Source organism: Trichogramma pretiosum, unplaced genomic scaffold (assembly GCF_000599845.2).
Source record: "Trichogramma pretiosum strain Unisexual culture from Peru unplaced genomic scaffold, Tpre_2.0 scaffold75, whole genome shotgun sequence".
NCBI lineage: Eukaryota > Metazoa > Arthropoda > Insecta > Hymenoptera > Trichogrammatidae > Trichogramma > Trichogramma pretiosum.
In genome coordinates, this window is record NW_019641613.1 from 408,203 (window position 1) to 631,896 (window position 223,694).

A 223,694-nucleotide genomic window follows, 5' to 3' on the forward strand; every position below is an offset into this window, starting at 1 on the left:
AGGCCCAAAATATGGAACAAAATCGCATCGATCGCGAATAAAAAATTTCATCACTTTGGACGTTGATGAGTTTATATATAAGAATTATAATAACAACTTAAGAATTTAATTTTTTTTTTTTTTTTATTTAGAAATTTCTCACGTCTACTTACATCATGAAAAATACTTATCTTAAGCAAAATGTCAGAAAAATTATAAATCGTTAGTAATTTTACATTTTTTTACGTTTTATTCAATTTTACAATTTAACATGATAGTTTTAACTTATTCTTTTTCTTTTTCTTGAACAATTTTTTTCTTGTCCGGGTACACAGTCGTTTACTTCATTGGCAGGGACTGCTTGTTCTAGATCACTTTCTTTTGTCTGCTCACAGAAGCGCAACAAATCTTCGTCGCTCATGTGTCCCGCGATTATTCGACAGACAGTATACGGCAGTTTCAGTTGACAATGATCCGTCATGAACAGATCGGCGGCCAACAGTTCGAATTGTGGCCTCAACAGAACGTTTACTATCTGTTTTTTTATTATATCTTGAGTGAAGTTTTTTAAATCATTTAATGCTGGTAAACGATAATCTTTTATTTTGCTCAAAATGGATGAAGCTTTCCGATAACTCATTTGACAAATTTGCAACAGCGATACGTCTTTATTTACCATAATACCTTTCATTTTTTCAACTTCAGGTGCATTTTGAATGCCTATTCTTTCAGAAATAATATTGGCGATCTTCAACAATGACGAATCAACTGTTGATCTTGATTGTTCCCGTGTTTTGTGTAAGTAAGCCCGTGTTTTGTGTAAGTAATCGGCAGTTTCTCGATCCCGATAAAAATCAAATCCTCCATAAAGAGCCTGGGAAATCGCAGTGCGTCCTAAATCCAATTCACCATTGTTCTTGCGCGAAAACAAAATTTCGTTATCTAAACTTCGATATTCCACAAAAAACTTCAAAATTTTCAGTCGAGTGTCAACTTTCCAGTAAAATCCATTCGACGACAACAACCGAATCATCTCAGCGATGTAAAAAGTAATGGGATATTTTTTCAATTCAGATGATGTATAATCTGTGCTAAACGTAATATTCTCGCTCAAACTGTCCAGACTCGCGCCTCGTTCCAAGAGCGACTTTGTCAGCTCATAGTCCAAAAGCGACACCGCCAATTCCAGAGGTGTGAAACCTCGAGCATTTCGTGCCTCGATATTTGCTCCTTTAGCGACGAGTAAATCGACGATCTCCTCGACTGGTCTTCTCTTTTTCTCTTTCTTGTCGTCGTCTATATTGTCGGTACAGAACTCGGGACAGTCGCACACACGCAGTCGGGCCAACGCATGAAGCGGAGTCGACTCATCTTCTTTGTCCAGATGATTTGGTTCCGCTCCGTTTTCCAACAGGACTTTCACGACATCCGCTCGGCGGTACTTGCAGGCCATGTGCAGCGGCGAGCACGTGTAAGAGTCGACATTGATGTCCGCGCCTTGGCTTACGAATCGTTGCACCGCCTCGACATCGCCACTGAAGCTGGCTCCGTGTAAATAGGTGAATCCATGATCGTCGCAATGATTTTCCTCGGAATCTTTCAGAAAATAATCAATGAGGGACATAGCTTCTGGTTCATCATAGCTATGATATTTTTTCCATTTTATTTCGTTTTGATCAACGTGAAGAGGTCCCCTGAGGGGCAAGGGAGGCTTGTAGTTTTGTAAGTCCGTTTTGTATTTATACAAATAATGAACTGCAGACTTTCCGTCAATAAATATTTTATGAATATTTAACTCCATGTGCTCTTTCATAAATGTAAATACTTTAAAAAGCGCCTCGTCCAATGCCATTTTAAATAATAAAGATAAATTTTCACGTTTTATCATATTTTTTAATTCCTTTATATTTTCAAAATGCATTTGATTTACATCAAAATCGATACGACCACTTCTAAAAAAGCTCAATATGTAGTGTATGTGCTCGTTGAAATAAATATTTGGAAAACAATTTTGTGCCATGATAGATTTGGATTCTTCTACTGCACATGTGGTCGAAACTAATGACGCAACTGCACTTGAAACAGAACGCACTTGTATAGAATGATGCAATCAAATGATTAAAAACTTTTTTGAAAAATAAAATATGATTTTTCAATCGAGTGAAAACTTAATACGTGGTCGAAACTAATGACAAACCTACACTTGAGAAAGATAGACGAAGAGACGAAGATGTGAATAGCTTCACGAACTTATACAGACTGATGCTTGTAGCACATTTCTAATGATCGAGCATTTATTTTAGAAAGTAGATTCGATCGTCAATCTTTTGTATTTAGCGTATACAGGGGATCGATCTACTCGCTACGCGCACTCTGCGTAAACTCATGATTCCAGATATTTTTTTTAAAAGTCTTTCACGATAATGATCACTCGCCATATGGTCACTATACTAAAAGTGTAGAATGTAAAGAAATAACACGTCGACGAAACGTTTTCTTCTCTAGCCAGATATATAGAAATTAGGACGGGCCACGCATGCGTAGATTTAATTTTTGTTTTTGTGTACGCATGTACTACAGATCACTCGTTGCGCCCAGATTTTCAATTAACTTTTCATAATAAATTATCGTACGATACAATTTATCATAATCAAGGAACGGTAATTATCAGATGCAAGCTTTGAATTGGATTGGAATTGCTCGTAAAGACTCTTTTTTTTACTCTCGAACTCTTAGCTTCGATTGGCTTGTAACACGAGCGAGGAGAACAAAGCATGCGTCTGTTTACGCATCGGAGAGACAAAGATGAGTAATAGTTTCTCTCCAAAGCTTCCCAAAAGTATACATAGTTGTAGAAATTTACTTGGTACTTGAATTACATTATATTTATTATGTACACATATTTGATCTACAGTATAAATTAAATTATAATATTTATGCTAATCGTATTATTTAAAGGTCATGAATTTATACAAATTTATAAAAAAAAATGCTACATTTTTTTCCGTATCTCTTCGGGTCCATTTCTTGACTTATAACACAATTTAAATGCCTATTATGATTATGCGACGCGCCTCGAGCGACGACGTCTCGCAATTATAGTCTCATCATGGTACGTTACTACTTTCGTCGTTATTTACACATATGCCACTTGTATATTTAAACGTAACAACTATATAAAATCGCGAGTACAAAAAAATAAAGACAAATGCAAAACTTTTATCTCCGTATGGCCTCCCTCCCGCGCAATAACAATCATAAATTAACAATAATAATAAAAAAAAAACAACAACAACAACAACTTCCGCAAAACCAAAACAATCGATCCGGTATCATCTGTACATGCGCGTCTTCATCTTGACGCGCAGTATCACGTAGGAGAGGGTCTCCAGGGCGGCGTAGAGGCTGCACAGCACGATAAACGAGAACCAGTAGTCCGAGTTGGGCATGTCCAGGGTCTTCATCACCGTCTCGGGATAGATGAAGTAGCAGAAGTCGTCCGTGCAGTCCATCCTCGGGCGGCCGTAGCCGTAGACGGCTACCATCACCGCCTCGTAGCCGTACTTGAGGAACGAGCCGTGAAACAGCCAGTGCAGATACGGCTGGGCGTCGCTCATGTGCACGAAGAAGCCGCTGAATATCATGAACGGCAGGATGAAGAACGGCCCGAATATCACTGCGCTCTACAAGTGTGTGCGTGTGACAAAAAGAAAATGAGAAAGAGTAATGAAAGTGATTGGTGGAGAATAGTTTTATTTTTACTTCGCGTGGATGAAACTCGAATTCAGGTGAAAGCATTTGAATCAATGTGATTTTCTGAGTTAATTATATCCGATTAATTTCAATGTATTGAATTTAATTTTTTTCAATTCTCTACATTTCTCTGATGTAATACGTCAATAATATTGAATTTATACATTTGAATTCAATAATACTAATGAATCTAATAACAACACTATGTAATTCCAAAACTTGGCTTCAATATCAAGCAATATGTAGGTTTATTAATTAAACAATTACCGCGTTTAACTTATATATACAATTTTTTCACTTTGCCACTTGCATATTTACAGATAAAGCGTACTCGCCACCTAGCGGTGGTGGCTGCCTTTAATTTCGATCGAGTTTTCACACACTTTTTTACAATTGACGCAAAAACTTAATTAGAATTAAAACATTGTTTTTTAATCAAAATTATTATTTTTATCATTTTTTTGCATTAAGAATAATGTACGTAACGGCATTCTTATGGATTTTTCGTGCACAGTTTATGTTTTGAATAAAATTTAATATAAGCTACTTCATTATTAATGCCTTTAATTCTTCACTAATGTAGATTATGCTTATACTAAAAAATTACCGTAAATGACCTTCACTAAGGCAGATCGTCTTTTTAATATTATTTCATAAATTACACAATACGTCGATGAAAAGAAATAACTAGACTACGTTTTACATACGGGCCACTGCTTAAAAATGTGAAACGAACCTATTTTTTGTACGTCTGGCCCTTACCTATATCAGCTCTTTTAGAAATTGTAACTTGATAATGAGCCCGATCACTGCATTGTACATACCTTAACGTTGAGACTGGTACCGACGATCTGGCCGATGCACTGGGCCACGAGGCTCACGATCACGTACATCGTCACGAAGAGCGCCAGTCGAAACGCCTCGGGTATCTGGCCGCTGAGATAATAGACCACCAGGGCGTACATCGAGGCGGCCCCGATCTGCACCGGCAGATCGGCCAGACGATTGGCCAGATAAAACGAGCGCAGCTTGTACCAGCGATTGAAGTGCTCGCGGGTCAGGATCGGCAGCTCTTGCGGAACTTGAAGAAAGAGAGAGAGAGAATACGATGATAATAATAACCGATAACGACGATCGACGAAACAAAGTACGACGAGACTCACAGGTGATGAGGGACGTGTTGAAGGCACTGAACATGATGAACATCATGCTGAAGAAGAGCAGCGCGAAATTCTCCTTGGCGTACTTGGCGTCCTGGCCGATCTTGTAGAATATCAGACTGACCAGCAGGGCGACGCACAGGTGCATCGACAGCCTCGTGAAGGTGAGCACCCTGTGTCGCGACAGCGCCAGCGCGTTGCGACGCAGCAGTATGCAGAGCTGGCGCCAGCAGCCCGTCGCGTAGTAGGCCCGGCTGCGCCGATCGCAGTCGTAGAAGATCGGCGTGGCGGGCAGCGGTATTCGCGGGGCCAGATCGAGGCCCGAGGAGACGAGTCGCGCTGCGCAACCGTCTTGTGAAGTCAGCATATTGTGGCCGGTCGTGCGCTTGCGCCAGAAGCCGCTACGGCCGTTCTCCGTGGATCGGACGAGGTTCGGCAGATGATCGCCGTAGTCGCCGTTGATTATTTCCAGTACTGTCGAGAAAATATGAAAAAAGTACGTGTGTTAGAGAGAATGAGTTGACGAGAACTTTCATAGATCTTAGGTAAGATCTTACGTATGATTATCCTCAGTGACATAATTTTTACATAGGACTTGACGTTAGTCTTATCTATTATCTTGATCAAAAAAATAAAAGAAAATTAATTTTTTCCAACTGATAATTCTAGTTTAAGAAACTAGATTAATCCTGTTATAAGACTTAATCTGTTTCTTTTGTACATATTTTAGAATAAGATCCAAGGTAAGATTGCACATAAGTTCTTACTTAAATTCTTACGCAAGAAATAATTTACATATTTAGGGATTTAAGGAGGCTCTACACGTAATACAAAAGATCATCCAACAAGATAAAACTTATATCAATTGATTTGTTAGATCTTCAAAATGAGATTCCAAAAAAAACATGTGGTTGACGATCAAACTTTCGAGATAAACAAGTTTGAAAATGGCGATTTTAACACGGGCTCTTATGGGACGCGGTCTTTTATTGTTTATAACTAATTTAAAAGATCAACCATCATAATAAAAAGTATATTTTCTGTAAGAAAAAGTTCCAAGCTTTCGATTGATATGTTAAAAATTACCCCTTAACGAACTAACTAATGAGTAATTAAACAAAATGTGCGTAAAATCATTGATTTCGAATAGTGCGAGCGGTTACCTGCCTAATGCGAGAAAGAGACAGACAGATGCCTCGCTGTACTATTGTTATGATTGGTGTAGAGCCTGCTTAAGTAAGAACTTATGTAAGAACTTTTACTGTCGATAATAATACGTAAGATTTTCCATAAGATCAAGATTTCATGTAAGTTTAAGATTTAACGACGAACTCACGATAATCGGCCGGATTATGATAATTGGGACACTTCAAGCCGTTGCTCTTCAGAAAAGCCACGAGATTCTGCGTGCCACCCGCGTAGCAGCATCTGCCCTCGGCCAGCACGTACAGATGGTCGATCATGTCGAACAGCGTCGCCGAGGGCTGATGAATCGTGCAGACTATCGTGCGACCGTCGCGCGTCAACGACTTGAGCAGTCCCAGGCACTGTCGCGACGTCACGCTGTCCAGGCCCGAGGTCGGCTCGTCGAAGAACATGATGGGCGGATTGCTGATGAGCTCCAGGGCGATGGCCAGGCGCTTCTTCTGTCCGCCCGACAGTCGGCCCGACTGCGTGGATTTGTGTTCGTACAGGCCCATCTCCGTCAGAATCAAGTCTATCTGAAACGAGACAGTAATACGACGTGCACCGAAATTAGAACACGATCGCGCGATATTATCTCGAAGATCGAGATGATAACGAAAAATATAATTTCGTAGATCAAGTTCACGTTCTACATTTGAAGAGAGAGAGAAAAAAAAATAATAGACAATGACACACGATCGTGATAATTACCGCGCTCTTTCTCTCCGACTGGCTGGAGTCGAGCTTGAGATCGGCGGCCACGTGCATGATCTCCGAGACGGTGAGCAGCGGCTGCAGATTGTCGTCCTGCATGATGTAGGCCGAGGAGCGCCTGAACGCCGACAGGTCGCGGGTCAGGCCGTTCACCTGGATGCTGCCCGTCACGCCCGACGTCCTGAAGTACACAAAATAAGTCATATTTTTGTTGGATAACGACGTTGTTTTGTATCGTAACGAGGCGTCGCGTTCGATCGTTAGCTTCGCGATTTCACCGATAGATGGAGTATGGCAAATCCGCAAGTGGCAAAAAAAAGTTCAGATGGTATTAATACAAATCGCGGAGATCGCTTACTCGCCATACTGATGTACAGCAACAACAGACGCAATGCCGCATAAATCGAAGATTTGGTCTAAAAATAAACGATGATAGTTTGCCATCGCCGTTGCGAAATTTCAAAATTTAATGTTTAATCGTCGCGCACGATCGGCCTCTCTCGATTTCGGATTTTACGTCACACATAATACATATATATTTATTACACACACGCGTGGCGCATAACGATCGATAAATCGAGAACACCCCGCATTCTATTCCCCTAAGCTCTCATTTCCTCGCCTGGTTTTTTTTTGCATGCGTGTGACTCGATTTGATTTTTTGTTTGGCCGATTTATCGATATCGCTATCGAAAATATAATATCATTATATACCGATCCGAATCTCGACGCCTCGCTCGCTCTCTCTTTGTCATAATTAGATAAAACCCCGAGCTCGGGCGCGCGAGCGAGCGACACGACGGCAATTAAGCTACGATTTTTAAAACAATACATTTATATCCGATAACGATCGGTTGGCCGATCTATCGCCGATTATACAATTTTTGCGCGCGCGCCAAAATCTCTCTCGCTCTCTTTCCGCGTGTGCGTGACACGAGCGTCGTGCCGCCGCGCGAACGACATCGACGTGTATCTTTATTAAAAATTTTCTGCATTTCTCGATCGATTAATGTCATATACGACGATACTCACGTGAAACCGGCAAGTATGTCCATCAAGGTGGATTTGCCAGCTCCCGAGGGTCCCATGATGGCGACGAGCTCGCCCGGTCGAAAGTCTCCGCTGATGCTCGATAAGACTTCTTTTCTCCCTGTAAGACACAAGTAAGAGAGAAAAAAAGTAAGTAACGATACGCGACGATAAGATTGCCATTCAATTAATTAAGTCCGATCGCACACACACGCACACGCTTGGACGTGGGTATTGTGTCTTTCCGCGATTGCGGGATGTAATCGCCTCGAGAGTTTCGGGACGTGATTTTACATTCTTTTTTAACTGCGCATTCTTCTCTCTCTCTCTGTGTTTTTTTTACGAATATAATAAACTTTTTTAGTGTGAAATAAAAGAAAAAAAAGTAATAACTGCGCGCCGAGAAAAATGACTCGTTAACTTTTTCCTCGTATTTAACAAAGCTGAGTCAACACTTTTCCGTATATCGATCGGTTTTATATACAATATATTTTGAAATTCCCCAACCGATCGAGAAAGAGAAAAAAAGAGAGAAGAATACCACAGATCACGCTTACAACGTATGATTTTTCAACTGTTCTTCGTAACAATTATCGATATATTATTTGTTGCTAAAAAAGAATAAAAAATACCTCGAAGATGCAAGCGACCGATTACATAGAAAGGCCTGTGTGTACGTATTAAAAGATTTTTCGCCAACGCCGATAAATATATACTTCTGGCATTCTCGCTGTATTGTAACCGAGAGATAATATTTCCATAATACAAATAACAGATTTATATATGCATAAATTGTCATCTTGCAAAATCATTCCTTTTTTCTTTCTCTTTACGAAATAAATAAATAAATAAATGAACGAGCTTTAGAAAAACCGGACGGATCCTCGAATAGTTTTACCGTCCAAGTCGATTATCATTATTACCAACGCGACGAACGACAACAAAAAAAGGCTCATAATTCACGAAATGCGCGCAAAACTCGTTTTATTATTCGCGCGCGTGTGTATACATGTCCGGGATCCTTTGTCGCGTTACCTCTGGACAGCAGGCCGGTTCTGACGCTGTAGCTGAGATCGGCGAAGGTGAGATTCAGCTGATTCGTCCTCGTGGCGGTGAGCGGCGTGTCGATCGTGTCGTACGCGGCGATCGTCGACGTCGTCGTCATCGTCCCGTCGCTGCTGCTGCTGCTGCCGCTCGGTGTTATCGTTAATGATGGTTTGAGTATGCCGTTGGGGATGATTCGTCGTTGCTGCTCGTCGACGAGATCGACGCGGCTGAGATCGAGCCGGGGCAGCTCGGGCCTGTGGCCGTGATGGTAGCCGTTCGTCTTGACACTGGCCATTTCTCTTACTTTTATATCCTACGACTCGATTCTATAGTCTAATAATCCGGTCTATTTACAATTTCGTTTCAATTTTCTCCGCTACGGTAACTGTCTTTATCGTAGATCCGCATCGTTTTTTCTTTCTCAAATATCCCGCGCCGAGTTCGTCTATTCTCGATGTCTGTCTGCTTTGTATACTATACATATAATGCACTCTTCGCTCGACGCTTTGTTTGCTCGCGAGACTTCTGCTGCAACGTTAAACGCACACTATCCGACACTCGCACTCACGCACGACACACTGCTGCACCGAGTCAATACACGGACGCATCGGCGCACGAGTCAGCTGACGTCATATTATGCACACATGCACACACGAGAACTTGCACTTTGTGCGTATACGATACGTACGATGCACTCGCGCGCGACTATGATATACACTATATGGCTCTGCGGTTTTTTTCACAACAACGCTGCGGTTGTAATACGGTCAAGATGAATGAAGACAAAAAAAAAAGAATCTTTGTAAAGTAGTCGAGTGTAAAGAGGAAGGTGGAGCAGTGTAGGTATAAGAGGGAAAAACTCGTCATCGCCTCTCACTCGCGCGCATCGTGGAGATATATCCGTGAGCTTTTTTTCTCTCTCTCTCTCTTTATGTGTATATATCCTTTGTCTATGGCAAGGTTTCGCACTCTTACCGATTTTTATCTGTGTAATTGCCGATCTCTAGGGTTCGATATATGTACAAAACTATTATTTCAACACACGACTTGGCACACTGCTTAACGATTAAAACTTAAATTAATAAATGTTAAAGAAGCACCACCAACAGCACAGACACTGTATCGAAATCGACAGCAGCAGCTCCCGACCGCGTGTGCTTCGTGCGATCGAGCCGCGCGCGAGACACTGTCTTTTGTGATAGCCCAAGTGTTATAATATAAAAAGCTGCGCGGCGCGCGCACAGCACACACCACGCGAACCGATCTTTGCGCTCGCGCGCGTCTGTGTAAGTGTGTGTGAGTGAGTGAGTAAGTTATACGCGTGAACGTCGGAGTCGCAGCAGCAGCAGTAAGAGAGCATGTGTGAGCTGTGGCTGCTACCACACATACACACACACACGCACAGAAAACAGCAATCTAATACGCGAGAGAGAGTGCGAGCTGCGAGCGCCGCGCGGGAAACCCGTTATCTCTGTCTCTTTCCCTCTCGCAACGAGTCGTTGTGTGCATGTGTGTATAAATATATGTGCCTCTCTCTCTCTTTCTCTCTTGCTAAAAACCGAGGCTGGTATCTATATACACGCGCGCTTATAACGTTTTAAACGACTGCTGCTGCTATATACGAGAAAAGCAGCCACGCCGCAGGCCTTTTTAATAGAGCGAGTGTGTGTAATGCAGCATGTGCTCCAGAGAGAGAAAGAGAAGTGGGATGCTATGATTATGCATGTGTATACATATATACAGGTATGTATATATACAGCACTTAACAAATAGGTGCAGTATATACGGCGCAAACTATCGGTTAGAAATCGCTCGGGTGCAATTATTATTATACCATATATATACGTACCGATCTCCGCGCGGCCAATGCCACATATGCGCACATAGAGAGAGAGAGAGAGAGAGATCCAGTGCTGCAGCTGCCGATCGATCGATCGGGTAAATATTTTCGATAGATGTAAGTCAAGTTTGTTTTTAACAGCAAAACAACTTGCGACGTGACGTATATATTATTATAGTATATATAGAAGATCGATGTTACCATAGCTATGAGTAAATGAAAAAAAAAGTTTAACGATTATGACGCTTGACGAACGCGGATGTGAGTGAGTGAGAGAAAAGGCAGAGAGCTTCCTCCTATTTTTATGACATTAAGTGCACAGTATCTGCGTGCGATGAATTTTTGACGCGTGCTCGGACGCGATATCAATGAAAACACATAGATCATCCGGATGAAATTGAAAAATTTTATTTTCATATTTGCAAATCCTTAATTTTGCAGTAATGTAAACATGTGAAAAAATAAATCACATCTAGTTATCCAAAAAAAAAGAAAGAAGTGACGAAAATTCACTTTTATGAAAAAAAAAACAATTTTCCGAGCAATAAAATTCATATACCGATGAAGGTCTTACTTACATTAATGTACATTACAACGATTTTTTTTGTGCATCATGTAAATGGATCGACGTACAGATTTAAAAGGATTTTTTTTAAATCGAAATCAGACATTTCGGAGTATCCAAGGACTTTTTTCAGATTCAACTTTACTGCTTGAACGGCTTGAAATCCGTATATGATTATTCCATCCGGCGCCTATAATTACGATTTTGATTGCTCTTAAGAGAAAAAAAATTAAACATTGTAGCAGTCAGTAATGACTTTAATTACATGCAAATACAGAAGGATGCAAAATTTATTATTCAACGAGTAGCTCAGACTTGATTTTCTTTCCTTTCTTGAAACGGCCATCGATCAGTTCCTCATTTTTTTCGGATAAACGTCGTTTTTGTAGTTCACCGTCACCCCTACCAGACGTTTTGTAAAATCCATCCGGCTCGAAGCACTTCAAGTGGGGGCTTACCGATTTCCTCGATCGTCCACGAAAATGTTATGGAAACCGAAATTTGAAATTGCTAAATTGCTTGATCTCACCGTCCAGGTCGATCTTCAATGGGTACTTGACCCGGTGTAATTTGGAGCCGATGTTTTGAAGGGTGTCAGACAGAAATCCCTCCTCCCTCGGCAAGTTGTAGATGGCTCGTTTGGTTAATTTGACGTAATTTATATATTAGTTTTATTCATTTTTAAGATATTCAACTAATTTTCAATTTTATTCCATATAACTGTGAGATAAATATTACAGCCTATCGCTGAGCAAATATGTAGAATGCGTTTGTGTATGCCAAGCGATATTTGCGGGATGCTGATGATGTCGATGATGCACTCGAATATAGGGATCAATAAACATGTTTTAGAATTTTGTTCAGCAGGGATTGCGCACAACCGATTAATAACCGATCGGGTAAGTCGCGTTTTGTTGTTATTCACTTTCTTTCTCTTCCCCTCCCCCTCGATCAAACTAAACAAACGATTGTCGTTTGAAAAAAAAGTAATAAATGCTCATTATATTGTATGTACTTTAGACGCGCGCGACAATGAAGTAAGCTCCTAATCGCTGCATGATTAATCCAAGAGAGCAGAAAGAAAAAAAAACCACGAGGGAGAGAGAGACAGAGACACGCTTCGGGACTCTTAATCGAGCTAAAATTCACATCGATCAATCGAACCGATAAATCAACACACTTTCAATCGGATATAAGCGTAACACACGATAGGCCGAGCCTCGTGTGTGCGTGTGTGCCTTGTGAGGCGAAAAATAAAAATAGCACATCATGATCTCTAACGCCAAGTCCGTGACTCAATTCGATGTGACAATCTATACTTTGCGCGCGAGCTCGTTGTTAAGAGAGAGAGAGAAAAAAAGAAGTGTGATCTACGCGAACGCGATAATGACACACGTGATAATCGTTTGTGTCCCCGAGCGACAGAGACGGAGAAAGAAATGAGAAAAATACGAGAAAAAAAGAATGCGATTTTCTTGTTAAACTACAAAGAGAAAGAGAGATCGTCGCTGTTTTTTATTCTTTAACCCCGCACAATACACTCATAGGCCGATATCGCGAAAATGTGTATATATATAAGCGCAGCGATGAATAATTATCATTTGTTTTTCGAGCGCGCGTACTGTGTTGCACGATAAATAAGAGAGATAGAAATAAAATACAGCGGAGAAAGAGAAGTGACGAATTTTCGCTCTTAAAAATCATTACTCAGCTCTATTAGCGGCGACGCATCTGCAGACACGCATCCGCACGGGATGTACCGCGACGACGACGATGATGCACGACATCGTTTTTCCGCGCGCAGACGGACAATTTGTGCGGCGGCATTTTTAATATATAAACCGAGGCGCGACGCGTCTGACCGCTTATAACGACGACGTCGACGGGGGTCAGGTGAATTGATTTCATAAATCAGTCAATCAGTGGCCGGTGCGAGCTCGACGACGATAACGCGCGGTACGAAGAATTTAAAAAAAAAAACTGGAACTAATAGTCGTTCGAGTTTTTCGTTGACCGTTATTACACATTACGACGATGCGAGGCTATTTCTAAGGCGCAGGAAAAATCAAGGAAGAAAATCAATCGTTCGCAGTAGTTTTTCGATTTTTAAATAAATGATAATTTATTCAGAAAAGTAGTAACGTTATTAAGTATTCGTTCGCACCGAAGAGAAAAAGAAACCACAGAGAAACTAGAGACAGAAGAAGAGATTCATACGAAATACAACATCAGCGAATAAGAAAATTATTCGTTACAATTTTTCCTTTTTCGTCTACGCGTTCTCTTCTCGTGGCGAACGTTTTTCCTTTTTTTTTCTTCTAAATCATTAATGCGATCAACGCTCGGGGGGGAAAAAGTGATCGTTCTTGTGAATGTTTCTTTTTCTTTCATTCTCGATTGACCAATTTTTCATGTTTCGCTTTTATGTACATTATCTATATATTATTTATAAATATAGGCTTAGAAAAAAAACACTATAGAGAGAACGGAAAAAAGCTACATATATACGTTCGTGCCGCGCGCATTGCGCAAACGTAAGATCACTTAAAAAATATTTTCATTACGAGTGTTTTTCGTACGTTTCATGGGCATTGTAACATTCGTATACGTACATTTGCAGGAACATACATTACAAGTTGGACCAAGTACATAATTTTTCGCTTAACTTATATGATAAAAAAAGCTCTATGTCACGCGCAGCTCGACTTAACTTTTTACAAAGTGAAAAAGAAAGCAACAATTGAGATTCTTTTGGCTGTGATCGTGCATACAAGTACATAATATTATCGTCGCTTCTCGGTATGCACGTTTCCATACTAAAGCTCGTAAGTAATCGTTGAAGATCAATCATTAATTTTATTTATGTATGTATCGTTAACCTATAGGTAAAAAGCTCGTTTGATTTTGCGGATAACTTAAACAAATTAAAAATCCTCAATTATCCCTGTTATAAATTGTCTATATGTACAATGTAAAACTTAAGTCGCTAAACACAAGGTATTTCAACGCAACAATATGCTGATATATATAAAATTGATCGGAAAAAAAGAAGAACATAACGATAACCATCGTGGAATTCATCATTATATGTATAAATTCGATTACTTCTGATAAAAGATAAAAATTCATTAGACATTAGCTATTTATCGTTATAGTAAACCACGACCCGAAATAGTGCGTGATTCTTCGAATGTGTTTATCCCACATTTTTTTTAATATATAAACTTTACACGGTTACCAAATTTTTTCTTTTTTCTTTTTAATTAAACTACAAGACTAGTGCGTTTTTTTTCTTCAAAAAATCATGGTACAAATATGATGCGTAGAAAAAAAGAAGAGAGATCGTTTCTTTCTCTCTCGTTTCTTTTTTCGTTTCATCGGAAGGCAAAAGTCGTCTTTAAAAAAAAATTCACTTATAAAATACTGAGATACTGCCATCGCAATGAAAAATAAACAGGAGACAGTTAAGTCGCGGCTAAAACGTCTCGCGCATGGAGGAGCATTTAACAAAACATTGAAAGACATTTTGCGATTCACGAAACAGCACACAATCATCACAACGACATCATGGAAGAAAATACAATTATTATAAAATACGCTTTATACCCTTAGAAAAAAATTTTTTTTTCTTTAACTAAATTCATCAATTGCAACATCTAGTAGAACAGAAACATGTTTGTTTTTTTAAATATATAATATCATTATATAAAAATATATTTACACAACTATTGTACAAGTTCGTCGTTCCGACGCACACACATTCGCACACGCGCACAAAAAAAATCACGCAAACATTCATCATCAACATCTCTCTCTCTCTCGCCCACTGTCTACCGTCGATTGAGCTTGCACCAGAGGGCCGACGCCGTGAGCAGATGCATGAGCACGCCGATGCCCACGATCAGCACGATGTTGTTGACGACGCTCGTCTGGACGATCTCCATCTCCTTGAGGAACTGGGTCGGCTGCATGTAGTGGCAGTAGCTGATGTCGTCGTCGGCCTGCTCGCAGTAGAGATGGCTGCGATTGTTGCCGTACACGGTGATGAGGAGGCTGTGAAAGCTGGCCCGGAAGTACGAGATATAGAAGAGCCAGCGGAAGGGCTTGGGCGTGTCGCCGTAGCGTATGCAGAAGCCGAACACGGAGAAGAGCACGGCGAGGATGGGACCGGTGAATACGGCGATCTGCAAACGAAAGAAAAACATTTTTGATAAAAAAAAGATTCTTCTTTAGAGAATATGTGAGAAGGAGAATCGCATGAGAAATATGGAGTAACAAATTGCCTGAAAAATTATTTCGAGTCTTCATAGTAGTATTATCCAATGAAAAGTCTATTTTAATAAATAATTACTTGAAAAAACGAATGATAATAGTTTAACATTTTTATATACTTTTATAAATTTGAATAAAAAATGTTCTTTTTAAGTTTATGAAACTTTTCTCAAATTTTTGTAAATTTTTTATAAAATCTTTAAAACACTTTCTCTCAGTTATTAATTTGAAAACAAAACTGGCAGAACCCTTTACAGACACAAATTAATGAAATTTTTTCAACTTTTTAAAACTTTCTTCAAGGTGGCTAGTCAGTAATCATAACAATAGTACAGCTAGGCGTACGTCTGTCTCTTTCTAGCATTAGGCAGGCAATCGCTCGCACTATTCGAAATCAATGATTTTACGCACATTTTCTTTAATTACTCATTAGTTAGTTCGATAACGGGTAATTTTTAACATACCAATCGAAAGGTAGTGACTTGAAGCATAACATACTCGTTTTTGGTTAAGATCTGTCGTCGAATAAAAAAGTTATGGCGTAAAATGTATGAAATTATGGTGGACTCCCATAATAGCCCATGTTAAATTTGCTATTTTCAACGGCTTCATTCTCAAAAATTAGTTCGATAATTCATGCTGAAATTTCAACAGCGCATCAAGGGCACTTTAAATTAAATTTCTGCAAAGTTTCATAAACATCTGTTGTCGACCCATTTATACTGACTAGCCACCTTAAACTGAAATAAATCGTCCGATTTCGAATTCGAAATAGGAACGAGTATTGAGAACAAAAATGCAAAGAACAAAAATGTTTGGAAATTGATAAAATAGTACAAATTAATTCTTTCGCATAGTTTTTCAGATTGTCTATCACCCAGTACTTTTGTTTTCTTTGCCTTTCTCTTACTTCTAAATCGTTTCTAAAATGTTCCCTCCATCCCCTTTTTTTCCCCCTCCTAAAGTGTCTCGGTTGCGTCGAAAAAAGTAAAAAGTATAGTACAGTACCTTGACCGGAGTGGTCGCGCCGATGAAGAATCCCCAGGCCTGGGCGCAGAGGCTCGCCGCGATGCTGACAATGAGAAACATGAGTATGCGCTCGAGCTCCATCGGTTGGCCGGTCAGCCAGTAGCTGACCGCGAGATAGGTGGTGGCGCAGGCCGCCTGGAACGGTACCTCGATCAGCAGCATCGACAGGTAATAGGGGCCGAGCCGGTACCAGCGATTGAAGTGCTCGCGCGACAGTATCTGCATTTCCAGCGGAACTGCGGAGCAGAGAAACAAGAACATTAATTTATTACTTTACCGATCGCGGATAAAATCGGTATCGATACGACGATCGAACGCTGTTGTTAGTACTCACAGGCGAGCGTGACGGCCATCTTGCCCGTGTAGACGATGAGCAGCAGCGAGCCGTAGAGATAGACGTAATTGGCGAGGACGCCGTTGGCGCGATAGCCGCTGCCCATGTAGAGATAGCCGAACAGCATGCCGATCAGCAGATGGCAGAGCAGTCGTACGACGAGGAGGAAGTAGTCGCGCTTGAGGCTGAGCAGCTGACGCTTGTAGAGCAGATAGCACTGGGCGAGAAAGCCTGCAGGCGTGGGCGGCTGCTCGACCACCACCGCCTCCGCCTCCGTCTTCTTCTCGTCTTTATCGTTGTCGGCATCGACGGCGATATTGTCATCACTCTTGCACGACGATGATTTTTTGCCACTGTTATCGTCGTCGTCCGGCAGGGTGGGTTTGGGCGCCGGGGCGATCATTCTGCGCTGCTCCTCGTTGCTCTCCACGGCGCGCATCAGCTTGTCCGTCGTGATGCCGTATTCGCCGATCGCGACCTCCAGCACTAAAAAAAAACACACACACACAAAAAGTCATTACGCGCTCTAGACAAACGATATTATTATTATTAAATAATCGATCGATCGACACTCACGAAAATCGGCCGGATTGTGATAGGGCGGACAGTGCAGTCCCAGCGAGGCGAGATGCGGCACGAGATCGGGTATGGCGCCGCGATAGATGCAGTGGCCGTCGGCCAGCGCGTAGAGCGAGTCGAACATCTCGAACTGCAGGGCCGAGGGCTGATGGATCGTGCAGATGACGGTGCGCTTCTCGGTCTTGGCCAGTCGCTGCAGCAGCGAGATGCATTGGCTGCACGACGCCGAGTCCAGGCCTAATCGATAAAAAAAGAAAAGAAAAAACGATGAGTGATATTGTCGATATGGGTTTGATTCGATTTCATTTTTGTTTTTGTCGATATAACCAACCTGTCGTCGGCTCGTCGAGGAATAATACTGAGGGATTGCTGAGCAGCTCGAGGGCCACGTCGAGGCGCTTCTTCTGTCCGCCCGACAGCTTGCCGCAGAGCGTGTCGTAGCAGTGGCTTAATCCTAAAATCTCCAGCAGCTCCAGCACCTGCGCCACGACGAGTCAATGTCAATATTTCATTATTTTATATATAAGGTCGATTGAATTTTTTTTCATTACTATTAGCAATTGACTTTTTTCAACCGTTAATTATACTACTCGCGCGAATCACGAAGGTCGCGAGAGAGAGACAATGCGCCGAGGCTTGCGAAACGGCACAATTTTACAAATCGAATCGATCGCCTCAAAATCGGCGGATTTTTGCAACTCGCGGGTAAGTAAGTACGTATACGTACCGGTCACGGTGTATAACGGCCTTTCTCATGTATACGCGTGTAATAACGAGTGTAAATATGTCGCAATTATCCACCGAGCACGGGACGATCGGCATTAATAAGCAAAGCGACCTTTATTGACGTCGATCCGTTCTCGATCTTTATTGGCGAGTTTACTCGCCCTTTGTAGCGAAATTACAATCCGTATACACGAGTGTAGAATGTCGAACGGATGCGAGACACGCTCTATACCAGTATACACATCGGATCGTTTATCAAATTATCTCCGCCTTTTGCACAATATCAATCACTCGGACTAATTTTGCCCGCTCGCGATTCCTATCTCCGCGATCGGTTTGTTCTACATCAATTGCGATTACGATATCGTCGTATTATATTATTATTAATACCTGTGCGTGCTTGAAAGCCGAGCTCATGCTGCAGCCGAGCTTGAGATGGGCGGCGATCGTCATGGCCTCGCCGACGCTGAGACGGGTGCGCTGGATCGAGTACTGCTGTATGTAGCACGAGGTGCGGCGAAATCTCTCGCTGTGCGGCGAGCGCAGCTTGCCGTTTATCAGCACCTCGCCGCTCATGCCCTGGACTCTGTTTTTCGTTTGTTTAGAAAAGAGAATAAAAAATTAATAATATGATCCAAGTGTCTGTATCCGCGTATATCGTAATAATAATATTATGCCGCAATTCCGCAGCCGTCGCAGCAGCGTGCGCATATTCTCGAAAGTATCTCTCGCTTCGATCGGATCTCTCTACCTACATTATAAACCCGCGTGGCGAAATGAGGAAAATTGCCTTTCTCGAAGCTTCGTTGCCCTCGCTTACTGCCATACTAGTTCGCTGCGCACTACTGCAGCAGGCGCTGAACTTTCTAATATTTATCTTGTGTGCCGCCGCTGCTGCTTTTAGCTGCGCGACGACGAAGCCGGGATTGAACTTGCATACGTATATACGATCTTGATCGCGACGTAAGAAAAAAATAACAACTGGAGGAAAGATAATTTTTAACGCGTAATAATTTAACGTCGCCGATTTTCTTTAACGATCGTTAGAGCAGCATCAGCAGCAGTGCCGGCAGGAGCCATTGTTATAATATGTAATGTAATGTAACGCGCGCCGCGGCTAATGTACGCCGCGACATACATAAGAGCTTAGATCATTCGGAAACGTACGCGCGTGGCGGCGCGGTATAATAATATAAATAATAGGACGTATATATCCCACGCGCTCCCGCGCACATGTCATTTAAGCTCTCGTTGCTGCGCTCGCGGCGTCCACTTCTTCTTCTTCTTCTTTTCTGTTATTTATACTACTTTTAGCCGCGTTAACAATCTCGTCGTAATACGGCTCTCTTACGTTAATAGCGTGACGTTCGTGAAAAAAAAATGAAAAAAAAAAAAGATCGTCGCGGATTATATTGTTACATCGAAATTAATGATATACATAATCCTCCTTATATTTCGCTTGATTATTCAAAATTTTCACGTACGCACCGTACTACGCGATACTCGAAGCGGGAGGAAAAACGACGATCGGCTCGTTGCGGTAGCGAAATTCGTAATCGAGAGACGTACGGATTTTTGCCTTTTTTGCGTCCGCACGCCAAACTGCGCGCGGCGCGCCATGACGATTACATTATGTTATATCGAGGAGCCATTGTCGTGGTTTTCCTTTTTTTTTTTTTTTTGCATCGAAGGAGATAACAATCATCGGCGCGCGCGCGTCTTTGCATAATGTTAATCCGTTCTCGGCTATTGAATTTGAATTTTAATCCTTTCGAGGGAGAGAGAGACGACTAATATAATGCTTCGATTATGATGAAAAAAAAAATATTAGAAAATCCAGCCGTGTACGTAGCGGATCCGTATAGGCTTGATTCAATTGTTTATCGGCTGCCTATATGAAGGAGAGCCTCTATTATATCACATAGAACGTAAAATTAAAACTCGACTCGTGCGAGAAAGAATGCTCGTGTATGTACGTATGCATGTGTATTGCTCAAGGCCACCGTAAATAGACGTTATATTATACCATTTTATTTATATATACGTGCAATAAACGCGGCGAAAAAGAAACGGAAAGTATAATACGCGAGTCGTGTGGATGTGCAACGATTTCACGAGCGCGAGGATGCGTCGATTCCGTGCGTATTTCAACAATCCCCGTGCGATATCGCAATCTTCGAGTAGCTTAATTGTAGCTCCGATTTATAAATACACGATATATATCAACCCTTCGCCATCTCTTTTACAATATATATAGGATTTTTTTGCGCAATAATCCTCGCAGCTGCTGCGCACGAAAAAAAAGAGAGAGACCGAAAAAAACGAAAGTTTCTCTTCTCTCGAGTGTGACGCGCGCGAGAAATTGGGTCAGTCGCGCGATTCGCGCTCGTGTGCCGCTGCCGCGGCGCAGTCGTGGTGCGTTTCGAGTGCGCCCAATGTCTTGGTACATAAGACGCAATGCGAGCAGCAGCATCGGCTGCGATCGGTACTATATACATGGACGCGCACGGCTGCGTGTCTTCGAGCCGAGAGAGGAGAGCCGAAGGAAGGTCGACCGGATGACCGAAAAATATATACGATATACGAAAAAAGAGAAAAAAACAACGGCGGCATAAACAAAAAAAACACGTGCTCGGTAATAAATATCTTGCGTAATTTAGGCTAGCAACAGCAGCAGCAGCTGAGAGACAGAAAAAAATATATATAACACTTTCTTTAATGAAATTTTTATTGCTTTTTAATGGAGCGTCTAATTGAAGCCTAGCGTCGATTTTTTCTTTATCGTCGTCGCTCGAAGACCATTACGATAACCGATATTGATTCTTCTTCTTTTTCTTCTATATTTTTTTTGAGCGAGGAAGAGAGAGAGAAAAAAAGCTCGTAATAGATATTTCCCGAGCTGCGGATCGTGACATTGGAACGCACACACACACACACACACACACACGCGGAGAGGAAATCATAATCGCGATATTATTATAATGTTAATGTGTACTACTTACGTAAAACCAGCGAGCACGTTGAGGAGAGTCGATTTTCCGGCGCCCGACGGTCCCATGATGGCCGTCAGTTCGCCGGCGCGAAATTCGCCGCTGACTCCGTGAAGGATCTCCTTGGTTTCTGCGGGGAAAGATCAAAACATTGCAGTTTATAAACACTCCGTTTCGCATCGGTACACAAATCGTAAAATATTATTAAACTAGTTCTCGAATGGATATCAGGAAAACTATTAAATCCTATATCGCGTGAGAATCCTATAACTTTATAGTTAAAAGCCATATTCGATACGAGCGTGTAATCGTTAAAAGTATCTAGCGAAACGGGATGTTAAAGTCGACTCGCGTTTTTTTGTATACGTTTTTTCGAAACTTCCTGATTGCCGCCGCGCGAGTTTTAACATCCCCCTTTTTTTCGAGAGCGCCTGGCGGACATAATGTCGTGTTGTGCGTGCACCAGCTCGTACGCACGAGTATATCCCGCGTTGTGCACTCGCGATTTTTATAAAAATGCGGCTTACGTGCGTCAGAGAGCGAGCGAGAGAGAGATAGATCTGGAAAATGAAGTTCACCTTCGCCACCGCGGCGAGAGAATGCACGCGCGAAGAGATGCCGCGCTTAATAATAATTTAAATGCCAGCGTCAAAAAAAAAAGGGATTTTTAAAACGACGTTCGCGCGGAGTTATGATGAACGCGTATGGTACACGCGCGTAAAGAAATATTTATAACGAAGGAAGTGGCCCGAAAGAGAAGCTTGCATTATTGGCATTGTAAAAGATGATGAATTTTAACGTCGAGTTGTAACAAAAAAAGAAAAGAGATTGAAGTAGAGAAAAAATAATCGATTTATTATACCGATTTATTTATAGAAATTGCCGCTCGCGAGAGCGTTATTTGATATTAGTCGAAACGAATTGCTGCTCTGCGCCGTCGAACGCGTGTATAATGAAGAAAGAAAGAGAAAATCAATTGTTCTCGTGGTCCAGCCGCTAGGGGGCGCTCTACAATTCCCGCAAGCGGAAGAGTCGAGCTGGAGAGATATAAACGACAGTATTTTTACCATGATTTGGTACCCTCCCAGTTCTTGGAAATCGCATTAATGAAGTTGACACATTATTACAATATACATCGAGGAAACTTTGTATTTCGTAGCCTTTACTTTTTCCATCGTACTTGCGACACCCTCTCTCGCGCATGGCAACAGTCAGAGATAGAGAAAATACATCTCTCACTTCACCTTATTTTATCGGCCCACGTCTCACGTTTGTTCGCCACTGTTTATCCCAATTTTTGTGGTACATATCATTCGTCCATTATAATGCAGTCATCGTGATGATCATCATCACTGCATAAATATAGCGGCGGAGAATGAGATCTCGGCGAAAGAGAAAGAGAGAGAGAGAGAGAGAGACAGTCCGCATCACGTGTATGTGTAAATATCGATCACGTGTATATTGAACTTTTCATCGGCACGCATATACCCACACACACACACATATCTATGTATAAAACGAGCGGGAAGCTTTCGCGCGCGACGGGGGGAGGTTTTATCGGCTTGCGAGCAGCGGCAGCCGATCTTAGCGCCGATTTCCCCTGCTGCTGCTGCGCAATATACCGTCTCGATGATGATGATGATGATGATGATGATGACATGGCCTTGAAAGAGTATACATGAGCTTTTCCGAAGTACAAAGTGAATATATAAAAGAAAACAAAACCGAAAAGAAGAAGAAAACAATGAAAAAATGCCTCGTTATCTCATACATGTATGCGTACGTACGGCCGCGCGAGATAAAGTTCGTATCAATCTAATAGAGAAGAGAGATCCGCGGGAAATCGCGCGCATTTATATACATACAAATATCGAGCGGTGACTAATTGGTCGCGCATAGAGAAGAGGCGATCGTAATGCGTTCGAGCGAGAACAACAGTTGCAACGAATATTCCCGAACGAGACTCGCAAAAGCACACACACATACATACATACAGAGCATTATTACATGTGTCCGTGTGGTAACAAAGAGATTCTCTGAAATTTATCGTGCAGCCGAGAGAGAGAGAGAAAGAGAGAAACTTATCGACACTCGTATATGCAAGTGTCTCTCTGCAGTTAATATAAACAATGAAGAGCGAGCGAGAAAAAAGCGCAGTTCAACTTTACGTACATCATAACGATGCAGGAAGAGACGAGGCAAGTTATATAGCGAAATGTCACATGCTCGCTCAGAGAGAGAGGAAATTTTCATATATCGATAAATACGTTCGTATTACTTTTTTTTTTTTTTTGCCGATTAACCCTGAACTGCTGTGTGTGCGAGTAGTAGCTCGTGGGAGGTGCAGCAGTAGCAGCCACGCGTACATGTGCCATTGAAAAAGCTCAACGCGATATTAAGAGCCGGTAAATTCAACTGTGTATATATGTGTAATTTTAACAGTGCAATCGTGTGTCGGCTAGTGCCGCTCACGCTGCCAAGCTGGTCGTAAGCGCGAATGAGTAATGAATTCGCAACGTGTAATTATAAATACACACATAAATGCCGCCGCCGCCGCCGACCGCAGCACGTCTATACACAACACATAATAATGCACACTTCTCGCAGGCCACGAATCTGACTCATTAGACGGTGCAGCCGAGAGAACAGATGAGAGAAAAAAAAACACGCGTGTACATGTAAGTATTATACACACACGTCGATAAACATCCGCCGCAGCGACGCAACGCCTTCCTTTTTTTCTTTCTTTCGATAGATCGACGTATCTGTATTTCCGATCGTAACATGTGTGTGTACTGCGTGGCTTCGATGATTTTTGGTTAAATTGCACACACGATCGCGAGGTATTAGAAAAAAAAATAATATCGGTGCGTGTTGCCTGTGTACGACGGCAACTCCAACGACCGGTGGGGATTCCCACGCTCGGATCGGCCGAACAATGAGTGTATACGTTGCATTTGTGTCTTGCGGCCGGTACAGTTACGTGATTCGGATTCAAAGTTTGTGTATATATATGTATAGATGCGCGAGCGGAGCAGAAAACACCGAGCGCGGCGCGCGCGACGATATATAGAGTATATTAATCGATCGGAAAATTGGCACGTATAATGATTTCCGATTAATTTTTTGTCATGCGGTCGCGGCAACTACCGCTACCGTGCTCTACCGCGACGCATCGAACTATGAAAATCGTCGCTTTATTAAACTTGATAAAAAAAAACAGCTCGAGTTTCTTGACCGATCTCGCTCCCCCGTCGTATCGAGTGTAATAATTTTCGATCGCCATCGACAGCTTTTTTGTATGCCCCGCGACAATCTAACTCTCGATTCGCGATGTGTACAAGTACAGCGCACGATGTGCGCACACGCCGCGATCGCGAAACATTGTAATTTTTTTCTGCAACCGATATTGATAAATCACCAACAGCGCTTCATTATTTTTCTACGTGAATAATCGATCGGCGAATTGAGTAATAGCCGAGCGACGACGACGATCGGTGGCGGCGGCGGAGTGCCGCAGCGCGTGAAAAATCGACAAAAATATTGACAGAAAAAAAGAGTGACTTTTGTTGCTTTCCACGCGCGCGCCGCGCGATAAGCTATTATTACAAAATCTCAAAGCCAGAAAGAGGACTTTTTTTTTGGTCGGCCTTTGTATATGGAGTTTCGCGCGTGGCGAAATGTGTGTACTATCGCGATATGCACTCAAAAGCTCGTTAAAAAATTTTTATCGAGCGTTTGAAAATTTCGCCAGATACGAACCTTGAGAAATCTCCTTTGAAATACGCGCGCGAACTCGGTGGAAAAAAATCGACTCTCGCTTTGTGCATTGGCACGTTTTTCATCATCATCATCATCATCATCAGTAGCAGGAGGAGCTGTCATCGACCAGAGCGAGAGATCTCCCCAAAACAAAACGCGACACACACGCGTAATCGACGACGATTAGAATCGAGAGGCTCGTATCGGAATTCTCGCAATTTTGAAAATTCGATAAGCTCGCATAGTTTCTGTTTGGTTATACCCGCGCCGCTTATCAGCCGGCTACACGAGCACATAATTTATTGTAACGTATATAATATAATAATTTCGCACGCGTTTTCGAGCACTCGTCGTGACAGAAAAAAAAGCCGCGCGTAGTACAGTATATTTAATAGAGTGGGCACACGCGCACTCGAACACACACAAAAAAAAAAAAAAAAGAATAACAGAAAACGGAACAAGGCCACGGTCTACATATAATACCGTGGCGACAACGCGCGCGGCGGCTTGACAGAAGAGGCAGCCGAATATAATGCGTACTCGATATAATAATCTCTCGCGAGCTAAATACCTATACCACATACACGCATTTTGTGAAGCACCACCGGTCACGCGTGTACGTATACGTGTGACTATATACGAAATTAATTAACGCGAGCAGTTAATGTATTACAGCATGATTTTCCACGTGCGTGCGCGCATTGAACGATTTTTCGATTAATTATTTTAAGCTATAGAGCGAGCTTTTATTGAAACGTGACATCACGCACACACAGAAGCAGCGGCAGCAGCAGCAGCAGCAGCAGCAGTAGATGCCCGAGACTGGCAGAGATGCATTAATAATCGACATTGACGCAATTGAACTTGATCCGTTTCTTAAAAATGACTCGCGCCGGCGATTAGCTAATCTCTCGTATATAACACATACGCATATAGCACGAGCATGTGTATATGTAATGTAAGTTTAATGGTCAAGCTCGACGATCGCTCGACTCGGTAACGCTTTTTTCCTCCGATATATTATTTTACAATTTTCCACCAACCTGGCCTCAGACTCTTCATGCTCCAGCTCTTCACCCTGTAGCCGATGTTGCGAAACTGCAGATCGATCTCGGGCCTCTTCGGGAACTGGTGCTTCTCCCGCATTATGTAGTAATTGTTGTTGGCCTGCTGCAGCAGCGGCCCGTTGGGATTGTTGATGTTGCCGATCTCGACCGCCACGGCTCCGCCAGCGACTCCTCCGTTGCTGGCTGTGGCTGTGGCCGGCGACATGGCCGTCTCCGTGACCTCGTGCACGTCGTCTTGGCTGCTCGTGCTCGCCGTCTGACAGCACGACAGCGACGAGCAGCAGGACGGATTAGTGGCGCAGCTCGTCGTCGTCATCCTGGTCGCGTTGATATCGTCTGTCGTTGTTTCCGCTTCCTTTATATATCGCTTGTTTTGTCTATCTAGCTCGCCTTATTTTTCTTGTTGTTCTCTTCAGGAAAATGTCACAGTTGTAAAGCTCGTAAACACACACAGTGTAATCCTTCCTTCGAGTTGTTTACACCCCGCGTGCAGAGTCACGTAGGCTGCAAGTAGACTATGTAGAAGACACTAGGCTGTCAGGCTTCACCGGTCAGATCCATGACGACTGCAAAAAAAGAGAGATATAAAAGTAAGATCGACAGATAGTTTGAATTTTTTATCGTTGGTATTATTCCTCTGCTCTAACTTATATATAGGGGTGAAACAAGATGAAAAATCGCGATAAATTACATCATAATGTATACGAACGCGGCGCAAGGTTACGCGTCTGCGAAAAACGTTACATATACTCCACTGCTGCTGCTGCTGCTGCTGCTGCACGTTGTATACGTACATGTGTATTGTATAAGGTCACGCTCAGTCGAGAGAGATTATCGAAGAACATGCCTGTGCTTGTGTGCACATAAGTATGCATGCATGTGTATGTGTAAAAAAGTTTTTGTACGTGTCGAGCTTTTAACTTTGTCAATTATACATTTACGACTCTTTTCCCTGTCCGCGCAAAGAACCTTTCGCAAGTAAGTAAGTTAAGTAAAAAGTAAAAGACAGGCGAAATCCCAAGCTCTGCACGATGGAAGCGCGAGCGAGCGTCGACAGAAACATGTACAAGTATGATTATTATATGTACGGTCATCGCGATCTTGAACTAATTTCTCGTAATCGATAGCAATACGACGACGACGCACGACAAACAAATTATTGTCCGAAAATCCGTACAATCACGTCCTTAATTACTTTTTTTTTGTTTCTGTCGTGCGTCTCTAATTGCGATGAAATAAATATAATAAAAGGAAGATTCGGAACAGCGACAAAACACAACGGAGTATAACTCGACAATTGTTGAAAATCATCGTTATCGAGTATCGTTGCTCCACACGGCCACTAATGTACACTGAATCGCGTACACACTCACACACACACACGTATACGAAGCTTTTCGCGCTCGCTCGTGCAGTTACACAATAATGCGCGCTATAGATATCGCGGGATTCGTACGCATCCTGTTCCCTTGGGGAAAAAAAATAAAACATCATCCAATGATTCGCAGGTGCGCGGTTCGGTTTTCCGACGCGTCTCCTCTTTTTTTTTTCAACGAATTTTCGCACCGTCTTCTCGGTATATCGACGTAAACGACGACGACGATCTCGAGCTTCTCTATATACACATGCACTGCACACACTTACACACACATGCATTCTATGCTACTTTGCACTTCCGCGGAATATCGTGACCGTTTCGCTTAATGTAACGGCCTCCGAGCCGCTTGCTATATGTGCCTCGGGTAATTTTTCGCTTTGCACCGCGTGGGTCACACACACACACACACACACACACACACACGTTACAATACACAGTTATAAATTTTCTGCTTCTGTGTGATTGATTACAGGGCTTTTATTGTTGCGGAGCGCATCTCCTCTACACTAATGAACATTGCACACTATCTATTCTCTATGATACTTCTTCGCTGGCGTTTTATTTTATTTTCTATAATGCCGCGATTTTTTTTCTCGCGCATTTCTACATTATTATCGACAATAGCCAAGAGTGCATAAACTTTATGTGTAAATGTGTGTGTGTCTATGTGTGTGTATTATATATGCATCGACGCACTCGACCGCTACTGCTGCTGCCGCTTCTAGCTTGTGTCAATGAACGCTTTGTTATATATCGTACGTAAGCTCTCGGTGAGAGAGAGAGAAAGAAAGAGAGACCGCAAAACTTTCATTCCCAGAATCAGCAGCAGCAGCAGCAGCAACAGTGCAGTCGAACATCGGTTATTGCAGACGACGATCGCGTACATAATACTAACCTTTATTTATTTATTTATTTTTTATTTTCTTAAAAACAGAGAAGCCAAGAGCGAAAACGAGAGAAATCTCAGCTTCCTCCTCCAGGTGTGTGTAAACGATAATAATATTCACTAAAAAGATTTCTTTTTTTCTTCTTCTTTTTGTTTTTAAACGCGTTTGCGGCAAATTAAAAATCAGCGACACAACGAATTTAAAATAAATAATAATGTACAAAAAATCACGAAGTTCGCGCACTCGGTCTAGGAGTCTCTATACATGTACGAGATATACGTGCGTAATTGTCTGCTGTGCTCGCGGCACGGCGTTCGCGTTTAAACTGCCGATCCGAGGCACGAGGAAGCACTGCAATATAGCTTCGCGCGCGCGCTCGCTCGCGACCGTATACGCGAGAGAGTCCGAGAGTCGAGACTTTGATGCTATATTACTATATACTCCTATATAGCCATAACGCGAACGAGACGGAGAGAGAGAGAGAGTATATAGTGATCCACACATACACACACACACTGTACACGTACGGGTATATTGAGATAGTGTGCGCGAGGCGAGAAAGGCAAAACTTTGATTCTCGATAACGCGTGCGAAGTGAGTATATAGTAGTGTAGTACTCCCTCTTTTTCCCAACGGAGGATCCCTACTATTTTCAGATCTCTGTCTGTCGTGTTTGCGCCGAGCCGAGAGGGTCTCTCTTTCTCTTTTTTATAAATAATAATAATAAATAAATAAATAATAATTATAATGCGAGAAAACGAGCGATGATGCGAGCTGCTCCTCTGCGGTGTGAAATTTCCACCCGGTGAGTGAGAGAGAATCCGAACGATGTATATAATATAAAAACGTGCGTGGATCGGACTCACGTTTCCAAGCTCGAACTCGCTTGGTATATTTTTCGAATAGACGAAAAGCTCTGAACTTTTTTTTTCGTTTCGATTTTTTTCCATTCGAGAGAGCTTTTATTGCGATCTATCAAACTTGTGTGTATGTGTGTGTTTGTAAACAATCTCCGAGCGGCGCGCGGAGCTCGGAATCATGTAACAGATGATGTCGAGAGAAAAATTACCTCCACTTACACACTTACGAACGTGTTTGCGCTAATCGGCATTCAATAACTTTCCAACAAAACAGTCATGTAAACATTGATTAGCCGCGAGCTCGCGGCTATCGTCTTCGGGATTTTCGTTTCGTGCATGCATTATGACATATTATTTACTATGCGCATACACATGTACACACGACTCGAGAGCTCGCGGAAATTTATCTATTTGCAATTCCGTCGAAGTATGCGCGATGCATGTGTTTATTATATTATCGGCGCGCGCGATTCATTGTCGACAAAAAATATTATTTTATAAACGCTCTGGAGTGCGAGAGAAAAAAAAATGAATCATCGTCGTTCTTCGAGAAAAGAGCGCTTTTAAATGTCTCTCTCCCTCTCTCTGTCTTTCTTACTCTCTTCTAAGCTCGATAAAGCCAAGCGAAGGACCTGCGTCATAGAACGACGACGACGACGACGAAAAAGAAGAAAACAAAAAGAAGCCAGAATCGGAGCAAAAAAATATTAACAAATAATGATAATATTCATTGTGGAAAAAAATCCGGCGCGGGTCTCGATCGGGACGCGCGCGTTATATCTCGCGATCGTCGCAGCTCTGGCGCATATAACGCGTTATATATATATGCACACGCGTTCGTTATATGGATATGTACGCAAGTCGGAAGAAGCGACTTTTCAAGTTCGTGCTCTGAATTTTTCTTCCTCTTAAGTCGTCGCGGTGATTTTTTTTTCGATACGGAAAACCTTACACACGTGCGTGTGTGTATGTGTAGTCGCAGTATTTATATCGCGCGATGACAAACGATCATCATCATCCATACGACGACGACTGCTCGAATCTAACTCGACGATATATAATCATGATAATGGTAATGAATAAATCGCACAAGAAGACGCAAGACTACGACTATGTACGGCGCGGCTCGCGTACGTGGGTCGCAATCGTAATTAATGATTTTTGGGAAAATTATCGGTACGTATCTGTGCGCTACGGAAAACGCGTGTGTAAGTAAGGTCAACGTCGATTACGTTAATTTCCGCGCGAGCTTTTTCGTCGCGACGTTATGGAGTCGCAGTGTTGTGTGAGTTTTTTCTTTATTAATTACACGTGCGCTAGGTTCTATTACGAGATACGCGTTAGATCGTGTGCTTCGAATGGAGCTTTCTACATACTTGGTACGTTATATACTTTATCGAAAAACGCCGCAAGAGCGCCGAAGATCGATGTGAATCACGTGTGTTTGGTGCACTATATATTATACCGTGCGATCGGTTGGGTAAAAATGTCACGATTTTTCATTTTATTCTTTGCTCTTTTTTTCTCAACTCAAAGACTCGCTCGTATTACGCGGGGAGAGGCGACTGACTCTGGCTACATACATCGCGTACATAGAAGATTTTCTGGCCTTTGCTCTCGCTCGGCTCTTCGCTCGCGCGCATACACACCGATAAGCAAAATTTTTCATTGCCCTCCACTTCCCTGCTACCGAATAATCATCATCATCATCATCATCATTAACGTCGCTCTGTCGCTGCTACTGCTGCCAAGCAAAGTTGATCTTGACATTTTCATTGCGAAGCAGAGAAGACAGAGAGAGAGAGAGAAATCGCACTCGCGTGGAAAATTCAAGCTCGACGCTCGATGATCGGAACTGCACTGCTGCATGACTGCCCCCACGATGTGTACAATATGTACTTTACACGCGCGAATTTGTGGGTTATATTCATGCTGTGCATGTGCGACGACGACGACGACGACGACGACGACGACGATGATGCATCGCTCGGAATTATCGCTCGCTCGCTCGCGCGCGCGTTACCATTGACCACATTTCGCGGACTTTTTTTTTTTTTTTTTTTAACGTTTCCTGTGCGGCAGATCATCGTACACAACTCTATACACGATGGCATGCGCGAAACTACGCGTGCCGATCTTCACGTGGTACATATACATAGAAGAGAGAGAGAGTGTTGAAAAATAATAGTATAGCGAAAAAAAAACTACATTAGCGAACTTGACACACTTTAACGACTCTATCTAAGATTTCGTTTCAATGTCACCAGACGATCTTCTCTGTCTCTCTGTCTCTGCGTTTCTCGGATCGTGTCGCGAACTCGCCTCGTTCGGTCCATAATTTTCCAGGAGGACCATATCGAGCGGCGCAGCGATCGGTAATGGATGTTCTGTCGCTGCTGCTGCAGGAACACACAAAAAATTTCCAAAAGAGCCACCTCCCCCCACCCACGCCCTACCCGTATATACTATGACGCATTGTATTATTATACACTTATGTGTGTGTGTGTGCATAGGGCCTACGTGACTCGGACAACGTGTCCAGGTCCTTGCACTCGCTTTAACCCATGCGGCGGCGGCGGCGTCGAGGATCGATTCGATAATTAATATAACAATAATTGCGCTATTCTTCGAGCTGTACGTATACGTTGTAATAATAATTATTGCGTGTGCGTGTGACCTAAAAACTCGCGCGTCACGATTCAATATTATAGCCTATTGTGATCGAAAAATATATATGTATGATACCGATCGAAGTCTGTGCTGCGCTCTGCTCTTCTTCGAAGAGGAATTCCTCGATCTTAATTGCGCGGATGTGACAATCTGAAAAATTTTTGTCGCGTGTAGTTTCCTCGCGCGCAGTCGCTCGCGTGCGATCGAATAAAAAAAAAGAAAAGAAAAACGACTCGTGATCGTCGCTGCAGTTGCGAGTATGTATCGAAGTTATCTTAAAGCATTGTATACACGTTGATGCATGTATTACCGAGTACTAAGTATTGACAAAAGCGCATTCCTTCGGACTAATTTCGTCGGATAAAAAAGCGAATGAAGCTATCAAGATGATTTTACGAGCGTCGCCTGTTTACAAACACTATGTGGTACATAGTTGACAGAGGAATGCTCTGCATACCTGAATGATCACCCCAAAACAATCGTTATAATTGCGACGTGCTTCTATCGGTTGATCTCGCGAGAAAAATTGGCTGTTTTTTTTTTTTTTTTTTTTTTGTAAAACTCGCTCGTACGATAAAAAGCATAAGATATATGCAAGTTCTGTTTCTGGGTCTTTTTCTCTCTTCTCTTTTTCTTTTGGTGAGCTCCTTCGCGGCTCGCTGCCACCACCGCGAAGAAAGAGATCAGATCGCCGCCGCGTTATTATAGGTCAACGGCCCAGTATGGACTGCAGCAGAAGCATGTACGAGCCAAGAAAGGGCCTACGTGACTGTTGAAACGTACACACGTTTATGCAGCTGCTGCTGCAGGTCCTGCGCGCGATGACAACGGGGCATTAACCGAATTTTTTCTCTCTCTCTCTCTCTCTCTCTTCTGCCGCGAGATTTTCTCGGATGCAAATGCATTTTTACGGTTTTTAGCGCGTATTTAACGTAATGTACGCGCGCGACAATATTTTCATAACGGTAAATCATCGACCTGTCATTGAGCATTTTTTTTTCTTTTTTTTTTTGCTTCGATATTACGCAAAGTAACGAAGAATCGCGGCACGTGCATGATCGACCGCGTCTGTTTACCCATCCAATCGAGCGAACAAAGAAACCAAAACGAATGAATAAATTTAGACAAAAAAAAACTTAAAATAATTAGTGTACATATGGAGTTTGCGACATTTTTGAAAACGACCTTTATTAGTCCTTTTTTTTGTGCGCGCCTATACGATCTGCGTATATAGTAAAGCACATAAACTCGCAGTACGCATACAATAAACCAATGCCGCGGCGGCGCAACGAGTAAGATAACATCTCAGCGGCTCTTTAATGAGATACTTTTTGAGAATTATATTAACCGCGTTCGAGCTTCGAGCGTGCCGCGCGCGCGAAAATTACCATAATTATTCATCTTTACGATGACCGCTCGAGAGTCTAGCTTTCGTGTGTGTGTGTGTTTGTATATTATAAACGCCGTGACAAAAAAAAAAGAAGAAAAGAAAACAAACAAACAAAACAGAGGCAGAAATAGTTGAAGTGTATTTTCTTTTTATGATCTTGAGATTCGATGAAAATCGTGCTGAAATTAATACTGTTTTAATACGTATACACTACGAAGGTTTTCAGGATTCAATGTATACAATATTGACACTCGAGTGAACGACCGCAAGATGCGACGCGAGAGCAGATATATAGACACACACATGCACAGGCGGAAGAGGCACCGAAACGGTATTATATTATTATTATAACGAGAGAAAAATGAGACACGCGAGGGGGACGAGCACACACACGAGACGCGACGCGCAAAGAGAGAATCACGCTGAATTTTGCATTGCTTCGGTGCGAGTCAATGCTGCTTATGTATATAAGGCTCCGGCCTAGTATATGCAATATATTAAAAATATATTATCGTTGTTGTTAAATTGACCAACTCATCTTCCGATCTTGGGTTTTTTTTATTTTATTATTTCAATCGGTTATTTATAGTCGTTTTTTTCCGCAATTAAATTATTATATTTTTAATTTTATGTAACGTGCGTGTCTCTATTGACCCGTACGCACACGATCGCTGATAAAGCTCGGCCGGGCCAAGATTCCCAAATTCCTTGCAGCGCACGCTCGAGAGCTCTAAGCCGCGTGCTATATGGTCGACGGATCGACCAATTTGATAAGGCGCGCGCTCGTTTTATCAAACGATATACATACGTTTCAATGATCTCTCGCTCGGCCCAAAGTGCGTCACGAACTTTTTTTTTTCTTGTCATAAGTTCACGGAGAGACTGGATCTCGCCCAGGGGCGAATGGATAAACGGAAAAAAGACGAGTGTCCGAGCGGCACAGAATTTTCCACGCGTAAAAATCCTCTGATGTGCGTATACGCATGCATGTGTGTGATGGAAAGGAAGGAAGAGAGTGTCGGAATCGGCCCGCGTGCGTGCGCGCGAGTGTCAAGCAGGTCTCTTGGTATTATTATTTACGGACGACAAAAGATTCGAGCGTATATGGGTTGAGCCGCACCGATCGTGAAATGCCCAAAACTAAAATCCTCTAATCTTTAGCCTTCGAACTTTATTTCTCATAGAGGCTCGGAGTCGAGTGTGATTTTATCTTTTCAGAGTCACCTCGTAAAAGCAAAGAATAAAATTTGTTGATCCATCGGGGATGCTCGAATTTTGAGGACATACTTTATTCGGCATTTCAAGGTTGACACAGTTTGGCCCATATACACGCACGAAGATTACAGCGTGACCAAACATTCTCGATCTAGTACACATACTTATGTGCGATACTTTGCCTATACATACACACGTTCGAGTGTCCCATTGAGTTTCAATAATAATACAACGATGAAGAGCCCCCCAAAAAAAGAAGAAATATCTCGAGCCGAAGCACGTGTTTGAGATATATTTCGCGATGTGCCAAATTTGTGCTCGTGCTCGAATGACGTCGAATCGACGGATCGTTCATTGTTTACGAGAAACAAAAAGAAGAAACGAAGGAACGAAAGAAAAAACGCCATCGTCCGCTTCGAGTCTCGCGATCGTCCCTTTCCTTCGACGTCGAGTCTGCCGACTTCAGAAATTTTCGTGGCTATCGAAAGAGAGGAGAGAACCAGTCCCCGCGCAGTATTTTTATTTTATTTTTGATTATCGTCAATCCTAAGTATATATATAATACACACACAACGCTATGTATGCTGGAGATGACGATCCGCGCGCCCAAACAAAATAGAGAACGAGACGAGAGAGAGAGAAAGAGACAAATCGTCAACATTATCGGTCGTCGTTTAAGCTCTCCACGCGTTATCCAAGTCCAATGCACTCCACACACACACACACTCCGTCTCTCTTCTCTCTCGCATTTTTCTTAAATGTTCTAGAAGATTTTTTTACGACACGCAGCGGTGGCAGGCAGGCGCAGAGCGGCGTTGTGTATACGAGACGATTAGCTAATGACTTTGGAATCTCGTTGAGTAAGTTTCGTACACGTCTACTTAGGCCTCTCCGCGGTGCAGTGTAGCATATATATATAATGTTGTATGCGTACGGGCATATCAAAGTATATAAAATCTTTACGTGTCTATTCCGAGATCGAACGAATTTTCAAGACAATGCCTATATATGTAACGAAGCACGTGCACATCGTATTATATATATAGGCGCGCTGACCTCCGAAACACTCGACGCGACGACGACGACCACGACGCTGCATATAATACAATAAATAAATAAATTAATCAACTTCCGTATCTCGTTTGGCCGTATAAAGTAATAACGTGCGCGCGACCGATCGTCGTGCAGAGGCATCATCGTCGAAGGGAGCAACGGCTCGTTATTGGGGCAAGGTGAACGGAGAAGCACCCGCGTGCGCGATCGTACGAGCGAAAACGATACGAAAGTGGTGTGGCTATTTTTCGTGCGAGTCCGGGGAAAGCCGATTTTCCGAGAAAAAAAAATATAATACGAGGGAAGGAAATGATATATTTGTATGTATCCCTGGACGCGTGATTGGGATGCGCGATACGATGCTCTATGATTTAGTGAGATTATTCGGTGCGGAAGTGTCTGTCTCTATACATTTGAATTAATTTTTTACGATAGAACATAAATTTTCGCGTTACGCTTGGAGAGGATCTCGTATATTTTTCATATATATATACCTACTTTTGTAGAAAGAGAAATTATTTGTGCATATATATGCATCTCGAAGAAAAGAGGGAGAGAGAAAAAAAAAATTTCGTTCGCCACTTTCACCGCCGGGGCTTAACAACTGCATGCGAAAGCAGCAACGCAGCACGTGTGTAATGTGCGCGCAAAATTATTACGAATTTATGATTTATCGGTAAAGCCTGCGTATACGCAATATTATACAAAAGTTTGTTTTTTTTTCTTACTTTTTTTTTACTTTAAATAATAGTTCGCGCGCGACTCCGCGACACTTTGTATCGTATGTAAAGAATTACATATAATATACACGCACTCACGCATACCGGCGTGGTGCACTTCTTACTTGCCGCAATTACAATTTGCCGTCTTTTCTATAATTACAATCGGACGCTGCTCTCCGCGCGCGCGCGCGAGTAAGAGAAAAATAATGATTGATCATCGCGCTCGAGAGAAAAAGAGCCAAGTAATTGACAAGTATCAATTGAAAAATTCCATTCGCGCTTTTATTTATTCGCGTGTAAAATGTGTGTTCGTATTATGTAAAAAAGTCTCCACGAGCCATCGAGCAGAGAGAGAGAGAGAGAGAGAGAGAGAAAAGACATTGATACAATAAAATATATGTATACATTTTCTCTTTTGCCCCGCGCGCGTCGCATCGTCCGTTTATTATAGAAGCCCGATCAGCAAAGTACAATGACCGGATGCGCAATATTATTGATAAATCGTCGCCGCGAAGCGAAGCGCAGCCGCACGAGAGAGAGAGAGAAGCGATAGGTTTCGTCAAGCCAAGGCCGAATTCACATGCCGCTACATTTATGTACAATAAATTCGATTGATTGAACGTTTCGATATTAATTACTTTTTCTCGAACTGCAGCGCGGGATTTTCATACAAGTACGAGAATTGCATCGAGATGCTGCCAGACGCGCACGATATATGTATATGGTACATTCTCGATTCTCGATAAAAACAGAAATTTTTTTAGATCTTTCCGAGCTTCTTCTTCTTCTTCTTTTTTTATCGGAGAATGAAATAACAGCGAGAGGCTTCTTCGCCCAAATTAGATAAACACGTTGGTACCTTTTTCGTTTTGCATTGCACTGCGCGCGAAACCGCAGGCACTCGTCCTTCGGGACGGATAGACCATGGATATTAGTATAAATAAAAATTCTTATGATAGATCGTAAATACGTAAAAATCTAGACGCATCGAATCGCAGGCGGATCGCCATTATAATATATAATACGTGACGTCAAGGCGAAATATTATGAATTTGCAACAACAGAAAAGAAAAAATAAGACCGATAGATTTGCGTCTATAGAGTCGTACGCGATATACCTCCAAATCGCGTCCATTACTATTTAGCGTATTCTAAATTCGAGACAATACGTATATACGCGTCCAAAATCATCCTCGAGCAAATAAGTTGCCTATATCGTTTGTGTATTATGTCTTTTGTCATTTTTATTTGCAAGCCAATTGTGTGTATGTGTGTGTATGCTCGTTCATAAACTTCTCCACGCGGAGTTGACGTCATTGAATTAACATAATCACCCACGATTTAAAACACACAATATTCGAAGTGGAAAAACGTCCTTTTTCCCATCACCGGTCAAAAGAGCCGCCTATACCAGTTTTTCCTTTGAAAAAATCCAATACACACAAACATGCGATACGCGTATCCTCCGGACGAGAGAGAGAGAGAGAGAAGATCGGCATATAAAGTGTATAACTAGTACTTTGCACGAAAAAAAAGTAAGAAGAACAAGAAGGAGGAGAAGAAAAAATCGGATCAATTGATGCAATTGACCGCGATCGCAACGCGATGATTTTCCTTTGCATCCATTCCCATTTGCCTTTTTTTTTCTTCGCCCGAAACTTTCGAAATTGAAAAATCACACGCTATAAATGTGAGTCTAGGTCACATTGCTCAGCCTGTAATGATATCGATACAGTGTGCGTTGTAATGTGTATTATTAATTAATTGTCGTGTGTGCGTGTCCGTGCGGTATTCGATGCAACAAAGTTTATATAAAACCGACGCATTTTTTTTGCTCTTTTCTCTCACGCGTAATTTCAGATCGTTTCTTTTTCTCCAAAGGTTTTTTCTCGCCTATCATCTATATATTATCTGTCGATCGTCGTCGAAACGCAACACAATAATATCGCGGTCGCGTGTACTAATACCGCGTAATTTATGAAAATTGCAAAGTTTGCGTTTGTTTTTTTTTTGTCATTTCGTTCCTTTCGCGGCGCGCGCATCTGTCGCGTGATTTATTTTTACGATATATTATTATCGTTATTATTGTAGGCAGAAGACACACACGGGCAGAAAAACTTTGACGTTGCGTTACGCACGCGCGCGTCGATATCGACAGCGAGAGAGAGAAAAAGAAATCGTCAAAGATATGTGCGCTAATTTTAAGCCATTAAAAGATTGTTTATGCCTCTCTCTCTTTCTCACCTCTCGCCTGCGGGGCTTTGCTGCACTCTCAGAAGCGGTTGGCCTTGCAATTTTGCACTAAAAATTTCGTCAATGCACCGGTCGCGCGCATGTGTGTGTGCGTGTCATTTTTTATACATAAGCATAGCTTATATATATATGGGCTTCTGGATGCTTCGATTGAAGGATTAATCGTATATAATAACGTTTCCTCGGGGCATGTCGGAGTACGAAAAAGGATCCTCGCCCCCCGCGTGCGACAGACGCGCGAAAACGAGTTTCGCTCTACCGCGCCGAGGCGCATAATTATTTTTAGCGGCGTTATTGAATTTCGGTGTCGAACCGAAGCTTCTCGAAAAAATGTTTTAAACTTAGACGCGAAAAACGCCATACCCGCGCGAGATATATATATTAAAAAAAAAAATAAATAAATAAACAAAAGAGAATAGAACCGTCATCGTTTTCGTCGTGATGTGTCGCGTGACTTGAAAATTCGCCCGCGTTAAAGGAAAGACAACGAAACAGGTTTTCTCTGTCTTTCGCGCACCGATAATATTATAATGCAGAGAAGCGCAGCCGCGATGTGTTTATACATTTGTTCGCTTTATATATGGTCGGAGCGAGAAAAGAAGCAAAAAAAAAGACCGGCGAGGCGCGTCATCGGTTCGCGGTGAAAGTGTCGCCCCGGTGTACGGCCGCGTTCGTTTGTTCATTCATTTATATTCATGGGTTTGTTTTTTTTTCTTCTCTTTTATTTTTATATTTATTTGTTGTCGTTTCTTTCTCTCTCGCTTCTGTCCCATTGCACCGAGCACGACGTTACATATTGCATTATGTACTTGTACTCGTTACGTTACTTTCTTTCTCGCGACACACACGCGTCGATTACGTACGAGTAATATTTATATGCAGATCGGTAATATAAACGCGTCTATGTCGTAGAATATTTTATAATATCGTTGAATTTTCTTCGCTGTAACGCATAATACTACTCCTACACTATGGAGCCGTGTATATACGCGTCGAAATGCACCGTTGCGAGCCTCGGCCGAGAGAAAGAAAGAGAGAGAGACTTTCTCCGCAACGATTTTTCGTTTTGAGCGCGCCGCGGTCTGTACGGAGTGTCTTTCTCCGTGCTGTGCACTTGTGCTATCTCTCCACAGCTGTGCTGCGCTGTGGTGCACTCGCTGGGTAAAATTTTTCGTAATAATATGGCAACGTCGCCGGTCCCGTCGTTCGTCGTCGACGACGACTACGACTACGACGACGACGAGGAGGAGGAGAATCGGCATTTTGTTTTATCGTGCGCTATTCGATCGAAATAGCTGCGGTTTTCGGTTTAATTGTCTTCTTTATTTTTTGCCGTTGGTCGAACGATCGGGAAGGAATCAAGCGAAATCGGCTTGGAAATATTATGCCATCGCGTCTCCTCGAGTCTATATGTAATAAATTGCACGAAAAGCCGACGAGACAATTGCCTTGACGCGCTTCGTTTTCTTTTCTTTCTATCTCTCTTCCTTATGCCTCGTGTTTGTGCTTTTACATAATATCACGCCGGACCGATTCTTTTGCGACTATTTTCGTCTATACGAAATATTATCGATCGATCGAGTGCACAAAAGAAGAGGAGGAAGAAAGAGAAATTCGCGATTTTCCTTCGTTACGCCGCGGCACTGATAATAATAGCCTCGGAAAACGCAGGCTTGCGGAGAGAATCGAAACCGCGATAATCGCGCACGAAAAAAAAAAATAGCGGATTCGCTAGTAGAAGTATGAGGTCGAGACACCGAGGGGTCAATCGAATTCCTGTTGTTTCTTTCTTTCTTTTCTTTTATGCGTTTCCATAGCCGAGCGCTCTATACTGCTCTTCTTTCGATCGTCGCGAATTTCCTGTTAATGCTTAGCCGCTTAAATATACCGGGAAACGAAGAAAAAAAAATATATGTATTTTGCCCCCTATGTATCGATTAAATAAAATCGCAAAGTTTCGGTTCTCGCAACGACGGAAAATACTAAAAAAAAAAGATGGAGTATGCCATCGGCGCTTTTAATTGCGCTACGTAAATGCGTGTCTGCTGCGTGTGTGAGTGTGACACAAAGAGATACAAACACACACACACACATACACAACCACCACCACTAACACCTGCACACGACTATAATAGAGTACATATAATGAATAAACGCGGCACGCGCGTACGTACGTGGCGCAATGTGCATCATCGCGTCAGGTTCTCTAATTTAAAATGTGTATCGACTTGAATTATATCGGTATAGGCGATATTCGTGCGTTCGATATTTTTTTATATCACAATGAAATAATACGAGAAGCGAGATGGAAAATGGATTTTTACGAAAAAAAAGAAAAGTTTGTCGTTGGAGATGCGTTCGTAGCCGACGTAGTTTTCGCTTTATAACAATTACGACGATCGGAGCGAGAGATAAGTCTCTCTCTCTCTGCGCAGCTTGCGAAGCAGCAGCAGCAGCAGCGCGTGCTTGTATACCTATGTGTGTGTGTGTGTGTGCGTGTGTATACATGCGTGCCGTGAATCAGCTGTACTGCATCCCGCACAGTTATAAACACACACTCGGGCCGCGTGACGACGATTCTCTTGGCCGCGATATTATAAACGCGCACATTTATACACACGAACCTTCGATGTCGATTCCCGTACTCTCCGCGTTATAAATTTCATTATTATAGGTAATGAATGAATGCAAAAAAATCGAGCGAGAGAAGTAAGGGATCGTTCGTTATAGAAAGAAATGAAAGCTTTGCTCGTACTTTGTGTTTACTTTTGTCATCGACGACGATGTGTGTCTCGGCGCCACGGCACTGCAGCTTGAGAGAAGCTCTCAAAGGACGACGTCGACGACGACGATGATATACAGTTGCGTCGCTTGTGAGCACTCGATTATATTTATCGCACACTTCTTCCTTCTTTTTCGTTTACTTCGCGCACCTCCTTACTATACCGACGTAAGTGTAAAAAAACTGTCAATGACAACGGACACGAGAATAGTAGAAAAAAAGAGGTTGGATCGAGGTTGCCGACCCTGTGTTATTATATACGTGTATTTTAATGTCTAAACAATGTAATGCACACAACAACGACGACGACGACGAGAGACGGCGGATACGAGACTGACGTTTCGCGTGTAGGTTACCCAGTAGATATATAGGTGCGTACGCCCCGAGTGTGTGTAGAACTGAGCCGAGAGCTCGGCGGGCCGTGAGCGTGCCTTGTGTTCGGTGTGCTGCTCCACATATACACTTACACACACACACACGCGCACAGACTGACGCGAGTAGCGCCTCGTAAACACTGAACACACCAATACATGTATCAACGTTATACCAAGTGTTCGTGTGTGTGTGTGTGTGCGAGTAGTGTATGCAGTACACCCAACGGCGACCAGCGACAAAATGTATATAGTAACGTAAACGTGAGTAATGTATCGAGAGCATGAGCCGTGCGAATTACTCCGAAACGGTTTGTGTATACCTCGCGCGTACTTGCAAAGTTTCTTGTCCTTTTTTTTGGTTCGAATAGCAATTGCATTGGTTCAGGATTTTTGAGTTACGATTGTTCAATGGCACGCGTTCGCTGCTGCTACCGCTGCCTGTCAAAACACTCGACTCGGATGTATATCTCGCGCGCGAGCGTCTCTCACAATCGTATTCATTATAATTATAGTTGTGTGTATCTGTCAACGCGAGAAAATGATCTATCGACGACGCGGCCGTCGTTCGATTTCTCTTTTCTAACTGTCACATATTGGTGTGTTTGCGTGTGTATTTTGACATTTGAGAAAAAGAGTTCGCTAATTTTTAATCGGCACCGAGTTCGAATATATAAATTACCCGCGGAAACTCGATAAGCGACGCTCTGAAATTTCGTCGCTGAAGTAAAGTTGAAAGAAAAAATAGTAAAACAATGACGGAGATAACTTCGCGCAACGTTTGAATAACATAATATACGCACTTGTCCGTTTTAAACAAGTAACAATTAGTACAGTACGAGTTAGTAATTACGGTGAATCATCATCGTGAGCTGCGCACTGCAGAGTGTATATGATACTTAAATATTGTAAATTATGTGTAAACTTTTGCGGTGACGGCGGCGCTGCGTAGCGACTCGGCGATTATATACCATATTATCCGGTAAGTTTATATCGACGGTCGCGAGAAACTCGTGAAAAGAATGAAGAAGAGGAATCGATATTATCGGCTTGTGGCGCGAGCGAATCACTTGCGGAAATCATCGTCAGATGTCCAAGACCGCGGCGGTGCTCGGCTGCCTCGTGCGCTGCGCGGTGCATTGCCTCCGTCACGCCGCAGCAGTAGCAACTATAGCAGCAACGGCAGCAGAAGCAGCTTATGTGTAATCAAAATTCGGGCATCTCATTATTATCATAATTGCCTATGTCACCGATCCGCTGATTAATAAAAGATATCGTGTCGTGTGGTGTACGTGCCCCATAGTAGTGGTCGATCGCTGATTTTTTCGTTTTGTTTACAATAACATATCGTGCGGAAAAGAACTCAGAATTACGTAATGTCATTTCTTCCTCCTCTTCTTCTTCTTCTAATTGTCGTGCAATTGTAGTAGGCACACATAACTTTGCACTTTGTTTTCTTCTCGAGCTCGATAAATCGTACGACACTTCTGAACGTTACTTTTTTTGCTCGTAATTCGCAGCAGTATGTCGCTGGCCGATGACTTCCCGGCGTTGAAGAACGACCGAATACTCAGGGCTGCCAGAGGCGAGGAGATCGACAGAGTGCCGGTATGGATAATGCGCCAGGCCGGCAGATACCTGCCGGAGTTCAGGGAGTGCAGATCGAAGCACGACTTCTTCACCATTTGCAGGACGCCCGAGCTGGCCTGCGAGGTCACGCTCCAGCCCATCAGGAGGTTCAAGTTGGACGCAAGCATTATTTTCTCCGACATACTGGTCATACCTCAGGCGATGGGTCTCGTGGTGGAGATGAGGCCTGGCGTTGTGAGTATACGCTGTGTTTTTATGGTAACATTTCCCAGAGAATGAATTGAGAGCAACCTTTACTTAATTCTCAGGGTCCTGTCTTACCTGAACCACTGGTCGATCCCACACACATGTCAAGATTGCGAATGCCCGATGTAGAAAAAGAATTGGGATACGTGGGCCAAGCTATTACGCTCACTAGGCACAGTTTGGAGGGCAAAGTTCCACTTATCGGTTTCACTGGTGCTCCAGTAAGTAATTTGCTACTAGTTTGGAAGTTTTAAATACCAGAATAGTAAAAATTTCATTTCTGTGTAGTGGACACTCATGGGATATATGATCCAAGGAGGTGGCAGTTCTACTATGGTATCAGCTAGGAAATGGCTATATAAGTATCCAGAAGAGTCTCATAAGTTGTTACAGATGCTTACTGATGTTATCGTCGATTACCTTGTGATGCAAGCAAAGTCTGGAGCTCAGGTATTTCAGTGTTTCATTCTTCATAAATATCTGTACATGTTTTTGAAAAGAATCTAAAACATAAAAATGTTTGCAGCTTCTTCAAGTATTTGAAAGTCATGGAGACTTTTTAAATCAAGAATTATTCAAAAACTATTCTTTGAAATATCTAAAACAAATCAATGACCGTGTAAGAGAAAAGCTGACTCAATTAAAACTTGATATTCCAATGGTAAATATAATAATGTCAAAGTATTGATATAAAATAAATCCAAATAATTAAAACTGTTACTGTTTTTTCAGATTGCATTTCCAAAAGGAATTACAATGGACTGCCTTGAAATCTTTGCCAAAGAAACAAATTATGAAGTAATTGGATTGGACTGGACAGTTGACCCAGCAGAAGCACGACAAAAGGTTGGCCCAAATGTTACTTTACAAGGAAATATGGACCCCATGGCCCTATTTGCAGAACCAGTGCGTAGTCATTTCACACCATATTTTTTTATTGTAAGTAAAAGAATGTAAAATATAACGTCATACTTTATATAATTTCAGTCTGAAGTTCGTACAAGAGCAGCAGATATGGTTGCTACGTTCAGCAAACACCGTTACATAGCCAACTTGGGTCATGGAATAACACCAGAAACACCCATTCCTTCAGTAGAGGCATTTATAGAAGGGGTGCATTCATTATAAGACTGAATGACAATACGATTTAATCGCGAGACATTTTTACGAGATTCCTTACGTAATTCAATGTAAAATAGACGCATTTACATGTATAAAGCATGAAGCTTTACTGTTAATGAATTTGTGACTGGAGAATGTTTCTTTTACTTAAGAGAGTTTAAAATGTATTTTCTATAAGTTCTATACAATTTTTGTAAAAATATTTTAAAATTTCAATTGGTTAGGTAATTGTTGAATGGCTGTTGGGTAGAAGTTTTTTGATAATAAATCGAGATATAAATTTTTAAAATTTGCTTTTTTTTATTTGAATTGACTAATTTAAAAAAATTAAGCTTTGAAATGAATAATGTTGCATTACATACTAGCTTGACTAGAATTTTTTAAGAAACCTTTTGTACAAGACGGTTACCTTGTACAGTTAAAATTGATAAAACTCGCATAAACAATGTATATAATATTGGTTAGAGACCAAACGAGCACGGATTATTTTACAAAATTTACAAGAATATTTTACGATTATATTTTACAAGAAAATCTTATTAGCCCACTTTGTCGTTAATTATTTACGTTTGGATTGTAGCATAAGCAATTCTTCATTTGTTAAATATTGGAATGTATTTTTTAGAATATAAAATGTTTTCTCGCTAACAATTTGGTTACTAATATTCGGGTAGCTTAACATAAAAATAGAGAATATATATTTAAATATTAAAAACACTTGTAAATTATGATAATTGAATATGAAGAAGAATATATAATTATATAAATATCGAGGAACAATTTTTATGTGCGCAGTGACAGTACGCGTAGTATCGTAAGTATAAATGGCTTTGGGAAAAAATGAGCTTCGTGCTCTCGCGTTATATCTATATGGTGCATTATTTCAAAAGTGTGATATTTGGAGTGGGTAAAATGGGCAATATTGGAAAAACAAAAAAACTTACTTTTTTCTATTTCGAGTTTAATTTTTCCGTACTCCCGTAGTTTCTGACACTTCATTCTTTGTTTTTTTCATGGAATATTTACTTTTTATCGGCCATCATCTAATGCGATTATTTTCTTATAGCAAACATGAAAATTTGTCACGTAGGGACCAAATCGCACTTTTATCAAATTTCACGACGATAACAAAGTTGAAAATTTTTTTTCCGATCACCCACAAAAATTGTTTGTAAAAACGAACGTTTTTATGCCCCCATAGTCAAAAACAAAAAGTGCTAGCTCAAAAACTCGTCGATCACAGAGGGGACACTTTATCTTACAATTACGATTTTCGTGTGCAACTATTTTTATAGCGAAGCTGCAATGAAGATTTGAATACTCTACGGGTAAAAATCGAGTACCTTAGTTCTGAAAGATGACCCTCGTATAGTTAGAGAGGTCAAAATTACTATCTAGCACGTTTACTGGCACTATATTTGTAATGATGTAAAATTTCACACAATTTAAGGACACATTTGTTATTTATGTACAATTGTTTTGAAACTATTTAAGGTGACGAGTGATGCAAAAAAACTTTCTTTAGGATGTATAGAATAAGGCCCATGTATCACAATATTGCTGGATATTTGTAAAAATATGTTTAATGAGTGAAAACAATCGATTCTGAGTTCAGGACAGGTCACGGAGGGGACATTTTGTATGTTTATCCGGCTGGCAAATCAATGTGGTCGTAATTTATGGAAATTTTATAGTTGCGGAAGGTAAAATTCAATAAAATAAAAGGTTCTACCGTCTTAGTTTTCATTTTTTAAAAGTTTTCTAATAGCTACAATAACAATTAGCCATGTCATATCACGCTTTTGAAATAATGCACCATATACGTTGTTGTATGTATTGTAGTGAGCCGTGTCGCCGCTAGGTGGCGAAGAGTAAAAGTGCGGTTCACGCAAGTGAGTTTGTAAAGCCTAGGCTTTATATAGCTCAAATCTTATGCGTCAATCTAGTATGCGTCTATGATTTTCATTATAACTGTAGTTGAGAACTTCGTAAAAAGCATTTCCTGTACGTCATATAAATCAGGCCACATAATATTGTGAAAAAGCTGAGCTCTTTTTTCTATAAAGAATTTACTGATGAGATTCCGCAAATATGTTGCGGTGTCCTGATCTATGCTTGAAAATTTACTGATTCTCACATAATCTCTCCATTTTAATAATCGCAATATTTGTACAGGATTTGGACTATCAACTATATCTAGAACAGTGTAATATTTGTTAATGACCAACAAATTATTATTTTTTATTACATGAGGTTTTGAAAGCTCTTCCTTATTATAATTATCACTGTTTTCTAAATTAAATGTTCTTAAACAATCAAAAAATTTCTTGTACTTTTCTTCGGCATATATACAAGCTTCGCACAAAATTTTATAAGATGCTACAATGCGAGCAGTTAAATTTAATTTTTGTATACCATTTAAATTTCTTCTTTCCTCATTACGGTGTGCATTGCTGGACAAAAACCACAAAACGGTAATTCAAAGTCTATAGAACTTGCTCCTCTTTTTATCAGTTCATAGGTAACAACTGGTTGAAGAAATGATACCGATAACTGCAGTGGATTTTTGAGGGCTCTATTGAGTCTGTTAACATCCACATTATTAGAGAGGCATTTTTTAGGCACGTCAATACAAACGCATTGTAGAGATCAGACTCTACTGATGCCGTATTAGTTGACAGAACCCAAAACAGCTCAGTATAATGATGACTTTTAAGCGTTTAAAATTATTCGTCTTCAATTTAATTATCGCAATGACAACACGATTTACGACAGCGATTTTTGAATTTTTGAAAAAATGGCGTTATCCAGAAATCCAAAAATCGTTCCTGAAATTCAGAAAAAATCAGATGTGCTCTTTGATCGATTTTAAACACTTTTTATTCTGCAACTTTTTCTCGTAAAGTTGATAGTTATCAAGTTAAAAATTGTCGAAATCATTTTATGACATACAGGTCTTCGGGAGTCAAATTTATGATCGCCATGTTGAATTTCGTAATTATAACTATTTTACAATAAAGTATACAAGCCATTGACCAAATTTATATGCGTGAGACGCACGAGCGAACCTTTTTTCCGTGTTGAAATTTGAGTTAAACGAGATTTTTTTCTCGAAATTACATATTTTTTTTTGCAAAACTAGTGATATGAAGCGCGCTCGCGCGCGCCAACTAATCTCGTTGTAATTAAAATGACCAATGACTTGCAAATATAAACATTTCAGCAAACGCAACATTTAAGTTTTCCCACTAAAAAAATTATATGAACGACCGACGCGAAATTCCAACCAATCTGAAAGCCAGGCGCGGTTACTCCTCGACCAATTAAATGAGGTGACAAATAAAACGGGTTCGCATCATTTTTTGAAGAAAGGATTGATTATAACTTTTCATAAAATAAATTTTTTAAATTCTGATCCCAGATTCGAAAAGTACATCAAACTTTACGTAAGAAATGATATCTGAAAAGACAATTTAAACAATTTTAGTCGGTGTAATTCATCGCTATAAATGTTGTCCAAAAATGGTCATTTCAGTCGTTAAAGGGTTAACTATTATCAGCACTCGAAAATTCATTTTAATTTCAAGTGTGCGCGGGCCAAAAAGCCAATGCGTGACATCTATTGCGCACTGCGCAACGCACATGTTGGAGGCTGAATCGTTCGGAAAATCTAATCTACTTTCTAAAATAAATGCTTATTCATTAGAAGTGTGCATTACAAGCATCAGTCTATATAAGTGCGCCAAGCTGTTCACATCTTCGTTTCAAATTCTACCTGTTTCAAGTGAAGGTGTGTCATTAGTTTCGATTACGTGCTCAGTAGAAGAATCCAAATCTATCATGGCAGAAAATAATTTTGAAACCATTTGTTTCAACGAGAAAAATATAAGAGATATATTAAAAATGTTTCGAAGAAATACTTTTGAAACTGATTTTAAACGAATGAAGGAATTAACAAATACGGTAAAACGTTATCCATCTACGTTTTTGAAAATCGCATTGGATAAGAAGCTTTTCGAAGTATTTACATTTATAAAGAACCACGTGGAATTAAACATTCATAAAATATTTATTAATGGAAAGTCTGCAATTCATTATTTGTATAAATACCAAACAAACTTAAAAAACTTTAAACCTCTCTTGGTACGATTCACGTGTTCCGTTGATCAAAAGAAAAGCAAATGTGTCAAATATCATAGCTATGATGAACCAGAAGCTAAGTCCGTTATTAATTTTTTTCTGAAAGATTCCGAAGAAAATCATTGCGACGATCATGGATTCACCTATTTACATGGAGCCAGTTTCAGTGGCGATGTCGAGGCGGTGAAACGACTCGTAAGCCAAGGCGCGGACGTCAATGTCGACTCTTACACGTGCTCGCCGCTGCACATGGCCTGCAAGTACCATCGAGTGGATGTCGTGAAAGTCCTGTTGGAAAACGGAGCGGAGCCAAATCAGCTGGACAAAGAAGATGAGTCGACTCCGCTTCATGCGTTGGCCCGACTGCGTGTGTGCGACTGTGCCGAGTTCTGTACCGACAATATAGACGACGACAAGAAAGAGAAGAAGAGAAGACCAGTCGAGGAGATCGTCGATTTACTCGTCTCGAAAGGAGCGAATATCGAGGCACGAAATGCTCGAGGTTTCACACCTCTGGAATCGGCGGTGTCGCTTTTGGACTATGAGCTGACAAAGTCACTCTTGGAACGAGGCGCGAGTCTGGACAGTTTGAGCGAGAATATTAAGTTTAGCACAGATTATACATCATCTGAATTGAAAAAATATCCCATTACTTTTTACATCGCTGAGATGATTCAGTTATTGTCGTCGAATGGATTTTTCTGGAACGTTTACACTCGCTTGAAGATTTTGAAGTTTTTTATGAAATATAGCGATTTATATATCAAAGCTTTGATTCTGGGCAAGAAAAATTGTAAAAAGACTTTTGTAGACATTGAACTTTCTCAGGCTGTTTATGCAGGATTTGGCTTTTATCGGGATCAAGAAACTGCCGATTACTTGCGTAAGAAACGGGAACAATCAAGATTAACTGTTGATTCATCAATATTGGCGATCTCCAATGCTACTAATGTTAGCTTGCGCAGCTACACTGAAGCTGCAGTTGAAAAACTGAAAGGCATCATGGTGAATGCAGACGTATCGCTATTACAAATTTGTCAAATGAGTTATCGGGAAGCTTCATTAATTTTGAGCAAAATTAAAGATTTTCGTTTACCAGCATTAAATTATTTCAAGAACTTCGTTCAAATAAAAGTAAAAAAACACATAGCAAACGTTCTGTTGAGGCCACAATTTGAACTGTTGGCTGCCGATCTGTTCATGATGGACCATTGTCAACTGAAACTGCCGTATACTGCCTGTCGAATGATCGCGGGACACATGAGCGACGAAGATTTGTTGCGCTTGTCTGAGAAGACAAAAGAAAGTGATCTAGAACAAACAGCCCCTGCCAATGAAGTAAACGACTGTGTACCCCGACAAGAAAAAAATTGTTCAAGAAAAAGAAAAAAAAGAAGTTCAAGTATTTTTCATGGTGTAACTAGATGTAAGAAATTTTTAAATAAAAAGAAAAAAAATTAAATTTTGAAGTCGTTATTATAATTTTTATATATAAACTCAACAACGTCCAAAGTGATGAAATTTTTTATTTGCGATGGATGCGATTTTGTTCCATATTTTGGGCCTTCGCCCTTACATAGTTTTGTGCAAAATATTATGCCCGTTTAGAATCCGAGGAATTTAAGATTTAAAGCTTCGTAAAAAAATTCATGGTGAAAAAAAATGTAATAATTTTGGCGAAAAAGCAACTTTAAAAATTTTTTTGAAAAGTGTTGCGGTGAAGAACCGAAAATATAAATATGATGAAAGGTGATAATGGTGAAAGAACAATTAATTTAGGCAATTTTCACAGATTTCTATAACCACTTTTTTTTAACGAAAAATTTCAAACGAATGCGCATAGCGAGTACATCGATCCCCTTGTACACTAAATACAAAAGATTGACGAACCTACGAAATACTTTTTAATTTTCACATCAAACAGGATCGAATCGGCGCGCATTCGGTTTTCAATTATTTATTCAAATATTTATTCAAACTGCGGGAAGTAATGAATAAATACGGTATTCCTTTGCGCGCGTAGACGATTTGAAAAATGAACAACTATAATACTTGGTGTAAATGTATTTTTACATGTAAAACATCTATAGAGAGTCATTCCTTACATATCGATACAAACGCATTGTGGAGATAAGACTCGACTGATGCAGATATTACATGTGATACAGTAGATGCCGCTTATAAGAATCACGATGGGACCAGACGTTTTGATTCGTATAAACGGCTGATTCAATTAAACGATGTAGTAAGAAATTGTAAATATTAATAAAAAAAAACGTTTATAGGTTTGTCAAATTTAACCGTTTTTCAAATTTTATTACGCGTCAATGGAATACTTATTGCTTGGAGGAAGCTACTACAAAAAATTCATCAATTTTTGATTGCTTCTTATTAGTGCGGACTATTTTTTGAACGACTTTAAGAATTTTCTCAACATCTTCGTCTTTTCCACACCTTTTTCTTTTACGATTTAAACTTCCGTTTTCAATGTTAGCCGCTTCTAGGTCATGACGATTTTTCAAAATCCTATTGAGTTGCGTCTGTGAAACTTCTAATTTTGCTGCTGCTTCACGTTGACTGCACTTTTCGAACAAGTCGTACTGTTTTAGTAACTCTTTCTTCTGGAGCAACGTTAAATCTTTTCCAGGCATGGTGAATTTCGAATTTTATATTTGTTTACTTGATGACGGTTCAATATCGTTTGATTCGTATAAACGGGTTTTGATTCCATTATACTGAAATCGGGACTTTTAATTAACATGTAAAAGTATAGAGGGAAATCGGGACCAAGCGTTTTGATTCGTATAAACGGCGGATTCGATTAAGCGAGATTCATATAAGCGGCATCTACTGTATTTCAATTGATTTGTCGTTAAACAAAGCAAAATTAAAAATACAGCCAAAAAGGCAGAGCTCGAAAATGGACGGGCAGCCGACTGCCCGATCTTCGGGATATCTTCCGCCTCGAAGAGATCGATTGGCTCTTTGGCTCGTGTTTCACATACGGCACAAATTCAAATCTTCTGTAAAATTGGCCGTATGTAAGTTTTCACCGAGATCTGCTGAAGAAAAAATCAGGAGGAATTTGACACTACGCACTCAGATCTGCAATGCGAGGACAGACGTATGCGTGTATGAGAATAGAATCGAGACCGAGAACGAAGCAAACAAGAAGCTTGTGTCTAGATGTACTTATTTCATAAACTTCAGACTTTCGATGCCTATCGAGAGAAAAAAATTACAGGAAATAATGTGAGATGCCGCGGCATTAACTATCTTTCAATTATCTTCAGATGCAGTGATACTGTAGTCGAAAGTAACAGAATAAGTCCTAAATTAAATTTTACTAACTTTTTCAGTAAAATTCGCGCTTCATTTACAAACTTAGGCCAGAACTAAAGAAACCCCTGTACTCGTGCGTTATAAGTCTTGCATTAGTTCTGCCCGGCAATTGCACACGCCTTTGGACTTTTTACAATTTACATTTAATGGTCTTCATTTTTTCTTTGTAATTTAAATATTTTTTCGTTAACAAATATTATTAATTTTGTTAAGTGTAAGATTTATAAGTTTTAACATTTTTCATTGCCAATAATTCATCATACTTATATTTTTATATAAATATTATAAATTATATTGCATCATTTATATGATTCACTTTTTTTTTCAACGTGCGTCGTTAAGTTTTTATGATTATATTTCAGATTTGAGAAATTGATTCATGAGTGATATAAGATACGTTCGATCCAATTTCGAAATCTGAAAACATTCGTGTAAACGTCACGGTGCCCTTTGCCACAGTCACGCACCCACGACGTTATACCATAAACTCTGCCATCCTGACCAACTGAAGGACCTCCACTGTCACCCTGTTTGTAAAGGAAAGTATGAACTAAGGCTCTCAAAATGATCGGGTAATTTTCAAACTCACTCGACACGCTCCAACTCCAAAACTATTGAAAACGCAAATTTGAACTTCGGGATTGATATCGCTATCGTGTTTCGTTTTAAATTCTTCGCATTCGCATTCGGGCTACTCTCAATGCGGACGATATTGAAGTTTTGCTTTGTTTCAAGTACTTAACCCCTAGCCGGCAATCGTTGCCCGATCGTTACTTTGTACCGGTCTTAATGGTAATTTAACCGGTAACTGTCTTGCATTATATATAATCGGATTTTGTAGCTATACGGATGAAACAGTCGGCGTTTAATTTTTCCATCTTGTTAGGGTATCAAAAAATATATACTTTGATTATGGCAATGTCATAGGCCAAAAAAGTCTCAGCCTCCACGTAGTCGCTGTGAGTAGAAATTTCAACGATATGATGAACGTCTCCGGCATTGGCATGAGCCGATCTCGTATAAATTACAATGAGCTGCTGTGAGTATATGGAAAAAGCTTATAATCGCCCCACCGCAGTAATGTCCATCCAAAGGATCACTCAAGGCACTTGATATGGATGCAATTCGATTACCGGCACGACCGATCCACCAACGATTCTACCCTTTTTGCAAAACGCCAATCCTGCAAGCCATTTGATTTCAACTGTTTTGTATTTACAAATATATTATTCGTAAAAGGATTGCTCGCCTGTAAATGAAACAAAGCTGAAGGCTAAAATCAACAGTTGTTTCATTGCGGAATTTCGACGATTTCGAGTAGGTGAATATTTTTAAAATGAAGAACTTTTCATGTTGAATAACGTACGTGTTGAAATTTGAATGGATAATCGGAGCATTTATTATATTGTGATGACGTACATCACGACTTTGTAAGTTTTACTTGAAACCCACTTTTTTAAATAATTAAAGGGCAATGTTTATCGTTGACTTTTGAAATATCGGTTAAAATTGTTTCAGTACCAAAAGGCCACCTGCTTATAGATATAGGGAATTGAGACCATTTGGCAATATTTAATTTTGCTGAACCTAAATTCTGTCAATGCATGGCATGCTAACGTGCATCGAATTAGCCTTAGAGTTATGAAGAATATTTGGCAACTCGTAAAACTCGTCAACGCACACGAGCGAATGAATTCTCCGTACAAACGGTTGCCGTGTACACAACACAAATTCAACAAGAAGTTTTCCAATAACTTTTTTACCTTAACTCTGCTCACAGGTGCGCATTTATTTATACGCAGCTCGTGATGCAGTGAATCGAATTTGCCGTGGCAAAATCTCATTTTTAAATATCGAGTGTGTGCATGATGTGTGGCTTGCAGTACTACGCTTATTTGTTAAAAACAAAATTCAATGCCTGTAGGGTTGTTCTTGAACCATGCCTCTTGCAAGTTTTCCTTTCTAAAGATGATCACAAGATCGAGAAGGGAAAGAAGATAATTCACTTGTTGACAAAAAACAAGAATAAATAGGCGAGTGAACAGCATCTTAGGAAATAGCATCAAAGTACTGACCTTTTGATTGTGATTGTGAGCGTCTCAAACAAGACAGATTTGATATCGGTAAAAATTGTCTGTTAATAAAATGCTCACTTGATTGACAAAGAATTTTACTATTTATACTCTACATGTGATGTCTTTGAAAATGCGTTTTTGAAACATTTCAATCAAAATATCTTCAAGTTGTCTTGATGTAATTATATGAATATAATTAGTATTAGTGCTTGTGTAGTCATAAGTATATAATTGTTTATCTGATTTTGTACTTTGTAAAAACTACCTTTGTTTATTAAGGTAAATTTTAAAAATGATCTATATATTTTTTTAAATTTAAATTATTTTACTTTCGTACTTCATCTTTCTACGCAAAAAGTAAATTTCTCAGTAAAGAAAATATCCATGCTGCGTTTATAATAAGGAGATCATGGGATCATGGGATAATTGTACATAACTATTAACTCTGAAAGTAATTTGGCATTGAAAATCGGAAGTTTAATAAATGAAGACAGCGATTATTGATTATGGCAGGCACCCGAAGGAAAGCCCGATCCCGCAGCAAAGCAGTTGGGTAGAATTTTTTTAATAAAAAAATTGAGGTATAAATTTTTAAAATAAGTTTTTTTTTATTTTTCATTCGAATTAACTTATTTTCAAAATTGGCATTCGCCAATAATAAATGACAGAACTGATCTTCAAAAAATTAAGCTTTGAAATCGATAACGTTGAAATACGTACTTATTTGACCAGAACTCGTTATGCATTTCAATTAATTTTATACGAGGGTCCGAGACGACTACCTCGTACGATCACAATTTGAATTTTTACACACATAATCGTTTTTTGTTCGGCATCGGTACATACATAATCCCTTTTTCTGCATTAAAAATTGTGCATAAAAGTGACGCAAAAACTCGCACGTAAAGTCTCTCGAATCTGCAGTTTCGAGACCAAATGAGTGCGGATTATGTTACAATATTTACAATGATAATTCACAATCATTCTTTTAAAAAAAAAAGTAATAATAACAATAAGAAAATCTTCACGTAGCTAGGCGAGTTTTAAGATTCAACGAGAAAACTTATTCAATATAATTTCCCGACAATTCGGGTCAATTGAAAAAATATAAATTACTAATGATTAAAACTAAAAGAATCCGTTTAAAAACATTTTAAGAAACTTACACGCCTAATGGAATGAGAAAGAAAAAAAGAAAAAATCAACAGCGAAGAAATTCAAAATTTCTTCCGACTTTCACGTTTTTTTGTTGTTGTTGTTGCACTTACGAGCTAGGAACCTGCTTTCAAATATTTACAAGTGAGATGCAAAAAAAATGCAGCCGCAGCGGTACAAACGTAATTAATCGCTACGAAGTATCAACAGAATAACGAATTACTTGACGTATTTACTAATCGTATATACAACGAGGATCGGAAAAAAAGAACCATTTACATATATCCATTATTTCATAAATCTCTATGTAGTACGCCTAAGTCGATTGGTCCCTTTCTTTGTATTCGCGAGAACGAATTGTTTTGCTTTTTTTTTTCATTTTATACTTTTTTTCACTGTTTGGCACGCTCTTCGGTATCTTCGTCGTCGTCGTCGTCGTCGTTGGCGTCGTCGTCATCGTCTTCGACGCCTTGCGACTGCTTCTCGTCGGTCTCGTCGTGCTCCTCGGCTTGATGCTGCTGCTGCTGTTGCTGTTGATTCGCGACTACGTCGTCCTCGACCACAGCGGCGAAATCCTCGAGGGCGAAGCTCGTGCCGTCCTGGAAGACGTACTGAGCGACGTCGTGGCACGAGTCGTCGTTCTCGAGGTCGGCCATGTTGCGCTCGATCAGGATCTGATTGCCGTCCGCATCGTTGGTCAGCATGAGCACGGTGCCGTTGAGATTGTTGATGTCGTGCTCGTCGACCTCCAGCACCTCGCCCTCCTCCTCGATCTGTTGCTGCTGCTGCTGCTCCTCTTCCTCCTCCTCGGCTTCGTTGTGATAATTATCATCATCATCGGCAGTAATAGCAGCAGCAGAAGCAACAGCAGCAGTGGCACCGTCGACGTGATCTTCTTCGTCGTCGTCGTCGTCGACCTGATCTTCGACATCTTCATCGTCGTCTTCGTGTTCCTCGGTCACCGGCGCGGCCGGCTCCGCCTCATCGTCACTTTCTTCACCGACTTCATTGTCGCTTTCTTGTTCGTTATCCTCACCCAATTCATCTTCTCCTATTGGATAATAAAGATTTTTAGAACCCCCCTTCATTTTTGTTGTTGTTTTTTTTCAAGTCAAGGTAATAATAACCCCCCTTCGTTTTTTGTGGTTTATAGTATAACAAAAATGTGAAGAAAAATGAACACAAATAATAATTTTTTATTTGGATGTTTATTGGGAATTATGTTTCTAAAATGGAATAACTACATATAATTGTAGAGCGACTAGAATCAGTAGCTATAGAAAATAATAGGAACATGCATAAACGTGTTTCTTTTTTTTACAAACAATTCATTATCATTCATCATTCATTCATAAAATACAAACTTTTACAAATAAAATAATAAATGTGTATTTTTTTTAAATAAAAATAAATTAACTAAATATATAAATATAAAAAATGTGAAAACGAAATAATCATTCGTTCTATCTATCTATCTCTATCTGTACAAGTGTGTGTTGTTGGAATGTTGTTAGCGTGCAGGGAATGTGAAGAAGGTAAAAATATCGGAAACGACAAAAAAAAATTGTTCACAGACAATCACAGAGAAAAGCCATCTCAATGTTTAATTTGATAGTTCACCTTCGTTCCCTGACTCTTCTTCCACATCCTCCTCCTCTTCCTCGACGGCCTGAGGCGTGATCGGCTCGACCATGTGTTTCACGCTGCTCTCCGCCTCGTCGGCCGAGCAGCTGCTACGATCGCTTTGCGATTTTTCGTTCTGGTACGTCGCCGCCACCCGCTGCTGCTCTTCTTCTTCCTCTTCCTCGCGGCCGTCGCTGGCGCTGACGTGCATCGGTGAGAGGGCCGGGGCCTCCTCGTCGTCGCTGTCGGTCATGACGGCGCCGTCGTCGTCGGGCTCAAGCGCGGCGACAGAGGCCGCCGGATGATGTGGTTCCAGCTCCTCAGACGAGGCCTTCTGACTGTGCGAGCTGCTGCTGCTGCTGCTACTGGAGTTTGACGAGCTCGAGGACAGACTGGTGCTGCTCTCGGAGGACGACTCGTCTCCGTCTTTGTCCTCGTCCTCGGCTTCTCCTCCCAGCGTAACCTCGGGATGAAGAAGCTGTTCCTGCTCATCGGGATCTTGTTCTTGTTCGTCATCCTCTTCCTCCTCCTCCTCCTCTTCTTCTTCTTCCTCCTCTTCCTCCTCCTCGTCCTCTTCCTGGCTCAGCGCTTCCTGCTCGACAGCTTCTTTTTCTACCTTCACCTCCATCTCGGCCTCGCTCTTGAACTTGCCGTTGCAGGTCTTCTCGTGCTCGACGGCGATCTCCTCCGTGTGATAGGTCGTGTTGCACTTGGAGCAGCGATAGTTGGTGTTCTTGTCCTCGTGTATGGCCATGTGCAGCTCGAGCTTGGAGCGTGCGTTGTGGTAGCGGCCGCAGATCTTGCAGGTGAAATTGTTGCCGACGCCGCTCCACTGGCTCGGGTGCTCCTGCATCACGTGCTCGCGCAGCTCCTCGTACGAGTGCTTGATCTTGAGGCAGACGCCGCAGGTGGTGCCGGCCATCTCGCGATGGAAGCGTATGAGATGCTGCCAGAGATGCTTCTTGCCGCGCCACGACTTGTCGCAGACCTCGCAGACGCACTCGGTGTCCTCGGTGTCGTCGTACACCTTGCGCGACGTCTTGGGCACCTTGGCCTGCATGGAGGAGTTCATGGATGCCGACGAGTTGTCCATGGCCCCGGCGTTGCTGAAGCGCATGTGAAGCGAGTCGAAGAGGCCGAAGTCTGGTATGAACATGTCCGAGGGCAGATCCGCGTCGGTCTTCAGCTGATTGTCCATGACGGAGGGCGAGGCCACGTTGTTGACGTACTTGTTCTCCGATGGCGAGTAACCGCTCTCGATTTCACCGTAAGTGTTGTACATGGTTTCGTAGCCGTCGTGGGTGTCGTTGTAGCGCATCTTGTCGTAATCGAGCATCTCCTCGTCGCTGCCCCTTCGCGGGCCGTCCTTGGTCACCTCGAGGCGAAACTCGAAGGTCTCGAGCTGTTCCTTGGTCATGTTGTGCACGATCGTGTAGTGCTCTTTGAGCTCCTCGAACGTCTGCGTGATGTCCAAACACAGCTTGCAGGTCTTGAAGGCCTTGCCGTGGCATTTTTTCGTGTGGTCGAATGCCTTCCACTTCGAGGCGTAGTGCTTGCCGCACACCCGACACGTGTTCTGCTGCAGCAGCGCCTCCGGATGATTGTCCTGCGTGTGCTTGCGCAGCTCGTGCGGATCCGGCAGCGGTATCATGCAGACGCCGCAGGTGGTGCCGATCTCGTGCCTGTGCAGACTGAGCCGGTGCATCTTCAGCTTCATCTTGTCCTCGAGCGTGTCGCCGCAGAACTCGCACACGCTGAAGCTGGCCTTGGACTCGTGGTCCTTGATGTGGGCCTGCATGTCCTCCTTGGTCCTCATGACGATGTCGCACTTGCCTATGCGGCAGGTCACGTCCGGATGCTTCTTGTGCTTGAGGCGATTGTGCGCCATTATGGCCATCTTCGAGACGATGGTCTCGTTGCAGATGTGGCACGTGTACGAGGTGTGATGGTTCTCCAGATGCTTGGTGAGACTCTGGCGGTCCTTGAATATGCGCTCGCAGGCGCGGCAGCGCGTCAGCAGCGAGCTCGGGTCCTTGCGATAGTTCTGGCAGCCCTTCTGATGGCGTCGCAGGAAGTGCTTGGTCGTGAACTTCTTGTTGCACTTGTTGCAGAGGTGCTCGCCCTGCTCGGGGCTCGTCGCGGCCGGCGCCGTGAGAGTCGTGTAGCCCCAGTCCTTGGTGTCGGACGACTGATGATGATGGTGATTGTACTGCTGATGATGACCGAGGTCCTGATGATGGCGCGACGAGTCCTGGCCGTGATGGGCCTTCATCTGATGGCCGGCGAGCAAATCCTTGGAGGCGCTCGTCTGGCCGCATTGCACGCAGGTCACGGCCGGATTGTCCTTGTGCGTGCCGTCGACGTGCTTCCACAGATGCGAGTGGCTGCCGTACTCCTTGGGACAGAGGTCGCACGGGTGGCGCTCGTGCACCTGTCGCCTATGCTCGTTGTAACTGGCGATGTCCATGAACTGGACGCCGCGGCAGTCGGCGCAGGCGAGATCCGCGGCGACGAACGGCTCGACCTTGACTGCGGCCCCGGCGGCACCGCGCCTCGTCTCCATGGACAGCGGGGTGACGTTGTTGGCCGCGCCACCGCTACCGTCCACCATGCCGTGTATCTTGCGATGACGGCTCATCTTGCTCTTGTTGGAGTAGGGCCGGCCGCAGATGTCGCAGCTGAACTCGCTCTGGTTGAGGGGCCAGTGGCGCTGGCGCACGTGCTGCCTGAGCTCACTCACGCTCAGGTGGACCTTGAGGCAGACACCGCAGATCAGCGGCACCATCTCGGCGTGCACGCCCATCGCGTGCTTCCAGTAGTCGATGCGCGAGTTCCAGACCTTGCCGCAGACCTCGCACGTGTTCGGATGCACGCCCTGGTTGACGTGGTGCAGCGCGTGCTCGACGCACAGATTCTTCGTGGCGAAGATCTTCTGGCAGGTGTCGAACGAGCACTAGAAAAGAGAGAGAGAGAAAGCCGAGATTAGTTATCGTACGCTATTTTTCGATCGAATAGGAGGAAAAGATCGGTATGAAAATCGGTAGCAACTACTTACCCTGATGGAAGGCTCGTCGGCGTGTATGACGCTTATGTGCTGCCAGCGGACCCACTTGTTGCTGAAAGTGACGCCGCAAATGTCGCACACGAAGTACGTGTGATACTGCGCCCTGGACGAGGAACCGCCGCCGTTCTGCGGCACGGGTGTCGAGTCTCGCTCCTCCTTGATGTGCATCATCGTCATGGACTGCTGCTGCGGAGGCGTGATCGACCTCCTCGTGTCGTGCACCTGCTGATTCACAATCACGTAGTCGTTGTAATCCTTGGTCGGGTCGATATCGTGTATCGGTATGTGCTTGAGCAGCTTCTTCTTGCTGTCGTGCTGTCTGCCGCACATGAGGCAGCGATAGCGTCGCTGCTGGTCGGCCGGCAGCTTGCCGTTCATGTGGTACTGCTCGACGTGCTGCAGCAGCTGGTCGTTGTTGTGGCAGATCTTCATGCAGATGCCGCAGGTGAAGGGGCACTCGGCCTTGTGCACCGAGCGTATGTGCAGCCAGAGCGAGCCCGAGTCCTTGAAGTCGCGCGAGCACAGCTCGCAGGCCAGCACCGTCTCGGCGCTGCTGTTGTTTCCGCCGTTGGCTTGATGCGGCTGCATCGGTGGCGGCACGATCGACGACGCGTCGTCCTCGAACTCGGACGCGTACGAGTCCGATTCGTCGACGGACTCGTTGGAGCAGCTCTCGGACTCGCGCTTGATCATCGAGCCGCGGGGCGGCAGGGTGATCTTGAGCGCGGGCACCGTCTTGACCTTGAGGCAGCGATCGCTCTCGATGATGGGCTGCGGATCGACCCCGTGAAAGTTGAGTATGTGCTGGCTGAGCTCGGCCTTGGCCTTGAAGTCCTGCGTGCACAGGATGCACTGGTAGGGGCGCTCGTGATTGTCGTGCTGCTTCTCGTGCTCGTTCAGCTCGTCCTCGGTGGCGAAGTTGCCGCTGCACGAGTGGCAGAAGTACCTCCTCGAATCGACGGCCAGCTCGCTATTGCTGTTATTGCTATGATTGCCGATGGTGGTGAATCTCTTGTTGCGCTCGTTGTTGGGCTTGGTCAGCGCCTGCTTGAGTATGGTCAGCTGGGAATTGTTGGCCAGCTTCTCCTCGGCCTTCTGGTAGGCGGCGGCTCTGACGGCAGCGGCTTTCGCCGCGCCGGGACTGCCGCCTTGCTGATGATAGTAGTGGTTGTTCTCGTTCTCGGACTCCTCGGTGCCGACGTCCGAGTCGTCGCGGGTCTTGCGTATCTTGCTGTACTTGGGATTCTTGATCTTGCCGAGGTGCAGACTGGCGCAGACGCCGCGGCGATTGTGCCGTGACAGCTCGGCCATCGAGGCGAAGCTTCGCGGACACGTCTCGCACTGGTATCTGGCCTCGTCGGGCACGTAGTCCGGTCGATCCTTGCCCGCAGATGCGGCATTGTTGGAGAAGCCGCTGCCGCTCGCGACAGGTACCATCTCACCCTCGTGCTTGGACTTGAAATGCTCGTGGAGATTGCTCTTGGTCGAGTAGATGCGCTGGCAGATGGCGCAGGTGACGGCCTTGTCGCCCCGGTGCACCGTCGACACGTGGCCCCAGCGATGCTTGGCCGTCGAGTAGCTCTTGTCGCACAGGTCGCACTTGTAGGGCCGCTTGAACGACGTGTTGTCGTCGGTCATCACGACCTCGCCGTGCACCTCGCCGCCGGCCTCGCCGTTGTTGTGGATGCGCGAGTGCAGCGACAAGTGGCCCTTGGAGCTGAACGCCTTGTCGCACTGCGGCACCGTGCACACGTAGACCTTCTGGTGCTGCTTGTTGGGCGTCGACGTGCTGTTGTTGGTCGTGCCGTCGTAGAAGTTGGCTTTGCCGGCGGCGGCGGCGCCGTTGTTGGCGGCTGCGGCGAACTTGAACTCCTCCTCGGCGACGCTGGCGCTCACCTCGAGGAACTGCGAGGGATCGACGTCGCCGTAGCCGTCGTCGTCGTCGTAGCCGCCGTCCTCGTCCATGTCCTCGGGATCGAGATCGAGATCGGCCGGGTCCATGTCCATGTCGAGCGAGTTCTCGTACTTGACGTTGGGCGGCGAGCAGGCGCCAACGGCGCTGCGTCCGGAAGACGACGGGGCTGGACGATCGTGATCGGTCGTCGTCATCATCACATCGGGCTCGCACTGCATCGACTCCATCATGTCAACGTCGTCGTCTTCGTCGTCGTCGTCGTTCGCGTCGTCCTCGGCTCTGCTGCGCTTGTTCGACTGCGAACGACTGCCGCGATGACCACGATGATTGTTGTATTGATGGGTCGACGCGGCATCGTTGTTGCTGCTCTTCAGGAGCTCGTTACGAAGCTCCGAGTGCTTCTGCGGATGATGATGATGATGATGATGATGATTGTTTTCCACGATCTCTCCTTCCTCGGTCTTGATCGCGGGCACTTGTGGCGGCTGCTGCTGTGATCTGTGCGACTGGAAGAGATTCAGCAATTTCTCGCTCTTCTTGCGGAAGTCGCTGTACATCTCCAACGAGTACATGCATCGAAAGCAAATTGTCTTGGGCAGATTGTCGGTAGGCTCGACCTGCAATTAGAAGAAAAAGGAAAAGAGGGCATTTAGTATCGCTGAAGAAAATCCATTCATTTTTTTATTTAAACATTATGATTATCATTATCATCCATATCCTCTCTCTCTCTCTCTCTTGAGAGACCAGGTGTACGCGCGCCGGTAAAAATAATTCGGAGGGATTTCGAACGAGGAAAAGGCCGAAAAAGAGAAAGAGAGCAAAGTAGAGAAGAAGAAGAAGCGTAGAGAGCCCCAGGTATATAGCAGCATATATATTTACAGCGAGAAAGAAGAGATGAGCGCGAACGGACATCACTTCCTTCTTTCTCTCTTTTACGCGTTGCTGCTGCTGCTGCTGCGTTGGCCCTGCCCCGGCCGAAAAGGCTCTCCCCTATATACATACACGAGAGTCTCTCCCTTTTATTCTTTCGTTCGTCGAGTGTATACCTACTACACACACACATTTTTCGGACCCAAAGCTCTCTGGCTCGCTCGCTCGCTCGCGTACAAAATTCTCTCTTTTTTCTCTGTTCTTATAGCCGTCGCCGTCGTCGGCGGGCCCGCAGCAGATGTCTATAGGTATATACAAATGATACGCGGTTAAATATCGAATGACATAGGAATTTTTCTTCCTCTTCTCTCTCTCTCTCTCTCTCCTCTTCTCGTGCACGAGGTATATAACGCGTCTGTTCTCGGCGACTGTTTTATCGACCGGGCCGCGATAAACTACTGTACGTTACCACTACCTCGAGTCGCGGTCGTCGTCGACGACGTCATTCTTGCAGAGAAGCAGCAGCAAAAAAAAGAGGTCGTCCGCGCGACTGTGTGTGTGTGTGTGTGTCCGTTCGTGTAGCACGTTATATAGCCCGTGCGCGCGCGTCGCGCGAGTCGAGTCGAAACCGAGAAATTCTCCGGCCTCGACGTCGCCTGCCTGCCCGCCTCGTATCATGATATGCCTTGCTGCTGGCTGGCAGCCGCTCCGACGAGGTGGGGTCACGAGCCACGGCAGCAGCAGCGGAGCTCGGAGGCATCGTCATCATGTCGGAGAGAGACTACGACGCAGCGGCAGCGAATGTTATAACGACCGAAGTCGGTTGTGTGTTTTCGAGGAGAGAAAATTTTTTTTTCGCGTATATACTATGTACCGGCTTCGCGTCGATGATTTTTCAAATGCGAAATGCGATTCGCGCCTTTTTTGAAAATCATAACGATGGTAGTATAAGATATATTATCCAATAGGCAGAAATTCAGTACGATGGAATTTGTACGTCGTCGTCGTTATAAAACTTCGTCAACTATCGGGTCGACCCTGCGATTCTCGCTTTCCAAGCATATGTCGTATCGTGGCTTCGACCGAGCAGAGGAGAAAGAGCTACGTATAGGCATATAATACCACGCACACCGCCGCTATATAATATATAAAAGCGGAGCGCCCGGGAGGCGACGAGAACGTGGCAGTGGCGCGGCGATAAGGCGCTCTGCTCGGCTCGGCTCGTTGTGTTGTTTGGGAAAAAGCTCGGCAACATGGCACGACGGACGGACGGACGGCGGTTGCGTGCCTGCCTGCCTGCCTCGTCGGAAACACATCTGCACGAGGCGCGTACGCGTGTATATACGTAGTTATCGTCGTATATATACGTGTGTATATAGTCGGAGAGTCGATCAGGCCAGACCAGGCCAGGCGGCGGCGGCGGCGGCGGGCGTCCTCGTCATCGTGCAGCAGCAGCAGCAGCAGCAGTCCGATATATCTCTACTACACACATACATACGTACGAATACAGAGCCAGGAGGCAGGGGACGGCACTACGCCGAGGGTGGGGATCGCGCGGAGAGGCTAAACCGGCGAACGTGCACACACAAGCTCGATTATTGTACACGTGTGTGTGAGCGCGCGCGTGTTTATATAGACAACGGGCCGCAGTGCAGCTGCCTCGGTGACGCTTGGCACGACTGCCTGCTGCCTCTGCTTGCCTGCCTGCCTGCCCGGCCATGAAAAAGAGAGACGGAGAGAGAGAGCTGTGCCGAGCTCGAGCCGAGCTGAGCCAGCAGCGAAAGACAAGTTGAGAGCCCGCTTCGTCGTATAAAGTTTTTTTTTTTCCCTCTTATTCTCCATTGCTTTCCGCTGGTGCACGGCTGCTGCTGCTTCTCGAGGCAAAGTCGCGAGTATTTTGTAATACTCTCGAGAATATCCTCGCCGAGACGTATGCACGAAAAAATATCGTTTTCCCCGAAATATCATATGGATTTCTTTTTGTACACGTTTATATCTACCAGAGAGAGAGAGAGCCGAACCAACGACGTCGCTTATGTGTTATATTCGCGCTCGTCGTCTCCGTATGCACGACGTCGAGTTATGCAACAACAACAGCAGCAGCAGCAGCTCGAGCAGATTTCGGAGCAGCTAAGCGTCTTATAATTCGTCTATATCGTTGCATTGTTGAAACGAACTCGACGACGTATCGAAGATATCGGCATTAATCGCGATTATATCGTACTTGTACGACACGCGACAATTTCAAATTTTCAAATTGACAGTTCGGTCGGTAAAGCCGATATCGTAGTAGGTATATTATAAGCGCGCCGCATTCGTATGCGTTATATACATGGTAAAATGTTGAAGAATAATACAAAACGCGATCTCGTCTCGACTCCGATTTATATACGAAAGTTAAATACAGCAGTTGCGCGAACTATCGCGCGTGCTTAATATCGGAGCGGTTGATATATAAGCGCCTGCTCGACGACGATGACGACGCCCGCGCGCGATGCGACACGATGGCGGCCATGCTTGGCTCTCTCTCGCTCGCTCGCTCGTATAAGCTCGAGCGGCGAGGAGGAAGCGAGGTCAGCATTCTCCAGGCTATATAACGACTCAGCGGTGCGGTATATTGCACAAAGTCATCGTCGTTGTGTATACATATATACCGACACATTCCCATCTCCGCGTCCGTGCGTCTGTGTACAAATCGAGACGTGGAAAAGATATCTTTCTCGTCGTCGTCGTAGTCGTCGTGTAGGCCGAATACAAGGCTGTGCGCCGCGCGCCACCGAGTGGTATATTATAACCACGAGAGATTATCGAAGAAGGAATGAGAGAGAGAGAGAGAGAGAGCAGCATCGACGAGAGATTGTTTCTCTTTGGGTTCGGGCGCGATACTTTTAATACATGTATACACAGCAGCAAAAGGCATATGCGTAATCCTCGAAGACTTCCTATAATAATAATGACGACGATGCCGCCTGTGTGTGTGTGTATACACGACGACGACGAGGCACGTTGCCGCTCATTCCGTTCACTTCTCGAAGAAGTGACTCGAGCGCTGTACACAGCAGCAGTTCGCTCAAGGACGTGTACTACTACTACCACTACATACGTTGTATATGTACACATACAGCACACACGGCCCAAGCACGTGTGCTATTTCCGCGGCCAGAGCAGCAGCAGCGGCAGCAGCAACACAGAAGCCAGAGCCATATATATAATAATAATAACGACGTTATATAGCGCGCAGAGGAGAGAACCCGACCCGCGTCGTGAATCGATCGTCGTCGTTTGGCTGGCTGGCTCGCTCGCTCTCTCTCTCGCTCGCGCTGAACTAGGTATACATCTAACGATATAACTGCGCGACTTTGTTGCTGCTGCTGCTACGTTCGCCTGTGCGATCGCGTCGTCGCGGTGTAGTTCTCAACTTTTTTCCTCGTTATTATTGTATATAAATCTGCCGATCCCCCGAGAGACGCACATGACTCTTTCGTATTTACGGCTAGTGTACGACGCGAGCTTCTAAGCATCGGGAACTCGCAATCTATATAGCTGTCGATTGTTATCGGTACATACGCACAACGTTGTGTAAATAAAAAATGCTCGTAACTTGGTACTCGACGTATGCTGCGTATATCGAGTCAAATGACCCCGTTCGCGGCATCAGCGCAGAGACGACGGTGGTGGCGGCGGCGGCCGGCGCGCAAAATTTCGTTTTTGCCGCGCTTCGTACGCGCGAATGCCTCCCTCACTCTCCCCTCGATCCTTTTCCTCCCACCGGCCACTTTTACTCGCGTGCGATTGCCGCGCGCACGATTTATAATATTATTATCGTACAAATGGGATGCGTAAGGCGTACGAGCGCGCGTATTATTTACTTTCATTGATGAAAACTGAAATCAGTACGCGAAAGTAATTATCTCCGAGGATACTCTCATGGTAGCTAAAGGAAACAGTACATAGTTTCGAGGTCGAGGAATTCGACAAGAAGCAAGAGCATAATAATATAAAATACTCGTAGCCGAGCGCGAAGTTGGATTTTATAACGCGCGATAGTCAGCCACTGTGAAGCTGCTCTGCTCGACCCCGAGCTCTGCTGCCTCGCGAGAATCGATTTTTCCGCACGTTGCGGCGAAGCGAACGAGCGAGAGAGAGAGAGAGAATTATATGTAGGGTACACCCAGTCTGGGAGTTGCACCACCTCGTGTCGGTGCGCTGTATACATATACATGTGCACGGCATACCAAGTAACGTATATATACGCACACAGACGCAGCAGCAGCAGCAGCACAGCAGCGTCGAGGCGAGGCGCGCGCGCCTCGTATACGTGTACTGGTGCTGGTGCCGTGCTGCTTCCTCTCTCGAGCGTCGGTCGGTCGGTCGGTCGCTATTTTCCCTGCAGCTAAACGAGACGGCCCGAGCTAGCAGCACACGAGCGAGAACGAGATAGCGAGCGAGAGAGAGAGAGAGAGAGAGAGACAGAGAGCTCCGAGGCGAGCGCGTCTACTCGACGCTGGTGTGCTGGCCTGTGCCCGCCTGCTTGCCTGCCTGCCTGCCCGCCGTTCGAGGCTTGGGCTTGTCGAGCCGAGAGCTCTGGCAACACCGGGGAACGAACGAGAACAGCCGAGCCGCAGCCGTGACTGCCTCTGCGACTATACGTACAACGCGATATACGGCAGCGAGGGTCTCTCTCTTGCTCGCTCGCTCGCTTGCTTGCTTGCTGCCTCGACTCGGCTCTCGGCTCACTCGGAGAGCAGCCAGACAAGGACGGTAAGCGATTACGACGACGACAACGACTGCTGTGAAGCAGCAGCTCTGTTGCCTCGGCGTTCCACGTACAATAGCTACGTATACGAACACGATGTGCCGCTGCCACCGCCAGCCGCGCCCGTATCCGACGACTACGCGATGACTTTAGAACACGTATATGGAAAGTAACCCGAGCGAGTAATTTATGCTTATTTTTCGGGGCCTCGTATCGAGTTGACGGAGCATATTGTAAATCATCTGCGTGTATATCTTTGAGCGCTTTGGGACTCTCTCTCTCTCTCTCTCTCTCTCCCTCAACGACGACGTCGTGTTCTTCCTCGAGAATAGATGTAGAAAATAATGCCTAGTCATGCACGTACGTGGAAAACTCGAAAAAGTTAGCATCTCGAAAGACTTGACATCTCCTATAGATATATATAAAGGGTGGGCGTGTGTGCGCGCGATGCACGAGCTGCATCGAGCGAGCGAGCTCGGAGACGACGGCGACGATATACTTTCTCCCTTGCAGCTGCTGCGCCCGCCGCCGCGCTCGACTCCGAATTCTTGGAAGTTATTTTCGGAAGAGTACACAATATATCGAACTTAACCGACCCAAGAGCACGAGAGCGGCTCCGCGTATAATATGGGCACGAAATAAATGAAAGTTACACAAGGTACAGCGGTACCGCGGTGAATGTGGTATTGGACGGAGTACTTCGCGTTCTACCGATGTACGTGAATTCGATCGGACAACGAAATTTTCTATTAATTACAATGCAATGACGAGGCACAAAGCGACGTCTTCGACGAGGTGAATGGACGGTAACATCGATCAAAGCCATGTTCACGAATCGATGCGACAGTTTTTTCGACCCTATCACTGTGTTATACCGCAATGGCACACGACGTATCATTTCGCGATATTACATACACACGCACGCATATAGCAAAGTATATTATGACAGCGGGAGAGAGAGAGAGGAGAGAGGGAGAAAGGGTAAGGTAGAAACACGTGTGTTTGCTAATAAGGAGTTATAATGCACACGAGTCAACGGGCGCACGTGGTTTCTCTCTCCCGCTCTATCTTTCGCCATTTAGCGGTCTATGTAAGTATGTACAGTAGTACTACTATACTATACACGTTAGATGGGGAGGAGGGGGGCATAGACGCTTGCACTTGGATGTAAAAATTTCTTTTTAATCTATGGGCCAGAATCATTATTGATGTGAATTATTTTGATCTATGGGCCAGAATCATTATTATTGTTAGGTAATGTCTTTCTTTCTCTCTCTCTCTCTCTCTCTCTCTGCTGGAGACCGGATGCGTCACCTGGCATATGTGAGCTCGTCCAAGTACATACTCAATAATACAATTGTAAAGTTAAGTAATGAGCCACGGAGATGACGAAAACGAGAATGGGGCCTTGCAACGAGGAAACGATGAAAGAGATTAGACTTAAAAAAAAAGAAAACGATCTGGCAGCGTCGGTGAGACTTTACCCCTAACAGGAAACTTTTTCATTCCTACACGATGCGAAAGAAAGGCAGTAAGATGAGCATGAAATTGACTTTCGAGATCGGCACGAGAAAAAGTAGCAGACGACGATCGCGCTCGTGCACATGTATCTACATTCGTGCAGCAGAGCGTACATTATAATCTAAAATATTCTAAACCGCACGCGGGAGGATTGAAGAGGCCCAAGTTTCCGCGCGCGTGTAAAATGCAAAATTCGCAAAGCTCTTAACGATAGGGTACGATGGATGCTACGATAAAAATGATGGCACTATATACAGAGAAGAATTAGGCAGAGGCCGGACTTTATAATACACGCGCACGTGTTTCTCGCGCGAGCACTCTACGTTATACATCTATATATAGATGATACCGTCGACAATAATTCGAAACGACGACAATAATCGGACTTTTAACAATAATAGCTTAATGATAATGTATGTTTTATGATGATTATCATGCTTACCTGATAATTCAGCACCATCCTGATCTTGGAGGCGAGCTGTCTCTCGATGCCGTCGGCGTCGAAGAGGTTGATTCGGGCCGACTCGTCGGAGCCGCACAGCCGACACAGCTCTTCGTATTTGTCCAGCTGGACATTTTGCAGGTCTGTATCCTTGCTGCTTGACATCTTTGCGCGTGTGCGTGTTTTTTTTTAAATAAACTTTATGATAAAAGTATTAAAAGTTGCGTTTGCTGAACGATCAGCGGATCGCGCGCGAGTGGGAGGCTCGCACACGTGCTCGCACTCTTTGAATTTTGACACGCGCACGCGGTTACTGTGTACACACTTTTGTTGTGGTTGTTGATATTGCTTTTACGGCTCTTAGGCAGCCGTAGATTGTCTTTTTTTATTATTAATAAGAGAGAAGAAAAAAAAATATTATACTGTAACTCTAAGCACCGGGACGGAGTTGTGCACAGACGAGCGAGCTACGAACAACTGATGCTCTTGGCTGGCTCAGGCTTTCTGAGCTCGCTGCACGGATGCTGCGGGGTTTTATATCGAGATGGTCCGTAAAGGTGTGGACCCCGACCCAGTCGTCGGCCTGGCCAAGTACACGCTGACTTCCTCGATTCACTCGACGGGGCGGTTCATCTGTCATAAAATGCAAATGACCGATCAGACACTCAAGACCATTGACACATGCACAATAAGCACAATAGATTTCACTTTCATCTATCTCTCTTGTATTCTTCGTAATAACCGGTAAACTCCGATCGCGATGATCCTAAGCTTTTTTGATCCACCGTATTATTATTATTATCTCTCGGTGCTCGTGTGCTATATGGCGAAGCAGAACGGCGGTGTCGGATTTCTACTGCTGCTACGGCTACGGCTACGGCTGCTCAGCCAGCGGCATGAGCGGCGCGGAAGAAGGCGATGATGGCGACTGCTACTCGATGCCGTCGTGCCACTGCGGTACATGTTTCTCCACACTACTGCTCCTGCCTGCCTGCCTGCCTGCCTTCTTGCTTGCTTCGCTCGCTTGCCTTCTTCGCCTCGGCGTCTCGTATACGACACAGCTCTCGGCACGGCACAGCGGTATAATACGTACGCGTGTATACGTATGTGTGTGTGTGTCCGCTCGCGTGGTTGTACTCTACCGTAGCGTATATATGTATGCTCGGGGGAAGCGGCAGCTAGAGGAGAGAGAGAGAGAGAGAGAGAGCGAGAGAGTCGACGACTGCGCGCGATGACGAAGTCTCTACGAGACTCTGCCAGGCCTCTCTACATACATCGTTTTCCGGTTCTTCTTGTAAATGACTACTATATACTATTGGGACGATAGCGTCGTTTTCACTGCTGTTGTTTTTGTTATCTTGGTCGCATGGCCGAATCTTCGCTCTCTATCGTATGACCCGCGAAGGGTGGGCGCACAATGGATCACTCGCGCTTTCTCTCTTCGACACCTCTATTATCGTATAGATACGTGTTGGTACAAAAACACAAACTGCCAGGGGGCCGGGTTAATTCGCACGATTTGCACGGGGCGAATAAATAACAACACCAGATATATATGATACATAAACGTAACTATGTACTGTTAACGTGCGGGTCGCTCGCGCGCGCATATAAATGCCGAGAACTACACGGCTAACCGGCCGACAGAAGACTGCTGCCGTTTCGCGGCCGTCGTCGTGGAGTCCGTGTGCCGCTGCGGCTGCCTGCCTGCCTGCCTGCCTCGTTCGCGTCCCGCAGCAGTGCCAACAACCAGCCCACCGCTGCTAGCCAGCTTTTGCGCGCTCGGCACGCAGCACACACGGCTGTGCGGCAGCCGCTCTCTTCTTCTTCTTCTTCTTTTTTTTTTCGCTGCTCTGCCTGTACTGCTGACTTTTCGGTTTCGCGAGAGCAGCAGCGGCAGCCTCGGCCCGCGATATACGTCGTAATATTATGGCACACGGCACAGGCACACGCGTTTTGTGGTTTGCGCCAATGTTATATACTTATTATATTCACATCGTGCTGGCTCGCGGAGCGGAGCAGAGCAGCACCAGCCTCTGCTCGAGCTACGAAATGTGCGCGCCGCCACCAGTTGTACGAACTGTGCAGTGTGTGCTGCTGGTATATTATAGCAAATTTCAGCTGCCGCCGCCGCCGCCGCTGAAACGTCGAAAGCGCGACTGCGCGCGAAATTCGTACGTGCATGTATGGGTGTGTTATGTGTATGTATGTGTGTGCAGGAGAATAAGAGAGAGAGAGAGACCCGCCGCCGGCGGATATGAGCTCGAGGTTGACGAGACGAGAGAGATCGTACCTACCTATACTGCCACGACGAGGAAGAAGCAAGAAGACGACGCCATTTTGTGCTCTACCCGTCGCGAGAGGCCGACTCGATGACGATGATTCTTCCGGAGCACGATGTTCGTGTTTAATGAAATTTGAAATACGATGCCCCCGTTTTGAATGGAACGCGCCACACATGGATGCAAAGTATACGCGAGATTTGAATTTCGAGAAGCCGTTGGGAAATTCCTTACCTATGCGTATATATTGCGTACATTATATCGATTAGAAAGATCAATCTTGTGTATCGTAAAACTAGGTAAGACGCGCATCGTTTTCACGAACTACGTGTAACAGACGCCGACTCGAGATTACCCGCAATAAAGTCTTGTACACGATGAATTATACTTTCTCTCGATAAGAATCCGGCACAGGACCGGAGTATTTTTCTTTGAACCATCTGTTGCTGTGTATAACAGAGACGAGACCTCGAGGAATGATGAACGACGTTTTAACCCGGTTAATTAAGCATTGGAAATTCGACACCACTCTTCAGTTTTTGCTTGTCCGTACTCATCCTCCTCCTGCTACACCTAATCAATTACTTGGAACATATATTCGGAAATGGACGTTAAATTTTTGAGTATTATGAAGATGCATTGAAAAGTAAAAAAAACAAATGCTACGTTGGGTGTACGAAAAAGAATAAGGCCTCGTGAAGTCTTGTGGCAACATTCATTTATTTTTTTTTCTTTTAATCAAATAATAAGACTTTGTTTAGATTCTTCATGCTCTTTTTTCATCATCTTCAACACTGATAGATATAAACTCCTTTCTTTTTTATCATTTTTTTTTCGTGTTATCATCGTGTTTTTTTACGACGAAATAAACACAGCAATATTATACAACTATAATTATACAATTTTTTGTTTTTTTTTTCACATTCAAAATCGGCAAACGCTTGCCGTCCATATTATTACAATTAATATGAGTAACGATGATTGCAACGTTAACTTTCAAAATTATTTCAAACTGATTTTCTCTGTTCGCAAAATTTCAAAAGTCAAAAATTTTTTCCATTTCACACGCGCGCTTCATTATTTATTACAACACACAACAACACACATGCACTCTGACGCATTCATGCATTATTATTTTTTTTTCTTATTACTTTATGCACTTTAAATTCAATGATACTATACTTATTTTTAATATTAAATGTATGGAAAATAGAAAACTCTTATCATTCAAGACAACTTCGACACATTTACTCTCAGGGATAAACAGCGCGAAACCCGCGCGACGTTTTTCTTTCACCCTCTCTTACTTTCATTTTTACTTCGCACACTTTTGCATCAATTATTTGTATTTTCTCACTGAGTGAAGCGAAAACAGTTGTTGCACGACGCATCAGCGCCGCACCAAAAAAAAAACATTAAATCATCTCTTTTTACTTTACGCACGACATTGCAGAGCGTAACATAGTAGTATCCTGACACACGGCACGTTTATTATGGATAAAAAAACTCGTATGATCCGTCATTATCCGAATCAAAATCGGACTCAAGTGCCTCGAACACGCGTTCAAAATCGGATGCACCGCTTGAGCCGTCGCCATCGCTGTTGTTGTCGCTATCGTCGTCATCGCCGCGCTCGTTGCCATCGCCATTGTCATCGTCTTGGAGTCCGTTATTGTCCCCATCTGTCATCAATCAGATAGGTCTATTAGATCATATACACCTTTCTTAGGTAAAATCTTGATTTATAATTTGGTAAAAAATTATACCGTCAGGATTATCTGATGCTATATTTGAGTCGTCATCGTCGCTGGCGTCAAGATCATCCTCGTCTTCGTCCTCTTCGCCCTCGTCCTCGTCGTCTCGTTTTCTGCCAACGTCGTACAAACGCACAACGGACTCTTGGATACGTTCGACATCTCCTCCCATATTTTCAACGACGGCTATTTGTGAATCGAACTTGTTGCAAGCCAAATCATAAATACCGCGCTTCACATCAAAAGTTGCTATTTACAAGAGAAAAAGATACATTTAAAAATAATCTGCCTAGCATATCAAGTAATGCGTTTAATTTATTTTTGATGACTTACCGATGTTGCTGTAGTCTAGCGCGTCGACGGTTTTAAAAGACGTGACCAGATGCTGATCACTGTCGTGCTCTAAATCTAACGATATGGCGTATAGGATACTGTTTACGGGCGAAAATTTGATGTCCATCTGATCGAGTGCTGGCACGGTTTTCAACAGTTGATACGTCCTCAAGTCCCAAACTTCGGTATTCGAAACAACTTCCAGTCCATTTGGATGGAAGATACCGTTGAGCGACTCATTGAGTTTATCGAATTTGTGAATTTCTTTGCCCGAATTCACATCCCAGAGTATTCCGTCGGATAATATGAGCTCGTCGTTCATACTGAAAGTGGCTCGATTTCGCGAGTAATTATTCGATATCGAAGGTTTGAGAGTTTTTATTAATGTCCCCGTGGCCAAGTCATATATCTAAAAAATAATAGAAATACGTTATAGCACATTTGGTAATAATGAATAACGGGCGGAAGTATAATTTATTTCAACTAACCGTAGCTGCCTCTGTTTGTGTGCCTACAATTTTATCTTGGAATTTGCTAAATTCAACGTGTTCCTCTTGTTCTAAGGCAATTTTCATTTCAAAGAAAGTACCAAGACTCCATAATGCAGACATCGTGCTTCCCCATCCTGTGCTGGTTAACAAAAGATCACCTCGTCTATTGGTCTCTAATTCGGATACATACGATTCGTGACAAGAGTAAGAGGCTTCTTCTGCGCCACTGCGAACGTTGAACATCTTTACTTCGCCAGCATATGTACCTAGGAGTAGATATTCTTGACATTGCTGTTGAAAAAAGAAAATGAGACTTGGGTCAGATGAATTTAATTTCAATTTCAACGAGTGGAAAAAAATTTACTCACAGAAAATGTACAACAGGTAAACGAGCCATCGGTTTCGGCAGGCCGGAACGTTTTAACGGGACAGAATCTACTGTAAATGTATTTTCTATCGAGTCGCATACCGTCGAATCCTTGCTGTCTTCTCGCTAATCTGACGGTGACATTTTGTGGTGTAGAATTTTTTTTGCACGGGTCTGGGCACTTGTGTGGTCTACAAATAGAAATATATGCTCATATTAGTTATTTAAAAATCATTAATAAAACTTTTTAAAAGTTTGCAGTTTTTTTTTAATTAAAAAAAACTTCTCAGTGCACTCGAGGTCCAGATAAGATAATTAAGCGCACTGACGAAATAATTTTACTTACTCGAATAGATTAAACTGTGGAACCGTAACCATGGGATTTTTACAAAGAGCGTGTTGATTCGTTAGATATTCCGTGATTATAATGTCCAGTGTCACGTTTGGTTTCGACGATGCTATGGTAAGTGCAGTACTGCCTGGATCTCGAGATATTGGTTTTTGTAATCTACAAGCTGACTGTGAATTATTAGCGGATGTCGGCGGCGGACACACAGGCGTTGAGATCTTATCAGTGTTTTTCCTAAAATAAAAAATTTGTAATAAAATCATTTTGCAAAACGAATTAATAAACTTCACTACTCTTTCTTTGAAACCAAAAAGAAAACACATACTTTTGCGTTATTTGTAATTTAATCGGCTGCCCATTACTCGCTGGACTCTGAGTCAAAGAGTCGACTAGTTTGAGCCTGATATTGTTGCTGTGGCAGGGAGTTGCATTTGGAGCTGAACCAGGTGTGTGCGCAATAAATCTGTTGTTCGAGGTAGGCGTCGTTGATAAGCGAGAAGTCGAGTCACGTTGAGCTGTTCTGGATCCTGTGTACAAAGTTAGTGCTGGCGAGATGGCCGGTCTTGGCTGCTCGAAAAAGTGATGATTAATAAATCAGCATTGATCGCATTAAGTTTATGTTCAATGTTCAACTTACGCTCGTTGTTAAAGGAGTACTTCTGTAAGTGAACGGAGTATAGCTCTGACTTTTAAACAATTCTTCTTCTTCTTTTTGGAGCATACTTGCCGTTTTGTAAAAACCTTTCGACATCAGGTATTGATTTATAAGTTGTATCACTTGCTGTTCGTCGTATCGAATATCGGTCTGAGCTACTACATTTAACTTTAAACGAAATTATTTACGATTAGTACGGGTTATTTATTTTTCAAAACGGCATACTATCTCTTTGCGAAAAAGGACAAGACGAACTTACTCTGTGCAAATTGTGCAGAGATATCTCGTACTCCGCGCCGGTCGGCTTGGCCTTGCCCGACACCCTCTCCATCAGCTCCATGGCGTATTTCTGAAACATGACGTGCTCCTGGCGCTTCTCGGGCAGTATCGACTCCTTCATCAGCTGCTGAATCGTCCCGTCGGTGAACATCGGCAGCTTGCTGATGATCTGCCTGACGGTCTCGCTGCGCGCCAGACCGGCCAGGGCGCGACAGGCCAGCGCGCGAATGCTGTCGGCGTCGGTGATGGGCGTCTTCACCATCATCAACTGCAGCAGCACCATTATGCCGTTGTTCGACCTGAAGCTTTCCCAAATCAATTGAATGAGCTCCTCGCTACTGTGGGTCGTGGTCTTTTTCTTGGTCGAGCCGCCGACCGAGAATCGCGCGACGTTACCTCCGATGCGATTCACCGGGGCGCACACGCAATTGATGACGACGCGCAGCGCAGCGCGCTGCACGTCGGGATCGACGACGATCTCCGACTCGGCGGCGGCCAGTATCAGATTGATCGACATCGCGTTCGACAGATCGGGCACCTCGATGCGATCGCACAGCATTAGCATGGCTTTCGGCATGACCGTGCAAATGGCTATGACGTCCAAACAGGCGCGAACCGTTTCCGCGCTCGACGTCGTGTGCACTCTGAAAATAAAATTAAAAGGTCAATGGAGTTTTCCTTCTACGTTTTATTCGCGAGCTACTCCGCGGATATCTGCGAGAGAGAGAGAGCCTTACCGACTGGAGAAGTGCCATTCTCGCGCGAAGGCGATGATCTGCAGCAGCAGCTGAATACCGCCCAAGCGATAGAGCTGATCGACCGGCGGCCATTGGGCTCTCAGCGGCATGAGTTCCTGCAAAAGTTCCACCTTGGCCTGCACCCCCTCGGCGCTCAGCTTGCACGGCTTGCAGGTCGAAAACGTGGATTGCGTGTTCTCGCGATCGATCCTCATGTTTTCAGCCCGCTGAAGTGTTTCTGCTTTCCAGTACAGGTGCGATTCCATGTACTTTTTCAGAGCCACGGCTACGTGTCGAACAATCTGTCGCGAGGCGCATTCCTCGTCGTCGTTCAAAGGCTGCTCATCTTCGACGTTCAATAATGGTAACGTTGATATCTGTTGTAAAAATTTTATAAAAATAATCCGTGAGCGAAACAGTTCGATTTAAATCGAAAGAACGTTGAAAAAAAGTTTTTGTTTACTAACCACATTGTAAAGTTTTCTCAGACCATCTTGGTTATCGAATTCATCGAGAATTTTTTTGAAGGGAAAAGAAAAGCCGAAGAACATGGTAGCGTGACACCTGCCCGAGTCGTGACTCCTTTCCAAGAGCCACAACGCATAAGTAACCAATTCCTTTATCACTTGCTTCGGTAACAGACAGACTTTCTCCATCGCGTCTTCGCAGTAGGCGAGATAGTACAGACAGATGGACACTCCTGTTGCAGCCACGCTAGGACGAGGAACGTCAAGTAAACATTGCAGACCTCCAATACTGAGAAATTCAATGGAGAATTTCTTGTGACAAAGCAAGGAGGCTAAATATTTCAGTGCCTCGAACGCTAAACGACTGTCTTTGGTTTCTCGAACGTTTATGTATTTGATGATGAGCTCGAGGGCGTTTTGCTCGAAAACATGTCCAAGAAATTCTTGATACTCTCCCATGGGTGTGAGGTATCTGTTAAAGAGAAGACATTAAAATAACTGCTACTAAATGGTAAAATATTTTATCAATGATACTAACCTGAGGATGAGCATTTGCATTGTTGCCAAAGAGGCCGGATAAACTTGAATACTGCCAATGACGTATGATTCCATTTCAGCCCATGACGAGTTGGAGTTGCATTCAAGAGAAGAACACGGGGTGCCAGTACTTTTGTTATTCAATAAAGATGAATAATTGTATCTAAAAGAACCATTTTTTTCCGATTTAGGGGTCGATAATTGACATTTTGTTGGAGTTGATGCTGGACTTTTTGTTTCTGCATTTTGATTTTTGGCAGGTGACGTAGGCACAGATGAAGTTAGCGCAGGTGAAGATAACTGTACTTTATTCGGTGTGCTATTAAATTTATGAAGAGGAGGAATAGCCAATGGTGGTGACATCATTTCGCAAGATTCTTTGTCTTCTTCACTATTTTTGAATTTTTTTCTAACTGGATGGGAGGAGTTGTCACCTGATTCACATTCAGCATTCTCTTCTTCTTCAGATGAATAACCAGCCAATTCTGTTGGACTCTTTTTTTTACTGTTGACTTTGTCCCTGATTTTTCTTTTACTAGAAAGAGTTTTATGCTCAGAATCTGCTGAACTGTTTTGACCAAGATGTGCAAAAGGTCGATTGGCAACATTTGCCTGCCTTTCGTCTGCTGCCTGCTTTTGTAGTTTATGTAGACGTTTCAGCATCAATGGAACCATTTTACCATTTTGCTCACGGAAACCAGTTGCAATATCTTGAACTTCCATTGCAGCCGCCAGCAATCCAGTTGCGTAACTCTGCAGTGGTTCTGAACTTTTTTCAGCCCAAGAGAACATTCTGAGGATAAGACCTTCCATATCTGGCTGAAAAACTGCTGATGTTTCTAGACCAGGTAAAATGTCAAGCATGAGGCGACAGGCCGCTGTATTTAAATGTCTAACATCTTTGTTTCCTATGCCATTTCTGATCCAATAGTTGTCTCGTAAGTAGTCGTTTATGAGTTTTGTCATGAAACTTTCTTTCCTAAACAGAACTTTGAGAATGTGACCAAAGTTACAGTCTGGATCAGTTCTGGACGGGTGCCTTTCATCGAAGGGATCTGGATCCATTTTGTAGTAGTTCTCTGTTTCGACCTCGATGATTTCTGCCAGTCGCTGCAATGTGGGTGTAGGATCATAATTTGTCTGATTCTGTTCGGCCTCCCACAATTTTAGAACTTCAACGACGTCAGTCATTTCAGCCAGTGATTCGGCGTTAGCCATCTGCTGGTCCATCGGCTGTAGTTGTCAAAAAGAAAAAAAAAATATTCAATGATTAAAAAACATTGCATCATTGTCATACATCATAACATTACACAAGCAGCTAAACAACGCTAAATATCAAGCTCACGTTAAACGTAATTTTAAACTGGCTCCGATACGTCAAACGTCATTAATCGCGAATCGAACTCTGCATCCAAACCCCTTGCAGACCAGCACCCCCGTATATGCCGTGTATATGCGTATAATAATTCCCGAACTCTAACCTCGGCAAGCGCAAAATCATGAACTGATCACGCGAAAAGACTTTGTTATATTATTGGCACGGTACGATCTATAGCCAAGAGTTTGACGCGCAAAAGTACGGAGCACATCCACTACGTTTTTGTTAATGTCACTGCGTGCTCTAGCGAAGCTGACAATAACAATACCTCGACGCTTTACGACCCAACGATTATTATATATGCACTACGTACGATTAGACACGCTGTACAATAATAATTTGATAGATGCACGCGAACGCCGGCAGATTCTTTATTACAACGCGGTCTCTTTTGTATATGACACGGGCGAGAAGCGGCGCCGCGACTGATGATTCGATCATTAGCACACACACACACAAAAGCACGGATTTTGATTGATCGCGTTATTTTTTTTTTGTATATCGGCGTTGTACGTATGGAATGACACTTTGTGGGCCACGTGCGCGGCTCTCCGTCGCGAAAATTTGCGCAAAAAGTTATAGCTCGGCCCCAAAAACTTCGAGAATCTCCGAGAGAGCAGACGAAATTCCACCAGCGATTATCGCGAAATCCCACCCACACGCCTTCGTATCTAAAACGATTCGAAATGAAGCGAGATTATTCGGGAATAATAGCTTCCTGGAAATTCTCGACCGACCGACCGCCCAGCTGGTCTATGCAAGATAATTTTCTTATCCAGCCGGATGAGTCGACAGGTGCGACGAAAGCGAGTTTTTAAAGGATGACAAGAAAAAAATAGAGAGAAATCATGGTTCTAAAGTAGATGCCAGTCCGGTAATACGTACCATTGTTATTAAGTTTGATTGGCCGATGCCTCCGGTTCCTTTTCTTTTTCGCGATTCAACAATGCGTTCAACGCTTGTTCCAATCCGCGGTGCGTCGTCGTCGTCGTCTTCAACACCACCAACGCTCAACCCTGCACCAACCAGCAACTCTCGTCGGGCTCGTGTTCTCGCGCAAAAACACGCGCGCGCCTCGATCGATAAAAGGTTATGTTTCGCAGCACGGGTAAGGTAATGTTTCACAGTGATGATCGCTCCGCGAACTAGTGCGCGTGCTCCGTCTTGGACTTCAACTTTCGAGGCGAATATGTTCTATCCTTATCGATAATTCGGCGCAATCGGTTTTCCTCTTTTCTCTCTTAGCACTTGGTATATATGTATGTGACCACTGACGAACTCGGCACGTTTTTTTTTTAATTACAAAAACAACGCTTTTTACAAATACAAAATTTTTCTCTTTCTTTTTCTTTTATTTCACCGAACTGTGAACGCTGCCGAATTTTTGAGGTTTGCGCTGCAATGAAAGGCGGCAGGCAGGCACGCAAGCGGCCCACGAGGAGCTGATACAGTGGGGAAAAAAGAGAAAACGTGCTGCCATGTGTGTAGAGGTGTGTAGCCGAGAGATGGCCAACTGTCAGGCGCACGAGTACGACGCGCGCATGAGCGTTATTTTAACTGCGAACCGAGCGACTCCGTAATTGTCTCGCGCCGATTCAACACGTGGGTACTGCGAATGGTGTAAGTCGTGTTACAGGCCGAATGTGTATATTGTTACGGGTGAGATAAAAATAAAGAAGCTTTCGGTTGTATCACTTTATTGTTACATTCTATACTCTTTGATAACAATAAAATAAAAATTATTTTGGTTACGACGGGCACATACACTTTTTTTCTCTTTCCCCACTCCTTTTCTTCTTTGATAAACATTGAATACGTGATTCTTTTTTTTTATTCTATCCATTCGTTAACTATGATATTATTTGTAATTATTTATCGGCTAACGCAATACATACTTTTTTTTTTTGTTGTAAAATAGTAGATTATTACAAAAAAAAAATCATATAAATAAATGAATAAACTTGGAAAAGTCGATCGCTGCTCGTGATGGCTTAAACATTAACACAAATAAACTTACAAACTTAAGAGGCTTAGTTAATGAATATAAAATACATTTATATATTACGTAGGCTTTTTCTGTGAGAAGTTAGTGCACGTGAAAAATAAAAATCTAAGACACGAAAAATAAAGTGTTTTTTTTTTCCTGCTTGTTGTCAATAAATACAATTAATTGTTCATTCTCGTAGTTAAAATATAGTTTCTTGTCCCTCCATCTGCTTGTCAAAAAACTTCGCCAGATGCCGAAACAAATATACAGATTTGCGCCAACAATATTCAAGACAAATAGAATTCTCTATTCTTTACAAATTAGCTTTGTACAATTTACATTTAATTGCTTATTTACATTTACAATTATAAGTTATTCATTTTTATCACCCCTAGCTAAACATTAAATAGCTATTTACAAAGTAAATATTTTTTTTTTCTTCAAGTAAATGCTCTTGCGGAAATTTTTCATTAAGGGCTATATTCTTTTCAAACGTTTATGTATAAAAAAGTATCAACTTTTTTTTCGCTATAAATAAATCTATATAAATTCCTAATAAGACAAAAATCACTGAACATCATTTAAAACGGTTATCGTTAGTTATTAATACTATTGATCTATTCTTTTCGTAAGTGTTTTCTTTTTTCTTTGTTTTTTCCATTAGCTTTTTTTCTTCTGTTTATTCCGGAAGCAATACTGGTATTATTACACGACGTACGACGGAGACACGATCGTGAAAGCGCATTTTGGCACGGGAACGCGCGAATCGTAAACGCAACTAATAATTTCGATCGTCGACGCCGAGCACGCAAAAAAAAAAAAACATTTTTGACGCTGTAAACAAGAGTAAAAGCATTATCCATTTATTATAAAAATATGCGCAACGCACGCACTCGCCCACTTTCACTCGCTCATACGCACGCACGCACGCACACATACGACACGATGCTCTATAGATTGCGTGAATCAACATTGCGACGAAATCAAATTAAAAACACATAAAAACTAATCAATGATTTTATAATCCTTTCAGATCTATATCAGCGTGTTACAAGTTACATGTATATATATATATATATATATTATTTATATAAAAAGGCACGAGTTAACGAATTTTTTTTTTAACGTTCTATCGAGTTCGACGATTTTTTAGGTTTTTTTTTTGTTTAATTAAAAATTCTACAGCTCCTCCGGGTCGTCGTCGGAGCTCGGTCACAATTGCTGCTCTTTGCACGGCACCCATATGGTTGGGCCCGACTGCTCGGCTATGACCTTCTTCACCATCGCGTAGATGTCCTCGGGCGTGTCGCCCTGCACCACCGCCGTCAGATACTCGCTGAACTCCTCCTCGACTTTCAGCGCGCGCTCGTAGACCTTTTTCGCCTGGTCCTCGGCCATCCTCTTGTTCATCTCCCTGTATGTGTGGAGTAGCAGCGATGAGTAATTAATTTTATATTGTAGAATTCAAAGGGAGGAACTTACATGATGGAGTCGATGGACTTGGGTTTCAAGAAAATCGTTATGGGATACAGCTGCGCCGCCTGCAATCGTTTGATCGCGTTCCCGCTCACGTCCAAGATACAATGTTTGCCCTGAAATTTGAAAAAAAAAACGGATTAGATCGCTTCGCGGGACTGGGTCGAATAGAGGTGGAGGTGTATGTGTATACCTGATCGGCGACCTTCCTCACGGACGCCAACGCCGTGCCGTAGATGTTGTCGTTGTACTGGCCTGCTTCGATGAACAAATTATTTTGAATATCTTTCTCCATCTGTTCGCGCGAGGCAACGAAATGATAATCACGCCCATCGACTTCGTATTCTCTTTTACTTCTTGTTGTATCTGCGCAAAAGCCAAAATATAACAAAGTAAATAAATCCGACTCTGTCTTGCTATATTGTTATACACAGTGACGTCAACGCGCTGCACTGCTGCAGCGCGCGATGCATCGTCATCGTCGTCTCGTGTGCTCGTGTGCAGTTATAGATTTGGAATACAAAAAAAAAATAAATAAATAAAAGAAGAGAAGAACTGAAGATTTTGCGATAATATGCGAGGTGAAATTTAGAATGTATATTTTTTTTTACAACTGAATACGATGGATTCAAGGTATTTTTGCCATTTCGTCATACTACGTGCCATATTATATGTATAGATGTGTTATATTGTATACAATATACGATAGATTGCGGTTGGTGCGATGGGATACAGGACGCAAGGGGATGCATGTACATTATTTTTTTTCATCTCTCTACTCACGAGGTATGCAACTGTCGAATTTGTCCGGGAATTCCGAGATTAGGTCCTCGTTGATGCGATCCTTGAGCGGGCCGACTATGATGATGGGTCGCGTGTACTGTATGGTCACTCGCTGGATGATCTCGTACGTGAGCACCGTCTCCTCCTCGGCGTTTTTGTTCTCGCTGTCGTTGTTCAATTCTGCGAGAGGAACGAAAAAAAAAGTAAATAAATTACTTTGTTTTCTAGTTTGTCGTCGTTTCTTTTCAATTTTAATTCAGAGCAGTGTACAAGTTTAGTTTTTAGGTTTTCGAACTTCGGTCCGGACCTTGATTATTTTTCTTCTCCGAACGAGCATTCGTTAATTCATCCTTGACTTTCAGTTCGTCACAGATAAGCGCGTATAGCACGGATAGAGGAAGAAATTCCGAAGTAATAACGCCTGTTCTTTCGACTTCTTTTTTGACTTCTAGACACGCGACGCAGTAGAAATGAACAAAAAAAAGGTTCTATTTACTTTTGAACGTACGAAGTGCTCGAAAACCTATTTTTTTCAATTTATATAATAAAACGTGGCCTCGCTTACGTTCCGTGCTCTGGGTCTGTTCGTCGGATTTGCCGCTCTTGTTCCTGCGAAATCTCAGCGTGCCGCCGAACGAGAAATTTTTCTGCTTCCTCTCGAGCGTCGATTGCTACATACGAAAATTTCAACATTATCATTACTATTATTATTATTTTGTTTCATTCATCGGCTTACCCTCTCGTTGCTGCTGATGACGGGTCCCTGCTGGCCCTGAAACTTGACCTGGCGATCGCGGGCCTTCTGCTTGCGCTCCCAGCGTTTGCGCGACGGTATTATCCCGAGGGGCTGATGCTCGCCCTCGCCCATGGGCGTGTAGCGTCGCGCCTGCCACCACTCGTCGTCCGAGGCGTTGGTCACGTGCAGAATCTCGCCGTAGCAGAAGGCCAGGCCGTGCGACGGCAGGCCGTCGTCCTTGTTCGGGTCATAGGTGAACAGGGTCTTGACGTAGAACGATTTCTTTTGCGAGGTCCTCATTTGTGCGGTGCGCAGCGTGCGGTGCTGCTTCGCTTCTGTGTTTTTTTCAACCTGTAAGGAGATCAGCAGGCGTGAGATTTGCAATTCAAAATGTTACCTTTCGATGATGAAATTCCGATTTCGTGTATGATGCATCAGAAACAAAGAAGAAGCGAGACTTTTAGCGCTATTTTTAGTTTACTTTTTTTTTTTATTGTCGTCATATATCGATCGATCGATTTCATTCTCTCCGCCCACACTTTTGATATACAACGTCATGTACATACGTATATACGTGTAAAAATAAAATAAAAGAAGTAGCAACAACGTCTCTCGGATAATACCCACACACAAAGGGGGGAAAATCTCACTTGTCCCTGATAATAATACAAGTAAATCGTTTCCTTTTAAATCTTTTTTAGGTCGACGTCGGGACATTGCGCCGGGATAGAAATTTGCACCTATTTGTAACACATCGCGCGCAGTCGCAGCGCACCGGCGCGGCGTTATAATTGCTGCGTTAAGCTCATACATATTCTTATGTTCTTTTCGGAGCGAGCGGGAGGAGGAGGAGGAGGAGGAGAGTGACAATTGTGTACGAGAGGCACATCGCTAACAATGCGATTTTGTAACGGTACACCGTCGTCACCGTCGTCGTCGTCGTCGTTCGAGTCGTCCGAGTCGCCAAGAGAAGCTCTCGCGTGTATGTCATTACCTTACTTTCTTTCCGCGCCTCGTGATCTCCTTATTATTGTTATTATTTACTTTTTTTTGTCACGCGAAAGGAATTATGATGAATCGCTCGCGGGCGACTGTCGTCGCTTGATTTTCCTATCGGATCGATGGCGACACGCCCTTTGGGCTCGAGAAAATGTGGCATTTTCTTTTTTTCTCTCTCGTTCGGATGCAATTCTCAGCGACCGTCGATGTACGTAATTTGATTTATTAGGACGAGAAACGAGAAACTCTATACACTAACGACATTATTACTATATAGATATGCATAGATGTAGAAAAAAGATCATCTTGACTCTTGTACTTCTCGCTCGTTGAACACGCGAGAGAGCGACGCATCGATTTAGTTTTATCTCTTCGATATCGAAAATTCATCTTTCTTTCTTCCAACGAATCGTAAAATTCCTTCCTTCTTAATTTGAATTTAATAGATATAACGACGAACGCGCTCGGCACAAGAGCTGCGCACTCGGCACGATGAGAGATAGAGAGTCCCTCTCAATGATATACGAGGCTAATTAGTCCCACGCGACTCGCCTGTACTTTTCCCACTTATTGATTCGGTTTAATTACCTTTACAAAGAGACGCGTTTTATCACGATGCATTATACGCCCGCGCGCCCGGCTTTGTATACTTAAATGGAGAAAAGTTCGTTCGAAGAAAAGACGATTAACGATACGGATGCGTTTGATCGTCGTTGCAGCAAAAGAAAAGTGTATTTTCGAGAATATAAATCGAAGCAGAGAAGAGAGCTGACGCTCCGAATTTCCTACGTCTTCGTGCGACCGCTGCAATACTGCTTATACGGAGCTCTGCGTTGAGCATCGAAAAATATACGCCAACGTAGCTGCTGCTGGATCGTAATTTATTATAAAAATGTGCGCGCGCGGATACATCATCAGCGTGTCGTGTATTTTATTTTCAAACGTTTTTTTCTTTTTTTTTTCATCGTGTCAATGCAGCTATAGCAGCAGCAGTAGCAGCACCAGCAGTAGTAGTATTATGCACAATTTAATCAAATATAAATGAAAACATTTTTAACATAATTAGAATATCCTGGAAAATCCGTTATATAATTCATGTTCATTTGTTATAGCTGACGAGAGAGAAAGAGGGATATATGAACATTGTTGAAAAGTACATATAAACGCAACAACCAAAAGGTATAGTTAATTTTATCGTATCACGAATGAATTAAATTCAGCAGCAGCGTCAGAGACAGCGGCAACGTCAGCGAACGGCTCTTGGATCTAAATAATTGAGTTGTCAGGCAGCAGCAACAGACAGCGGGGGTAGGGGGGATGGGGTAGAGGAGTGCATAGGACAATCTTGAATCTTTTGACTGCACGCAGCTCGGGCAACGGGATACACTTGCCGCGCGCGCGCCAAAGGGTCGAAGGACTCGATCCGCTTCGAAAGTCCTTCTTAACAACGACGACGACAACTTTGCCGTTTAAGTTTATACACATGTCTGTACGTATCAGTGTCCTGAAACGCAACAGAGGGAGAGAGAGAGAGAAGCTGTAGAATATAATATTGTGTATCTGGGAGTACGTATTGTTGCGACGAGAGACTGGACACGTTGTTTCGCCGAGATGTGAGTGTTAATATTGCTCCGCCGAGTAAATACGAATGTGCACTGCGCAGCACTTTTTCTCTGTACAACCTCTTTTGTTTTTGTGCTTTTGTTTCTTTTGACCGCTGGGAAAAAAATTAAATGACATTCGCTCGTAAATAAGCTAGTTTCAATCTGGTTACATTAACTCATCGAGATTCTCGATTGCCATATTCTAATGTATTCTTTTTAATGCCTACGAGTAATCGCTATTAAGGTATATAACGTTAAGGTGATGCCTTGGCCCCAATTTTGACCGACCGAGCATTAAAACTGTAAATTGAAACAACTTTTTTACTATACCGATTTTCTAAAAACGGCTTTGTGGAGCCCTCCGTAATGTAGTTGTGAATAACTGCACCAAATTTCAGCCAATTTCATCGGATATTTTTCCCGGAAAACAGGATCGAAAATTTTGATCCTGTTTTCCGGGAAAACTATCCGATGAAATAGGCTGAAATTTGTCGCAGTTGTTCGCAGCAAGGTATCTTTTTCGCGTTATTATTTATGAACCGTTGGAGTCTCCTTCGTTATTAGATTACCTATAGATTGAGATATCTATGAATAAAATCGAGGAGAGTATTCATGCCGAACAATTGAATTAACGTTAAAAACTTTGACCACCATTAAAAAGAACAAACAAACCTATCGGAATGCGTATGAGCAAAATTTTTTCAGGTCCAATTGCGCCGGCCACGGTGAGTTATATAAGTTGCGATATACATTAAAAAATGCCCCGCGCGAACGCACTGTCTGGTCGAGCGTGGAATACGTCATTAAAATATGTTTTGAGATTTGAGATCTTTTATATTTGAATGATGATCGAATGAAAAGTTGAAAGTCATATTTTTAAATGTTTTTATTTGAATCACACGAAAAATGTGCAAAATTACAATGTAACATCATAAATTCAAAATCATGTTGATCATGTCACAGTGGAGAGTTAGCAGCCAGACACTAAAAAAGCAAAGTTTAGAAGTATAGAATTGTTAGAATTAGAATTTATAGTAAAAATTACTGCTGTGCATGGTGTGACGAAAAGAAAACTTGCATGAGCGGGTCATTTCTCTCCGCTTCGCTTAGATCGCAGTTCGCCAAGTAAATACTCCATAAATCTTTGTTCTCCAAATGATCCATGATCGTGTCACAGCAGAGAATCGGCAGTCGGTTGTGAATCAGCTTCGAGAAAGAATCCAGTGCCCATCGCCGAAAAAGTCCTCTCGATAGTTTCTCGCAAACACGTTCGATACAAAGACTACTATAAATTTCGGGGAGTGTCTTCAATTTATCCGAGCGAGCCAACTTCAAGTAGTCCGCGTATGTGAGTCGTTTTTCAGCCTCCTTTTGTCGTAACTGGATCAAGTCGTACAGCGACAGGTCGGATATTATCATTATTTCTTTCGCTTGGCTCGTGAAATATGGTTCATCCAGACAATATTCATCACCAGATTCGTCGAGATCCAGCCAATTGTCGCATAATTTGTTATTGGCGAACAATTTTATGATCGTGATAGTAGCGTCTCGGTCCAGTTGATATCCTTTCTCCTCAAGACGTTCGGTGACGTACAGAACACAAGACCTTATTTCCAATTTAAGATAATCACTATTTTCCGTCGGTTCGTTGAATCTCTCGATGAACTGACTCGCAGTTGGAAAAACGAAGCTCGACGCGTCAGCCCCATGATTCAGAAGTGCATCGACCACATATGACGAGAGATTCGTAACGGCGTAGTGCAAAGGTGTCCGACCCTCCTTGTCTCGTGCATCGACCTGTACCTCGTTAACTGCAAAAAATAGATCTATCATGAAGGCGTTTTTGTCGTGGCGTCTATTACAGAAGATGTGCAGAGGAGTCGACCCCTCTGCATTGGCTATACTCGGGTCCGCGCCCTTCTTTAGCAGCAATTCGGCTTGCTTCATGTACTTGTGTTTCAGAGTCAGATGTAGGGGTGTATTACCCAATTCGTCCTGGGCGTTGACTTGCACAAGTTGGTTTAATTCTTCGCAGATATTGAAGAATATCTCGCAAAATTCGTGGTAATAGTAATTCGTGCAAATGACGTGCAGAGGAGTCAATCCTTCCTTATTGACCATATTCGGATTGGCCCCATTTCTCAGCAGCAATTCAATCATCTCTTCTCTGCCGCGTTTAAGAAGAGCCCAGTGCAGTGGTGTCCAACCCCAGTTTCCCGCGGTATCGACCTGCACCTGCAGATTTTTTTCTTTACAGATCTCGAAGAACATCTTCATCGAGTCACAATTGACGTGGTCACTTAAGCACATCATGTTCAGAGGTGTGAATCCATTTGTATTGGGTATATTTGGATCGTTGCCTCGTTTCAGCAGTAATTCGACCAACTTTAACTGGCCGTGGTACAAGGCCAAGTGCAATGGTGTGTTACCCTCATAGTCTTGAACATTGACATGCAGCAACCGATGTTTTTCCTCGCTGATGTTGAAGAATAACTCGATAAAGTCGTCACTGTAACAGTTTTTGCTTATGATGTGCAGAGGAGTGTATTTAAGCCAGTCGACCAAGTTCGGGTCGGCGCCTCTTCTCAGCAGTAATTCGGCCGCACTCGTGTTGCGCACGCGCAGAGCCAAATGCAATGGTGTTTGGTCCAACTTGTTCTGGGCGTCGATTTGCAGCGGCTGATTGATTTCGTCGTTGCACTCGAAGAAGATTTTCGCCAAGCCATCGTCGCTTTTTCGCATGCAAATATGGTGCAGGGGTGTGTATCCATTTTTGTTTGGCCAATTCGCATTGGCGCCATTGCTCAGCAACAACTTCATCGAATCTTTGTCACCGCATTTGATGGCCAAGTGCAATGGTGTATTACCTAAATTGTCTCGTTCGTCAACTTGGACCAGCTCATGCTCTCCTTTATGGGCCATTATTTTATCCACTCACAATGCACAGTCACTTGTAATATGAAATATTTTTCACTATTAATCAGTTGCAGCAATCGATGCAATATATTCTTGATGTTCACGTTGCCGCACCGTAACCTGTACTGACTACACATTCACTACGAGCTTCGTATCTTCAATTAGAAAGTAAAAAACACATGGCCGAGGCTATAAGAGACACAAGTAGCTCGAACTATTTACAGCAACGAGAGAAAATCTTGATTCCAGCGTAGTTGGGGTCGCTCATGTATATAACATACGCCGGAGTAATAACAATAATGCACAGCAAAGTATAGGCGTCGCCCCTATTTCACTGAATTTATGATTTTCAATTGTTTCCGAATTAAACTACCGATACGTGTCATTCGATGGAGAAAGCTACACACAAACTCGCTGCACATGTACAAAAGATAAACGTAGATCGGTGTCTGGCGCCATGGAGACGTTACAGTTAGGTTGCTTTCACCAAAACTAGTAATGTAATTAATGATGTTGTCAAATTGTAATACTGCGAGTCTCAAAACTTATAATACGAAAAGTTTACTGCTCAGTAGTGGCTATTACTACGATAAAAATGAAGTATTTATGGCAATGTATAAAAAAAAATTATAAAAAAATTATTTAAAAAAAAATTTTATCAAAAAGAAGAAAATTGGAAGTAAAAATTTAACGTAAAAAAATATACAAACAAAATTATTCATATAAATAAATTGCTTATAACTTTATTTTTATAAAATTATGTTTATACAAATATATACTGCTTAAAACATGTTCATTTCGTTGTAATTAGCCTTATTCAGCTGAGAAATGTCGGCTAGGTGCAGCACACCTCCTGATTAAGCGAACTTTTCTATAATACGTGGAAAAGACTCGAGGTATATGACCAAAAAAATAAATAAATTGAAGCAAGGGAACTTCAAACACGCGTGTGTGTAGCGTCGTGAGAAAACGCATTTATGAATGAAAACGCGCACATCCTGTGTGAGTATCTATGTTGTTTTTTTTTATTATTTGCGCCGCGTATATAATACCCAGAGTTAAAAGGCATTTACCGTAATTATAAGTTTGCGCATTCGCTGCGCGTTCGAAGCTCGCGATATATTGTACATTACGATGCGAGCGGTGCATATTCCACATATGTTTATATTTTTATAGTACCGAGAGCTGCCCGCGCGCGACAGGTAATAATTTTCAAATATCATTGATAACGAGAACTCGGCGTTACGAGCGTTGCGACACTCTCTCTTTTAATACCTATAATAGTAATATCATTCGATTACAAGGCGATCGTCGTAAATTTATGGATGACGAAGCTTCGGTGCCTCTCTCTCTCTGTTCTTTGTTATTTTTTCTTTTTTTTTAGGTTTATTACCAACGCCCGCAGCGTACGATCGACCTACAATCTCGAATTTACAATCGAATCGCGTCGTCGTCGCCCGATCGATCCGCGGACGATCGTCATCGCAGCGTATAATAAATATGAGGCGTTATTTTTTCTTTCGCGCGAAAATGCCGCAAAACTTTTGCGCCTCCGTGAGTTACAAATTATACGCAGCGATAATAATAATAAACTCTTCCTTTTTTTTGCTGTTAATTCCGAGGCGCGCACATATTATCGGCCGCAGCCATATACGACCCACTTCTCTCTCTTTACTATAATGCATACCTTTTCTTGCCACTGCACTAATACCGCGCGTAAAGCTCGCTGCTCGTTTTAATTCAAAAAGTTTCATAAACGGATTACAATGGCCCTGCGAAATTGATTTGTATATATACGCGTTTCGAGGATTGTAATAAATAATCGGTTAATCAGATTATTTAACGATTGGCCGCGGTGGTGCAGCTGTACGATACAGCTTTTCGAGGCAAAAATACAAATCCTCGTTTGTATAATTCAGTGCCGCTGCGCCGATTACAATAATACGGCGCTCGCGAGCACGTATTGTGTACGATAATATTGTATACACGATGATGTAATATTTATGCACTTTCCGTAGGGCTCGGAATACGGGAGACTCTTTTGTCGCGACCACTTATGTATCGTCGGTCCGAAATAAGCATAATACGCGATGAAAAAAGATTGTCCGTGTGTGCGTGCGTGTGTTATATCGAGTGTATTATGGCACACGCATAACGCGGCAAAAAGTGGGTCACGTGTCACGCCAATAACGCACGCAACGACGCACAAATTGAGGAATGATAAAACTAGTTTCGCGTACGAATGCACGACGATGATGATCAGTATTTTTTTCAACGAAGCAACGAAGTAGATTTAATTTTCGGAAAAATGATTATTGTCGTTGTGACATCTTGCATTGTATACATGCACAAAGACGCGCGTGGATCATCGATTTCATCGATTTTCGACGTACACAACAACGCATCAATAATAATTGCGAAGTAATAAACCCGACCAATGTAATACGTGTTTGCGGTCGACGACGACGACGACACTTATACTCGAGCACGCGCGAGACGCTACATACAGGAGAGGCGCATAAATTAACGACTATCTTTATGTGCTTACATATATATATGCGCGCTTCACGGCAGCACGAGAGCCGCCACCGCTGCTGCTGCTGCTCAGGCTTGTGTATGCATGTGCACGTGTGTCACGCAACGTACAATACTTCGCGCGAGCAGTAAGGTAATAAACAAATGTGTATTATTTCGCGCGAGCGCGAAGGATAAAAATAGAATTTCAGCGAGGCGCGGGCGCACATAAACACATGCGGTATTATTGTTCATCGGTATTTTATATTTATAACACGAAATCGAGTCAAATAATAAGCGCGCGCGAGAGAGAGAGATGAAAAATGGTATCAAGGTTGATTCTCGATGGCTGTAGACTTTCGTGAGGGCCCGTTTTGTGCAAAGTTTAGTGTGGGACGTGCGAGGAGCTTTTTGAAGCTGTATATCGCCAAAAAAACCTGTTTCTGTTTTGGGCTCTTCGTCTCTTGTCTCTCGTTTCACGCGCGTTATACGTACATACACTACGCAGAGGATATCACTGCAACGGCGATGACAGCGATGAAATAAAAAAATTATTGAGCCAACGCGACAGTGAGTTTTATAATTATTACAGAAGAATATATGATAGAAAAAAATACCACTTGAAGATAAAAAATTTAGAAAAGTAAATTTGAAATATTAAATAAACTTCAGTCGTCAGAAGTGAAATTTCTTGAAAATTGGTTAATTACAAAACATCAAAATATGAAAGAAGAAAAATCTTAAAAGAAGAGTAAAATTGAGTTATGAAATAATTTAAAAAAAATCCAAATTCAAGAACGTCGAATATTGAGAAAAGTTGAATAAAATTTTATTGATCATTTCAGATCAGAATAAGACTCTAAATTGTTGTTATCTTTTCATTGTCATAAAATCAGATAGCAAGTATCGTTTACATTACAAAGAAATGCTCCTCGGTGAATATATAATTTTTACATCTTGATTTAACAGGATATAAAGGATATGTAGGTTAAATTTTCTTCTTACTATTTTTTTCAAAGTCGTTCAATTTATTTTTTGCTAAATCTACAATCAAATAATATTACAATGGAGTATTTTTGAAAAATAAATCTCTATTATGTGTCTACGGAACAATGAATAATACAAGAACATAAATAAAGTACTGGAAATACATTTATCGTTATTACGAGGCTTGGTCTGCAAACGCCAAGCAGATATTGCACAAATCTTGGTTGTCCAGCTTCTCCAAGATCTGTTCGCAGCAGAGAATCGGCAATCGTTTGTGGATCAACTCGTAAAACGGGTCCAGTGCCCAGCGTCGAAAAAATCCTCTCGATAGTTTTTCGCACAAATGCAAAAGACAATTTTTATTATGTCTTTCTGGGATCATCAGTTTATAATGACCTGATGATAATTGACCCGCGAACACGAAGTAGTCCCTGTACGTGAGTAGCTTTTCCTCCTCTTCGGGTCCTAAGTGGATGAGATCGTAGAGCGATAGACTCGGAATGATCATTGCCTTTTTCGCCTGTTTCGTGAACTCCTCATCATCGCGCAGAGATTTTTCAAGATCAGACGACTTTTCAAACAAATCGTGTCTAGCAAAGAATTTCATGATCGTCAGGGCGTCGCTTTGGCTGAAGCTATATCCTCTTGCCTCGAGCTGCTCGGCTACGGCCAGGGCACCGGACGCTACTCTCATTTTGCAGGTTAACGGTGAATTAAGTCGGACTTCCGTTCCAATTGAAGTTGGGAAAATGCAGTTGGACATATCTGCGCCACGATTCAAGAGCACATCGACGGTGTTTGGCAATAGATTCTCCATGGCCAACTGCAACGGTGTCTTACCCGACTTGTCTCGGGCGTCGATCTGCACCGTCAGCTGCATTTCATCACAGATCTCAAACAAGATCTGGACGAATCCATCGTCGCGGTCTCTGCAGCAGACAGCATGAAGAGGAGTCGTGCCGTACTGGTTGGCCAAATTCGGATCTGCGCCGCGTCTCAATAGGGTTTTAAACACCTCCTTATCGCCCCAGGGCAAGGTCAAGTGCAATGGCGTGTCACCCCGCGTGTCCTGGGCGTTAACCCGCACCGTCCGTTGCATCTCGTCGCAGATCTCGAAGAAAGTCCTCACCAAGTGGCTCTGCGCGCGGACAACGAGGTGCAACGGAGGCGTTCCCTCCGCATCGCGAGCGTTCGGATCGGCACCACGTCTCAGCAGCAATAGGACCACCTCCTGACGGTCGTGCTTCAGAGCCAGGTGCAGCGGCGTCCGACCCTCATTGTCCTGGGCGTCGATGTTCACCCGCTGACGGACCTCGTCGCAGACCGACAAGAACCTCTCGATCGTGCCAACATATTCGGGTTGACGGAACCGGCACATATTGTGCAGAGGCGTCGATCCCATCCGATTGGCTGCATTCGGATTGGCGCCGTTTCTCAGCAGCAGCTCGATCGTTCGTCTGACTTCGTTGTCGTTGTCACGTGTCGACGAAGCCAACAAGTGTAGCGGCGATTCGCCCGTTTCTCTGTGGAAGCAATTCGGATCCTGGCCAAGCTCGAGAAATTTTTTTACCACGTGGTAACTGACGAATTCACAGGCCATGTGGAAATGCTCCGAACGGCTCTCCTTGTCGAAGTAATGCACATCGAATTGGGCATATATGTCGAAAAGGCAACGGGAAACCTTGGGGTCATCCAAATACAGGTCACCATTAATGTAATATAAATTGGCTAAATGATGCAGCAATATGACTTCGTTGAATTTGAGGCCACCTTTATCATAGCCGGCTCGGATCACGAACTCGATGAATCGTTGATATTCATCGACGCGATTGTAGTCTTTGTCGAAGAGAATGCCTTTTGCGGAATCCGCGATGAGACGCTTGATTTCTTCGGATCGAAACATCTTCCAAAGGTTGGGTAGTTGGCCCTTCCAGTTTTCGATCAATGGGCGCAGTCGACGGAGAAACTCACGTCGCTTCGTCTCGACCTCCCAATTGACCTTCTCTCGCAGGATCTTCATCATTTCTAAGTCAACGTGCTCGGCCATTGTTCACACTCGCACACAATTATTAGTCGCTCACAATATAACAAAATATATTTCTTTTTTCCACAAAAGTCACTCGAGGCGCAATCGTTGCTTTTATTTCTCGTTGTTCACACTGTCACGTTCGAACGCACACTGATCTCTACATTCAGAGAGTAAAAAAACACATGGCCGAATCATTGAAAGAGAAAGCTAAGTTGTAGCAGAGAATATAGATCAAATAGAAGGTGGGATCCGTAGGATTTTGCGAAGACAGTTTTGAGCAGTAGTTCTATCCCCCATCAGGCAGGCGGCGTTGCGATCACTGTAGGCGCGCATTTAAATGTCCAGCGACAAGGCCGAGCATTTTATCCACAATGCGTGTTCATTTTTATCATGTAAATAATTATTTAAGTCGAATGAACAAAGAAAATAAATAAAACACATTTTTTATGATATAATTATACTGTGCTATTATTTTATAAACATGCTATATCTGAAGTCATCAATGCTCGTTGCGAGTATGACAAGCAGACGGTTAAAAACAATTGCATGTCGTTGCTTGCAAATCAACGCATGTATGGCTAATTCACGACTACGCAAAGATAGATTTAGGCGATCAAGATCAACCGACTCTGTTGAGGTTGCTCCATGAAGTACGTAGCTGGATATTTAGCTCATAAATGTCTCATAAAATTTCACTGTGAATCATGCCGATCGACTTTGATACGCGAAAATCAAAACTTAGAAGCGAACGAGGATCTTCTAATATTTCGGAAGGCTTACAACGTTCCTCAAAAAGAATTGGGCAATTTAAAAGTTCCGACCGATGAGTTTTTTAATATTATAGTCGAGGCGTATACAATTATGCAGCAAGAATTTAATATACATATGCATGAATATAATCTCCGAGCAACGTTAATATCGCTAATAGAGTTCGTGATTATCGATAAATATAGTACATTTTGGATATGCGAAGAGTGTTTTGATCATAGAAGTTTTATTATAAATCATTTCGTAAAACTTCATATATTCTATTTTTTAAAGTGGATGTTTTGCGATAACCGTGACACTAAAAATTTCAAGAGAAAATTTAACAATTCGACAGATAAGCCATGTTTGAAACTAGTAAAACTGAGCCAATGATTCTAAATAAAAGTACTTCTTTGAGCTGTTCAAAATATTTATTTATTATATTTTTGTTACTTTTAGTATTATTTATTGATTCGATATTAATAAGATATTAATGATTGGTTTAATTACACTACAGAGAATGTTTTCCCACTCATTTGCTACATTCATTCCACCTTAATAATTATTTACATGATAAAAATGAACACGCATTGTGGATAAAATGCTCGGCCTTGTCGCTGGGCATTTAAATGCGCGCCTACAGTGATCGCAACGCCGCCTGCCTGATGGGGGATAGAACTACTGCTCAAAACTGGCTTCTCAAAATCCTACGGATCCGGCCTTCTATTTGATCTATATTCTCTGGTTGTAGTTCGAGAATAACAGATAGGTTTCGCTCTGAGCGTTGGGGTGGAGCTTAGAGCGGCGCTGTCTGCGGTCAAAAATTCCAGCGTCGACTGTTCGAACTAAATTTTTTCCTCATGAGAATTAACACGAAAAAGCAGGAGCACATGGCATTTTCAGAAGCTCTCTAATAGTTCACCGATGTTTAATCCACCTTTGATTAATTACTTAGCCATGATAGTAATGAAATCAAATCTATCGCAATAACTATTCAGCATAACTAAAATTTTCATTTTTCATACTGTAAATCTACGGTAAGTTTGTATTACAATTATTAATGATATTATTGGTGATAATCATAGCAAACTCAACTTTACTTATGACTCTTCTTTGCCAGCCGTCTCGATAAAATTTTTATACGCACCTTATAACATCATGTAGTCTATGATAATTAATTAGTCAATATTACGTTTTTCGGGGACTGAGAGTACAATATTTTGTGTCACTTTTTGCGAGGAACCGATTGACCCAATCAGAATCATTGTATCTTTTATAGATTTCAAAAGAAAGCGTCAGGTCGTTGCGATTTTCGCGTGTAATATGAGGAGCGCTGGAGTGACGCTGCTCTCGTTTGCGCTTCTAGATCACGTAATATATTACGGAGGTGGAATAATTAACGCGCAATATTTTAAACATCAATAAATCGGAGACGCGGCGAAGGAAGAGGAACTTGCAAAACTATCTACACTCTTACGATTCTCGGGGAAAGCAGCCGGGAATAAATTCGTGTCCGTTTACGCGCATTTCTTAGCTCTTTTTTTTTATTCATTTTCAACTTCTTTCAATTCCGCGACAAGCGTATACGTTCTGCAAACCTTTTATCCTAAAAATAAACGCACGTATATGAGCAAATCCAGAATTTTCCAGAAAATCAACACCAAACATTTTTTCGTGGTATGCAAGAAAGAGTGGCGGGAGAGCGTTCTTTAGGGACCTAGAAACATAAAAAAATGCGTGAAAACGAAAAATTTCGATAGTGAATTATTCGATATGCATTTTTGTGCGCCGCATATGAAGAATCACGATTTAGAGTGGTGAGAGTACAAAAACACTTGTGAGTATCGCAAAATAAGCATAAAAAAAATTTCAAAAACCCCATATCCAATGTATTTTTGTGTCTTACAGATGATAATAAAACTTCATTAAAGCTTCCATCTTATAGCAAACGCAATGTAATTATCAATACAAAGCATTATAGAGAAAAAATGTCTATATCCTGTGATATAAATACTAATATTATTCGATTTAAGGAACGTCAAAAAACAAGATCTCAAATAATAAATGTTTATATTAACGATGAAAATTCAAGTCCTGCGCCTGGAATTCGCAATTATGTATGTAAAGAGAAAAAAAGTTAAAGAAAACGATATTTGAAAACTAACCAACTTACGTTGCAACGAAATTTTATTAATTTTGGATTTTTCACAAAATTATCTCTGCATATACGCAAATGAGATACAAGGTTTTCATTTTGGTGGATCGAGGAGTCAAGTTTCTCTTCAAACTGGAGGATTTTATTTTCGAGATGAAAACAATCAAGTTCTCTTTGAATCTTTTTCCACGTTGTCAGATTGCTTAAACCATGATGCTGCCGCCGTCTGGGCACATTTTCAGCCTATCCTATTGAAAATTAAGAAAAAATACACACAAATTGATTCAATTTACTTTCAGAGCTATGGTTCATCTGGCCAGTATAAAAATAAATCGAACTTTTTTTTGCTTAATTATTTTTGTAATAAGTTTAATTTTAAAAATTGTGCCTGGAAGTTTACTGCAGCTAGTCACGGGAAAAGTCCAGCCGAGAGCGTAGGAGGTTCTATAAAAGAATTGTGTAATCGAGAAGTGTCATATGGGATCGATATTTTAAACGCTGAAGACATGCATCGAATTATTTGTAAAAAAAAAATGCAAAACATCAAGCTATTTCGCAAATTCTAATAGTTTCGCAATTGGTGGATAAATATTTTGGAAAAAAATACAGAAAGGTAATTTTAATGCAAAATTTTTTGCTTTTATCAAATCTGTCATAAAAATGGGGGTTTTCATTAGAAAAACCGATTTTTGGATCGCTGGAGCTTGAAGGTTAAGTTGAAGGTCAAATTCAAGGTCACAGTTGGATTCCTCGTCGAAAAATACATTGGTATGGGGTTTTTGAAATTTTTTTTACGCTTATTTTGCGATATTCACAAGTGTTTTTGTACTCTCGCCACGCTAAATCGTGTTTCTTCACATGCGGCGCACAAAAATGCATATAGAAAAATTCACTATCAAAATTTATCGTGTTCACGCATTTTTTTATGTTTCTAGGTCCCTCAAGAACGCTTTCCCGTGACCCTTACTCGCGTACCACGAAAAAATTTTTGGTGCTGATTTTGGCCCGTGAAATGGGAGAAAAATTCTGGATTTGCTCATATATATAGCCACCACACGCATTTGACCATAAAACAACGCGCGGAATAACGAAATCGGTTCGAAGCTGCAGCAGGCCGGCCGCGTTTTTTCAAGAAAAATCGCGCGGATGAGAATAGCCTCTGCTGCTGCTGCTGCTTGCCGCGAGAGCAGCAGACTGCAGTTTTTTTTTCAATTAATTCCGCCAAGTCGAGCTTTTGCATAACACAACCGCCACCGCTGTCGTTGCCAACAGCGCGTCGGTTATTTATTAATTTTTTCCTCTCTCTCTCTCTTTTTCATTATTACATATTATCCGCTCAAAAAAACACGGCGTAAAAGTCTATACGTGTACGTTTGTGTAAGTGCGTGTGTATGTGTGTGTGTGTGTAATAGCAGAGCGAGTCAAGGTTTTCTATAATTTCATACAAAACAGCAGCAGCAGCTCGAGCCGTTATATTACGTTCAATGCTATTTGGTCAATGTCGCAGACGCGCGCACATACCGTTTATACACACACACAACCCAACCTCGCATCCAGAGCATGTACCCTTATACACGCCACACATCGCACCACGAGCTCGACACGCTTTTAATATGCACACACACACACACACTATGATTTTCGTCGTTTCATGTGTGAGTGTTTTTGGCTCGCGACACTTTCTCTCGCTTTTAAATACAAACAGACACACGAAGAACGTCGTCGTCGCCGCAATGTGTGCGTGTGCGACGCAGAGAAAATCACGTCTGTGTAGAAGTAAAGGTAGTTGTTGCGGGCGCGTGGGTGTTGTGACCCGCGCAAAGCCCCGTATACAAATGAGAGAAGAAAAGAGGATCGCTTCTCCCTTTCCCCCTCGTTGCGTTGATTAATCTCTCCGTTTTGTTTTCTGATTAATTTTTTATACAAATATCCTCGTCGTCGCGTGTCTACAACTGACGTACAAGTATCGGCAAACACGGGGACGCGATGTTTGTAATAATGATACATACTCAATTAATAACACTCTCTCGAGTATATCGAGCGAAAGTCGATACCCATAATATAATAATACATCGAATGTAATCTCGTCGTCGTGTTTATACATGTATACGTATACGTACCGGCCTATTATAGAACTGTGACCGTAATAGACGTATACTATATATTGGCGGAAGTCGATCGGTCGAGAAAGAGAAGAGATGAATCGAGCTCCTGATTCAAGATGATATGGTTTTGCAGCACATGCATATGCACACATCGTATAAAAGGCATTGATTGACCTTAGAGTGTGTGTGTGTGTGTGTGTGCGTTGTTACACCACAAAGCCATTGAGAGTGCAGCATCGGTACGCGTGTCTCATGCCGCCGCCGCCGCCGCCGAGGCGCATCAAACTATAGATGTATATAAGTAATAGAGCAGCTCTGCGATGCACTTTCATAGAGACGTAAGATGACGTCGAGACTATAAATAGTCGCTTATGGTATAACATGTAGCAGCAGCTTCCTGCTTATCCGAGCCTGCATATAGATTAATACATCTAACGTAATATGAAAGAACCACACACACTCACAGCTTGGGTATAGTACATATTATAATAATATGTAATGCTTGAGGTAAATAAAGGCAGGCATGTGTGCGCGTGTGTGTGTTTACGTTCACGAATCGATGAATTGAAACAACAACAACATCAATGTGGACGCTTGTGTATATATAAGCAACAGCTGCACTCGGAACGACGCGTGTATATCGATAGACATTTTTAATAATAAGAAAAAAATAACAATGCAACGCGGAGGAAGAAAAATGACGAGCCACGCATTCCGCGCAGCGACAAATCGTTCGATTTTTACATTACATGTATAATTATATCGTCGTTCGGCCTTGGCGTATTTTTTTTTCTCTCTTTGTATAAAATGTAAAACATTATCATCGATCGCGATTGCAATTCCATTGTTGCGTTATTTATTTATTAATCGTAACTGCTTTCAACGTATTTTTATTTCAAAAACAACAAAAGGTGGGAGGAAGATGAGGAAAAAAAGATGAATCGATTTTTAAGACTCTCGGTGACGATCTCTCGCGACACAGAAAAGACGGCCGCTATTTCGTACGCAAGAGCGCTTCGATCGATATATCGCAACTAATGTACAGTATCGACACCATAACACCGCTTCGCCTAATCTATCTATATATCACCTGCAACGACAACGACGACACATCCAATATATCTATACGCGTGGGCGTAGATAATACGAAATTCTTCGCTCGCGGAAATTTTTTTCTCGCGTTTCGTACGCGATAAAAAAAAAAAGGAATTAATTATGTTCTGTACGGTAGCTCGATGCTCTCTCGGAGTATCGTAACGCATTCCTTGGGGGTTTTCAACGTTATTATGCACGAGTATTGCAATAACAATCGCGTCTCTTTCCTTGTAAGCCACCGTATAGCCACCGACACCGCCGCCGCGAACCTCTAAGGTATTCTACATTTTACCGTTAGCCCTTGTGCCGAGCTGAATACATGCCTCTCTTCACTCCGCGCGGCCGCATGCAGCAGTCACTACTATATATGTATATAATATACCTATGTAGACTACTCACTCACGGCGAGGCGTTGCTCCGCAACTCAAATTTCAACGTCATGTACTATATATAATACGAGGCGCGCACACACACACATAAACACGCGTCCTGTGGCTGTGTACAAATATACTGTCCATATATGAGTATGCGTAAGGTGTTCGCGTTACGTTACGCATGCCGATATGGAACACGGAATTATCATCCTCATCCTCGTTGTCGTCGACGACGTTTTATAATAAAATCAATTAAGATTGCACAGAGTTAAAAAGAAGGAAAAGGTCACGCACGTTTTACGAATACGTAATGAGTACAAATGCGGACGAATCGTCGTCGTCGTCGTCGTCGTCGTCGTCGTCGTGTCCTCGAGCGTAAACTGGCTAATTTCACGAGGAGCGGGCGTGTGCATAATAATGTACATATATATGAGAAAACGGACGTGAGTGAGTGAGTGAGAGCAAAAATAAGGAGTCGGCCGCCACTGCCGCCGCCGCCGCATACTTATAATGTAGGCGCGCGCGGCTGTCGACGCGAGTCGTGAGACACGCGTCGTCCGTTTTCCTAACCTTTTGCTAATCTGATTTTTCACGCGCGGCTCGCGTGTATACAGAATAAAAAACTGTACGTCGTAGACGCGCATACAGAGACATATTATCGAGTGAAGAAATTCACGCGTATAGATTTTTTTAAGTGGGAATGATCACGACGACGATAGAATCGCGTTGATGAGCAATAACGCGTTCTTCGCGTTCTTTCTCGTTTTCAATCGATCAATCGATAGATACATAGAAAGACTCGCTAAAAAAGAACTCACCGGAGTCTTCGAAATTCCTTCGAAATGTTTGACGAGCGACCTTACACACGACGGTCTCCTCCTCTTCGGCGTGCTTGTGTGTATACACCAAAGTTAACAATTACACACCAAAAAAGAAACTTTTTCGCAGCACAGCGGGGACTCGACTATTTTTCTTCTATAAAACTCCACCTTTTATATGTGTATTCTTTCGCGACGTGATGCAGACGGACAACAGCAGCAGCAACAGCGGACTATATATATTGGTTATATATATGTGTACAACACTCAAAAATCACAAAACTAACACACGATCGGTGATCACACGTTTACACGCGCGCACACACACACCAAAACACTGTATCACACGTACGCAAGGAATAACATATACGTGAGCGTCTTCGCGGGCACACCGGAACTCCGAAAAGCCGCACCAGCAGCAGCGGCACACAGACACGATTTTATTTTATTTGTTAATTATTAATACTCGTGGGGGTTTGTCGTCGTCGTCGTCCGGTTGGTGCAGGCGCTACGCAGGGCATGAGCTTCCAGCCTCCTTGACTGCAGCAGCATCGAGGAAAAGGTGTGGTGGTAGTAGTAGTAGTAGTAGTAGTAGGACTAGTATAAGTGGTGTGTCGTCGCGTGTAAAGCCACTATACCACTAAACTTAAACTCATGTGTCTGTACTACATACAGACTCGACTCTCATGTATCGACTATCGAGCGATCAACGCAGAATGATGAGAGATGTGACGAGAGAGAGAGACAAACAGCACACATAACCGCGGCGTTCCCCGCAAGAGATCTTGACTTTGGATTTTTTTATACATACACACATATGCGTTGGTATATAAAAACCGACTGTCTCTCTGCACTGTGTTGATGTATGTACGTACGACTGCGATGATGATGATGATGATGATGATATATATATTATGGCACGCGAACGGCACGGACACGCACGCACCCACAAAACACGAGTCTCAGCTCGCTTACTTTTCGTGATTAGCCAGCAGCACACGACTTTTTATATATGTAAAGTAACTTGAAATATGTGCGAGTGACGCGCTATTATGTTGTTGCAGATCGGCTGCTGCTTCTCTATCGTATATATCTTATATGATAAGTACATGTACACATGTGTATGTATGTGTGTGTGTGTGAGCCGAAAAGTCGGTGACGTTCTTCGTCGTCGTCGTCGTCGCTGTCGTCGTCGCGTCGCACGCCGATGCAGCCAGGACGAGATACCGACTCGGACTGCAGAATTTTATTTTTATAATGCCAAAAGTGCAGTTCTCTCTCTCTCTCTGTAATGCGAGCGGCGCGAGCAGTAGCACAGAGCCCGGAGGGGAGGGACGACGACTGCGCGGCGGCGACGCGACACGACGACGGGTGCAGCCGCGTCTCCTATATACATATGCACAATCAGCACACGCAGAGCATGGACACACAAACACGCACAAACGCCACTATTCGTGCGACGAGAGGCGCGAGACTTTGAAAGACTTTCGAGCTGTCGTATTCTCTCATCGACTTAGACATCGTATGAAATCGTGTTAATGATTATAAATGAAGATGAGGCTTATGAAAATTTTAAATAAGAAACAATGCAAGAGAAAGCAGAAATTACAGTTTGATATTATTTATTAGAACATTGTGATTTTAAAGCAGTCGCAGATGGAGAACAAGAATGCTGTTATTGTTTATTTCACTTAAATTAGATATTACCATCAGGGTACGTTATCGTATCCACCAACGTTAAGAAAATCCACAATAATGTATGAATGAAAAAACAAACGACAAAAGTTACATATTAAAAAATAAGATGTCTACACAAGTTAGATCTCCATGCTTTCCAATGCAACTTTGAAGACTGATTTGAGAATCTTTGACATTATGTTTACCTTGACTGTTTCGAATGCTTCTTGCAAAATTCAAACATCATATAGTTTTTCATTCTTCTGTTCAAAATTCCAAGTCTCTTCCGTCTCTTTATTATTTGCATATAGTTTAATACCTTTCTCATGAAATTTTTATCTTTTATAGTCCATTTCAAGTTGAGCACTTCAATGATCTTAAAAATGTCAATGAAGTCAAATCCATTTATTACAGAATTAATTATTAGATTCTTAATTGATGATGTATTTAAATTAAGTTTCTGTAAAGCTTTCATCATGTTTTTAAAAGTCTCAGATTCACTATCGCATGGTTTTTTGGGTGTTTTCATTATTATTTTAATATAATCATATACATTTTGTTTATCTGCTTTATTAACCATTGGACATGCGAGAGAAAACTGCTTGAAGCTAGCATTTGGATTCTTTTTGAGGTAATCCACCGAGGGTGCAATGATCCTACTCTTCATCGTAGATGAATACAACTTTATAAAGAAGACAACTGCAAAGGAAAAAAGCATAAACTAAATTGGCATTGAGTCGTAAAACTATTATTAATCAATGATTATTTACTTTTAGCAATGAGGAAATTTGTCTACAGACTCAAGTAAATTTCACCCGACACGACTGTCATCAAATCAATCAAAAACACAACGTTCTTTGTACGAAAAAAATTAAATTACCTTAAAAATCTTCTTTCGGTCTCGAAAATCCTTCTCACGACGATATCACGTTGGAACAGTGAAAATCAATTTCCCCTTGCCTCACTCTTTAAAAAAATCTCTTGTCTTTCTTTACAGTTTATATACACTAAATCCGAATCTGCTGCAAGTGCGACGGCTTCTTCTTCTTCTTCTTCTGTGGCTCCGACAGTGAGCAAGCTCTGTGTCATACGGCCATTAACGGGCAAGTGCGACAGCGAATCGTGTTTTGTTTGACCTGCACCTTGCAACTTCTTCTAATAGGTCCAATTGGCCCTTTTCAAGTCAAATAACTGAACGTTGGCGCGGCAGCACGCCCTCTCGCGACGATCGTTTCGAGGCGGCGGCAAGTATGTATATTTAAATCGTTTTTTTCAACAGATTATGATCCCGTCACTCGCTCTCTCCCTTCGTTTTCCTCTCAACGTATTATAATTATTATTTTCTTTCGCAGAATATGACTGCCTGCAGGTTAGCTGCTGCTGGTCTATCGCACTTTTATAAAAATGATGCAAACCGGAGGATAGTTTTGCAAACTATTCATTTCCAATCGATCATCCAAGCCACTTCGTCAGATTGTGTACGCGCTATAAGGTAATTCTGCATTCGGTCAAAATTAGTAAAACATTCGAAACCGCATGAAGGGTTACATTGGTTTCAAACATACAATTTTTACAAATTTCGCATTCGACTGGACCGTTTTTTAAGCCCGGCCCCTGCATATTTTTCGTCGCGTGCATCTTCAAGATTCATGTTAATTCACCTCGAACGACCATACTTACCTACCGGCTTAAATTTATACGTTAGAGAGTCTTTCCTTGAGACTTGGCTGCGACTCTGCTGCTGCTGTATAGTTGCTAATTAGACGCGAACGACTTTAAACGGGAAGTACACACATTTACACACGTAAGTACGATGCAGTTTACTCGTACGAGATGCATTGCAGCTCGCATATTTGAGAGTATGTACAGGGACTGCACCGAGGCATAATATGTAGTGCGTTGCATTTGAAGCCGAGAAAGATTACGATCGCGCGGAGCTGTACGTGATTTTTCGAGCGAAGAATTCATGAAAGAGAATTGCGAGAATTTCTCCGCAGTTTTTTTTCGAAAGAATGGAATTCATTCATTACAGCGACGATAACTTGACAAATAATCGATGCGAAAGTTTTCTTTTCAACAATTTTATTAACACAATTTAATTGTAAACAACGTGTACCTCAATTTTTATATTTTATACATGGGAAATTTCAATTAATTTTTAAATGCAAACAATTTGTACAATTATCAAGGTGAAAAATATAAAACTTGCGGTACACCATACTAGCATGAAAATTGTTCTATGAGAAATTTGTGCACACAATTCTACACAAAATTTATTATCCTGGTTTAGGTTGTCCTTTCATAAAATTCTCCTCCTGCATGGAGATCTGTGTGAGCTTCTTGCCAACTCGTTCGTGAACGTCCAGATACTTGGCCACGCATCTGTCGATGCATACAGCCTCGCCTTTGCCCAATTCGTTTTCCGCGTACTTGGGTGCTATGCACTTCTTGTGACAAGCCTGTGTCATGCGATTGTACATGTCGCTCATCATCTCTATCTCCAGCTCTTGCACCAGCTTCATTTTATCCTCGTCGATGACAGGTTGACCAGCCATGTTTAACACTTATATACTTTTTTTTATTTATAAATAACAGTAACTTAGACTATGCGTCTATGGAATCAATCGATGAGTCCTGAATGCTTCGCTTTGTCTTGCTTGGATCAAATGGTGCGTTGGCTATTCGTTGACGTGCTTTCATTGCATCATAGCGATGGCTCAGTACGTATTCTCTGGATAGGTAGAAAGAATATAAACCAAACGACACAGCAATTCCCCTGTAAAAAGAAAATTAAAAAGTTTCAATGTTTTGCTTCGAATTTTCATTGACTACTGATTTCTCATTCTATTGAAATCTAGCTGTTATATAATTCTATAAATAATCAGTCAAACACGAGGCTTTTAACTCTATTAATCGAAATTCCTGAGACAAAAAACAGCCGGTTCACGAAGAAAATAATAAAACTGACGAATTGACCAACCACACAGCAACAATCAACTCCGAGCGGCGCGACAACAATTCAACAATCGTTCTAAAAATTCCATCGTGCAGAAAGCATGCAAAGTATGAAACAGAGTAACCGTGTAGCTCCAATTAAGTAAGGTTATGGCTATGCGGAGAAGCTACTCTCGGGGTCTCGTCGTCTTGCAAAGCACAAGGCCCTGAATCGCGCATTGACAGCACATGAAAATTCACTTTTTCCCTCACGCACCTACCATCCGATTGCTATTTTCGTATGCGCTGACAGTGGCATTATCGCTTTTCACACAAAAACTCGCCTATAGGAAGTTTTAAAAGAAAGAAATTGTCCCTTACGTATTAATGCCGACGACAGAATCGAGCGACTGCACACAGGCAACCAACAACGAATGTATGTGTCTCGTGGCTCGCTCGGTGCTATCATATGTGTACAACAGACGTCGCGAGTGCGTGCGCAATTCGTCTCTGACATAATCATAATAATACCGGCAGACGGCAGTTCACCACACTCAGCGTTTTGTCAGATACTGTTCGAGTCAAAAATTGGCAAGGCTAGCTATATCGATAAAACAGTGACGGACAGACATCCCATAATTCTTAATCGTATTCGGCAGTTTCTTTATCGAGTACGGAAATAATTACAATAGTACAGTAAGTCCACACCACAGCGCGGATTTCTTGTGCGGAGTTTTGCATCGGCTTGTTTTGTCGTGTAGTCGTGGGTGACAGTGCACCGGTGAAAGAAGCTTCGATCATCGACGTCAAGCAGAGTTTCGAGTCGTGGATATCTTGGATTGATTCATCCCACGCGCGCTTCCACATTTTACCGGTGTACGAGCAATTTTTATCACATCGAATCTGCTAGTTTCGAACCAGGTACGATCTTGCGAAAATGATGCTACCTCTAACTGAGGTTATGGTTTATATTTTGAAAAGAGCGGATGAAAATAATTGTAATTTACGTTTTTCAGCATCATGGAAACGAGAACAGAGTTCAAACTTAAGAATCCGCCGACTGATGCCATTTCGGCTGTTGAATTTGGCCCTAACTCGACACAATTTTTACTCGTTTCATCTTGGGACAATTCGGTTAGACTTTATGATATACAAACAAATACTTTGAGGGTGAAGTACAATCACGATCTACCAGTATTAGATGTAGCCTTTCAAGTAAGTATTGTAACACTGTATTAATTTTTATCGATAGCGTAATATTTTTAACGCAGTGTTTGTTTGTACCTTGCGCAGGATGCCGTTCATGCATACAGTGGTGGTTTGGGTCACGAATTAAAAATGTACGACATAAACACAAACACCGAAACTATCATGGGAACTCACGACAAACCGATTAGAAAAATTGAATTTTGTCCAGCAGTTAACGCAATTTTAACAGGTGGGTGGGATGCAGCTGTTAAACTTTGGGATCCAAGGTCTCCAACGTGTGTAGGAAGCTACCTCCAACCCGATGTTGTCTTTGCATTATCAACGTGTGGAGACAAGTTTGTAGTTGGCACGGCTAAGAGAAAAGTATGTATTTGGGACTTGAGGAACATGGCAGGTATGTTCCAAAGAAGAGAGAGTAGCTTAAAATATCAAACAAGATGCATCAAAGGTTTTCCAAATGAACAAGTAAGGAGTCAATTTATATTGTCATTGTTGAACTTTTATAAATAATTATTTACATGACTTAGTTATTCATAACTTTAATTTTTGTAGGGATATGTACTTAGTAGCATAGAAGGAAGAGTGGCTGTTGAATATTTAGATACATCACCAGAAGCACAAAAAAAGAAATATGCCTTCAAATGTCATAGAATTAAAGACAATAATATTGAACACATATATCCAGTTAATGCCATAAGTTTTCATTCTGGATATAACACATTCGCGACTGGTGGTTCAGATGGATATGTTAATATTTGGGATGGCTTTAACAAGAAGAGATTGTGTCAATTTCATCGTTATAATGCTGGTGTAGCTTCGTTGAGCTTCAGTCAGGATGGTTCAGTTCTAGCCATTGGAGTTTCCTATTTGAATGATGCAGAAATACCGGCTGGCGCTACAGATGAAAAGGAAGTGTACATAAGATATGTTAATGACCAAGAAACAAAACCAAAATAATATTTTAGTTAAAAAAATAATCGCATTATTTGGTAAGATTTATTCTTAAGTCTTTCCTAATATATTGTATAAAATATATTCCTATAAATTTGTATAAAAATTTCACGACTAATATAAATTTAAAATATTTATATTTACAAAGTTTTTACAATATTTCTTTTTTTTAGTATCAGTATCATAACATTAATTTTTTCAATGTACAATATTAATAAACAAATCAAAGCTGATTATAAACTGCTCAAAGCTGATTATAGTTGTTTACAAACAATTTCACATGAACTACATAAAAATTATGTACTATCACCAATTGAAATTCAGTTATATCTCTCAGTAATATCATGAAACCGTTGTTTTTGGAATTTACCAAAATACAACTCGACTGTCCGATCCTCTTCATTCACTACTTTTATTTTGTCATTCCCATCACGTTTAATCCTTATTTTTCTGTAAAAATTGACGAGTAAAATGTTAATTTCAAATTTTACCGATTTATAGTTTTCACAGTAGAAATAAAAAAACGAAGTTACTACCGGCACTCGTGACCACACTTCCACGACTGGCACTCCGGATTCGAACACTGAAATAAATGACAGCCGGGACAATCTTTATCCAAACAGTCGCACAATAACTCTTTTTCCCGCTCCGCCTGTTTTCTTTTCTTCCGAAGGCTTTCTTTTTCATTAAAATTCCTCAATTGATATTTGGCAGAGCAGTACTTCCAAAACGTATGCCCTCCTTTTTGTCCAAGCACGAAACAGTCATCCTAGCGAAATCAATGAAATCATCGCAATTATCGAATTGTTTGTTCGTTTTTTCTTCAAAATACTCACAAACTCTCCGCTATTGAATGTGACCTCATCTTTCTTCCTTACTTTGATCCCCGCATTTGGCTCAGCTGGTTCCTTCTCACGTGGCTCAGCTGGTTCCTTCTCACGTGGCTTAGCTCGTACCTTCTTAAGTGGCCTAGCTAGTAATAGGCAACTTCTAGTAATTGGTATCTTCTCACGTGGCTTAGCTAGTACCTCCTCATGTGGCTCAGCTACTTCCTCCTCGTTTCGCTGAGCTGGTATCTCTTCATTTGGCTCAGCTACTTCCTCCTCATTTCGCTGAGCTGCTTTCTCCTTATTCATGTTCTGGGATGTAAATTGAATGACCAATTCAACGATAAGATGCACGGAAATTCCTAAAATTTGATTCTATATCCGTTTCGTAGAGCAGATCGTGTGGTCTTTTGGAAGATGTAAACAGAGAGTGAGTGACAGTTTCAGTGGTCTTCAAATTGAACGAGATTAATCGTTAATTTGTATAAACATTTCTACATTACTGAAAAGAATCATAACTCACCCGGTGTATAGAAAAATGGGGCAAATTTAAAAAATTGAGAGTTTTAATGCAATAAATCTATTGCCATTCGTAATTTAGCATAGGCATTGCTCTTCTAAGTTGAGTTATTACATTTTAGCTTTGTATAAAGAGAGAAAAATTTTATTTCAAAAATTTAATTTAATAAAAGTTAAATTGATGCGAAATGTATCCACAGTCAATTTCCCGTCAGTTTCCTCTGGCAATCTTTCTTTTTCGTGATACGATATTACGGAGCAGAACCAGCCAACATCTGAAAGTCGAAATTTAGCTGGAGGTTTATTTTCTCGGCTCGAGATCGAACGGAAGAATTGAGAGAAAATAGTAAATTTCAAAGAATTGACATTAGTTTGAATGGGTGTGCAATCCATATTTTTGGCCTACAATGAATTATCTCGACTGCTACAAAAAAGACTGTCCGAGGAAAAGTGGTGGAAAATCGGCAATTTTGAAATCTGGAAATTTTTTCAAAAATTCTTTAAGTAATAGAATGTACTATGTTAAGTTCGTACGAACGACAATTATAGTCAAAATAGTCCACTTGGAGGGTAGAATGAAATTAATCAAACATAGAACATTTTTTTGCAGGATGTAATGCAGTTACATGAAAACTAAGTTAATTTATTTGTGATACAATATACAATATACAGTCGGAAATAGCGTTCAGGGCTACTCATTTAACATTGTGAGATAGATTGATTCGTTTTGTTCATGTTATTCAGAATTAAAACATCGTCGATTGATTATTTCGATTCCTACGTAGCTCGACTCATATTGACATGCGCTCGAGCCCTAAAAATCCAAAGAAATGGCCTTTTCTATACTCGTCTATTGCCTGCCTGTATGGCTCATTTGTAAATTTTTCATCCGATCCTTCGAAAATTATTTCTTCAAACATATCGTCGCGCCCCCGTCTGTAAAAATTAACGAGTGACAAATTAAAAGTTGACAGGAATTTTGACGATTAAAAAAAAAAGGTAGAAAAACCGAACGAGTTACCGGCACGGGTTGCCGCACTTCCTCGAGCTGCAAGTCGAGCACGGAAAGTGACAGCCGGGACACTCTCCGTCCAAGCAGTCGCACAGGTCCTCCTGGGTGGGAATAAAAATGCCATTCTCGTCGTACAATTGCTCGTGGATCTCGCCCCTCGTCGCGGGCTTGGCTTTCGCCGCGGACTCGCCGGACTTGTTCGCCGCGGTCTTGGGCTTCGGCGTGGTCTTGAACTTTGCCTGAGGCTCGAACCTCGCCGCGAGCTTGCTGGACTTCGATTTGGCCTCGGGCTTCTGCGGCGTACTTTTCAGGCTTTCGCGCTCTTCCAGAGACCTGCGATTCTCTTCGAGCTCCCGCGGCGCATTCCTCGAAGAGACTTGCTTGGGTTTTGCCGCATGCTCGGGCTTTTCCTCGAGCTTCTGGAGAACATTTTTAAGGATTTCGCGCTCGATTGGACGCTTGAACCTCTCTTCGAGCTCCCTCAGCGCACTCCTTTTAGAAGCGACGTGCGTAATCGTCCGAATTCGTGCCTCCAATTTTTTTCTCTCTCTTTTACCTGGAACCCAGCCTTGGAAGAAGTTCATTTTATCGCTGTACACTAGTTTGCCATGTTTGTTGAACTCGAAGCAGTCGGGCTATCGGTGAAATCATCCCAATTAACAAATAGTTTGTTCGTACATTTTTTTTCTCCAATTACTCACCATCCTTTTAAATAACGGCAGATCTGCACGCTTGATTGGTAACTTCCCAATTAGCTTATCCAGAGTTTTGACACCCTTCTTTGGTAACTTCGTGGTTGGCTTAACCAGAGTTTTGACACCCTCGATTGGTAACTCCGTAATTAGCTTATCCAGAGTTTCGTCATTCTCGATTGGTAACTTCTTAATTGGCTTATCCAGATTTTTGAGATCCTCGATTGGTAACTTTGTAATTGACTTATCCAGGGTTTTGGCACCCTTGAAGTATAACCCCCTAACTAGCTTATACAGAGTTTTGTCATCCTTGATTTGTAACTCCGTAATTATCTTATCCAGAGTTTCGTCATCCTCGATTGGTAACTCCTTAATTAGCTCATCCAGAGTTTCGTCATCCTCGATTCGTAACTTCGTAACTGGCTTATCCAGAGTTTTGACACGCTTGATTTGTAACTCCTCAATTAGATTTTCCACAGTTTTGACATCCTTGATTGGTAACTCCATAGTTGGATCATCCAGAGTTTTGACACTCATGTTGTTGAATGATAATTAATTTATCAATTAGAAAAAAATAAAATTCCCAACGATTTCCTAAAATTTGATGTTATATCCGTTTCGTAGTAATAAACTGTAAACACTGAGCGAGAGAAAACTTCAATGCTTTTCAAATCGAACGCGATCGATCATGAAATTGTATAAACATTACAGTATCACTGGATAGAATAATAATACATCTAGTGTATAGAAAAATAATTGGAAAAGTCGTTGGAACGAGAGAACAGTTAGTTTGAAGAGAATCCACTGGCTATTACTAGGATTCAAAAATTCAAAATTTTACTAATAATTTCTGTCCTTAGTTATATATATTCAATTGGAATATTAAGCATGCTAATAATTTTAGGCACAAAATAATTTCATTAAGTATAAAACTATTATTATTGTCAATATTGCACAATACAAAAATCTTAAAGAGAGTTCAGTTAACATACATAGTTATTCATAATTTTTAATCCTAATAGATTTGTTTAATATTTTCCATGTCATACATTTTCTCTTATAATCAACAACGTAAGAAAGGTTCAATTGTGTCGCTTTCTTTATTTATTAAACTTCTGATTTTCAATGACAAATTATTTTCATAGGTAATATTTATGTACAATTTTCAGTCACACAGATAACATTTATAATTATAGGTAACTCACCCTTATTTGTAAAAATCAAGTTTCGCATGATCTCGTAAATATAGACGCGGTACGGATATTTTCTTTACTAAGAAATTGACTTTTTGCGTTGGAAGATGAAGTACAAAATTAAAATAATTTAAATTTAAAAAAATATATAGATCATTTTTAAAATTTACCTAGAAATACAAACGTAATTTTTTTAAAGTACAAAATCAGATAAAAAATTTTGTACTTATGACTACACAAGCACTAATAATAATCATATTCATATAATCACATCGAGACAACTTAAAGATATTTTGATTAAAATGTTTCAAAAACGCCTTTTCAAAGACATCACATGTAGAATGTAAATAGTAAAATTCTCTGTCAATCAAATAAGCCATTTTATTAACAGGCAATTTTTCTCAAAAAATCTTTTACCAAGTCATATGTGGCAAAACTGATTCCTACTGCAATAGGACCTTTCACCCAATTCATACTTAAGCCTTTATAAAAAGACATGACACCTTCTTCTCTGTAAACAAAGGAGAATTTGTAAATTAATATACAAAAAAAGTTTTATTCATATCAAATTAACTTACCCATATATTTTTTTTGTCATTGCAATGACCCCAAGATTTTGTTGATTTCTGAGTGAAGAAGTTTGCATCCTTCTACGAACCATATCTAATGGGTAGCTGCTAGCTTGTCCAACCATTCCTGCGACAGCCCCAGATAAAAGACCTGATACAGCCAATAATCCGGGACTATTAACAGCATAAACTATGAAAACATAAAAATACAATTGTTTTTAAAATATAGACTTTCATCAATTGAACTTGTTAAATTATTGTAGCTTACCAGCAAACAAATTTTTAAACATATCATAGAAAAAGAAACTGCAACCTGCATAAGGAATAACTCCTAGTATTGTTGGAGTGAAACCATGATAAAATGCTGCTATTCCTTCTTTACGATAAATTGTGACAAAAACTTGACGCAGAGTACTGAATTCATCTTTTTGAGTAACAGCCATTTGAGCTCTTGCTAAATCTAATGGATAAGTCATAGCTTGTGAAGTAACCCCAGCAAGTGAACCAGCGAGAAACCTTTTCTCTTTGCTCCTGTAGAAACAAAAGTAAAGTTACAAATAAGCAATAAAAACAAACTTATGAAAATTATAAAAAAACCTTACGAGTTAGGTGTATCAACATTGAGAATCCTTTTCCACTGTTCATGAGCTGTGAACTGAATTGCTGCATACGGAATGATCCTTACCATTGTAGCACTGTTCCCTCTCCATAAGCTAAGCAAACCATCATTTTTATATGTACAGACTAGAAAGTTGATAGCAGCTTTTGCTGAGAATGGTTGTTGTGATATTTGAAAATTGATCTTTGTCCTGTCGAGTGGGGCAATAGTTGTTTTCGCTGCCCCACCAGCAATAGCTCCAGCTGCAAGGCTCGTCCATACTCTTTGAGAATTTGTAATACTCTCATCTTTTGAGGATGGTGTCACAACTGCTTGTGTCTCTTCTTGCTGAGATTCATACAAACATTTATAAATTTTAATATTTTGATCGATTTAAGAAGATAAGAAATAAGCATGCTCACTTTGACACCGCTGTTTGGCTTCATCACTGCTACAGGTATCAAATGTGTCTTGTTCGAGCCGCTCACAGCTGCAGGTATTTTGATGCTGTTTCCTAGGCTGCTGTCCACATGCCCATTCATTCTTGTTTCCTTGCAACAAGTGAGTTATCTTCTTTCCCTTCTCAATCTTGTTCATCTTTAGAAAGGAAAACTTGCAAGAGCCATAGTTCAAGAACACCTAGAACAGACACATTAGAAATCATTGAATAAACGACGCTATCAGTCTTAGCATTGCAAATCAGCGGCAGCAATCATGAAAATCTTACATAATTGCCACTATAACGACGAATTAATTGATGTTTCGTCTAGGCTATTCAATTGGCGCTTCCTTTCGCGGTGGCAAACAAAAATAAGCTGTTTTTGCTGCCAATCTCTAGGTGCACACACGCACACACGCAGCACAGTTATTTTGGAATACAAAAAAACTCGATAAGATAACGCTTTCGAGGCACGGTGATTGGTACATTTAGCAGAAATGTAACGAGATACATCTGTCGTGCGCGTAAACCGATATTACGAACGCGAAATTTGCTCAAAAAATTGATCGATCGAATTTTTTTTTTTTTTTTTAATTTCTCGCGTGAATTTTTTACTTTTCGATCGTCGCGTTACGTAACCGAATCGATTTTTTTGTTGCTGCTTCTTTATTTTTGCTTCGCCGCCGAGTACGAGAACAAAGGAAAAATCTTCCGTAAAGTAGGCGCGACGACGATTCGTCTCAAGAACGCGAAACGAATATACATGCATACCTTTCGGTCGGTCGTGTGTATGTATTGTACACACATATTGACATGTACATATGCACGAACGCGCTAAAGTGCGTAAGTTAACACGCGCGAACTGTGTGAAGGGCAAACGCGCGGAGTACGAAGGCAGAGAGAGCTGCTTTGTTAATTTTAAAAATAAAAAATTAAAGCGATAATATCGCGCAAAAATCAAAGCACTCGCGATCGCACGCTCGCATCGAAAAAAAAACATCGCGAATGACTTGGCGTTTTCAAAAAAAAACAATTAACTCGACACGTACATCGCGCACAAAAAAAAAAATTAATAATATATTTATGTAAGAGAGAATGCAAAAAATATCGCATATAGGAAAAAAAAGTAATTACCTGTGATGCGTGTACATCGAGGTGTATATCGAGATGTAAACAACAGCAGCAGCAACAACAACAACGTCGAAACAACGCAGAAATGAAGAAAAAAAAGGTAGTCACGTTGCGAGTGTGTATATGACTCTCGATGTGCGTTGCGAGCGAGCTTGAGTATTCAAGCCTAATAATAAAAGATCCAAGCGTGTCTGCTACTGCTACTGCTACTACTGCTACTGCTTCCGATGGTGGTGGTGGTGATGTTGGTGGTGCAGTGTTTTATATACAACGACGACGATGAGCCCAGACTTGCACGCGCGCACACAAAAGGCTGCTGCTGGCTGCAGCTTTTATAATCGACGACTCGACTATTAATTGCACACACGCTCGACTGCACGGCGCACTGATCTATATATCTATTTTGACGACTACTACGACGACGAACGACCTTGAGGATGTTTCAAGAGAGCTTCGAGTATCGGAGTGCTGCGACGCGCGATGATGATATGGAAAAACGCGACGAGCCGCGAGTTATTTGCAACGTGCGTGCGTGCGCGCGTGTGTTTGTGTATGCGTCGTAAATACGAATATGATCGATCGATCGCGCGTTGCACGGCACGCGAACGCGTTCACATCTTGCGGCTCTTCGATGTTAATTTTTTTTTTTTTTTATTTCTGTAAAACGTACGCGTTATCGGTGATACGCGTGCCTTCTTCTTTTGTCGAGTGTTTTTGTGCGGGAGAGCTTTCGGCTGAACGAATTCCCAACCTTTTTCTGGCACGTCGGCGAGCCGTCGTCGTCGAGGCGCCGATGATGATCCGTCCGCAGCACTGCGACCACGACACGCGCAGATATAGTTATGGACTGCAGCACACGATAGAACTGAACGGAACACTTGCGCGACGACGACGACGACAACAACAACAACACATTCGGAGCAGCAGCAGCAGCGACGACGACGATCGCACTGCCTGCTGCTGCGCGTTGTGTTGCGTTTCGTTTTACGGAGTTACCCGCATATAACGCAGTCGGTGCGACTGCTGCTGCTGCTTCTGTATAGGCCCGCTGTTGGTATTTTAAAGACTCGCTTGCGGATTCCGAATGAAAAAGATAATTCCAAAATTTATAATTATTTGACAAACGTACGGACGAAAATTTCAAAAAAGTTTCATTTTGACCCCTTTAATAAGACACCGTACAAGGATTAATTGAATCGATATTATAGGGGAATTTTGCCTCATTGTCCACAATTTTGCACTGACACTTGAACATTTTACAGTGCTATCGATATTCTTATTGCTTGTTCTCCTAGTTTCAAGCAAAAAAGCCTTAATTTGGTAAAAAATAAAAGTAAGCACGTGGTTTCAATCTGCTTCGCAACCAACTGTAATTCCAACATGGTTTTTACTAGACCATAGTAAAGTAAGTAATATGGAGTTTGGTTTTTAATAAGCCGATATGGGCTTTCGCATTGCGGAATTACCCGCGCGCTGTTGGTAATTCCATGTCGACTATAAACTAAGAGGCGCGCGCGTCGCGCGGCGACTGCCGTGCCGAGAGCGTGCCAGCGCGTGGATGGTTCGAGTTCTGCATCAGTAGAGGCGCTTTCGGCTCCGCGTTGAAATTATCATCTCGGTATAATACAGCAGTTTGTGCGTCGGTGTGTTCGTTCGTGCATGTATACACTCGGTTGGAGTTAGTATTTACCCAGCACGTCACTGCTCGCTTCACGTATATATAATATACACTACTTCGGCGCAGCAGCAAGTAGCAGCAGCAGCTCAGATGATGGAAAATCGTCGATAGGTGCGGAACGTGCGCGCAACAGAAGTAATATACAATATACATTCGTTCGGCGAGTATATACAAGTGCGAGAAATATAAGACTCGCGCGTCGTTGTTGGTTCGTTCGTTGTTGTTGTTGTTGCTATTGCATTGCTAAAGAGGCGCAGAGGCGGCGGAACGCAGTGCGTGAGCGGATTAATAAAAAGCGAAAAGAAGGAGTCTTCTTTGTTGCCGTTTTATTCGCTATCGTGTGCCAACTGTACTGTGTGTGTGATTGTGGAGAGTAGTAGTAGCGAGCTGCTATCGTCGTAAAACGAGAGTGAGTGCACGCCGATAATAATATAATACACACGTACTAGCCAAGAAGAGATCGAGGAAAGCTTTGCTGTTGCTGCAGCAGCAGGGGAGAGTGCAACAGAGAGCGAGCGAGCTATTTTTGGAGCTTTGAGGTTAGTATAGGTGTCTCTTTCTCTCTCTATCTCTCTATCCTGCGTGCATGTGCGTGTGAGTGTGACCCGGAATAACAAAAGGTTCCAATAACTGGGGTGAATTTTCAGCGCAGTCCGCGTGCAGCATCCACGGACGCGAGTACGTGTGCGTGCGTAGCGCGCGAGATCAGCTGACGTATCTCGCGTCTGCCAAAAAAAAAAAAAAAAACAAGAAAAGTGCAGCGCGTTATATCGCAACTTTTTGACGGATACGTAGATTTCCGGAGGCATGTCCCTCCCCCGCGCGATACGTACACGCCGAGAACCGCGGTCGATTGATTAAAAGTCGGTTTGCAACGTTGTTATACACAATTATAACGAATTACGCGTAATCGACGCGCGCGGGAGAGGGAAAAGCGATGATATTATATGTGGAGTCGACTCTTATGCGTCTGCATGCAATGCCACACACACACTCACACATATACACAACGCAGTGAAAGTGATATTATGTGCACGTTATATATATTATTACGAGCCAGTCGAGAGTCGCTCGTTCTTTTTGGAACGTCGCTTCGTCGAGTGTGTGTGTGTGTGTGTGTATCTCTCGAATTTAATCAATCGTCGTTACGCACATGCAGATACAGTATATAGGGTGGTTCTCTTTGCGAGCGTGACTCATCTCGGGTTTCTATCTCTCTCTCACTCTCACTTACAATATTGGAATTCCTCGGTGTATTTTTTTTTTTTTTTTTTATATATATAGCTCCGAAAAGAAAAGCTAATAAAAAAAAGCTACTCGGTCGGTGCCAATGAAAGAAATTTTCGTTATAAAACCCGGATTCGAAGGAAAAGCCCGTGCCAAGATAAAACAAAATATTCCAAAAACCCGCACCGTTCATCGTTATAATATATAGAACGAGAGACGCTCACGCAGCGGCAGCGGTGGTTTTTTCGCGTGTAACGTGCGTCGCCGAAAGATGTCACGGTCAGTTTCGATACTCTGGAAGCATCTCTCTACTCTGTCTCTATGTATTATAATAAAAATATTTGCCAGCAGCAGCGGCACGCGTTAAACCCGCGACGAGCACCTCTTCGACTCGTGACATACGGCATTGTTCTCTCTCTCTCTCTTTTTACTTGGCTGTGCCAATGAATTTGAAAATACTCGAGATAAATCGTTGGCCGATTGTCAATCGCCCCGCGCGCGCGAATCTCCAGCGACATATGTCTCCGTGCTTGTCGTATACTTTAATTTTTTTCACTCTCGGCTCCTCTTATCGATAGCGAAATTCTCATTTACGCACGATACGTCGTTTTTTTTTGTACGAAGTTGTAAAAAAAAAAAAAATCGTTGTCCAATCTTCTATATCGTGTAACTAATCAACGCGAGTTATAGCCGGCTTCTTAAAAAAATGTGTATCGAATATAATACACAAAGTAATAAAACTTATTATCAGATATCGTATGCACATAGGCGTGTCCGCGGGAAAAATTAATATCACGATGATGTGCGAATTCAACGGAACGCGTATTCGATCGATCGTATACAACAGTGACCCACGCACAAGTACAGAGTTATTTTGCAAAGTATATAAGCGCCAGAAGCCAAAACGGATTAGGCTGCGTCTCTCTCGGAATATTGTTTCGGAGCGAGTTTTAAAAATAGCCTTCTCTCTCGGCCGAGTCTCGTAATAATGTAATATTATATTAAGCCGCGCGCGCGATAAAAGTACACACGCGCTCGCATACGCAATGTTATAAATTGCAACCGACGACGAACTTTCATTTTCCCAGACCCGCGTATGAAACGCACGCAGGTAATGTGGCGTTTGTGTGTGTACGTGTATTATGTGTGTTTACGTGTGTGTATATATATGTACGACAGTCGCGCCGCGTTGCATCAGCTGTTTGACGAAGAAACGGGTTTGACAGTTGTGTGTGTGTGTGTGTGTGTGCGTGTGTTGCATCTCCTTATACTCGCCGCCGCCGCCGCTGTAAATTCCAGGCGATATTTTTGCAATGCATACACGTTACGTTAATACAGAAACATCGTGTCTATTTTTGTTTTGAAAAAACAGAGAGACAGAGAGAGAGAGAGAGAAAAGTAGAAGAAGAGAATAAAAAAATGACGTTCGACGTCTCGCATACACACGTTGTCTCGCAACAAAGACGAAAAAACAAAAAAAAAAAAACAGAGCCAACGATGATAATGCGCTCCTCGAGGCGAAGGAAAAAAACCGATGCTAATTTTGCCGTGTGGTTGTATATCGGACTCGAGCATACACATTATTTTGCGATCATCCGTAATAACGCGCCGCGCGCACTGGACGTCGCGTCGCGCGCGGATCGTCGAAAAACCATATGTATAATAATAATAACAGCCGCGCGTCGTATCAATGACGCAGACTAGAGCTTCCTGCGCACACATTTATTGCACGCCGCAAAGTACCTGTGTATTATATATCGCGAAACGCGCGCCGATTAAAGGACACGGCTTCTCGTATCATTATAAACTTGTATATACTACTTTTTGCTATCGAAGCGCTGCGGCGAAATGAATGTTCTTCTCTTTCTTGCTTACTTGTTCGTTCTCGCGTGAGTCCACCGCTCTCTTATAATATACCAACGCTATTAATACAAAGACTTTTTTTATATATATTACGATGCCTCCTTCGTGCATCGCATCGTGTACATAAAGATTCGTGTTTTGTTTGCTCAACTTCCGAGGCGCGAGCTCGAACTTTCACGCGGTTGCGATGCACACTTCCACCCGTGATAGATAATGATGATACTTTGTGCGCGGATTCAACTCCTCGCGTTGCCGGACACGCGCGTGAATTGAGCGCAAAAAAAGTGTCCCCACCGGGGCCACACACACACACGCTTGTTTTCTCGATCTTTCGATTTATCATTTTTATATATACGTACAGGCGCGCGCGCGTCTCGTTTCGAGGAGATGAAAAATCACGCCTGCGAAGCGCGAAATATTTATCCAGTCACTGCACTGTGTAAACGCACACACGCGCGCGCACACGTTATTCGTGCAAACTCATGGGAGTAAGAAAATAAAAAAAAAGCGAAGAAGAAGACGAAGACGACGTAGTCTCGCGAGCGCGTTAAAATAACTTTTTCAACGCCGTTCAACCGTGTCAGATTGTATGCATTATGTAAAATCAGTCGCTTCGCCTCTGCGCAGTCTACTGAATTTGACTCGCGCGCGCCGATGTACTCTTCATCGAGCTATAAACTTTTTTGACGCGCGCGCGTGCCGTGAGTGTATTTACATTATTAAAGCGCCCAGTGGCCCTGACACTTTTTACTCCCCGTAATTAATTACATCGTTAATTTTCTTTATCGAAAAAATTAAGAATTCTAATTAAATTTCTGCTCGACTTTTGCAGAGTAAAAAAAGGTACATCCTTGACCGGAGCGAATCAACCTCGCTGAAAATAATGGCCAAAGGAGGAGGAATGTCAGGAGGTGGCGGAGGTGGCGGCGGCAGCGCCTACGGACCCAGCATGGACGCCGGTCCCTACATGCCGTCCGCGCCCCTGCCCTCGGCGCCGCCGTCGTACGAGGAGGCCGTGGGTCTCGTCGCCGCGCCGGGAGCGAACATGCCGCAACCGCCGCCCAATCCGGGCTATCCCACGGGTCCGGCGTCGATGCCCATGCCCATGCCCATGCCCATGCCCATGCCGATGCCACAGCCCGCGGAGCCGGCGCCGGTTCACGTGACGCAGCCACGGGCCAGCAGTAGCCAACACCAACAACAACAAGCCGGTAGCAGCGCCAATAATCCCACGGTGAGGGTGATACACCAGCACGTGAGCCTCGCGCTCGGCCCGAATCCCATCAAGATGTCGTGCCCGTCGTGTCACGCCGACATCAAGACGACCACCATGTCGGATCATCAGCCCAGCGCTCACGTCTGCTGCATCATTCTCTGCCTACTGGGGTAAGTTTTTAAAGAAAAAAAAAAAAACAATGATCTAATCTCGCTCTCAACGACTCGAATCTTTTTGCTAATTGTGTTTTTTGCCCGCAGGTGCTGTCTGTGCTCGTGTTTACCCTACTGCTTGAGCTCGTTCCTCAGCGTACACCACTTCTGCCCGAACTGCAAGGCCTACATCGGCACGTGGAAGGGCTGACCGTGCGAGGGCGAGACCATAGTGGCGGCGGCGAGCAGCAGCAGCGGCCGCAACCACCGGACCATTGTTATCCTTGGCTAGCCAGAGAGATAACGTTGACCCGCGTTGTATAAATATTATTGTTAAGCCTGTGCCGCGCAATCGCAACGCATCGCAGCAACGAACTCGAAGGCCTCGAGGCGCGGGCCGCTCAGCATCCTCCTTTTTTCGTCCAAGGTTTTTCTCCAGCAATTTTCTCCAGCTCGAACGAACCGTCGATGTTTATTTATTTTTCGTCTTCTCTACTGTGGGCTTTCGCGCGTTTCGCGCATACATTATAATAGTACGTAAGAGAGAGAGAGAGAGAGAGAGAGAGAGAGAGAGATAACGTTTTTCAATTATCTGTAATATGTACATAGCGTGTGGTCATCCGTCACTCGATACGAGAAAATGAAAGTGAAAGAGACAGAGAGAGGAAATAAGTCTCTTATCAGTATTTCTTTTTTTTTTTATTATCGTGCGATATTAATTCAGCATTGCCAAATGTGCAGTCGTAATTATGTATCAAGTATAAACTGCTTCAATGTAATTAAATTCTCATCGAATCCGACGTGTTTTTTTTTGTCACCTCCTACTCGAAAGAAAAGCTCTGTACATATTTCCAAAACCATATTTAACGCATACATAAATTATATATGATGTGAGATCGTCGAATCTGTTAGAGATATACTGGAAACGGTATACGTAAACGAAACCGAATTGAATGCATAAATGCGCTTAGCGAGAGAGATATTTGTACAGATTATTTTTACGAATTGTGTACAAAATACAACAAAAAAATGGCGTGAATAAATCACGATATGCGTTTAAAGCTTTGCTTGCGCTATACTCGAGAATCGCTTGTTGAGAATCTATAGGGGAATGATAAAAAAAATATATAAAACTACGAATCGTTTATGTGTTAAGATTGTTGCTGCGTACAACCGAAAATAATGCATAGTTATTTTTATCATTTTTACCGTAGGTAAAAAGCAGATGAGGGAGAATGAAGAACAAAGTATACAAATTTATAATTAAGAAATAGTTTGTAATTATTTTTTTTACTGTTCATCTGATAAATGTTAAATGTATAATATACAAACAACTGCGCAGTGGTGTGTGTGTGTGTATGTGTGTGCGAACACCACACATCGACGTCGACAGCGAAACGTCGTTATTACGTGCTCCATCGCTTTAATTATTACAATCGCAACAACAGCCTATATACCGTGTAAATCTTTCGTTTCATTCCAAGCGTACCAGAGTCAATTTTTTTTTTTTAATACATACCTATTTTTATATACTATGTATATTGTGTTTTTATAATTATCATTTATATTTTTTGACATGATTTTTTTCGAAAGAACATGATTAGGTTTTGTTTGTTTTTTTTTTTTTAATTAATTTTTAAATGCGTTTATTTAGTTTTTAAGTTTAATTCTTTAGCAGTGATTCCACTCGATTGTTGTCGTAATCTTCCATTGTATAAAAAAAGTCTACTATTAAGGCGACAGAACTTGTTCGCGTACAATTTTTTTTTTATTAATATCTATATATAGAATATATATAATATCATTTATAACGAGAATAAAATAAAAAACTTGTTTCCCGAACACGTGATGCTGATTGTTATTTTCATTCCTTCGAACACAATGAAAACATTTAATGTAATAATTATAAATAGATACACAATTAGACTTTGACGTATCAAATTTACAGAACTTTACACGATCGCTTGCAATATTGGCACTCCATTCGAGCTTTATCATATCACATGTATGCAAATACCCGCAGGATAAAACTCGGAATCGTAATGATGATCTAATTTATACACGCTGCGTGTATTTACGATGATTTCAATTAAAACTCGTCGCGTTCGCGCGTGCTCCGGACGTGTCAACGTTATACATCGAGTAACATATTACAAAAATGACGATCGAACGACGCGGCGCGATATATCGACGATACAATATGTACACACGATAGATCTCTCGCCTCGATAAAAGAGAGAGAGATAGGGAGGAAACTGCGACTACTATGTCGAGGGCCGCAGTGCCGCATACGGGTCGTTGGTCGCTTCAACGCGTGTGCGGCGGCACGAAATTTTCCAGCTTCTTGTTGGGATTGAGCATCTGTCGGGCGACCGAGGACAGCTCCATGTCGATGGGCTTGGTGTCGTCGTATAGGGCCGGGGCCTCGCACAGTATCACGATGGTGCCGACGAACGAGGCGATGGCGAACACCCACAGGAACAGCCGGTCTAGGACCATCGCCACGAAGCCCCAGTCCTGGTCCTCCTGCGGATTGAGTTTTTTTTTTCAATTGTTTTCTTAGGCGGTACTCGATATGAAAAACACGAGTTGCTTTAACTAAAATTATTTATCAATAGTTTTTACGTAGAAGTAAATTGACAGAAGCAGTTGACATCAATGATGTTGCAAAGTATTTTTAAATGAACATTAATTAACAATTTGGCTTGCTTTTGAAGATTTAAATAAAAAATTTAAATGAGCTTAAAAGTGACAATTTAATTGTTTTAAAAAATTTTACACCAGCTTCGAACACCACTTTAATTGCGACAATACCACTAGATGGCGAGTACTTTAATCTGTAAATCTGTAAGTGGTAAAATATTTCTATAAAAGTACAAGTACACGTGTACGCGTGTATGTACGCGTGTCGACGCACGTCTTGGCCATTTTTAAACTCACATTTTTACGGAAAAAAAATTAATAATGATAGTTAAGAAATCAATCAACAAAATTGAATAGTAAAAATTGAGACTCATGGCTGAACAATTCCAAAAATCAGCTGTGTAAGAGCAGCTGTGAGATGTTGAACTTCCATGCGTATGTTACAATTAAAACATTCAAGCAGTTCAGTTTATAATAAAATAAAAATGTTGTAGCGACACATTTTGTGTCGATTATGATCGAAATGATTTTTATTTAAATTCAACCCTTTAACGCCCAACATTGCAATTTTGCGCATCAATTTTTGATTGCTTGAAAACCATAGATAAAGTTTATGTTTTTTCTCGAAAATTCGTAACCAGGGGTTTTTGGGTGTGCTCTTTCAAAATCTGGTATTATTTTTGCAAAATATTAACAAAATCATTGCTTATTAGGCAAATAAAAAAAACGTGATTTTTCGACTCGAAAATTTATTTACAAGTCGATTTTCGACCTCTTCTTGCTATCGGAGGGCTCTGGAAACCCCAAGAGTCGTGCAGTTTTGCTATAAACCTTCGAGAAAAACAATATCGGGATTTTTATCAAGGCTCTTTGCTTCTAAAATGGCGGACTTAAACCATGCAGCTGTATCGAACTTCATCAATTTTTTACTCGACAACCGTAAGCTTGACGAAAAATTTTTATAGAACAAAAAGGATTTAAAATTGTTCAAAGTATACGTCAGAGTTTTTTTCAGAATTTTTTGAAAATATTTTTGATTTTTCAAAATTCGGTCATTTTACAAAATTCTCAAAGATATCCACAAATTCTGAAAAATTTCACATTTATTCTTTACGGACGATTACAAACACTTTTTGTTCTATAAATTTTTTTTCTAAAGCCAATAATGAGCGAGTGAAAAATTCATAAAGTATTTATAAGTATACAATCAGTAAAATAGATTTTTGAATTTAATTCATTCGCGTGTAAGATAAATGAACATTCAATCATATAAGTTTTCGAAAATGAGCTCTTACAAGGAGACCACTCCAGCTCCGGGTCATGGATTTGCTCCAAAATTTTTTTACGATCTCCTGGTACCCAATACTGAAGCTCCCTGTGTTTAGTTTTATCTCATGGGCCTTAGTTTGATCTCTTAGGGCCCATTTTTTAGAGGATTTTCCACATTATAAAGAAATCTTTGTTATTTTCTATATCGATATAGAAGTACTTGAATCTGCTTGAATTTTTTCATAACTTTTGGGACCATCTACCATTTAATTCAAGAGTCCCAAATTGGACGCTTTTTTATAGATTTTAGGACTTCTTAAAGAGAGTGATAATGTGGAAAATCCTCTAAAAAATGAGCTCTAACGATGATTATGAAGTAGCTATAACGATATGAAAAAAAACAAATACAAAAAAAAATCGTACCGCATTGAAGTCGTCTTGGCGCTGTATATGATGCTGTATGAACATGACGTTGTGTATCGCCTTCTCCAGCTCGAACGGGTACTTCTTCCTGGCGGCGATGTCGCTCATCGAGTCGCACTCCACCCCCGTGATCACTCCGGGCACGGGCATGCCGTTGTACGGCTGGAAGCGATGATGCGGCTGGGTACCGCCGCCGCCCACCAAACCGTTGCAGCCTGCGGCCGCCAGTCTGCCGCGCAGCGACTCTGGCGACGACAGCAGCGAGCCGTTGCCGCCCTGGCCACCTTGGCTCTGGGCCGCCGCGGCCGCTGCGACCGCCGCCTCGAAGGCCGTCTTGGGCTGCTGCTTCTTGCCGCTGTGATTGTTCTGATCGAGATGATTGCCGGACTTGCCGCCGGCCGAGTGGCTGCCCCGCAGCAGTCCGCTACGGCCGTAGATCTTGCGACCGGCCATGTCGTCGAGCAGATCGTCCGGGACGCGCATCAGCAGTAGCTTGGGCAGTCGCCGGATGAACACGCCCCTGACCCACTGGGCCATCTTGTGGGTGCTGGGCTTGCGATAGTGCACGTTGAGTATGATGATGGTGACGACGACGGACAGGCCCACCAGCACCATGGTGAAGAGCAGATACTTGCCGAGGAGCGGCAGCGCCAGCGAGGTCGACGGTATGATCTCGGAGATGAGCAGGAAGAACATGGTCTGCGAGAGGAGGATGTTGATGCAGAGGGCGATCTTTTCGCCCGAGTCGGCGGGCAGGTAGAACGCCAGGACGGACAGATAGGAGATGCCGACGCAGGGGATGATGAGGTTGACGGTGTAGAAGAGGGTCTTGCGACGCAGAGTGATGTTGAAGAAGATGTCGATGTAGGGCTCGTGACAGCACGGATAGTACTTCTCGTGGCGCTCGGCCGGCACGCCGAGTATGTCCCACTCGACGCTCGGGTAGTACTCGCGCAGATCGATGCCGATCTCGACGCTGTCGTGGCCTCGCTTCTGATTGATGTGCTTCAGGTCGATCTGTGTGTACACGTGTGCGATGAGTCACGCGTTTATATATATTTGTAATATTCATTTTTGTACGTGTATATATATACGTGCCTGAAAGCCATCGTAGGTCCACGAGCCGAACTTCATGAAGCAGGTCTGCTGATCGAAGGGAAAGTAGCGAACGTCGATCTCGCAGGACGACTTGAAGATGGCGGGCGGCGTCCAGACGACTTTGCCCGTGTGATGCAGTATGGCCTTGGTCATGGTGGTGACGCCGTACTCGCCGTCGGCGCTGAATAAAATAAATAACGATGACGATGAGATGTATAGCGATGAGAGAAAATCGAGAGGCGAGGAGGATCATAATTGTTTTTTGTCTCGGATTTCTCCGTCGATTCGATCGTTTGCACTGGAGCGAGAGACACCGACACAACCTGTGAATCTCCTGAGTAAATCTACAGGGAGCGAGAATTATTTTATAAAAGTATTTTGACTTTCCCACTTTCAGATTTACAGATTAAAGTACTCGCCATCTAGTGGTGTTGTCGCAATTAAGTCGTCGAAATTGGTCTGAATTTTTTTAAAACAATTGAATTGTCACCGTTAAGCTCGTTTAAATTTTTTGTTCAAATCTTCAAAAGCAAGCCAAATTGTTAATTAATATTTATTTAATAATACTTTACAAGATCATTTATTGGGTCGTTTTTCGCGTCTTTTTGATGGACATTATTGAAAGCAGTCTACATTCGAAATGGTAGACACACAAAACTCTGAAAAGATCGTCTTATATACAAGAGGCGGATCCACGCCTCTGCACATCGTCTGCAGGAGGGAGAAGGACGATCGGCGGACAAGGCGATCTCGTTCTTCGAGGCCTGCCGAGGACGAGAAGGTCCAAAGGTGCAGCTTCGTTTTCCCCGGCGAGAGTTACTTCGGCAGGAGTTATGCAGTACGCGACCAATCCGTGAATCAACTCGGACAAGCGGCCGATGCTCTGGCGCCGGTGATGCTTCTCCAGGACAGGCGTCACGAATTGTTTCGAAGCGACGCCCTGACGATCATGAAATTTTTCACCGAGCGCGGACTGTTCGCGTCGTCGGCGGCGCTGCCGGACTCGTTTTGGCATGAGAACGAGCAATTCGCTAACTTAGCCCACGGCATTGAGCTGAGCGCGGATCTGTCGCTCAGCGACGTTCTAAGATTATCGCTGGACGGAGAGAATATGACGAATCTCCGATTTTATTGGGTCAGCTTGATTCTATTTGAGAGATCAAGACTATTGGCGGAGTTGCCTTACGAAGCCGTCCGGATTTGCATACCAAATCTGTGCGAGATAATATCGAGGGGATTTTTCCGGTCCTGGGCCATAGATACCTGTATGCAATTGATGTTCCTAAAATTACCAGCTATCTGCTGCGACATGATAATCAGTAGCTTAATAAACGAAGATTTATATAACATAACTTTAGCCACTTCAAGCTGCAGCTGTGCATAAAATATATTATATACAATTATTTTTACTTTACCACTTGCCGATTTGTAGATACAAGGGCACTCGCCACCTAGCGGTGGCGGCTTAAACTAGTATTAGGTTGGTACAGGGCCTAAAGCTTTTCAAACAATTAAATCATGATTTTTGAGTAACTTTAAATGCATTTAACATTTATTACACAATCGTTATTAAACAAACGCCAGAAAACAAACAAATTAGCCAATCCGTCGATTATTAATGTTGAGCATTTCCAGCGGGGTAATGTAACGATAATAACAATTTGTACGAGCGACGATGATCGCACGGAGGTCAACGAATACGCATTATGTATGTAACTCACTTGTTGTAAAGGACGATATCCGGCAGCCAGATGTGCTCCGACGGCACGTAGAGCTCCGTCACGCCACCGTACTCCGAGGGATCCCATTTGAATTTGTGATCTTGCCATTCCTGAGTCAATGAGACAACGATGCAAAGATTAATTTTTCATTTTATATACGTATGTACAAGAGGTATACACAGGATGGACTTACGTGTTCGAGCCAGACGTTGGTCGTCAGAATCTGATCTTTTAAATTCTGCGAACGAACAAACAAAAAAAGAATAAAAATAAAACACAAGTGCCAGACCAGAGCCGCTGATCCATATATTATCATGATCATTATTGTACTCACGAGGTCGATGAGCTGCGACAGCCTCAACCCGAGCTTCACCACGACCGTGTCGTTGTTGCTGTAGACCGGCCTGATGAGTCGATTGTAATTCGAGAGCAGATCGTCGTAGAGCCGCTTGGCGTCGGGATTGGCCTCGGCGTCGCGCGCCGCCAGCGTCGTCAGCAGCAGCACGAGCAGTGCCACCAGCAGCGGCGGCGGCGACAGCGGTGCCCAGCGGCGCACCCGCACCAACCACAGCTTGCCCGAGAAGACGCTCGTCATCCTCTCTTTCTGTTTTCGTTGATTTCTTTTCAAACTCTGCTGGCCATGTTTTCACGCACAGACACGCCGACGACGATGTATACTCCGTGTGTGTTTATGGACGCACGCGCGTGATATTTTATTATTATTAAAAAAAAAGCTCTCGGATTCGTAAGTGAGTCGAGCTTTAGCAAGCAGCAGCAACAGCAGCGCGCAGGGATGCCGCTGGAGCAGCACTGAGAGACAGAGAGAGAGGCTGAGACACGCGCGCTAAAGCAGCAAAGTTTAGCAGCAGCAGCAGCACACAACACCAGCAGCACCAGCATCAGTAGTAGCAGAGGAGGGTGAAAGAGGAGAAAGAGGAGGAGGAGGAGGCATCGATTTCGAGGCGCGCTTGCGCGAGCCCACCCCGCGCACAGCGCAGCACTGTTATTCTCTCTCTCTCTCTCTCTCTCTATGTACTGCATCAGCCTCACCCTTTGCTGTGCGCTGCTGCGCTGTCACTCTAGCGCGTACTAGAGCTGCTGCCGTTATCGCGTTCATATAGATGTATGTATGTGTATGTGTGTGTCTGTAATGCCTCGCGATTTAAGCCCGAACACGTTTTTACAGAGGTATACGCGGCTACGAAATGCCGATGTAGATCTCTCGAGATCGCGACGCCGACGAGTCGTCGATCGCTTCGTGGATCCCCGCGAGTCGTTTACGCAATAATATATAAATCAAGCGCGCGCCTGTGTGTATATGTGGAAAGGATCCTCGAAAGCTCGCTTTATTTTGCGCGACGAGAAACGCGTCCCGTGGGTAGCATCGAGTCTTTCTCCTTCCTTCTCTCTCTCTCTGTGACACGCCGCGACGGAGAAAAAGTGTCGCGATTTAACGTCGTCGAAGTAGAGAAGGAAAGCTATATGTAAGAGGGAAAAAATTCCAACTCGGGGCGGTGCGCGCGAGCTTTTAATCGACATAGTTTTCGGTACTTAATTACCGGCAGAGGAGCTCGAGGAACCGTGCTTTTTCTCTCTCTTTCTCTTTCTCTCTTTCTCTGTCTGTCGGTCGCGCGCGTGCAAGCTTGCAGAAGAAATTCGCGAGGGATGAATTTCTCTCTCTTTTCTCTTACTTTTTTTTTATATTTTATACAGTATATCCATGGATAAATCCGCAAGCTGATCTGCTATTGTGCACTGCGGCTAAATCATCGCTCGCGCCCCTTTCCTTTTTTTCATTCCCTACATAGATAGATATAGAATAGAGCTTATACCAATCTATAAATTCGCATTAAAAGTCACGGGCCAAAGCTCTCGGAGCTTGCGAGCCAGCAGCGTTATACGTATATGTAGTAGGGGGGATCGCCTCTGTAATATATATAATACGAAAGATCAGCTGCTGCTGCTGCTGCGCTCCGAGAGATTCTGTAGTGCGCGACGACGACGATGCGGGATCGCTGCTGCTGCTGCTTATATGCATCTATACTTGTGTGTGTGTGTGCAGCTTGGCCGCGCGCCGCACGTGGTCGCGAGGCTGCGGGGCGGGTGTGTCTCGTGGCGGCTCGGCTCGGCTCGTGCGCTCGCTCGCTCGCTCGGCGCCTCCACATGGGGCCGGCATTGGTTCGCTCCCCGGGCTCTCTCTCTCTCGGCGCGCACACCACACACTGTACCGTATACCGATGGGGATGATATGCAGCTGCGCTGCGTTATATATACGTATATATTAGATATAAGGTGTACATGCGCACACGCAGCGAGCGAGCGAGGCGCTGCGCTCTGCTCTCGGCTCTCGTGTGCACCACCACCGCCGCACCTCCTCCCCCTTCTCCTCTCTTTTAACTCCCTCTCGCCCCCCTCTCGCTCCTCCGACCCCCGCCGCTCGTTGCGCACTGCACACAGCACACAGCACACAGCACACAAATATATATACATAGATATATGTGCACACGGCTAGTAGTAGTAAGTATATAGCATATACTGGCCGCGCGTGAGCAGGGCGGAGCAGCAGCGGCAGCAGCAGCATCAGCAGCAGCATTATCGAGAGTAGTCAGCCAGTGTACTTCTAGTCGCGTTCGTCGACGCTACGGAGAGAGAGAGAGAGAGAGAGAGAGCAGTATATATAGTAGCTGCCAGCAGCGCAGTCGCCCCAAAACGGGCCCGCCGTGAGAGAGGGAGTGTAGAGAAAGCCCCGTATGCCTCTTATACGAAATACACAAGATAAAGATAAAGCTCAATCGAGCTTTTTTTCCGTATATCTCTCTCTCGAACGCGCGATTAACTAACAAAAACACAAACACGCACAACGTACACACGTAGAGTAAGTTACACAGATTTGTATACACACACACGTTCACGTACGATCGGAAGAGGAAGAAGAAGAGAAAGAAGAAGAAGATCAAGAAGATAATATGCAAGAGGAAGCAGAAGGTGTCAGTGTGTGTTGAAAAAAAAATCGTTGCCAAAATACGATTCTCCTGTTTGTATTATCATTTTTCTCATCGTAAAGTTTTTTTAGTTCGTTGTTTCGAGGGTTTAACCCCCTCGTGCAGTGCGCGTTTACTTCGCAGTTCTACGAGCGAGCTTTTCCTCGAGCTTGCGAGCACAGTGTTTCGTGTGTAGAGAGAGAGCCGCTCTGCCGCTCGATGTGTCGAATCATCGAAGCCGCCTTCGCCGACGCCTGCGTCGTCATTGCCGCCGCCGCCGCCACCGTGAAGACGAGTAAATCATCAGTCGTTGACCCTTAGAAGTCGCTCTCTCCATCTCTCTCTTTCCTCGCGCATTCATTATCAACGACACGACGACTGCGTCATGCGAAGATGCGAGGAGAAGCAGCGGCTCAGCAGTAGCAGTATGGGGCCGCCGAGCTGGTGCTGGTGCTCGTTGTACGCTGGGCCCTTCCGGCTGGACTTGGCGATGCTGGTGGCTGGAGTAGTTCAGGCTGCGGGCCGCTAGTGTCCAACGACGAAGACGACAACAACAAATCTGCCCTTCACCTTGTTTACCACCAGCCCCCTCCAAAAAAAGCAAGGAGAGAAAGAAAGAGAGAGAGAGACAACTTTACGAAATAATAATACGATATTATTACGACGCGTAACGCGCCAAGGGGTGGCCCAGCCGCGAGTGTGTGCCGCGCGTGTGATGCGCGTCGCGGGCGTGCGCTACGACAGGGCCCCGAGGGCTGCTTGCGACAACGACGAGCAGAAGAATCAGCGCTATCTGCCAGCGCGCGAGGACTCGACGATCGGATCGAGGCGGCGAAGAAGAGCCAAGACGACGACTCGACGGCGCGAGCTGCGGCGATAGCCCCCCTGGCGCCGCATCGTCGTCGTCGTTGTCGAGGAGTCGTCTCCGGCAAGCGGCAGCCGCAGCAGCAGCCGGCAGGGGCCCGCGGGCGATGTGCCCGGCCCGAGGAAGCTCTACGTGAGTATTATAACATCATCATCGTCGTGCGTATATCGTTACGAAAGAGAGCGAGAAAAAAAATAATAATGAAACATCGTCGAGTGACAACGACGACGAGTGAGCTTGCAGCTGCAGCAGCCCCTCCCGCGAGGGGCTGGTACATTATATACGCGCTCACGTATATAAAATATATATCTAACGTCGCGACACACGACTTTGTCATCGCAGTCATTGCAGCCGCTGCTGCTGCTGCTGCTGCTGAACGCGAACGAGCAGAGCAAAGCAGCAGCAGCAGCAGCAGCAGCAGCAGAGTCGAGTCGAGCGGGTCAACGGCTCCTCCAAGCGGCGTCGCGCGTAATTGATCCCCCGCACCACACACAGCCTCTCTGCTGCTGCTGCTGCCTCCTCCTCTGCTTCTACCACCTCTTCCCTCCTCTGTATGTGTATGTGTATGTGTGTGCGTTTTACCCCAGTGCAGTGTGCAGTGTGCAGCAGCAGCAGCGAGTGTGTGTATATGCGGGGGGCTGCTGCTGCTGTGTCTGTATATAAGAGTGCTGAATGGCCGACCACACCTCGACTCGTACTACTGACTCGCTGCGACTCTCTGCGACTGCTGCCTGCGATTCTCTCTCTCACTCGCGCACGCGACGAGACGACGATGACACTAAAAAGCAAAAAATGCGTGTTTTTCGCACGATATCGTGTATGTAGGCACGAAGTCGAGATTTATTGGCAAGTATATACAGCGATGAAGTTTGATTCGACGAATTGCTGATTCGATTTCGGGCCGGCATCAATACGAAACTTTTATTATTAAACATTATCTAGCATAAAAGTCAGTCGATCCAATACCGACCATAGTTTTTCTATCTCTCACACGTACGAAGGGGAGGAGGGACGATCAAACACGTTCTCTCTCTCTCTCTCTCTCTCTCTCTTTCGCACGACTATAGGCGGGGGGTAACAGCGGCGCATCGCGTACCGCCAGCTCGCGTATAGATATATCGCTTATATACGTTGTTGCCTAGCCATATAGCCAGCCGCCGACTTTTATCGGGGCATTCGGCGCGCGTAGTATATACAAGGCCGTAAAATAAATTAAGTTCGTCATAAATCTGGTCTGGAAATCGTAACCTCCGCGAGTCGCCGCTGCACACACCGCCCCGAGGGGGAGCAGCGGCGCAAGCTCTCTTTCTCTCTCTCTCGCGTGACTGTGTCTGTGTGTGTCATGTACAGCAGAAAATAGCTCCGTATACGTGTATGCGTACGTCAAAATGAGAAGCAGAAAGCGAGCTTTTGTTCAGCGTTCGGAGGCGCGCAAAAGCTCGCGTACACACACACACACACGTATATAAATTCGCGCGCGGCGTGTGTATTAGTACATATATAAATATGCTTTGTCGAGGTTCAAGTTGGAACAAAGTTCCGCCGCGTTTGTCAGCAGGACACAGGCAAATATACACTGCGAGAGGCCGAGAGCTGACACATGCTGCGCGAAGGCTTTGAAGTATCTTGCGAAACTGGAGTGCACAAAGCTTTTACACACACATACACTCGCGCGCGCGTGGTGCACCCATACCCCAGCGCGAACTTGAACATCCACACCCATATATATGGGCGGCTTGTTTGATTCTTGCGGTGTCGCGTTTATTTCGCATCGACCTGACAAAAGTACGAGCGAGAACGCCTTTACTTATTTATTCATCTTTTTTTTTTTTTGAGTGTGTACAAGATTCTCGAGTTGTGTCGACCGTCGAGCTTTTTTCGAAGCTTTTTTTTTTTTTTTGGGTTTTGGCGACGAATTACTCACGACTGCCAAACGCACGTAATGCACACAAGGCAAAGTGAATTCATTATATATATTTACAGTAATGCAACGCAGTGGCGGCGGCGCACGCATTATACGCGCGCTGCCAAATGTGAAAATGAGATTTATCGCGAGCCCGCGCAAGCTCTCACTCTGGCGTTTTATATTTACTCGGTCGAAAATTACACGTACGTATACGTACGTAACCGCTGCTTGGTTCCCCGCCCTATATACTCTCTCTCTCTCTCTCCCCTTTCTCGCGGGGCATATAATTCGAAAAACATACGACCGTGCCGTTACGTCGTCGACGTCCCCCGCGTCCACGTCCACGTCGTCGTTCGCAATTTCCGAGTCGCGTTCGTAGCGAATTAAATCCTTTTTCACCGTATATATAGATGTATATTATATAAATTTTCGATGATGGAAAATTTCAGAGCTTAATAAAGCACTCGTTCGCGAGTACACGCGCGCGCGCGAGCGCACATTTATAATGCGCCAAAAGAGCGCGAGAGAGAATGTATTTTACCCGAGGTTGGATCGAATTTCGAACTTTGTGGTATACTCTTCGTTTTATATCGCCACTCTGTTTTTTTAAATATATGCGTATGAAAATAAAACCTCGGGATTGATTGTTTGTTCACGCTCAAGCAGGTGTATACAGATATGTACAGCGCGAAAAAGAAATGAAAAAATAAGCGCGGATGCGCGCGTTATATTATTATATGCTGCAGGTGTTTGTAAAAGAAAAAAAAACAGCGAACGGATGTTGCCTCTCTCATCGTTTGGTGGTAGCGATGGTGGTGGTAAATATCCGTATAGAAGAGTCTCGTCGAAATAGGTTATATTTGCGAACGAAACGCCAGGTTTATACAGTTGGCACACATATATAGTATAATTATGATAAAAAAAAGCTCACCCTCTCTCTCTCTCTCTCTCTCTCTCTGTTTTCATAGCTCATTGTGTACCAATTAGTGGAAAGGCAAATGAAAGCTTCAGTCTAACGGAACAATGAGTTCTCTCTCTCTCGCTCTTCTCTCGCTCGACTTTTTGGCCCTTCTTTTTTTTTTTTATTTTGTTCTCTCTGATACTTCCAGCGCGCCGCGCCGCACCCGTTGCCTATATAATATCTATATCTATATCTCTACATTGTATATGTACATAGGTACACGTGCCTCCAGTGCATACACCTTGTATACCTCGGTACATCCATAACACAATGTAAAATTGTGCGCGCGAGCTTTCGTCGTTTTAACACAAAATTGAATAATCCAAGCTCTCGGGCTCGGTCTCGTTTACTCGTTCGTCACGCACACATCATCATTTATAAATCTCTCTCTCGCCGCGGTGCATTACATAGTTATCGATATTACGCGGTACAAAGGAGAATAGAATAGAGAGAGAGCAAAAAAGAAAAAAAAAGGGGGGAAAGTATGACGAAGCTGAAAAAATAAAACGCCGTTGGCGCAAGGAAGAAACGCGCGCGGGGCGCACGCAAAGGCGCAGCCGCGCAGCGAGGCGTAGAATTGCGGATACGTCGTCGTCGACACGGTACACGGTACATATCCACCACGTATATATGTATGCATGTGCAGCGCATTAAAAAGTTAACGTTGCAGCGTCGGGTTGCGCGCGCGCCCCGCGTTGTGTGGTGGTAGCAGCAGCAGTACACCATGCATAATATCGCTGCGCCGCTGCTGCTAGCATATAATCAGGACGTTGGCCAACTCTCTCTCGGTTGCTGTACTTTTATATATATTGTATACGTGTATGCGCGTAATATACGTACGATACAAGAGAGAAAATATACAGATAATTCGTGCGCTGCGCCATGTAGTTTCTGCAATTATCGAAGCGCAGCGTTAAATCAGCAGCTGTGCGTTCAATTTATTTTCCTTTCTTACTTTCTACATGCTTCTATATATGCTTCCACTTATTCTTCTTCGACAACGAAGAGATGCGCGCGCATTTATTTAAACAACAATGCGAGACAGAGAGAGAGAGAGAGAGCTTGCGTATAATATGCGAGCTTGCAGAGGAGTGTGTTCGGGTATATTATATATTTTGGACGGAATGAGAGAGAGAGAGCCAAAGATGTCTCGAATTTCAAGGCGAGTGTACGATTTTCGACAATGCGCTTTCTCAGGAGCTGCTGCTGCTGCAGGATGAGTAGACTATGTGCGCGATGTATGTATGTTGCCCAGGGGCAGAGATAGAGAGAGAGAGAGAGAACAGCAGCAGCAGCAGCAACTACGCGAAGCAGCTCGACAAAGAGAGAGAGAGCGAGTGAGCGAGGGAGAGAGATGGCGAGCTTTTGGCCTAGCTCTTTTCTCTTTTCGCGCGCTACGTACTATAACGTTCTCGTTGTCATATCGTCATCGTAGCGTAGTCGAGCTGCAAAATGCAAGGACGCGACTTTCCAGCACGTTTTTTTTCTCTCACTCCTCTTACTCCATCAACTACATTTCTGGGCACTCTCTCTCTCTCTTTTTTGATATTTATTTCGTCTACGTAGCACTTCTCTCTCTCTCGCTCTTTTTTCTCTCTCGATACGTATTACGTAGCACACGTGCCCTATAGAAGTGTACGTTTATATCGATAATGCCGTTCGACGCCTCGCTCGATTGCGCGCTTATCGAATGATTCGCAGTCGCACGGATCGGGCTCGTAGTAGGTATGTATATACATAATGCACCTCTGTGTATAGCTGCGCCGCTGAACATAGAAGTGGTATTGTACAGGGCTGCTGCGCGTCTCACTTTTGCCGCGCGCGCAAAGTAGCTAAATTCATTCGCTGTATATAGATGTATATATAGATGTGTACGCGTGCACGGCACGAGCTCCATAATATCCCTTTTATTTTGCTCACGCCTTTGGAGCATTGGTATATACCTGCTATATATACAGTGGTAGTAGGTAGCGGGTGGCAATGTAGCGTGTACGACTCGTGTACGTGTCAACAGTCACGAATTGCTCAGTTAATTGCACTTGTACCCCGAGCTCGCAGAGTCGTCGTTGACTTTTTCTCTCTCTCTCTTTTCCTCTTTCTCTCTTTCTCTCTCTCTCTACATTCGTTTCTCTCTGAACGTTCGTTTCGTCGTTGCGGGTTCTCGAGGCTTAACCTTGATTAAATTTTGCATCGATGACTGCTTCTTGTGTAACGGCCGCCGCCGCCACCCGTTTTTACTTTTTTTTTTTTTAAAGGCCTCAGCCCTCTCGAGCGTGGCAATGACAACGAAGCGAGCGAAACAAGAACATGGAGAAAGAGAGACACACATTTTTCTCGATGAAATTTCCCTCTCTCTCTCTCTCTCTCTCTCTCTCTCTGCCCCTCTTACCTTTATCACGCGTGTACGTGTACTATATGTAGATTTTGCATTTGTTATCTATTCTCTTGCCTGCAGTAAACCACACGGGTATACGCGCGTATACACTATATATCCAGAAGTCGCGGTTGGTTTTCGGGATGCATATCACGACTACGACGAAGCGACGACAATGATACGTAGCGCTGGTATATACTTACCGATGTTACACATATACATATAGGCCACACACACACACAACACACGCGAGTTATACACTAGAAATCTACGTGCTCCGATCTCTGTGCTAACGCCGCTCTGCCGTCGTCGTTGTCGGGCTGCGAAACTTGCGCGTACGTGTGTGTGTATGTGTGTAATATAACGCGTTGTGTACGTGTACACAGAGGGAGAGAGGGCCGTATATATACTCGCCGAGACTCGTTCTATTCAAAAGTCGCGTCGCCGAAAGCACACACACACACACACGTACATAAGCGCGTATAGTATATGTATACAGTACGTTAGTCGAGTTTATTTAGCGGCAGCGCAATCTGCCCTCGCGGCGACATGCAGCTGTGCACGATGCAGCGGCTATAAGATACGAGATACGCGAGATACACATTTTATACGGGAAATAAAATATATCTATGTAAAATGAATGTATCTGGACGGATCACTCAAATCGTAAACCGCGCTTTCCATTCGCTGAGAATTACTTACGAAATATTTTCTCGTTATAAATGGCAATTAAAGCTGCTGCGCTGCTCTCTTTCTCGAGAGTCGAGCTTTCAAAGCACAATGCGATAATTACAATTAAATGCGAATACCGCTTGCGCGCGTACAAGCTGTCCAACTATTATAATAATATGCGCACGCAGAGTCGCTAATTCTTAGCCGACGACGACGACTACGGCCACGCCAGCAACTCGAGACTCTCTGCGGGAGGCAACGTGTATTTATATATACCTGTATACATTATGTTAATTAATTGCTTATCTGTCGCGGGTTTTGCACTTTGTAAACTTGAGAGCAGCGGCGGCGGCAGCATCGGCTAGCTATATAGAGCGGCTATATATGCAAAAGCGGCGGCGAACTGCCAAAGGTCCCCTTGCGGCTCCAAATCAAGTTTAACAAACTCCGACTGCTGACGCTAGAATCGCTCTCTCTCTCTCTCTCTTCCTCTCTCTTTCTCGCTATATACATGTATATCGCGCAAGCATATAAATCTGCACGCGAGCAGCGCAGCTAACCGCGCGATATATCGCTCGTGTATACACATCGAAAGATCGAGTCTCGTGGTTATTACATACATATAGTTCGCGTTTCAGTCGACAACTTTTGATCCACGTCCTATAGCTGCACGTGCGTGTACATCGCGTTTATCGTTAGCTCTCTGATACAAAACCGCAAGTCGACGATCGTCGTCGTCGTCGTCGTCGATCGCGATCCAAACTTTGGCTCGATTTTTCGTCGAGTGCCGTTGCTATATAGTACCGTGCGGTGTATATACCGTGTATGCGGTATAGATAGATTGAAAAGTGCAACAGCGATGTATATATATACCGCGCGATATGTAATACCCGCTCATCTATATTATAATTGCTCAGCGAACGAGCTCGAGAGTAATTAGGCCTTTTACAGCGAGGCTTGTATACACACACACACGTATAAGCGCGTCGCGTAGTCGATTGAACAGCTGTGATTTATGCACACACACGTACACACGTACACACGAGGCCGAATATAACGGTATACATTATATAAAGGCTAAGGTCGATGGTGGCGTTATAAAGCCCGGAGTGTTACATGTATAGAGAGCGAGCGAACGAGTGAGTGAAGCCACCCTATCTAACCATTGACCGTAAACGCAACGAAAGGTCCGCACTACCCGTACCCGTGTGTGTGTGTGTGCGAGTGAGTATATACTTGTATGCACGTACCACCACATATTACGCGTACGCGTTATATGTATATAACAGCTGTGTGGGGTGGGGTTTATATACTCGCGAATTCGTATACATATATGGCACGTGTACCGTACCGCTGCTACTATACGTATGGCGACGACGACGACACGAAGTGCTCGCGAGAATATAAAAAGTAAGCGATGGTTATGTATAAAAGTATGACGACGACGACGACGAGGAGTATCGTGATATTCGACTATTTGCTGCCGACTATTTTTATACGTCAATGACATCGTTCGTACGCGTTGTTTTTGTCGTCGTTGTTCTTTTTACACCTGCAACGCGGTGCCCCGCTCACCGGCGGACGCGTTATTACATCATGTTCACGGAAGGATGAAGTTAAAAAAGGAGAGTCGAGCTACGCGCGCGTTTGTGTGCCACTGGTTTGTGTATGTAAAAAGCTGCGTCCTCGACGGCTCACGGCGAGATGATCGGGCGGGCACGTGTAGCACGATTAAATTTCGCCGACTCGAGTGGACTTTGTGCATGTGCATATACGTATTCCGTGTGACATAATTCCAGAGGTGCGCGCCGATGCGTGTACACGTGTACAAGTATAATACGATACACGATACAGAAAAAAAAATTCAAGGCGATGCCGATGGGGCTGGACGTTGGCCCCTGCAACTTTTTTCTATTCGCGATCTCGCTCGCCTTCCTCTTTGGGTTTCGATTAATCGATCGAACAGAAAAAAAAATCATTCCCTCGTCGACTCGTTATTTTTCATCCTCTCTCTCTCTCTCTTTTAATCTATCTTTCTCCGCGCTCTCCGCTTTATTATCGTCGTTTATTATGATTATTTCAAGTTGATCGACCGTCGAACGAGCATCGCAAGCTCCCGCGTTGTGGCTCTGTGTGTATGTATGTGTGTGTGTTATATATCGCGTCGGACATCGTCGTCATCAGCCATAACGATCAGCTCCGGAGAGTGGAAGCGAGCGAGAGAGAGAGAGAGAGAGAATTTAATTACGTCATCAGTGCCATTATATAAAGCCTAGCGTTGATGGCTTTACCCCGACACGGGCGGGCGCGGCTGTATAAGCCAACTGTTATCAAGCTCTCTCCGAGTGAGAGAGCAAGAGCAAGAGTGAGAGAGAATGAAAAGCGACCTTGATCTCTCCCTGCTGCTGCTGCTGCTGCTGCTGCTGCTGCCTGGCGCAAGCTCGCTCTCGTGTATTCTCTCTCTCTCTCTGTCGGTCTGAATGATTAATTAAGCGACTTTATGCGCGCGCGTCAGGCCAAAATATCCTGCACAGCCTAGCTATAGCTCTCTCTCTCTCTTTCTCTCACTTTGTTGCACGCGATTCGCTGCTGATGCTGCTGCTGATGCCAGCGTAGGCGTCGACGTATACCTTTTTCGGCACTTTCTTATCAATATTCAGGTTGAAAACACTTTGCCGCGTCGCTCGCGCCTCAAAGCTATATGCACATCAGCGCGCGAGATCCTTTACGAGCTTTCACGCTACACGCCTTATTTCAGCCTCTTAAAAAGTCGTTTGTACGCCGTTTTTATCGCACCTGCAGCCTTTGTGCATTATAACGCGCAGCAGCGCTAGCTGTATTCGTCATTATTTATGAAAGAATAATTATAAGCTCGCGCGCGCGTATGTATGTATTAACTACGGGGATAGAGCCCGAGAGATGAAGAGACGATAGTACAGTGACAAAAAACGCGGCAGCCTAATGAAGCCACTATCTCTCGCTCTTCGCCACGAAGAAGATCAAAGGAGCTCGCCGTCGTGCCATCGCTTAGTTCAGGGTAGTGCAGTAGTAGTGCAGGAGTATTAAGGAAAATAATGCTCCACGGTGGGCGTGGAGCTTCGCGCGCGTTGGCTGTTGCTTCTGCAGCTGTATATATCGACGCCTCTTACGAAAAGTAGGAAGTTTACATTTAACTTAACACGTAAACTACCTACTTTTCGTAAGAGGCGTCGATATACGGTGCATAAGTAGATGCGTACGTGGGGCATTATAATGCGATTAGCAACGAGGACGGACGGACGGACGGACGCAAAGTGAGAGGTTGGCAGCTAGGGAGGGAGAGAGAGAGAGCCAGGCTATGTTATAGACGTGGCTGTCTATGTGCCATTGCCACGCATTATAATCTTGTACAAGAGCTTCTCGTCGGTAGCCGTGGCGCACTTGAATAATAAGAGACACACACGTGTGCATGGGTGAAAAAAAAGAAAGGATTATTCTCGCCCCATAGACCAGCCAAGTACACACACACACACACAAACGTTGTTCTTTTATTTTTCATCTCGTTTTTCGCAGCCGCAAGCTCCGGTGTGCACTGCTGGTATACTGCCGATGCCCCGTCTATGCATTAGGTCTGACCTAATCTACTTATGCACCACTACTCGACGCGAGAAGTGTAAATAAGCGGCACAAGCCTATATCTTTCGACGACGACCGCCGCCGCCGCCGACATTGATACGAGGCGAGAGTAAATACCTACTGGGCTTGCAAAGTCTCGGGCGCGCGCGCGTTAAGTCAAGCTCTATACGTATAGACTATAGGCTCAGGTATACGTGTACACCTGTGTGTGTGTGTGTGTGTGTGTGTGTGTGTGTGTGTGTGTGTGTTTAAAGCGCAGTCAGGCAGGATGATCGATTTCGCGACTATACGACGACTACGACGAGACCCAAGTATAACACCGTAGGTCTATATACATATATACAAGTAAGCGTGTGTGTGTACGTGGCGGTTTCGAAACTGTTCCTAGAATCTACATAAGGCCAGAGAGCTTAAGCCAAGTTCGTGTATGTGTGTGTGTAAGTTACGTGCAAGTGTGTTGCGGTTGGGAAAATTCGCCCGAGGCCCTTTCCGCAGTCTTCTCACTCTCTCTCTCTCTCTCTCTCTCTCTCTCTCTCTCTTGACATAATTAGCTCACTCGACCCTTAGACTCAGTCACGGCCGCCTTGAGAGATTGTATAAAGGCGCACTGCTGCTGCTCGGCAACTCTCGGCCTCGTAGCCTCCTATATATGTATAGATGGAGTTCCGAAAGCTCGTGTATGTGTGTATATTACCTATGTGTTTGTGCGATATAACGCGCTTTTGGTAATGACCACGATACGCGCGTCCCACCCGTCCATCCGTCCGTCCGTCCGACTGTCTGCCAGCTGCCATGTACGAAGCGCAGCTTCATATAGCCGTCAGTCCGGCTACATAACACTGACCCACTATATATACAATTGCTTATTGCTGCCAGCAGCAGCAGCAGCACACGTGCTGCGTGTTTGTTGTATACACTCACACTCTCACACACGTCTTCTTCCTTTTCTTTCATTTTCTTTTCATTTTTCTTTTTATTATTTTTTTTCTCTCATTCTACCTTATTTTTGGCTTTTAGCTTGATTAGATTCTACGTGTGTGTGTGTGTGTGGGTTAGTGTGTATCTCGAGCGAAGCTGCGCGCGCTTTGAAATACTTGAGGCCATTTGGGTCAAAACGTGTCGAAAATGCAGCTGGCTACTTTAATAAAAAGAAGGAGAGAGAGAGAGAAGACCGAAGACGAAGTAAAAAAAAGGGGGAGGATGGAAAAAATAATATAAAACGAGCCGCCCCCAGCAGGCAGCGTATTTATATACATTATCGATCGATCGAAATTTCGGCCCTATGTACCCGATAAACAGTTATTTATACGGTTAATTTTTTTGCTCTTCTTCGAAAAGGGGTGGACAAGGCGTACGATGCCCAAGGATGCTAGTACGTCGCTCGGACGCTGCAGCGCAGGAGAGGAAGAAGTGGGAGGAGGAGGCGAAGGAGGAACAGGAGGAGACGGGAACGATAATAGCGGCAGCCGTTTTGGCTGCGCCTGCCGTTCTCGATCAGCATCGTCATCATCGTCATCGTCATCGTCATCGTCATCTTTGTCATCGACATCGTCATCGACATCGTCGTCGTCCTTATCGGCAGCAGCAGCAGCAACACCTCATCTCGAACAAACAAAATCAGCATCAACGACACACAGAAGAAGAAGAAGAAGAGCGAGGAGTCGTTGGCGGCGGACTACTACTGGCGTGCCGCTACTCCTCGATAACGGTGGTGCACCGGCGACAAACTGGCTGTTCCTGGCCCTGCTACTGCTGCTGATGCTGGCTGCGCGCGAGTCCGCGGCCAATCCGGACGCCAAGCGGCTCTACGACGACCTGCTGTCCAACTACAACAGGCTCATCAGGCCGGTGGGCAACAACAGCGACCGGCTCACCGTCAAGATGGGACTCAGACTGTCGCAGCTCATCGATATCGTGAGTATACGATATAATGGCACTTTGGATTATGTAACACGGGACACTGTATTTTTTTGTTTTGTTTCATCGTCGTTAGAAGTTCTGGTCTATGATTCACTGAGTCATAGACCAGTCTGACTATGAATTACACTTGATGTATAACCTCGATGTATTTACTTGTGGATTTGAAAGTGACATCTAGCGATAGAATTTGAAATTAAGTCGCGATGATTAAGGGGAACGGGGAAAATAGCTATATAAATCGAAATAGTGGAAATTTCTTTTTGTGATAGTAAAATAAATTCATTAGACACCTGATTGACCAAAAAAAACTTCTACCCAAGCTCTGAAATGCCAATTACGCCTATTTTTTCATAATACTAAATATTATAATTGGATTTACTTGTCACGCGATTCTGACGTAAACTCTTCATCAATGTTGATCAATGGGGTCTCAAAATCTTCAGAAAAGTACCCTCATTCACTCAAACGGGGCAGAATTTGAAAAAAAAGTTTGTTTTTTTCCAAGAGCTTAAATATGGCATTTAGTGTTGATAAAATACTAATTTTCTTAAAAATTGTCACATTTTGACGTGTATATCAAGTTGTACGCAATTTTTCAAAATTCTGCTCCGCTTAGATGGATGAGGGTACTTTTCTGAAGATTTTGAGACCCCATAGATCAATATTGATGAAAAACTCTTTTCAAGTTCATGCGGCAAATGATTTATAACACAACATTTCGTCTTATGAAAAAAGTGATGTAATTGGTATTTCAGAGGTTGGGTAGAAGTTGTTTTGGTCAATAAGGTGTCTAATGAACATATTTTATTATCCCATAAAAAATTTTCCACTATTTCGATTTATATAGCTATTTTTAGCTGAAGCTGAATTTAAGCTTTTAACGTACAGGTCGGTCCCCTTGATCGAGGGCTCGTAGAAAGTAACGAATTTCGAACTTTCCCGCTCACTTCATGTACTGCGTATAACTTCGCGACTCTACAAAGTATTAGTAATCGCAATTCTGAAAATGCAACGAAAAGCGAGAGGGAGAGAGAAGAAAGAAAGATAGGCTCGATGACGCGCGTGACTGGCCTGCTAATTAAGCTCGGAAAATTAATGTATCGACGAGCTGCATAGCTCGCATGCCATATATATTATCGATGGGCTTTTTTTTCTCCCTCTTACACACTCGAGGCTCGGCTCTATCTAACGTTGACAACGAATTTCGATATTTCACGTATAGCGCAACGAGAGAGCAAAAAAAAGAACGAGTAAATCGAAGAAGAAACGAAGTAGAGGAGGGAAGGGGGCGCAGAAAAAACGAAGAAGAGAAAAGAGCATGCATGTACACTCGCTCGCGCGCACGGGCACTTTAGTAATTCTTGCATGTTAAAATCGATAATCAACGGCGTGAAGGACCTTCGATCCGAAGTTATAAAAGCTGCTGCTGCTGCTGTATTTTATGCATCAACACCCCCAGCAGCAGCGGCAGCAGCAGAGCAGTCGAGGTTTATCCAAGCGCCCCGTGTTTTAAGCATGTATATATATCGTGTATATATACGGGCGAGCTTGCAAGCTCGTACTCCGAGAGCTTTGTGAGTTTAATCTTCGTTATATATAAAAGCGCGCGCCCGCCGCCACGGCTCTCTGCGCGCATTTTTCAAGCCCCGTCAAATCCACTGACCTTAGCCCCCATCCCCATTCTGCGCTAGTCTTTTTAGTGCATAAACATTATATACATCCGTATAATTCGGCCAGAAATTCCGACGTGTTTTCGGCACTCTGCTGCTGCTGCTGCTATAGCCGATTAACCAAAGTGCGTACCTTTCCTGGACTATCTAGCAGGCACTTACGGATTATCGAAAAAAAAAGAGATTAGAAAAAATACCCCCTCGTCGCTCTCTATCTCTCGGCTCTTGCGCGGGTGTGTGTATACGTAACCTTAATTTATCCTCGAGTTTTCTCTGTATGTATAGGAGCGCGTTAACGCGGAGTCGAGAGAGAAAACTTTTGTGTTCGCGCGAGATTTTATTAATTTTCTCTTATTTCTCGAGCGTATTTTCGATCGAACAATAGGTGCGCTAGAGGGAGGGGGTCAATGGTGGTGGTAGCGGTACTGGCACAGCCAGCCGCGAAACAGCATTTGCATCTCAATATCGAAGCGAATAAAATGAAAAAAAAGAGAGAGAGAGAAAGGAGTAAAGCTTTTGCCTCTGCTGCTGCTGCTGCTTTGGGGGCCCGCCGCGTCGGATTAAAAAGTTCAAATTGTTTTGTCCTCTCGCGACGCAGCCATCGAAATTCTTTCCTTTTTTTTCTCGTTATTTTTTTGTTATATTCCCCGCTTACTTTTCATTTTATTATATGTTCGAGCGCGCGCGCATCTTTTTTCTCTGTCTCTTTTTTTTCTCTCTCATGCCCTCTTTTTCTCAATTTACCGGAGCTAAGAGCCTTTTTGGTCTCAAATCCCATCCCAGTGATAAGATCTTATTAATGCTCGCGCGATTCCCTAAGACCGCTCTCTCTCTCTAAGATCTTTCCTCTGATGCTTCCGTCCTCCTCCACTTCTTCTTCTTCTTCTTCTCCCTCTCTTTTTTTTCCTTCCCATTTGAGACAAGGGAAACGCGATATAATTTCATTCGTTAAGAGTATAAGCTTGACATGACCTGAACTGAAATAGAAAAAAATCCCTCTCCTTCTGCCGCTGCCGCTGTTGTGCGCCGCATAGAAGAATTAAGAGCTATTGAAATGCTCGAGTCTCTTTCGGCTTCTTTCATTCTGATTTTTCTCCTCCTTTTTTTTTTTTACCTCGTCCGAGCGCACACGCAAGAGCATTTTCGTGTTTCGGTATATATAGCCGAGCTTTTCTCTCTACCTTTTTTATTTTTATTATATATTTTTTTTATTTTTTATGTATGTACGAAGTCGCGACCGTAATCGTACCGCTCAAAAATTCACAGGGCGTATCACGACGAGAGGCAGAAGAAAAAATTTTTTTTCTTCTTACTTCTTTACGTCTTGCATCGGGTGCCTCGATTTATATAATGTACCTTTCGAATTTACACATTCACCATTGCTACTACTACTACTCCTTTGCCACGGTTTTAAAACACGGAAATTGGCTGGCAAGGATATTAATGCACATCGGCGCAGATCGAACGCGACTTTAGGGAATATATCTCCTTCGCGAGCCGTAGCGGCGGAGCCCGAATTAAAATTCAGGTAGCGCAGCGGCGGCAGCAGCCGACCGTATATATTATAGCAAAGGAGAAAAACTACTTGGATAAGTAATAGCAATCGAAGAGAGAGAGAGCGAGAGTCTCTCTCTTTTCACGATAGTTAATTAACTAATGAATTTTATGAAAACGATGACTCCGAGCTTTTCTGCTCTCTCTCTCTCTCTTTCTCTGTGTTTGTTTTGCAGCACGCCTATATGAGAGAGAGAGAAAGAGAGAGAGAGAGAGCGAGAAAGCAAAAAGCGATGTAATGCACCGACCCGCCGAGCTTTAATCGCTCGCATAGATCAAATTTCGGGGGACGAGTGAAAACAAGCTCGCTAGCTGGCTCTTTTCATTTTTTTCTCCATCATGTAGCGAGAAAAGAGTTTTCTTCTCTCTGCCAAAGCTCGAAGTTCGCTTCCTTTTTTTTCTCTCTCTTCTATCTCTATCTCTATATCTCTCTGCTCTGCTACTTTTCTCGATGGCATCGAGCCATGTTCCGCGGGGCTCAAACGTCTCCTCCTCGTCGTCGTAGTAGCAGCAGCAGCAGCTAGAGATGCCAATCAGCGAAGCTTGTACTTTTGCATTTTACGTATCTATATCTATATGCCAAGCCTGCAGCTAGCAATTAAAACTTTTCTACTCGATGTATTTTTCCCTTACTCTCACTTACTCCCTGCGTGTTTCTCTCTCTCTCTGTCTCGTCCGCAACTGTGCAAGCTCAACATTATATAGATGTATACACGTAGCTCTCGATATCGACGGAGCTCGTGCTACTGCGCGAACGGCAGCAGTAACATCATTTTTCCCTCGCGCGCCCGATGGATGAAACTTTTACGATCCTCTAGCGCTGTAACAGTTTATTACTCGGGGTGTCGCCCGCCCGCTCCCTGTATATATACATAGATCGGAGAACGGCTTCGATTAGAGATTATAACAAATTTACATCTCTCCTTTCTCGATCGCTTTTAGGCGATACACACACACACACACACAGGATATATAATGTATTATATATACGCTATATATACCACGCGCGGGCGGGCTTATCCGCAGTGGGATATCTCTCTCTCGCGCGCGCGCCTCGCCGAAGATAAAGATAAAAGCTCTTTAAAAATCGCTTAGCGCACGCCCCGTTAAGTTATTCGTCTATCTATCTATCTCTCTCTCAACCGCGAGGAAAATATTCTGCTAATAAAATTGATTCACGATTATGTATGTGTATACTCGAATATCTATATATCGGAGCTTCTATATCTTTTATATATATGTACTTTGTGCCTTTGCTCGCTCGCTGCCTCAGTTCTTCTTCTTCTTCGTTTTTTTTATGCCGCTGCTCGGCGCGTCCTCGTTCGGTCGTTGAGCATCTACGTAGTGTACGCGATCGATCCTGACGCGAGCGTGCGATTTCTCGATACTCGAATAGTCGAAGCGCATGCAAGCTCGAGACGACGCGAAGAGCGCTTTCGTGCACGCATAACCGAGCTTTTATACGTCGGATATATGTATATATTGTTTATCCGTTTGATTATACAATGTAAGCTCTCGGATATATACGCTTGATTTGTCAAAGCTCGCGTAGTGCTTCGTGCAGCGAGAAATGCGAACGTCGAGTTTTTCCCTCTCTCTCTCTCTCTCTCTCTCTCTCTCTGTCTCTGTCTCTGTCTCTTAGTGCCTTCCCCCCGACTCCACAGCGACGTTAATAAATCTTGACGCGTGTGCGACGAGGCACTGCAGCAGCAGCAGTGCTTGTTTTTTCTCCTACCACCACCACCACCACCTCGGCTCGACTTCTCCACCGAGCGATTCTCCCTTGGCAGCATTATATTCTCGAGTCCCGCGCGCGCCTCTAATGATGTCTGCCTACTGCTTAAATTTTTTTCTTTTTTCGTGTTTGTGTAGAGAGAGAGAGAGAACTCGGGGGCACCTAACCTCGAGCTCGTAGTAGTAGTAGTAATACGTCAAACATTCCAGCGTTGGAGAAAGTAGCGGCAGTAGGAGCGAAGATTTTTCTTCAAAGAGGGAGAGAGGCCAACCCCGTCAAAGGACTAATTTTCAGGCCAACTCTAGCCTTTTTTTTCTAGCTTTTTATACATAAGCTTTTTCTGTGTTTCTCTTCTTCCGCGGCGTCTTTTTCTATATACTGTATGTATACCCTACACGTTATAACGATTGTAAAACGTCGCTCTGCCTTTTTTTCACTCTCTCTCTATCCCCCACTTTCTCTCTTTCATAAAATTCACCTAACATTCTACTTTGGAGAAAATAAAAGCAAGTAATTCGATTTTGCTCGGGGATTTGTCGTATAGCTCTCTCTCTCTATCCCTTTTCCTCTCGATCGAGTAAAATCAATTTGAACTTTTTGAGCTATCTCCACGCTTATATACAAGGAAAACTGCCTCCGAAGAGAGAGGTAGGTAGGAAGGGAGAGATGGAACAAAAGTTTCTCTTATTTATGATGGCATAATACGAGCGATTATCGTAAACTGATTTTTTCGAGACGAGTACGTTGTTGTATTTCTTCTTCTTCTTCTTCTTCGTACTTTCCGTTAGCCTCTCTTTGCGATCATCGAATTATGAAATATATCAGATTTTGACTCTCTGCTCTGTATATATAGAACGAACGACAAACGTTCAACTCTCTGTGTATGCAGAAAACGAAATGGTAGTATAAACACGAGCTCCTCTCTCTCTTGTACAAATTTTCTTTTTATTTTTTTTTTCTCTCTCCGTACGCACACTTACCTTCGCTCCTTACTACGTATGTATATATTTGTGTATATATACACACTGTATATGCAAAAGAGAATAAGAAAGTGTGGAATCTTCGAGGTGCGCTATACATATATACATCGCGCGCGCCTGTGTATACACTTTTCATTCGCGATTTCGCTCCGGTGGCGCGCGAGCGAGCTTGCGAGCTTTTTACATATCGTAAAAGCCGAGTGGTATATATACACGCGCAAGGACTGCGTTAACTTTTTTTTTTCTCTCGTTCCACTTTTCTCTCTCTTTTTCCGTTTTTTTTTTTTACATTTCGCTGCGCGTCGCGCGCGCGAGTGTGTTTTATTAGTCCCTTTTTCGTTTACCCGCGCGTGGCAGCGCAGTGCATTACACAGACTTAAATCATACACCCGGGCCCGCCGCCGCCTATCTGCGAATATATATACGCAAGCGCTCCAGTGTACACACACGCGGGAGAGAGGCTTAGGTAATTTATATACATTTTTCGAGAGCGTGTTTGCGCGAGTGCGTGCGAGCTTTCGCGAGCTTTTCCTGAAAAAAAAAAAAAATAGTAGTAGAAGGGAGAGGACTGGTTTTATCGAAAGCTAAATGCTATATATATGTATGTATGGAGAGAGGCGAGCTTTGCAAGAATGTCTCGCAGCTTTAAAGCGAAGCTTCTTTTGTCCCTGGGACAGCTCGCACCTTTTTCGACCCTCCCCCGCCGAAAAAGCTCGCACTGCACACACACACGAATGTATACATTCTACTAACACACATGCTCTCAGGGCGTGCGAGGAGCAAAATTTATGGTCTCGGAGCTTTAGACTCGACGATTCAGCCTTTTTCCTTCTCTCTCTCTCTGTTCTCTCGCTTGGATAAAAAAAGCTCACGAGCATTTTAGTGTGTCAGCCGGAGCGAGAGAAGAAGAAGAAGAAGAAGAAGGAGGAGGAAAAAAGCCGCCTGACACACTGCACACATGCACACACACACACACACACACAAACATTCCTCCTTTGCCTTAACCCTCGCTTGCTTTATCACGATGAAACATTTTAAATAACGATTTGACCTTTTACATTTATTTTGTCTGACTCTCTCACTCTCTTACTTCTCTGTTGCAGAACCTGAAGAATCAGATTATGACGACGAACGTTTGGGTCGAGCAGGTAAGCGATAACCAGCATTGATTAAGCTCTTTCTCTCTCTCAATCTCAATCTCTTAAATTTCTTTTTTCCCCCCGCTCCCTTCTTCAACATCCGTATTAACTTAGGAGAGATCGCCTTACCACAAGGGGCTGCAGATCAATATTATTCCTCGGATGTTTGCCGCAATTAAAGCCTCATCATCGTCGTCGTTTTCTATACGTTAAACGCGATTTTTCCTCGTTATAAGCTCGTAATAAAGCCGTGGGTGAGGGGGGAGGCCGAGTATTCATTGACTTTAATTCACCGACACCTCGCCAGCTCGCAACGAAAGTGAATAAAATAAAGACTCGCGCGCTGCAGCGATCGAGTATAAACTCCCATCGGGTATTAATCTTTTATCGATTTGACGATAATACGTGTACACACAGAAGAGAGAGACAATGGCAAAAGAGCGTAAGAGATATAAAACGTGTGTGTATATGTGTGAAACAAGAAGGGGGTAAAGGACGAGTCGTCTAGACGAGGCTTTTGATTTATTCACAAGGCACACGAGCTTGCAACAGCGGCTGCAGCAGCAAACGGCAACGTTTCGATTACCGATCTGCGCGAATCCGTGTTATGCTACGTAACTAAATAATCGCGTAAATCCGCAACGACAAAAAGTAAGCTCGTATATTATAAACTTTTTTCAAAAGTTTAAATAGGGGCAAGTATGACAGTCTGATCCTTATAATTTTAATCTAACTTTAAAATTCTTTCTCTTATTTATGAAACTTCTAATTTAAAATTGTTAATGATTAATTACTTAGCTATGATAGTAATGAAATCCAATACATTCCGACAAGTATTCAAGCAAACTAAAAATGTTTTCTCTCAAACTATAACCATGATGCAAAGTTTGTGATAAAATAATTCAATAACTAATCATATGACTGTTGACATTAATAGTAACTGTTAGATTCAATAATCAATCACATTCACATATTATTGAAATCAAATACATTCCGACAAATATTCAAGCAAACTAACATTTTTATTTCTCAACCGATAACCACAATGCAAAGTATAATTGTTAGAATTGATAGTAATTATTCAATTATATACAGTGATAACTGAAATGATACTCTCATGCGATCATGCAAAGGTAACAGTGGTATGTAAAAAAACCTTACTTATGACTCTACTTGCCCGGCCGTCTCGATCAAATCCGATGCGAACATTACAATTTCACGTACCGAAAGAAAACCATATATTTTACAAAAATTTTCTGAACAGTTAGTTACATTTTTCAATTCAATGATGTATAGTAACATAATCTTATAATCCCTTTACATGAATGACATTTAGTCTTTTTTATGAACTGATGGAAGAATGATTCTGAGAAAAAATTGTATATTAAAATAGAAAAAGAATGCAGGCTGGTGACTTTATATTTTGTCTTTAATTAAGTAAATTTTTTGCGTGTTTTTGTAAAGATTAGATGAGCAAAGGTCTCATGCACTGTAGACCCATTAAATTAAAGGCTTCTAATAAAATGACGAAAACTTTGAAAACTATATTTTTTATGTATTGATAATTATTATATGACGATTGAGAAAGTCTTGAATTTTATCGAGACGGCCGGGCAAGTAGAGTCATAAGTAAGGTTTTTTTACATACCACTGTTACCTTTGCATGATCGCATGAGAGTATCATTTCAGTTATCACTGTATATAATTGAATAATTACTATCAATTCTAACAATTATACTTTGCATTGTGGTTATCGGTTGAGAAATAAAAATGTTAGTTTGCTTGAATATTTGTCGGAATGTATTTGATTTCAATAATATGTGAATGTGATTGATTATTGAATCTAACAGTTACTATTAATGTCAACAGTCATATGATTAGTTATTGAATTATTTTATCACAAACTTTGCATCATGGTTATAGTTTGAGAGAAAACATTTTTAGTTTGCTTGAATACTTGTCGGAATGTATTGGATTTCATTACTATCATAGCTAAGTAATTAATCATTAACAATTTTAAATTAGAAGTTTCATAAATAAGAGAAAGAATTTTAAAGTTAGATTAAAATTATAAGGATCAGACTGTCATACTTGCCCCTATTTAAACTTTTGAAAAAAGTATTAAAAAGGTTTTGAATTATTCTATTATAAACATTTCAGTAGGATAACAGATTAAAACAAAAAATTGTTAGTTTGATCAATACTTGACGGAATTTATTAGATTTCAATAATATCATAGCCAAGAAATTGATTATCATTTACGAGATGAGATTACCAATTGAATAGTTTAGAAACATAAGGTAGCACAAAAAAATATGCGGATAAGACGGACATACTTGCACATCAATGATATTCTTATGATACACGTAGAAAATTTGAAAAATACGTCCTGACAATAAAATTCATGCGAAAACATCGCGACTTCTCGGAGAAGATCATCGTCAAGTCCGGATCCCAAAATAGTGCGTCGAGCAGACTACTTCAGGTGATTCCCGTAAGATAACATCGCGATTTCCCGCAGAAAATCATTGTCAAGTCCGGATTCCGACCTATTGGGTGAAGCAAGCCACCTGGGACGATATTCGTGCGAAAACAGCGCGACTTCCCGGAGAAAGTCATCGTCAAGTACAGATTTCGACCCAGTGCGTCGAGCGAGGCGCCCGAGACGATATTCGTGCGAAAACACCGCGACTTCCCGGAGAAAGTCATCGTCGAGTACTGATCTCGACCTAGTGCGTCGAGCGAGACACCCGGGACGATATTCGTGCGAAAACACAGCGACTTCCCGGAGAAAATCATCGTCAAGTACTGATCTCGACCTAGTGCGTCGAGCGAGACACCCGGGATGATATTCGTGCGAAAACACAGCGACTTCCCGGAGAAAGTCATCGTCAAGTACTGATCTCGACCTAGTGCGTCGAGCGAGGCACCCGGGACGATATTCGTGCGAAAACACAGCGACTTCCCGGAGAAAGTCATCGTCAAGTACTGATCTCGACCTAGTGCGTGGAGCGATCTGCCCGGGACGATATTCGTGTGAATACATCGCGACTTCCCGGAGAAAGTCATCGTCGAGTACAGGACTCGACCTAGTGCGTCGAGCGAGTCGCCCGGGGTGATATTCGGGCGAAAGCACCGCGACTTCTAGGAGAATCTTCGATATATGCGACATATATACGCGACAGCACGTATATGTATACACAACACACAAAGGCAATGCGTATGAGGTGTTAACATTTTTTAGGTGTTAACATTTTTTATGCTTCTCACTTTCATAATGTTGTTTTTATCGAAAGTCGTGAACTTTTCGAAAATTCGAATACCTCATATCGATAGGATTTTTTCCAAGGAATCTGATGGGCTTATCAGATTTTCGATAACTCTTATCAAATTCAAATGAGAGCGAAAAGAAAGTCTGCGGGAAGGTATGGGCTGTATATGAGTAGCGGCGTGTCGTCACTTAGTTCCTGTCATACTTGCCAGGTGGAGCGCGACACGCGCTCCTCGATAAAACGCGTATGAAAGGGCTTCGAGTATTATGTTATTGTTGCTCCATTACCAATGTGTGTGTGAGAGATGAGCTCTTTCTTCGAGCCACACACACACATATCGCAATTATTATTCAGCCGTACTAATCTACATTTTTCAACAATAGCCTCGGAGGCTGAGCTCTGTCTTTTTACCTTGACTGCCGCATGCAGCTGCAACGGGTATAATAATAAGAGGGCCTCGCTAGATTAACTCCGTCTGTTTTCCAACGGCCATACATCCGTTGCCAAGTTGTCCTCTCTCTCTCTCTTTCTCTATTCTATACGTTATAACGTGGTATTATAAGCCGCTTTCGTGCACCGACACACACACACACTCGTCTCATTCTTTCTTCTTTTTTTTTGTCGTACGTCAGACTACGACGACGACGACGACTAATCAGATTTCAATTATATATACATATCCTACGTCGCCCAAACGTGTGGCACAGTTGGATATCAGTAGTGGTGAATGCGACTTTTGTTGCTGGGCCAAGCTCATGCGGACGGACGGATGAAATTTAATTTCGTGTATTCTCACGTGGCCGCACGCGCGTGTATAGCACACACGTGTAATAATGTACGATATATGTGTACATCATAAATGTACATGTATTTCTTGCAACACGATGATGCGGAACGTCGTTGCGACGGGTCGCGACAGGTCTACGTATTTTCGAATGGTTTCGAAATGTAGGCTCAATTAGCTTTTGCTTAAAGATGCATATAATATATGTGTTAATTGAAGCAAATAAAAACATTACCCTAAAATAAATAAAGTAGTAGCTCTTACTTAATGCTAAAACTTTGCCTTTTTTCTTTTGGTTTTCGAGAAGTCGGCCGTGCGCCACCTAACGCTGAAGTATGAACTACTCCTTAACAATAAGAGTTATAAAGTACGTGGAATTTTTGGTACGATTGCCTCAGTTCTCAATACATCAATATTTTGTCATTTTCAAGCGTTTTGCGTTACTTTTAATCAAAGTATCGTTATTAAATTCTATGAAACAATAACAGTGTGTCTATCTCAAATGGACAGTCCATCTCAAAAGTTCCGACATTGGTCAAATAAACAGACAGTTTATTTACTTTGATATACTCTCTAATATCATACAGTAACTTTTGCTATTGTAACGTAAATATTTTACGAACGGCCAGAAAATTATGTATATTATCGAAAAGCGTGAAAACGGTCCGTCTTCCGACGTTTTCGTGCGCTTGATCAAAATTTCGATAATTGCTCGCGACGCAAAAGCCCGATATTCAACTCCAAATAACGACGGTTTCGATTCATCAAAAAATTTCATACGAACACTTCAGAGATCAAAAACGCCTCGTTAATGTTTTTTTTCGTTATATCAAATATTTTTTCCATGCTCTCCAATCCCGTTTCGAGGCCAATTTTCTTTATAGGTCCGATGCATATAATGAAAGAGAGAGCAGCTGCGCCTCGCACAGTCTCTCGCTCTCTGTCCTTAATAAATTGGTTGGTCCACTCGCACACACATACACACACACACACAAGCTTGACGCGCGCGAGAGAGAGAAAGCCACTTATGTGTACTCGCTCGCTCTTTCGCAAGCTCCGTGAGTAGAGGTCGAGTAGATATTCAACGTATATATATATACGCTGCGAAACGCAATTTGGCGCGCGGGAAACGAAGTTTGTTGTTCCGTAGCCACCGCCGCCGTAGTACCGATCGTCGATCGATGACGTTCCGCGTGTAATGGTACGCACGCTTTTATACGTGTGTCCGTGTGTGAGTAACGTAATGTAACATTGAGATATAAAGCTCGACTTATAATATATGTAAAGCTCCGCAGAGGGAGAGAGTATAAGTGAGAGATCTGTACGCGGTATCTCGAGATAAAACGAGGGTAATTCTCATATCTGCGCGGCACTCGAGCTGCGTGGAGCCTAGGAACGACGATACTTAAAGACTAATTCGCGCAGCTCGGGTCTCGATAACTACTGCGCTCGAAACTTTGGCCTCGAACGAATTTAATCAGCGCTGCTCCTTCCAACTCCTCCTTCTCTCCATACCCCTGTGCTTCTATATGTACCCTGACGCGTTTATGTAAGAGAACGAGAGTCGAGAGAGAAGCTCGTATAATCGAAGCATGAGATTCGTTCTCGCGGCATTTTACACATTTTTTGCGCACGTTATAATAATGTACTCTCTTTTTGTTCGTGCTTGTGTCCGCAGGAGTGGAACGATTACAAGCTCAAATGGAATCCCGACGACTACGGCGGCGTCGACACGCTCCACGTGCCCTCGGAGCACATATGGCTGCCAGACATCGTACTTTACAACAAGTGAGTACCTATTCCTTTTTATTATATAATATATATATAATATATATACGCGACGTATAGGTGCACGAGAGACCGTCGTATCGTACATTTATATCGTATATATATAGCGTATATGACGCGCGGGGGAAGCGCAGCATGAATATTTCAAGGTATACCTGCGTATACCTTGGCTCATTATACACCAGCGCGACGAGCTCGCGATTGTATTATTATATACGTGTGTGTGTGTGATGATGAAAGAATGAATGTGTCGCACTCGCGATGTGAGGCTCGCGCTCTCGCTGGCCCCGAAATAAGGTGAAAGGGTCAATGGGTCATAGGGGCTACTGGCATAGCTAGGCTACGTATATGCACAGAGACAGAGAGAGCGTGAGAAAGATGAGAATAGAGAAAGACAGGAGAGGAAGAACGAGAGAGAGAGAGAGAGAGTCGCCCATTAAAAAGACACATACCGAAGTGGCAAGTAGATAGCCTACGGTACAGCTCCCAGCGGGTAAGCGCACTTTTCATTCTTCTCTCTCTCTCTCTTTTTCTCCTGTAGCTCTGTACGTATATATATCCCTGTGTACACCTACACACATCTACGCCCCGTCATAAGCAAGTGCTCGACAAATATGCCCTACACGCTACAATGTTCTTTTTCTTTGGCATAAGCGCGTGCATATACTGCGATCCTTATAACGATCGCCTTAACTCTACGTAGTAAACGCGCTGATTCGTTCATTCATTTATTACCATGATTTCTTCTTCTTCTTTCTTTCATTTTCTTCCTCCTTTTTTTTTTGTCGTCGTCGTTGAGCACGAAAGTACGCCTCGTTAAGATTCATCGTCGTTGTCGTCGCTCGCAAATCGAAATAATAAAGCGGGAGGATGCGCGCGAGGATCATTTAACGAAGAAGAAGAAGAAGAAGGAAAAAAATAAACGAGACGTAATAAACAGATTCTTTCCGAATTTTCGTATTATTATTATCACTATTATCATAATCATCCTGAGCTTATCTACACACACACACACACACATACACAAATAGCCAGAGCGGATGACGCCGAGCTTTCAACGATTAAACTTGCTTTAACGCACTTAGCGCAGCAACACGGGGCCGCGACGGTGTGTGCGGCCAACTTTCAGAGCTCCCATGCGCGCGCGCCACTGCCGCTGCGGCGAACAATCAAAAGCTTCGGCGAACGAATTACTAATTGGTGTGGCTGCAGCGCAGCTCTGTCTGCCTCGCTCGTTTCTGTCTCTTTCTCTCTCTCTCGGCGGAGGAAAATATTTGATATATCCAACTCTTGATTATGTACATTATTAAAGTCGCATAATTTTTTTTCTCTCTACCTCGACTCGCGCTCGCTATAATAATATTTCCATCGTATATAGTCTTCGAAACAATGGCAATCGAGGAGCTCACCCCGAATGAGTGAGAGGGGGTAAACGTGACTGCGGAGTGTAATAAGCGAAAATCAATAGATGAAAATTCACCTAGCAAATAATATTCGCGCGAGCGCCGCAAATGAAACGAGAATAAAATATTAGCGAGTTGGCCGCGCGCACTGCATACACAGACAGGCGAAAGAGAGAAAGAGAGAAGCTCGCGGCGGAATCACAAAGATACTAAAATATTACTCTCGCTCGCTCGTTCGCGATTCTGTATATCAAGTTCCGTACTGGATTATATAGGCAGGCGCGCGCGCGCGATACAAATTTTCGAAAACGCGAAACACGCGCCCGCGCGAATACCAAACGAAAATTCGATGAATTATTTATACCAGAGAGAGGAGAGAGCGGCAGCAGCAGCTACGAATCTACGAATTTGCAAAATACCTTTATATAAATATAATAATAATAATAATAATAAATCCAAATGTGTATAAATATTCGTAGTCCACGTTCGTCTCGATCGTAGGTCTATGCACGTACGCTCCGAGTCGAGGCGGATAAAAAATTTTTTCGGCCCACACGTGTCCGACCGTTGCCTATTCGTTCTATATACGTGCTTTAATCAAGCGATAGAGTAGCCGGACGGAATCGTGATACACACACATACAGGCAGACACATATGTATATAATATGGGCGAAATATCGAGAGCTATAGAGCCATAGACTGCGCGGAGGCGTATGATAAAAAAAAATGGGGGGAGAGAATCGAGAAATTCACTATTTCAAAGGCGTACGCCTCGTCGATCAAACGATAGAGCAAAAAAAAAAAGAAAAAAGAAAGTAGAAGAAAAAGGAAGATGGGTTAAAAAGAAGAGAGATCTCCGCGAGAGTGAGTCACGAGTTGGTTAGCTGCGAGAGAGAGAACGTAAAGAACAAAGAGTCAAGCTTATCGCCTGCACCTTTGGAAGCTTCGACGGAATGAATATTAATGAAAAGACTTGAGCTTTCGGTCGTGTGGATCTTTCTCTCATTGTACGTGTATGCGCGCGTGTGTGTCTACGAAGAGCGAAAGAGGTCCTTAACGTCTCGCTATACGTTCCGCAGGGCGCTCGATGTCCCCGAAAAATAGAGCATACCCGCACACATACATACACGTATATATAACATCTCAAGAGCGCGACAACTTTGACACAAAAAAAAAGAAGAAGAAAAAGTAGTGGAAGAAGAATGAGTGTAGCCTAGCCCAGCAGAGAGAACTCGGTGCGCCCACAAAGTAGTATGTGTATAAGCTTGCAAGGGAGAGAGAGAGAGAGGGAATTTATGGAATGTGCAGTAGATTTTAATCGAGTCGTTTGGCTTGCTGCTCGCGCGCGCGCCTGCAAGCTCTCCGGCAGCAGGTAAAGAGTAACTTTACGTAAGACTTGCGAGGGGGGGAATCGACAAAATCAGTCCACCTTTACCCTGTATAAATATCTAGCTGTGGGAGCTTGCGGGAGAGAAAAAGAAACAAACCCGCTCGATCGGAAGAAAACGATCGCGTTGATCTCTCTGCCGCAAGCTCCACTCGAGCTTGCAGCGGCACGGGGTAACTTATATACATATATATTATATTGATTCACTGCGCGCCGCGTCGCTGCTGCTGCTGCTGCTTTTCTGTTGCTCGCTCGACCGAAAGGCAGAGAGCAAAACGAGTGTGTGTGTGTATATACGCTACATTTGTCTGTGTGGGTTTGTACGTTTTCGCCGCAGAGAAACGTGAAATGAATCTCCATGACTAGCCTCCCAAAGGATCGAGCTTGCGAACGCGAATTTGCATTTCCGTTTGTGTGTGTCTGTCTCTCTCTCTCTCGCGTCGATTCACCGCAGCTCGGCAACCGCGCCGATATATATACATGTGCACGCGCAACTGATTCAGGAACTGATTTTTCTGTGTTTTTTTTTGTTTTTGCTCCGTTCCCGTCGTCGTCGTCGTCGTCCCTCAGCGCCGACGGTAATTACGAGGTGACGATCATGACCAAGGCCATACTGCATCACACGGGCAAGGTCGTGTGGAAGCCGCCGGCCATCTACAAGTCGTTCTGCGAGATCGACGTCGAGTACTTTCCCTTCGATCAGCAGACCTGCTTCATGAAGTTCGGCTCGTGGACCTACGACGGATACACGGTGAGTTCATATGTTATAATGTAGGCCACCGCGAGCACACACACATATGCACACGAGTCCGTGCTATTATAACATAAAATTTTCATTCGCACGCTCGTGCATTCTTGATATATAGCTAACGTAGAGAGAGAGCTTGCAGCAGCTGCTGCACGAGCCTATATGTATGTCGGACAAATCCGACTGTCCGATATCCGGGCGGAGAGAGAAAGAGCTATGTATATAGAGGTTGGTCCAGCCCAGAGAACCGATAAATCTACGCGCGCGGCCTAAGGTGCTGCAAGCTCTCTACGTGTGTGTATGTGTGTGTACGCGAATGCCTCTGTATATAGCAGCAGGGCGTGGCTCCCACACGGTCCATTTTTTTTTTGTCGGACACACAGGTCGATCTGAGGCACTTGCTCCAGAGCGAGGACTCGAACGAGATCGACGTCGGCATCGACTTGACCGACTACTACATCTCCGTCGAGTGGGACATACTCAAAGTGCCGGCGGTGCGCAACGAGAAGTTCTACATCTGCTGCGAGGAGCCCTACCCCGACATCATGTTCTACATCACGCTGCGTCGCAAGACCCTCTTCTACACCGTCAACCTGATCATCCCCTGCGTCGGCATCTCCTTCCTCTCCGTGCTCGTGTTCTATCTGCCCTCGCACAGCGGCGAGAAGGTCTCCCTCGCCATCTCGATCCTCCTCTCGCTCACCGTGTTCTTCCTCCTTCTCGTCGAGATCATACCGTCGACCTCGCTCACCGTCCCCCTACTCGGCAAGTATCTGCTCTTCACCATGGTCCTGGTCACGCTCTCGGTCGTCGTCACCATAGCCGTGCTCAACGTCAACTTTCGCTCGCCCGTCACGCACAAGATGGCGCCCTGGGTCAGGGTCGTGTTCATCGACGTGCTGCCCAAGTTCCTGCTGCTCGAGCGGCCCAAGAAGGACGACGACGGCGACGAGGCCAACGCCGAGGACGAGGAGGACGACGAGGACGACGACGGCTGCTCGGAGCTCGACGACGACGAGGACGAGGACGACGGCGGCGGCCTGGACGCCGACGAGCGCGACATGATAGTGCGCGAGGCCAACGAGCTCGCCGCCGTGAAGCAGCAGCCGCCGCTTGGCTCGGATCACGCCAACGGCGGGGCGATACTCACCGACGTCTTCCACATGAGCCCGGCCCCGCCGACGATCGAGGTCGGCACCTATCCGGACGTGTACGTCGGCTCGAAGGGCCGCTACGCGGCCGAGTACGAGCTGCCACCGGGGCTGCCCATCGTCAATCTGCCCTCGTCACCGGCCCACCTGAGACTCGGCGACTTCGCCGTGACCGTGGAGCACGACGGGGTGGTGGCGCTGCCCCTGCCCGGGGCCGACGACGATCTCTTCGGGCCGCCCTCGCCCAACGGCTATCCGCTGGGCTTTCATCATCATCATCATCATCATCTGCATCCGCATCCGCAGGATCCGCACGAGCTCCAGCCCAGCCCGACGTTCGAGAGGCTGCGCGACGTCGAGCGCACCATCGAGGACGCGAGATTCATCGCCCAGCACGCCAAGAACAAGGACAAATTCGAGGCCGTGAGTAATATATACCATATGACGATGAGAAAAACTTTTTAATTTAGTCAAACTCTCTTTTTTATAATACGGAGTGCTACGCGCGAAATAGATTTGAGCCTTTTTTACTCTACATATACGTAACGTAACAATACACGCGAGCCAGTGATTTATCACCTCTTTTGGACGAGCTCCGATCAACGCGCGTACCCACGAAGCGAAATGAAACAAAATGAAAATAGCTTTTAATCGCTTTTTTAGCGGTCGCACGCGGCAGCACACGCATACAGAGCCTGAACCACCCCTTCTCGTGAATATTCATTTGCTCTCGCGCAAATGTATGTTTTTTTTTTATAAAAGTTAAAAGAGCGTTATACTGGGTCAAAAATTGCATAAAAATGTGTATTACGTATATATATGGCGTGGCACTCGCGTATATATATTTTATATATTGCGTAGGGTACGAGGTTGGGGGAGGAGACGACTCCCACGGCGTTACTTCCGATTCAACGTTTTTTTTTTTTTTTTTTAACGCGCTTAATAAACGAGAATAAAAAAGTGGGCGAGCTCGACTTTTGACGCCACCGACGCGCACGAGGGGATTAAGCGCGATACTTTTTTTGAAGTACAATGATGTAGGCCAATACATATATCTATAATCCATTTGTATATAAACATACCGATCAGAACCACGGGTATGAAAATCTCTCGGTAAATATCCAAGCTTTTACATATATACGCGCGAAGTAATAATGTAGGTGTGCACGGTCAGCAGCAGCAGTGTATTATGTGCACACACACATACACTCACACACACACACACTCACATAGACGAGCGGGTATAGGGCAATTAATTAACGGTAACATAATCCAGTGCGCTGGGGCTTCGATGCCCGATCGCGATAACCCATAGCTCGGTGTAGATACGAGAGAGAGTGTGTGTGTATATACATAATAGCTGCCCGAGCTGAGTATATATAACACACATAGATACACACACCTAGATTCCAAATTTGATAGTAAAGAGCGATATTCGCTCTCTCTCGGTTGCGTAATCTCCAGAGGAGAGGGAGGGTTGGCTTCTGCCAACGTGTGCATTATAATGTAGCTGCTGCTGCTGTGCGAGCTTTTTTGGCCCTAATCTCCGGTGTGTGTGTGCGCCTGACGTTTATATAGCACACATTACAACGGCAGCTTCGTCCCATCTACTTTGGAAATGACACAGCTGATCGTCGCACCAGCCGATCGTTCAGTCGATGTTATACACACACACACACATGCGCATCGCACATCAATCTCTTTCTTGCCGTCGCGTCGAGTCCTCGAAGGCCGATCAACTACACACTTTGCTCCCTTAAGAGAATATAAAAAGAGGAGGGGTTGAAGCTTGTACGCGTGTGTGTGTGTGCGAGGGACCGATTTCTCAATGTCTTATACCGCCTTTCTATCCTTTTTCAGCCGTGGCAAAAACTTTACCACCTGTTAACTGCCGCCGACTCGTCTCACTTTGTCTTCTTGTCCGTTCAATTATCCTCCCTCCCTCCCTCTTCGCTCCTCGCTGGATACTATACCGAGAAAGCCGCCTTATATATAGCTCGGCAATATAACGTCCGAGAAAGCGCAGAGATGAGTGCGGCACCATAGGTATTAGGCGCGGCTAGACTCCGCTCTCACCCTCACACATATACCGGTAAATCAGATCAAGCTCGAGTAGTATAGCGAGTGAGACGTTAGCTATAAAGCGTCAAAGCGCGAAAACCGAAAGTAGTCGACGTTATATAGACAGGCATACGTATAATATCGATCGCTACGTGCAGCACTAGAGAGAGAGCGAGAGGATAAATAATTTCACGACGCGCGCGGGTGAAGCTTTAAAAGCTCCTCCGCGCACCGCTCGGCGAATATAAATAATTCCTGTAGCACTTCGCGCGCGCGCTCGTATCCTGCAAAACTCCTTTCTATATACATGATATGTAAAAATAATCACGTTTCTCTGTTTTTTTTGTTTTTCTTCTGTTTTTGAACTAAACTCAGGTCGAGGAGGACTGGAAGTACGTGGCGATGGTGATCGACCGCATCTTCCTGATCGCCTTCACGATCGCCTGTATCGTCGGCACGGCCATGATCATACTGCAGGCGCCGAGCCTGTACGACACGACCAAGCCGATCGACATCGAGTACAGCAAGATCGCCAAGAAGAAGCTCATGCTGATGAATCTGGCCAAGATGGCCGCCGAGGAGGAGGATTAGCAGTGGCTCACGACGCCGCGAACGGCGATGGTGGACGCTAATTACGATTCTGCTACTGTTGCTGCCGATGCTGCGATTCAATTTGCAACGACAACGACGACGACGACGACGATGACGATCGTGCAGGCAGCGAGCTGAGGTCGATAAAAAAGGCTCGTACTCGACACCACCAGGACGGATACGACGTACAGGTGAAAAATGATACACACAGACATTTTAAGCGTTACGATTAATGAAAACAGTGCTTCGCGCGTATTATTAAGTACGAGAGAGGTGAAGATGAAAAAAAAAATTATAAATAACGAAGAAGAATTATATTAATGAGAATACTATGAGATAATGATAAAATAAATAAAATAAAATAAAAACCGTAGACGAGGGTCTCAAGTGCCAAATTTTCAATCGTGTTAACCGTATTTTTGTACACATCCGCTTTTCGTAACTAACTCGCTATACGTTTACGTGTATGATTATCCTTATTGTCGTTGTCATTATCGTTATTATTATCATTAGTATTGTTATTATTATTATTATTATTATTATTATTATTATTATTATTATTACTATTATATAATTGACGAAACATGTATGTATAAGTGTATGTATGTGTGTGCATGACGACGACGTGTTTGCCCGCAAAAGGACGCGATGACGATAATGCCTGCGAGTGAAAGGAAAAACAAAACTATAATCACATTTGTGTGCGCGACTGTACGAATCGTTGTTATTACGATAATATAATATAATGATAAATCTGTTGACACGCTGTCTCGCAGAAATTATAGTATTATTATAATGGTATAATAATCGCGTCTGACACATTCACGTATATAACACGCACGAAATTACACATATGACAAAGTGTGTATCTGTGTGTGTGTGTGATATTGGCAAAATTGCGCTATATACCGCCCGGTGTGCGCGACGATATAAAATTATTATTTCGTGCAACGACAACGGCGACGACGTTATATGACACAAAAAATATATATATGAGCTAAGCGCACCCCCCAGCTGCCGACGAGGTGCAGTACCTACTTTACGCCAGCAGCAGCAGCAGCAGCAGTCCCGAAATTTGTAATAATAGTAATAATAATAATAATGCGTAAAACGACGTATACACGCATGCACCGTATTAAGCGCGATATCGTTATTATAGCGCAGTGCAGCCGTTGTTATATTGCTGCCGCTGCTGCTGCTGCTGGCTCTGGAATACATGTGTGTGGCACGCGCACAATCCTCCTCCTGCTCCGAAAAACTGCCAATTTTATACTCGCGTAATCAAGTTTATATATACGTCGAAGAAAGAGGAAAAAAAAAGGGGAGAGAGAGAGAGAGAGCTCGGAAAGAACAAAGACACAAAATTGAACCCGCTCATGCTGTGTAGCAAAGTACGCGCCGCGATCGAGGTAATTTGTACATCGGGTGAAAAAACACGTACACGTTTCTCCGTTTCGTAGATGTGTGTGTGTGTGTGTGTGTGTGTGTGTGTGTGCGCGCGTGGGTGGTGCAGTACGTAGTACGGGAGGCGGTTTGGTGGCTCTACAGGAAAAGGCACAGAGAGATAGTGCCAAGTTTTTTCGGGTATGTTGGGTTTGTGTGTGTGTATGTGTGCGTGTGTGTACGTCCGCTGACATGAGTGTTGGAGAAAAAGAGAGTCGTAGTAGAAAGAGAAAGAAAAGAACAAAGGGACGCCGCTGCCGGGCGCAATAAGACGAGCTTTCCACTGCAGCGGCATGCGGAGCTTGCGATGGTGGTATATGGCTGCTGTGTGTTGTGTTCGCGGCGGCGGCGCGCGGTAAGACTGCAGAATACCCAAACAAGCACATTACATATAAAATGTACAGGCGCGCAAAACACATACTTGTATGTATTATACGCTTAAATATAAACGTGCCAAACTGAGGCTGTGGATATCTTTCTCTCTATACTCTCTTCGTATCCTATAACTTTTCCTTCGAATGCATCGTGCATGCGATGTACGCGCGTACACAGGGCCAGGGGCACGTCTCGCGAATACGGTATTTAAATAAAATATAAATGTAATAATAATGAATGCCACGTGTGTGTGAAGAAAAAAAGAAATTCTTAAGGGAGAATTTGAGCTTATAATAAATACGACGCGCATAAAAAAACATCAAAAACAACGAGCCGGTATGTAAACAATGATAAAGGTGCGATAAAATGACGACGGGTGGGGGGTGAGGGGTAGCGTAAAAAACATCGTGTGTGGTCTCTTATACGTCGGTTTTCATGATCACTAGAGGCCGTGCGTGTGTGTTGGTGATCTTCGTCGTCGTCGTCGTCGGCTGGTTCCGTCGAGCTCGCTCTATCCTTTGATATATAGACTCACTTTCGTACAGACACGCATATATACGACGCATACACCTATATACGCAAACACCATCATCGTCTTTCTCTCTCTCGCTGCAACGCAGCAGCAGCAGCAGCAGTAGAGTATATAGCGGTGCACTGCTGCGCTCCTCCGCCACCACCACTACCACCAACGCCGCAGCAGCAGCGGCAGCAACGCGCAGCAGCCCCAACGAGAGAAGAGCTGCTACTGGTACTGCCGCTGCTGCTGCGATCGATATACCCCCGTAACGCAGCGCAGTGCGCACATATATACTCGCACATACGTATACGTGTACTTAAATATACATACATAGATGTATATAAAGTAATGTATATATATATGTATGTAAAGCCTAAAGCTGCGTTGCTGTTGCTGCCTCTGTCTCTCTCTCTTCTCTCTTTCTCGCGCAGTTGCAGCTAGAACTATATAACGTACTCTATCCATGCACACACCCGATCTTCCTACATACATGTATAAAATACACGTACGCGCGTTCGTGCACACACGTGTGCGGAGCTTGCAGAGCCAGAGTCAGAGAGAGAGAGAGAGAGAGAAAGCTGCAAAGAAGAGAAAGGCGAGCGAGCTTATACACACTGGAATGAGTAAGAGAGAGAGAGAGAGAGAGAGAGAGAGAGAGAGAGAGAAAGGCGTCGAGTAGACTGAATATCCCCGAAAGCTCGGCGAGAGGCAGAGAGAGCTTTATAAAAGAGAGAGAGAGAGAGAAAGCACCACCGAGTGCATTGACCGCCCTTTTCTCCAAAATTATATTTCGTTTGCGCGCGAGGCGGGGCGCGCGCTTATACATCCCCCCTTCCTCTTGGTAAAACCCTGGGTTTTCTTAATCTAATTCAAAAATATTACCTGTCTGTCTAGCTCGAGAACGCAAACCTATTCACGCACGTACACATGCACACATACAGACACGCAAATACTCTGACGTGGTGGTGCTTTAAATTTATCTTCTCTCTCTCTCTTCTCTTCTCTACTATTCTCTCTTTATCTTCGCATGTCCGACGATTGAATGAAATATGTATACACAATAGGCATGGGCCTGCCGCCACCGCCTAGAGAGAGGCTTTACACGGAGTTTATAAAGTCGCGGAGAGCTGATCTTTCGTCGAAAATACTGCTACTATGTGCACAATATTATGCACTATTTATACATGCTGGAGCCGCGCGTAAGAGGAGATGTAAACGTGTAAAACGCGTTAACTAAATGAATTAATAGACACTCGTATTGTATAGAGGCATAAATAATGAATTGTAAAAACAATCGTAGATCCAATTGTTGAGAAATATAAAAATAAAAACTATAAACTATCGATCTCGTTGCTGAAATTAAGTTTGATTTATTTCGGGTGCTAAGAGAAATTAAATCGATCATAATAAGGAATAGGACACACAACAATATACAAATATAGTCTCTAGACACTTGATGAAGACAGCTCGCGAGCGAAGGAAGCAACTCGTCGGACATGCCGCCGCCGTCGCGCGTATATATTCAAATGTCAATAATGCGAAGCGGAAGTGCAAAAGCTCGGCCAGGAGGATTGTATTATAGTACGGTATAGTGGCAGCTCTAGCGCTAATCGCGTCGCTCGGTCGAGTTTATTATATAATTATATAATATAATATGCAGGTTGTGCGCGCACACACACACACACACACACGATTAAACACAGGCTATAAATAACGCGTTGTTAAAAAAAAAATGAAATTAAAAACCTTAAACGTCAGTGATGAATAAGAGGAAAAAAAACGTCAAAAATTAAAGCTCGGTAGCCGGTTATAAAAATAAAGCAGAAAAGTGGTTCAAAAACTAGAATAGACGAATAAAAAGCCCGCAAAAATTAGCTAGAGTTTAATGGAGCAAGGACGATAATAAAATAAAATTGTTAAATAAAAACTAATTAAGGGTCGTGTCGTGTCGTTGATTAAAAAAAGTAAATAAATTAAAAAAAACCCGTTCCCTCTCTTTCAATTTTTTAAAAACTCTAGTCGTAAAAACTAGTTATCTCACGCGCGCGCACACGTTGCAACGAAACGCACGTATACAACCCGCACACAAAATCGCACGGTCTTCGGAAAGGAAAATAAAAAAAAATTAATAATAAATAAGATACGTACTCAAGCCACTACATAATTACCCTGTAATTATTATAATACGATACGTGTGCGTGAACAAATAAATAGAGGATAATAAACGTTTAAGGAGCAACAAAAAAAAATGAAGGTGGCGTTGTGTCAAATATACAGAATAAAAAAAGCCAGCCGGTCAAAAAAACAATCATGCGTCTTCCTATACAATTGATATATATTTCTCTTCTCCACCTCTGATATATAAACGACTCGAAACGGGCAGTGGTTGTGGTTTTGTTGTTAATGTCGGGGATGATTTTCTTTTTCATCAAAGTTAAATATTTAAATGTTGATATTTATTAATATTTAACTTTGATGACGAAGAAGAACGAAAAAACTATCCACGACGACAACAACAACAATAACTGCCCGTTTTGAGTCGTTACGTATATTATATACAATGTCGCGTGCATCGCGCGCGTCAACTACTTCGGTCTGTAGTAGCTGCCACCGTGGGCACAGTAGTGCACTTGATACACTTCTTCCTTCTTCCATCGTCGTCGTCGTCGTCGTCGTCGTCTCTCTCTTTTTATAACGAAAAACCGCGAGTGCACTTTGGGAAAAAACGCGAGCGAGAGGGAGGAAACTGCTACTGAATATGCATGGCAGCCGAAAGTTAAGAAAAAAAAGAGAGAGAGAGAAAAAGGGAAATTTGCAAGTACACGAAAGCGAGAGAGAGAGCGAGAGAAATCGGCTCTTGTGATTTTTTTATATATAACGTATCGATCGCCGTAAGAGCAACAATGTTTTATAATAAAATATATAGAGAGAGAAACAGAGATAAAGAGGCAATAAATCTCTCTCTCTTCTCAACCCTTTGAGAAATCTCTTGGCCGTCCGAAGTGGGGTACATGAAAAATTTTCCTTTATCGACGCACATTCTGCCGCGTATACTAATTCACCGGTTCGACGGGAGAAATCCTTTTTCTCCGCGCTAATTTTAACTAATACTATCTATTTTATAAATTGTGTGTGTATGTGTGTCTGCGAGCGCGTGTGCCAAAATCAGCTCTAAGCCAAGAAAATTCGCAATTTCTCTTCCTCGGGCGGGTGCTCTCTATACTTTGCCGCAATGCCACGCAATCCTCTCTCTCTCGCTCTTTTACAGCACTCCTGCACACATATACACATATACACGCTGCTATACCGCGCGAACGTCGTGTTCATACGTGCGAGCGATGGTATAGTACGTGCATACACACACACACACACACACACACACACACACACACACACACACACACTGCTGAGCAGCTGCTGAAAATTCTTGTGGCCCTGCTGCTGCATGCGGCGCGCACTCGAGTAGACTCCCTGCGCGCTTGAGAGACCTCGAGAAGCAAAACTGCAACGGAGCACATAGCGCACACACACGCGAACGCTAAATTCTGCTTGCGACTTTTCCGGATCCTCTTCGTCCGCCCCAGACCAGCACCAGCAGCAGTAGCAGCCAACCCCCCGTCTCGGCGAGCTTCGTTCCGAATGCATTAATTACATCATCTCTGCCGCTGCTGCTGCTGCTTTTCTGTTGCTCCTTTTATTTTCCTCTTTCGATTTACTTGGCTATCTGCGAGTTTACTTCTATTCCTCTCGCACGCACACGCGAGCACATCAGCGTCGATTGCACGGAACGCTGAAAGCTTCTCTCCCCCCGACACACACACACACACCAACGCACACACCCGCAGCGACGAGTAAATTAAAGCCCAGTTGACTTATCCCATCCCCCGCACATAGGCCACACGCAAACTCGGAAGAAAATAAACTATGATCGTTAAGACAATCAGACTCTGCGCTCGCCGCTCCGAAGTAGCGCGCGCGCGCGCACGAGAGTCAATAATAGCTTCGAATACGTATACACATTTTGGCAACCTCGCGATCGATCCTTGCGACGGCGACGACGACGACGACGACGACGGCCTTTACCCGATATCCCTTTATATATATCATGATAATACAGTGTCTGCGAAATATCTGGCGGCGAGTAGGATGATGATAAAGAGGAAGCTAGAGAGAGAGCGAGGAGGGATTGCGCGATGCATAAACGACCCTATTCATTATGAATCTAGACGTACATAAAGATTTTTGGAAGGGGGGAGGGGAGAGACAGAAAAATTACACACGTGAAATGGAGATGGAAAGAAAAAAATGGGCAGTATATATGCATAACGATGTATCACACGAGTCACGATCTATGTACACCCGCAAAACAATCCGCACAAGAGCGCCGCTGAATGTAACAGCACACCCACCCATGCACACACACACACACAAACACACAACAAGCTTTTAGGTATGTAGGTTAATCGAATGAAGCTCGAGTAAAACTGGGTGATAACGAGAGTGACACTTTTTTTTTATATTTTATTTTATAACGTATGTAACGCGTCGTCGTCGTCGTCATCACAGTCGAACCTTAATGCACCTGCAAACACACAAACATACACACATGCAAATTTTTTTGTTGTTTTTGTTTTTTAAAGCTCTGTATAGAGAATACACCACGTAATAGAGCTTCGACGAAATAATAATAATAAAAATAGTAATAATAGTAATAATAATAATACCTTTTTGATTATTATCATATTAAACGATACAATAATGCAGCCCAATGAATTGTTGATAGCGATACGCGCCCGCGGCATATACGTATATACGATACGTGTGTGCGCGATCGCGTCGCTCATAATATATTATTACGTAATAACAAATAAAACACGTGCGACGAGAGGGTATGTAATACATAACGAAAAAAAAAAAAAAACAATACCCACGCGCCTATTACGATATGATACCCCGTGCGCGTGGAATTACGCTTATACATGTATATTAGTACGGGTTGTCTTTTTCGCAGACGATCATTATACACGCGTTTGTATTTGTCGAGATTACGCGTGGACGAGGACGAATCAAATGAATTTAACCAAAAAAAAAAAATACTTCGGATAAAAAAGTAAAATTAATAAAGTTATTTAGACGAAAGAATTCTCCAGCATTTCGCGGTTCATTTTACTATTTACGGGGGGATAATCCAATAAAAGCGGCAAAGAGGTATTGAATATAAAGTGATTAAAAAAAAAAATAAATGAATAAATGAGAGGATGCAATGGAACGAGGAAAAAAGACGGGGATAAAATATTAAACAACATTCGCATGTGTTTTTTGGTCAATTTCATAATCGAATTTGTACATCATTTTATAATAGAAAACGTATAACCGAACGAAAATGACGACATTAAAAATAACATAAAGAGTAAAATAATAATAACAAAAAAATAATTAAATAAATAAAAAAAACATTTCAAATACCGATCGCTAAAATACGTAATGGTTTTATGATAACTTAATAAATATTGAATTAAAAGTAATGAAAAAAAAAACGACCGAAAGGATTGGTCAAAATGCACGCCGTCGTTTGGAAAAAAATCTGTGACTAATGATAGAACAAAAAAAAAGATGACAGTTGCGTATAATCGTGTATTATAATATAATTATCTCATGTGTAATGTTTGATATGAAAAAGAGCAGGCAGGTTATTCGATTTTTCATCGATGTCTCTTGCCGACACGACGATCATTGCGTAAATATAATTGTAAAAAACAAAAATTTGTTCGATTCGACCCTGGCATTGAACGTTGTATATATAAAAGATATATGTGTACGTCGATTTTTACGTAGCCAATTATCAAACCTGATCCTTGCATTTCTTCACTCGTTTGTTGTTGTATTTTTCTTCGTTTTTTTGTTTTCGTGTGTGCTATTCTTTTTATACGAACGCGCGTGTGATGCGTGAACGATGATTATTTGCTCGATAGAAGGAAAACAAAGGGAGAACAGTGAAAATAAAAGTATTAAGAAAAGAAAAAAAAAGGAAAACGAAAAAATATTGAAATAATAAAAGCCAAAAACTCGTGCCAAATCGAGCGTGTCTTGACTATTCCTTAACGATATACAGTGGTAGTTTTTACGTATTAATAAATAACATAATAAACTTCCCTCAAGTTCGAGTGATATATGATATAAATGATGACGATCGTTTGCGATAATCACGATTTGAATAAAATGAATATTTAATCCTTATTTAAAGATCTCTATTGTAAAAATTTTTACATTTTTCACACGTAAAAAAAGTATTTGTATACGTTTTAAGTAAGGATTAACTCGTAAGCCTATTGTATAATATAAATTGTACCATGGAACATTATAAATATATTATATATAACAGTCAATGATTGATTTGTTCTTGATTTTAAAAATAAAAAAACAAAGCGACCGACGGATAATAAATAAAATGTGTCTCTATCGCGAGCGACGACGATATAACACGATTATGCGCGGCGAGGGTGTGAAACATATGTTGACGAAGAAAAAAAATGAAAAATAAAAAATAATCTAGCGCATGATTTATTAAACAAAAAAAAAACATTATATCATACACCAGCGAGTCTGTGAGTGTTTGAGCGCACGCCTCAAAGGGCAAATAATGTGTAAGCATGTGTGTGTGTGTGTTTGCGAGTGACGTTGCGGGTGCTCTTAATTATACATACATGTTGCATATATAGAATGATGTACGTACGAGGGTGAAAAAAAAGATTATAAATACAAATATAAATTTATGAATTTAGACGAATAAGTTTCGTGTACATATGTACTTAGGGCACGGATGCGAACAAGCAACGTTAAAAAAAAAATTAATTAACAACACACACACTCACACAGCCATAAAAGTGGTCGAAAAAACAGTAACTAATGTGTATACTCAACTTGAGGGGAAGCATTTTTTCACGCGGTATTTATAATTATCGTAAAAAAATAAAATAAAAAAAATTTTATTATTCGTATGAATTCAATCATTCCGATTATATATATATGAACATTGTTACAGAGAAAAGTGAGGCGAATTTTTTGTGTGTCGTCGAAGGTAGTGGAAGGTAAATAAAAAAAAATTGTTGTTACTTATGAAATATAGTACGCGAGTGAGTCTAATACAATAACGAGCGTAATAAAATAAAAAAAAATAAATACATAAAAAATAAAGAATAAAATACAATTGTTTCAATAAAATTAATGAGATGAAGATGAGAAAAGAAAAAACACAACGAAATAACACGATGAATTATTAAAAGATTAAACGAATAAAAAAGGAGGAGCACTAAAGTGAAGCATTAAATGGAAATTATAAAATAATGATAACTAAAATAAAAAAAAACGTTAAACGACATTTAAAAAAAAACACAGCTGCTTCTAAGTATACGAAATAAAAAAAAATTTTTTTTTTTAGATATCTATGTCTGTGTCTGCAAAATCGAATCTCTCTCTCGAGCATATATATATAATAAAAGTACATTACACGATACGTATGTGTATATATATGAAAAAATATGCTACAATCAAATGTTTGACAATCGACGCACATAACCCGCCCGCGTTATGTCGTTTTAACGGCTTTTCCTCTCTCTGCCTCACTGCCACCGCCGCCGCCGCCCAACTATACTATACTCCGTACGTGTATGTGTATGTGTGCGTTTGCGTGTGTCAGTGTATGTGTGTGCGTGTGCACGCGGCAGCAGAAGCAGCTTTTAAGCCGCATTTTCGCCATCCATGTATAATGGCTCTGCTACGAGCAGCAGCAGCAGCAGCAGATATTGAGTGAACTTTTTTTTTTCTCTTCTTTCGTTCATATAGCCACGCGCGGCAAGATGGCACTTGGACCTCGGGAGTTTAAAAAAAACTTGTTTTTTCTCTCTCTCTCTCTCTCCGACTCGTTCGCTCGTCGCCCGAAAAGAGCGCAATACATGTGCTTATCGCGGAGTCGAGTGAAAACACAACGCGGAGAAAGAGAGAGAAAACACACCAACCATTTTGTAGAAAATAATAACGATAGGGTTTGTTGTTTATTTTTTTTCTCGCGAGTGCCAGACACGGAGATAGATATTTAAGCATATAACGCGTATATGAGTACGGACGCACACACGCTATTGTATAAAGTACATAACTTATTAAAAAAAAAAAAAAGAAAAGAAAAAAAGGAAGGAGGATGGAGAAAAAAAATTGCGAAGGTAAAAAAACCACTCGCGCGTACGTAGCACTACGCTCATTAAAGCTCGCGTAACTTTAAAGGGTTATCGTAGTGCGCGCGTGAAAGGATGAGTTTCGATTGTAAACAAATACACACACCCACACGAGAGGGGCAAAAAAATGTACGATCGCGATGGAATATTTATGTAGAAACAAGAAAATAATAATGATGCAAAAAAGCGGATGAATTTGTAAACTATAACGCCATAACTCCTAGCCGTACACGAGGAAAAAGCAACGGTCGAAAAAGCGAAGATTAAGATTATTAATGAAAAAAAAAAAAAAATTTACGAATCTATCTCACGCACGAAAACTAATGTGTATTATTTATAATAAATAAAAAAAAAAGTATGTGCGGTGGCGAAAGCGACATGAGGTGCGCGCGACACACACGATGATGCCGATGATGATGATGATGATGATGATGATGATGATGAAGTGTATGCGGAAGAATATTTATTATTTATGAAACCGATTATTATTATTATTATTATTATTATTATTATTAATGATAAATAATGAATATATTATATATATAAAGTATATATATGAAATAAACTATCGAATGCGGTTACCGATCTATTGTTTAAAAAAAATCAATAAAAATTACTGGAGGATTTTTCTCTCGAATATAAAAAATCAAAAAAAAAAAAAAAACAACCATGTCTCGTCTCTCTTTTATCTCCGTTAATAATAACCACACCGCACCTCCTCCCTCATTCCGATATACCTGACACATCCTCGATTTATATATCTCTACCACTATATAGCTCACATACTCTAGCTAGCAGCGAGGAGGATAGGAGAACACTCATGCATCTCATTACATGGCAGTCTGCTCCTGCTCTATAACTGGAAAATTAGTTATATATATAACTATATATGCCGCCGCTGCGTACGCGTCATGCCAAGCTTCACTCTCTGTCTTTGGTAATATTTCAGTGGAAAATAGACTCGCGCGCGCACAGCACCACCGCCGCCGCTGTGTGTGTATATGGGCCTCGACGCTGCGAAGCGCTGCTGCCACCGCTGCTGCTGCTGCTGCTCGAGTGAAGTGACGTGACTAATTAGCGCGATTTATCAAGAGAGAAAAGCTGCAATCAATGCTGATAATTAGTTTTCCCCTTACCCTGCACACCGACAATCCCGTTGGCAGGTAATTCGCCCCCTATGTACACACGCGTACTGTCTCGCTTCTTTTTTTTTTCATCCCGTACCGTATTAGACGTGTAATATTCCATCGAAAAAATCGAATACGCGGGTATTTCGCGTTTCTATGTGCGGCGAGAGAGCTTTCGATTCGAATTAAAAAAGTCCGGAGCAGCAGCCACTACTCGAATTATACGACAAGACGAATGAAAAAAATATTCCAATTTAATCCTCATATTCACGGATGTTCGATTGGATTCGATGGAGGGATTTTCTTTCCTCTTCTTCTTCTTCCTCTTTTTTCCTCCTCTCTCTCTTTCTCCGGTACGCGTTTATAATAATGTATTATACCGCCGCAGCTGCCTGCCTGCTGCGCAGTCAGTTTTCACACACACAATGAGAAAGTGGAGGATATGTATATACGGATGGTATACGGAGCTGGGAGCTTTGCACGAGCCCACGAAGCACGTGTATTTAAGCTGATTATGCGTTTGTCATTCGTCGTCGACTGCTGCCACTGCTGCTTCTACTGCCGCTGCCTTTATTATACTTGTGTGTTGGTGGTACGACGTGCTTTGGGAGGAGATGTTCGAGATAGATATTGCAGCCGCGCAGCGAGAGAGTATATGGAAATGCGCGCGCGTGTGTAGGTGTGTACAACCAAGAGTCTCGAGTTCGAGCCCATATTCGATTGACATGGATATTTCGTGCCTCTCTCTATATATATATACCGTGTTTGTGCGTACAGGATGGGCGTCAGCTCGCGTGCAATAACAATGCAGCAAGCAGCAGTAGCAGCAGCTAGAGCCTCGATGCATAAAACTAGACGAGCCAAGCTTCCTATAGTACTACTATCCACTACTATTCACGAAAGGAGTATAAATATAAGCAATAAAGCCTCGGCAAAGGTCCTGATGCGGCGCGCGATCGATGCCGCTGGAATAAATTTTTCGGCCAAGCCGAAGAGTGGGCGAAAAAATTCTTATGCATGATGAACGCTGGATCCAGTGTGGTCCAGCAGCAGCTGCTGCGTCGATCTCTGCTGCATTATATGCAAATAACGCGCGAGGATAAGGTGAAAAAAAAACAGTCAGCGAGTTTTTCCCTCCAGCTGACACATACATACGTTCGTACGTAGACTCGCAAGCGCGCGAGTTTTTCATTCCTCGAGAGTCACTTTTCTTCTATTTTTTTTTTCTTCTTTCTTTTTTTTTTTTTATTTGCCAAGAAGGACCGTCGTCGTCGTCGAGGTGCATAAGGTAGCAGTATATAGTGGCAAGGCTCGAGCCGCTGCTGAGATTTCAACTTTCTTTGTGGACACTCTACTCCAGCGATCGTGTATATATACATGTATATTATACAGAAGAAGGAGGAGGTTGGTCAGGAGTATAGCTGCTCCTTTGTGGGCACAATACAGCTTTTGCAAGCCCGCGCGCGGAACACCGGGAGGGCCACTTTCAGCGCGACATCTCGTTTTCGATATCCATTCGAGGGGCTGCGGAGCTTTCGTCTCTCTTTTCTCTTTCTCTCTCGTCTATATAGGCTCTCGACGCGATAACCGCTTTTCCGATGAAAATTCATCAGCTCCGCCGACAGCAGCAGACTGGCGATCTATATATATACACAAACCGTTCGGCGTTCCTCGGAAACTGTGCGTCCTATACTTTTCTTCCTCCGTAAGAGAGAGAGAGAGAGAGAGAATAATCCTATAGGGCAAGAAGCACGCGGCAATTTAATTTTACCGATCCCTCCGCCTGCGCGATGTATATAGTATAAGCGCCTATGTCCGATGTGTCGAAGCGTCGATCATCGGCTACATAGTCACACATACAAGGCCAATCGCTTACACGTAATACTCTCTCTCTTCTCTCTCTTTCTCTATACACGTATATATATATACACATAGACACACGCGCGAGGCGTGCGAAGAGCTCTGACTCTTTTTTCCACGACGTACACACGGGTGAGAATAGAGAGAGAGAGATACCAGACACACAATCGTCAATTGTGAACGATCGATCGGCTACACGCGGCCAACTACCTACCTACATACCTCATACCTATCCTCTCTCTCTCTCTCTCTCTCGTTTTCATCTCGATGAAAGCTCTTACTGCTGCTGCTGCTGCTGCCACACGTATAGTACAGCTCGACTGGCCGATCAATTGCCTCCTTGTCGGTTGGCCTGATGGATATCCCCCCGCTTTTTTTTTCGTAAACTCGCAAGCTCGAATTTTTTTTGCTTTCTAACCCTGTATTTTTTTTGTTGTTGTTAATTTTATCCCGATGACGATCAGTAAACGAGCTTTATATATCGTAACGTGTACGGGCCGGTACCTATGTATATAAAAAAGAAAATAAGTAAATAAACGAGCGCATATTATCGGATATATATACACAGTTATGCTGCCGGACATTCGCAATTTACATGCCATGGGATGGGAATATAGGATACACGTTACACGGCATAATAGACATATATATTGGTACTGCATGTACGAGCGTACGTTGGATTCCTGATCGACCTCGCATAGTTGCGCGTTGCTGCTGCATCTCTTGCACCCGAGCTTAAAAGATTTTTTCTCCACTCGTACATACACGGAGATACACGCGCAGTACATACATACGAGTATATATATATATGTATTGTTATGGCATATTGCTGCGGCATCAGAGGGAAGAGCCGAGCTTATCATCAAAGTTCGCGCTTACCGCCACGCACTCGTGCCCCATCAGACAGACGCGCGGAATATGAAAATTGGCTCGCGCCGCGTATAATAACAATACGCGAAACTCGAGAGCCTCGCGCGCGCGGAACATATACAGAATACAGCAGTCGCTATGATACATACGCGGAATTTATAATATTCGTACGTATATTCGTACGTGCGCGCGTGAGTAGAGATCAAACTATCGTGTGGTACGATTGCGCGCGCGAGAAAGTCGATATTATCATCGTGTTTACGTTGCCAGCTGTTATCGTTATTACATACTTACTGTATGTATGTGGACGAACAAAGCGAACACTCGAAACAAACGTATATACGAAACTTTTTTTTTTCAGTACTATAATCGTAGTTTTACTTACGCGGGGAGAATTTTGCACGTAGGGTGAGTGTAACTCGTGCAATATATATACAGATTTTTTTTCTCTCTCTCTCTCTCTCTGTCTATCCAACAACGTTCGCGTCGCATCGCAATGCATACGTTGTACGTAAACTTACAAGAAGGAAGCCGAGAATAAATGCAAGATATCAAAAATGCTCGAAGTCTGCTGCTGCTGCAGTGCCGCTGCTGTGTTGGGGAAAAATAAAGCAATCGAAAAGTCGAAAAAAAAATCAAGAGGAGCGGGGGGGAAGGGAGAGGTGTAAGTACGAACTTTTCTTCTCTGGTTCGACACGACTTCTTCCTCTTCTTTCTTTCTTTTCTTATACTTTCTCTTCTCTCCTCGTTCAAAATTGCATTTTGCATGCGAGATTGCATTTTTCTCTTCAAGACGAGAGAGAGAGAGAGAAGCTCCCGATGTTGCTGCTGCAGTTGGATCGCGTTACCCCACCCGTGTGTACGCCTCATTCATTTTAGTTTTTTTCAATTTGCAAGAGTGACTCTCTGTCTCTCTTTCTCTCGGTGCGCAATGTAGAGAATTCACAGGATGAATTCTTATGTCTTTACGCGGAGGATTTCGGAAAACGATTTTTATACATTCAAAGTCATTCATATCGCTGTTATAAACGTATATCCCTATGTATATAAAGTTACGGTAAATAAATTCTTCGTACGTATACGAGTTTTATTACAAATGTATTACAATATATATCTCGCGAGTCGTTGTACGAGCTGCACTTTGGTAAAATAACATCAACAAACATACACACACAATTGCATCCACACGTTATACAAATTACGCGCATCGACCGACGAATCACTTCATAGCCATGCGTATCAGTGCCGCAGTCTCGGGTGACATTCCACCGCCGTATGGATGATTATCGTCCGCAGCGTTGTAGCGTCCCAGCGCCATGTCGAGCAGCGAGAAGCTGCACTTTGGGTATAGGGCGGCGCAATCCTCGATTTGTCCTTGTTCGCCGTCGCCGTCGCGGTCGCCGCGTCTTCTGCCGTGGGCCGTCGCCTCGGCGTAGGCGTGATGCTCCTCGGGCTCGTGCGGCCGCAGACGCTCCAGCGGCAGGTCGAACACGATCCTCAGCATCTCCTCGACGAGGCTGGCGCCCCGCGGCCGGAGCCTACGCGAGGCCTCGCACAGGGCGCGCAGCACGCAGGCGCGACCGTCCAAGCCCATCCTGTGGAGAAGAGAGAGATAGAGTGAGAAAATTAAAATTGCGTGAAAAAATACGACTGCAATCGGAAGATAATTTTTAATTTCACCCGCTCTACATCTGGAGAACCAAACCCCGCACGAAATCTGGGTACCACCTACGCCTGCTAGCCTGCAACCCGTCGCGTTCTTTAGTTTACGTGCCAACTGCCAGATGGCCGAGAGCAGTAGAGACTCGCTCCCACAAAAACGTTGTCCCTGCTGGGGAATAAGTCGGGATTTGCACTATACGCTCCACTCGTAATTTTGATGTTGTCGCATTAACTAACGAGTTTCTCTTAATGAAAATACTCCTTCTTCTAAAAATCCAATTAAAAAAAAAGTAATCAAAATCGTTACGACTGGATGCTTGTACTCAATAACATGTACAAGCTAATCGCCAGATTTGACAAATCATGTATCTTTTTCTTTTCGGTTGAACTTCGTTTTTTTTGCTTCATTTCAATTGACCTCCTACCTAGCCAGTCGTTAAAACTAAAAATAATAAAAGAGTCCGGGACGCTCACTCGATTTTCACGGGTCATCTTGCTGATCCTCTCTCTCCGAATTTCACTTCGGAGGCAAACGAGGCTGACGCATCAACCAGTATATGATACATAAATGGCATTAAATATACAAACGTCGCGAGACTTACACACAGCTAACCGATGCTGTATTGTATACAATCCGAAAGGCCGAGCGATTCCCCGGGATAAATTGGATTATTACCCCTCGCCTACACCGAGTAGTACTAGAACGCGAAGAAATGGGCCGGCCCCCGATTGAATGAGTATCCTATAGTATAGCCTGATGGGGGGCGAACGAGCGAGCTTGCAGCAGCAGCGGCAGCAGCAAAGCCTCGATGCGCGCCAACCCCCGCGTGCTGCTGCTGCAAGCTCGCTTGAATAGGTCATCTAAATGGTAACGAAGTTTGTTGTTGTCGTCGTCGTCGTCGTCGTCTCTGCCGTATATACAGATATGTATGTTATGTACGTATGTATGAAGCGCCTCGTGTCACTCGAAACGACTCGTATATATATACCGCCACCGCCACTGCCACTCTATATAGCCTCTGAACTGCTGCGAAAGGGCGCGAGAAAGGCAAAAACAAGAAATGCAGAGCAGCTTTAACCAAAGTTTCTCGGGCTGCTGCTTCTGCTGCAGTGGTAGTAGTAGTAGTTGTAGTAGAAGCAGAGGCCTCTCCGCGAGACAGAGAGGTAAGTATTCTTGTGTATCGAGAGCTGTGTGTAGCTCCGCGCGACTCGAGAGATCGCCTAAAGAAGTTCAAACTCGCAGCGGCGTAGTGTTTACCCTTTCGCTCCCCCGACCCTCACAACCCTATATATATATTTTTTCTCTCTCATCTTCTTGCTGCTGCTCTCTCTGCAGTCTGTTTCTCAAGCTTCGTATTATATATATAGACACGGACACCATCAATTGTATTGTATCTCATCCTCGAGGAAGAGAGAAAGATGACCTCTTGGTAAGTGACACTTTTGATTTATCGCTCCAAGTCTCTCTCTCTCTCTCTTCCTTGTATATATAACTCTGCTTCGTGCCCAAGCAGTCGCGTATCAAGTTTCTATATTCCGCACGATCCCGTGCGCGCCCTTATACATAATTATTACTTTTTTTCTCCCCCCCTGTCTCGACGTAATTTTTCACATCGTCTCGAAATCCGATCTCGCTGTGTATATATGATATACTCACGCGTTGATGACGACTTCGACCTTGCTGTAGAGATCGCGACGATGTCGGCGCTGCAGATAGTAGTGGTCGCCCTCGCGGCGATACCTCGCGTGGGCCCGTCGGTCGTACTCGAGCTCGTCGTGGTGATAAGTCTGCCCGGCCCGTAGCGTATTTTTACGTCTCGTTTTTCCCTCCTTTTCATGCTCCTCGTCCTTGCGTCGGCGCAGCGACAGGTAGGGCTCGAGCTCGGGCTTGGTCTCGTTCGGCAGATCGTAGGATATGCCCCAGTTGACGCCCTCGGTGAAGATATTGTCCGACGTGAGCGTGTGGATGGTCAGACACAGGGCTATCTGTGATTCAAAAAGTACATCGTTAACATTACGATCGTATTAATTACTTTTTTGTATATATATACTCACGGAAAAACTCGAACCCTCGGGAAAGACGATGTAGCGCTTGCGACGCGCGTGCAGCTCGTTGGCCGCCGCTAGTCCCACTATCCCGAGAACGAAGATAATTAATTTCGTCGGATTTCGTCGCATCGCTTTCTCATAAAGTACACGCACGCACGCACAGAGACGGTCAAAACTCTTCTACGTCGTCGTCGAAATGACTAATGGAGAAAAAGGAGGAAAAGATTATAGAGCCTCGTGCGCGTAATTAAAGATCGTCGCAACTTTTAATCTCTCTCTCGTTGTGCAGCAGAAACTTTTGTGTGTTTGTGTGTGATTGATCGTTTGCCAAGTTTTATAATCTTTCCGTGTATTACGGTCTATAAGTAGTCTACAGAGAGAAAAGAAGCGAGCGGGACGATTGTGCGTACTTATATACTTTGTGTGTTTCATATCGTGTTCTCTCGTCTCCGGGCGATATATATTATATACACGAGAGCACGAGTCAGCAGTTTAACGGCTCTGGAGTAGTATAACGCACACACAGAAAAAAAAGGAAGAGGGAGAGAAACTAATAAGTGTCGAGCTTTTTTCGCGTCTGTCAGCGCGTAACACAACACAGCACATACATACATACACAATGTGTGTATACTCGTTGTTGCGAATGTCAAGTAGCATTACCACGCCTGATTACACATCAATATCAATGTCGTATACCACGTAGCTTTCGTCGTCGTTCGTATCTTTTGCGTCCCCGAAAGATTTACCCTCGCACACGTGTGTGTGTGTCTGTGTGCCGCCGCTGCAACGGCTTCGAAATAAAAGTCACAAAGCTCTCTTTCTACATACATGCACGCATTGCAGTAGGTGCACACACAAGGAGCAAACAATACGTGTCTCGCATTTCCAAAGGTCAAACTCTTCTCTCTCTCTCTTCTTTTTTTTTTTATCGCATCCGGTATACGAGACGGTGAAATTCAATCTCGGTCTCTCTCTCTCCGTATGCATGTGATATATATGTACAAGAGCGAGCGAGAAAGGACAAACACTGTACCACGCGAATGATATATAAGGAATTTATCGATCTCTCTCTCTCTCGCTCTTTGTGTATCGTCGTCGTCGTGGCGCATCGACATCTCGATATATATATGCACCCAAATCGCGTGTAAATTACTCGCGCGTATATATCTACATAAATACAATAAGCGCGATAATACTTGCTCGATATAAAGCCTTACCTGTCTGTGTCGAGCTTTTTTACTATTTCATTCTGTGGCTTCTCCTCGCGCTCGATCGACTACTACTACTACTAATACTGCACTGTGCCGTGCTCTTCTTCCTTCGTTTACTCATCATCGTCATCCGCTTTGCGTAGGTGTGTGTGTGTGTGCATACACGTAAACGCGAGCTCTAAAAGTGTGCAAAGTATATTAAAGCCTATTAGCGTTTGTGCGCGCTCGAGTTCGTTCAACCTTTATTACACACCGATGAACTTACGGTTTGTTACGCAATTCTCGGTATATATACGCGCCGATCTATATACGTACTCTAACACCTTCTTCTTCTTCTTCTTTTTTTTTTAGCACCATTACGTATGCGCGCGAGTACCGCAGCAGCAGCACCTATCTAATATATAACTTTCTTCTTCTTGTGGCGGGAGGGGGAAGATCCCCGTGAATTATAAATCGGAAATTCTCTCAAACTGCTCGAGCTCGATCTTTCTCTCTCTCGAGCCTATACAGTACTCTAAAACGTATGCGTGTCTGTGTGTGAAAATTAGATCCCCGGAGAATTCGTGACGAGGCGATAAAGATGAGTCGATCGTGCGCTCGCGCACATGTACGCGCGAGCTCGAGCTACTGCATATTTTAAAGTGGTAAGGCTGATGGTGCTGCTCAGCTCGAGCGAGACAAACGCACGTATCGATGTGTATACGAGTATATATAAACTCCCTCGGCGCGGGGGCTTTCTTATTATCGCTATTACACGCCCTTTGATGTGCATAATTATCATGACACGCGTGATATTACATGGTAATAATAATAGGTAGATATTAGGTATATGGATAAATAAAAACTCGTCTTTTTTTCTTTTTTTAAATCTTTTAAATTTTATTTTCCCCCGTACCGTCGTAGTTTCCTACATCTTTGAAATGCAAGATCGCGCTGAGTATGGAGAACGGGCAGGGAAACGCCGAGTCGCAGTCGCTTTGAGTCCTGAAAGCCACGTCGTATATATCGCTGCTGCTGCTGTCGTTGCTTTCCAGTGGATAGCTGCGTGTGGTACATATAACGTATGCAAAATCATCATGAAAAAAAAACGAGACTCGACAGCGCCCATTCGAGGGTAAAAAGAAAAAGGAAAGAGTTTTACCTAAGCACGACTCGAAGCAGATCCTCGACGAGCGAGACGCCCGGCGGATTGAGGGCGAATTTGGCCTCGCATATGCTGCGCAGCACGCACTGATTGCCCGGAAATCCTTGCCTATATCCACATCCATACATAGCATATAGTATATATATAATTCTCCGGTTTAATTACACACGATTTCCATTTATATATGTGTACTTACTTGTCGAGAGCGAGCTCGAAATTGGAGTAGAGATCTCGTCTCTGGCGTCTGCGACGATGATGCTTGCCCATCTGCGGTCTGCGTCCAGGCTTGCCCATTGAGGGTTTCGCTTTGGGCTCCTCCTTTTTCGGCACGATCGGCCAGACCACGTCCATTTCCAGCAGTAGATTCCAGGCGCTCGGCAGTTTCGTGGGTATCGGCTTGACGACCGCCGCCGTCGTCTATATCGTATTAAAATGTCATATAGAAAGGACGAAAAAACAAGTCGATTCCCTTATCTCCGTTTTCTCTGTATACTCACGATGAAATTACTACCCGAAGGAAACGTCAATTGGCGTTTTTTCCGAACATTGCGAGTAGTCTTCGTCTCGTGGGTAGTACTGCTTGCATTTGCCGACGAGTAGGAGCACGAATACGACGACGACGATTCGGCCGCGACGCTCGAGCTCGAATCCTTTAATACGGCCAGGAAGACGAAGACGAGAAAAAGGACGAGTCGAGCATCCATGACGACGACGACGACGGACTGATCTCTATCTCTCTGGCAAAAATGTATATATAAATCCGGGTTACGTATACGTACCGTATACGTTTCTCCCGTTTTTTCTCTCTCTCTACGTGCATATGATATACGCAAACGTAATAATCAGCAGTAAGTCGAAAAAATAACGGGGCACATATTACAGTCTCTCTCTCTCGCTCTATTCGTGCTATTTGTGTGTATATAGCTGTATGTGTGCGCCAATTCCTCGAGGGAGCACTTGCTAGTCATATTACCCAAGAAATATATGTATATACCTATACGTAAGAAGCTGTAGCTGAGAGTCGAGCGAGCTAGACGTAGAGAGAGAGAGACAGAGAAAGGATATGTATATGTGCCGCGATAAAGCCTCGAGACTCTATGCTCTGTACTCGCGCGCATCCCTCAGGTGCATTTCGACGCGCGCCTTCCGCACCACCCCTCCTCAGAAAAGAGAGAGACAGAAAACTTACTCGAAAGCTTCGTATACATGCATATAAAAGGGTATGTACGGTATGACACGCAGCATTTCGGCGTAGAAGAGTGAGAGAGAGAGAGAGAGAGAGAAAAATGAATATATCAAGCGGTCGATTCGCAGGGTAAATAGTTTAGTGTAATTAAACGTCGAGTTGCTGCTGCTGCTGTAGCTGCGATATAGGCGAGACTGCGAGCTGTATAAAGCGCGCGAGGCACAAGCCACAAAAGCGCTATTAAAATTTCAGCGCATTCCCTGAGCTTGCGTGGCAGGTAGTAGTACAAGGTAGTGAAGCGGATGTGTCGGTGGTAGTGGCAGTCAACACACACAGACACACATGGTGCATGCAAGAAAAGCTAAAACTATTTGTCGCTCGAGCGCAACGAGATTTTATGTATGGGGGGATATGCGCGCAGACACACACATAAGAGCTTTTAGCGCGTCGAGTTGACTTCCTTTTTTTTTTTTTTTTTTTTATATAGTAATATGTATCAAAAAATTTTATGCACGAGAACTGATGTTTTTTTTTTTAATTTTATTGTGACCCAAATAAAAAGAGGAGGAGCAGCAGCACATGTTATACAGAAATTATACAATATGCATTCGATGATACGCCGCATACATGTTATCGAGTTTATTTTATATTATATATAATACACATCATATCAAGAGCCGTAGCAGAGGACAAGCTGAGTCTGAGCCCGAGCCCGAGACGGCAAAGAGCTTGTCGCAGTCGTCTTGGGCGTTGTAAGCTTTGTCGTACTCCAAGGCTTTGAGCCGATTCTGCTGCTGCTGCTGCTGCTGCTGATGCTGACTCGGCTGCCTCTCGTCGTCGTCCTCGTCAACGTCTTCGCCAGACCACTCGGGATACCTATATATACACGTATAACACACATACATACGTGAATATACACGCCCAGATTCGAGTGCGCTCTGCTGTATAATACGTAAGCAGAGACTCGCGAATTTCGTCGATTTTCTATGAATAAATTTTGCGATATACTCACGTGAAAATCGAGTGCAAAATCTCCCGCTGGAAGGACCTCTTTCCATTACTACTCCCAGCGGCACGATTATTATCGTCGCTATTATTACGAGCGGCGCGGCCAGCCTCGCAGAGAGCCCTGAGCAGACAGGCCCTCGGCTCCGGATGACCCCGAGTCCTCAGCAGCGACTCGATACGCCCGTACAGCTGTCGACGGCTGCGCCGATGATAGACCTCGGCCGGGCGACGATGCGGCACCGTGGCGTGGTAGGGCAGCTCGTAGGCCAGGCCCGCCGTGACGCCGAACGTGAACAGGCCCTGGGGCTTGCCGAGGCTCGCCACCGTCATGCAGTAGACCAGCTAGAAAGGAGAATTCATAGATACACGATTTGTGTTGTGTGGGATGATGTTTTTTTTGTACGTACCTGGACATTGCTGCCCTGTGGAAAGACGAGATACTTGTATCCCTGCGGCACTTCTCTCTTAGCGAGCTGATGTGGCTGCTGCTGCTGTTTCTGGCTGGTTGTGGTAGTGGTACTGCTGCCGAGGCAGTGCATCAGCATGAAAATCAGAACGACTCGTCGAATGGGCGGCATGTTTTTGTTACGTAGTGGTAGTAGTAGTAGTAAATATGTTTACGGTGCTCGTTTCGACGAATGGTCACACATACACATACACACATGCACGTGCGTTAATTATATTATATCGCGCTAATATACAGGTGTCTAAGTACCGACACTCTCGACGCGTGTATGTACAGTTAATGTTTACTTTTTTTTTTACGAGTACAGGTATGGGCAGGTAGCAAAAATGTTTATTATACAGTGTGATATTTGCGACACCTTAAAAAATATATTATTTATTGATTAATTTATCGTCAAAAGTCCAACTCGTAGATGGACTGCTGACAGCTTGGATAGAGCTCGGCGCAATTTCTAGCCTCGTGTGCCGCCGTCGCCGCCTCGTCGTATTCCCGATGATCCTCCCTGTCGAAGCTGCCACCGTCTTGTCTCAGCCTGTGGCACCAACAGATAATCGTTACGTAATAATATTAATAATCGAGGCTTTTGCGGTCGAATTAGGCGAAGCTTCTTCCGTGACTCACGTGAAAATGGCGTGAAGTAGCTCTTGGACGAAGCTGCCGCTGCCCCGCTGACTGGGATGCCTCGTGCCGGCCTCGCAGAGTGCCCTCATGACGCAGGATCTGCCGTCGAGACCCGTTCTGTATATATATACGTATACACATTGTCACAAAGTAAGAGCGTTGGCGGTGGCGGTGGTGGCGACGGACGTCGAGTGGATTCGAGCGGAGACGAGAAGAGAAAGAGAGAAAAGTGGAAGTTTAAATGAAGTACATGGCATCGTGTTGAAGAGAGAGAGTCAACAGCGAGAGCGACGTAAGTTTAATTGAAACATCGTCGTCGTCGTCGTCGAGGGAAAATAAACAACAATGATCGTTTAGCGAAAACCACTCGAGAACTGCGTCGTCTCGACTCAGACTCTTATAAACGTATATACTATAAAAAAAAAAACTTACGATTGCAGGAAGGCCTCGATTTTCGGATAGACGGCGGCTCGACTGCGCCGATGCAGGACATTCTTCTTCCTATTACTATAACTATAATTATAATTATTTCTATAATCCAACTTGTCGTCTGCCGATGAAGCTGCTCCTTCGTCGTCGTCGTCGTCCACGTCGTTGATCGCGTCGTCGCTTATGCTGCTTGGCAGCTCGTAGGCAAGGGCGGCGGTGAGGCCGAGCACGAGGTCGCCGTCGGGCCGGCCCTCGGCGCCGATGGTCAGACAGTAGACCACCTGGATGTTGCTGCCCTGCGGGAAGACGAAGTATCTCTTCAGCTTCTTCAAGGCGTCTTGGTTCGTTATGCTGGAAGCGGAGCAGCAGAAGAAACAGCAGCAAATGGCCAGTAGTAGCTGTAGTAGTGGTGTCCGCGTCCGCATGTCAACGCAGATCGAGACAGACTGTCCCGTCGTATGTGTGTATCAATGTGAATGTGTAGTTTATAGAAATATATATATCTGTGTATAATGTTGGTGTTGCACAGAGGCGCGTACTTTCGCTCCTCTAGAGTGTCTAATTGAATATCAAACGGAATTCTCTTTTCTTCCTTTGATTCTTTTTTTTTTTTGCTGCTGCTGCCGCTGCTGTACCTTTTCCTTCCTCTCTCCCTCGTTACGAGCTGAATGTATGTATATATGGAACGCGGGTGGGAGAAAAAGAGCCAATGTTTGCGCGAGGCGAGGCAAAAATTTGTAAATTAACGCTCTCACATATACGTGTGTGTGTGAATGTGTACACACAGAGCAGAACATTCACGGAAGAGTCGACGCATGGTTAAACAAAAATAATGAGGGAATTTTCGTATTTATCCCGGCGCTGCGCCGGGGTGGGCCGGGGGATGGGAGGAAAAGGAATACAATGAAAAAAAACAGCATCGGAGCAGAACAATTAAATTACACGTGTTTATTAAACGACAACAACAACAGCAACAACAAACGTACAAATCAGCAGTTACGCGTGGCATGCAAGTATTTATAAATACGAAATCCTCAATGGAAAATACATAATCCGATGCCGACTCCGCCGATGCACATATATACAGCGTTGACACTCGTTAGCGCGGGCAGGAAAATACCTTCCCTCCCGGATTTACTCTCCTTCCCTCTCTCTCTTTTCATAATTCCGAGCCGGCGTGAATCGGCTTGAATCCGATCAGGCTGAGAGGGCAGCGATCGGCTTCGTCGGTTGAGGCATAATTTCCGCATACGAGCGAATCAGCCAACGACTGACTGCGCTCGGCACGACGACGAATGGTGGGTAGTGGTGGTGGTGTACATGCAAAATCAATCCAATTAAATAAAGCTCGAGCTTAATAACTACTAGCAGCACTGCTAGACTAGACTCTCGTGTGTGTGTTGCTTTGCCTTTGATATAGGAGCAGCCAGCACACGAGTGCGCAGTTATACTCACCCGAAGAGTAAGTGCGCTATTTTTCCCATTACTCCGTCCTTGCGCTCGACGAGCTCGAGAGATTGGCAGAGGCTTTTCGCGAGGCAAGATTTGCCATCAAAGCCGTGGCTGTTGTTGGTTTGTGTGCATTCGTTGAAAACAAAAAAAAGAAAATGAATGAGCGAAACAATTCTTGCGTCGCTTTTCTTTTGATTCTCTCCCTTCTTTTTTTTCTTTACTCGTTAAGTAATAATAATAATAACGAGTAATAAGTAACAATGATAAACTATACCTTTCGTAAAGATCGTGCATGGTATCGCGAATGTCCCTGGAGCCGATTCGGCGGCGGTAGCCACCCGAGTTGCTCCACCTCCTCCTCGACCTCGGCGGCTGCGGCTTCTGCAGCTTGTAGTTGTCGCTCTTCTCAGGTAGCTGCCAAGCGGCTTTGAAACCGCTGGCCTGGTACAGTATGGTGTTGTTCTTGAATAGCGGCACTTTGTAGTTCAGCCGGTACTGTATAACACACACACGTACATATAGAGGGAGAATGAACTAGGAGGAAGAAAGAAAGAGAGAAAAGCGGAAAAATTACAACCACCAGCCACCCTCGCTGGATGTATACGTATCGAGGAATTGCCCTCGTGTGTTAGTGTGTGTGTATGCACACTATACGTATACACGTCCCGGCCTCGCCCCCGCGCCGTACAGTAGCCTGGTATCGTTGTAAATCTGTGCCAGTCGCACCAAGCTCTTTCTCTCTCTCTCTCTCTCTCTCTCTATACTATACTGTGCCAGTGGCAAGCGAGCGAGCGAGCACATGGCCGTTAGTCACTCTCGGCCTTCGTATATACCCTCTGTACGTGTTTTTCTTGCACCACCCAGGCCACCAACCACTGCTGCTGCTGCTGTTGTAAAATAAGCACATTGCATTGCAAAGCTGCTGCTGCTGCTGCTGTTAGGACGACGACTGCAGAGCGCCAGAGAGAGAGAGAGAATCGACAATTTGAAATATGTATATTGTAACGCGCTTGAATAATGCAAGAGGAATTGGCGCGAGATAGAGGGAGGGTGTGGGGAGAGTTGCATAATGAATTTCAGCAGCTGTCGAAAGATTTTTCCTTCTCTATACTCGGTTTTTTTTATTTCTTTTTATTTTTACTCGTCGCGCTGCAAATAATTCGGATAATGCTCTCGCGCGTACGCGTCATGCACGTGCTGCAGCAGTACCAGCAGCAGCTCCTCCAGAGAAAGACGGAGAGAGAGAAATAAAAGTAGCATAGGAGGAAAAAAGGGGGGAGGGTGAAAAAAAAAAGAGAGAAGAGAAAAGGCAAAAAGTTTGTATAACTCACGGCGAACGTGCTACCCTTGCCGAAGGCGACGAATCTCTTGTGTCGCTGGGCGCCAGATGTTACACCGACCGCGACTGCTGCGACTAGCAGCAGCAAAAGTAGCCGCAGTACACCGTACATCCTGTGTTTGTACGTGTATGTGGGTGTATGTGTGAGTGAGGGTGTATGGCTGAGCTGGCACTGCTGCTGCCGCTGCAGATTCTTTTCCCTGCGTTTCTTCTTCTCTGCTGCTGCTGCTGCTGCTCCTCTTCCTCGTTCGTATGAAGCACCGGTTACACACACGAGCTGAGATGAGAGAGATCGTGTATAATATACTAATTTTAGTCCTGCGAGAGAGAGAGAGCTGAAAATTTTGCGCCAATGACTCCTCCTACTCCTACTCCTCCTCCTCCTCCTCTTCTGCGGCCGCTGCAACTTTGCCATTGCAATTAGTATATCTCGACGATGTACATAGATATACGGATGTATATTATTAAATGCAGGCGAACAAACGAGCGAGCTTATATATGTATTACCGGAGGACAATTGAAGAGCACAAAGGGTATATAGCGGGCAGGACGAGAGAGAAAGAAAAAAAAATGAAAGAAATGAATGCGGCAGATTACGCTCCGTTAAGTAGCAATATTAATTCGTATAAAGACAAAAATAAATGTCGAGACGGCAGCACAAGAGAGAGACAGAGAGAAAACACAATGAGACCTCGGGGCTCTTACGATCGACGAGCTTGCGCTTCTCGAGGCTATATCCGCGCGGGTATATTTCGTAGATGTACATGAACTTTTCTCGTTTGCTGCTATACAAGAACCCACCCGTTATATACCAAAGAAAACAAAAGAAAAGAAAAAGAAGAAGAAGAAGAAGAGGAAAAAAATGAGGATACAAACTGCTATACTTGCTACGCTTTTTAACGCCGGCTAATCATTGAGAATTAATCGTCCTCTCGAAATGTATATATACACAAACATATAACGCAGACTCGATAATTAAGCGACGTTCCGCTGTTTATGTATATACAACATCGACGGGGCATTACCGAGTATTTATAAACGGAAGAGCGGATAATATGTAAAATTTATCCTGTAAACAGAGCTTGGCGAGTTTTTATATTTCTGCCAGCTCTCCAAACTCCAGACACACACACACAACTGAGTTTGGCTTCTCTCGTCGCGAGTCGCGAGTCGCGAGTTGATCGAACGACGACGTGGCGGTACAGTTGATTAAATAGCAAATAAAATGCCGGCAGAAGCGGAGGTCCCGCGCGGATTAGCATATAGTTCCGCTTCATATTTTAACGGATTATACGTATGTATGTATGTATGCTGTAGCGGTATGGAGTCGAGGGTATATACACAATTAATTAGCGGCAATCCATGCGGAATTTTTACACAGCCAACGGCGAATGGACAAAACGATATCTTTCTTTACTTGTCTTTCATTTTTTTTCAATTTATTCGTGATACAAAAAGTAAAGATGTAGAAAAAAAAATCATATGTACAAGGCAATATGCGACGACGATAATATACGGATCGTCAATCTTGCGCGAAGAGAACCCGCGACACGTGATCGAGCAGCCCCGAGCCAGGCGGACAGTCGGGAAAAGCCTCGAGACAGTCGAGTAGTCCATTTCTGCCGATTTCAGCCGCCTCGATGTACTCCCGGTGCCGCTGCCACCGCTGCCTGGAATCTCCGTAATCTGGCCTGCGCGAGGGAGAGAAGACGATATTTCAATTTTTCCATTTCGCATATATATGATCGTAGAAAGAGAGAGAGAGAGAGAGATAAGTCCTTACGTGAGCAGTACGTGGAATATCTCGCCTAGGAGACCGTCATCCCTCAGCGGCGTCTCGGCGGACTCGCAAATGCTCCTCTTCAGGCAGTCCTTGCTCGGTCTGCCTCGCCTTTTTTATAACATCGAATAGATATAGAAAAAAAAATTTGAGAAATAAAGAAAGATCGATCGACGCTATTGTCTTTCGTCATTTTTCATCGCAAAATATGTGGGTCAGATTCAGAATTTTTCAAATAAACCTGCGGGCGAGGTTCACGGATTTTCCTGAAATTTTGGTATGTTATAGTACATGATAAAAAAGTGCCAAAACCAAAATTTTGGACCCCCTCCCCCCTCCTACCCCCCTCCTCCCCTATAGACGTCCATTTTCTATCTATATTTTTTCTGAAGGCCTGAAGCTATTAAAAAATCTGAAAAAATTCATGAAGGTACTTTTCAACAATCCAAACAATCTTGAATTTTTTCAGATTTTTCGAGTGCTTCAGGCCTTCAGAAAAAATCATTGAAAATTTAAATTATTTTATTTTCGGTGAAATGGTTCGATGTACCAGACCGGAGTATTTTTTTCTGAATTCTGACGTCAAAAAACGATTCCTTGAATTTTTTCAGAATTTTTCATTCATGTCCATTCAGCCTAGAGCTGAAAAACCGCTTTTTTTCACGAAAATAATTTTTTTAAGGCGCTACGGAGCCTCAAAAAATCTGGAAAAATTTTTTTCTCATTTTGTTCATCAAAATACATAATCTCAAATTTTTTCAGATTTTTTAATTGAAGGCGATAGCGTCTGGAGCCGAAAAACGTTATTTTTAACAAAAAAGGTTCCTGGAACCCGATGGTTCCGGTAAAAAAATTTGAAAAAATTTTTTTTGAATTCCTTGTCAAATTTTAATAAATTTTGACCGTCGCAAAATTTCGATTGGAGCTTCCTAGCTCATTCTAGAGCATAACAAAGATTAGAGCGAAATTCTGAAGACATTCATCATATTTAAATTTTTTTCAGATGTCTTCAGAATTTCGCATTAATCTTTGTTATGCTCTAGAATGAGCTAGGAAGCTCCAATCGAAATTTTGCGACGGTCAAAATTTATTAAAATTTGACAAGGAATTCAAAAAAAATTTTTTCAAATTTTTTTACCGGAACCATCGGGTTCCAGGAACCTTTTTTGTTAAAAATAACGTTTTTCGGCTCCAGACGCTATCGCCTTCAATTAAAAAATCTGAAAAAATTTGAGATTATGTATTTTGATGAACAAAATGAGAAAAAAATTTTTCCAGATTTTTTGAGGCTCCGTAGCGCCTTAAAAAAATTATTTTCGTGAAAAAAAGCGGTTTTTCAGCTCTAGGCTGAATGGACATGAATGAAAAATTCTGAAAAAATTCAAGGAATCGTTTTTTGACGTCAGAATTCAGAAAAAAATACTCCGGTCTGGTACATCGAACCATTTCACCGAAAATAAAATAATTTAAATTTTCAATGATTTTTTCTGAAGGCCTGAAGCACTCGAAAAATCTGAAAAAATTCAAGATTGTTTGGATTGTTGAAAAGTACCTTCATGAATTTTTTCAGATTTTTTAATAGCTTCAGGCCTTCAGAAAAAATATAGATAGAAAATGGACGTCTATAGGGGAGGAGGGGGGTAGGAGGGGGGAGGGGGTCCAAAATTTTGGTTTTGGCACTTTTTTATCATGTACTATAACATACCAAAATTTCAGGAAAATCCGTGAACCTCGCCCGCAGGTTTATTTGAAAAATTCTGAATCTGACCCATATATAATGTCGTATACAAACCTCTCGAGCTCGTGCTCGACCATCCGGTAAAACAATCCACGCTCGTCCTCCTCCTCCTCTGCCTCCTCGTTGGAAACGGCTCGACGCTTGCGTAGCTTGGGCGTCTCGCCGAACAGGCTCGCGTTGGCCGGCAGATTGAATTGGTACTGTATGTTGTGGCCGTAGACGACGATGCGGCCGTTGGGCATGGCTATGGGCACCGTGCCGCCGATCAGCAGCTGCGCAACAACATCATCATTATTATTATTATTGCTATTGTTATTCGATATGCGAGAGTTCGAATAAACAAAAATGAAAATGAAAAAAAAAAATTGTGTATGGAAAGCTTTACCTTAAGAATTCCACCGTTCGGATAGACGAGCGGGGGCGGATGATGGCTAGCATAGCAGCAGTACAAGCCGAGTAGAAGTTGTAAGAATGCAGCAACTAGCTCTCGCTTCATGCTTTCTTTTTCTTCTACTTCTTCTTCTTCTTCTTCTTCTTCGTTTATAGATATATACACACGCAGAAGCGCAGCAGCAGCAACCGAGAGTTTTGTGAACTTGCTCGTCGAAATACGAAAAGCTTTCTGCGAACAAGTTTCTCTCTTGCCCTGCCTAGAGCAGGCAGCAGCAGTGGAGGCTCCTCCGAACGCATACATACAAACATACAGCGCGTATATGGCATTAGTCAGCTAAAAGCTAAGGTAAACATTCTTATACTCTCTCTCTCTCTCTCGTTTTTTCGCTACATAGTTATATACAGGCCCAAAGCTTCCAAATGATTCGAATAATCATCGATTTTATATATATATATCCTATAGAGAACTCGGTACTCTCCGCGCGAGCTGCTTGTTATGCTACTGCCGCCGCCGCTGCTGCCCGATGTTGTTATTATTATATAGATAGATATATGTATAGAGGGCGAGTGAGTGAGAGAGCGGCTTTCTTAATTAAGACGAAAAGTTGAGGAAAAGCTCGCGCGCCCGCGTAAATTGCCCGCGTTTCACCACCACCACCACTTCTTCTTAAGTAATTCTTTTATATCGCTTCTATATACGCGCCAGGCTAATATAAACACTCGCGCGCGCGCGCTGAAATATCCTCGAAGCTTAAAAATAAAGGTAAAGTATAAAGTATATGGAACAAAAAAAAGGGAGGATGGAAGGAACGGAGAAGAGGGTATAAGAAAAATAAAAAAAGAAATAACCACGCGAGCCACGCCGCGCCAGGGCCAACTCTCCCTGGAGAGAATCGGGAGGGAAAAGAAAAATAGCCCTCTCTGCTCTTCTATATATCCAAGAATCTGCTGCTGCTGCTGTGTATAGTAAGGGCGTGCGCTAGCGCTCGCGTACCCGAGTGTGATGAAGAACGTAAAAAAGAGAGATAAAAAAAGGGAAAAAAGAAGGAAGGAAAATGAAAATGAAATGAGAGGGAAGAGAGATACTACTGCCGGGGTCCTCGATTTATATTGCATATTAATTTTACTTTATTACGCGAAACGTCCATCCTCACAGCTTTCGTTATTACTATTATTATTATCATCGTCATCTTTATTATTATCATTATTACATGTACATGGCTTTAGTTATACGAGGTGCGAAATTGGCATACAGCACACCGTGCGCCGCAATCACAGTTCGCCATCCTCCATGCTATCTGTATCGCGCAACTCGGTGAAGATCTCGAGGGGCGATTCCGGACAGTTTGATCCATAAACATCGCGACAGTGTCCGCGCTCGCGACTTCTGCCCGCAATTTCGGCTTCGAGATAGTCGACGATCGTGCTCGCCCTGGACGGCCACGACGACGAAGTAGTAGTAGTAAAGTTGCCGTCGCTGCTCCATTGACTCTCTCGATCGTTCAATTCCTCGGATGGCCTGTGTGCGTGAGTGCATACATATATCGCATTGATTATGATGAAAGTATACATGGTAGATAGAGAGAGAAAAAATATCCGTAGATATCTCGAGTATACGTGATATATAATACATGCACGCGAGGCGAAAGCTCGAAACAGATGTATATATCTATATACGTATATAAAGAGCGGGGCGTTTTCCTCTCTCTCTCTCTCTCTTTCTCTCTCTTTCTCTCAGTTGTTGGCAAGCGAAAAGGACACATTCGTATCGATCCTCTCTGTGAGCAGTAGCAGCAGCAGCAGAGAGTCAACGTGATTGCGCGAGCGAGCGACCGAGTGAATAGTCTCTGTGTGTGTATGTGTGTGCAGCGGCAGTAACGCTGCAAGCTCTCTCGCGCGCGAGCGAGAGCTTTTACTCTTTCTATCTCTCATCGTAGGAACTCACACACACACATACGCGTATGTGTGTATATACAGAAGACTCAAAAACCTATAATAAATACCGTTGGAACATCTCGCAAGCTCTGCCCTGCCTCCCCTCCAAAAAAAACACGCGGACGTGAGAGAGCTTTCGGAGGTATTTTTAATTGCTAAAATGTAGCTCCGTGTGTGCGTTTGCGAGAGAGAAAGAGAGAGAGAGAACACGAGAGAGCAAGAGCGATAATGCGCTAAGCTACACGCGTGGCCACATACGGTACATATACATAGAACACTTACACACCCACACGTACGTCCGTACGTACGTATAGGATACGTATAGACGCGCGCCCGAGCGCTGCAGATATTTGGCTTCGATTCAAACAATTTATCGGTCAGAAGTTCCCTTATACTCGCTCGCGGAGCTCCGAGCCGAGCCGAGTCGAGCGAACGGCGCGAGCTTTGAGTACACACACACACACAGCTATAGAGACTGCAGAGCTTCCAATCTCGAATCGAATTCAGCCAGCGATCACACGCGTATGTATGTGTGTGTGTGTGTGTGTGTGTTAGCAGAGAGGCAGTAGCGATTCCTTTATACTGGGGTAACACTGCGCCAAGCTGCCGCTGCTAGGGAGAGAATTTCTCTTACTGTGTGGCCTCGAGCTACATATAGAGAAAGAGAACCCGAGCCCTCGCCTTGCCCGACGTACGTACGTACGTATACGTACGAGTGTGTGTATGGCTTTGGTTCCTATAATCCACGATTACGTCTCTCTCTCTCTCTTCTCTTCTCTGTTGGTCCTCGTTCGTTTGTGCGCGCTGCGCACTGTATAGTGCACACACAACGAGGCTAGGCTATTTAGTACTTACGACACTTGGCAAAGAGGTACATATATACAGAGAGATCGAGAGAGAACACAACGATGACGATAATAATAATCTCGTGCTCGATCAACCTAAATAATATGAAAACTATATGAAGTAGTACCCGCGAGTCACCGCTAGGTGGCCGAACATCCCGAATCGTCGCGTTCCCGCGAGCGAACGAACCAAGTTCAACGAGTATAAGTATAAGCGTCTGAACAGGAATAACATATACGTTAGGGTTACTGAATGACGTAATGATTTATTGTTATATACTCACGTGAGCAACAGATGGACGATCTCTTCGATGACGTCGTGTTCCGAGGAGTCATCGTCGTCTTTGTACATCGAGCTCCTCGCGATCGGCGCCTCGGCGTGCTCGCATATGGACCTCAGCAGGCAGCTCCTGCCGTCGCCCCACCCGTGTCTATACGTATAATACGAAAAATAACATCAATGAAAGAAAACAAATGAACGACTTGATGTGAGATTGAGAGGAGAAATATAAGGGACGATGATCGAAACGTTTATTGCCATTCGATATCGTATCGTGCCCACTCGAGAGCGAGGCGATATTACAAAAATCGGCTCCTCGAGCTTGTTATCGCATATACAGGCGCTTATTACAGCTGGCAGCGCGCAGCTACTACTATGTTCGAGTTTACGTTATGTATATGTATATATATATCGGTGTTCTCTGCAATATATGCGCAGCACGGGGGTCAATATCGTCGCTTATAACAAGTCGCCGACGCACCAGACCCAGTATACGCCGCTGCAGCATGTCTCCGTATAGCAACTGTGCGAAAACTTGGTAATTGCCACCGAGCTCGACGTTATAGTAATATGCACTTATAATGCATATACAAACCTCTCAATATATGCGCATAGCGTTGACCTTTTACGTTCGAGATTTAAGTAACAACAATAATAATAGGTATAACATATAAGTCGCAATTTCGATTCTCGCGATCTTATTGGCCCCTGTTATACATATATACTCACTCCTCGAGTGCGTTCTCCAACGCGAGGTAAACATTTTCCAAATTCAACCGCTCCGGCTGGCGCTGCACTTGTCGACTGTTACGGGCGTGCACCACCGGCGTCGGATGGCCCAACTGGGTCAAGTTCCACGGCATCGCGTAATTGAATTGAAAGCCCGTATTGAGCACCAGGCTGCCCTTTTTGTCCTGGGCTATCGGCGTCGACGCCGCCACGACGAACTGCGTATACAGAGAAAGAAAAAAAAAAGGAAAGGAAAATATAAATGTGTATGTGTATTCGAGTGAGAAAGCGATCGAACGGGAATTAAAAAATCCAAACCCCGAAGCTAGCTCTTCACACAGGCAGGCAGGTAGCAGGCAGCAACTCGGAGGTGCACTCTCGTTATTCATTTAGAGAGAGAGAGGCCTCGGCTTTGAAAATCGCCGTCTTCCTTTTTGCCGGGCTAACTCGAGCTTTTGCGCCGGGGCACGAGCAAACTTGAAAAAGCAGCAGCAGCAGCAGCTTGTATGCGCTCGAGGTTTTCTCTCTCTCTCACTCTCTTTCTCTCTTTCTTTCGAAAAACTGGTATATATCAGCTTCAGCTTCAGCTAGCTAGCTACTACGAGTTTGTAGTGTAGAGCCGCTGCCGCTGCCGCTGCCTGTCGTTAATTTTTCACTCGAGCGTCGGCAAACTCGTTATATCGGAGAGAGAGAGAGAGAAAAGGAGCTGTGCGCGAGAAAGTCCGGGGCCGTGCCTCGTAAAGGCGCTGCCACTGCTACAAGCGGAGAGAGAGAGGGGGATAATAATTCAATTTCCACGAATTAACGATGCAATTAAAGCTTGCTCAACGTCGCTCTTAAAGGGCGCGGGTGGCTGCTGTTCAAGACGACGCGCGAAGGGCTCCAGCCGCCGAGCAAATAGCTCGTTACCGTCGTAATAGGACGTGTGTGCAAGCACGAATCGACTAGCGAGTACAGTAAGTATACACGCGATTTGCGCACGTGAATGTGTATGTGTGTGTGTGTGTGCGTCAAGCGACGAGCTAAAAAACACTACCGTCGCACGAGAAAGAGAGAGAAAGGAAAAAACAGCCAACGTTTGCGTATATACCGTGTATATAAAAGGGAAAAAAGCCGAGAGTTGCAGTGACGTTTGAAACGATTGCGCCCGCCGTGCACTCACACACCCACACACCCACACACACGTATATGTACTTGTGTATATGTGTAGCTTACCTGAAAGAGAGTCGATCGTGGAAAAAGCAGTACAGGCTCGCCGGTGGCAGAGACCAAGCTCGGAAGAAATAGCAAGAGCAGCATTTCTGAGTCCGTCTGTGTGTGTGTCTCGCTCACTCACTGCTCTACTGTCGCGCGTTTGCTTGCCCGCGCGTACACGAGTGATACACGCGTGAGCGAGTAAGGACAATTTTTTTTTGTTTTTTTTTTACTTTACTTTTTTTTGGAACTCTGTATATTACAGCGCTGTGCAAGTCCGCTACAGCTGGTTATTATACTATTACTACTACTACTACTACCAACTGGCCTGGGCAGCAGCTACATCGACGCTGCCTCCGAGAAAAGAAAAAAAGGAGAGCTCCTTTCTCTCTCTTTCTCTTTCTTTTCTTACGGTGGCCAAATATTAGCTCTGGCGGTTACCGCTGTACGGTACCTCGGCTATATAGCCGAGGCCTAAAAACGGGAGTAAATTAAATTTTTATATATACATATATAATAATACGGAGCGCAGTTACTCGAGGTATATATACATGTATATGCACAGCGACGAGTTCCTGCGGCCTTTTTTGATTTCTTTACGCTTCGTTTATTTCGCGGGTATAACGCAGGCAGGCAGGCAGGCAGTTCCCTTATGCGCTGCGAGGCGAAGGGATAGTAGTCGCTGTGCATTATATACTCCCTTGGCTCTTGTATCCAATAATTCCTTCGAGACATTCTGTTATACTTCTTTTCTCATTTTTCTTATCGAGCCGCCGCCGCCGCCGCCGTTGTGGCTGCTGCTGCTTCTGTCGTTTGCTCGCGGGCTACTACTGCTGCTGTTGCTGCTGTTGTAGGTATACGCCGCATAAAAGAAAATGTATCCATTTTTGGTGTGTGCCGCTGACGCAGCCGCACGATTATGTTATATGCGGGATATGCACATTTTGTATATGATAGGCAAGCTCGCGCGCGGCGTTCAATCGACGCGGTGCTCTGCGGTGCACGTGAAAACGACGTGGAGAGCGTTATTATATGTGTGCGCCACTCGTTTGCGTCGAGCCACTTCTGGGGATGATTTTTTTTTGTCGGTCGCGAAAGAGCGAAGAGAGACAGAGATGGTTTATGATTTTTGCGCGTCGACGAGAAGGGGTGGTGGCGCGCGAAACTTTTTCAAACCAAAAACAAGCGATCCATCAGCGACACTTTCCGACTCCAATATAGCGCACAAAAATACAGAGAGAGAGAGAGAAAAAAACACTGTAAATTTAGGCGAGCGCAAGCTCGGCCGTCCGTATATAATAGCCGCTGCCGCGCGAGAAGAAGCGAGTACCTATAACTGGCAGCTCCGAGTGATGCTACGCGATATAAAGTGTTGTTATATATAAAGGGCGAAAAGGTAGAGCGAGAGAGAGCACGAAAGGAAGGCATCGAGTCGTCTCTCATTTCCTTTTGAATTTCCTCTTTCTGCGCGTCGCGCTGCAAGCTCGGGCGATCGGAGCTTTTCCGGAAGTCAATCAGGATGCTCGTTATTCGCTGCCAATCGTCGCAATGTACAGTATACCTTCTCTCTCTCACAGGGTACTGAGTTTTCTTTCTCTAGCGTGTGTAGCAGAACACAAAGGTGCGAAAGAGGACCGAACGGTCATCCGATAATATGTCAAGCCCATTATTATTATCAATATATAGACGCTCGGTACGTCTACGTCGTAACTGAGCTTTTTAATTAATACGAAGGGCGGCTGCTGGACAAGTCCACCGAGCACGAGCAGCAGCAGCAGCAGCAGCAGGAAAGGGTGTGGATAGAATCGATAGATATATATACGGGAAAGCTCGCGCTTTTAAGTTTCTTCTTCCTGCCGAACGAACCGAACGATCGCGCGAGCTATGTGTAGAAGCTGCAACTCCGAGGGGGAGGTGGAGAAAAGTTTTTCCTCGAGAAAATGCGCTTCGTTAGATGTCGATATATATATAGTATAAAAAAAGTGAGAGAGAGGCTAAAAAGGAGTGCAGCAGCAGCAGCAACAGCAGCGGCATCAGCGAGTGAGTGAGTGAGGATTTGCCAGTTGAAAGCTCGGGTATAGATACGTTCTGGCAGCTTATAACAGCGAGCGGCATGTCCACCTATATACGCGCGCGCTTTTAGCAACTGTACTATACTACTCAGTGTCGAGAGGCGCGCGCGCGCGCGAAACCGGTTATACTATCGGCAGGTTAAGAGCCTACTCACTTTTCTCCTCTCTCTCTGCCTCTCTTTCTCTGGCAGAGAGCGAGAGAGAAGATGAATCGTCGCCGCTCGTCGGTTCGGAAAAACTTTGCCGTACGTACTCTACAGCGGAGCTAGGCTAGGCTGCTGAGAGACTGAAAAGCAGAGCGACAGACGGACGGACGGAAAGAGAGTTCGGTGCCGCGAGGAGGAGAGAATCGAGAGCAAAATTTCATAATTGCCGAATGCAAATCGTTAATTAACGCGCTCGCTCGCTCGCGCCTCGTGCCTTTATGCTTCCCTCACTCGCTCTCTTCATTTATTTTTCTTCTTTTTCGCTGTTTTTTGTGTGTTTTCAGTCGCGCGCGAGGAATTCCCTTTTTCTCCCGTTTCTACTACCACTACTACTACTGCGTACTTGATATAATAATAGACGCGAACAGTGCGTGTGTGAGTGTGTGGCACACATACCTTATACACGTTTATAAGGTCTACTTGCTATACTTCACCTACTTCTCTAGCATCTCTGCAGTAACGCATACACACCTACTCCATATATGTATGTGTGTGTGGGTGCATGTTTAACAGGCCATGCCGCTGCGCGCCGATAACACTGGCAAACGGCAGCTAACAATGCGCCTCTCTGCTGCTGCCGCTGCTCCCTCCGATGTTCTCTCCACCTCCAACCCCCTTTTCCTCGTTTCCCTGCTGCTGCGTTCACTATATAGCAGTATAAAGCGAGCGCAAAAGCGCAAGCCGCTTGGTACACACGCATACGCACACACACCTATAGTCGCAGAGAGAGAGAGAGAGAGAGAGAGACGAGCTGCCGCTGCTCAGCTTATAAAGCCCTCCACTTAATTTTCGGGTAATTGCGCTACTGAAGCGAGTGATAAGTGATTCGACGAGAGAGAGAGAGAGAATGAAAGAAAGCTCATTGCCGCGGCCCACGAGCAGCAGCAGCATCAGCCAGCATTATTAGTAGTAAAACCAAGTGGTATAGTAGTTGTGCAGTCAGACGTGGCAGGAGTGGCCTGGCCACTACCACCGCGGCTCATTATATTTTCCTTATAAACTGCGAACCGGCCCTAATTTATATTATAATCCAAGTCAGGAGGTTTTCGGGTTTACATTTTTTTAGTATGTTTATACATTATACTTACGTTAAGACAATAACAAATAATATGAAAAAAAAAGTGGGGTAATAAGGGAAGCGAGAATTAATGGGTTTCTTTTTTTGTTTCATTCTCGTTCTTTTTCTTTATTTTCTCTCTTTTTTTTTGCGTACTTTATTTGTAATCCTATAAAAAAAAACTATATGTATTTACAAAGCAGCTTTATAGCCGTTACTGCTGCCGCTGCTGTAATTACACGTGCACACGGTGTGCCGCTGCACGCGCGAGTAATGCAATAAAACCTTTACGTATACACACACACACACACCTATACGAGAGCCTTTCTTCTTCGAGGAGTCTGCTGCCAAAGAAACAAGCCTAGCTGCAAGTCTAAGTGTACATAAGATCTCTCTCTCAACGATGGCAGGCAGCAGCAGAAGCAGCAGCTCAGCTCGTGGGACGTGTTACTACTTACTATACTGTATATACACCTATAGCAACAGCCCCCGGAATAGCCATTAAAATTCGAGAAAAGGAATCGTCGTCGTGGCGGCGTCGGTGGCGATAGTATCCCCTGGTGGGCTGCTGCTGCTGGCATAATCAACGTTGGAGTCGTTGTTAGTATTACTACTACTACTGTTGTTGTTGTTGTAATTGCCATTCAAGTCATCATCCTCGGGTGCAGTCGGTCTACGCCGATGTCGTTCTGGCTTTTGCGCCACGACGGCGGTGAACGCGTCGAGGATACTGACAGGACAGCGAGGGTAGAGGGCGTGGCAGCGGGCGTCGGCCGCCGCAGCAGCAGCAGCAGCTTCCTGCGCCGCTGCAGCTGTAGCAGCAGCAGCCTGGCCTCGTCCCAGCGCCTCGGCTTCGACGTAGTCGCGGTCCTCGTGCACGTCGTACGGCTCGTTGATCGTGCTCGACGGTCTGGAAGTACACATACATTACATATAAGAAGAAACTAGTAGTAGTAGTAGTAGTTGTAGTGCGTGGGTGAATGCATTTATTTTCTTTTTTTTTTTTTTGTCATTATGTATAGCGCATAAATACGATATAGAGAGAGGAAGAGATACAGAGAGTCGGCAAAAAAAAAGGGAGAAGCCAACTGCTGCTGCTGCTGACGCCTCGTATGGTGTGCCTGTGTGTGTGTGCGTGTATTTATACGCGGAGAGGATCGCGACGCTGCGGCGGCAACACACACTAATGTAGCAGCAGCAGCAGAGAGAGAGAGAGAGGCTGCAAGCACCAGTCTCGGAGGGCGCCGGCGCGTACCGGCAATCGATACTCCGTGGCGTGGCTCGGCTACAACACAGCTTCCTCTCTCTTCCTCTCTCTCTGTTCCTCTTCCTCGTTCTCTCATATACACATGCTATTTCTCTCTGTCTCTCCGCATCTTCGCTTATACGCATATATATCCCATAACAATCCTTACGTGAGCAGGGTCTGAAGCAGGGGCTGGAGCAGTCCGCCGGCCGCCCGGGCGAACGGTCCGTGGGCCGCCTCGCAGATGCTGCGCAGCACGCAGGCACGGCCCTCGGGCAGTCCGCGCAGCTCCAGCAGCTGGCCCAGCGCACGGTACAGGGCCCAGCGGCTTCTGGTCTTTGGCTGCTGATCAAAGGGCCTCGTGTAATTGCTCGCGTCGATCGGCAGATTGTAGATGAACTTGGCGAACGCGCCGACGATCGTGGCCTCGCGCTCCAGTTGCAGGGGGGTGCCCAGGCCGAAGATCAGCTGAGCACGAATATATATAGAAAAGGATATCGTTGGATTAGGTTGTACGCATTTTGAATTTTGTAAGTGAAGAAAATGAGGAAGATAGAGGGTAATACTATTATATGCGCGAGCACCGATGATTCGGGGCGTGGCTGTCGATTTATTATACGTAAAGCTAGCCGTAAAACATTTTCAAGCGCTTTTTTCTTAGAAACGCAGTTGCATTTGCACGAGTTGAACCGCTGGGTGTCAAAGGAGAAAAAGCAAAGTCTCGGGCACGAACAGTTTACTTTCGCAAGCGTAGGACACGCGCTCGCATCGGTTCGTTAGCGAGCCACCGCTAGATGGCGCACGGCCGAATTTCCAGAACCCCAAAGTGAAAAAGCAAAGTTTTAGTATTAATTACCCTTCATACCCATGTATAAGTTGACAAAGTGAAACCAACTTAGGGTGCTAATGACTTTTGAGCGATAAAAATTATTCGTCTTACGTACCAGTAGAGTCGGTGGCGCGGGATACGTGAGACCGACGCTGCGTTTCTCCACAGGGTGATCGAGGCTCGACACCTCTGCCACGATCCAACGGCCACAGTACAGCAGCGAGAACAGCAGAAAAAACGACTTGGACGCGGCCATGGCTCGCGCGCAACAATCGCTCGCTTATACAGAACGAATTTCGGGCCTTTCAGAGAGGCTGATAGACGTTTGTATAACGGCTCATTGTCTTTCTCACTCGCGACGATGGCTCTTCTCATTACCGCAGAGTCGCGATTTTCAAATATTATTCTCCGCGATTCGTGTGGCGAGAAAGAAAAAAGAGAAGGAGGAGGAGGAAGTAGGTGAAAGTATCAATGGGATTGACTTTTTTCCCTCTCTACATCTCTTCTTTTTAATACTTCCAGCAAACAGGCGCATATCAGCATAGTAGAAGGTAGGTATACAGTCGAATGAGAATAGGATAAAAAAAACAATCAAAGCTCTCGGCGTCGTAGTTGGAATAAAACAAATAGATATGCGCATAAAGTTTATTTCACAAACTTCGCACAACCGCAAATATCGTACAAACGATCTATCCCGTTATAATAAAAAAAAAAAAGTAACGATAACGCATACGTCGGTGGTTTGCCGCGCATATACTATATCGCTGACATATTATATATGCACGACAATAATAAGATCTGCCGTATAACGTCGACGCAGCAACGCACGTATACGTACGTTCGATGTTCGGTTTTGCATACATCACCCACCCACACACAGAGAGTCAAAGTTTCCGCGCAGTCGAACTCGACTCTCTGGGTAACTTAATACACGGAGAGCGATGATCATTAATCAGAAATCTCTTGGCGCTGCTGCTCCTCCTCTACGTCGTCGTAATGGTCCCGATAATAGTCGGTGAAGTACGACAAGATGCTGATTTGGCACTCGGCGAAGTTACGACTGCAAACGTCCGCCGTGCCTCTATGACGCCGACCCAAAAGCTCGGCCGCGTGATACTCCTGGTCCGACCACTCGATCCAATCGTCCGCTTCTGCGGAGTCGTCGTCTCGCGTGCTCGACGGCCTGTCAATCGATACGCACACATCGTGTATATGTATATGTATGATACGTCGATGATGATGATTGGCTCGATTGAATATTCAATCGAGCTCGGCGCAGCAGCAGAGACTTTGCAATATTGCGACGAGAGAGAGAGAGAGAGAGAGAGATAGGAAATCAATCAATCGCTCAACCACCACCGCAGATAGATATAGAGTGAGAGACAAGGAAATATTTTATTTCATCGAGTCGAGGACGATTAGTTTTGCGATTAATTGGGGGATACATTATTATCGATATATATACTCACGTGAACAGTACGTGAACGAGCTGGGCGAGTATCGAGGATCGGCGATCGCGCAGGGGCGTAGCCGCCAGCTCGCAGATGCAGCGCAGCAGGCAGGCCTTGCCCAGCTTGGCTTGCTCCAGCATTCTGTACAGGTCGTATCGAGACGTCGCGGACGTCGATCTTTCGATCGATCGCTTCTGGTATCGCACGTAGGGTTCGGTCAGTACCGTGGAGTTGTAGGGCAGATTGTAGTTGGCCTTCAGGACGTAGCCGACGATGGTGCTGGCCTCGATCTCCATCGGTATGCCCAGGCCGAAGATCAGCTGGAGAAAAAAAAATAAATTGAATTCAGGTGACTGACTATTCGTGCCGATAATCGGACAATTAGTCAGTCGCAGTGACGTATAGTGGCTTACCTGTACTTTGGTGGGTGTGACATCGGTCGGCGGTGGATATACCAAATGGCTTTGCGATAGTCCGACCGAGAAAAAGACCAGAAGCAGCGGTGGTGGCGAGGATCGCATTCTTTTTTTTTTTGAATTCCCAGGCAACAACGACACACACACACACAAAAGCGGCTTAGTTAACGCTCCATCGATGCAGCAGCAGCCGCCGCAGATAGATAGATGGAGAAAGAAAAAGAGAAGCGAGCGCAGAGGAAAGGAAAGGAAAGCCTCTGGCCAGAAAAATAAGACTCGGAGCCGGGCGCGCGGCTAATCGAAACGAGAACAGAGAGAGAGAAGAAGATGAGGAAAAAAATAAAAGAAAAAGAAGTTGTCGAGTCGTCATTAGGAAGCTTCTGCAACTTGAAGCTCGATAATTATACCCCTTTACCGGTCGTTATACAGCCGCCGCTGCAGAGCTACTGTTGTTGTTTTTCGTCCCTTTTGAAAATCGAAATCTATTATAAGCGCGAGCGACGTTTCTGTATGTATGTGTGTGTGTCACGTATACAGCACATGGCTACTGTACACACACACACACATACATACACACATAGTCGATACGCCAACGGGCATAAATGATGATGAGCTCGTGAATTTCAACACAATATAATTGCTTATCGATCGCGTGGGTGGTGGCTCTCTCTGGCCGCGCGCGCGACAGCCGTGTATAATCGACAAAGGCCTATGCTACAGGCCCCCGCGTGCCGATTGCTCCGGCTACCGCATATGCCGAGTGCATACACGTAAACGTAATATATTGAATTGGACGAGTCCTTGTGTACGAGTGTGTGAAAGCCCGTCATACACATGTATATGAGCCGAAATGATCGATTACTCGAAAAGATATTTAATCAGGTACTTCGTTAAAGAGTTTTTACGATTGTTCATAACTACTCGATGTTTGTTTCACAGCTTAGAATCGGCATCAATACATCGAGTACAAGATACTCATTTATGCTGTAACTTTGTTGATAAATGAAAACTTCTCGGATCGATTATTTACAATTAAAATTTATTTTGTCAAGATATAAAGGTAGCGTTACATACAATATTATGTATCTTTATCGACATTACAATAAAAGAACAAAGTTTAGTTTTGTTCTTCATTTCCATGAATTTTATACACGCCGAGTGTAAATTGAATTTCGTACCAAGCTTCGAACTTGGGACGATTACGTATAAGTGTGCAATTTTTATTAAAATTATCAGACCACGGGCTCTCTTTTCTGGTACACATCATTTACAGCCCCGACACCGTGAACAAGTTCAACATGTCCTGGTTCGAGAGGTACCTGCCGATCAGATAGCAGACCTCGACGGGGAGCCGCGCGTGAACGAACCAGAACAAGACCCTCGCCGTCCAACGCCGGAACAGTATCCTCGCGGCCGCGTAGCAGACGCGCGTGATGGGCGAGCGTTCGTACGCCGGCACGAGCTCGTCGTGCCTCCAATTACCCAGCTCCAATTTCGGGAAGCACTCCTCCACCGCCGCCAGTTTCGATTCGTAGTTGGGCATGTCGAGCACGTTCTGAAGCGTGAGATTCGGGCTCAAGATCTGACCCTGCTCGGTCTGAACCTCCAGTTGCTCTTCTCGCTGCGCCGTGATCTCTAACACTCTCGTGTCCACGAAGGCTCGCACGATCCGGCCGGCGTCCTCCAGATTCAGGTAGTACTCGCCCGTCTCCACGACCTCGATGAGTTTCAGGGCCCTGAACGTGGTCAGAAATTCGGCCTGCTCGAAGCGTTCCACGTGCCGGAGGTAGGCCTCGATCGGGAAAACGAAGCCGGGGGGGTGATCGACGTGTTTCTTCAAGAGCGCCTCGACGGTCAGAGGATGGAGCTGGTCCGTGGCTAGCTGGAGAGGCATCAATCCCGCTTCGTTGACCACGTTCGGCCGGGCGCCGTGTTTCAGCAGCAGCTCGATCACCGGAAAGTGGGCAACGGCGAGGTGCAGAGCGGAGTTGCCCCCGGGTCCGGGAGAATTGGGATCCTGGCGATCGTCCAGGAACGCCTCGACCTGCTGCTCGAAGCCGTATTGGCAGGCCACGTGGAAGTGCGTCAGGCCCGACTCGTGCACGTAGTTCGCGCTGTACATCTTGAACAGAAGGTCGATCGCGCGCGGCGACATCTCGAGACGAGCCGCGAGATGCAGAGGGGTGTTGCGACGCAGCCGAGGCCGGCCTGCCTCGTCGAGCTCGGGCCTCGGGTCCTTGTAGTGGAGGACGAACAAGGCAAGAACATTGTCGATGTTCGAGTTCTCGATGGACTCAATCATGAGCTGCTCGGCCTCCTCGCGTAACATTGGATTGGGCCTGTCGACGTCGTGGTCTTCCGGGGCTAACATTTTTTTCACGCGCTGGCACTGTTTTTCGCGAGAATCACTATAGGCTCCAACTGGCTTCCGAATTGCTACTGAACGACTCGAAGTTACGCGTAGATTTCTGACCCGTCGCGCGTGCTTGAGACGAGTCGAGCACCAAGGCAAAAATGTAAACATGTCGTACGTACAATAACAAAACAAATTGAGAGGCTCGACGTGATATTTTATGCTAAGTACGAATCGTTGACCACGATACTTTTTAATTACGATTTATCGAGAAGCGAAAACTAATATTGTTTAGTTCCTTTCTTCGTCGAGGTAATATATCACCGAGACTAGCCATCACCGCTATAATATAAAGAAATATTGCGTATTAGGATTTAAAAACTACATTTTAAAACGATATAATAATGATCGTATCGTAATAATAGACACTGGCGATTAGAACGCAAAGATGAAATACGATCGAAACAATTACTTTCCCAGCAGTGGATATAGGGGAGTAAGATTTCAACAATTTCTTTCAAAAATTAATTCCACTTCCTGATAATTCGTTGTATACACAAGATTCTTACTTCAAAACTTTTCAATTGATTATTTCTGAAAATTTGTTGCTGAGGTAATTAATAAATTATTACCTTTGTCAGGACAGTATTAATCAAGATAACTTTATTAATGTTATATAACAAAAGTTTAGTTTCGATATTGAATAGAAATTTTTATAAACATTTCGAGTGACAACTACAACATATAAAGAGAGAGAGAGAGAGATTACAAATTATTGTCGTCGTTTCCAATTACAGATTTCCGCGACCGCTTCACGATGTACCTATCCACATATGCACTCGCGGCTTCTTTCTTCGTTTCTCGCCAAAGTCGGATCGATTTTCCGTACTATTTTCTTCCATTACGCGTGTCCAACGCTCAGGCGCACGTCGAGCGTCGCGGGGCGCGAGAAAAACCCCGGAAAGCGAGTTCATATATGCGTACGATGAAAATTGCTCGCGACAAGTTTAACGAGATAGAAAAGTTTCGCCGTGGCAATTTCAAGTTTTGAATGCGCGCCGATCCGTACACACACACACATACACGTACCGACAAACAGATCGAGCAGAAGCTGCGGGCAAGTTGCTGCGTATTTCACGTATATCCAGTATTGGCTCGCGTTCGCAACATCGATAAACAATATTTTATTTCTCTTCCGTCAAGCGTTTGTTTCGGTGAAGTAATCCAGCGGACTCCTCGGGCAGTCCTCGTGATAGTCGCGGCAGTCGCGTCGCTCGCGGCCCTGCGCCTCCGCCGCCAGATAAGCACGACGATGATCTTTCTCCGTTTCGTCGTTGTCAATTGTACCGTTGTTGTCGTTGTTGCTCGCCGCGATTGAGGGGCTGAGCAGCAGATGAATCAACTCGGCGAGAAGACCGTCTCGATGCCGCTCGTGTGTCCGATCTTCGCCGATCAGAGGTGACTCGGCGGCTTCGCAGATCGACCTGAGCAAGCAGCCCCTGCCGAAGGCCTTGGCCAGGATCTCGTAGACTTGCCAGACCGACCAGCCTATATGACAATTAACGAAAAATATTTTTTTTTATCATATAATCTATAATCTCAAAAATATTTATCATACCTCTGTAATGAGCGGAATCGACTTCATCGTGACGGTGCAGAGTCGTGACGTTGGTCGGCATGTTGTAATTGCACTTGAGCACGTAGCCCAGAGTCATGGCGATGTCCTCCTCCATGGGCAGCCCGAGGCCAAACAGCACCTGCATCTTCGTCTCGCTGCCGTGGGGGTCTGGATAGACCAGGTGTCCAGACACTGCTGCTGCTATTGTTACGACGATGACCGACAATCGGGTGATTTTTACAAACATGATGCGTGACTTTTTGTGTATGTGAATGAGCTGTGTAATGTATGCTCTGATTTGGAGTAATGGACGTGTTACATGTATGATCGTGTGTCATATACGCGTGTATAGTCACGCGGTGGGCTCGACTCGACGGCAACGGGTTCATACGCGTATAATATTGACATTTGGCATTAAGAGCGTTTAGGTGCGTGTGCGTGTGCCAAAGGTGCCGAGACAGCGTCTACATCGTCTTGTATTCGTAATATTGTACTCGAGAAGATGCTGCCGATTTTCGGGGCGATTTTTTTCCTCCTACTTCTGAACTTCGCCGGATACGTCCGGTGCATCAACGGCATCTATCCGTATCCGCCCAACAGCAACATGGGTGTGAGTATAATAAAATTATATTGTACAATAAATGAAATAATTTACGTTTTAATTTATTTCATTCTAATCTGATTTGTTGCAGTTCTTCGTGGCCATAGCCGTGCCGCTCGAGGATCCCTACAGCACCGTGTCCATGTCCTACTTCTTCGAGGCCAATTACGTGCTGCCGAACAAGACGGCTCTGGCCCGATCGCCGACTACGACGACAACAACATCAACTACCACGACGCCCTTGACGACGTCCTCTACAACGACGACGATGACGCCTTCAACCGAGTCAGACTCGATGACGATGACGACGACGGCGACGCCTTCAACCGAGTCAGACCCGATGACGACGACGACGACCGAGTCCTCCTCCACCACCACCACCACGACCTCCTCTCCGACTGGAAAATCAACTACCACTCGAAGGAGTATCGATCGCTCGACCGTCTACACGGTCATTCGCAATAAACTCGATCGGTGAGTGTCGTCGTAGTACATATGTATACCGAGCTATAGTCCTGCGCTGCTCCTGATAAGCCTCGAGCTTATATATATCTGTAGTATAATACCACTATATATAATGCGATCTTTACTTTGTATATCTATATTCGTGCAGGGCCGGCTTCCCAGGACACGATTGTCTGCTGAGATCGATTTGCGAGACGTCCGAGCAGCCGCTCGACCATAACGGCATCGTCGGCGACGTTATGACGGTCATATTCACGTGAGTGTACCTTTATATGTGTAGTAAAGGGAGATCGTTTAATTTTTTTTTAAATGAAAACGCCCGCGAGATGGTTTTCTTTTTGCTACCGGTAGAAGTGCTCAACGTTGCACAATGGCTTTTGAAATACATTTTTCTTTTATACAATCGTGTTGAAAATAAATATCAAGTGCTTATTAACTTAACTGAACAAAATTTTCTTTAGTTTTGAACTACTTTGAATACGATGATTGTATCAGTTAGCTGATGCTTCAAGTCTTCACCACTAGATGGCGAGCACCTTCGACTAGTAAATCCGCAAGTAGCAAAGTGTCATAAGTGCTTATTAACTTACCTGAACAAAATTTTCTTTAGTTTCTACATACTTTTTACATAAGTCCAAGACTCAATTCGCAATCCATCTTAGTTGGATCGAGCATTTCGGGTTTACCGGATTCAAATTCTGTAATACAGGGTAAAGATGTATACATCGCTTCATTCCTTTAAACATGTATTTCTAAACTTTGAAGCAACCTGTGGAAACAGATGCGATTGTCGGAAATAAAATTATTCGCAGGTTAGATTCGTTTTGTGATTAAAATCGAATTGACAAATTCATTTGAGGATTGAGTAGTAAAAATAAAGTTCGACAGTATCCTCGATCGACAATTAGCAAGAATTTTCAAAGTCAAATAAATATTCGTAAAGTAGCAACGAAAAAATGTGAATAAAATGTTGAGCATCTCTACGCGCGAGGTGATTCTTTTCACTTTGAATTACATCAACATTGGCTTACTTTTGGCGATTTTTCTTTTATACAATTATGTTGAAAATAAATATCAAGTGCTTATTAACTTACCTGAACAAAATTTTCTTTAGTTTCGAACTACTTTAAATACGATGATTCTATCAGTTAACTGATAGAATCAGAGCTTCCAGTCTTCGCCACTAGATGACGATCACCTTCGACTAGTAAATTCGCAAGTAGCAAAGTCAAAATAATTGTATAAGTCCAAGACTCAATTCGCAATCCATCAAGTCCATCAAGTTTCTTTCAAGTAAAAATAACGTTCGAAAGTGTCCTCAATTAGCAAGAATTCTCAAAATTAAATAAATATGCGTAAAGTAGCTATGAAAAAACGCGAATAAAACGTTGAGCATCTCTACCATAGGATTACTTTTATTCAATAGTATCGTTTACATTTGTTGTTTTTATTTCTTGTTTCTGAACACCAGACCTTCGACATCGAGACCCGAGGACGATCTGCCCGAAGGAGTCCGCGAAGCCGAGGCCGCGGGGCGCAGCGGATCGCCGGCCAGCTGCGACAAGTACAAGCTCCGATGTCCGATTGGCCTGTTCGACCTCGTGTCGAAACTCATTTGATCTTGTTTATTGTAACAGCATACAAACACACACATTTTGTACATATATTACATACATCGTACGTATAAAATAAATACCTACACGCGTCGACGCGTGAAATAAAATCAACTCCGAGTTCGACAGTCCTCTTCCTATGCGCGACCTACATTCGTCGCGTCGTTTACACGTAAAATCAGCCGTGCCCTGCAGTTCTCTCTGCATATATACGTCCGATGTAACTTTGAATAATTACCGCGAGTGTAAACGCGGAGCGAGCAAGAGGCAACGAAATTATCATCCGCATCCATCCTCGTCGACGCGCGGGTAGGTAGTCCTCGTCGTAGTTGTCGTCATCGTCGCAGTCATCATCGACCAAGACAAATATTAACTCGATCGATCAGCTCCACTGCTGCTGATTTTGGGTGCTCAGCTCCGCAGGGTCGCGCGAAAAAAAGAAGCGACGACGAAAAAACTTTTCCTCTCTCTCTTTATGCAGCCGACAAATTTTGTTTATTCAATAAATTAGGTTGTGCCTACCCCTAACTTTAAAGTGTGTCAGAGCTCGTAGTGCGCCAGTTGTGCGAGTACACTCTTTTTTTTCAACTTAATTCTCCCTCTGCTCTCCCCCTCCCCTCCTGCGTCCTTCCCTTCTTCTATTTTTTTTTTTTTTTATAAATTTTTCAGAATGTCAAGTGTGTATGTATGTATGTGTGTGTGTCAGAAGGGCCGTTCACGAGCAGGCCAGCTCTATACAGTACATATATTTTTAGTCGTTGTATGCACTACTAGTCCGTTGTAGTAGTCGTCGAGTGGAGCCGAGAGAGAGAGAGGAAAAAAATGGGCACGCGGCACGGCGTTAAAAAATTAATTCCGACACACGGAAAAAAACGGGGGAGAGTGGAAAATTCATTCTCTGTCTCTATCACTCGAGGCGAAAGCTTAGAAAATTCATGCGCGCGAGAGAGAGAGAGGACAAAATGCCGAGGGGTAAAATACAAAAAAAATCATAATAATAATAAAATACAATAGTATAGTTCCACAATACTCTGGTATACGAGTATAGGTTTTTTTCGAGAATCGAATTTTTGGGGCGCGTCCGTACGCCTCTCTCGCCTCGCCGACTACTCTCTTTTGGATTTTATTTCGCCACCCCCCGCCGTCCAAATGTTTTATACAGAGGACATGTCTTTTCTCTTCGACTCGTTTTTTTTTTTTTTTTTTTTTCATTTTGTTAATCGGATTACAGTGTATTATGCACTAGGCGAGCAGCAGCGCGACCTAGCCCAGCCGCTATATATTTTATAAATTATGCAAAAGGGATCGTTCCACGCGATGAATAAAGATACGACGTTACGACATCAAGGATGTTCTCTTTTTTTTCTTTTTTTTTGTTCTTTTTCGCAAACTACAGCGCGAGAGACATTTATTATTCGGCTGGACGTTCACTTTTGGGCGCGCGGGGTTAAAAATTTTGTGTCATCGCTCCTCCTCCTCCTCCTCGTCCTTGTCGTCGTCTGGTTTTTCTTCGTCCAGGCTGATGTTCTCGTAGATGGAAATCGGACAGGCCGAGTAGGTGTCGGCGCACTCGGCTAAGCTCCTCGTGTAGTTCTCCGCCCGCGCGTAATCCTCGTCCAGGGACTCGTCCGAACTCGACGATGGCCTAAAGAATAAAAAGAAAAAAAGAAAAATAAGATCCGCTTTAAAAAGAGAGTCGAATTAACATATACGTATCGTCGACACTCACGTAAAAGTGATCCTCAAGATGTCGCCGAGCAGGCCGTTGTGTCCGGCGTGCAGTCTCTCGCCCAGGCTCGTGGTCTCGCAGATGCTCCTCAGGACGCACTCCTTGCCCGGATAACCGGAGCTACGGTTACATGAAAAAAAAGTAAAGAAAAAAAAAGTAAACGGCAAAGGTCAATATCAATGGATCATCGGTAGCAAAGTTATAACCGATACACTTTCGTCGAGTACTGCTATGTGTACTTTTTCCGCACTCGATGCTCCATCTTTCTCTCTCTCTCTTTCTTCGAACGGGCAAACAATCGACGCGCGAGAGGGCATCGACTTTAATTTCCGTATACTTCCGGGATAGCCGCCTGCGCGACTCCAGTGTGTTTATCTCTCTTATATTATATATAGCAGTCGCGGCGGCGGCACGTGTCGAGTGTACATCTCGCGAGAAAAAAAAGTATCCAAGTTCTTTTTTTTTCTTCACGCCTCTCGAGATCGCGTAACGATTTCACACCTATGCTCCAACTCGTAACAGCGGGCGAACTCGTTAAGTGAATTTACATGTAAAACCAACGCGCCGCTGTATTATGATACCGAGTAAAGAGTTGAACGAACTTGCGCGATGTCGTTGTTGTTGTTGTTGTTGTTTTTCATTTCTTTTCTCGCGTATAAAAACGTCGGTATTTATATATATCGTATACGCGAATGAATTATTCAAAGGCCCGCCGTGGCATCGATATACACACGCAGACAGACGTAAAGATATAGAATGTATATGCGATTTTTTCGATGTATTCCTTTGAAAAGGGCCGAAAAATCGGAGAATAATTTATGGATGCACTCGACCGAGATCATTTCAATATCGTATATACTGACTTTTGGAATTTTGATTGAAGCACTCGATAGACCCCGCGACGATCGATGATATCTCCCTGTATCTTCGGCTCCTCCGTAGAACTCTTCTCCGTCGTGGTCGTCGTATGATTTCCTTTATGCTCCTCCTCGGGCGGTGTCAGCTTGTAATTGGCCTCGAAGAAGAGGGCCATCGATATGGCCTTGGTCGTGTCCGGATCGTCGAGCGGCACCGCCAGGGCGAAAAACAGCTGCGATAAACGCTCGTTAATTATATCATTATTTTATCGATCGCTATCGTATGTATATAATAGGGGTTAGGTGCAGGTGCATTTTCCGGATAATTTGGTCAATTTGACAGGCGAGTGCAGCTCTCGCGTCTATTTAAACAAATATTCCCGCGCCTACATAGGCTTGTTTTCGACGCGCCGCACTTGTGTGTGTGTGTGCCTTTACCTGTGCTATTATTTCGAAGCGTACCTATAGATAGACCGCAGGAAGCTATATATATAGATGCCGCACTGCACTGCGCTTCATTACCATATATAAGCCTACAGCTCCAGCTTCGTTACAACTACGTATAGAATGGAATACATAGCGTGTAACGATGTGGAGAGAGGCAGAGGATAATCGGATATTTTTTTTGCACTTAAGAAAAAGAGTCACAAAAGAAAGTTATGGATGGAAGAAAGTTTGATAGAAATGCTCAATAGTCAATAATAATGACCTAATGATAAAGAATGACTATTTCAAATTTTCAGTAATTCAGATACTTTGAATGCAGCGATGTCGACTTTCAACCTTCGCCGCTAGATGTCGAGTGCCTTCTATAACGGCAAATCCGCAAGTGGTTAAGTCAAAATAATTGTATAAGTTAAAGCACGGTTATTAAAAATGCATCATGAAATGAAGAGTATGAATATAATAGTAGTATGAACATGAAAATGCTGTAACTATATTGCTTTTTTGACTTACCCCCATCTCGCTCTCCTCGGGATACTGCAGCGACGAGCGAATTCTGCGCTCGAGACTGTGCTTCTGACAGTCGACGACGACGGCGACGATCGAGAGGACGACGGCGATCGTCGAGAACCACCACGACGGAGCAGCCATGCGTGCGCAGCGGTCCGCAGTTAAATTAGATATTTTTTAATTATCGCGGCCGAGGAGAAGAGAAAAACGTCGAGGATTATGCGGTGCTCAAAAAGTAGTTATAAAAAAAAGATTGAGAGAGAATTAAAAAGGAAGGTCGAGTTCCAATCCCGCAGCGGCCCCAAAGGCACGTCTCTCGTTAAAAGCCGGTCAGACGCCGAATTGTTTCTATCCCTCTCTCTCTTCCTCTCTATATCTATCTATATCTTTCCTTTTTTGCGCGCTTGGCTCTCTATATAATACGGTACGTATGCGCGGGCGCGCGCGCGGAAAGGGAAAATTCATCCCATCTGGCCGATTGAAAAATCCTCTTTACATTGGCTGCTGCCGCTATACCACCACCGCTGCTCTTCTCTTCTCTCTTCTCTTCTCTCTCTCCGGAGCTATCCGCGCGCAGAACCTGATCAATTCTCCGTTTTATACTGCAGCCAGCACACACACACACGTACACTATAGCAGCAGCAACGAGAGAGATAGTTTCTCTTCGTCTGTCTGGCCTGTCCGCCTGTCTCTATCTTCCCTTTTTGCGCGCGGCGGCGGCCCCCGCTGCAGTAGTAGTATAGTACATGCTAAAACACGCACGTGCCTAACGTATACACATATAAAGCATCTATATACGTGAGCGCGCATGGGAGTAAAATCTCAAATCAGCCGAGGTTCGCGCTGCGCGCCTCTTTCTCTGTATCCGCTCGCTCGCGCCCAGTTGGATTTGTATTTCAATGGATTTGTGTGTGTGTGTGTAAATAGGGAAGAAAAGCTCAAAGAGATGCTGCCGCTGCTGCCTAGCTATTTTTATTTTATTAAAAAAAAAAAAAAGCGCATTTCTTTTTCCGTTGCGAAGCTGCAAAAGGCCCTCCCCATATACGCGATTGCGTTCAAATCCGCTACAGCTGCAGCTTGAGCTTTCATCATCAACGTATTATATATGTATATAATAACACAGAGAGATAAACAGAGCGCGCGCGACGATGCGCATTTTCGAGAGTTGATAGAATGAATAATTACCTTATACGCTATTATATACGCTACATTTGTGCCGCTCGCGCACTGCACATACGCGTATGTGTGCTGCCACACATGTATCGCGCTTTACATTAATAAAATAAAAAAAATTTATATACGTATTACACGCACGACTACACTCTCTCTCTCTCTCTCTCGCCGTCGACGACGACTGAGTCGCAGGGCACGAGTGAGTAGTAACGCGCGCGCTCGCCTTTTGAAGTAGCTACAAGCTACCGCGCGTTATATAGTTGTACGAGCTGCTGCTGCCGCTGCTGCGAGGCTTGAAAAGTTTTTAATCACCACCGTTGCACCGACGGCGTAGAGCTTGCAAGCTCACACACACACACATATAGAGCACAGCCTTTGTGTATTATACGTTCTTGTAATTATAATTTATATATACACCTCTCTCTCTCTTTTCGCGGATATACACTCGAGTTTGCTCGCGCGCGCGCGCGACTGCATGTATAATTTTCATTCGTTAATTTTTCCGCGCTCGCTCTCTCTGTGCAAGCTCCGTGCCCCTAACCACCCCCCGGTACGATATAGTATATATATAGCATAGTAGGTTATGTATGCATAAACGACACGTTGTTGAGTGGTAGTAGCGCGGCTCTGTATATGTATATAGGCTGCTGAAAGCTCGGTCTCAATTGTGCACCTTTGTTATATTTATATATAACGTACATCTAGCGAGCTTGCAGCAGGAAAAAGGTCTCGAGGCCCGTCTCGTCGTTTCTCTCTCTCTTGTCGTCCTTCACAGCCGAGCACAGGGTAAGAGAGAGAAAGTTTATCTAACTGATTCGGGCGCGCCGCCGCCGCCGCCCTGCAAAGCTAACGAAGCCAACGCCTCGAGCTAAAAGTCTCGTTGTAGTAGTAGTAGTAGTAGTAGTAGTAGTAGTGCTGGTATGGCCTAAGCCATCTTCGGTATATAGCATAGTAGTAGTGCCCTATCTCTCGCTCTCGCCGTGTTTCTGTACAAACTTGTATTGTGCACGTCACACGCACGCCGTACACATACATACATATACCTATCGTTGATTATAAAGTATACGTATCTACGTAGACAGACACTGGATAGGATACAGGTAGAGGGACAATCGGATTTAATTGCTCGAGGCTATTATATATAAGCGCGTGTACACGTCTTTTGAGAATTCGAATTAAGCTTCGCGAGCCGAGTTTCTCTTCTCGGATCATTATATTGGTTTTCCAGACCACCAATTCGAGCGAAATATAAACGCTATTAAGTATACATAGGCCTTATTGTTATTATACTTTGCACGCTGGAATAACGATGTAGTAGAAGCAAATAATTAAATTTTAATCATCGTCGTCTCCTTTGATTTTTTCTGCCCCCCCCTTTTTTTGGCAATTTCGTCGTCCTTGATCGACGCGCGTACTATATAGCTTCGCACATTCCCGCAGTTGACCGCAAAAAGCAATCGAACGTGGGTTATTGAGCAAATATACTACACACACATGGACACAGATGGATAGACACGATGCGTGTACCATATACAATAGCGTTGGTATGCGCGCGCTCGATTTTCCCCAAATATTCATCTTCGGCCGTGTCGCGCGCGCGCGCGTGTGTATGCATAAATGCGGCTTTTCGGAGGTATGTATATACGTGTATCGTCATTGGCCACGCCGATAAATGCGTGCTTGTGTGTGTGTGTGTATACGGCGAGAGAGAGTGTTAATCCTGGCCGCGGATTGAATTTTTGAGGGGAAGGCCAAAATCAGCTTTTTTCTTCGCTCGCTGTACATGTCGGTCTTGTCCATATAGCAGTGTCACATGATATACACGGAGCAAATTTTTGTGAAAACGAAAAGATTTTCGGGGGGCTTATTTCACGAATAAAGAGAAGGAGAGAAAGAAAAAGAGTAAAAGGATGTTGGAGTCGAACGGGTCGACGTTGCAGCCGCGCGATCCTGCACCACTGCTGCTGCCGCTGCTGCTGCACTGCATGGGAAAAGGGCGTGGGCGCGTGAGAGAGAGATGTGTACCAGTGCGCTGCGCTGCTACGCTCGAAAAGCTACTTATATTATATATATCTATAGGTGTGTATGTATGTATGTGTGTGTGTGTGTGTGTTAGTCGCGTGTAGTACGTGGTTGGCAAGAAAAATTGCCATTAACGGTGAGCGAGCGCGTGCTCAGCAATAAGATTAAACTGCGCTTCTATCTCTCTCTCTCTCTTTCCTTCTCGTTTCGTCCGTGTCTGTATATAAACTGCGGCCGTATATACGTATAGCGGGTGTTCATTGCGCCGTGTATACATCGTTGGAGCTGCCAAAAAAAAAAAAAAAAAAAAAACGAGAAAAAAGAAAACAACCCAAAAAAAAAGAAAAAAAATACGTATAAAAATGTTAATCGCGCGCCAGGATCGTTTACAACGACAGCAACGACAACAGCAACAACAACGGCAGCAGCGGCAAAAAAAAGCTCCACCCACGCGACCGAGTGACGAATTTCTCGTCCGTCATACATATACTTATTATACTCTCTCGAATCTCAAGCACACGAATGACTTCGCGAGATTTCGCGCGTGTGTGTATGCGCGCGCGCGGCACAAGTCCTGCATACATACGTAACGTATACATATACGTGCGTTATATATCTCGTCCTGTGCACAGCTCCTCACCGTGGAGCAGCAGCAGCGCGTTTAAATCACATGGGCGGGGCTGCAGCGGAGCTTTCGTGCGAGCTTTCATCCAGTAGCGGCAGATATACCTACTATACGTACGGAGGCCCCTGCAGCGACATCTGGCCGCCAGGACGATAAGCGCGTTTACCGTCGCGCTGCTGCTGCTGCTGTTGCTGCAGAGAGAAGCAAGCACATATTTATATATTATATCGACGCTGTTAAGGAAGAGTAGCACGTTTCTATACATTTTTAAATGTAAACGTGCTAGTCTTCCTTAACAGCGTCGATATATATATCGCGCGTTGTAAAATGTGTATCGTGCAAGCTTGCACATTATAAATACCGTCGTACACCCTTTTGCAGAAGCGGCGAGCGCGTGCGTTATATCGTCGTAGGAAAACTAGTCCTGTGCACCACCAACTCGTGTGTATACACCATAGATATATGGGTATAGTACGACGTCGTTTTCGTCGTCGCCAGAACAGCAGCAGCAGCAGCGGCAGCGTAGAGCTAATTATCAGAGGTACAATAACGAGCTCTATACGAGTTTGCACTTTCGCGTTCGGTAACGGCGCGGCGTGGAGCAGCAACAATGCAGGCTCCGTATTTTTTTTTTTGCTGCTGCTGTTGTCCCGTATGGTCTTTTGTATCTACATACACACGTAGGTGGTATAGCGCGAGGCATAGTTGTCGTTGTTGTCTATTTTTTTTTGTCTCTCTCCCTTCTTCTTCTTCTTCTTCATTTTTTTTTTTCACTAAATTAGCTAACTTACCTCGTTTGGCGCTCTCGGTCCGTGGAGCGTAAGCGCGCGCGAAAGGCAGAAAGCTGCCGTGTACGAGTCTCTATAGCAAAAGCCGAGTCGAGAGCGAGCACACGATGCAGGCCGCCGCGTAAGTGCATTACTTAATCGAAATAGTCCAACTTTATGTGTATCATATAATGTAGCCGGAGCTCCGCGCGCCGTGTGCCATTATAAGTTGCGCCGCGCGCACATATACACATATACAGGCGGGGGTTGGGGGAGGATGGCTGCGTTCTGAAAAGGTGGTATGTACACCACGAAAGTTTATATGCCTGCCTGCGCTGGTCTGTTCTTGCGCTTGTACGCGCGTATGTGTGTTTGTGTATTATATAAACGCGCCTATCCACTCCATCCATCCAGCAGCGGAAGCAGCAGCAGCGCGAGGAGCTTTAATTAAGTTTGTGCGTCTTCGCTCGTGTATACGTACTTGCCTTGCGAGCTTCGGGTGCCGCGTGTGCCCCGTATGTATATACGATGTAACGAACGCGAAGCGAATCGTGTACGTAATTTCATTTATTCGACTCTGTTTTTTTTTTTGTTTTATTACAAATTTGCACACGCGTCGTAGATTTCTCTCGCTAAATCATCGACGAAACGAGGCGAACGACGTATATATTTAGCGCAATCATGCAGTAAGCTCTGTGTGTGTGTGTGCAGCTAACACATTTACGAAAAATCGA

General features: G+C 43.7%; 25 protein-coding genes across 36 annotated transcripts; 5 read left to right on the plus strand and 20 right to left on the minus strand.

The window, feature by feature from the left end:
• Nucleotides 1-1,847: 1,847 nt before the first annotated feature.
• LOC106653618 (ATP-binding cassette sub-family G member 4-like) lies at nt 1,848-10,056 on the minus strand. Its single transcript, XM_014373129.2, has 7 exons — nt 8,856-10,056; nt 7,824-7,941; nt 6,789-6,972; nt 6,229-6,613; nt 4,896-5,366; nt 4,557-4,813; nt 1,848-3,662 (listed from the first exon to the last, which is right to left on the minus strand). The coding sequence occupies exons 1-7, from the start codon at nt 9,160-9,162 to the stop codon at nt 3,312-3,314; spliced, it is 2,073 nt and encodes a 690-aa protein (XP_014228615.2). The 5' UTR covers nt 9,163-10,056; the 3' UTR covers nt 1,848-3,311.
• A 4,555-nt stretch (nt 10,057-14,611) lies between these two features.
• On the minus strand, nt 14,612-41,617 carry LOC106653659 (ATP-binding cassette sub-family G member 1). 2 transcript variants are annotated; one of them, XM_014373187.2, is made up of 9 exons: nt 41,215-41,617; nt 26,008-26,597; nt 21,215-21,332; nt 18,603-18,798; nt 17,818-17,965; nt 17,484-17,723; nt 16,908-17,393; nt 16,553-16,809; nt 14,612-15,456 (listed from the first exon to the last, which is right to left on the minus strand). In XM_014373187.2, exons 2-9 carry the CDS (start codon nt 26,345-26,347, stop codon nt 15,103-15,105), a joined length of 2,139 nt encoding a protein of 712 aa, XP_014228673.1. In that variant the 5' UTR covers nt 26,348-26,597; nt 41,215-41,617; the 3' UTR covers nt 14,612-15,102. The 2 variants fall into 2 exon arrangements, with proteins under 2 accessions (XP_014228673.1, XP_023314457.1); XM_023458689.1 differs by lacking the exon at nt 41,215-41,617 and adding an exon at nt 28,305-28,820.
• A 1,144-nt stretch (nt 41,618-42,761) lies between these two features.
• On the plus strand, nt 42,762-44,859 carry LOC106653617 (uroporphyrinogen decarboxylase). Of its 3 annotated transcripts, none has more exons than XM_014373124.2 (7): nt 42,762-43,038; nt 43,133-43,436; nt 43,511-43,669; nt 43,737-43,898; nt 43,975-44,109; nt 44,181-44,354; nt 44,436-44,859. In XM_014373124.2, exons 1-7 carry the CDS (start codon nt 42,989-42,991, stop codon nt 44,574-44,576), a joined length of 1,125 nt encoding a protein of 374 aa, XP_014228610.1. In that variant the 5' UTR covers nt 42,762-42,988; the 3' UTR covers nt 44,577-44,859. The 3 variants fall into 3 exon arrangements, with proteins under 3 accessions (XP_014228610.1, XP_023314460.1, XP_014228611.1); XM_023458692.1 differs by having other exon boundaries at nt 42,763-42,985; XM_014373125.2 differs by having other exon boundaries at nt 42,763-42,985; nt 43,136-43,436.
• A 10,815-nt stretch (nt 44,860-55,674) lies between these two features.
• LOC106653598 lies at nt 55,675-71,553 on the minus strand. The gene is made up of 5 exons (XM_023458710.1): nt 69,474-71,553; nt 59,961-62,501; nt 56,903-59,858; nt 56,149-56,333; nt 55,675-56,088 (listed from the first exon to the last, which is right to left on the minus strand). The coding sequence occupies exons 1-5, from the start codon at nt 69,636-69,638 to the stop codon at nt 55,675-55,677; spliced, it is 6,261 nt and encodes a 2,086-aa protein (XP_023314478.1). The 5' UTR covers nt 69,639-71,553.
• Nucleotides 71,554-72,453: 900 nt separating this feature from the next.
• Nucleotides 72,454-80,559, minus strand: LOC106653662 (protein mahjong). 4 transcript variants are annotated; one of them, XM_014373191.2, is made up of 13 exons: nt 79,988-80,558; nt 77,726-78,957; nt 77,188-77,659; nt 76,721-77,097; nt 75,964-76,627; nt 75,687-75,872; nt 75,375-75,616; nt 75,047-75,283; nt 74,702-74,891; nt 74,331-74,624; nt 73,843-74,251; nt 73,522-73,758; nt 72,454-73,437 (listed from the first exon to the last, which is right to left on the minus strand). In XM_014373191.2, exons 1-13 carry the CDS (start codon nt 79,988-79,990, stop codon nt 73,247-73,249), a joined length of 4,734 nt encoding a protein of 1,577 aa, XP_014228677.1. In that variant the 5' UTR covers nt 79,991-80,558; the 3' UTR covers nt 72,454-73,246. The 4 variants fall into 4 exon arrangements, with proteins under 4 accessions (XP_014228677.1, XP_023314454.1, XP_014228678.1 ...); XM_023458686.1 differs by lacking the exon at nt 79,988-80,558 and adding an exon at nt 79,416-79,540; XM_014373192.2 differs by lacking the exon at nt 79,988-80,558 and adding an exon at nt 79,070-79,339.
• Nucleotides 80,560-81,213: 654 nt separating this feature from the next.
• LOC106653652 (disks large 1 tumor suppressor protein-like) lies at nt 81,214-103,670 on the minus strand. Of its 2 annotated transcripts, XM_014373175.2 has the most exons (8): nt 102,428-103,670; nt 84,085-84,435; nt 83,914-84,019; nt 83,656-83,796; nt 83,349-83,528; nt 82,759-82,931; nt 82,572-82,681; nt 81,214-82,503 (listed from the first exon to the last, which is right to left on the minus strand). In XM_014373175.2, the coding sequence occupies exons 2-8, from the start codon at nt 84,382-84,384 to the stop codon at nt 82,302-82,304; spliced, it is 1,212 nt and encodes a 403-aa protein (XP_014228661.1). In that variant the 5' UTR covers nt 84,385-84,435; nt 102,428-103,670; the 3' UTR covers nt 81,214-82,301. The 2 variants fall into 2 exon arrangements, with proteins under 2 accessions (XP_014228661.1, XP_014228663.1); XM_014373177.2 differs by lacking the exon at nt 83,656-83,796 and having other exon boundaries at nt 102,428-103,667.
• LOC106653597 (ankyrin-1-like) lies at nt 87,617-95,379 on the minus strand. The gene is made up of 4 exons (XM_023458711.1): nt 93,284-95,379; nt 89,718-89,758; nt 87,766-89,620; nt 87,617-87,671 (listed from the first exon to the last, which is right to left on the minus strand). Exons 1-4 carry the CDS (start codon nt 95,149-95,151, stop codon nt 87,617-87,619), a joined length of 3,819 nt encoding a protein of 1,272 aa, XP_023314479.1. The 5' UTR covers nt 95,152-95,379.
• Nucleotides 103,671-106,204: 2,534 nt separating the features above from the next.
• Nucleotides 106,205-107,509, minus strand: LOC106653630 (mitochondrial import inner membrane translocase subunit Tim10). Of its 3 annotated transcripts, none has more exons than XM_014373144.2 (2): nt 107,420-107,509; nt 106,205-106,880 (listed from the first exon to the last, which is right to left on the minus strand). In XM_014373144.2, the coding sequence occupies exon 2, from the start codon at nt 106,657-106,659 to the stop codon at nt 106,381-106,383; it is 279 nt and encodes a 92-aa protein (XP_014228630.1). In that variant the 5' UTR covers nt 106,660-106,880; nt 107,420-107,509; the 3' UTR covers nt 106,205-106,380. The 3 variants fall into 3 exon arrangements, with proteins under 3 accessions (XP_014228630.1, XP_014228631.1, XP_014228629.1); XM_014373145.2 differs by having other exon boundaries at nt 107,320-107,479; XM_014373143.2 differs by having other exon boundaries at nt 107,316-107,479.
• Nucleotides 107,510-107,600: 91 nt separating this feature from the next.
• Nucleotides 107,601-109,331, plus strand: LOC106653613 (mitotic checkpoint protein BUB3). The gene is made up of 4 exons (XM_014373119.2): nt 107,601-107,959; nt 108,055-108,253; nt 108,332-108,712; nt 108,800-109,331. The coding sequence occupies exons 2-4, from the start codon at nt 108,059-108,061 to the stop codon at nt 109,202-109,204; spliced, it is 981 nt and encodes a 326-aa protein (XP_014228605.1). The 5' UTR covers nt 107,601-107,959; nt 108,055-108,058; the 3' UTR covers nt 109,205-109,331.
• Nucleotides 109,332-109,350: 19 nt separating this feature from the next.
• On the minus strand, nt 109,351-110,765 carry LOC106653611. The gene is made up of 3 exons (XM_014373114.2): nt 110,035-110,765; nt 109,735-109,967; nt 109,351-109,648 (listed from the first exon to the last, which is right to left on the minus strand). Exons 1-3 carry the CDS (start codon nt 110,332-110,334, stop codon nt 109,519-109,521), a joined length of 663 nt encoding a protein of 220 aa, XP_014228600.1. The 5' UTR covers nt 110,335-110,765; the 3' UTR covers nt 109,351-109,518.
• A 378-nt stretch (nt 110,766-111,143) lies between these two features.
• On the minus strand, nt 111,144-113,630 carry LOC106653608. The gene is made up of 3 exons (XM_014373111.2): nt 112,258-113,630; nt 111,566-112,191; nt 111,144-111,480 (listed from the first exon to the last, which is right to left on the minus strand). Exons 1-3 carry the CDS (start codon nt 112,783-112,785, stop codon nt 111,336-111,338), a joined length of 1,299 nt encoding a protein of 432 aa, XP_014228597.1. The 5' UTR covers nt 112,786-113,630; the 3' UTR covers nt 111,144-111,335.
• Nucleotides 113,631-113,797: 167 nt separating this feature from the next.
• LOC106653610 (mitochondrial coenzyme A transporter SLC25A42) lies at nt 113,798-117,057 on the minus strand. Of its 2 annotated transcripts, none has more exons than XM_014373112.2 (6): nt 116,182-117,057; nt 115,031-115,247; nt 114,613-114,956; nt 114,279-114,541; nt 114,020-114,200; nt 113,798-113,952 (listed from the first exon to the last, which is right to left on the minus strand). In XM_014373112.2, exons 2-6 carry the CDS (start codon nt 115,148-115,150, stop codon nt 113,826-113,828), a joined length of 1,035 nt encoding a protein of 344 aa, XP_014228598.1. In that variant the 5' UTR covers nt 115,151-115,247; nt 116,182-117,057; the 3' UTR covers nt 113,798-113,825. The 2 variants fall into 2 exon arrangements, with proteins under 2 accessions (XP_014228598.1, XP_014228599.1); XM_014373113.2 differs by lacking the exon at nt 116,182-117,057 and adding an exon at nt 115,336-116,053.
• A 704-nt stretch (nt 117,058-117,761) lies between these two features.
• Nucleotides 117,762-123,550, plus strand: LOC106653612 (lipopolysaccharide-induced tumor necrosis factor-alpha factor homolog). The gene is made up of 3 exons (XM_014373116.1): nt 117,762-118,395; nt 121,779-122,332; nt 122,423-123,550. The coding sequence occupies exons 2-3, from the start codon at nt 121,830-121,832 to the stop codon at nt 122,523-122,525; spliced, it is 606 nt and encodes a 201-aa protein (XP_014228602.1). The 5' UTR covers nt 117,762-118,395; nt 121,779-121,829; the 3' UTR covers nt 122,526-123,550.
• A 359-nt stretch (nt 123,551-123,909) lies between these two features.
• Nucleotides 123,910-130,253, minus strand: LOC106653596 (acetylcholine receptor subunit alpha-L1). Its single transcript, XM_014373095.2, has 6 exons — nt 129,803-130,253; nt 129,662-129,706; nt 129,469-129,578; nt 127,748-127,928; nt 126,650-127,666; nt 123,910-124,840 (listed from the first exon to the last, which is right to left on the minus strand). The coding sequence occupies exons 1-6, from the start codon at nt 130,061-130,063 to the stop codon at nt 124,622-124,624; spliced, it is 1,833 nt and encodes a 610-aa protein (XP_014228581.2). The 5' UTR covers nt 130,064-130,253; the 3' UTR covers nt 123,910-124,621.
• Nucleotides 130,254-133,124: 2,871 nt separating this feature from the next.
• LOC106653607 (acetylcholine receptor subunit alpha-like 1) lies at nt 133,125-165,569 on the plus strand. 2 transcript variants are annotated; one of them, XM_023458716.1, is made up of 7 exons: nt 133,125-133,446; nt 144,181-144,756; nt 151,805-151,849; nt 157,575-157,684; nt 161,045-161,225; nt 161,606-162,796; nt 164,810-165,569. In XM_023458716.1, exons 2-7 carry the CDS (start codon nt 144,199-144,201, stop codon nt 165,023-165,025), a joined length of 2,301 nt encoding a protein of 766 aa, XP_023314484.1. In that variant the 5' UTR covers nt 133,125-133,446; nt 144,181-144,198; the 3' UTR covers nt 165,026-165,569. The 2 variants fall into 2 exon arrangements, with proteins under 2 accessions (XP_023314484.1, XP_023314485.1); XM_023458717.1 differs by lacking the exon at nt 144,181-144,756 and having other exon boundaries at nt 133,374-133,446.
• Nucleotides 165,570-180,664: 15,095 nt separating this feature from the next.
• LOC106653595 lies at nt 180,665-183,285 on the minus strand. The gene is made up of 3 exons (XM_014373094.1): nt 183,163-183,285; nt 182,765-183,093; nt 180,665-181,040 (listed from the first exon to the last, which is right to left on the minus strand). The coding sequence occupies exons 1-3, from the start codon at nt 183,283-183,285 to the stop codon at nt 180,665-180,667; spliced, it is 828 nt and encodes a 275-aa protein (XP_014228580.1).
• Nucleotides 183,286-185,239: 1,954 nt separating this feature from the next.
• Nucleotides 185,240-186,215, minus strand: LOC106653594. Its single transcript, XM_023458712.1, has 4 exons — nt 186,009-186,215; nt 185,708-185,928; nt 185,509-185,619; nt 185,240-185,393 (listed from the first exon to the last, which is right to left on the minus strand). Exons 1-4 carry the CDS (start codon nt 186,213-186,215, stop codon nt 185,240-185,242), a joined length of 693 nt encoding a protein of 230 aa, XP_023314480.1.
• A 2,295-nt stretch (nt 186,216-188,510) lies between these two features.
• Nucleotides 188,511-189,646, minus strand: LOC106653592. The gene is made up of 4 exons (XM_014373090.1): nt 189,383-189,646; nt 189,225-189,286; nt 188,793-188,909; nt 188,511-188,703 (listed from the first exon to the last, which is right to left on the minus strand). The coding sequence occupies exons 1-4, from the start codon at nt 189,644-189,646 to the stop codon at nt 188,565-188,567; spliced, it is 582 nt and encodes a 193-aa protein (XP_014228576.1). The 3' UTR covers nt 188,511-188,564.
• Nucleotides 189,647-190,201: 555 nt separating this feature from the next.
• On the minus strand, nt 190,202-192,178 carry LOC106653635. The gene is made up of 4 exons (XM_014373151.1): nt 192,005-192,178; nt 190,948-191,168; nt 190,677-190,784; nt 190,202-190,495 (listed from the first exon to the last, which is right to left on the minus strand). Exons 1-4 carry the CDS (start codon nt 192,122-192,124, stop codon nt 190,381-190,383), a joined length of 564 nt encoding a protein of 187 aa, XP_014228637.1. The 5' UTR covers nt 192,125-192,178; the 3' UTR covers nt 190,202-190,380.
• A 1,356-nt stretch (nt 192,179-193,534) lies between these two features.
• Nucleotides 193,535-199,055, minus strand: LOC106653591. Its single transcript, XM_014373089.1, has 6 exons — nt 198,988-199,055; nt 197,607-197,701; nt 195,916-195,956; nt 195,585-195,802; nt 193,796-193,903; nt 193,535-193,703 (listed from the first exon to the last, which is right to left on the minus strand). Exons 1-6 carry the CDS (start codon nt 199,053-199,055, stop codon nt 193,535-193,537), a joined length of 699 nt encoding a protein of 232 aa, XP_014228575.1.
• Nucleotides 199,056-199,708: 653 nt separating this feature from the next.
• Nucleotides 199,709-206,572, minus strand: LOC106653589. The gene is made up of 4 exons (XM_014373088.1): nt 206,432-206,572; nt 205,657-205,955; nt 205,070-205,151; nt 199,709-199,930 (listed from the first exon to the last, which is right to left on the minus strand). The coding sequence occupies exons 1-4, from the start codon at nt 206,570-206,572 to the stop codon at nt 199,709-199,711; spliced, it is 744 nt and encodes a 247-aa protein (XP_014228574.1).
• A 692-nt stretch (nt 206,573-207,264) lies between these two features.
• LOC106653588 lies at nt 207,265-208,288 on the minus strand. The gene is made up of 3 exons (XM_014373087.1): nt 208,181-208,288; nt 207,786-208,087; nt 207,265-207,499 (listed from the first exon to the last, which is right to left on the minus strand). Exons 1-3 carry the CDS (start codon nt 208,286-208,288, stop codon nt 207,265-207,267), a joined length of 645 nt encoding a protein of 214 aa, XP_014228573.1.
• A 3,446-nt stretch (nt 208,289-211,734) lies between these two features.
• LOC106653587 lies at nt 211,735-212,401 on the minus strand. The gene is made up of 2 exons (XM_014373086.1): nt 212,155-212,401; nt 211,735-212,084 (listed from the first exon to the last, which is right to left on the minus strand). Exons 1-2 carry the CDS (start codon nt 212,399-212,401, stop codon nt 211,735-211,737), a joined length of 597 nt encoding a protein of 198 aa, XP_014228572.1.
• Nucleotides 212,402-212,553: 152 nt separating this feature from the next.
• On the plus strand, nt 212,554-214,839 carry LOC106653586 (chitinase 3). Its single transcript, XM_023458713.1, has 5 exons — nt 212,554-212,764; nt 212,847-213,085; nt 213,137-213,229; nt 213,369-213,476; nt 214,692-214,839. Exons 1-5 carry the CDS (start codon nt 212,657-212,659, stop codon nt 214,837-214,839), a joined length of 696 nt encoding a protein of 231 aa, XP_023314481.1. The 5' UTR covers nt 212,554-212,656.
• A 1,455-nt stretch (nt 214,840-216,294) lies between these two features.
• Nucleotides 216,295-218,514, minus strand: LOC106653585. Its single transcript, XM_014373084.1, has 4 exons — nt 218,377-218,514; nt 217,426-217,652; nt 216,563-216,682; nt 216,295-216,478 (listed from the first exon to the last, which is right to left on the minus strand). Exons 1-4 carry the CDS (start codon nt 218,512-218,514, stop codon nt 216,295-216,297), a joined length of 669 nt encoding a protein of 222 aa, XP_014228570.1.
• Between the last annotated feature and the right edge of the window lie 5,180 nt (nt 218,515-223,694).

Bases quoted from the DNA above. Each gene is read 5' to 3' on its own strand.
- LOC106653618 (XM_014373129.2), bottom strand. From the start codon at position 9,162: ATGGCCAGTGTCAAGACGAACGGCTACCATCACGGCCACAGGCCCGAG. The intron at 7,942-8,855 runs GTAACGCGACAA...TGTGTCTTACAG, and splicing joins AACCGGCCTGCTGTCCAGAG to GGAGAAAAGAAGTCTTATCG. The intron at 6,614-6,788 runs GTAATTATCACG...GTCTCGTTTCAG, and splicing joins AGTCGGAGAGAAAGAGCGCG to ATAGACTTGATTCTGACGGA.
- LOC106653659 (XM_014373187.2), bottom strand. From the start codon at position 26,347: ATGACGACGACGAGCTGCGCCACTAATCCGTCCTGCTGCTCGTCGCTG. The intron at 21,333-26,007 runs GTTGGTGGAAAA...CTTTCCCCGCAG, and splicing joins CATGAAGAGTCTGAGGCCAG to AAACCAAGGAGATCCTTCAC. The intron at 18,799-21,214 runs GTAAGTAGTACA...AACGAAAAACAG, and splicing joins AACGTGCTCGCTGGTTTTAC to AGTCCAGGGCATGAGCGGCG.
- LOC106653617 (XM_014373124.2), top strand. From the start codon at position 42,989: ATGTCATTTCTTCCTCCTCTTCTTCTTCTTCTAATTGTCGTGCAATTG. The intron at 43,437-43,510 runs GTGAGTATACGC...CTTAATTCTCAG, and splicing joins TGGAGATGAGGCCTGGCGTT to GGTCCTGTCTTACCTGAACC. The intron at 43,899-43,974 runs GTATTTCAGTGT...AAATGTTTGCAG, and splicing joins AAGCAAAGTCTGGAGCTCAG to CTTCTTCAAGTATTTGAAAG.
- LOC106653598 (XM_023458710.1), bottom strand. From the start codon at position 69,638: ATGTCAAGCAGCAAGGATACAGACCTGCAAAATGTCCAGCTGGACAAA. The intron at 62,502-69,473 runs GTAAGCATGATA...TTCTAATTGCAG, and splicing joins GGATGGTGCTGAATTATCAG to GTCGAGCCTACCGACAATCT. The intron at 56,089-56,148 runs GTTGCTTCTGCT...AACGAAGCCGAG, and splicing joins TCGACGGTGCCACTGCTGCT to GAGGAGGAAGAGGAGCAGCA.
- LOC106653662 (XM_014373191.2), bottom strand. The intron at 77,660-77,725 runs GTTAGTATCATT...TCTCTTTAACAG, and splicing joins ATGCAAATGCTCATCCTCAG to ATACCTCACACCCATGGGAG. The intron at 77,098-77,187 runs GTTAGTAAACAA...TTTTTACAACAG, and splicing joins TGAGAAAACTTTACAATGTG to ATATCAACGTTACCATTATT.
- LOC106653652 (XM_014373175.2), bottom strand. From the start codon at position 84,384: ATGAGGACCTCGCAAAAGAAATCGTTCTACGTCAAGACCCTGTTCACC. The intron at 84,020-84,084 runs GTAAGCCGATGA...TTTCGTATGTAG, and splicing joins TCATCAGCAGCAACGAGAGG to CAATCGACGCTCGAGAGGAA. The intron at 82,682-82,758 runs GTATACACATAC...TTCAAATTTCAG, and splicing joins TGAGGAAGGTCGCCGATCAG to GGCAAACATTGTATCTTGGA.
- LOC106653597 (XM_023458711.1), bottom strand. From the start codon at position 95,151: ATGGCCGAGCACGTTGACTTAGAAATGATGAAGATCCTGCGAGAGAAG. The intron at 89,759-93,283 runs GTAATAACGATA...TTCTAATTGAAG, and splicing joins GCGTTTGCAGACCAAGCCTC to ATACGAAGCTCGTAGTGAAT. The intron at 89,621-89,717 runs GTGCGGCAACGT...GTGCATTGTGAG, and splicing joins TGTAGTCAGTACAGGTTACG to TGGATAAAATAATGGCCCAT.
- LOC106653630 (XM_014373144.2), bottom strand. From the start codon at position 106,659: ATGGCTGGTCAACCTGTCATCGACGAGGATAAAATGAAGCTGGTGCAA.
- LOC106653613 (XM_014373119.2), top strand. From the start codon at position 108,059: ATGGAAACGAGAACAGAGTTCAAACTTAAGAATCCGCCGACTGATGCC. The intron at 108,254-108,331 runs GTAAGTATTGTA...TACCTTGCGCAG, and splicing joins TATTAGATGTAGCCTTTCAA to GATGCCGTTCATGCATACAG. The intron at 108,713-108,799 runs GTAAGGAGTCAA...TAATTTTTGTAG, and splicing joins AAGGTTTTCCAAATGAACAA to GGATATGTACTTAGTAGCAT.
- LOC106653611 (XM_014373114.2), bottom strand. From the start codon at position 110,334: ATGAATAAGGAGAAAGCAGCTCAGCGAAATGAGGAGGAAGTAGCTGAG. The intron at 109,968-110,034 runs GTGAGTATTTTG...TGATTTCGCTAG, and splicing joins CATTCAATAGCGGAGAGTTT to GATGACTGTTTCGTGCTTGG. The intron at 109,649-109,734 runs GTAGTAACTTCG...CAATTTTTACAG, and splicing joins AAGTGTGGTCACGAGTGCCG to AAAAATAAGGATTAAACGTG.
- LOC106653608 (XM_014373111.2), bottom strand. From the start codon at position 112,785: ATGAGTGTCAAAACTCTGGATGATCCAACTATGGAGTTACCAATCAAG. The intron at 112,192-112,257 runs GTGAGTAATTGG...TTTCACCGATAG, and splicing joins TGCCGTTATTTAAAAGGATG to CCCGACTGCTTCGAGTTCAA. The intron at 111,481-111,565 runs GTAACTCGTTCG...TAATTTTTACAG, and splicing joins AAGTGCGGCAACCCGTGCCG to ACGGGGGCGCGACGATATGT.
- LOC106653610 (XM_014373112.2), bottom strand. From the start codon at position 115,150: ATGAATGGGCATGTGGACAGCAGCCTAGGAAACAGCATCAAAATACCT. The intron at 114,957-115,030 runs GTGAGCATGCTT...TATGAATCTCAG, and splicing joins AGCCAAACAGCGGTGTCAAA to CAAGAAGAGACACAAGCAGT. The intron at 113,953-114,019 runs GTAAGTTAATTT...CTTTGTTTACAG, and splicing joins ATGACAAAAAAAATATATGG to AGAAGAAGGTGTCATGTCTT.
- LOC106653612 (XM_014373116.1), top strand. From the start codon at position 121,830: ATGGCCAAAGGAGGAGGAATGTCAGGAGGTGGCGGAGGTGGCGGCGGC. The intron at 122,333-122,422 runs GTAAGTTTTTAA...TTTTGCCCGCAG, and splicing joins ATCATTCTCTGCCTACTGGG to GTGCTGTCTGTGCTCGTGTT.
- LOC106653596 (XM_014373095.2), bottom strand. From the start codon at position 130,063: ATGACGAGCGTCTTCTCGGGCAAGCTGTGGTTGGTGCGGGTGCGCCGC. The intron at 129,579-129,661 runs GTAAGTCCATCC...TCATTGACTCAG, and splicing joins CCAACGTCTGGCTCGAACAC to GAATGGCAAGATCACAAATT. The intron at 124,841-126,649 runs GTACGATTTTTT...CTCAATCCGCAG, and splicing joins GCCAAGACGACTTCAATGCG to GAGGACCAGGACTGGGGCTT.
- LOC106653607 (XM_023458716.1), top strand. From the start codon at position 144,199: ATGCCCAAGGATGCTAGTACGTCGCTCGGACGCTGCAGCGCAGGAGAG. The intron at 151,850-157,574 runs GTAAGCGATAAC...TTGTGTCCGCAG, and splicing joins CGAACGTTTGGGTCGAGCAG to GAGTGGAACGATTACAAGCT. The intron at 157,685-161,044 runs GTGAGTACCTAT...GTCGTCCCTCAG, and splicing joins GACATCGTACTTTACAACAA to CGCCGACGGTAATTACGAGG.
- LOC106653595 (XM_014373094.1), bottom strand. From the start codon at position 183,285: ATGCGACGAAATCCGACGAAATTAATTATCTTCGTTCTCGGGATAGTG. The intron at 183,094-183,162 runs GTGAGTATATAT...TTTGAATCACAG, and splicing joins CCGAGGGTTCGAGTTTTTCC to ATAGCCCTGTGTCTGACCAT. The intron at 181,041-182,764 runs GTGAGTATATCA...TCTTCTCCACAG, and splicing joins GTCGAAGTCGTCATCAACGC to GATGGGCTTGGACGGTCGCG.
- LOC106653594 (XM_023458712.1), bottom strand. From the start codon at position 186,215: ATGGATGCTCGACTCGTCCTTTTTCTCGTCTTCGTCTTCCTGGCCGTA. The intron at 185,620-185,707 runs GTAAGTACACAT...ATGTGGATATAG, and splicing joins TTCGAGCTCGCTCTCGACAA to GCAAGGATTTCCGGGCAATC. The intron at 185,394-185,508 runs GTAAAACTCTTT...TCCACTGGAAAG, and splicing joins CTGCTTCGAGTCGTGCTTAG to CAACGACAGCAGCAGCAGCG.
- LOC106653592 (XM_014373090.1), bottom strand. From the start codon at position 189,646: ATGCGGACGCGGACACCACTACTACAGCTACTACTGGCCATTTGCTGC. The intron at 189,287-189,382 runs GTGGACGACGAC...AATAGGAAGAAG, and splicing joins GCGACGACGCGATCAACGAC to AATGTCCTGCATCGGCGCAG. The intron at 188,704-188,792 runs GTGAGTCACGGA...TTGGTGCCACAG, and splicing joins CTACTTCACGCCATTTTCAC to GCTGAGACAAGACGGTGGCA.
- LOC106653635 (XM_014373151.1), bottom strand. From the start codon at position 192,124: ATGTACGGTGTACTGCGGCTACTTTTGCTGCTGCTAGTCGCAGCAGTC. The intron at 190,785-190,947 runs GTATAGTTTATC...AACCAACAACAG, and splicing joins ATGCACGATCTTTACGAAAG to CCACGGCTTTGATGGCAAAT. The intron at 190,496-190,676 runs GTGAGTATAACT...TGCCGAGCGCAG, and splicing joins ATAGCGCACTTACTCTTCGG to TCAGTCGTTGGCTGATTCGC.
- LOC106653591 (XM_014373089.1), bottom strand. From the start codon at position 199,055: ATGTACAAAGACGACGATGACTCCTCGGAACACGACGTCATCGAAGAG. The intron at 195,803-195,915 runs GTAAAGCTTTCC...GTTGTTGCGCAG, and splicing joins CGAACGGTGGAATTCTTAAG to CTGCTGATCGGCGGCACGGT. The intron at 193,704-193,795 runs GTAAGGACTTAT...TCCCTCGCGCAG, and splicing joins ATATTCCACGTACTGCTCAC to GCCAGATTACGGAGATTCCA.
- LOC106653589 (XM_014373088.1), bottom strand. From the start codon at position 206,572: ATGGCCGCGTCCAAGTCGTTTTTTCTGCTGTTCTCGCTGCTGTACTGT. The intron at 205,152-205,656 runs GTAAGGATTGTT...GTGTACTTCCAG, and splicing joins CTGCTTCAGACCCTGCTCAC to ACCGTCGAGCACGATCAACG. The intron at 199,931-205,069 runs GCTGCTGCTGCT...CTGTATACGCAG, and splicing joins AGGCGCTGGGACGAGGCCAG to TTCGTCGTGGCGGCGTCGAC.
- LOC106653588 (XM_014373087.1), bottom strand. From the start codon at position 208,288: ATGCGATCCTCGCCACCACCGCTGCTTCTGGTCTTTTTCTCGGTCGGA. The intron at 208,088-208,180 runs GTAAGCCACTAT...TTTTTTCTCCAG, and splicing joins TCACACCCACCAAAGTACAG to CTGATCTTCGGCCTGGGCAT. The intron at 207,500-207,785 runs GTGAGTATATAT...ATCGATTGACAG, and splicing joins CTCGTTCACGTACTGTTCAC to GCCGTCGAGCACGCGAGACG.
- LOC106653587 (XM_014373086.1), bottom strand. From the start codon at position 212,401: ATGTTTGTAAAAATCACCCGATTGTCGGTCATCGTCGTAACAATAGCA. The intron at 212,085-212,154 runs GTATGATAAATA...ATTGTCATATAG, and splicing joins CGATTCCGCTCATTACAGAG to GCTGGTCGGTCTGGCAAGTC.
- LOC106653586 (XM_023458713.1), top strand. From the start codon at position 212,657: ATGCTGCCGATTTTCGGGGCGATTTTTTTCCTCCTACTTCTGAACTTC. The intron at 212,765-212,846 runs GTGAGTATAATA...GATTTGTTGCAG, and splicing joins CGCCCAACAGCAACATGGGT to TTCTTCGTGGCCATAGCCGT. The intron at 213,086-213,136 runs GTCAGACCCGAT...CACCACCACCAC, and splicing joins ACGGCGACGCCTTCAACCGA to CACGACCTCCTCTCCGACTG.
- LOC106653585 (XM_014373084.1), bottom strand. From the start codon at position 218,514: ATGGCTGCTCCGTCGTGGTGGTTCTCGACGATCGCCGTCGTCCTCTCG. The intron at 217,653-218,376 runs GTAAGTCAAAAA...CGTTTATCGCAG, and splicing joins CCGAGGAGAGCGAGATGGGG to CTGTTTTTCGCCCTGGCGGT. The intron at 216,683-217,425 runs GTCAGTATATAC...ATGTAACCGTAG, and splicing joins CTTCAATCAAAATTCCAAAA to CTCCGGTTATCCGGGCAAGG.